This window comes from Desmodus rotundus, chromosome 9, assembly GCF_022682495.2.
Source record: "Desmodus rotundus isolate HL8 chromosome 9, HLdesRot8A.1, whole genome shotgun sequence".
NCBI classification, from domain to species: Eukaryota; Metazoa; Chordata; class Mammalia; order Chiroptera; family Phyllostomidae; genus Desmodus; species Desmodus rotundus.
This window is the reverse complement of record NC_071395.1, coordinates 14,161,898-14,450,255: the sequence shown is the minus strand read 5'-3', so window position 1 is coordinate 14,450,255 and position 288,358 is coordinate 14,161,898. Positions and strand designations below refer to the sequence as shown.

At 42.8% G+C, this 288,358-nt stretch overlaps 3 protein-coding genes and 1 long non-coding RNA gene across 9 annotated transcripts; 2 read left to right on the top strand and 2 right to left on the bottom strand.

The window, feature by feature from the left end:
• Positions 1-62,169: 62,169 nt before the first annotated feature.
• On the top strand, positions 62,170-82,735 carry GYPA (glycophorin A (MNS blood group)). The gene is made up of 7 exons (XM_024569047.4): positions 62,170-62,317; positions 64,800-64,877; positions 73,149-73,241; positions 75,214-75,252; positions 77,158-77,243; positions 78,035-78,107; positions 81,473-82,735. Exons 1-7 carry the CDS (start codon positions 62,281-62,283, stop codon positions 81,496-81,498), a joined length of 432 nt encoding a protein of 143 aa, XP_024424815.1. The 5' UTR covers positions 62,170-62,280; the 3' UTR covers positions 81,499-82,735.
• A 7,755-nt stretch (positions 82,736-90,490) lies between these two features.
• On the bottom strand, positions 90,491-124,686 carry SMARCA5 (SNF2 related chromatin remodeling ATPase 5). Its single transcript, XM_053910649.1, has 24 exons — positions 124,070-124,686; positions 120,883-120,957; positions 117,303-117,469; positions 114,843-114,943; positions 113,291-113,391; positions 112,352-112,531; positions 111,027-111,182; positions 110,808-110,939; positions 109,294-109,362; positions 107,831-107,940; positions 105,370-105,596; positions 103,103-103,224; positions 102,863-103,015; positions 101,147-101,279; positions 98,134-98,282; positions 97,815-97,934; positions 96,888-96,998; positions 95,882-95,995; positions 95,580-95,702; positions 94,709-94,841; positions 93,992-94,110; positions 93,354-93,566; positions 91,558-91,665; positions 90,491-90,808 (listed from the first exon to the last, which is right to left on the bottom strand). The coding sequence occupies exons 1-24, from the start codon at positions 124,244-124,246 to the stop codon at positions 90,743-90,745; spliced, it is 3,159 nt and encodes a 1,052-aa protein (XP_053766624.1). The 5' UTR covers positions 124,247-124,686; the 3' UTR covers positions 90,491-90,742.
• Positions 124,687-137,150: 12,464 nt separating this feature from the next.
• On the bottom strand, positions 137,151-249,508 carry GAB1 (GRB2 associated binding protein 1). Of its 6 annotated transcripts, none has more exons than XM_053911885.2 (12): positions 248,538-249,508; positions 172,769-173,063; positions 162,557-162,779; positions 162,103-162,183; positions 158,134-158,735; positions 156,869-156,954; positions 156,369-156,672; positions 148,062-148,151; positions 146,254-146,347; positions 144,444-144,567; positions 141,945-142,067; positions 137,151-139,603 (listed from the first exon to the last, which is right to left on the bottom strand). In XM_053911885.2, the coding sequence occupies exons 1-12, from the start codon at positions 248,607-248,609 to the stop codon at positions 139,445-139,447; spliced, it is 2,253 nt and encodes a 750-aa protein (XP_053767860.1). In that variant the 5' UTR covers positions 248,610-249,508; the 3' UTR covers positions 137,151-139,444. The 6 variants fall into 6 exon arrangements, with proteins under 6 accessions (XP_053767860.1, XP_053767864.1, XP_045058531.1 ...); XM_053911889.1 differs by lacking the exon at positions 248,538-249,508 and adding an exon at positions 232,981-233,129; XM_045202596.3 differs by lacking the exon at positions 248,538-249,508 and adding an exon at positions 207,439-207,886.
• LOC123480600 (uncharacterized) lies at positions 245,517-284,557 on the top strand. The gene is made up of 9 exons (XR_008425195.2): positions 245,517-248,231; positions 263,396-263,538; positions 263,623-263,726; positions 264,097-264,273; positions 264,609-264,680; positions 279,386-279,446; positions 282,133-282,242; positions 283,127-283,341; positions 284,250-284,557. It is a non-coding gene; the product is annotated as an uncharacterized lncRNA (long non-coding RNA).
• The last annotated feature ends 3,801 nt before the right edge of the window (positions 284,558-288,358 follow it).

Genomic DNA, 288,358 nt, shown 5'->3' with positions numbered 1-288,358 from the left:
TGTGACTTCTAGGCTCTGAAAAGGAGGTTAAAAGCTTCAAGGACTCTTCCTGGTTTCGTATAGTAAGCTCCCGAGTTTCCCTTTAACCCCAAAGATCAACATTTATTTTAACATCTGCCCACTTTGACCAGAGCCTGAGTCGTGGGAGTGCTCAGTGCTGGTGCTTTCTCTGACTGCTCTAGGGCAACGGAGCTCTGCAGCCCTGCAGACGGCGGCCCCTGGGGTGCAGACCTAGGACTGGTCCATCAGAATGACACTGTAAGACGTGAGCCTTTCCCATGCATCCCACCTATCTTCACATGCACTTCAAATGAGCCTCTCTGGGCTCCTGCTCTACTCTTACCAAAGCTCATAAACATGCTCTGCTTGTTTGGAAACTCTAAACAACTTGTTTTCCTTTCTTTCTTTAAGCTATACCTACCTGTTAGATCTCTCATAACCTTCTTTCTCTCGGCCTCTGAGGACAGATGACTGTCCTTATCTGCATCATATCCAATTAGAAAGGTAAATTGTCACCTGATTCCTTTTTCCCATCCCTACTTGTAGACTCTTTCTCATCCAAACCTATTTGCAGAGTGGGGTGGGCCATAATTTAGGAGCAAAAATAGCATTGTTGTTTTTGTTTCTCCTGAGTCTGAGGCAACAATAGTGTGCTTGTTCTAAATTTTCATCTTCCCTTTTTAAAATTCCAGTCCCTTTTATTTCTCCCCAGCAGGCTACTTCGTTATACTTCTGTTTCCTTTTCCTCTGGCCTCGGTGGGACCACATTCATAGGTTAGGTTTATAAACATTAAATTAATGTTGCATGAGACACTAAACAGAGATGCAAAGGAAGAGAAAACATATTATAATTGTTATAATTAGAATTATAACAATTCTAATATGTTAAGATGAGATGAGGCTTCTAACTGGGGTAGGGAAGAAAATACAAAGTAACTAACTCATTTGTCTAATTGGCATTAGACGCAAACAGGAGGTCGATCATTAGCTTTTACTTCTCCTGATGCTGCTCTTACAGAAAGATGCAAAATAAACACAGTCCCACAGGCTGAGGGACCAATGACCAGCAATTGTCTGGAGAGAATAAACTATAGACAAACTACCCTCTGACCTTTCTTATTGGTGTTCTGGTAAGAAATGCCTATCGCCATTCCTCCATCCCCGCAATTTCATCATCCCCACAAACTTACCAGAATGTATCAAAAGAATTCCACCAGAACCACCACCGGGCCCTCGAACACAAGGAAAGAAGGCATTAACAGTCAACATAGTTCTTGGTTGGTGCCCCTGGGCTTCAGAGAAAGAAAGAAAGAACCTGAGAGTCTTCAGTCCAATTATGAGGAATTATGAAGCTAGAATATTCAAATGAAAGGAATATTCTTTCTTCAAAATGCTGTTCATTACTTATGTTTATATTTAAAGGACTTGATTACTAGATAGGTCTCAGTAAGGACCCAGGGTTCCATACCTGTCATTGGGAAGATTGAGGCAGAAGTGGCAGGACCACATTCCTTTTTGCTCAGGTGCTGAAGCCAATCCCTCCTCACGATTCTTCTTCTCCCACATGTAACTTTAAAGTGGAATACAAGGGCACAGGAGTCCTATCCAGCTAACACCTGGGAGGATACCAAGGCGTGAGAGAACCTTTCTGAAAGAGGAAAGAATGGAGGGGTTCGTGGGGGTGTGCATTAAGAGACTGGGAGAATGAAATGTTTGTACACTGGTGTTAAACCAGCCCCACATTCAGGGAGTAAAGAATTAAAGTATACCTCTGAAAGAGAGGAGTTGCAAAAAAAAAAAAAAAAAAAAAAAAGGAGGAATTTTATGTAGGTGTAGAGATTTAATTAGGAGAAAGTTAAGAACTTCCCTTCTGATTGTAAATTTGTTGGACTTCCTGGTACGGTGCAAGGGAAAATTCAAATTAGCAACAAATTTCCTTATGTTTTCACCCCCTGCTGAGATTTCACTTGCCCGGGAGGTCGGATGTTTGTGTTCTGGCGCCCAGGATGTCCCGCTGGTGTAAGCAGCAGGGCGGACAGGCAGGGGCAGTAGTAGATGTCACAGAGTCGCTGGAGGACTCAGCCCCTCTGCCTATTATCGCTGAAAACCCCTATAAACCACTCTGAAAGGTCACACGCTAAAAACATTGCGTCAGCTAGAGAATGTATCTTGAAATGATCCAAACTAGGTACCTTCACTGAATTGCCTCCTATTCTGGTGAATGAGTAACACAGACACTTAAGTAAAATGGATTTAGGAATAAAATTGCTACTTCTGGTTAATTGCAATAGATGCCCCAGGAGCCAGTTCCTTTAAAACATGATATGTAAAGAAAATATGGGAGAAAGACTTCAAAGTATGTGCAGAATGTCCCCGGTTCAATTTCTAAGATAATTTTTCAATGCCAGCCATCATTATTCTCATTAAAAAGTTGAATACTGTGAAAAAATGTGTTTAATAAGAGAGCATTATAGCAGACTGACTATAATTATTAAGTTATTTTTGCTGTTAAATTAGAATAATTTATTTAAAATATCGTAGGCGAAAGATGAAAATCTGAAGTAAGACTCTTATTCTGCTTGTAATTCCTGCTGCTTGGTGCTGTATTTTCTGTTTTTCTTATACAAACAGCCCCATCCCTTAGACGGAGAATCAGTAAACGGTGGCCCACAGGCCAAATCCACTCCAATACCTGTTGTTGTGACCGCTATTCCAAGAGCTAAGAATGTCTTTTCTATGTTTAAAGTGGTTGGAAAAGAATAAAGAAAGAATAATATTTTGTGATATGTGAAAATCACATGAAACTTAAATTTCAAAGTCCGTAAATAAACTTGTATTGGGGCCTGGTCACGGTCATTCATTTACATATTAGCCACAACCGCCCTCCTGCGACCAGAGCTGAGTAGCTGCGAACCAGCCTGTATGACCCACAAACCCTAGAATATTTATTATCTGGCCCTTTGCAGAAAGTTTGCCGACCCCACCTTCGTACAAGCCAACATTTGCGTGCCTGCACGGAGCGCCAGGGGCCACTCTGAGACTGAACGGAAACGCAGAGGAGGCTGCGTTCCGCACACGTGGGGCGACTGGAATCCTGCCGTGCGGTAGATGAGGTAGCACGTGAGTTGTTTTGGCATCCCTGGCCTCACTGCGGGCCTCCGCGCATCTACACAGCTGTGTCTGCCACAACAAGGGGTCATTGTTCGGCTCTGCTGTTGCCGTTTATGAATCAGAAGAACAAAAAGGCAAGAGAATAAACAAAGTGTCACGTTCATACAAATCTCGATTCGCGCAGGACCGTCTGGCTGGCATTGCTGGTGCACAGTATCGTCAACGGGGCTGCTAGCTAGTGACGGGGAGCCTCCCAGGTCTCCTGTCCTGGGTCGTCAAAGCTTGGAACAGCTTATTTCAGGGTTTACATAAAAAGCTAGATCAACCCAAAGTGGTCAAGATTTAGTCTCCGAGACTTGGCTATTATTAACCGTGTTGTCTTTAAGAATCCTTGAAGTCCTAGGAGATTTCGGGCAACTGTAGCATCCCTCGCAGGAAGGTTACAGAAACAAGCGTAATTAATGTCTCAGAGCAGGGTTTCTCAGCCTCAGCTGACCGACACTTCGGGCCTTTTGTGAGCCCCGAGCTCTGTCGGAGGTTTAGCTGCGTGCCTGGCTCTGCCCACTGGACGCCGGCAGCACTTTCCAGCCCAGACGACCTAAGATGCCCGCAGACAGGGCCGCAGCTTCCCCAGGGGGCAAAATCACCCCCAGCTGAGGGCCTCTATCTCCGGGGGGGATTATGAAAATTCGCTTCCTTCCATAGTGTCTTCAAAGCAGCTCTGGGGAGCATTAGACCCTGAGAACAGAACTAGATTTTGAAAATCTAAAAAAGACTCAGAATCTGCATTTGAGGGACTCAAAATAAATAAAAAGAATACAAACCTCATGATGCATCCAGATTTCCAAAACAGTCGTAGGCTTACTTACAAGGAAGATGCACACAGAACATTTGATGGCTCGTGGACCCGTTCTAATGTTTCCCGTGCTCTGTGGAGGCAAAGGCTGAAGCGTCCCCCCAGGGGCCTTATCTCCAGCATCTTCTCCCACTCAGATTCCCCCCACTGTTGACTGAATGCCCCATGAGGACAAAGGCAGCTCTCTGTGGGGCAGCGGGGCCCAGCGCTCACGGAGTTACCTTTCGATCACAGCCCTGGCCTCGGCTTAGAAACCACTCGTGGCTCCTCTCAGCCTAGAAAATAAAATAAATATTAAAATTAAAATGAGGCATTTATAGTCTTCTTTGTCATTTACTCCCCAATATCTATTCCATCTCCAATGATCCATATACATAGCATCTCAATTCTGGCAGTAGAGTTAAATTCCACGGGGAGACGGCTACCAACCCAAAGCCTCAGCCAGACCAATTACCCAAACCCCTGCTGTTGGACATCAGTATTTTGTCGCAGCTCTCCGGGGCATCCTCGCACACCAGCGGGACAGGCCGCAGCCATCGGAGCCACACACGGTGATCACATGTCCTCTCGCCCGTCACTGGGCTAGACACGGGCACCTGACAGGGGCCGCCGAATGGGACAGGAGAAGTCTGTCTCAGCAGGAACAGAATTCCGGAAACATTTCCCTCGCTTCAAAAAAGTGGTCATGGGGGAAATGACCTCATTCCCCTGGGTGCTGTGAGACCTGGACATGGGATCTGGAGTTGCTCCCCCCTCTTGTTTCAGGCCTGAGGGTAAAGTCAGCTCATGGGAGAGAACAGACACAAGGACTTGGTGGGTGCGACCAGAGTCTGTCTCCTCAGAACTTCTTGTTTCATTCGACAATAAACCACCTTTAAAAAAATCTGGTTTCAGGCCTCTGTGACTTGTAACTGAAGCACCCGGGCTCTGCTCAGGTCTCCCCACCCCGCCCTCTAAAGCCAGCCTGCCGCCCCGCCTCCTGTTGCTGCCTGCCAATGACACTCCACGACTTCACTCACATTTTCTCAGTGGAGTAGCACCTTTTCTCACTTCTAGTATTACAGTATAATCCCACCTATCAGTTAGAGCAGACCAAGTTTCTATATTAAATCCATTTAAAATAAACAATTGCTAAAGCTACAGACAAGTTTAATGCTCATTCACTTAAGAGTCTAAAGGTGGTTTTTCATGTCGTGGATCAGAAAACTGGACTTCTTCCTAGAAAGATAAAGAAAGAGCTCAGAGCACAGCTGAAGAACCAGGGCTCGGAAACAGTACCTATAACTTCTCACGTTCCATTGAGAAAAATTACACATAGTCTTTTGGCCACATGTAGCAGTGGCCAAAAGGAAGCTGGGGGTATGGCTTCGCTCTGTGCCGAGGAAGAAAGGAAAGGAGGTTTTTGTGAACAGTGGGTCGTGTCAGCCACAAAAGCCCACGTCACATCTCCCCTTCCCTGGTGGGATCTCTCTGTCTGTAGTCCTGTGGGAGGTAGTGCTTAGCTGTTGTGGAATGACGAACAATTTTTCCACCTGGTTGGCATTTTTCTCTAACTAGATTGTAAGTTCTTTGAGAATAGGAACTACCTAAAGAGTTGCATTTTTAAAAGGTTCCTAGGTGATATTGGAAGCCTTTGACCTAGACCAATAGAGGAGTAGATTAAAACAGCCACATTAACCTTGTCTAATTAGAAGGGTCAATTTATTTTGGATTTTAAAACACCAATGGCTTCCTGAATTGATTTTGCAATGAATAAACAAGAAGGGGCACATTTCTGAAATTTCAGCAGTAGAAGGGAGCCCAAAAGTTAGGCTTACGCTACCTTTTTAATCTTCACCAACTACTTTTCTTTTTTCTTCACATCCCTTTCCTTTGCACGTGTTCTGTGTGTGTGTGTGTGTGTGTGTGCACTTGTTGTTAGTGAAGCGGAGGTAACATTTTGCCTTTGTTCTTTTGTGTTTAAAGCAGAGCTGGATACAAAAGTATAGAGAAGAAGTTGTGAAATCCATTCTGAAAAGTGATTTCAGTTAAATAAAAGGTGTGAGTTTAATTTTTTAAATCCTCACTTTGTCCTGTGGAAAGGAAGATAAGAAGCTAACAAATCTATGCTAAAAATGATTATTTTGGACCAGTGTTACTTGTCAAAATAGCTGTAAAATTTCCAGTAAGGAAACAACATGATCTTGGAATGATAGAGAATTCGGTTATATTTTTTAAATTCACGTTTTCCAAGGATAAACTCTTTACAGCTTTATTCCATACAACAACATACAGTAGAACCTTAGTTCCCTTGCTTAATTCTTTCTGGAGAACTGTGTGAGAAGCAATTTGTTCGAAAACCACGTCTCCTTCACTATCTGAGAGACGTGTGACTGATGACCGTACAGGTATCAGCATGAAAGGGAGGTCGGGTCGAGAACCAAGATCCAAAGTTTTGTTAGACAACTGAGACGTTTTTTTCCACAAACAACTTGGTCAAGAACCGAACTGTTTGAGGACAAGATGTCCAAGAACTGAGGTTTGACTGTCTTCTTTTGAAAACTGTGTCGCTGGGTGCCTACTTTGCTCCTTAAAATCATAAAGACATTTTAGTCTGACAGAATATTTTTCATATTCTCACAAATTAACTGGCTTACTTATATTTTTCTGGAAGACACGGAGTAAAACAACGAAAGACTTATGGGGTCAAATTAGTTCCTATGTGACAGGAAATCGTGATAGGAGCTGACTTATTTGAGTCATTTAAAACTGAACCAAACCCAGGAAGAAGCGGGTGCAGCACAGCACCAGGGGGAGAGACACCAAAGAGACACATGCTGAGCTGACTCCTTCCAGACTGTGTGTGACATTTCACTCCAAACCGGTGGACGTACAAAGTATCGTGCCAATATTTGCTCACGACATTTACAAGATTGCGATAAGCCTACAAAGAAAGGAACTCTACAAAAGGGCAGGAAGTATAGCCCCTTCCCCTAAATGTGAAGATGGGCTCGTGAAGTTTTAGTGTTGGGCACAGAAAACTCATCATTGCTGACAGCTGGAGACAAGTCCAAAGACCTTCCATGTTAAAGTAGATTGAGGCAGCCACATTAACCGTGTCTAATTAGAAGGGTCAATTTATTTTGGATTTAAAAAAAAAATCCATGTATCTAAGAAGCTCCATTGATATTACACCTGTAGCAAGCCTTCTTTCTACTTTGTTCACCTCAGAATCCCCAGGGAGTAATACATCGCTCAGAACGTGTTACATGCTCACTAACTTATGGTTGAAGAGTTAACAAATGAATTGCCCAAGCTGAAAGAAACCTCTTGTTTTATAACTAGGCAGTCTCAGTCCAAGTAACAAAGCCCTGATCGACAAGCAGGGTGCAAACGAGTTAGAAAGATAATCTAGTCATCGAAGGCTGTAACATTCCTGCAGAGGAACATGTGATAATATTCAGTCTAGTAGATACTTAATTTAAAAGTGGACAGATGGTCGGTAGTGCAGAGCTGCAAACCACTGCTCTAATGGGTCTTGTTTATTTGATAGGTTAAATGGGAATAAGATTCCTCTGATGTCTCTCTATTTTCAGGTCAGCTACTCAGTGATATTAGATGCATAGAAGGAACAGGAACTCCGCTTTTCACCTGTAGGACATTGGACTCCGAGGGCTTTCTGGTCTGTGGTACACAGTCCCGCAGGCCGTGCCTTCACGCAGGGCTCCCTGTGCGGTGATTGGGGTGTGTCTGGTCCTGCCGCGGAGGATCTCCCCAGTCTCGCTTCCCCTTTTCACCCTCATCTTGCTTCAACATGGAGAGCTCCAATTAACTTCAAAGACCATTTCATGTGTAGAAAAACGCTGATGAAGTGGAACAACAACCAAAAAAACCTCACTGTATGTTGGAAGTTTGTAGGAATGTTAACGAGAAGAGATCATGATTATCACTATGTAAAAACAAAAAAAAAGTGAATGACTCTCTCTAGTCATACAAGTATTTTATCATTATCTGTCACAGACAAATTCACCCAAGATATGCAAGGCCAAGTAAACACAGCTCAGGAAGGTATCTTCCAGATTTATTTACACTGACAAACACCACATGTTTGATAACCATTCTTTAATTAGGGGAATAGTTTGTAATTTCCCCTTTGTTTCACATTTAAAACACATTTGTTTTCTATTATGAAATAGTTTGTCAAAAGCGCTGAACCAGAAATTTAACTCTAAGTGAAATGTGATTTCACCTTGGTCCAGCACTGTTTGGTAAAGTATGTTTCACAGGCAATTGTACCTATTATTTCCAGAGGTTATGGGAAAACAGCTGCTCCCTCGAATTTCCCCTAAGGAACCTCTGCCTTCTGTGGAGAGGAACATAGAGTGTGATATCAGACCTGCAAGAGTCTGTGATAAACGGAGATCGTTAGTGTCACCAAACACATCCTTTAAGGAGAAAGTAACAGTAAAGAGTACATTTATTTGGACAAACTTGTTGCCCAGTATTTGTTGTACTAGTTGGAGCAGCTAATAGCACCGAACAGAAACTACTCATGTTTTTTTCAACAAAAAGAGGATGGATAATGGCATGGGTAAAGCAGTCTCATTTCACAGTGGGTTTTTATCACTGACCTTGAGATGGTCCAGAGTAGACAAATCAACTTGCTCAGCATGAGCCATGGCGTGAGCCCCCAGCACAGGGATGTGAGGTGCACTGGAAAGAACCCAGAATGGGGTGCAGTAGAAGACCGGCGGTCCCCTGTCACGTGGATCACTTACTACCCCCTGCCCCCCGACAGGCTCGTTAACCTCTCCGGTTATCCCACAGTGTGCTGGTAAGAGAAGGTGGAATGTCAATGAAAGCACATTGGAAACAATATGAACATCATTTTAACCAAGAAACTTTTGCCCTCTTAGAGGGGCCCTTAAACTCTTGCACAGATGTGTCATTTTAGCCTAGAGAGTTAAGTCTCACCCCTCAGAGAATTAGAAAGATCATCTAGAGTCTAACCCAATTGTTAGCAAAAGTGTTTAATGTGAAATTCTGTGAGTCACTTACATTTCTTGAAATGAAATTTATCCAGAAAGAAAACACACAATTGAAAATTATACTAACATGATAACAGACTTTAGGGACTAAAACGGAACTTAGATGGTAAAGAAGTAAAAAATAATGAGAAAAAAAGAAGAAACAAAATAATTATTAAACATCTGTGATATTCAAGGCTCTGGAGTTAAAACAATTCAGGTTCAAATCCTTTTCTGCCACTGCTCTCCCTGTACCGTTACACAAGCATTTAAACCATCTTGGCCTTAGTTTCCTTTTCTGTAACAGACAGAGAACCTTTGTGAGAATTCAGTCAGATGTCACATGTGAAGTGCTTAGTGCACATACTCAGTAAATTTATTCAATAAATAAAATTGCTATCATCATCATCATTATCTCTGCTGGGCTGTGCAGTTCTGGGCAGTAGGTTCTCAGTGAGTACTGGCTGGCCACATGGGTAAATGTAATAGAACAGGATCGTCATAAAGAGAAAGTTGCCTGAAGGTGCCAACACAATGGCAAGTTGAACTATCAGAAAAGAATTAAAAGGTCAAATTATAAAACATTGAATAAAAGCTATAAGAGAAAACTTTAGAAAAATTACACTGCAGATAGATTGGGTATCAGTCAACTTAGATGAAGTAAGAACTTTTAGAAACATCTGTAGTTAAACCTTTCAGATTTCAAAACTTGAATTTTTGTCCTATTTCTCTTTTATGGAAATAGAGGTTACAGCCGAGATGGAGGCATAGGTAGAAACACTTCACTTCTGTGTACAACCAAAAGAAGGACAACAACCAATTTAAAAACAAACAATAAAAATTTAAAAAAAAACAACCAGAACTTCCAGAAAATCAAACTGCATGGAAGTCTGACAACCAAGGCATTAAAGAAGAAATATTCATCTAGACTGGTGCGCTGAGACAAATAAATATGGCCCAAATGAAAGAACAGATCAAAACTCCTGAAAAAGAACTAAACAACAAGGAGATAGACAACCTATCAGATGCAGAATTCAAAACACTGGTAATCAGGATGCTCACAGAAATGACTGAGTTCAGTCCCAAAATGAAGAAAGAATTGAAGGCTAACCAAAGTGAAGTAAAGGAAAATACACAGGGAACCAACAGTGAAGGAAAGAAAACCTGGCTCAAACCAACAGTTTGGAGCAGAAGGAAGACATAAACATTCAACCAGAACAGAATAAAGAAACAAGAATTCAGAAAATATGAGGAGAGGCTTAGGAACCTCTGGGACAACTTTAAATGTTTCAAGATCTGAATCGTACGGGTACCAGAAGGAGAAGAGGAAGAGCAAGAAATTGAAAACTTATTTGAATAAACAATGAAGGAAAACTTCTCCAATCTGGCAAAGGAACTAGACCTGCAAGTCCAGGATGCTCAGAGAGTCCCAAAGAAGTTGGATCCAAGAAGAAACACACCAAGACACATCATAATTCCATTACCCAAGATTAAAGGTAGGGAGAGAATCTTAAAAGCAGCAAGAGAAAAGGAGACAGTTACCTACAAAGGAGTTCCCATAAGACTATCAGCTGATATCTCAAAATAAGCCTTGCAGGCAAGAAGGGGATGGAAAGAAGTACTCAAAGTCATGAAAGGCAAGGACCTCCATCCAAGACTACTGTACCCAGCAAAGCTATCATTTAGAATGGAAGGGCAAATAAAGTGCTTCCCAGATAAGGTCAAGTTAAAGGAGTTCATCATCACCAAGCCCTTATTATATTAAATGTTATAGGGACTTATCTAAGAAAAAGAAGATCAAAACTGAACAGTAAAATGACAACAAACTCACAACTATTAACAACTGAACTTAAAAAACAAAAACAAAACCAAGCAAACAAGTAGAACAGGAACAGTTCCACAGAAATGGAGATCACATGGATGGTTATCAGTGGGGAGACGGTGGGGGGAAAGTGGGGAAAAGGGGACAGGGAATAAGAAGCATAATTGGTAGGCACAAAATAGACAGGGGGAGGTTAAGAATGGCACAGGAAATAGAGAAGCCAAAGAACTTATATGTACAACCCATGGACATGAACTGTGGTGGGGGGGGAATGCTGGATATTGGGGGAGTACAAGGTAGAGAGGGATATAGGGAAGAAGATATTGGGACAACTGTAATAGCATAATCAATAAAATATACTTTAAAAATGCAAAAAAATGAAGTAGAGGTTAAAATTTGTATTATCAATATCAAAAATCTTTAAATTTAGACTTTTTATTTTATGAAATGTCTCTATCTGTGATCTCTTGAAAATAACTATTAATTTATGTTCATTAACATATTAATATTTATACATACATAATTACAAAGCAGTTTTTACATGCCAAACATTTATTGCAATATCCTGATTTTCTCTAAGTTACATTGTACTTTGATCAATTTACACTTGCATCTTAGAAGTGCCCATGGGGCAAGATTGTTGTTTGCTAAAATGTTTGCCCCCAAATACAAAGACCTTTATTGCTTCTCTTTTTAAATGTCCTCTAAGTTTCCAACTTAGGTGACTGTGATTTTCCAAATTTGGAGAGCTCAGGAGCAGTCCTTTGGTTTCAAGTGCAGTTTCCTTTCCTTTACAAAACTCTAGAAATGATTGAAAAGATTTCTCAAGTGACTCCATAGTCACATTTTTTAAAAAGGATAAATCTTAGAGAACAGAAACATCAGGGAAACCACAGGCCAAGGCCACAGAAAGGCACCATGAAGGGACATGCGCCCTGACTGTGGCAGAGGAAGAGAGCGCAAAGAGACTGAGGAGCAGTTAACAGGGATTATTTGGAGAACTACAGGGGTACCAGCCAAGCCAACTGCCCCAAATGCACTAACACCCCTGTAGCCCAGGACACTGCAGCAGGAATATCTGTTGCCAGATGGTAGAAGTGCCGACAGAGAGCGGCTGGGCGGTGGTCTGAGGGCTGGTGATACCAGGAAGGGACAATTGGCCGGTCCACACAGAAAAACACCTGTCAGGGCTCCTGGTTAAGCGGGCTCTCTCCCATCGGCCTATCTCTTGCACCAAAAATTAGCAAAGAACCAAACCTCCAGCAGTTTCTTTTACCTCGTCCCGGACAGGCAGGCTAAGTGGAGGGAGCTGACTGCCTAGCAGGACATTTCAGTGACAAGGTTGAGGAGTCAAGAATAAACCCATGCTTTCCACTCATTTTAGGGACAAAGCCACTTTTCATAAATAGTTTATCAATTTATGACCAACACTATTAAAGTAAAAAGCAAAGAGGAGAACTTATACCTCAGTTAATAGAACATCCAAAATTAGACTTTAGATAAGTGTAATTAATATTTTTAGACAAAGAGAGGATATTGGCTTTATCTAAGAAGGAAGAATCAACAGATACAAAATTTAAACACAAAAGACTGATTGAATAGCATCATGGATAAGTTAAGTAAAAACTTTGCCAGCTAGAATACCAAGTTGATGAAGAAAAAAAATCATAAAGAAGCAAGGGTAATCAACCGACCCATTTAAACTTGGCATTGTCTAAATAAGAATTGATGGCATGAAAAGGGAAAGCCAGTGGGATCTGAAGGCAGGAGTAGAAACTAAAGGGAAATACAAGCTCCCTGAGAATGTTTAAACAGAGATGTGTCGTCTCGCAGTCCTGGAGGCCAGGAGTCCGACATTGCAGTGTCTGCGGGGCCACGCTTCCTTTGAAATCTGCGGGAGAGAACCTTTTCCCGCCTGTTCCTAACCTCTGGTGGTTTGCGGACATTCCGTGCCCTTTCCTGACTCTCGGGGAAAAAAGCTATCGGGTATCTGACAGACAGCATAGCTTCGTTTTCACGTCCTGCCTATTGGTTTCCCTCAGCCAACCCCAGCCCTCCGGTGCAGGGTGAGACCCCTGCCACATGGGCATTGTGCGGCCAGGGAGTGAAGACAAAGAGTGGGCGGTGTGCACGGAGCGTGGGCACTTCCACATTCTCCTCCCAGAAGTAAAGGATGGCCGGGCGGTGCATGTTTGGAGGTGAGCGGTGGTCCCCAGCAGAGCTGGAACCACGGTGTCAATGGCCCCTGCCTCTAGGAGCCCGTGGCAGACACAGCTCTTTCATCTCCTAAAATACGCAGCATTTCCCAACAGTCTACAGACCTGGAGACGTCCATGTTACATGCAGATTCCTAGGCCCAACTTCTAACTTGCTGAATCAGGATATCTGGGGACAGAACCCAGAAATCTGCACTTAAAATAGAGCTTCCAAGCAATTCTCCTGCGGGATAAATGAGATTTTATCCTCAAGGCCACCCTTGAAAGTGAGCCTGTAGGTGGAGCCTTGGCCATCTTTCCTTCCTCTTCTTCTCCCTTCTCTTCTCCTTCCTCATTTCTTTTTCTCCTCCTTCTCATTATTATTAGGATTATTATGACCCTCATTATCTTTACCAGAAGAATGAGAAGGGTGGGGATTTTTCTACAACAGGCTAATTTACTTATGAGTCACTGACTTTAAAAGAACTGTGAAAAGTGGTGTTGCCTGGAACCAACCTTCCCTCCACCCTAATTCAGGACAAAAACACGGTGATTCTACAGGCCCCTGGAAAGGGCATGCCACCCCTGTAATGAGAGGCGCAGCCCCCCGCGAGCTGCCACCACGGAGGAAGCACGCATGCCCGGCGTCAGGAGGAAGGTTCCTCCCCGGTGAAGGAGGTCACGGTCGTCATGTGACCCCACAAAATGGATCTGTCAGCAAGAAGAGCAGTAATAATTCAGTTTATGTGTATTTTTATGTGTAGTCATTTTAAAAATTAAGTTTCATGCCCTAAGTACATTGTTATGATACACGAATATTTCATAATCTGGACCATTTCCCAAATATTTTGGATGGGTAATACCCCTTTTTTAACATTATAAAACTCATCTTCACTTCTCCTCTGAGTGACTCAGGTTATAAATTTTAACAATACTCAGGGTAGTTTTACTACATTTTTTATTTGATGTTTTATACTTCTTTTAATGGTTAAATGTACCCTTGGTCTTGATGGGAAAAAAGTAATAAAAATATGAAACAATTGAACTCACACAGGGAGGAAAAGTATATCTCTTCTAAGTGTGCAGGAGTTTCCTAAGCCAGGTTTGAAATTCTTCTGTATGATGCTGTATTTATAAGGATGTGATTCAGCCATTGTGTTTGGTTCTCTTAGAAAGAGAAATAATTTTTCTTTTTCTTTTTTTTACTGGTTTGTGTCTGGTGTTTTAGATTCTCAAGTTTAGGGGATCTGAAAGAAAAATTGTTCATTTTCACACGGAGGATGAATTCTTGCAATTGAACAAAGAACACCCCCCATTGGGTGACGTGATACAGGAAAGGTGGAGGTGGGGGGTGGGGGGGCTCAGGCCGAGTCCCCACCGCTGTCAGGACGGAGGGTACACAGCCTCAACATGGCGTCAGTAAACCAGGTTGCTCCTGGCTGAGGCAGGTGTAACATATCCTTTTAGCTAGAAAGATCTGGTGGTCCCAAACAATATGTCTCTAGAGATCTACGAATGTCACCCATTTCATAATTAAAAAGGAAAAATGCATTCTGGTGCTCATTTCTCTTGTACTATCTGTGTTTATGTCTCATTAGGGCCATACAGGAAATCCGCTACTTGTTTATATTGCTGAGTCTTGAGAAAAGACAAAGAGACAACATTTTTTCCTAAAACTATTTCACATTTCCCAGTCTCTTATTATAACTCCCAAAAATTAGTTTTGTACAGATTTTTAAGAGGTCTGTCACTTCAAAAGAATTGTCATTTACCAGATTTGAATTTCTTTTTAAAAAATCTAATTGAAGGAACCAAAGCCATATTGGAGAGTTTCACTTAATTTTGTAATAATTCTGGAAAGTAGTTTCATTCTACACTTGATTTAGCAGAAAACAACAGCAGAATTCCAGCATCATTAGAGTAGAAGCAAGGACAAATAGCTTTCTGATTAATTTAAGACTCATTAAAGCATCTTTCATCTAAGACTTTGGTGTTTTCTTCCTGTAATACAAACTTCTCTCTTTGTCTAATGCTCCCTAAGAAACACCACTTCCTATTGTCTCCCTGTTTGCTTCCACTTGGCTTGAGCATTTCAGCCTATCGCCAAACCTAATAAGTAGCCATGTTTAGCATGCTTATGCATGTTTTTGTATGTTTACATATTTACACCTTTTTTTCAGTTTTTCTTTATTTACTTCTGTATTTGTCCCTTTTAATGTATTTGATAGTCTGTGAAGACATGGACTTTGCCTTTTCTTGACCTTAAAAACTTGAGCTTGAGAACTTTGTATGTATGTTATTCTTATCTATGTATGGTATTCTCTTCATCAATTACCGACTGATTAAAAAAGAAAAAAAAACCTCCATATTCCTCAAGTAGCAAAAGTCAAGTAAGGAAAAGGACACCCACCTTATCATGAGTTGTTATTGTCACTTCAGTCACTTGATTGCACCCTTATTTTTATCTTGCTAGGTAAATGTTAGGGCAGTCTTCCAAGCAAGAAGTCATAATAACTACTATAGATACACGTCATCATTTAAAGCAAGTATAAAATTAACAGACAGAATTACATTAGAAATTCATAAAAATTCTAATGTCTCTCTCTCTCTCTCACACACACACACACACACACACACGGGCACGCACATACTGTGTCGTTAGTTATGGAAGCTTATGTAATATAAATCCTGCTAAATCTTAGCTAGATTTATCTTAGTTCTCTTAGTTAAATCTTAGTTCTCTTCAAGATAGATAATGTGTTAGCAATATAATAGAGGAATTTTGTGCCATGTAAACCAAGAATTCAGAATGCAAACCATGGGACCCACAGGATAGGTTTGTTTTATCTGAGCTTGGAAGGAAAGGACCTATGAAAACAAACCAATTTGCTTCCAATCCAAATTATCAACTGGAGAGATTCTTTAACTGAATACCAGAAACAGATGTGAGTGCCTTTTCTCTATGACTGCAAGCCAGTAAATGATTTCTTGCCATTTTACCCCTTTATGATAAAACCTCAAGCTCCCATCCACACCGAGAGAGGAAAACCCCAGAAGAAATATAATACTATTTGGCTCAATTTTTTTCATCCTCCCTGTAGATACTGGATGTGTTACCAGTGTCTCAATTCTGGATTTTACACTGACAGTATTTTTAGGCTATTGCCTCCTCAGGTCATATTCCCTTCAATCTACAAAAGGAGCTTGCTTTCGGGGTTTTAGAGTGTTGACACGTTATGCATCTTTCCACTTTTAAAAGAGAGTAGGCTCATGTAGTAATGATTTGGTGTGCAAAAATAACTGAATTCTCTCCTGAGAATGATTGATTGTTCTGGAGTCTGCATTTTCCAGGAGAAGCTAAATGTGCTAGCTTTTGAACCTTTGGAAGCTTGAGTTCAGATTTGGCCCGTTGTAAGCAACAATGTTTGGCCTGTTCTCAAACTCTTCTCTGGGTTTCCACATGACCATACCCCACGCACAACTCAACACCATTAACACAACTGGAAACATCTGCTGGACAAAGATCCCAGATTTGGGAAGAGATGGTAGCCAAATTCTCTTAATACCTCACTATTAGAAAACCAGAACTTACAGCTGGAGTTCAAAAGCAAAGTCAGGAAACTATTTGAGATTCACATGGATTATGGGAAGCTGGCCAAGGGGTTCTAGAATTCTTTACAGAAATCTGGATTTTTTTTTTTTTTTACTCTACAGTTCACTTACATTTATACTTGGGTGGGCCCCTCTCTGAATCTGTATTTGTGGGCCATATCTCCTCAAAAAGCACATAGGTTGTAAGTTTCAAATTGCTGCAAAAATGTCCTAGGACCTTAAGAACTTAAACACAACCACACATGTTCTGGAATGTTGTGTTTTAAAACACTAGAGGATAGAATGTTCACAGTTTAAAACTACGTGGAATCATTTTCAGTAACCTTCTTGTCTTGTTTTTAACACCCATTTCCCCATGCATTCCCATCATTAAAGAAAAGAGAAAAGGATTAAAACTTTTGGGTAACAGATAGAAGATGTTTAAATGAAATATCAAGCCTAAAATCGTTACATAAAATTTATTAAATCTGATATTTGCCTTAAGTATGGATTTTATCATCTTATAGCACCTTATAAAGACACCTTAACTCTTAGCTAAGCTGCTCATAATTTTACCCATTTTCCAGACAGATAATTCATTGTATACTCTTTTAAGATCCTATAACAGATATCTCTTCCAGTTCATATGATCATGAACATTTAAGAGTAAAAAGCAGTCATCTTTCTTAAGAAATTGATCTTAAAGAAACAAGGCCATACATGAATGCACAAAAGCAAGTGCATGTGGCTGTGTGTTTAGGACCAAGGGTGCGGCAGAAGAGAGTTCAAGGTGGCCAGTTTCACACAGAGGAATAGAGCAAAAAGCCACCTTCATTGTGACATAAAAGTGATCAGCTGTTGTATTCAAGGGAGAAACTAAGAGCAGAGGTGAGGAGAGATCACAGGGGAAGTGGCGAAAAGATGAGCCCATGCCACAGTCACGTGCCAATTTCTCCCAGTCACGCTGACAGCCATACCCACAGGCAAGGGTTTGGAATCCAATAGGGACACAGAGCAAAGTCGCGCTGTATCAACATCTATCTCCTGGCATGGACAAATAGGGAGAAACAGAGACAGGGTGGCCATAGAGCCCATCAAAGGGCTTCCCACCCGGTTCCCACAGCTCCATGGCAAACCCACGGAGGGGACAGAGCCAGGCCCCAAAATGACTGCTGCTGAGGCCTGCGATGCAAAAGGAAGGGACAGAGCAGGCTGGTGATTCCAGACTAAAATCACATGGTGGGCACATGGTTCCTGGCATCCCAGCAAAACTCTAATAATAAACTCCAAGACGTTTTAGAATGAAGGGGATAGAAATTACCTAACCGTGTCTTCGTCTTTTCAGCCAAGGATTCATACTGGAGAAGAGAAGGAGCCAGCCCCGGAGCCTATTCCCCAGAGCCCAGTCCAGTGCCAGTTCTCCTGCCTCTCGTGCTGTGTGAACAAGAGTTAGTGGACACTGAACGACTCACGCCAAGGGCAGCCTTGCCTTCGGGAGACTGGAGAGAAATGTGCATGGCAAAAGGCAAAGAATGCAGATCTAAGAATTAACGGAACCAGGAAGATGAAGGGAGGGGAGAATTCCAAAAAGAGCAGAGACCATAGTGTAACTCGGGTAAAAGTTTTTAAAAAGGTCACTGGGACTTCCACCGCTTTTTCAAGACATGGATTCTACAACCCAGACTCATACACAAACCACACTCACGAACTCTTGATATGCAACTCTTCTGGTGTATTTTTGCAATTTTTAAAAATACCATTTATATACTCAGATGAAAAAATATACAGATAGTGCTAGTACCTTTCTTACTAGGGAGAGAATTTAGAAAATATGTGTAAATGAAAGACTAAATTATTATTTCCTGAGTCTTCATTTCATTTAACCCTCTTTTCTTCTGAGATATAGCAAGTATACCAGCAAAAGCCCAGAACACTCAAGTCCCTGTCCTACTTCTGCCACTAGTAACTGGGAGGGAAAATCATTCAGTCTTTCCGTGTTAGTGTCTTCCTTTTTTAAATTATGAGGTTAAACAAGTTAACCTCTAAGCTTTTCTTTCCAGCTTTAACATTCCTCAATTGTAATTTCTTGGTCCTGGGTTTTTGACTCCCAGGTTCTAGGAGTCAAAAACAATGAATTTTTGACTCCCAGGTTCTAGGCAGTCACAAATAAAAGTACAATAGTTTGGGGGTGGGGGGTGGGAGGGATAAATGAAGCTGTCTCTAAAACTTTGAGAAACAGGGTCTGTTTTTCTCACTTTTGTATTTGGCTATTTTGACAAGTTGGTTTCAACATGATTCAGGAGATAAAACCCACAGAATTGATCATTCTCAATAAAATAACATACTAAATCTCATTGGAATCTATGCAGAAAGAATCTATAAAAGAAAGAATATTTAAAATAAAATAGAGTACAACTTGTAACCTCTAACCCCCATGAGACCTACAGAGCACTTGTTTCCACAAATTCTGTTTAGAGAACATTTTTCCATGTAGGATGTATACGTATACACAGGTGCGTACACATATACACACACGGAGAGATGAGCAGAAAACAGACATATACCCGATGTAGGTGTGCTGTGCACATATTATAGAAAATAAAGTCAAATAAAGTACCTTCACCCTTGGGGATATGAGGCCTACCAACCTACTGAGTGAAAATAGAATTATAGGTTTCATAATTAATAGGTTTCATTTGACTCAGAAAAATAGTTGTTTGCATATTGAAGGTATTCTACTTTGGGGGTCAAATATCTAAATGACTTATCTTACTTTTTAAAGAGAACTTAATATTTCTCAAATTTAGACTCTTTAGAATGTATCTAATGCTTATTGGCCCTTGGGAAATTGTAATAGGGGCATGACTTCATCAAGTTCCAGAGATTAGAGTTGACAACAAGTTGCATGTATTTTTGTTGTTATTTGGTTGGTTGGTGCTTGTGGTGGTTATTTCGAAAAATAAACATGACACTAAAATGTTTAACCTTGAGCCATAGTTTGTAGGAACTCAAAGATAAATATCTAAATAAATTTATCATATTACTTCCTGGACATTGGATCCAGCTCTGGGCTGTGTAACTGTGTAATTTGAATTGGTACAGGTGATTTACACTGGAATCAGAGGACATAACTGTGGGCATCTATGGAAAAAGGTAGAAAAACAGATGGGTTTGCCAGAGCTTCCCATTCTTCAGCCTTGGCGCCCTCTGATGTCAGTTTATGGGCACTCAGGACACTGGTCGCCTCAGTCCTCCTGAGAGCAGGTGGGGCCTAGAGTCTTCGGTAGGTTCCCTCCAGCCCCAGACAACTCCACCCGCCCACCTCGATGTGCTGTACGGACGTTAGCATCCCCACTGTGTTCCATCAGCAGACCGTTGGGAGGTGCTGCTTTCATCTCTGCTTGAGATACACAAAGGACAACTCAGAAGGCCGGCTTCAGAAGATAAACAAAAAATACTATTCAAATAAATATTTTTCTATCTCCTTCCTAACACCTGAACCTTCTGAACACTGATTGACATTAGGTAGGTGTGCATTTGGATTAGCTCCTGGGTACCCATTAACACCCAAAGTCACCTAGCAAATAGTGGGGCCAGTGGCTTCCAATCATTCCACAGGACAGAAACAATAAACCCGCCTCCCAAGTGCTTTTTGCAAATCCACACGAAGACATGAAGTTAAGCGAGGTCCTACAGAATCTACCATAAAGCATGCTGTGAAGCAGACGTGGCTGAGATGTGCACTAGAATCTGTTACTTGCTCCAGGAAAACTATCATCCCGACGCCGACCGTGCTGGCTCTCTGGGTGGGCTCCACGCCCCACCAGCTGACGCCCGGAACTCTGATCGGGACACGTGGGAGCAGTAGTTAGAAGGGTGACGCTCCGAGTTGTTTTCTAGTTCCAAATGAGTATCCTGAGCATGGGGAACACTAATTAATGATGGTTACATTACCAGAGCACATTTTCCACTTCTAAATCAGGGAGATTTATGAAGCTGTGTAGTCACGCCTTGTAGCTGATGTTTGCCATGAAGGCTAATCTAATTTCCCAGTGTAAATCACACTGATGTGAGCTAGAGACATTTCTGTTTGGTCACAACAGCCTTTAATCTGAACTGAAATTAGCCAGAATTACACCATGTTCCTGGCGAACAGTATGATCCAAAATATCACCATAGTAACATGTGTATTCTATCAACAAGTCCCCCTTCATATTTCCTAAGGTCTCATTCTATCAATAATTCTGAAATCCATGCAAAATTTGTTTTGGAACACCAACGTGTTGCTACAAGGTATTTGTAACTCAATTTAAATGGTATATAGGATTTAAAATATATATATATTCCCTTTACTTAAGGAAACATTTACTTGCTCATTAGGCCAGATCAACTTTGCAGATGTAGTGAGAGCTTCCAGAGATGTTTTATATGACCAAGTGCTGAAATTCATTTTCTTTTTACTGTTTCTTTCATCACCTTCTAAGAAATTACATGTTCATTCCAAGGAGTTAGGTCTCAACTGACCACGGAAAGGTAATTTTTAAGTTTGCTTCTTTAAGCTAAGAGAAGTCACAGAGGCAACACTCAAAGTTCATATTCTCAAAGAGGCTTTAGTTCTCACTTCAGGAATTGAAAGAGAAATCTCTCTTGATTATATATGTACATAAGATGGTTATAATTGGCCCTTCATAGATTTAAAGCAGTTCATTTCCCCCCTTCATCAGCTAGGCTTGTTAAATGTTTAGAGAAAAAACAATTTGTACAGGGGATGAATTTGAAAAATGATAATGAAGGGTATTAAGTTCCCCAGGTTGATGTGTGGCTGGTTAAAGGGGAAAAGAGGGGAGAAGACAGGAAGGAGAAGAGAGAGAAAAGGAGGAGAGAAGAAATAGTATTTCAGTGCCTTTGGGGGTTACCCAATGGACAGTGTACAAATAACAATTGAATTTTAAAGAAAAAAAACATTCATTTTCCTGAAAAAGTAGTAAGAATTACATAGTGCTGAACACCAGTGCTTGTGGGTGAAAGACAAATAATGATAGAGGATGGGAAATAATTTAAAAAAGCTGTCACTCGATAAAGATTTGAAATGTTTTCGTCTGAAGGAGTGGTCCATTGTATGAACGTCATGTATGAACACCTCAGTTTTCCTGAGTAATAAACTTCAGCTTGACACCATTAAGAATGAAGAAAGGATTGTTTTGTATGAAAAGATTACATTTGATTAATCATGCTCAGAGTATGGCATATGAACAGTGAACTTTTCAAAGATGTTAGCTGTGTCTTCATGTTTTGTCACCATCGGGAGATTAATCACCTAGAAAGCAAAACATTACATGTAAAGTCATTTACTTTTCAGTTTGACTTGAACTCTACATTGCAAGTCTGTGTTGGCACCTTCACTTACAACAACACACTTCGTGACTCCTATGGCCTCGTTTGAAACAACGTTTTGGTTGTTCCTCTCTGTTTGTGTTTCTTATCTTTCTAGTTGCTTGTATCTTGTTCCATGAAGTTCATAGCAAGGAGGACAGTGACCCATACTTTATATCCTTTAGTAGAATTCTTCTTTGTTCTTTGATAAACCATCACTCATAACTTGTGGGAAATTTTGGCATAGGGAGACAAAACTACATTTTGTTTACTCTTTGACAACGAAAGACTTTCTCTGGTGCAGCAGTCATTTGCCCAACCACTGTTTAATGAATAACTGGGCTACAGTAAGTACTGTGTGTCTCTGTGGATAGACATGTGTGAGCGCAATAGACATGGGTCCTGTCCACAGCTGTCAAACCGACACATCGCAACATTTCCGATGATAAACATCAATAAGTGTCCTAAACAAGGGATGGGGCGAGAGAGTAAGAGGATGTGACATAACTGGGGAGCTAGGAAAGGTCTGCCTAAAATTTAATCTGATCATTGAAGATCAAAGTTAGTCAAACAGAATGGATATGCCGGTAGTTGGTGAAGAGGCACGCAGGGTGGGGAAGACAGGGACCTGTATCATAGAGAATTAGGGGACAGCGGTGACCAGTGAGGACAAAGAGATGGGCAGGGGTCAGAACCAGAATGGCCCTGCAGGCTTTAGTAAGAGTTTTTACTTTATTTTAAGAGTAATGTGGCATGATTGGGGGATCGCAAGAGTGACATAATGTGGCATATTTTCAAACACTCACTCTGGCTACTCTGAAGAATAGGTTAGAAGGGAACATGAGTAGAGACAAAAAAAAGAAAAGCCTGTTGGAAGATTATCATCCTAGGAAAGTACTATGCTGGACTTGATTGGCTATGTGGCAGTGAGGATAGAAGTAAACATAGTTGAGATATATTTAGGAGGTGAATCAACGAGACCTAATGAGACAATGAATCTGGGAAGAAGAAAGGTCCAAGATTACTCTCAAGTTTCTTGCAGTGGTAGACAGCCTCTCTAATGGCCCCCAGTCTCCCTACCTCCTGGAAGTCACACCTCATGTAACCCCCTTCCATAGGGTGGCCATAGGGTGGCCCGTGTGATCAGCAGAAGGAGGCAGTAGTGATGTGACTTCCAAGGCAAGGTCACAAAAGACATTGCAGCTTCTGCCATGCTCCCTCCCTCTCGGATCACCCACTCTCGAGTGAGCAGCCCTACGAAGAGGCCCATGTGTCAGGACATGGAGGCTTCCTGCTCACAGCCATGGAGGAGCTAAGGCTTCTTGCTAATACCCACGTGAGGCTTCTAGGCCAGGCGGAGCCTTCAAATGACTGCAGCCCCAGCTAACATCCTGGCTGCAACTTCACAAGAGACCTTCAGTCAGATCCACCCAACAGAGCTGCCTCTGAACTTCTTACCCACGGAAGCCAGGAGATAACAAAGTGTTCTTTTAACCACTACATGTTGCAGTAATTTTTTACACAGCAAAGATAAGTAATGTGTTAGCTTGAGCAATCGGAGATAGTATCTACTAAGCTGTTGAAGACTATAGAAGGAGAATAGAATAAAAAGAGAATATACCACCATGAATCCCCATAAACAAAAAGACTACAGAAGGAATAGATTTGTGGGGAAAGATCAAGAGTTAGCGTTACACAGAGAGCTGTGTTTCCCTTGAAGCACTCTAGAGTTGATGCCGTGTAGAGAACAGGATAAACAGATAATGGAAATCAGAAATGTGACCTGAGCTAATGCTATGAATTCGGGAATAAGCTTGTGAATGATTATTTCAGCCATAAGAAATGATGGGACCCCCAGGAAACGTATGGTACAGCAAGGGAGAAGGGGGTCTATGGTGTGCAACCTCCAGGTGTCTGTATTTGCACCTCTTTTGCACCCTTTAGGACCAACCTCTCGTTTCAGCCGGTGTTATGGTGACTAGTTCCATGCACTCGTCTACGGTCATTGCACAGGTGCAAATTGACAAGGTCTCTCCTCAGCCCTGGAGCTTCTTACCGACACTGGGGCTTCTCTGCTGGCTGCCGGGACACTCTCAGGCACCACTCTGTGCTCACACACACCAGACCGGGAAGTCTAGGACAGTTATTGCCCATCGGATCACTAACAGGAGGTCAAGAGCCACGGACAGGTGCTTCTGCTTTTAATCCCCAGGAAGACAGTTCTGAGATGCCTCTCATCAGGTTCCTCAAAAAGCTCCTGCAGGATTCAGGACTAATTTCAGAGTGTCGGCCACTTATTTTTGCATTGGCTTTCCTCTTTTCCTGTCGCACGCTCTTCTCTCTCAACCTTGCTTCTTAGGGCCACTGCCTGAATAAAGTTTCTGCCTGCAAGCTTTTATCTCCTTTCTGGGAAACTCAGGCTAGGATGGTCTGGTGGAAAAGGACCAGGTGGGCCAGCTCAGTAGATGTTAAAGGAAAGCCAAAGTGGTAGAAAAAAATGGACAGTGAGAGTCACCAATGCTGAGAGGTACAGGGGTTAGGGGGGGGTCAACTATGCTGAAGGGTCCTTCGAAGACGAGTCAGTTGAAGGAAGCTGCAAACACATAGTGTCACATCAGATTTTCACATCGACTCACCTTCACATCAGTCTTCTGAGGAAGGCAAGGCAGATGGTGTTTTTCCCAAGGTCCAGGTAAGATGAGCACATCCAGAAAAGTTAAGTGACGGGTCTCAGCTTGTGCGTTAAGGGTCAGTATGCTCTGACTCTAGTTCATTTGCTTCACAAACCAGTGCTTATATCACGGTTGTTAGGAATCAGCCTCACTGAGTGCGAGTAAACTCCATTGTTTATAAGAATTTAATTGCAGACACATGTTGGCAATATACAAATAGTTGAAATTCTAGAAATTCTCTGAGCAATTTTATATTGTAGACACTTGGAGATTTTTTTTAAAGGACTTAATTCTGACATAATAATTATATGGTGACATAAACTGCAACTATTTTACAGCTACTAAAAAAGTCACCTAATAAAAGTTGTAGGAATGCAAAGACTGAGGCCACGTCAGCCTGAGATATAGTTTCAACACTTCTTTATTTGAGAAAATCTCTAGGCTAAGTATATCAGTGGGATAAGTGGAAAATTTGGATTATGGTTGTTTACATAATTGTTAGGATTTGAGGGTGCCCAGAATGATACTCCTTTTCCCTGAGTTCTGAACAATTGCCTAAATTCTGAATATTTGAATGAGGAGCCAGTCAGTGATTAAAATGCCAGTTTTATCCAATAGCTAAATCAGAGGTAATCGCTTAGATATGAAGCAAAACACCATTTTTACCGTGTATAATATACACCCACGTTTTTGACCCAAACTTTCAGGAAAAAAATATCTTTCATTTTAATTATTTAATTCAATTTTTAAATTTACATTTAGACACTTGTTTTTTTGTATACTAAAGGAATTTTAGCATTTATTTTTGAACATATGGATATCATTATTGCTCTCTGGATTACACTTTTAATGCATAAGCATAAATAAAAGACTTGAAAACATTTATATAGATACAGAATTAGCACTACCCATGTATAATACGCATCCTTATTTTTCCCTCAAAAATGTGGGCAAAAAAGTGTACATTATACATGGCAAAATATGGTAGGTTAATTTTTTTTAACTACTCATGCCACCACACTCTGAATCCAGGCCTTGTGAAAATACAGATCCATAACCCCTACTGTCGCTGCACCAGGCTGTTCAGATAGGGAAGAAAAGAGAGGAAATCCCCAATGTGCATAGATTTGTAATAGACTTGCCTTCCTGACTAAGATATGTTGACACAGAGATGCTGTGCAGCAATCAAAGGGAGGGAGGCCCGAGGAGAAGTGTGGTGGCAGAGGGAGAAGCTGGCATGGAGAACGTCGAGTTGCATTTAGAGGAAGCATAATTTGGATGCACACAATTGCACCCATGGAAACACACACACAATGATCCGGGAGCCTCCCGGAGAACACATATTCCGTCTCATGCCAGGTGACTACGCAGCAAGCTGAGTGTCCTGAGTTTCGCTTCCCTCGTGTCAATAAATGTTACCCAGACGTACTTACATCCAACACAGCGCTTTGCAAGTCCAAGAAACACATCAGTTCTCAAGAACCGTGTTCGTAAAACTTTCCTTTCAGACAATCAGTCCTGATATTCCAAATCTACACTGTTCATTAGAACAGAAACTTTTTTAGGACAAATTTTTTTGTTTGTTTTTTAAAAGAAGTTGTCTTTTACCTGATTTTAGAAACTGCCCAGTATTCCTCACTGCAACTGTAATATGAAATTATCATTAAAAAGGGCAGGGGAAGAGGAAAATACCTGGGAAATAGCAGGACAAATAATTGAAAAAAAGAAAACCATGGGAAAAAATCCACTCTTCACCTTACAAAATTAACAGTAAAGCCAATGATGACTGAAGATGCTGTGTTGCATTATTCATGCCATGAAACAAACCAAGCAAAACATTTCTTCCTGTGGAATTTACAGTGTTGTCCCTTAAATTTCATGGGCAAAATGCTAATTCTGAAGAATGCATACTAGTGATTATCATCTTTGAGACTAATTACATATTCAAGCTCCCAAACTACTAATAACAAACACAATATGCTGGATAGTTTTACCTTTTTTTCTCTGGGTACATTTCAAGGCAATTTATGTAGATTGTGAAGATGATTTTAGTTAAAAGATGAGAAGAAGTCACATACTTGGATGCCTAACTACTAAATGAGGGGAAAATGTCAGGGTGAATCTCCAAACCAGTAAAAATCGTGATTGTTGTTGAGAATCTGTTCCTGGGACATTTTCCTGCCTTTTGAATTTCAACACTCAGAAATATAATCCGTGGATTTCAAGTTTGCCATAGTTCATTGATGAAAGACAGGATTTCATAAATCTGTGTTTATTAACCACATTGTGTTTAAACAAAAAACTTTCCACACACATAAACGCCCACAGAGTTGGGTTTTGCTGGTGGCGGTTGATGTGTGTTGCTTTTACTCTCCTGAGAGCTGTTTTTAGGGAGTATCTGATGGGGAAAAGCTGTGCCTGCTGGCGTTTCACAACTGCTAGGTCATCTAATTAATAATGAGGAGTCAGGCCCTGACCAGGTAGCTCAGATGGTTAGAACATCATCCTGATACGCCAGGGTTGTGGATTTGCTCCCCAGTCAGGGCACATACAAGAAGCGACCAATGAATGCACCAATAAGTGGAGTAACAATTAATGTTCCTCTCTCTCAAACCAATTTAAAAAATTAATAATTAGGAATGAAAAATGATGAGCACAAGTGTTTTACTGAAACCATTTTGAAGACTACTGAACATATAAACTGAGCAACCCTTCCTGAGAGCCGCTCTGACAGCTCAATTTTAATGCAGGCTTCTGTGCAGAGTGCTCGGCAGCCGAGGCCGGTGAAGTCCTCGTTCTGCACTCTGTGGTCGGCGTGCCCTGAGATCCTGGCATGGTGTAGGGAATAGTGCTCGGAATTTTCTCAGTATGCATGTTCAAAGTTTCAATCTGAGCTCTAGTAATAGGATGTTATTTTATACCTTGCTCTGGTTTCAAGTCAATCAAAAGCTGTATTCACTCCCCAGCAGGTACCTCATCTTTGGCTCAATTCTGAGGGAGATCTAAAAGCCCTTTCAAACATAGCCCCTGACTTAAAAAAAAAAAAATCTACAATCCAGTTTGCGGGGAAAGACTCGTATTCTATATCAGTGGAATGGAGAGCAACAGAATTGTTATGTTTCTGTATATATTTTTGATGCTGATATTCATTGCTTGAACTTATTGAGTAGCTTTTACAGATTCTGCACTAAGTGCTTCGCATACTGTATCTCATCTAGTCCGCACACCAACCCGCAGAGATAGGTTTTATTGCTATTATACCCTGGGAACAATTCTGCCTGAGGTCGTTCCACTAATGAACAGAAAGCAAAGACCTGAACCTAAGCTTCCCCTGCCTCCTCTACCCACACCCTCAGCTACTGGGGGATGGGACCAGCAGGAGCAAGGCAGAAGGTGCTGCGGTCCCGGGGAAGCAAAATCAAGGGAGATTTCATGTCCAAGACTCAAGATCAAAGCCCATCATTCAGCAGGGGAGGCAAGGTCAGGGACAGGCCAATGTGAATCAAGGCACAGTTCTGAGCTCTTTTGGTTAGAAAGACTTAACTCCGGAGGAGGCCGTCCTAAGCCTGTTACAGGGTTGAGTGGGCCCTCGAATGTGTGGAGAGGAAGGAGAGCGAAGCCAGGAGCAGACGGGTGACACACCGAGCCTCTCTCCTCAGGATCCCCAGGCTGTGGAAGCAAGGGGCCAGTCTGTCGCGGTATCACCTCCGCTAGACCCTCATAGCCTGAGTGCGCACCCAGTGAATGAAACAGAGGGTCTTCATAGCCCTGGATGACCACCATCGGAGGTCGTAACTATATCTCAACTGTGCGGGGGTATGAAAGGCATTCTACATGAAGAAATGAAAAGGCAGCTTTTCATACATGGTGTGAGCTCTTAATTGCTACTGCAGATTTTTCAGGCTAGATCGGCTTTACGAGGCCCCAGGAAAGCAAGTCATCTTCCTCAGCTGCTCTGGAGGAAAACGCACTGGGAATCACAGGCCTGGGAACCCATCGCCTTGCTCTGTATCCTCACTGACCTGAGTATATCAGAAACTTGCCCTGCTGTCTCTTAGATGACACAAGACACATTCCAATGGCCAAACGATTCAATGCTTTTTGTGTCGCAATCTCCTCCCTTCTCTATAAACTTTCCTTTGGAAAGCGGGAGCTGGCTCTGCAAAGGATCCCGTCACTCTGGGGCTCTCATTGTTACATAACGCAAAACTAGAAAGATCATTTCGACTGATGCATTTAATCCACTAATCCAAGAGATGCTCCCCTGAGCATGTTCAGGGTTTCAGAAGATATTCGTTCATCGCAAAGGATTATTCCCTGCGTCCTGTGCTTGCTTGTAGACGGTGCTTCAGAGACGCCGAGGCAGGTGGAGCTCCAGGGGTAAGCCTATCTGAATGCTAGAAAGACCCACTGAGAGCTCCAGAGTCGAAGGTGCTTATCCATGGCTGGCACGGACAGCGGCAGCCCTCGCATTGGGCACAGCCAGGTTCACCGCCGCATTCTGGAGTGCAGCGGGGAGGGAGAGTCCCAGCCTGGCACTCCAGGGCACGCAGGCCCTTCCCGGCCTACTGACTCAGTATTTGACTGGGGGCAAGTGGCTTAACTGTTCTCAAATTCCTCAACCCTAAGATCCAATGAAAGTAGCAATTAACATATTTTAGTGCCTTAGGCATTCTGCCTAGTGAATTAGCCTATTTCTGACCTAGAACAGTGAAGTGACTTGTCCAAGGTCAAAAGTTCCTTAGAGGCCCTGCAGGGAAGGTCCTCAGACTCCTATCTGGCAGCCCAGCCGGGGCCTTGTTCCCTGTGCTGTCACATGGTGCCGCTACCAGCCCTGGTTGGAGAAAAGGGTTGGAGGCAGTTGAAGTTTGCCTTTGCTGAGTATCCAACACAGCATTTTATGAAGCCATAAACCAATGTTTCTTTTTAAGGTGAATGTTAAAAATATATAAATAAGCTGCTTCAGGCTTGCTAGTAAGCTTTGTTAACTTGAATTTTAGCCTTGTTTAGAAACTGACTCAGCCTGCATTTTACTCAAACTCCTGTTCTAACTCAAAAGACAACTGGCTCCCAAATGTTAGCCTCTCAACACTGTGCTTCCCACTGGCCAAAAGGTCCTGAGATTTCAGAGATCCACTGAGCTCCGAAGCAGAGAAAAGGGTCCTGAATGTACAAAAACCCACGTCAAGTTCCCAGTGACCATTTGTCCAGTCGTTTGCAAGCCTCTTTTACAAGTCCCGGTTGTCTAAGACAGGTTAAACCTGTAGCCATCGTTGTACTTCTGCCAAAGAGGTTGTGAATCTATCTTTAGTTTCTTTAAAATCAAGGATCCTGTTTCTCCTCTTTGCTGATATAGGATCTAGTGGGCAGTATTTCCCAGGAGGCTAGTATCGTCTAGACTGACAGTCTGTTGAAGCTTACTCCTCTTCTTGGTAATCTCCAGGAACTGGAGGAGGAGAGTAGGGGAGCCACTTTGCTGTCTACACTGGCTCTCTTGCCCCTTTCCTTGCTGTTGTGTCAAACCCAATCAGCTGCACTCTCAACACACTTAGTCTTTCAGTCCTTGAGCCGATGGCTGGCCATCTCTTGAATTAATTAATATCAGGTTCGTAGGCACTTACCATTGATATTGGGCCTTAGGTTACACGCTTCAAGTTTGCCGCTTTTTCTCTGTCATGAATACGATTAATTATGTCTACTCCTGTCTACTCCCCACTTCTTCCTCCATAAAAAAATCCCAAGAGTCCCCAGGTATTCACCATTTTGTCATGCAATCAAGTGTCTTCTAAGAAGCTAACACCTGGCATCACCTCTGCCACCCCAGTTTCAAGAATGGGACTGATTACTATATTCAAACTCTCCAGTTGCTGCAACTGATTCCAAAGTAGCTGTGGACATAAAGCACAAAAGATGTATGAACAAGCAAAGCAACTCCATTATACACCAATTGGTAGCTCAAAAATCAAGAATGAAACACCTGTGTAATGACTTACAACACCTGTGCTGATCAGTATTGACATCACATTTCTCTGGAGAGGCTTTTGATCCTGACTGGAGAGACCCTAAGAGGCCTCTGTGCACTGTTCTTAGCCTGTCAATGGGCTTTGATGGTAGATTCAAAGGACTTTTTTCCCTTGGATAACTCACTTTGCTCAAACGAGCTGGTGTCTCTTATCTGTAGAGTGAAGAGAATAAAAGGCTGAACTATGTGATCACACGTGGTATGAAATACACAGGAGGGCCTGCACTATACACTCAGATACACTTTAAAGGGTAGGAGTTCCTGTACCTTAAAATTGCTGGACTAGTTCCAGCATATTGGGTCCACTAAATTGAAAAAAAAAGTTTCAAAAATATTTTAAAATAAAGAGAGTGAGAACCCAATAGGAAGAGGCTATTTCAAACAGGAATGGTGACATCGCCTGGGAAATAATCGGAGAAGAGCAATGACGGTTGTGTTTGTTTCCTGTTGTAGGTTCAGTGGAATAACACGTGTTAACCGTATAAAACAAGGTGTCGTGTAATAATAGATTAGCTGGCTTTCCCTCCCACAGTATTGCCTATCCCTTTGGTGCCCCCCTACCCCCCCACCCCCGCCTTCGGGTGCTTGGGTTTATCTGTAGAACTTCGATTCCAGGGAAGAAATGTGGTAACAAAAGACAGAGTGTTCTTTCTTCCTCTTTCTGGCTTTTCGAGTTTCAAAACATTCAGGCTTTCAGTCAATGGAAAGGACTCATAGTGTGGATAAAATATTTTGGAGAAGACATTATGAGTCGGAGCAAATATTCCTCACCCCTTGCCACCCACACTGGGACTCAGACTACTGACAAACAAAACCCCCAGCTGGTAAGAGCAAATGAACCCCAGAGATAAAGCCAGGAAAGAAAGTTGGGTGGTTTTAAAACATGGCTCCGAAACTCTTTGGCACTGTTCCCATGGAGAGGTAGGGTCTGTGTCCCATCCCCTCGAATATATATGGGCCTTGGATTTCTTCAACCTATAGAACATAGCAGATGTGACTCACATGACTTCAAAGGCTGGACCCTGAAAGGCAATGCAACTTTCACCGTATTTTCTAGAACACAGGCTCTTAGTGCCAGGAACTGCCATGTAAAAATTCTGATGACCCTGAAGCCACCATGCTGTGCAGAAGCTGAGCCACACAGAGAGGCTTTGGTCGTCACATCTGCACAACATCCCAGCCCAGGCTCCAGACATGGGAGGGGAAAAGCCTCCAAGTGCTTACAGCCCACAGCCATCGAGTCCCCCAGCTGAGGACCAGACATCGTGGAGCAGAGCCGGAGGACCGGCTGTGCTCTGAATTCTGGGCCCACCAATTCCGTAAGATAATAAAACATCGTTGAAGCTGCTAAATGTTATGCTAATTTACTATGTAGCAATAGTGCCTGGAACAGAGGAGATTGCTTCCCAGTCTCTGAGCCATTCCTCATGGTGGATGAACCTCTCAGATCCTCCTGGAGAGTCCAGGAACGAGGAAGAGGTGTGTGTCTCCCAGTACAGCCCCAGGAAGAGAGAAGTCCTCAGTGAAGAAACTGCCCAGACACAAAGGGGCCGGGGCAGGCTCACAGAGCCCCTCTGTTTTCTATGGCACACGTTGCCTAGAGGGACTCCTATGTCCCCAAATAGCATAAAGGTAAGAGAGACAACTGCAGACTGCTTCAGAGGCTGTGGGTGTGCCCGGTGCAGGCCTGGGGACTTCTGCCTCTGTCAGCCCTGCAAAGCCTATCCACAACTCTGAAGCAAAGAGGTAGACCTGAATTGATGGATAAGTTTTTGTCACCCCCACAGACTGGAGGTATAAGACAGAAAATATGTTGAATTATGGCAAAATTAAGCAGAATTATAATAATAATATAATAATTATAGCAAAATAATTATAATAATTATAGCAAAATTGTAAGCAGAATTAAGAAAACAACTTTTCTTGCACACTCAGATGTGTGCACTGAGATTCATTCTCCCTCCTTGTGCCAGCAGACACCACCTTCACCTTACTGTCCCCCCAAAGTCTCAAGCAGGTGAATCTTCCAGTGCTGCCAATGGAGGTGTGATTACCAATGTCCTGAGTCCCCTGATAAAGCCTATTCAATGATCCAACATTGTCAGCATCCGTTCCTAACTCCTTGGCGTAAACTTTGATCACCACCCACCCTGCTTACCCATCTCATTGTACTTCCTTCAAAAACCCCAGTTTCATTCAACTCTTCTCTGCCCCCACAGGCCTTACTCTTCCTGACTGCCATGCTTTTCCTGTGCCACTATTTCCCCTTTCTAGAATGTCCTCCCTCCTTTCTCACAACTGCCGTGTGCCCCTGGTGCCCCTAACAAAACCCTACTCGTTTATAAAGTGAAAATTTGCCATTATGCCCAGGGCCCCTACAGCATTGCTTTCACGTCTCAGTCTAACACTGCTCATAGCGTGTTGTAATTATTTATTTATATGCCTCTCTCTTAGAATTCCGAGCTCCTTAAGAGCAATTCATTCATCAAGCGTGGTGTGGGGATTGTTAAAATACTAGCTCCCAATGAGTCATGCCTCCCCGTATCCTTGACCTCATGTGGTTCTCCCACGCTGACTCTAAGCTATATGGGCTATACCACTTGACGGGGGCAATAGAATGCTGGTAAATGTGAGACATGGAGAGGCTTTAAAAATGCTTATGAAGTGGAGCTTGCCTTTCCTCTGGCAGTCCAGGTTAGCATGCTAGACCTAGGGTCAGCACACAGCCAGCATCAACGGGCAGGCTTGGGAGAGAGGCCATTTGATGCTAGCCAGCTTCTACCTGACTTACAAACTGACCATGACCCCATGAGTGAGCCTGGCCAGTGCCTTGGGCAGAGGAGAAGAGCTGTTCCAGCGGAGCCATGTCCAAATTGCCAACACAGAATGGTTTTTGTTCTAAGCCACTGAGTGTGGGGGGTGTTTATTATATGGCAAAACTGATACAGTGACTAACTGCTTTGACAAGCAGTTAGAGCATCTTAGTGACTTAACATAATGAAACGATGTCTTGTGTAAATCACATGCAGGCTGATGGTGACGGAAGGCCTCTCTGTTCTGCACAGCATTTCAGGAACTCAGGCCTCTGCCTTCTTATGATTCCCTTCTCTCTTCTAGGTTCTTTGAGTCCCCTTCATTTATGTCGCAGATGGGAAAGAGAGGACAGATTCATACAGATTTATGGGGCGGGTCTGAAAGAGGCACGTAACACTTCCGCTTTTATTCTGTTGGCCCGAACACAGAACAGGAGACTGGAAAATGCAGTCTAGTAGCGTGCCCCCCCCACCCAAAGAAAAGAATACAAAGATTGGAAAGGATTCATGGGCACCACCACATGCAAAAATGTTTAACCCCACTTTGTGCGTTTCCCAGTGCCTAGCACCATACGTGACTTAATACGTTTAGATACTTCATAAATACCCATGGAATGGATGAGTGAATGAAGTATTCCGTGATGCTGTAGTGTCTCGTTTAGGATAAGACCTAAGAATTATTCATGAAGGAAAATTTGTCTCATCCAGGTTCATCTTCTAAATCTTTGAAGCACTCATTTTATGAGAGAGCGTTCCATTCACGAATTTAAAAGCCAAGGCAAGAAATGGATGTTGATGTCTTACTGTGCCTGGTTTCCTAATACTGAGATGATGATATAATAGCTTTTTCTTGTCCTGAAATTCGTAAGGATATAAAATTTAAAAGAACAAATTGAAAGTATTTAAAGATAAGTGTCTGAGTCCCCAAATCTTTACGTATGTATATGTACCATTACTATAAGCACTATTTGACCAAGTTACCAGCTACCAAACATAAGCACCTTTACATAAAATATGTTAGGAGTAATATAGTTACACAATGTATACGATATCACTTCCCTGCAATGTATGACCCCGTATAAGCACACTGAATTGAAAAGCCAAAAGGATTTGGATTCTAATCTTCATTCTGTTACTAGTCCTTTACATGTCTCTGGCTTTAGTTCCTTTAGGTCTCCACCAGCTATGAAATTTTTTAATTCTTTCATTCCCTATTGTAACATATATGTTAAAGATACACACTTTATTTTTCTCTAATCAAATCAAGTAAATATAGATCATGCTTCTTTAATCAAATTCCAAAAAAGTAGACCCTTTTTGTTTTATTTTACCTGAGAAATGGAAATGTGAGTAACCAGACCATAAAGTGTAATCTCTGAACACCAAGCATTCAGGTAGAGAAGATTACATGGGGTCTAGGTAGCATTTAACAGATAACTAGGGCAGTTACTCAATGTTTACCCATTACAATTTATTAATGAGTTTTAAGACATGGTCTTTCCAAACATTCTACTTTGAAATACATATAAGAGGGTTTGAGTCCCTCATTAGCACCTTGGCCTGGCAGTATTTTTACATTATCAAGTCCAAGAGCAGCAGCTTTGGAGACACAAAGGGCAAGTAAGAAGGCTTTAATGAAGAGTGACAGGAGGCTGCCTTGCAGGTGAGGGCCCTGAAGGGCCAGTAGAGCAGAGAGCAGTAGGAAGATTCTGGGCACCAAAACAATGGTGCCAGGACCCCCGTGCTCCTGGCTGTGGCATCCTGCAGAGAAGAATAAACACTAAGGACCAGCGCAGCAGGTAGAGAGACCACACAGACCACAAGAGAGCTACTGGGCAAGTGGAGGGCAGAATATGGAGGCAGTGCTCTTGGTGGGAATAAGGCAGCGTGGAATAAACCAAAAAAGAAACAGGTTGGTACAAAGCATGAGTGTGATTAGTTAGACTTGTTCATTGGCACGCTCGTCCATTCGTGCATAGCCTAGGCTTTTGTCTTCAGCATTTCCCCCAACCTGTTTCATGGTGTATACTCTCTCTGCTTAATTTCAGACCATACCTACGACATGAATCTGTCGATTCAGAGGAGAGAAGGCCACCCAGTTAATTCAGGGATGAGAATAGTTTACAGCAAGGATAGGCGATTTGTGTAAAGTCTTACTCTTGATCGGCTACTTTGAGGTAGTTAGAGATGATGACACTCCATTCCCAGAAATACTTGTGATTAGGAACTCTTTTGATGACACTGGTATTTCACTCTAAAATCAGCTTCTATCCCTAATTTTCTCACTACTCAGTTTCTTTCCCAAAGAACTCCACAGAACAGATGAACAGTACATTGTTCTTCTGTAATTCTCTGGTTCCTCTAACAGTCAGGGTAAATTTGAAGAGAAGAAATGCAAACCAGCTTGAGGCAGCACTGCCCAATTTGATCAAAACGAAACGCGACCATCGTGGGTTCGAGTTTGGTGGTCCCAAACCGTGGAATGTTCCGAAGACCTCTAACGCGCAGCGCCAGTGTTGTTTCATTGGTTTGGGCTTTGCTATCCCTTTATGCTAAACAGGAGTTTGGGAAAATGGCACAAAAGACTCCCTGTCTGTTTTCATGAATGCCTACATACTAAGTAGCCAGTGTTACTGATAAACACACACACACACACACATCAAATATACATGAGCAAAGCCTCGCTCATCTACCTCATGAACGTAGAGGAAGCTGAGGACGGACCACATCTGACCTTCATTTAGCATCCTCCCTCACGGCAGCCATTCTCCCTGAGCAGCCAGACTCCTGGCCTCAGAACTGCACATAAAACAAATAAATCTTCACCTCGATCCCCCTTCGTAACCCATGTAACTCCTGTGTCGAGTCCTCTGTGCTCCAAGGTAACTCTCTGTGAGGCTGGACCAAGGTTTGAACCGAATGCCACCCAGACCTGAAGAGAGATCCAGGAACTACGCACTGTCTTTGAACCCTGGAGAAATCTCCCACAGTAAGCCAGGTCTGGAGGAGGGGCAGTTAGGTTCAGAATCCAGAGCTGCAAATTATACCTTCGTGATTCACCAAAACATGTTCTAATATGCCATTTTAAAATGTTTTGTTTGTTTAGCCCAGATAGCAAAATATAGTTCTGTCAGTCAAGGCAGACTTCAAACTGCCTGTGCCCGTTAGAAACGTTTCATTAATAACATGTGTTTACCATTGAGAGCACTAGGCTTCGTGTGCTAAGATTTTGTTTGTCAGTCATTCATTGGAACCCCACTGTTAATAGCATACAATGGTTTGTGGTTATGCCACAATTTAACCCAGGTTTAAAAATACAAACGAGAGCCCTGGTGGTCTAGCAGGAACAGGGAGTGAGGGAAGGTACTGACTCAACCTGCTTTGCGGGCTGGTGGCTTGGAAGACTTTACAAACTAATCAAATTTATTGACTATGATCCTAAAGGGGGGAGAAAATCACATGCTGGGGTGTGCATCCTGGTTTGACTGCAGTTTGGTGAGTCTCTGAATGTCTGCAGGGGAAAGAAGGCAACTATTTGGCATTCCTCTCCCCAAAGACAAATTAGAAACAGATATCACAGAATATGGGATGTTTTTCAACAGTTTAATAACAGAAAGAGATTTTCCTCTACAGTTTTAATTCTACTCCATGGTAAGCATAAGTAAACAGAATGAATGTTGCACCAGGCTAAATAGACAAAGAAAATTCTATTAATTCAGTCATTTGAGCAGCAAATGTTCTAAATGTGGCACATTAAAAAGAGTTGATGGTGAAGGTAAAACCTGATTCTTTCTACCTTCACGGGGCTGTCTGAAGGTCAGGTGGTATTAAAGACTACAAGATAGAGATGCACTTAACGCAAACATACACTCTTAAAACATGGACCTTTGCATCTGTGTGTCGAAGGGTCGTTTAAATTTCAACAAAACATAGCCATCTCCGGTACTGGATGGAGAATTCTTTTGTGTTAAATAATCCGCCTCAGTTATGCAGAAGCGTACTGAACCGTACATGGTTGCTGTATGATGTGTTTATGAAATCTCGTAGTCACGAAAACAACACCGTGACCCTAAACATTTCTGAAACCTTATATCACATGTGCTTCACACCAATTTTCCAGTTGCTTACCATGTATGCTTTTAAAAATATGTGTATTTCCAAATGAAACAAGATCACATTCAGAGAAAATTTTACCCATACAGAAGTTACGGGAGGCCGCCTTATGTCTTTACACATTCCTAGAAGAGAGAGTTGGTACTTTAGAACTTTGTAATGGTTCCAATTTGTTTTCCTTTCCTTTTACTACATTTTTAAAGGAAAAAAAATTGTATTTACAGAGAAAAGTTTACTACGAAAAGATCCATGTTCCGAGTTCCAAGTGGTTTGAAGATGAAGAATAAGGGACAACATTCGTTAAACTCACACGTTACGTTTCCAGAGGTTAAGGCTGGCTTTCAGTTAGTCCACAAGTATCAACTGGCTTTGTGTTCTGTGTGCCGCAATCTGCGGGGGGCAGAGGCTGCCACGGGGGTGAATAAGACGCGTGGATCTCTGAGGAGCCGATGATTTAGCAAAGGGCACAAACACCTAGTGGTTCGGTAACAAATTCTGCAATGTCTGAGTGTAATAATAAGTGTAATGTTTCAATCTCTTATTTCTGCTCATCTATACTTCCCGGGGGTGTTATTTCCTACGACACTTATGCGTGGTTGTTCTTTTTGACTAGGGCTTTGTGTTCAACAAAGTTTTCTGTAATTAACTATGATGAAGACATAAAAACGGCACAAAGAGCATGCAGGGTGACTGGCCCTTTCTCCAGGGAACGGGCTGTCGGCACACACAGGGGATGAGCCCGAGGCCCATTCAAGGGAGAAAACAGCTGAGCGATCCTTGACATCCAGACTGAAGGAACAGCTTCTCGAAACTGTGCCCTCTGCTTCAACCCTGACCAGACCATAATACAGTCAGCATTTTGAGGTTGTAAAATGTTTAATAATATGACAAGAATTTATTTTGTTTTATGAGGAAAACACTCATTTCACCAAATCACTTTAGAGCCAAGATTTTTTTAAAATATGCCTTATTTATGAGATTTCCCATAGTAAATTCCATTTTCCAGGAAACATATCCATTCATTCGTGCCCTCGCGTAGAGAGCTGTAATCTGCTTTGTTTGCTTGTTGTTTTAACATGAGTCGTATGCTGGATAGAAGCCAATCGTAGGCATTAAAATAATACTATCTCATGACTTGATTTTCATTAAAAATGTCACTGATTATAGCACCTAAAAACTGAGGGCCTGAAAAGACTCTAACAGGTAAATTTTGAACTTAAAGTACTACCTCTCACTGCCATCCTCGCCGTGCTATCAAAACGGGAGTTAATTTCCTGATTTATTATCTACAGGAGACTAATGGTTTCCTGAAGGAGTCGTGGTCAGCGCCACCGTGACAGTGACGACTGTGCTGTCCAGTGCCTTGACGGGTCTAGCCACCGTCGCTCATGTTCACACGGTGGTGGGAACCCAACTTCAGAGCTCTACCCTGTACTCCAGTGAGTGCAGGGGCAGCTGTGGCTCTCCCACCCCGGTGGCTGGGCAGAGCAAGCTGCAGAACGGTGTCCAGGGACTTCTGAGAGTTTGATACACAGTCCAACAGTGCTGGGAACCCTACCCTTCTTATAGCAATGAAATCACATGGCCTCTCTTGAAAGCTTAGCACAGTGTTGTTCTTGCTTTATAATTTTTTCTAATTAAAATCTGAACTTCTGTTTCTCAAAAACAATATTAAGGGAGGAAAAGGGAAACTCACAGAGTAGGAAATATATTATATATTTCTCATATATATATCACAAAGTACTATTATCTAGAGCATTTAAAGAACTCCTGCAGACCAATAAGAAGAATGCAGACAACTCAGTAGAGACATGGGTTCAAAGTCTTGAACAGGTACTGACTGCTTAAAAGAGGATATCCAAATGGCCAACAAACAAATGGAAATATTCTCAAGGATTAATCATCAAGAAAATGCAAATTAAACTGCAATATAATACCACTAAATACCCACCAGACTGGCTAAAGCAATAAAGACAAAAAATTGCAAGTATTGACAAAGATATGAATACACTGATGGTAGTAGGGTGAATTGGGTACCACCACTTTGTAAAACTGTTTAGCAATATCACAAATTCTTCTCTAGGTATATATATATATATATCTTTTTTCAACAAATGTACATACTAGAATTTACCAAAAAAAAAAAAAAAGACTCATCTGGAATGTTCATAGCAGCACTATTTGTAGTAGCTGCAAACCAAACTGGATCCTCTCCAGATGTCCATCGGCAGTAGCGTGTATAAATAGATTGTGGCATATTTACTCAATGGAATTTTATACAGCACTGAGAATGAATGGTCTACAAGTATATGCAACAATAGGGTAAATCTTGCAAAAATTGCCCAGTGAAAGAAGCCGGACACAAAAGAGTCCCTACGGTATGATTCCATTTGTATAAACCACATAGAGAGGTAACACTAGGCTGTGCTGTGTGAAGTCAGGGCAGAGGTTCAGCTCATGAGTGGAAAGGAACGTGCAGGCTTTGTAGGGTGATGGCTATGTCTGGCTGCTGTTGATCTGGGTGCTAGTCTCGCAGACCTGTTCAGTTTGTGAAAAACTCACTCAAGCATACACTTAAAGGGCTTCCAGTTAAGATGGCGATGTAGGCAGACATGGCTCACTTCTCTGCACAACCACATCAAAATTACAACTAAAATACAGAAAAAAACATCACTTAGGACGTCAGAAACTGAGTTGAATGGAAGTCTGACAACTATGAAATTGAACTGAATGGAAGTTTGACAACTACGAAATTGAAGAAACCACATGCATCCGGACTAGTAGGAGGGGTGCGAATGCAGAATGGGCTGGTACAACACCCATGTGGATAAAAGTCGGGAGAGATATCTCAGGAGCAAGGAGTTCCACACGCAAACCAGGGCCCCCAGCCCAGATTCCAGTGCCAGGAAAACAAGTCCCCACAACTTCTGGCTGCAAAAACCCACAGGGATTGAGTTGGTGGAGGAGGCTGCTGGAGCCCTAAGCTGTCCCTCTGGGAAACCCATGCACCTATTCAGACTCACTCCTTCTGAGCTCCAGCACCAGGGTGGCAGCTTGAAATCCACCAGTGCTATACAGGGAGAGACTGAAGTGCCTGGCATCGGGGTGAGCAGAGGCCATTGTCCCTTTGCTGAGCCCCGCCCCCAACAGAGCCAGTAGGCTGGTGCCATATCAGAGGCTCCATCAGCCTGGCAAACACTGTGTGACTGGCCTTGGAGATCCACAAGGGCTCCACCCCACCCAATTTATGAGCCCACCCACACTGCTTTTCCATAAGAATGGCTGATCAAACATGCAACAGCTGGCTTTAGTGAGCCCTAGCAGCAGCCAGAATAGAGTCACAGCTTGGCTTCACCTGGGAATCTCCAAGCCCAGCACAAGTAACAGCCATCTCAGATTGCTTTATAGCTCAGGCAGGGTAGCCCTGGGTAAAATATAGGTGGGGGATGACTTTGACCTGCAACACCTGGGAAACCCCAGGGCCATCGCACCCAGTGGATAGCTATGGACCACGTCAGAGCACCACCACCCTGCCCTTTTACAGCTGATCCTCCACAGAGGGCAGAGGTTGGTGGTCACTGGTCACAGCCAGTTCTTGCAGCTGACTGGGATGGGTAAATCTCTCCCATTAACCTGCCAGCAGCAACCACTACACTACAAGAGGAGGGTGTACCCAGTTTACACGAAGTGTGCACCTTGAGTACCCAGCTTGGGTGATATTGGAAGCTGTGCCACTGGACCCTACAGGATACCTACTACATTAGGCCACACAACCAAGACATGGAGTCAAAGCAGCTCTACCTAATACATAGAAACAAACACAAGGAGGCTGCCCAAATGAGGAGACAAAGAAATATGGCCCAAATGAAAGAACAGATCAAAACTGCAGAAAAAGAGCTAAACAAAATAGAGATAAGCAATCTCTCAATGCAGAATTCAAAACACTGTCTATAGGGATGCTCAAGGAACTTAGTCAGGACCTCAGCAGCATAAAAAAGACCCAGTCCAAAATGAAGGATACACTGATTGAAATGAAGAACAATTTACAGGGAAACAACAGTAGAGTGAGTGGAGCCAAAAAACAAATCAATGATTTGAAACATTACGAACCAAAAATCAACCATGCAGAACAAGAAGGAAAAATAATCCAAAAAAAACGAGGATAGTGTAAACAGACTCTGGAACAACTTTAAGAAGTCCAACATTTGTATCATAGGGGTGCCAGAAGGAGAGGAGAAAAAGCAAGAAATTGTAAATCTACCTAAAAAAATAGTGAAAGAAAACTTTCCTAATTTGGTGAAGGAAATAGACATGCAAGTCCAGGAAGCACAGAGAGTCCCAGTTATGATGGATTCAAAGAGGCCCACTCCAAGACATACCACTATTAAAAGCCCAAAGGTTAAAGAGAGAGACTCTTTTTTTAAATATATTTTCTTGTTTATGCTATTACAGTTGTCCCATTTTCTTCCCTTTATTCCCCTCTGCCCTGCACACCCCCTCCGACCCACAAATCCCCCCCACCCCTCCCCAGTTCATGTCCATGGATCGTACATATAAGTTCTTTGGCTTCTACATTTCCTATACTATTCTTACCCTCCCCCTGTCTATTTTCTACCTACCATTTATGCTTCTCATTCCCCGTACCTTTTCCCTCATTCCCTGGCTCCTTCCCCACTGATAACCCTCCATGTGATCTCCATTTCTGTGATTCTGTTTCTCTTCTAGTTGTTTGCTTAGTTTGATTTGTTTTTGTTTTTGATTTGGGGTTTTTTTTTGGTTCAGTTGTTGATAGTTGTGAGTTTGTTGTCATTTTACTGTTCATAGTTGTGATCTTCTATTTCTTATATAAGTCCCTTTATGTTTCATATAATAATGGCTTGGTGATGATAAACTCCTTTAACTTGATCTTAACTGAGAAGCACTTTATCTGGCCTTCCATTCTAAATGATAGCTTTGCTGGATAGAGTAATCTTGGATGGAGGTCCTTGCTTTTCATGACTGTGAATACTTCTTTCCAACCCTTTCTTGCCTGTTAGGTTTCTTTTGAGAAATCAGCTGATAATCTTATGGGAACTCCTTTGTAGGTAACTGTCTTCATTTCTCTTGCTGCTTTTAAGATTCTTAAAGAAAGACTCTTAAAAACAAGAAAAGAGAAGTTAGTTACCGGAAGGTTGCCAGATGGGTGGAGGGAGGGAGAGAATGGGTGAAGAAGTGAGGGGATTAAGAAGTACAAATAGGTAGTTACAGAATAGCCGCGGGGCTGTAAAGTACAGTATAGGAAATGGAGTAGCTAAAGAACTTCTACACATGGTCAGTGGATATGAACAATGGTGAGGGGGATTGCCTGAGGGAGTGGGGGGTGCTGGATGGAGGGAGGTGAAGGGGGAGTAAACAGGACAACTGTAATAGCATAATCAATAAAATATTTTTCAAAAAGAGTACACTTAAGATAAATGCACAATTTAATATGTGTTTTATACCAATAAGAAGGTTTAAAAATAGCTTTGTTTAGTTCATATTGTTTAGGAAAACAGTTGTGATATAGCTTCTGTATCATCAAATAACCATGAAACATGAATTTGATAGCTGACAAAATCAAACATATTGACTTCCAGTTCCCTTCTTGTTTAACCAGCTTTTTTCTTTGCTTCCTGCCTTCCTCCCTTCCTTCCTTCCTTCTTTCCTTCCTTCCTTCCTTCCTTATTTTATTTGTTTACTTAGTGAAAGAGCAACATTAAACAAATTTTGTCTCTTTGTGGGAAACAACATTGGACTGACTCTCCTGTCTAGATTAATATAATTAGTTAGTCATTCATATAGCAGCTGTGTTTCAAACCAGGGGCGAAGTGAAGGCTAATCCTGTGATAAGGGACATGGCAAAGAAGAAGCAGAGCTGGCATAGAAATTTTTTCTGCCCGTCTCTACAACTGGTGAGGAGACAAGGAGAACACCTCTGTTCCACAAAGAGCCCTTGACATCTTAACACAGGGAATCTACCAAATTAATGCTTTCTTTCTTAATGGACCTAATTAATCCACAGAAAGATGAGTAATAATTCCTTTCACTGAAAGCCAAGGCATAAATATCATAAAACTAATATACTTGTTTTCAAGGTTAGTAACAAGTAGCAGCAAAACGAATTGTGCAGAGCACCTACCACACTATCATTATAACCTGACAACCAGGTTCTGGGGTGGGGGCGATGGGTGGGGGTGTAGTATCCCAAATAGCTGAGTCCAGCGATCTCAATCACATTTCAGGGGAAAACATACATCTGTCCTTAGTTTCTGGAAGCACCAGACATAATAACATGAAGACATGAGTCAGTTTGGCCTGATTAGAGATGAAGAGGGAGAGGAGAGAGTGACCGGTTGTTCTAAAAGGGGATGCACATTGTCATCCACCCATCTGTGGACCCTTCCTCATTAATCTCACATGCCTACACATTTAAGGGTTTGGTTGGGAGAAGCTGGAAGTTCATGGCTTCAAACCACAGTTTGAAGGTTGCACTTCTAAGTAGACCTCCTCCCCACCTTACTCCATCTGTGTTCATTATTCATTCATTTCATTTAAGTGCTGGGGCAGGCTGTCGGAGAACTGTTAGAGAAAGTTGATATCAGTGGGTTATTTTTTTCTTCTCAGACAAACCTTTATGGATTCTCCATCTACCTTGTGCCTTGACCGCAGCCAAGAAGTTTCTGCATTCATCGGCACCCTGAGTTGGTTTGGTTTAGTACAAGTGCCTAGCTCGATGGAACAAAAATACAATAAATATTAAACTTAAAACAACAACAAAAACAAAAACAAATGCATAGCTCACAGCCCCACTGTGCTTCCACTGGAATAAATCTTTCTTAGCACACTAACAAGAATCCGAGTAACTGTGTGCACGGCTTTACCTGCCATTTTGAGGGTACAGTCCCTTCTTTTAGAACACATTTACACGTTTAGGAGTGTGCACATGTACTCCTAAATTTGTCTCTTAGACTTGGTTGTTTGATAGTAATGTCCACAAGGCATTTCTCCATCTCTAGGAACTCCTCAGCTCCCTAGAGCAGAATGCAATTCACCTGAGTCACCTACCCCCAGGTGTCTGGCTGCAAACTCCTTATTCACAGCTGCACTTGGAGAAATGTTTATAGAGTTCTTTTGTCTACATTTCATCATCACTCATTCATTTTACTTACTTGGAGTCAAATCAGGTCTTCCCACTTCCTTGGAACTACCTTTCCCATATCCGGGTCTCCTGTGTCTCAGGCACTGAGAAATGCTTTCGTAATTTCATTGTTTTAAAACACTCACCAATGAAAACACATTGAATTGCAGTCTTGGGACTTCAGTGAGACACACAGAACAACCAGGAGTGTCATCGTAATGGACATATTTGTATGTTGAAAATTCAGAAGAATTTTAGGATGTATCTCCTCAGTAACAGCAAGAACCTCTGTTCTTGTAGAAAGGGAGGGAGAGAGACAGACAGACAGACACAGGAAGCTGTTTTCTAGAGAACAGCTTACATTAGCACAGCCTGGAAAGCCCTGTCCAGCTGCCTCCCTCTCTCCAGCCCCGACAGCTCCCTTTGCGTTTTCCCCCTTCTCTCAGCATCGTTCAAGTGAAGCCACGCAAAGATGCTGTCAGGAACATCTGCACTCTCTCATGCGGGAAGACAAGCAGAGCGGATATCCTGCAGAAGGAAATACCAGTCAACATTAAAACCCCAGGAAAGACCTTTGCTGGAGTATCCGCAGACACTCTTCGGGACAGAGGAAGTCCACACATAAGCCCCGCTCCGTGCAGCAAGCTATCAAAACTCAGTAAAACTTCTGTATTGCTTTTCACATCTCCAAACAACAACCTCTGGTGTGTGGGGGCCGGGCCTAGATTTCACGGTGCAAGTAAAAAGTAAACATTTGCAACAACCTTTCCTTCAAAAAAACCCTTCCAATTCCTCATGATTCTTGGACTGTGGTACAGTTGACTAAGAAACACTATGCCTTGTATGTATTCATAAAAATCAACGAATTTTATGCCCCAGCTGGTGTAGCTCAGTGGGTTGAGTGCCGGCCTGCAAACCAAAGGGTCACTGGTTTGATTCTCAGTCAGGGCACATGCCTGGGTTGCGGGCCAGGTCCCCAGTAAGGGGCACGTGAGAGGCAACCACACACTGATATTTCTCTCCCTCTCTTACTCCCTCCTCTCTTGTCCACTCTAAAAATAAAAAAGATAATTAAAATCTTTTTTAAAAAATCAGTGAATTTTAGAAGTTTCCCTAATGATTGTTTAGCCTAAGAACATAATACTTTTAATAAGGCAGACAAACTAAAAAGCAAAAACATATCAATGGTCATCAGCCTAGGAGCCTGGCTATTACAGTTGAACTTGTATAAAATACTGCCTGTAGGAAATATATTGGAACTATTCAATGAGAAACCAAAGTACAGTCTGTTGATCCTAAGCTTAACTAATTGTACTAAATTAGTAAAATACTTCAGCATTTTTTCAGTAAACAACATGAATTGTATTGGAACATCTTCCAGTCAGCGTAAAAATAATTAAAATGAAAAGCTCAATGTATTTTCTAAACTTTTTAAACATTTACGAAGAATATAATAAATGAAATACATGCTGATTGTAAACTTTTTATAAAATATTAAAAACTATAAAGAAGCAACTAAAATATTATAGTCCTGCACCAGAGCTAGTCATATTCTGATATCTTCACATTGTCTCTCTCTGCATTTTCTTGCATAATTAAGGTCTCTTTATATTCTTCCTTTTGCGCAGTTAATATTTTACCCTTGGCATTGCCCCACGGTGGTGGCCAGTCTCCGAGGTGCCCTTCGACGGCCCTGCCTCCTGGCACTCACACGCTGTGTAGTGCCCTCTCGCGCTGGACCAGGACTGGTCTGTGCAGCCCATAGCATGTGACGGAAGTGACACAGTGTCATGTCTGAGATTAGGTTACATGTGATTGTGGCTTTCATATTGATATTTCTCCCTCTCTCTCTCTCTCTCTCTCCCTCCCTCTCTCTCTCTCAGGAGGGGTCCAAGCTGCCACATCATCGGCAGCCAGACAGCGGGACCCATGTGGGGAGGAACTGCAGCCTCCAGCCTCCAGCCTCCACCAGAAGGCCTGCCATCAGCCATGAGCACGGGCTTGGAGATGGCTTCTCCAGCCGCATCAGGCCTTGAGAAGATTACAGACTCCCCGACAGCCTGACTGAAATCTCGCAAGGTACCCTGAGCCCGAACCCCTAGAAATTAATGTGCATTTGCTTGCTGGCCCTGTCTGATGATACAGCCATTCAGTGCAGATACATTCTCTCCTCCTCCACACCGCTGTTCTCCCTCTGGTTTCTCTCGCGGCCTCTCGGAGTAGCTCCACCATCACACAGTGTAGCAATCCAGAAGCCTGGGGCCGTCTTAGGCTACGCTCTGTCTCACCCTCGTTGACACGCTCATGGACCCACCTTCACCTCACCCTCCCCTCTCCAGCCCCACCGCCGCTGCCCGAGAGCAAACCTGTTCTTGCAAGAACCAAGACACTTTGATTTTGTTCAGCTACAATCACTTACTATTATCTTCCACTCATATAACTGTATTATTGAACACTGTAATACCAATATTTTATGTACAACTATTTTCATTTTTACGAAACCACCTAGACAAATGATACCTGTGAGTGTGACGAGGCATAGCCTCATCAATAACGATGTCAGTGAACCGTCCAAGAGGATCCGGGAGTTGGAGAAGAGAATCTGCCTCAAGCGAGAATGAGTCCTCCCCCCTCTCTCAGAGCAATCCTTCTAGTTGGGGTTTCGTTCTGCTTTCCTTCAGGAACCCCCACCCCCACCCCCTAGGGAGATTGACAGTGGATTTGGCCCACACCACAGGTCTGGAGGCCAGTTCCGGGAGCACCAGGAAAAAAAACACAACCACCAAAAAAAACCTAAACCATGTTGAAGGTGATTGTTCCCATGTCTTTCAACAGTTGCCTACATTGGAATATTTTTGTGCTTGGAGGAAGAAAGATGGTAGCTGTCCCAAATAATAAAGTTTATTCTTTGTTCATTATTATAAAATTTTTCTTGGGAGAAAAAAAATGGGTGTTGTCTTAAATTTGGTTTTGGATTATTTTATAGAATTCCCATTTCAACTCTGGGCCATCTATTTTGTTGGCTGAAGTTACCAAAAGGAGCTAAATGTCGATCAAACATAAGTTTGAATATACTTTACAGATAGTTACTGGAATGTAGCACTTTTAATGTATCTCCTCTAGCTGACTAGTGCATCATAAAACAAAATGTATTTTAAAACGATGCCTTCTCCAGGACGAAAACCAAAGAGTATGTTTTAAGTTCGAGGGGCACAAAGACAATGTCCGCAGTTGAAGGGAGGCATCTTCTAAGCTGAGGCTGTTTCTACTTAGTTGGACGTAGCTTTATATGAAGAGACAGGCGAAGAGCATATTAAAATAAGATTCGCATTTTGTTTGGTTCTTTTTATCTAAGCAGCCGGGGTTTCACTCTGGGTTAAAATTAGCACAGAACATTCTCCAGGACAGCCCCTGCATTCCTAACATACTTCCACAAGGGGCCCTCGGCTGGAGGCCCCGATCTGGATGCCAGAGTATTTTATTAATAATGTTATTTCATGCTCATGGCTAATTATTGACTGGGTACAGGGCTAACACATCCATGTGCATTTTCTCATTCAGTCCTCACACCAAGGCTGCAAGGACGCATTATGATGTCCGTTCCCTAGATAAAGACACCGAGGCAGTGGTTGCAGCGAGCGGACCGAGGTCTCAGGGGCAGGGACACGCTGCTTTGGCTCCGAAGCAAGTTCTCCTCGTTTGGACACGGTTTCTTCTCTCGCGGCGGGTGCCATACCAGGCCGCCCTAGGACCTCCATTCTTCTAAGACATCTGTTGAGACTTTGAAAAAGTCACTGTACATTAGGGCCCTGATTTGTGAAGAGACACTCCCCACAGAGTATTAACTCGGATTTAACAAATTCCAATCGCTTCCTGCTCACAGCAGGAACCAGCATGTATTCCGTGCTGCCCTGACTTACCCACTCGGATTCTGGTTTTTGCCCCCTCGGGGACACTCAATAGAATTCCTGCCAGGACGCTACACTTCAGGGGTTATCCCTCAAGAGGCACCAGCTTTTTCAAGGATGGACTTAGGGCTTAATCGGCATGATCTAAATGTTTCCTACAGGTGTGTGCGCGCCCACGCACACGAAAACTTCAGGGAGAGCCCCCTGCCCCTCAAGAGTGTATCATCAGCTCAAACAATCAGCCTCTTCCAGACCTATTTAGTGATATTTGTCTAATCGTAGGTGTCCACAATGTGTCTTTCAAAATAAGCTATGTTTGAAAATGATTTTTCATTCCTGTAAGTAATTAGGGTCACATCCTATGTCCAGCCGCCGCCTGGCAGAGTGTTCACCCTTCACCCACATTGTTTACGCTCTTCCTTTCTTCCTCGTGCCCACCGCCCCGCCCTCGCACCCTATGTACTTTTTAAATATATTTTATTGATTATGCTATTACAGCTGCCCCATTTCCCCCCTTCACTCCACTCCGGCCTGCTCACCCCCTCCCGCCCACATTCCCCACCTTTACTTCATGTCCATGGGTTGTACATATAAGTTCTTTGGCTTCTACATTTCCTATACTATTCTTACTCCCCCCGCCCCGTCTATATTCTACCTACCATTTATGCTACTTATTCTCTGTACCTTTCCCCCCTCTCTCCCCTTCCCACTCCCCTGTTGATAACCCTTCATGTGATCTCCATTTCTGTGGTTCTGTTCCTGTTCTAGTTGTTTGCTTAGTTTGCTTTTGTTTTAGGTGTGGTTGTTAATAACTGAGTTTGCTGTCATTTTACTGTTCATATTTTTTATCTTCTTTTTTTTAGATAAGTCCCTTTAACATTTCATATAATAAGGGCTTGGTAATGATGAACTCCTTTAACTTGACCTTATCTGGGAAGCACTTTATCTGGCCTTCCATTCTAAATGAAAGCTTTGCTGGATATAGCAATCTTGGATGGAGGTCCTTGCCTTTCATGACTTAGAATACTTCTTTCCAGCCCCTTCTGGCCTATAAGGTCTCTTTTGAGAAATCAGCTGACAGTCTTATAGGAACTCCTTTGTAGGTAATTGTCTCCTTTTCTCTTGCTGCTTAAAAGATTCTCTTCTTATCTTTAATCTTGGGTAATGTAATTATGATGTGGCTTGGTGTGTGCTTCCTTGGGTCCAACTTCTTTGGGACTCTCTGGGTTTCCTGGACTTCCTGGAAGTCTATCTCCTTTGCCAGATTGGGGACGTTCTCCTTCATTATTTGTTCAAATAAGATTTTGATTTCTTGCTCTTCCTTTTCTCCTTCTGGCACCCCTATGATTTGGATGTTGGAGCATTTAAAGTTGTCTGAGACGTTCCTAAGCCTCTTCTCGTTTTTTTTGAATTCTTGTTTCTTCATTCTGTTCTGGTTGAATGTTTATTTCTTCCTTCTGCTCCAAACCACTGATATGAGTTCTGGTTTCCTTCCCATCACTGTTGGTTCCCTGTGCATTTTCCTTTATTTCATTTTTCATAGCCTTGACTTTTCCCTCTATTTTGCAACCATACTCAACCATTTCTGTGAGCATACTGATTTCCAGTGTTTTGAACTCTGCACCTGATAGTTTGGCTATCTCTTCATCACTTATTGTATTTTTTTCTGGAGCTTTGATCTGTTCTTCACTTGGGCCTTTTTTTTTTTTTTTGGTCTTGGCCCTCCTGTTACATAGTAAGGGGCAGAGCCTTAGGTGTTCACCAGGGTGGGGCAACCCACCTTGCTGCTTTGTGGCACCATATGTGGGGAAGGGGTCCGAGAGGAAACAGTGTCACTTGCTCCACTCTCTGCTGTCTTTCAGTCACTTCCCCTGCTACCCACAAGCAAAGTGGGCCCTTCTGGTGCTGATTCCCAGGTGGGTGGGCTTGTGTACATACTAGGACCCTGCGGGTCTCTCTAACGAACTCTCCTGTGAGACTGGGAGTTTCTCCTAAATGCCTCAACTCCCACAGGTGTTTTCAATCAGTGGTTTGAGGCTTTATTTCCCCAAGCTAGAGCCCTAGCTTGCGTGGTCTGTTGAGCTCCTCCTTTGTTCTTCCTGGTTTACCTGCAAACAAATGTGGGACCACCGGGTCCGCCATCTGCAGCCTTGCCTGCCCCGCTCTACAATCCACCGCCTTGCTCAGTCCGCCAGCCACCTCCTGGCCACCTTGAGTCCTCTCTGCCTGGTTGCCGTCTCTACCCCTCCTACCGGTCTGGATGAATGTGTCTTCTTTATCTCTTTCGTTGTCGGACTTCCATACAGTTAGATTTTCTGTCTGTTTTGGTTGTTCAGTTCTGGTTGTTTTTGTTTTTAAACTGCAGTTGTTGTTTTGGTTGTGTGAGGAGGCACAGTGTGTCTACCTATGCCTCCCTCTTGGCCAGAAGTCCCCTATGTATTTTCTCACCCATATTTGGAGCAGTTTATAGTGTTCAGAAGAAGAAAGACAGTAATTATTCCAACTAATAAAAATTAGTTCTTTGTTAATCATCGGGCAATTTTCCTTGGGAGGAAATGGAGATTCTTACATTTGGCTTCAGGTTATCTGGCAGAATTCCCTTATCACTGCCAGGCTCTTTTGCTGCCTCAGGTTCCCCCAAAGGACTAAGCACATACCAAACACTGGTTAAAAGTGACTTTAATAAGGACTGCTATTTAGTTAACACTTTGTAGCTTACAAAACACTTTTACAAATATGGTCATTCAATCCAACAACGATGTTCTGCGGAGGGAAACCAACCTGTACGAGACAGTCACTGTGAGCTGCACGTTATGTCTGTGTTTTACATCGGGGCTCTCCCTGAATCTCCACAGCTGTGTTGTGTCCCTTTCACAGGTGCAGAAATTCAGTTCAAGGAGGGGAAGTATCTCGCCCAGCATGACACTGCTTTAGAATCCCAGCTGGGACTGCTGACGCCCCCAACCCAGCACCTGCTCCTGCACGGGCTCCGACCTCCCCGTCTACTGCAGTGATCCCCAGCATCAGCCCGAAGAACAGTCAAAGCCATGGGAGCCTTAGCGTCGGCCACACAACTCCCTCGATGGGAACAATTTTCTTCTAGGAGCGTCAGTAGACAGGCTTACACATTTTTATCCACATCACCGTTATGCCTCTAAATTCTCCTCTTTAAAGTTTCATCCCTAAGCTTCTCAATTATAGACAAGGAAATAAATTCCTTTCTGGCTTCCCTCCAGATGTCCCCGGGAAGGTAACGGGCCAGTGTGGGGATGAGACCTCTTGTCTCTGTATACATGCAGAGATTTCATTCCACGCCCAAATGTTTCTCAAGCCGCTGGGTGACTCAGAGGCTGCAAGCTGTCCTGTGCATCTCTGTTTAGATTCTACATGCGGTAACTCTACTGGATTTGTCCTTTGACCGGTCCGGCTCAGATGATTTGAAAGGCACTCATAATTTTCCTCTACTTTCTAGAATAGGATGGAAATAATGACGATAACTGGTTCCAGGTCATTCTGCTAAGGACCAGGTATAATATAAATTGGATGTTTTCTTTAATAGAAGGAAGTTCCACTTTGCAGATTTAGACAAAGGAGGATGGGTGAGTGAGGTATCACAGAAGAAATAAATGGTACCTGGGTGGAATGAATTTTAAATTCTCTCAAAAACATTTTTCTCTCTTAATACTCTCTGAGACAAATTTTATAAACAATACATAGGTGATTTGCTTTCTGTGCTAAGTAATAATTTCATACACACACGCATATGTGTAATTGATTGAATATATGTACATTGTTATTAAATGAAATTGCCTGACTAATAAAATGAAAAATAGTTTTATGTATCTGAAGCATAATAAGAGTGAAATGAGATTAATGGGTGTTTCAGATACGGGACTGAGTCACTTTATAAATAAATACAAATGCAAACCCAAGTTTCTGGTAGACATCGGAATACACGGTCTGTGAAATTCCATAAGAGCCAGCTTTCGGATAGAAGAGCTCCACACTGGAATCCCTATATAAATATTTCCTCTAAGTTAACAACTATTTGGTGGCGACCATCTTTAGGTCATCATTTGCAACAACCTGCAGTCTGGCGTGTGACTACACGTTCCACACAAACCACACGACAGGTCCCCAACAGTGTGTTTTCCAATGTCTCTCCTAAGACGCAGAAGAGAAGGTGACTTTTATTTACAACTTAATAAATAACTCAGCGATGTGAAGTGTTTTAAGTAGAGCAATGTGCTACTTTAAACAAAGCACTGAAAATATATAACTGACTGTCTAGTTGTTTTCACTTCTTTGAAGGTTTAGATTTCCTTTGCCCGCCTGTCCAATTTAACTTAAAAATGAAAAAATAAAAATAAAAACCCTATGGAAAGTGGGAACCTTGAATACTTCAAAGTTAACGGAGATCAAAGTCAAATAAAGTCCATTGCATAAAGATCAATGCAAAATGTGTCACGTTGACATTGGCTTGAAGTCTCCAAGTGTATGGCTTGTACCAAAGCCTTGACCTTGGACTTGTCAGGTATCTAAGCACTGGGAGTTCTGATGGCTTGCTCAGTCCCTCCTTCCAAAGACAGATTCAAACACAGACTCATCTACGTGACCAGGTAACTCCTTATCTGTTGGTATTTGAACACTAAAGATGTGAGCCTTCTCTCCTGTTGTGTCTTTGTCCATTGTACTTAACTCCCAACAGACACACACCGCCCACACGCTGTGTCTGTTTCATTACAGAAACCTCATCTTTTCATAGAAATGACACCTCCCCACAATGTGAGCATGTGAAGAGTATTGAAATTAGTTATTACACATTTCTTCCTCTGCTGCACGGACCCCTTTGGAATGAGACAGTTGCTTCGAATACTTACAGGACCTCAATCTAGTTTTGGAATCTTCCACCCCTCTCCATAATTTCAGGGTCTGGGGGTTTGGGCAAATTTAAAAAATGCAGAATTATTACCATGCGAAAAGGTAGTGTGGCCTGTTATGCAAAGATGCAATGGGTGTTCTTGAATGTTCTGCTTCACTGACACCCTCTCACGCCACCCATGTCACTGGTAAAGGCACACCGTTTTTTCCTTGAAATGGTCCGTGCTGTTTCGTTTGAAACGGTGTGTGCTGCTGCTGGGTGTCCTGTGGTTGCGTCTCAACAACACTGCTCAGAACTCGCATTCACCAGGTATCGGCCAATAGGCCCTTTGGTATCAGAGGAGGAAATAAATCACATTCCCCCGGAACGCCCATCTGTTTTGAATAGTCCCATAGATAGACGGCTGGCTGCCTGTTTCAGGGAATATTTAATGTTAGAAAAAAACTAGTCCAAACAGTTTATTCCACTTAAGACAAAGCGGCAAGAAGTCTTCCAGTAAATGCTTCAAAGCTGCCCAACAGGAGAGGCCAGAAACATCCCTCTGTGACTCACAATAAAAATCAAAGAAAAAAAATGACTAATAATTTTTATGACTTTGGTGACCTCTAGTGATCAGAACTGAGAACGAACTTACCACGTTTTGTTCTTCTAGAAGAGAGGAATCTTCCAAAGTCAGAATGTATCTATTTATTTGGGTAATTTTTCTACTCCATCCCTAAATAACTGTAACTGATTTTTCTAATTAGTAAACAGCAACGTAGCACCAGGGTGACTATTTACTAAGCAAAAGGAGGAAAAATACTGCTATTTGAGAGGATATTCTTCTTGGTTTGTTTCCATGTATTTACGTAGAAGTTTCCAACAAGACAAAAAAGTAAGTATCTCTCCACAAAAGGATCATACAGAAACATTTATTTTGCAACTTGTATTTTTTAACAGTTTATTGTAAATATCTTCATGTCCTTCTACCATATTATTTTAATTGGCCTATTACCATGTCATTAAAGTTTATTTAAACATTTTTCTATCATTGGCTCTTTAAGGTTGTTTTAAATTTTTTTTCTACTATCCTTGAAAATAAATCTTTAAGCTCTTCCAGCACTATGGCATTAAGATAAAGTCTCAGAAGAAATAAAATTTCTGGCTCAAAAAATGTGCAAAACAGTATGGCTCTCAATACATACGATCAATTTCCCAGACAACTCAGAAAAAGGGAAATGGTCACCTAGACCCTGGATGGTGTCCTGCAAAGGGAGCATGGGGTGAGCCAGGAACTGACGGCTGTCCCGGGAGAAGCAGCCAAGAATAATCAAAATGCTATATACGAGGGCTGCATCATCCATTAACACAAGGTCACGCCCCTTGAAAGAAAATAAATTTGTAGAGAGTTGCTGGGGTCCAAGGAACTCTGTTTTGTAAACAGGTGCATGTTCCCACGTCAGAGAGAAGCGTCCCTGGACAGAGAACGCTCACTCCCCAGCCGCTGGCGAAGGCTGCGTGTAGACAATGTTTGCTGAAGGCGATTTTATGTGTAGGGCTTTTGCCCTCACAGAGAAAATACAAGTTCTCTTTATAAGGCAAATAATTCTCAGGTGCAGTTTGCAATAGATGGGTGAGCAGGGAGAAGAAACCTTCTGGCCACCTGTTTTCACAATTATCGAAGGAAGGGGAGCGCATTCTGAAATGCTCTTGACCAGGGACAAGAAGGGTTCTGGCCCAACTGCTGAGTTCACACAGTCAGAAGGAGGCGCTGTGCTCAGCGACCGCTCCGCAAGCCCCTCCCTCCCAGGAAGATGTTTTAGAAGAACACACTCATACATGCTTTGTTTCTTAATACCAAATAAAGTTTTAAAAAATCAGTCATTTCCTGGGTTTATTAACACTGCCAGGTCTTTGCTGTCTGAGCATCATTTGGTGACGTTGAAGGATGCGTTCCAGGTCCAGCCACTTGTCCTTGCCCTCAGGCCACAGGCTAAAGCCACTGCTGACCTCCCAGTAGCTCCAAAGAGCTACTGTGGCTTTTTCCCCCAAATGAAGTGTAACGAGAGCAGAGGCACGACCTGCAGAAAGAGAGGGGCTGCGCGGCCTGGCTCCTCCGCCTTCTCCCAGCGCAAAGGGACGGAGGCCACAAAGGCGCTGACGCCTGACTACAGGACGCAGGCTGAATCTGTGCACCCCGGTCTCCAGGGGTGGCCTCGACTCGGAAGGACAGCTTCGGGCCGCTTCTCTCTGGCGTGTGCTTTCTATTGGTTCGGATTGTCTGGTTGCGAGCAAAAGAAATCAGTGCTGGTTAATGGGAGCTAAAAAATAAAAATAAATAAATAAAAATAATAAATACATAAATGAACAAATAAAGTAGCTCAGGGGATCCAGGAAAAGGGTACTAAAGAACGGTCTCTCCTGGGCCTGACTGAGAAAAACCAGCTCAAACCAGGTTCTGTGTTTGAGTGTCTCCACCCAGCCCGCGGTGGCGTGCACAGAGGTAGCGCTCCCACCCTGCCCACCCACCGCAAAGACTGTCTCCAGAATTGACGTCCTTTTTATTCACTGAATGAGACGTGTTTATTTTGTGCTTCACTGTTCGCCCCAGATAAATAACCATGTCAAGCAGGTGTCTCATTTGACAGTCTTATGTCTTTTTAGGAAATAACTTTTAGGTTATTTCTAGGTTCTAATGTTTTACTAGCTATGGCTTTTTTGCAGGATCATTAATACTATATAAAATTTAAACACATAAATCCCTAAGTCTCTGTTGAAGTAGTACGTTCCAGAAAACTTGTTTTCTTTCTCAGGACATTGTATTTTCTTGCACATTATTTTAAACTCTGTTTAGCACCAGTCACAATTTTCGTATTGAAGGCGGTGCATGAGAAACACCACCACACGACTCATTCATGAAGTCAACCCAGCTAATAGAATGTGAGTCTAGTAACAGGGAAATTAACTGAGTATTTGAAAATGCCTTGTTCCATCATCTTTGCTTCTGAGAGCTTCTGTCCCATAAAGACAGACATCAAACTCCCCCAGTAGTTCCTTCTCCTCCCCCGCTACATTCAGAATCAGCGTGGAATGCCCAAATAAAAAGGATGCCGGCCTTCTGTGCTGTCACATTCTATGAGGGGGAAAAAAACAACCCTGGTGATTTGGCTGAACCTTGTAAATGAGAAACAGATTTGTGCATTATGAGTTAGTTCCAAGCCACAGAAGGCCAGCACTATCCTTTGGCATAGTTTTAAGGCTAAAGGGTAATTGCATCCCTTCTCCACTAGACAGATAGTTTAAAAAAAAAAAAAAAAACCCAGCAGGGTTTGTCTGGCAGAGACAGCGCAGGCTCACATCTCACTTATGGGAGTGTCGTGGCGGGACCCAGGGGCACCCTGGGCCGTGCTGAACATCCCCACACGATTAGGCACGCACAAAGGGGCCTTTAGCCATTCCATGCCGACCCGTCTGCAGAGACTCCAGGGAGTGTGGGCACCACACTCTTCCCTCCTGTCATGGAGACTTGCAAAGCTGCCCCTCGTGGTCCCTGGCCAGTTCAGCTGAGCCTCAGTCTCTGCTCCGTGCTGTTAATGATCCCCTAATGAGACACAGCAAAGCCTGTCCTCATTAAGACTCTGGTTACAAGTATCCCCAACCCACTTCAAACCAGCTTCACGGAACAAGAGAACTGAATGGAAAGGCACTGGGGTTCCTCACAGACTCTGAGCGTCAGAAAGGGTGGGAACCCAGGCAGTTCCACAGAGCTCGGGGAAGTGTCGTTGATATTCCCGCAGGAACTCCATCGGCATAGAGCTTAACTGCTAACTCCCCGTCACCGGTATTTCTCAATAACACATTCTCCAGACGGGAATCAGATGGACTTAAGTTGAACCAGGTTATCTGTGAATGAGCCACAGTCAGCCACAGTCAAAATTAATTAATTAATACATGTTTACTGTCTGTGGGCCCACCTCTGAAAGGGAGGGAGATACTCCAAGAAAAGGGGTGACTTCTGGAACTTAGCTGAGACAGGATGGCCTGGTCACCTCCATGTCTTCAGTTCCTGAGGCTAGGCGAGAGACCTTGGGGCTTGTCCATCAAGCCTGAAGACACTACAAACTCTCCTTGTCTCCTACCCATCACTACTTCCGTTCTCTCCAGTCCAGGCTCACGGCAGCTACGTCTCTATCTCCAGTCCAGATGTCTCTTCTGAGGGCCCAATTCAATCATCCATGTTCCTACTTGACCTCTCCACTAGAATCTTCCAGAGAAATCTCAAATTCAACATATCCTTAAGAAATCCATGATCTGCAACAGTGTTACAAGTCAGAGTACCTCGATGCAGCATAGGTACTGACTGGGACGGAGCACGAAAGAAATCACTGGGAGTACTAAAAACGTTCTATATATTGATCTGAGTGGTGGTTACACATACACACATGTGTGTATCTATGTCTATGTGTGTGTGTATAACTGACCCATCAAGTTGCACACTTAAAATCTGTGTATATTACACCTCAATAAAAATAAATGTAAGAAACTACTATAGATTTGTCCTTTATCTTTTGTGGGTATCTAGTTCAACTGGATTTGCAAACCCAATGCAGAGAGGAGCTAGAGAGTTTCAATGAGTGTGGCCAATTATAGTGTTGTTCTCAATTGCTCGCTGCCCTTCCCATAAGTGTTTTATATATTCTCACCATGGTCGCATGGCTTGCAAGACTTCCCTTCGGAGCAAGTAGTCTTGCCCCATTGGTGTCAGCTCGGCCTGGGATTTGGTTTGGCCAATAGAATGTGAGCAAAAACAACACACACCGTGTGTGAGCAGACACTTTGAAAGCCTTTGCCCCATGTGACCATTTTTCTTTTCCCTCTGAAGCAAGCAAGCACAGCATGTTCCAGGTGGGGGCTGCTCCTCAGTCTGGATCCCAGGAACTGTAGCCACCACAGAAATGTCGTTTGCGCTGGAAACGAACTCCTGTTGCTGTAAGACACTGAGGTTTTGAGGTTTTATCAGCATTTAATGTAGTCTAAGTTGACTGCTGGGAATACCAGGAGAGAACGCGTTAGCTTATTCAGGAAAGCCTGCCTGTCCCCAGGCACAGCCGGTCTTCAGCTGCAGTGATGGTCGTTTGGTGGGAGCGCAAGCTCACTCTTCCCGGGTCTTCGTGTTGTCTAAGAGGGACCAGATTTTTCATTAAATCCCCTTCCTGATTTTTAGTTAATACTTCCTTTTCAATGTTGATAACTAAGTCAATATGTTTTTAAAAAAAAAACTTAGGGCAAAATTATGGTGATCCAGAACACGTGTGCCAGTAAAACTATAAAGAAGATGGGAAAAAATGCCTGAAAAGCAGGCTGTCAGCTGATGTGTATTTTTTTTTCTGTTTTTTCTGGTCTCACCGTTTTCCTTGCATTATGCAGATACGCCACTAGAGGTCAGTGTAGAGTCCTGCGTCCGCACTCAAATGCTGTGTCCGACTTCCAATTTCAACACTGAGAACCCTACAGGTTTTGAGTAAATTAAATCTGAAACATCGCTGGAGGCAGAAATGACGAATTGAGGCTGTCCTACTTCGGGCACCTCATGGGAAGGCAGGGTTCTTTGGAAGTCTTTTCCAAATAATGCTGGAAGATAATGCTGGAAAAACAGAAGGCAGCGGGAAGAGGGGAAGACCAGCTAGGAGATGGGTTGTCTCCCTATGAAAAGGCAGAGGCATGAGTCTGCGGGAGCCAAGCAGGGCTGCTGAGGACAGGACAGTGTGGACATCCCTCATGCACAGGGTCGCCAGGAGTCAGAGCCGACTCCACAGCATGTGACAGCTCCAACAATCAGGTCACCAGGTCTGCCTGACGGGACCCAGGCCGGTGCCCGCTCCTCACGTTAAGCCCTGACGAGTACTGGGTGACAAAGAACAAAGCACCCATTGACTTTCCTGTGGCCTCATGTTCATACAAGTGACTACCTATGGCATCTAGTTGCCAGCACGGATGACAGTTTATTCACTGCCCCTCAGTCTCTGGAAGGTGTTGTGTCTGCAGCTGAAGATAGAACAAGGGAGACAGGACCCATCACACAGGGAAAAGGGTCACACAAGGACAACAGATGCACTGGTGCATCTAAGACTAATGAAGTGACTCTCTAGGAAAGCAGGAGGTCATGCGACAGTGCTCTCGGAGGCCGGTCACTCCAGGCTGAAGGAGGGACGAAAGCTGGAATTTAGGCTAGTTTCCCTTTTCTCCTTCTTGCCTTAGCAAGAGACCTCCATGCTGGGGTAACCTGACTTTAAGATATGACATAGGATGTAAATATAAAGATCGACCTCTGCTCCCCTCAGCAAGGCTGCCCAAAAGAAGTTGCTTCCCTCTATATTGAAATATCCATTTGTTATTTATTGACTTGGCAAATATTTATTGTCAACCGTGCCCCCAAACACTCATGGGTAAGACAGCCACAGGCGAGGGCACACCCTCTTAGAGTCCAGTGGAGATGCAAAGATGATAAGGGAAGAACAGGGTACAACACGAGTGTAGAGCAGGGGCCCATGATAAAGACTTAGGAAGTCAGGGAAGGCTTCCTGGAGGAAGTGTTATTAAATTGAGACCCTAAGCAGAACAGAAGTAGGCTGTGTAAGAAAAGAACAAGAGCCCTGGCTGGTGTGGCTCAGTGGATTGGGGTTCAGCCTGAAAACCGCAGGGTCACCAGTTCAATTCCCTGTCAGGGCACATGCCTGGGTTGTGGGTCAGGTCCCAAGTAGGGGGCATGCAAGGGGCAACTACACATTGATGTTTCTCTCCCTTTCTCCCTCCCTTCCCTTCTGTCTAAAAATAAAATAAATAAAATCTTTTAAAAAAGAAAAGGATGTTTCAGGCAGAGGTAACACAGCCCAGAAGAAAAACAATTTAAAAGCACCAAAAAGGGTTTTATTTTTGTATATGCAGCTTTGGATCTTGCTGCTTTCCATTTACCTATTTTATCCTGAGTCTCCACACCATGAACTATTCTTGAAAACATGATTGTAATAGCTGCCTAATAGTCCGTTGGGAGGACAGTGACCAATTTCTTTACTTAATTTCAAAGGGAAATAGCATTTTTTAAGGCTCATGCTAATTGCTCTCCTCTCACCAACATAAAATCACGGGAAATCATTCTTTATTAATTATATGAATACCTACCAACTTGCCTTCATTTGGCTGTGTGCTGAGAACAATGTCTGCAACCCACCCTGATAGCCTCCCCCAACGACACGACTGGATTCAGCCAAGGTATGGGCACACGAAATGTTGGTTCCATTTAATTATTTGTAGATGTCACTGCATTGTTCTACATGAATTATCAGGGCTATAGAGGGGCTCAAGGATTCTGAGGCTTTAAGGCCCTTGCACCGTCCCTCAGAGCCCCCTCTGCGTCCCTCCCCTTAATCTCTCCCAAGTCTGCTTCTCGGCTCCCCACCTCCTCCTCAGTCTCAGCCACCTGCCCCCTGCTTAGGTTGTTAGTTGATATTTATCTCCATCTTTTCCCCTGTACATGTTTTTTTTTTTTTCCTCTGTGACTCAATTTCCTGAAGTGGCAAACATCATTTCATAATAATTTTTAAAGATCTTATTTATTTATTTTTAGAGAGAGGGGAAGGGAAGGAGAAAGAACAAGAAAGAAACATCAATGTGTGGTTGCCTCTTGCTCGGCCCCCACTGGGGACCTGGCCTGCAACCCAGGCACGTGCCCTGACTGGGAATCAAACCAGCGACCCTTTGGTTCTCAGGCCAGCACTCAATCCACTGAGCCACACCAGCCAGGGCTCGTAATTTTTTTAAAACCACATTTTGGGGTAAAATTGTAAACATGATACATTTGACAACTTTCACAAACACTCTTACAGGAAGCAAGATAATTTAGCTGGAGTATCCAATTCCTTCATTTGAGCTGTCTCAGATCTGATTCACATTGATTTTCTTCTGGTTGCCTTTAAACTTGATCTTCCTCAGATTGCCCCCCACTTCATTTTAACCCACTTTACAACAAGGGTTTTGCTTTGCCTGTCTGTGTCTGGTTTGAGCATTCGTATTTACTGTCTTGGCACTAACTTTTGCTTGCTCAGTGGGGCACATTTTCGAGGGCAACACTCACTGGCTGGGCAGCTGTTCAGTTCACACTCTATTTTGAATTAGAGATTCTTGTGTCTCGTGTATTCTTACGCTGCTGTATGACTTTGTCATGGGTTTGAAAGTTTTTCCGAACCTCAGAGCACCCATATCTGAAGTCACTGAAGTTCTGACATGCATTTATTTCACATGCCAGAAGCCAGCTTTCATCCTGGCACTCAAGAATCTCCAGATTAAAAATGGAAAGTTCCTGACTCCCTGCCAGCTCCCACAGCCCGGCTCCCCCCCCCAACCCCCCCCCACCCCCGCCTCGGACCCTCACAGTCTAATACGTGTCTGCCCAACCCCGGGCTCCCGACTGCTATTGCGAGGCCCTGCTGTAATGCCCACGGGCTTTATGCAAAGTAAAATGAGCATGTAGTAGCCAGTTCCTTGACGTGAAGCTTTCACTTAGTACTTTAATAATCCCAGTTAAGCAGATACCCATGTATCCTTATGGACAGACGTTTAACAACTTTGCATCATTTAAAATACCCCTGGGCCTATCAAGGGTTGCAGGCCTGGGCAGGTGGGCCTGAGAGATAAGGGCGCGCGGCCTGGGCGGAACACTGACACTTTCATTCTTTCTGCTGCTTCTCTTGCACTGACTTTTGGGAGCCAGCTCATGATCCCGAGATGTACAGAAATATAATAATCGGATTACTATTGTCAGGTAAGTGAAAACATTTTCAGCCTGCTGCTGCTGTGTCGGATATGTGATTAGAAATAATGTATAAGCTGTCACACTTTGGTTCCATCTTACTTTGGTGACTGAAAGAGTGAGTATAATCTCCCATCCCAGGCTGCTGGGTGGGCTTTACTGGGACTCAGCCCACAAGGTGGAGGGACTGGCGTGAGGGTGCCGGTGACTGTGGCTGGATCGGGGTTCTCTGGTATGAGAAGCACGCTTGCATTCTAAGCCTCTCTAGAACTGGAAATTGTTTATCAAATACTATGAGAACTATTTTGGCATGAAGAAATTTGTTGCTTTGTTGGTGTTTTAAGGAGGTTAACTCCTAAACACAAGAGTCATTAATGAGGATGAAGTTGGATACACAGTCCTCAATGTTTAAAAAGTTTTCCAAGAAATTATCATTTCCTCCATCTCCCCTCAGGAGGGTACAGGCCACACTCGTGAACTCTGAGACCCCGGGGGCCACGTTTCTCTCTCTGCAGGTCCATGACCCCGAGGTGTGAGGAGGGGAATGGAAAAAACAGCTCCTTTGCCTTAGGTGTTCCGTGGTTTGGGAATACATCTAAATCAATTCATCAAAAGAAAGAAATCATGTAGGGGTACTCGTAAGCTGTATTAGATTGTCATTCTGTTTGGCGTCTTCCCGAGAATGTCATGGCGGTCATCCTCTCGCAATGCAGTGTTCCCGTGGTAACAATGCTAGTGCCTCACGCAGAGGTAAGGGGGGGGCCGTCGCTGGAAATGTACTTAGGCCCTCAGACGTTGCTCTAACTCAGGCCAGAGCAAGTACCGGGCATCTGCTGGGCACACTGTAGGAGGCAGGGAAGAGAGCCAGCAGCTGCTAAGATCCCTCGGGGAATAGAATAGAGTAATGGTTAAAGCACTGGCATAGGGACAGAGAGAACTGGGTTCAAACCTGGCTGCACATAGGAATGGTTGAGGAACAACGAAATCAAATCCCTTACCTCTTTGCCTGGACATCCTCATCTACGAAATGGAGACAATGTTGGTAGCTGCTGCACAATAACCATATGAGGACGAAACACAGGCATTAATTAACGTAATGTACTTCTTCCAGTGCCTAGCACGTGATGAAGTCCTAAGTCAGTATTTAGCAATGATAACAATTATAGACTAGGGAACAAACCTGGGTATGTAATGGTGATTTCTGACAAGAGGAAAATTACAGGAAAACAGATTTCTCCAAATTTTTTTTTAAGTAGCAAAGTATGAACACACTTAGCTTGAAAAAATCAAAGGGAGTAATATTGAAATATGTTCCAATAATTGTAGGGTTTTACACAGAAGAGAGAGAGGTCTTCTTTGTGTTGTCTCAGAGGGCAGAGTAGGGTTACTCAATCTTAGTAGACGCTACTCTTTGAGTGAGGCACAAAATCTGGAAAAACTTGATGTGTCTTTGGGGATTCCTGGAAAAGAAAGGCATTCTTCATGTCCACAACTGCTCCAGCCGATACTGGGTCAATGCCTTGAATGACACTTCAGGGGGAGGCCAGTGAGGCCACAGGACTCTGAAAGCTCCCTTGGCCTTCAAGGCCAGTGTCGTTACTACCTTTGTACCTTCTGAAGCCCTTCGAAGAAGGCCTGTTGATGTGACTGCTTTACAGAATCGGGGACAGGTGTGGGAAGAGGGCTTCCCCCCCTTTACTTTTTGGTTGAAGAGGGGAACCTGGCCAACATGAAGCAGTTTAAACATAATGGCTAGGGAAAAAGAAATGATGGTTCTACTTTCTCCAATAATCTTCAGGCTAAAGCCAACACTCCTCACCTCACATGTCATCGCCATGTGGAAAGTAAGGGGGGTTCTTTGCAAATAACTTCATTTCCAATCATTCACTCGTTTGTGCATTCAGTAATTCCATATCAGGGGTCCAGCACTGAGGCCAGAGCAGTAAGACCAAGAAGCTCCGGGGCAAGGGGTTGGGGTTTGCGGACAGCGGAGGGCACACAGGCATCAACCAGAACAAGTAGACTATTAAAATAACTGGCAGTGTAAAACAAGATGAAGAACGTCAGACCAGATAAGACCGTAGACATAACGCAGGAGCTGCTTTTGAAATGGGCAGCAGGAACTTCTCCTCCAGTAGGTGGCACTATGCTGAGAGTGCACAGTGAGAAAAAGCCAGCCTTGCAGATTCTGGGGAAAGGGCACTGGAGGCTGGAGACCAGTGCTCAGACCTGTGAACCCCTTCAGCTTGGGGTCAAGTGGGGTTTTGGGAAGACATGGACGCTCCCTCTGAATTCCTTCGAAGAAGGTGTCCTCGGAGAGGGAAAAAGTGGTGGTATCTCAGAATTAACTTCCACTGGTTCTAAATTGCAAAATTGAATCTAACATGCTGGTGCTAAATTCGTTTTTACGTTGGTTTCTAGAGGATTTTTGAAAATACCTATGAACCTATTTGGGAAGCCCATTTTAAGTAATTTCCCCAACTTGTCATTATAGGTTGTATTTCTTCATTTGTCACCTCTGAAGAACAAGGGGTCACCCCTGAGACAAAATATGACTCAACAACGGAAGCAGGTAATAAATTTCCAGCTCTTATTATCAAATCCACATATTTAATAAATACCTATCTGTGTAATTTTCTGTGATAAATGAACTAAACTAAAAGTAAGCAAAAGTGCTAAAAAGGAACATCCTGTGGTTATCTCTGGGTGTGGGGATTGTGGGTAAGTTTTTTTCTCCTTTTTAATGCTTTCTAAATTTTCCCCAAAGAGAATCACAACATGTAATAGGGCAAAGTTTAAAACTTTTTTTTACAAGTGAACGAACAGAAACAATCTCTGCTTTCTAAAAGGCCTCTTTCATTAAAAAATGCCAACAACCAGGAAGGGAAGAAAAGCGGAATACCAGTATTCATTTCATTGTGGTTTATTCCTACTCAAACAAACTGGGTTATGACAAATGCTGAAACTGATTCAGGGATCTGGTAGAGAAAAGAGCAACAATTGACGGTGAGCATGTGATAGCCCATCGTTAATAATTTCCTGTTTTGGACATGGCTTATTCCCATTATGATACCCCTAGTCGCCCACAACCACACTCCAATTGCTAAGAGTATCAGAAAGGAGACTTGTATCACATCGTGGGAGTCAGGCAGTGCTCAGGCCCATCTCTGCCTCAGAAAAGCAAATGACCTCAAGAACATTGTAAGCCCCAGGTCATAAAGCATTGTAGTTCTTCTCGCAGCCCCCTGGCACCGCGCCAATGCCCAGGTACGGGGGGGGGTGGGGGGGGGGGGTGGCAGTGTCAGGTCAGACTCCACCTCGGCAGTTTGTTTGAAGGTCCAAAGTCAAAGGCCTTGCTTTCTCTCCACCGAGATACGCAGAAGCCTACGGAGGTGTTCTTAAATTTAATCAATTAATTAGGTAGACAAGAAAAACAAATGATCTTGACTCAGGGAAGAGAAGTTTAGATCCCTGATAGTAAATGAGGAAGAAGTCAAGTTCAAGGTTTTCTGCTGAGCTGTTTCTTCCAGTCCAGCCTGAAAAGGAGACTTCCTTATGGTTCACATTAGACCTTTGTACTCATAACTTCCTGTCCCTGAAACTTGTAAATATCCCTCAACAGTTTCCATTCCAATTACAGATTTTGCACTTTATCTTTGTACCACCTATGACCTTAGGTAATGAGAATCAAGTGATAGAAACACTTACCCAGTGAGAGACAAAGGAGTTCTGTTCTTCAAAAACACCATATGTAAAGAGAGGGGTTGGCATGTATTTTGTTTTCACATCTTTATTAAGAAAAAAGGAGAATTTGATGGTGTTAATCATTCTTACTAAATACTTTCTATGTGCCAGGCACCGTGCTAAGCCCTTTACATAGATTATTTCATTTTATCCTGACCACATCAACATGGAGTAGGTATTATTTCCATTGCACAGACAAAAAAAAAAAAAAAAAAACCCAGGGGTTCAAAACATTTTAAAACTGGTCCAACGTCACACCGTCAGTGAGCCGGGAAGCAGGATGCAAACCCAGGAGGTCTGGCAGCAGAGCCCTCATCCTTACCCGGCGCTTGCTGCCTCCGTCCCCAGCAGAGGACAACAGTTCCTTCCCCACTCTGTTCTCCACAAGTCAGCACTGCTGACATTCTTGTGCAAATCTTTCCAATGTTTTCCCAGATTTTTAACAAAGACATACTTAAAAATTACTTTGTGAGATACTCTGAAACCTGCCTTTTTCTCGCTCAGAGAGCATATTTGTCCGTATTAGCAAACACACTTGTAAACATTTTCACGGCTTCATAATACTATATGTGAGGCATAAACCATGGTTTACTTAACCTCTGCCTTGCTTTTGAATGTTAGGTTGCTTCCACTCTATATTGTGTTAAACACGCTAGGATAGCCATCCTTGTAGATACCTATTTCCATGTCAGAGTTATGTACATTTTAAAGCTTGTGATGAATATTGCCAAATTTGCTTCCCCCAAAGTTATACCAATGTATATACCCATCAATATATTTGGAGAATATCTGCCTCCAAACCCTCTTGCCAAATTCTGTGCCAGAACCCTTTTCATCCTTGCCAATAGGATAGGTGATTGCTAGTGAAAGTCGGCCATTTTTCTGCTGTTTTTTAGCAGCCTCACTAAGATGTAATTGTCATGCACTGGAATTCACTCACTTCAGGTGGAGGATTCAGGGCTAAGATTAGGGTGAGGCAAGGGAGGAACTTACCTCCGGCCCAAAGTTTAAGGAGCGGCTCAAACCTTAGTCAACAAGATAAATATTTTTAGGCAATATTTTTTAACACTCAAAATTAATTCCAAAAATATCAATGGCAAATAAAATACCAAAACTTTACATACAGTCGGGATCCATGATAATGAGGATTGGGGTGACAAGAAGGACATGAGTAGCCTTTTGGGGGACCCAACTGACTATGTCAGTGTTTGCCAGAGCCCCTTCTCCGCCCTGGCCCTGAACCCAGTTTCCCTAGTTCTGAGAGACTGGCAAAGTCTCTGATAAACTTCACAGCCTCTCAGGTCCCACCTGCAAAAGACAGATGTCTCCAGAGGAAAGCTGGAGGTCAATGTCAAGCTCACCAGTGTGCACTTGCCCTCCCCACCTCACGTGCTGCTGCTCTGGGAGTCTCTGCCCGCCCCCCTCGCTTTGCATTTGCTCAGCTTTTCTACTTGTGCTGAACAGGAGGCTCAGTCTGCAACAAGCCGGCCACCAGTCCTCTATTCAATAATTGTGAATAATTTTCCGTATTTGCTTTATCTCTCTGTAAGTGTGTAAATATATGTTTTTCTTGTATCATTTGAAAGTCAACTACAGACATCATGACACTTTACCCCTAAATATTTTAACATGCATCTCCTGAATAAACATTCTCCTAAATGACCATAATTCTTTTCACTTCTAACATTATTCATAATAATCTCATAATAATAACACCTGACAATATTAGTAAGAGTCTCATTTAATAAAAATCTGCCTCTTGGTGCAGATCTCAGAAACATCTCGTCCGGCAATTCATCAACATCACTTCAAAATACATGCATGGGAAGGTCAGAATACGTGATAAAGTTTATCCTCGTTGATTTATCCCCCGAAAGAGGTTTACATCAATCACTTGTGATGGCGAGGCAGGTGTTTTTCAGATCCTCTCAGGGTTTACTTTTGGCTTCCTCGATCTGTCACAACTGGGGAAGAGTGTTAAACTTGCTCGCTGCTGTTGTAGTTCTGCTGTTTTTACTCTATGCTTCTTGTCGTGTTATTGGGCCAAAGTTGTCGTATGTACTTAAGAACCATTGGGCAATGTGTCCTTTAACAATATAAATTAATCTTCTACATCTTCTCTAATGTTTTCGCCTTCAGTTCTACTTTGTGTAACATTAAAATTGTAACTTGTTTTTATTTATTTTACTTCGTCTAATATATCTGCACTTTTTTGCCCATTTTGCACTCTCTTGTTTTACGTGAGCTCCTTGTGTTCTTGTATATACCGCTGGGTTCCTGTTCTTGTTTGCTTGTCTTCTTTGACTTAATCTAAAGGTCTGTGTCTTTTAATAAAGAGATTTAATCCATAGGCATGTGTGAATTCGCAGCTGACATTTTGTACTTTTTATCTTCATCCCATCCTTTCTTTATTAACTAACGTCTTATTTCTGATCTTTCAATATATATGTTACAGTTTATTTGCCTTTATCCTTTCGTGTTTTGAAGGTATACAGAACACTGGCAATCATGCCACTGTTTATGTTTTAAAAAGTGTTCCCTCTCAGAACTCCACACCATCTCAATGACTCAGCACACATAGAAACTGTAACTGCTTTTACGGGCCCTGAACAGCCCAGAGAAGCTTGTTCTAGGCTGGATACAACTGGCCAACAGCTTGTGGGCATCTTGAATGGATTTCAGTTGTGCCAAGGGCTACAGATTCCCCCAGCCCCTCTGGAGGCCAGGTAATCAGATAAGGCACAACCAGGTGTACCAACCGCAATACATATTCAAGTATGACAAGGACATAGTGAGTGTACACTGCAGCTCATTGCACACAGAGACACACTCGCAAACACACGTGCGTATGAAGCAAAATCCCAGAAAATAGCAACTCTCTTTACCACGCGTGGTACCTGTTGATGTGCTCTCTTTGGTTTCATACAATTTAATTTTTTAATGGCAGTCACGACCCAGTGAACTGACTTCATGACCCTTTAACACAGGAATTCATTATCTTGCCTGCGTCTTGGAGTCATCTCAGGGTCTCTGTGAACTGCGGGTGAGCGAGCCCCGCGCCCAGAGACTCTGGCTGCACTAATGCCGCGGCCGGCCGCCCGCAGCTGTGGGCCTCCGCATCCAGGCCCCCACCTGGGTCTGCACAGCCTGCAAGTTAAGAACGGTTTTCACCTTTTCAAGTACTTTTTAAAAATCAAAAGAAGTCTATTTTGTGGCATGTGAATACTACATGAAGTTAAAATTTTAGCATCTGTAAATCACCACTGAAACGCAGCCAGGTTCACCTGCGCGGTGGCCTACCTCTCGCCCGCACAGGCTTTCACACTGTAACAGCAGAGCGAAAGTTGTCAGAGAGCAGCCGTAAGGCTGGCCCGCGAAGCCAAAAGACATTTACTCTTTATCCCTTTACAGAAAATGTTTAGCAACTCTTGCATCAAGGGAGCCCAGCCTGCAATTTGAAAACTCGTTTTTAGACTGAGGATTTTCACACTAAAATCCTGTGGGGTTTCTTGAAGCTGCTCCCAGGTGGCTTTGGACTCGGGTTCAAGCCCCCGGGCCTGTAATCCCAGTTTCCACCAGAGGGGGCCCACTCCTTCTGTCTCACACTCTAAGGAACCGACCCTTGGAAAGGGCGTGGAGTGAAATCCAATGAGGGGGGGACAGGAGGTTTTCTAAGTCAAACCACAAGAAATACCCACGTTTAATGTGGCAAATGGTGAAGGTTATCATTTCTCAAGCATGTCAGGCTCGTGTCGAATGGTTTTCTAAAGCTGTCCTAGTTCTAGACAAAGGCAACAGGAGAGCCTTGCACTGGACGCCTGACCCACTGACTGTGCCCATCCCCGGGCTGTGCCTTCCTTTAAGAGCTACTGACCGGAGAGTTCAAACAGAATATTCGAAACCCCAGGCTCAAATGCTACCACACCGCACAATCCGTTAGAAAGCTCAGTTGTTCTAAGTTGTCATTGGCCACTTCAGCTTGGTAAAAACATTCCAAAAAAGAAAAATGAGTGACAACAGACAGAGGGACCTATGATTATATTATTACAACTTGATCCAGAATGCATTTTTCAAGCCTTTGGTTCAAAAGTGAAACTGAATGTTTCCCTTAAATGCTGCTCCACAGTAAATAGCCTTCTCCAAATGGGATCTGGAACAGGCAAGATCCCCATTTATGCCTGCGTTCTATATAAAACAGTGCGGTTTAGCAGGAAAAAAAATTGCTTGACAATCAGCAGATGTGAGTTTTGTCCCCGTTATACCACACGTCAGCTGTGAGGGACTCCCACCAATAAATGCACCCATCAGTTTTCATTTTGGTCATCACAAAGCCCAAAACCACAACACCCAGAAAATTTAGGGGTTTGACTTGAAAAGTATTGAAGGCATTTTATTTTCAGGGTGCACCCTTGTAAGAGTTTGCTTTTGCAAGATAAGACTTTCATCAGCTGCAAGTCGGGCGGGAACCAAAACCCAGCCAGCGGCTGCACGAGCTGACTTTATCGCTTAGAGACAGGAGTCCAGCTACTGGAAGCTGTGACGTAGAGCAGGGCTGTCAAACTCATTTTCACCGGGGGCCACATCAGCCTCGCAGTTGTCTTCAAAGGGCCGAAATAATCTTAGGACTGTATAAATGTAACTACTCCTTAACTGTTAAGGAGTTGAAATTACATTCGGCCCTTTGAAGGCAGCCACAAGGCTGATGTGGCCTCCGGTGAAAATGAGTTTGACACCCCTGTAGAGCAATCCTGCAGAGGATTTGCCCAACATTGCACTGTGCTGTTACTCTTTCTTCTAACATTCCATGTTGGAAATGTCCACTGCTGGGGAAACCATGTGGTTTTGATGGATACAGCACAGAGCAAAATGTTAGGAGGCTGGATCTTTCTTCCCAATTGCATCCCTACCAGCTTGCTGGGCCCACAGGTCGACCCACCTTGGTACAAGAGGAACAGCAGCAGGGCCCTCTCACTGCCCACCCCCACCCCCACCCCACACAGACATTTCAGGCTGCTGCAGTCCTCCTGAGCAAGTGTGTGGTCAGGGCAAGGGGGGTAAGAGACAAAAGAGGCTTGGAACAATTCAGATGTTACACAGGTGTAAACTGTGAGATGAGACGACCATGCAAATTTAAAGTAGGGACTTGAGGCCTTGCCAAACCTACCTGTCTATTTTATTTTGCTCTAATTTTCCACTTGAACATTAAGCCTTTGCCAATCTGAGAGGTTTACCTACTTTGCCTGCTAGCTGACCCCTGGTATCCTTTCTCCCCATGCTCTTCCTTTACCTTAATTCTCCCTTCTCTGCATTTCCGCTTAGAACTCCACCTGCCTTTCAAGGTTCAGCCAGTGCTTCATTGCAAGTAGGCATGGGGTGAGTTTTTCAGAGCACAGCGCAGCTAAGGGAATATGCAGTGTTGGTCCAAAGCCCTTCTGTTGCCGGGTAGCCAGGTGCTACACACACCTTCCATAATACCTCAAGATCAATCAATGTACTTCTCTAGCAGAAAGAGGTGGCTTTTCTCAGGTGGACTCTGGATGTGTCCCTGGGAGAAAGGTGACGTGTGTAAGAGAAGGACCTGCGTGTCAACGGTGCTGGAGCAGAACCCAGTTTCTCTGAGCAGCAGGAGGACACTGGGGGCTGAGGGATGGCATATGAGCAGTACCAAAACAGCGGTCTGAAAAAATCATCAAAATAAAAACTGCCTGATTGTCACTAAAATTCTAGCCCTTAGGATGGCTGGGAATCTTCGGAGATTTACTTGCTTTGATGTGGGTACAATGCACCCCAGTGTGCACCAGTTCATAAGCTAAAACATCACAGAAATCTTGCGGACAAGATCTCGGCCAGGCAGAGAAACTCGCTGGGAAGTAGGGGGGAACTGTGGTGGGAGTGGGCAGAACTCGGTCTGATTCTGTCCTCACCAGCTGTGTTAACCTGAGCTAATCATCTAATGCTGATGATGTCAAATTTCTTATCTGCACAGCAGGGAAGCTGGAGTGAATGTTCCAGGTAACCTTGTAATGTGAAAGTATCTTCTAAATTAATGAACAATATGTAAATTGGCCTTTAATCTGAAAACAGTGTAAAAAGACTTGTTGATTTAGCTGCAGAAAACTATGGGCCCAGAGCTCAGGAGAGGAAGGAAGGAAGGAAGGAAGGAAGGAAGGAAGGAAGGAAGGAAGGAAGGAAGGAAAGGAAGAAAGGAAGGGAGGGAGGGAGAGACCTTCTCATAATCCAACCCTTAAGAGACTCAGGCAAACCATGGCCGTTGTCTAATAGTTAACAAGTGTAGCTGGATCTTTTCCATCCAGTAGACTCGACTAAAGGGTCTGTTAGAAAAAGCCTTGTTTAAAATCCATGCATTCACAGAAATTTCCAGCTTTGCAGAACTGAGTACATCCACAGATGTCGATGAGCTGATTGGGGCCTGCGAGACCTGGGCGGCACAGATAGACACGAGGGCCGTGGCTGTCAAACAGAGCATTAGAACGTTCTGGGTGGTTGTCAGGGTACATACTGTGGAACTTGGGCTTCCTTACCTTGAAGTTTCAAAGTAGCTTAGGAGAGAAAAGAAGTATGGGTGAGGAACTTCAGAAATGATTTACCTTCTATGAGGCAAGAAGAAAATTGAAGTTTAGAGAGTCTTTTTTGCAAAAACAAAACAAAACAAAACCACCCTCCCAGCCACAAGTGGCAGTGCGGTGGTGACTGGAGGGAAAGGAGGGTGGGGGAGGTGGAGGAGGGTAAATGGTGATGGAAGGAGACACAACTTGGGATGGTGAACACACCACACAATATACAGGTGATGCATATAGAATTGTACACCTGAAATCTATATAATTTTATTCACCAATGTCACGCCAATAAATTCCATTAAAAAAAAAGAAAGAGTGTCTTTGTGTTAATTTTTACTGAGGAAACAGGACTGTATCCGGGAGGTGGAGTGAGGGAGGCACGGAACAGAGACGGCTTCCCCCAGTCATATGAGATACTGTGCAAATGGGGGCGATGTGGGGTGGGTTTGTTTTAGTGAGGTATCTATGTTCTACTCTGTCACCTCACTGTCGATGACTTCTTCAATTTGTGTTTTGTACAGGTTCAGTTGCCATAGAATCTCATTCTGCTAACGTGAGACCAACAGAGCAAATAGTTACCAGAAGTCAGCCCGTCACAGGAGGAGGACAAACAGGTTTGTCCATAGTTTTAAATAGTTGCCCTGGAGTTACTGTTATGATGCAGTGCTACTTAATGGGATCTGTCGCTGCTAGGAAACTGTGACAAAGTCTAAGAAACAGAAGCTAGTGAGAGACACAGTCCCTAGGCTTCTGAGTGATCCTCACTTCTGAAATATCTCACAGAAACAACACTTTAAGTTAAAGAAATTCAAGCAATTTAGCAAAGTACCGAAGGGATGAATGTGACCATGGAATGGTGGACCGCAGAGAGTGAGTCACCAATGCAGTGGGGTGGAGGGATTGTGGTGAATCTGGGTTGGGGCGGGGGGGGGGGGGGGGGGGGGGGAGGTGCGGGGCCGGGGGCGGGGAGCTCTGCTGGTCCCGAGTGAATCTCCTCAGTGGGCCTCTGTCCCCTTCATTTTTAAATGTGGCCCATAATGCTTAGCTCACGGTATTTCTCTGAAGAGGAAAGAGGGACGTGTGTAAAATTCCTTAGCTCGGAGCCTGACATACCAGAAATACCTACTAACCGAGAAACTTAAACTGAGCTGGGTGCTGAGATAAGGGTGTCGGGCAGCACCTGCTCTCTGGTTATTTCTCTGGGGAGAAGACGACTTCACGAGGGCAGTTTGAGAGCAGAAGGGAAGAAGGTCTCCGTGGGTGGGTTTGCAGCAGGGTATTCCAGACTTAAAATAAAGCCTCACAGAAGAGTGGGAGTGACTACCGGACCCTTTAACTACTAGAAACATTGAGACAATGTATGAGATACATGGAAGCAACAAATGTTAACAGAGGAGAAAATTAGGCTAAGTGCTTGGAATGAATTATGAGGCTCCAATTAAACAATGGAATTTTCAAAATGATTTCAATGTGAAGTCAGCACGGTGGAGTCAAACCAGAAAGCAAGTAAGTGCCAAGTACAGGCGCGCACACACACACAGCGCCCCAGGCCATGCACCCCGTAAATAATGGCCAAGCTTGGGGGCCATGGTGCTGAGAGCTTTCAGGATTACCGCACTGGATCCTCATAGGAACCTCGGAGAGAGAGGTGTTACAGTCTTCGTTTGCTCAAGAGAAGCCCAAAGAAGTTCAATGACTTGTCCAAGGCCGCCCCACCAGTGAGAGGCTGAAACCCCATCCGTTCCATGCCGGGGCTCCACACACCCATGACAGGTGTCAGCTGTGACCAAGGAAGAGAAGACAAGCCCAGGTAACCTTCACAGATAACTGCTGCAGAATGACCAAACTAACTGGGTCCTTGACCGTGGGACGTGATGGAGTGCGCCACGCTATTCCTAACAAGTAAGTTCAAGAACACTGCAGGGCGGCAGCAGTGAAAGGGCTTCGTGGCATCGGATGGCCTTTGGAGACAGCAGAGCGAAGAAACACGTGGACTGATCGGGGAGAGGGTGGTCCTGGTGGAGCATGAAGGCTACTGCCCGGACACTTCTGCAGACAGAGAATTTAGAGGGACTGTCCACGGAGCCGCAGATGAGACCCAATACGGGTTTGGATTCAGCCGGCGGCTGCGGCCCGGATCCGAAAACTGACGGCAGTGCGACCCGGTTCGGGGTTGCGCTGCACGCAGCCGTGTTGGGAGGTGGCTCCGGGTGTCCCCTCTCTGTTCGCCGGTTTTACATTTAAATTTTTTTAATTGTTTATTTTTACAGTTTTTAAAATGCACTTCTGTTTCTTATGGAAGTCAATAGGCATTCTTTCAATATTTTCGCACACCCTGCCCTTTCGTTCATGAGATGGTCTGGTTTCTGGCCCGTGAAAGCCTGTCGGGTGGTGGGAAGTCGGGGTGGGAAGTGCTGAGGGTGAGACAGTGTCTCCTGAGTTTCACCAGCTGTTGAGACCTGAACAATAGCTCCCTGAACACAGTTAAGGACAAGAAACCCACTGAACCATCTAATTCCAAAATGGTATTTTCTTAGGGATGCTAACTTATGCATTCTGACTTATTCTGACATTTTGTCTTTTTAGAAGCAAGAAAACAACTACGCCACGATTTCTCAGAACCAGGTATGTCACTGTTGACACGAGCTGACTGTCTTCCCAGGGACAGCCAGGGGCTTCGAGCTCCCCAGGCCTAAGAAAACCAGAAGCGTCCGGGTTAAAGACAAAAGAGCGTGCTATTAGCTTGAAACACTCAAAATTGTAAAGGCAAACAAAATATGCTCCTTTTAAAGTTAAAATAGGCATTTCTTTTTTCATTTTTTTACATCCTCACCCGAGGATTTTTTTTTTCTTCTTTAAATTGATCTTAGAGAAGAAGGAAGACAGGGAGAGAAACACTGATGTGAGAAGTGCTGGTCGGGTATCTCCCACACGCGCCCAGACCGGGGGTAGAACTGCAGCCTTTTGGTGTATGGACACCACCCCAACCAACCGGGCTCCCCGGCCAGGACTCTCCTTTTCCTCAACACTTTGGAAATAGCAATGCATAACTTCACAATAATTGTTCTTTTAGGTTAGATGGTTTGGCTTTCTAACCACCATGGTTACTAGAGAAAAATCTCTTAAGAGCTTATAAAACAATTGAACTTCTCTCATCCCTCCTGTGAAGAAAGCAAAGAGTTTAACCTCATCTCATTAACTGGCCCCGTATCAAGAATAAACACAGGCTGTTCACGTCTCAGTCCTGATTCACGCTGGGGCCCAGGGTAGCCTGTCCGTCAGACTTTGGGGCTGTCTGCCAAACCCGCTCTAACTGGTGCTGTCACTTTCCACCGTGGGGGTTGCTGTAGGGCTGGCTTCGGCCACGTATGTGCTTATTTACTGTTCTGCATTTCGAAGCCTCCCTCTGCACTTGGCCTGTGTCCAAACTTCACACAAGAAAAAGAAAGTGGATTGTGGAACTGAATCGCTATCTTATAAATTAAAGCTAAGTGGGCGGGAAGGCTGGGCAGTACCAGTGGGGGGGAAAGTTACTTCAACTAATTTTTTAGTCAGTCGTCAGACCTTTAAATATAAATCAGCCAAATGAATAAGCCACGCTACCTGCATATTTTGCCTTCTATATACTTGATTTGGAATCACCACAAATACAAGGTCCAGCAAAAGAATGCCCCTTTCAATTACAAAATCTTTTATTACAAAATCATAAGCATGTAATTCTGTAACATAACAATATCACTCTCAAGCACACCATATGACACTTTACGTTCGAAATAAAACAACCAATTATTACACCTATATTATTACCCTCCCAACCACACTCCAGCAGGGGTTACTTCTGCCGGACCTGTAGACTATGAATGTACAAGAGTATTGCTGACTTAAACTTTGTTTCCAAGTAACCACGTAAAAGATCTGAGCATATGTTTTCAGTGATTATATTATAGACTATGTGTGAGGATAATGTAGAAGGAAGAGAAGCTTAGAACAGGTGACTTGAATTGCTTCTCACTAGTTGTCTCACCTCGGGTGAGTAACTGAAGCTCACTGGACTTCTTTTCCTCCTTTGTAAACTGCTTTTTGCCCTCGACACTTCTGATCCTGATCCTATGCTCTGCACAGTACCCTCTCTACATCTCGAGACATGGTTTTCTCTCGTCACTTTGAAACTATGAAACACTTTATGGTTCTTCCCATATCGGGGCAGCAGGCCCTCAAAGCTGCCAGCCATACGTCCAGGACGCCTGGGAGACCCCGCAAAGAAGGCGGGGCTGGAGCCGGAACCCTTGGGTCGTGCTTCTGTTAGATGTGTGACCATGAACAAAAGACTTTACTATTCAAAGGTTCAGTTTCTCACATGGTTACTATAAAAACCCTACCTTTTGAAAAGATAAAATGTGCACGAGTACGTTCATGTTCTTCTAGAAGAAGGCAAGCGATGCGGCCCTGATTTCACCTGCCCTATTTTTCAGTTGGTGTGTGGCAATTACGTCACACGCTTGTCACTGTCTGCTCTCTCTCCCCCCGCAGTGATCATAATTATTATCTTTGGGGTGATGGCTGGCATCATTGGAACCATAGTGCTTCTTGCTTACGGCATCAAGAAACTGAGTAAGGTGAGCATTCGCTTTTTAATTTTTCTGTAAATACTGGTGTGAACATCACTAGGAGGGTTTATTCCTCTGGGTTCAATTGAAGTCACAGAGAAACAAAACGACATAAAAACTATCTTTTTTGACTGGACACAGAGAAGGTGCTGAGTTACTCTAGTAAAACATTTTGTTGCATTTGCCCTATAAGGAAACCCCCAACAAAAGTCTATCCCCCTTTTCCAATGAAAGAGCCTCCACAGTCTTTGTCTAACTTGATGTAATATATTTTGATGGCTATAGGTAAAATAATGATATCTGTAATTACAGTATTTATATAATTTGAGTATGAAAAATATTTAAAATAACATGATAGATTTACATATGTTTAAAACATTTGCTTTTTTCCTCATATTTCCTGAAACAAATCTTTCAGACATTCACCCACAAATTTTCGGGCATGAGTGAAATTTTTAATCACTTAAGCTAAGTTTAAGTCCACCTAACACAGCATTTTACCGTGTTTTAAACAACTGTTCATTTTAGCTTTTATTATAGCACCAAAATATGACAGAGTCGATATCTGAGGTGCAATCCACCTATGGAAATGACAAATATTACACAGAAGTACAAATTCAAGTTTGTATCAAAGTTGGTAAATATCTTTGAAATAATAACTAAAAACACTCTACAAAGTGAATTTTAACCAAAAGGGGACAACTTTAGCCAAAAATGTTTTTCATCTGAGGGCTTTTTCTTGATAGGGTCTTAGGTTTACAAAATTGTGACGTTAATATTTTTCTGCTTTTTACTTGTAGAGAAGTCCACCACAAGCCGCATCCTCACAAAACACAGGCGAGCCTTTAAGCTCTGTAGAGACAGGAAATCCAGGTCAGTGTAACTGTTCTTCTTGCCTCCACTCTTCTGGGAAGGGAAATAAATTAATGAGTTACCTCTTTCTGATTTGGGAAGGGTGTGTCCAGTTAGGATTCATTTATATTCTATTTCATCGATGCTGCTTCTGTAACATTTTCTTTTAATGTGGATGGACATTTGCCTGCAGCATAATGAAATTCTCTCTTAGGCATAAAGCATCTTTTTATAAAAAGTTAGACAAACACTGTAAGTCAGGGGTGTCAAATTCATTTTTACCAGGAGACCAGGGGCCACATCAGCCTCGCGGTTGCCTTCAAAGGGCTAAATGTAATTTAAACTCCTTAACAGTTAAGGAGTAATTACATTTATGTAGTCCTATAATTATTTCGGTCCTTTGAAGGCAACCGCAAGGCTGATATGGCCCCCAGTGAAAATGAGTTTGACACCCTTGTTGTAACTAAAGCCAAAACGAAGCTCTTTTGTGTGCTTATTTTCCAAACTGTAAAGTTAGAGAAAGGAGACACTGCAATGGGTATGTTTAAGATCCCCAGATCCAAGCCAGACCTGGACTTGAACCCATACTCCAGCACTTGGATGCTCCGGCAAGCTACTCCTGTGGAGATAACGATGTTAATACGGAGGTGATTCAGTAGGGACATAATGAGAAAGCCAACCTAATAGAGTTTCATGAGGATGAGATGAGCTATAAGTAAAGCATCTAGAACAGGTCTTGGCCACAGGAGGTGCTGGCGCCTGCCACCTACTATCTCGTGCGCAGGCTCCGGTCCCAAATAACCTCCTCTGAACAACGGGGCCAGTCATTTGGGCTCTTGTCTTCATTTTCATTCCCAGCTGCTCAGTAAACACACCTCACGTGGAGAACACTGGGTGTATTTTGTTGGTCTAGAACAGTATTGCCCCGCGCAATGTTTTCCAAAACAAAAGTGTTTACTGCCAGCCTTAAAAAGTGGCAGATTTTACATTTAAAAAAACATCCAGATGTTGGTATCCCTTACAGAAAAAGAAAATGTAAACTTGAACTATGCTGAAGCCTCCCTACCAGCAGGAGAGCAATTCACAAGAGCTGAAAAGCAAGTATTTATGTAAATACCTAGTCCATTTCATTTAATTTCATTCATTATGGCCTCTTAGACAACCTCGCCAATTTAATACCTGGTTCCTGTTAACCTTTGCCTGAAACATAAACCCAGGGGACTATCTGGGGAGATGTCTACCAAGAACAAGCCTCTGTGAATGGGCTTCAATGCTCAAGCAAAAGGATCCGATTCTGCCTTCTGCAACATTGGTGAAAGGTTTTCCCGCGATCATCATCAATCGGGACAGAACCGAGGTCCCACAAATGCCCAGATTCCAGTTTTAACCCTGAACCAAGCTCCTATCTTCAGAGGACATGCTAGGCTTTCTACACTTTGGGAATCATACACAAAAGTAGAGATTTAAAGATCTACCAAAGCTACATTACTTCTAGGTAGGAGTTGCCTCATCACGGGAGTTCGTAAAGCTGCAGGATGATTGTTGCAAAACTACTCGGTCCTATAATTATAAGGATGATTATAATCCTATCTACAGACACTTAAGTTTTGAGTCAGGTGTCCGATTCATTTCATCTACTGAGATTACCTTGTTAATAGGACTGGCAGCTGGAACAAATATCTATAAAATATCTATTTACTTTCTGCATTGTTCCACAAAAAAGAAGGTTTTCACACTGTTTTTGAAATGGAGCACTTACCACCCAAAGCCTCATTTTTTTTGTTACTTAAATTTGTATATATCCCTTCTGCTACTTACTTATTCTGGTGACAAAGTTAGTGTGTAGCATATCCTCCGTTTTTTCCCCCATACAATCTAGGGCCCCTCTGTGGACTAGCCCACGATAGTTTGGGACAATTCAATCCACCAAAATACATCAAAATATCCTTCTAAGTTTCAGTGCAACAAACATTTATCAAGTGCTTGCTGTGTGCTGGGCACCGTACTCACACTGGGTGCACCGGTATGAGTCTCTGCCCTTTAGAGTCTAATGGGAACACAGATGGAATGTGGTCTCTGCAGTGAAGGCGTTTGAAGGTAGCAGAGGTGACAGCACCTGAAAGAAACTGGGGCAGGTAGCAAAGGCTTCTGGAGATGAAATCACCTGGGGCCCATCTTAAAAAAGAAATGGATGTTCTCAGGACAAGGCAGTTGGGCAGCATGATCAAAGGTATGGAAGAAACCAAAATATGGTGTACCCAAGGAATCATGGGCATTTCCCCCTTAACAAGGTCACTGCTTCGGTTCTCTACTCCTGTCTCAAAAGTACATAAAGGCAGTGGAAATTCAGATGAACCAAACTTTAGGCTCATTCATTTCCCCGTACTTGTGCAAATGAAGTTAATTAAATGTGTCTTAGTAAGTTAGTGAAATGGGTTCTAAAATCTGATCCCACCTCATAGGAAACATTAGAAAATACATAAGGTTATTTTAGAATGCTTTAGTCTCACTCTTAGAGAATACATCTCTAAAGTAATTTGTAGACTGAAGGCAGGAAGACAGGGGAGTTATCATGCCATCTCGCCAACAACTAGTGGCGGTGGGGCATAAAGTAGGAATGGCTTTAACCTCCTTGAACTTGCGCTTGGTTTACGCTTGGTGGGAAATGAGAATGAGGGAATCTGAGTCAGCTGCCCGTGGCCACAGGTGACCCCACCAATCCATTTCTCATTGGATAATGCGTGGGATGCACAGTCCTTATGATCACCCCAAGAGAAGAAAGCCACAGAAAACACCCTGCTTCCACAAGAGCAAAGGCTCCCCCTCCCCTTTCATGCACCCTCTGGGAGTAACATCCATCCAAGCTTCCAACCAACAAAGATGGAGCATCGGGTTTGATGGAGGAGACCTTCTTCCACATGCTAGAATCAGAGAGGAATTCAGCAGGGAGTTCTGCACAGATTTCTCGTTTATGTCCACGAAATAAAGTCATTCCCAGGAGAGGTTACAGGTGAGGGAGCTCACCTTAACTTTTGGAAGTTGAACTTACGTAACTCAACTCACTTACACTTACTGCCTTCCCACTATATTCTGCCCCTACACAAGCTCGCTGTTAGTCTATCATCTCTGTAGATACTAGGGGCAGAGTGATCATGTTTGGCCCTTACCGAAAGCTTTTAGAATAGACTTCCTAAGAAATTCTGTATCTTTACACATAACTCTAGTAAAGTTAGCCCAAAAGCAAATTCCTTTCATTTCCTAACAATTATATGTAAGAATAACACTGTAAGAATATAAAATTCTGAAATATATTTTACTCATTAATTTCCTGTTGCATTTAAATATAACTATGCCTCATACTATTGTTTTATATTTTTTCTCTATAGTCCTTCCACAGAATAATAATGAATGATACTTTGTTCACCAAGCCAAATTTTGGAAGAAATAGAAGACAAGAAACTTCAGTCAAGTGAAAAATTAACATGTAAATTGAACACGTTAATAAATTGTATACACCCTTAGATTGTCCAATTTCAGGATGAAAATCTCATCCTGATGAGTCCAGTGACTCAGTGATGAAAAAACCCTCTACTTGTTAATATTTCAAAACGAAGAACAAGTTTTTGCTTTCATGCCCGCTTTAGCTTAATGTTTATAGATCACTGACTCAGAATTCTGATCCGAAGGCTTGTAATGTCATAGATGAAGTCTAAATTCCCTTCTCATCCTAAACTTCTAAGTCTGTTTTCCTTTCTTTAAACAAATTAAATCCTATCATTTCCTTCATTACTGAATAAATAAGATATGGTAATATACTGATGATGATATTTTTAGTCACGATAATTAAGTGTGTTATTGGAAATGCTTTGCATACATACAAACATGTAAATACACATTTGTATCTCTGCAGACACAGATACAGACATACATACATAAAATGACACTTGCATGCACCCTTTAATGCATAAATCAATACAAGAATTCTTTCCATTAAAAGGAAGTGAAACATTACATATGTATAAGTGGCTCATTTCAGCGTGTCCGACATTATGGCATCGTGTCCTCCAGGCCCCTGACTGATGCATCCATTGTGTTCCACTAGAAGAGTAATTTATGTCAACGGTCAGAGAACCCTGAGAAACAGAAAGAATATTGTTTCCTCACCAAAGAAACCTAGTAACTCTGTAAATGCAACAAGATGTGCAAACTGGACGTCGGGGGGATATTTTAATAGGTCACCATTCCATTGTTTTCTGATGTTCTCAGTTAAATGCTTTGATCCAGCCAGCCCTAGATTTCCTACTAATAAAGCTTTGGAAACCGGGTTGAATACTCTGAAAGACGTTTCTAGCTGTGAGACTAGGGCTTTGTGCTCTACCGCTGTCACGCACCGATAGTGAAACGTAAAAAGCAGCATAAAAACAAAGAAGTGCCTTCCTGGGATACTCTTGTTTTCTCATTGATAAAAATCCACACGGCTCTCCCTTGCTGGATGATACTTAAATGAATAATATTGTGCACACATCTGGGCCTGGCAACTTAAATTTATTTTTTAATAAATTAAAAAAATCTGTCTCTTCACCTACTTGTCTGTTCAGGGTTTTTTTATACTGTGGGGGCTGTGTAAAATAAAGGCTAAACACAACACATTGCTGTTGGCGTGTGTCTTTAAAGTGGTCTTAACAACATTATCGGGTTAATGTCAGTCCTCACACGGATGACCCGAGCAACAAGACAAGGTGCTTTTCAAAATGTCCTTTTTTTCAATAAAAATAAAATGTTGAGCCCAGAGAAAACGGGAGACTAACCTTGTCACTAAGGTCATTTACAAGCCGGAAACAAGAGAGTAGAGTGACTGTGCCCTCGGGGCCAGAGCCAGAGAAGAATAAGGCAAGAACTGCTGTGGCCCCCGGAACTTTTCACATTAGTTTCCCTGTATTTCCATCTGTGGGCTTTTCACATTTCAATGCAAAGTTTGTGGGAAGAAATGACCTTCCCTCTCTTCACATTTTTAAAATTAAATCAGCATAAGATGATAGTAAAGAAATCCAACCTATGAAGCCAACATAATTCCAAGCCTGGGTCATGCTGAATTTTTTAAAATTTGGAACTGGAATGGGGGACAGGAATGAAGCTGGTTAGAAAAGTTTATTCTTTGGGCCTGGGCATTAGCTTGTGTAGGTGTGAGCAAAACGTCTAAACTAGGGAGATGATCACAGGAGACAGGTGAGAGACACGGGGAAGGGAGGCTATGGGAAGCCAAGGAACGGCAGAGGAAAGGGGTATTTTAGTGGTACTAGTACACGGGAATTGAGTAAGAGCCTTGTTTATTCTAAGCACTTATCTTATCAAATGTAGCAAAGTTCTCATAAACAACTCCTGAGAGCCAAATCATTTAAGCAAAAATCAACACAGAATGCTGCCCGCTACCGCGCACATGCCTGCACCATTTGTACCCACTAACAGTGCCCACAATTGCAGGAGGATCTACCCAGCTTTTGACAGAGGCAGGAACCAGTTCCACAGAACACATTTTAAAGAATCCAGGAGACAGCAAAAGTTATTTTTCCTTGTAGCCTGTGAGTCTTGTTCACTTAACATAAAACCATTATACTGTTAGAACTATCGTATGTAGCAAAATCATCTCTTAATAAAAATCGGTAAGGCGTCCCCACAGTGCAGGGCAGGCTTGAGGGAGGCACAAAAGAACAACCTAAGAAGACTTCGGCCTCCCAGACCTCCCATTTCCTCTGGCCCTGTGTGACTCTGGGTGCTTGTCACAATTGCCAGTCTTGCCAGAGCCCGCAAGCTTGAGGGGGGAAAAGCAAAAACAAAAAATCATGTCGAAGAGTCACATGCCACGACTTTGATTCAAGGAAGTATAGTGAGATAGAAATCAGCTGGAATTCTGGGAAGGGGGGCGGGGGGGAGAGAATGCAGACAACTGTAATTGAACAACAATAAAATAATTAAAAAACTAATAATAATAAAATAAATATATTTAATCACTGTTCTCTATAACATACATAAATTATATTTAGAAGTAAAATTTTATCATCTTAATTTTGTATTAGGAAGCAAAAGTATTTCACTGTTAATAGTAAAATAAAATTTTAAAAATTAAAAAAAAATCAGCTGGAATTCTACTGACTTTTCTGTATTTGGAAGAACCTCCTGCAGTGCAACGCCAAGTGCGTGGAAGCAATGAACACTTCTGCAACCTGGGCGGGAGCCTTCCCAGTTCTAGCCCGACCCATTCTCCCCTCTCCATGAACCAATGGCTGATGAGTGTTTCTGCGGAACTCCTCAAACCTCGAAGTCCCCCAAGCCTATACCCCATGTGGTTACTACGGATCCTCAGAATTGTCATGAGATGAAACCCAGTAGTATTTGACTTACGGTACAGTAGAAGCAGCAGCAATAGGGTGCCGCCACCGGTCTCCCGACCTCCTATTTCCACGTACTGGTAAGGGAAAACTTAAGTCACACCAGAGTACCACTTCTGGTGGTAGACACTGGCAGTCTCTCGTTTCTTTAGGATAAGCCATCTATTTATTAAAAAATAAAACCTTCAGTGAGCAATGCCATGTCTATCTTAATGACTTGTATAGTACTTCATAATCTTATTAGGAAATTGTAGGAAAACCCTATATTCTGCCTCTGATATATTGGCTGCTCTTGACAGAATCTGGAAAATGTCTCCTTTAGGTCTTTGGTTTTTTTCTTTCTTCTGAAACGTTTGCAGTCACAGTTTTGCATGAAAGAAAGAAAAGAAAGAGGGAGGGAGGGAGAGAGACAGAGAGAGGGAGAGAGAGCGGGGGAGGGGGGGAGAGGGAAGGAGGGAAAGAAAGAAAGAAAGGAGGGAAGGAAGGAAGGAAGGAAGAGAGGAAGAAAGGAAGAAAGAGTAAATGCCAAACTCAGAAACACTCTTTAGCAGGACTTTTCCCTTCCAGTCACGACAGCAGACTTACATGTTCTGTTTCGGGTCAATGACCTATGGCTGTGTAATAGTGGTCCCCGTTTGGAATTCTGGTGACTGTTCCACTTGCAACACTGAGAAGGAGTTCCTATCACAGGAGCAGAGGGATACGTTCCCAAGTACAACCCGGAACTAAGAAATGTGGCTGCTTGGCTCATTCACCCTCCCTAACCTATAGGTTCAAAGTCCTGGTGTGCGAGTCTTGGTCTTCTTGTTAACCATGTGCTCTAGGGTGAGTAGCACACACACTGCCTTAGGGAGAGGCAGAGAATGACGCACGGAATATTACTGCTACCAGCGGACTATGTGGCTGGTTCATGACACACATGGAGGTCAGTTTCATGAAGTTTATTGAATGGTAATTCTTGAAATCCAAAGTGTGTGTTTTAGTCCCAGAGAAACTGATTACTACTTTTTAATACTAGGGCTTAAAAGCTGATACTTAATATCATACATCATCTTCTAGGATAGGGCACAGCCAGAGACCAGAGTTAGAGCAATTGACAATGTGGATATTGATGCTCAGTCGGCCACAGACTACAAGGAGGCACTTCCTCTAGTGACCCAGCCAGCGTTTGATAGTGTCAGCTGTCCTCTGCTGCTCTCAAGTCACATTTTAAGAACAACCCCCAACTTCCCCACCTCATACCACTTCTCATACTTTGTGAACTCCCTCAAAGCAGGTTTTCCTTCTAAAGCAGCAACTGGGATAAAGTGTGGAGCCATGCAATTTATTTATCGAGAGAATGCAAACAGTGTCTGGGAAAGGGAGCCTGAATACTTATCAGTCCACACTCTCCTTGCCTGGGGGCCAAACCTTAAAATGCAGAAGAGCCAACCAACCCTGAGTTCCCGACTCTATCTGAAGATATAGGTGCTGATAAAAACAGGGGCACTGATATTCAACCCATCACCCCAAAACGCTCTACAACAGCTGTGTTCACTCCAGACTTGTTCCCAGGTGGCAAGGCTCATGAGCAAACAGGACTACCTAGAAACTGTAGGTCTGGATCTTTGAAGCAGCACCACATTCGTTATGGGGGGAAGGAGGTGCATTTGGTGTGGTATTCCTGAGCTCTATCATATTACCGACTTCCCTTCTACTTAGACTTCCCCACAGCACTGGGGCCAACAGTTACCAGGATAGACAGCTGGAAAAAGAAGTCATTGGACCCTGAAGTGTAAATTTCTGCAAGCCTACCTTTTTCAAAAAGCCAGGTCTTTCCATCTTTTCGTGAAAGCCCACTTTGCCCCCAACTTACAAAAGCAGCCCAGCAGGCCTGCCCCCCAGCCAGATCCGAGGCCCTTCCTTTCCTCTGTGCTGCCCGCCTAGTGCTCCAGCATAAGCTTAATAAACTGTGGAAGTTTCTCTGGGCTTCCCCACGATTTCTGTCTTGGGGAACCCAACAACTCTGTCGGTGGCATTGTGACTTCAATGCTACTACAGCATGTCCTCCAATGATGTTTGTTGTAACGTTGCTGGGATGCTTTGGGGACTTTTTATCAACTAGCATATGGTAAAGTTGGTTTCATTTTAAGTTGTAGAATCTACCTGCAACGTTAAGACTTAAAAATTCACCAGAGTAACCCCTGGTAAACTATCTCCATATCCCAAATTCAAGATAAAAACATTTCCTCTGAAATACCATTGAATGATATTCCTCATGTATACTAAAAACAAACAAAATGTTACCCTGAGATCATGTTAATCTGAAAATATGCTCAATGACTATTAAGTTTTATTTTATTTTGTTCCGAAATGGAACATGTAAGTCTGCTGTCATGACTGGAAGGGAAAACTCAGACCCGCTGAAGAGTGTTTGAGTTTGGCATTTACTCTTTCTTCCTTCCTTTCCTTTTCCTTTCTTTCTCTCTTTCCTTTTTTTCCTTGTTTCTCTCCTTCTTTAAGTTTTAAATTAAACTGCTTTTCACCTTTTTTTTTTTTTTTTTTTTTTTTGGCGCTTACAAATCACAAGGACTTTATTGAAATGCAGATTCTAACTCAGCAGTTCGGCTTGAGGCCTTAGATTCTGCATTTCTAAAGAAGCTCCCAGGTGAAGGTTTTAGAGCTCAGAGCTGCAGGCCGTTTACAGCTTTCCCTCTACATGGCACTCAGGGGAACAAGTTTCTGAGAAACTTGCAGTGCCAGTGATGCCCGAGACAGCAAAGAAAGTGGTTTCAAGAAACAGTGAGAGGCGCGTGTGCACGGTGGGGACATCAGAATGCTTCTGCTGCTGAGCTTCACCAGTGACGGGTGACTGCCTAACCTTGAGCAGGTTCTCAACCTTGGCTGCACGAACGTGGGGCCAGACACTCTAGGATTCAGATCCGTTGAAGTAGGTTACACCATTTTTTTTTTCTTTAAGGAGTTGCTCTTTGCTTTAACAGTGGTAAGAATGTGTTCCACTTGCGGAGCAAGTGCAGTGTTTTGCACTGGATTCACCTTCCTCCTGCTTCTGCACCTTGCGACTGCCCGTGCACCCACTCCCCCACAGAAACACTCAGCAGGGACTGGTGTCAAGCATGAAGAGGCTGAAGGTCTTCTCAGAAATGAGATTTCTAAATGTTCCTTAAAATGTTACTACGCCGGAGCCCTCCAAACTAAGGACAGGCAGAGCTGTTTGCAAAGCATAGTTAACATTTTAAAGACTACATAAACACAGTATTATAAGGATTTTTTTTCCAAAGATTTTATTGGAGAGAGGGAGAGGGTCAGAAACATCGATCAGTTGCGTCCTACTCAGTCCTCAACTTGGGGACGACCCGGCTCACAACCCAGGCACGTGCCCCCCCCCCTCCATGGGAATCAAACAGGCCACCTTTCGGTTCGCAGGCACTCAACCTACGGAGCACACCAGCCAGGGAGTGTAATTCTATTTGAGAAAAATATGTGAAAGCTACCAATAAATTGGTAGGCTAACCGGTAAAAGTGTTAAATACTAAAATACTGACCAGTTTACTTTTTTGCTATGCTGGTCTTGCACATTGAAGATACTTTGTCTCCTTTAAGGAAGATGAACATCTGGAGGCCCACATAAATGCAACTACCCTAAACCAGGACTGTTTCATCCAGATTTATTAAGGAACGGTAACTGTAACACGTTACAGTAAGCCTATGCTGGCACTGCTATTAAATTAGGCGCACGCCCCTCACCAGTGTGGCTCACTTGGTTAGCACTGTCCGGCAAAATGAAAGGTCACCACCGGTTTGACTCCTGGTCAGGGCACAGGCCCGGGTTAAGGGCTCAGTCCTCCGGTCAAAGTATGTACAAGGCAACAGGTCGATGTTTCTCTCTCACACAGATGTTTCTTTCCCTTCCTTCACTTCTAAAATTAAATTAAAAACAAAAAACCTAAACACCAGGCACGCTTTGTCTACTGTATGTCGAGTACCCTAGATTAAAAAGTTTGCTACTGGAAAAATCTCCATTATCTTTCTTTTCTAGATTTTATTAGTATTTATTAAAGTTTAAAATAATGATTATAACAATTTTATCTGGACCTGAATAGAATATAATCTTCCTATTTTCAATTATTAAATGAAGTATTCTGGATAACAGGCTGCGGCAACCCCGCCCACCTATGTAAACACCCAGCCTCTTCTAGCTTGGCTTCAGGCACCATTCTACGTTTAAAGCTTCTTCCTCAATGGAAACTGAGAACAATTAGAAACCCACTTCCTATTTTTAGTCTGTTTTCCTCAACATAATTCCTCTTTAAAACAAATGGTCTGAGCCACCTTCCCTTCAAGTATACCTCCATAGTATGAGCCATGGCTTTATTTTATTCTAGAGAAACATGCAGTAGCAACAGCCTAAGTGACTTGTTAAACACCAGCCTCGTAAACTGACTAAACTGAACTGCTAAACTTGAACAGTTTCCCTTTACTTCCTTTGTATCTGAGTCCCCACGCTCACAGGGGCTCAGCACTACACTAGACTCGCTCTGCACATCCGCTGTCCGCCCCCTCCCACCCCACCCCTCCTCAGTTTTAGATTGCTCCCCTTCCTTTTGAAAACATCACTTGTGTGACCCCTGTAACGTTTTCTTCAGGCTTATTATTTTTCTAATTATTTCTCCCAAATTCGGGCTACCACCCTTGATAGCTCCTTTCATGAAGAAAAGTAAGCTTCCTCAAATTTTGCATGCATTAGATCCATAACAGTTATTTTAAGAATCCAGGGTAGTATAGAAATCATTTTGGGGAAGTAGAAAATAAATTCAAATTACTCTACAACTTGCCATAAACACTGTTTTGTTTGAAATTGATAGCAACGCCACATTTTCAAAGAGTAAGCATTATTAGTGGTGTTACTATATAAATCAGCATTATAAATAAAAATATACGGGCAGACAAAGACAACAATTGATAGAACTTTTAAAGGAAGAAATCTAATTAAGGGAAAAGAATGTCCTAGGGAAAAGAGAATGTCCTAAGGAAATACGTGAATAAAGATCAAATGAGAAAAGAGAAATAAAGAAATGGAAAGAAAAGACCACTGGAGGATTATAAAAGTTATATTTATTCACGATGCTACATTTATTGCATTCCCTTAGAAAAATGGAGAGCTGTCTCTGTACCCCACTCGCACATATAAAACTGTACACAGACGACGTGCGGCGCACGACGGCCCCAGCACGGCCAGCGCCCCGACCCCACCGCGTGGGGGGTCCTGCGCACGGCCCCGGTTGGTCAAGGCTGTCCATAAAAAATTAAAAACCGGAACTACAGTCAGTCTTGCTGCTCACATGTAGAAATTATTTTAAAATATAATAAAATAAATTTTTCAGTTCTTTAAAACTCAAAAAAGGTAAACTGGAAGGGATATACTTTGTTACCGATGTTTCAATTTAATAGCATGACATTCACATCTTATTTTAACTGGAAAAAAAAAATCACCTTAGTTTTGACATTATCTAAGTTGTGGCGCTTTAGAAGGTAATCTGTCAAAATTCTTACCAAACAATTAAAAAAAATAATATTCCTCTTATAAAATGGTACATAACACCTTAAAGAACCAGAGATACTAAATGTCTTTGGCTATACAACTAAAAAGGCCATTTTCCCAACAGAATAAGGGCACATTCACCTCACAACCAACTACAGAAACAGAAAGCGTAACAGAAATATGCATAGAATATAATGATAATTTTTCTTGCCTTTCCCCTCATTCTAGCCATATAAGCGAGGAGATGTAGCTTACATAATCTTCCCAGATGAGACTCAACAGCACTACAGAGATGATACCCAAATTGCAGCAAAGGCAAAGTGAATTAAAACAGTTACACAACCAAGTGAAAACCGAAGGAACAAATGTCATTCGCAGTTTTTTTCTTGTTTGCTTTTTTTAAGCCTTACGAGTGTAGAAATTATAGCTTATAAATGAAAATCACAATCTTCACATATGGAACTATAATAGAAAAATAAATCAAATGAAACATTTATTAATAAATGAAGCCTATTTTATTATTTCAAGTGTTAATGATAAAAAAAATTTCAGTACAGCTGTTGCATTTAAAAAAGTGAAACTACACACTAAGTCTCTAGCTCAGTGAACAGATGGACCTGACGGCTCCGAATGACACAACAATTGCGCGTTGTACAGTACATCTTATGAAGACCCGTAAATTAAAGAACTACTGGTTTGAAGTTAGTGATTATGAAACACGTGTGTATTCATAGTTTCAGCTTCTTTTTCCTTCCCCGACCGTCGGGTGCTCCGTCCATTTTACGTTTCTGCGTCTACAAGCAAACAGAAGGGTTACTTCTCACCACGAGACCAACACTCACAGGAACGGCACGACAGACACAGCACAGCTCCTCACTGCCGACTCCGGCACAGTAACAGGTACCAGACGCTCCTGCCCAGAGTAATCTTATCTCCTCATGTTACAGAACAGTACAAAATTGTAATGCTGATAATGAAATAAATTAGTAACTCGCAATTAGCAGCAGTAAATCAATACATCAAATTTATAAAATGCCCTCTTGCCAAAAGAAAGGAATAAAAAGTATTTTGTAAGGTTACATAAATACCAGACATTATCCAGAAACATTTATCTATTCATGATTTTCTTATAAGCTGAGTACTATTAACTAACAAGATAGCTTTTTTACCTTAAAAGTTCTGCTTTTCCACTGCTAAAGTATCACAAGGACAATAAGTTGGTCGTAAAGATGTAAAGCCATTGCTTTCCTAATGTTTCTCTAAATATTTTAAAATTATATTATTTCTAAAATTATAATTCCCCCAAGGTCAAGTGTACACCCTTGGCATTCATGATACATACATATCTCCCCAGATTTTCACAAATCCCCACATTATGGACTACCATCATAATGTGATCTTCCCCACAATTTCCAGGGGAAGGAGGAAGCCAGGTGCCTAACATCAGTGATAGCCAATTGTAATGTGCAAATTCTTTGAAAGAAAAAAAAAAAAACATTAAGTGCTCACCCAAACAAACATTTACATATCTGTGACTACTTACTGAAGGCTTTGGTCCTCTCTTCTTTTTCTCTGCCTTCTCCTTTTCTTCCAGTTCCATGTTTTCTCTTTCAATCAAGGTAATTAAGGTGTTACACCTCCTCTGCAGCTCCTGAGTTGCAAAATAAATTTACATAGCAAATTTGTATTTTCCATCTGTAAGTTTGCATGACTAGTTTTAAAAACAAAGGATGTTTTAATATGGTAATATAAAATCACACAGCCGCAATAGATAAAATTTTAAAAAGCAAAAGAAACTGATTTTCATATACAATCCGTGTTACAAGGATAAAAAATTTTATCAATATTTTGATTTCACTAAAGCCATACTACTGTGTGGTTTTCATAAACCTTTCCTTCACTTAAGAATTAAGTGAAAATGAACGTCTCATAATAAATGCAACACCACTTAGTGACTATGCTTGAGAACTGTAATTTATATCCAAACTTAAGTAATAGCATGCATATTTGAGGGTCAAATCAATTAAAACTAACTTTAGTACGAGGTGTACATAGTATTTCCCTCAAAAGCATTTATCAGTGGAATTATGGTAAACAATGTACCACGTCACCCTTCCCAATTTTAAAGACAGCCACAGAAGCCTATGAAGAGCTCTGCCTCGTCTCTCTCCAGTAAGCTATACAGCCCCAGAAAAGATTCTGTAGTACAGTGCAGCAAAGTAGCAGGTAACGCTGAAGGAAACACGAGTCTATGTGAATCCTTGCTGACTACCAGCTCCCTTCTTCCTTACCGAGCAACGTTGTCCTGTTTTTCTTTTGTAGTAAGTGATATCACAATCACAGCAAAATCATTGAAAAATGTGTTTTTATAAAATATACCATACAAGGTTTAGAAATATCTGCAATATCATCCCCCTTACCAGGCGCACTAAGGCACATATGCCAGAAGGCGTTAGGAAAGGGCCCCACCTCAACTGTTTATCCTATGGGGCCGTTTGGAGCACATTTCCCAAACTAGGGTTTCAGCAAACAGCAGCCCCCCTGGGAGTTTACTGAAAAAACCCCTCACGTGGTCAAACATGCAAAGACTGCACACTACCCCACATCTTGAGGATCGACAATTTTAAATCCACAGAAGGATATCGTATTACAAACATAAAGACGTTCCGACTGTGTTTATCCCAGAATATCCCAAACTTACGACTACAGAGCTTTTGGGCATTGTCATCGTCTTGCAGAACACGCTAAAAGTTAAAAGTTAAAGGCGGTAAAGATATGCAAGAAAAAGACTGATTCATCAAAGATAAACTTTTCTGAATTCTAATTTAGGTCATTTGAGAAACAGAACTTCCAACCGAAACAGCCAGATACGGAAAATAAAAACAAAACTGAGCATTAGATCAGTACAAATCAAGGGTCTCACCACCTTAAAGTGACCCAGACTCGGCATCCTTATGGGCAGATGCCACTTACAAACCGAAGTCTGCATGGTGCAGATTTTAAACTGCAATAACCACATTCAGAAGTTTAAACTGAAGAGTGACATTCCCTCGTCCGTAGAACGTGAGTAACATAAATATCAAAAGCTAGTCCTATCATATAGAGTGAAGGTAAAAGACATGTGACATTAAAGGATAGTGCCAATAAACTTAAGTTACCTATGACAGTAGCTTTTTAACTGAATGTGAAGTGTTCTAAGAAACTGATTCAACTTATGACACTAAATATTGTAACAAAAACTTACAATTTTCTCTTAAGAAGTTACCTTAGTTGGAGAGTATTAAAGAACACACTTACTCTGAGCTGTGCGCCACGTTACACAAAGGTCCCAGCACTCACCATTGCAGTCCTGGACTTAAGAAACCAGTCAAATCTGAACTGAGGAGAGTTGCGAATACACTGTCGCAACTCATCATAAACGTTTTCTTTGTCGAATCCAAGCTTATGAAGCATACAGATCAGAAAACGGTCCTCTTCTTCAGTATAGTTTTTTCCTTTGTTGGTGCCATATGATATTCTCAGCTGATGAAAAGGAGCTTTGTACCGTCCAATCTATCAAAGTCAGATTTTATATTGTATAAAATATAAATCCTATATAATCTGTATTTCAAACTCAGCTTTAGTAAAATTAGCTCTACATATTTTATCTCAAATGTGAACTTTCTATCTGTAACACCTCAATTGCATTGTATCACCTTCATCCTGAAAGCATTTTAGTCTTTACTGTTCTAAAGAGAAACAGAGACTCAGACTTTCTGATACTATGTAGGAGAGAGCTAATTCTAATGCCTCTGACTGACATGTATCAGCTCAAATACTGAAATAAATCTTTTGAGAGAATATCAAGGACATTTGTTTTTCTTTGAAGAAAATTTTAATTTTAAATCATCTGTCCTTTCCTTTTTAAAAGTTTTTTTAACTCTTAAATCTACAGATAGGATTTCATTAGTTGCCATATTTATTAACATGTAAAGTACCTTTGTATCAAGTGCTTTTTTGATACTAATTCTTCTTTGAATTCTTGCCTCTCCCCTTTCAATCTGAGCCATAATCTTCTCTATGTCCTGGAGCTCATTGCACCTCTCCCAGAACACAGCTGCGGAAGAGTCAAAGTTGGACGGATGAGATGAGCGGAGGAAGGGAGAGAGATGCTTCTATTTTATTTGCTAAGAAATGTTTCCAGTTCTCCCACAAACAATAATAGGAAGTAAATAGGTACTTATAATTTTACAGTTGTTTCCTCAACTGTAAAAAACCGAGTTAAACTGGATGATTTAAACAACTTCCAGCTCTTTAGTCTCTGCTACTCTGAAATTCTAAAGCAGACTCCATAAGCACAACTACACACATTCACTGGACAAGCCAACTGACTTAAGGAAACGGGCACGAAATAGCCAACACTTGAGCAGCTATGGAGACAGCTGAAATGTAAACGAAAGCATGTCACTCAGTAACCTATTCTCATTTTCTTGGCTACAGCTACCAAGCTAGGGTAAAAAAATTAAACAATTATGCCATTTTAAAGAAGGGAGCACTTTCTCAGTTTTTAAGAAACGGAATAAAACAAGACTCTAAGTTGAGGCAAAATTTAGCTTATCAAAATACATGATTCACAGTAGGAAACTATGAACTTTCCAGCAGTTCTCTAAAAGCCTGAGAACATTTTTTATACCTTGTAAAATAATAAAAGTTACCTGAATATTCAATAACTTCTTCTGGAGTTTTTCCTTCTACTTCTCTTGCTATATTTTCAATATCATCACGACCCCACTTCTCATTCGCTTTGATAAACTGGTTAAAATCTCTCTTATTCCAATTGGTAAATCCCTGCATAGCAACAGAAACAATATTGGGTCACAGCACAATGAAGACGGAAAAGATGCTTTACATTTTATCAGTGCTTGTAAATATTAGAGAAAATAATTTTCAGTTGTGCCTCTTTTATCTTTTTAAAATTAAGTTCTTTTAAAGTGGCAATTTTTCCTGTACATACATGTGCATTTTTACATTACATCACATACTGCTCAGATACCCAATTAAAGCTGAGTAGAAGAGAGCAAGAAATGCTGTATGAAAGGTGACATTTTTGTTGAGCTTTGACAGATCAGGAGTTCACCGGGAGGAATGAAAACATCAGTTAAAGAACAGAGAAGAGGAGGTGGGAAAATGAAGCTTTAATGGTAGGTTAAAGTCAGATTCTAAAAGGCCCTTACTGAACCCTAGAGGAGATGGATGAAGCAACAAAAGCACCAAGCAGAGATGCACAGTTGAGAAGTATGAGGCAGCAGCAACATGGAGACTCACAAGGAAGCTGAGAACACCAGAAGAAAGGTAATCAAAATGACACCCACTTCGCCAAGGCCAGTGCAAATGCATAATCTCCGCAACTACCGTAACAACTAGTGACAATAAAATCACAGCCTTCACCCACAGGCCCACACCTTATCCTCTCCAATTTCTCCATTTTGAGAGCAGAAACTTACACTTCTCTGTATACCCCAACACAACCTAACACAGTACCTTACAAAGTAAGTTACTAAATTCTGTGTCGATTGAAGGTTATACCTGTGTTAGAAGCTTCTCTTTTTCTTCTAACTCTTCATCATTAAGGGGTTCAGCTTCGTCAATTTTCAGCTGTTCTTCTTTTTGTGCCTGCGCTGCATTTGGTAGGTCAGGATTTCGAGGTACCTAAAAAACGTATTTTACTATGTCACCGATCAGTAAATTTTAGAAAAAATGTGATAGACTAAATTCTAATTTCACAAATTTTAATCCAACCAGGAAAGAAAACATACCAATATTTTACATTTGTTTGTAAAGTTCAAAACAAACCAGATCAGTTATGAACAAAGTATTATTTGTATTACCTTGTACCCAATAGTTTTTCTGTAATATAGAATTTCTTTTTCCAATAATTCAAATAAACGTGGAGGAAAGAACTGGAAATCCTGAACATTGGGTTGTTTTGGAGGTCGAGGAGCCTAAAGAAAAAGAAAAATAGAATTGTCCATAAAGAAGAAACTATTTTGCTTTAAATCTATCTCTAATCATCTTTATTCCATAAACCAAGACAGTTAATTTTTCAAGTAAGTGAATGCATATTTCAATAAAACTGAAAAAAACAATCAAATTTTAAATGCACAGATTCACAATTAATTTATAGACAACATCTTAACAATTCAGAACTGACTGAGGTACACTATTAAAAACTCCCACCACACTGCTGGGATTATACTCTAAGAACCCTGAAACACCAATTCAAAAGAACCTATGCACCCCAATGTTCACAGCAGCACAATTCACAATAGCCAAGTGCTGGAAATGGCCTAAGTGCCCATGAGTAAACGAGTGCACCGAAAACCCATGGTACTACAGTGGGATACTACACAGCAGAAAGAAGGAGCTCCTACCCTTCATGACAGCATGGATGGAACTGGAGAGCATTATGCTAAGTGAAATAAGCCAGGCAGTGAAAAGACGAATACCATATGATCTCACCTATAAGTGGAACCTAATCAACAAAACAAATGAACAAAAAAGAACCAAAGACAAGGAGATAAAGAACAAACTGACAGTGACCAGAGGGGCGGGAGGAGGTGGGTAAGTGGAGAGGGAGGCAGGGAGGGAGGTCAAGTCAAGGAACAAGTACAAAGGACCCATAGTCAGGACAATGGGGTGCAGACTGTCTTTGGAAGAGGGGGTTGGACGGGGCAGGGGAGAGCAATGGGTGGGGGAGAATGGAGACAACTGTAATTAAACAACAATAAAAAAAATCCCACAAAATGTAATTCTCAATCTGTTTTTATTCTAATGTAAGAAAAAAAAAATAAAATTTCCAGTATCTTTTGAAATTGTTGTGCTCTGTCATCTCACCTTGGGTGCTTTAGGTTCACTGACTCGAAGAGCTTCCCTGAAATAGGCATCAACTGCATAGTTGGCTTTTCTTTCTCGTTTAGGCGGTTCGATCCACTCTGTGAACGCAATCTAGCACATGGGAGGAAACAGTTCAAATCACCACCTTTTATTATACACAGTTGCGTATCTTACATGAATACGACTCATATTGTGTGTATCATTAAGACTACTGTTTGCAAATGAAAAGACAGTCATTAAATCCTGGACTCTAAACTCTGCGAGAGGAGAGACTACGATACCTTGTTCCACTGTGATTAACACATAGGACAGTGTCTTAAGTGAACAGCCTGAGCTATTCAGTAAGTATGTTTTGGCCAAATTAATAATTCTGTTGGATGAAAAAAAATGCCACAGAATGTATGCTACAACCCAAATTAGGAGAAAAATGTAGATATGTGTTTAGCCTAGAAAATATTCAGAGGATATACATATCTAAATGTTTACAAGGAAAACACTAGTATTATTTTTTCATCTACTCTGGAGGTACTTCTAATTTCTCTGTAATTTCAATTATTGCTTATGAAATTTTTCTTTAATTATTATCAGCCAATTATACTATGAAAAAGAAATTCTGATAAGGTGGTGACAATTTTTTGGCAATAATTTTAGTTTCAAATATCTCAAATTACTGTATACACCCCCACACAATATATTTATCATGTATTTTACAATATTATACTAAATAGTATACAGTACTCTTCATAACATAAGCCTTTAAACCATTTCAGGGCTTGTGAACTGAAAATCTGGCATTAAATTTAACATAAAATAAAAATAATTTAGATGTGAATAGCAGAAATGACTGCTGTTCGAGACAAATTTATAACTAACATTTAAAATTCCAAGTTGCGAGTAAAATAAAGCCTTCAAGTAATTCTAAATTACCTTCTGTTTTTCTCTGTAATCTTCCCCTTCGAAGTTATAAACACTCGACTCTGTATCCATTGTAAAGTTTCTAAGTGAGCTCTCACCCATCTTGGACAGTTTTTCATTCATCTCTGCAGTCTAGGGAACAAAGGAAACCCCTTGTTAGATTAAGAATTAAAAAAACATGAGAGCTATAGTACACATGGATTAGGCTTCACAGTACACAAAAGCTTCTTTTTATGGAAATAACTGTCTGTAATTCACATAACAAATATTTCCTCAGTTTTGGTTTAAAATGGTATGTATTAAGAACATTATCATTTAATCTATACCTCACCTTCTTTGCACCCCGTTCCAAGATACCATCAATATCCTCATCAGTGATCTCACTTTCCTTTGAAGCAAATACATGTGTTGCTCCATGTCTAATCATTTGAAGCATTTCATCTTTCCCAATTTTGTTCAGATTCTGATCCACAAGTCTTCCTAAGAACAGATTATGTTGTATTGTGTTAACTTAACAAACTTTATTTTACTGGAAACCTAGAACTCTAAATGTCATGTGTAATACTGTCATTTTGCCTCAAACATCAATCACTTCGGTTTATTCACATATGGTATGTGAAAATCTATTATTTTTTAAAAAGTATCAGCAGACGAGAGCATTATAAACACAAGAAGTTTCGGAAAGCAGAAAGATGTTAATACTAAACTCCCAAATCTATTGAGAATGGTGAAGTACAAAAAACCCCTTCATACCGCCAAATTTTATGTAAGGACCGAAACGTACATCTATTTCTGAAAACTTCTTAAGCTTAAGAACTGAAACTATTGAAAGCTTATTTTGAATACAGAAAAAACTCAGTATCAGAAAAGTTAGGTCTTAAACTGGCAAGAATTTTGCCAACTCTGTAATTTGTGTTTTCAAACAAACAGGCATCAAAACAAAATGAAATACCACACAGAACTGTTTTCACTCTCAGGGGCCATTCATGTACACCTGGCTAAGGCTTCAATATTTGTATTCCAACCCCTTGTAGTAAGTGCATAAAGATCCAAGCCGTTTTCTGCAACTGCATTAACTACTTGTATCATGGTTTTAAGTCCCTAATAGAATGCACAACCAAACATCTGTGACTTTCAAAGTCAGAGTATACAGTCGTCCCCACTTATCCAAGAGGGGGGACATGTTCCAAGCCCCCAGGTGGAAGCTTAAAACCACAGATAGTACCGAACCCCATATATAGTTTTTTTCTTGTAAGTACATACTTATGATAAAGTTCCAATGTTTCTCTCACATTGCTGTCTCTCTGCTCCCCCTTTCCCTCCCTCTCTTTCTCTACAATCAATAAACATACTCTCAGGTGAGGATTAAAAAAAAGTTATGAAATGTTTACTTCTGGAATTTTCCCTTTAACATGCTGGACCGCGGTTGACTACTGGTAGCTGAAACTGCAGAGTGAAACCATGGATAAGGGGGGACTGCAGTATCCACAGCATCTTACTCTGGAGGGGAGCCTATCACACTTGTCAAAATGTTCTCACGCTGACAGAAACTACTTCCCTGCTGGACAGGGAGAGGGCTTTTAAGACAAAGTGTTTCCGGGGTTTCTCCTGTTTTGCAGTACGTCCCGCAGTCCCTAAGACAATAACACAGAGCTACGCACCTGAGGCTTGCTGTTAGACTGGTAGGTCTACAAATGGAATTAACAAAGCCACTAGCACGAAATTTGCCCCAGTAAATTAAAAAACAAAACAAAACAAAAACTAAGTCAAAAAACTCAAATAGATTTTCTAAGTTGACTATATAGGAATTAATGTTACTTACTTTATCTTTTTTTATCCTTACCCGAGGTCATGCTTATTGATTTGAGAGAGGGGAAGAGAAACATCAATCGGTTGCCTCTTGTCCGTGCCCTAATAGGGGACCAAACCTGCAACCTAGGTATGTACCCTGATGGGGAATTGAACCCAAGACCTTTTGGTTTACAGGACGATGCTCCAAGCGAACCACATTGGCCATGGCAGGAATATTTTAATTTAAAAACGAACAAACGAACATGTTTTATAGATGAGAATAATTGAGAACAAGAACTACATCTAAACACACAAATAAATGTGAGGGGAAAAAAACCCCAGCTCAGTCATTACATCGCACACGAGCAACTTCACTCTTTGGCACGCCCTGGAAGTTCCCAGAGACTTTCCTAATTAAACACTGCACCATACAGTTAACACAGTTCTTGACCCCTTGTCTGAGTCACGTCCTAGCTGTGACATTTAAACTATAAATGGTGGACAAGTAACTTGCCTCTGATTCCAAGCTCAAACTGCCATGAAGACCAAAGGAGACAAAGGATGGTAAAGTCTGTACTATGGTTAGTATTATGGAATCCCAAAGAAATGTGACATTCACACGGAAATTAGAGACGGGTTGGCAAAACCAAGACACATATATGAAGTACTCGGTAAACACGCCCACAGCACGCCTCCCAGTCTTACAGACAGGTAAGGAGTACATGCTCAGAAGGCAGTATGAGACAGAAAGAAAGGAATGTGGGCTAAGCGACGGGGTTGGGTTTTTTTGTGTTTTTTTTTTCCATTTTGGCATTTTATGTATCCCATCACCAACTTTACTGTAAGGTTCCTGAAAATATGTCTTCCTTTTTAAAATCTAATTTGCAGTGAGAACTTGAAACTCCCTTCAATTAATTCAGAATAAAATCCTTTTCCTGTAGTCCTATTTACATAACTGTTTATTCCACGTCTCCCTCTTGCTCAATTATAAACTCCTTGAAAGCAAGACCAGTGGTCAGCTTCATGCCCCGTTATATTGTCAGCACTAAGAACAGTGCTTGGCATCTGCTGGGAGCTCAATAAAGAGCTGCAGACTAGAAAAAGAATATAATCAGCTTCTCTGAGGTTTGTTTTTATTTCTTCAGTCCCACTAAGAATAATCAATGGAGTGCTTAGTACACATAAATAATAATCACCACAGCTCTATTTAATACGCATCACACTGACTGCTAGGAATTTTATGTACATTGTCCCCTTTAATCCTTAAAAATACGAAATAGTAGCTACCTTTACCCCCATTTAGTAAGATTAAAAAACAGGCTCAGGTAGTGTAAAGAACTGCTAACTGGCAGAGTCCACATTCAGATGTAAACCTTCCTAAGCCCAAACCCATCCTCCCCATGGCAAAACCGAAGCTTACTCTCTCTGGAATACACATACTGCTGCCTGCTGGCCTGGTTCAGTAGATGCTGAATATGAGAACCCCCTAAATAATCCAGGAAAATACACGCGTCAATCCCACCCGGTAAATTTTGTAAGGTTCTGAGGCTCACCTTGTTGAATGACTATGGAATCCAGTCTGAGTTTCATCTCCGCACGTTCCACTATCCTTTCTTCCACAGTGTTATCAGTTATAAAGCGGAACACTCTGACTGTCTTGGTTTGTCCAATTCTGTGTGCTCGGTCCTACGCAAATTACCACACATTCCGAGTAAGTTAAAAATTCACATAGTACCATTTGTGTATACTGAGAAACAAATTGTATATATTCTCTAGTACAAAGCTTTTAAAAACTATGTAACAAAATAACTATACCTAAAAACAGATTCACAGTATGTGTTTAGTTCTTCAATTCTCCTTTTCTTAGTTTCAATCATATTGTTAAGTTATCTCACAAGGTAAACGTTTAGAAAGTATGGAACACACCATAGTGGCTGACTCTGTCAGAAACTACCAGATTAATTTTACTAGATTATGCCGACATAAAATACACATAACATCTCTAGGCAAGAAGAAATTAGTTTTTAAATGACGGAAGCTTTTTAAAAATCTTTTTTTCTTAGGTGTAAATTCAAAATGTTTTTCTTCCTAAATCAAATATAAGTTTTCACTGCTATAAACTCCACCAATATAAAAACATCGGTCTTTAAGTATTACCCAATTAACTACAGACAAATAGTCAAATTAATGAGAATTCATTTTCTGTTTAACTTCTGGTAAGTTTACAAACCACATCCCTACCCAATACCCCCGTCTGATTGATTAATTTTCCCCAGGTACCCTTACAAAGAATCCAGGAAGGAAGTGACTAAAACCAGAGATGTAACAGTTGGGTTTTTACGGTCACCAATATCATGGTCAAGTCATCAGCAGTATCTGTCTTGGAAATTTTTAAGTTTTTGACTAAATCTACAGATCATAAACTTCCTCAAAAAAAGGTCTTCCTTCCCAGGCCAGAGTGGATCAGTTGGTTGGGCGTTGTCCCACAACCTCCAAGGCTGCAGGTTCAATTCCTGGTCAGGACACATGCTGAAGCTGCAGGTTCGTCCCCTCCGGGTGTGTATGAAAAGCAACCCATCAATGTTTCTCCCCCAATTTTTCTCCCTCCCCTCCCTCTTTTTAAAAAGAAAGTCTTTCTGATCAGGTCAGCACCTAACGTGGCAGTCATTAGCAGCTCACCAAACCCATTTCCCTTTCCTCCTAGGGCACATCTGTAAGCAATTCCCTTGTAGTCAGTTATGTGATCAGTTCTGGCCAATGAACATGGGGAACTTCCAGATATGACCCATAAAAAATTTTCCTCAGCTCTCCCTCTTTCCCCTTCTGCCACCAGAAGACAGAGAATACAGCAGGACTCCAAAGTCCTCAGATGCGGCAAAGCTGTAAGATGAAAATACAGATGGTCCCAGACTTACGATGGTTTGACTTAGTGACTTTTTTTGATTTTATGATGCTGTGAAAGCAGTATTTACTCAGTAGAAACCTGCTAGGCTAAACTATAATTTTTAATAAGTTAAATGCACTTTTGACTCATAATATTTTAAACTTATGATTATGGGATTATGTCCCAAGAACACAACCCCACTGAGTCGAAGAGCATCTGTATACTAACTTAGATAGAAGATCACCTGCAAAATCGCCACTAAACTATCAAGTCAGAGCAAAGTAACATTCTACTGGGTTAAATCACTGGCACTTGTAGACTGTTTATTAGCTTGCTTTATAAAAAAATCTGCAAGCACAGAATAAGTGTATTTGTTACCTCTTACCATAGCCTGGAGATCTACTTGGGGATTCCAATCCGAATCATATAAAATTACTACATCGGCAGTAGCAAGATTGATGCCAAGACCACCAGCACGTGTGCTTAACATGAAAACAAACTTTGTGCTGTTTGGTTCATTAAATGCATTGATGGACTCCTACAGACATAAAGTAAAACAAATGTCAGACAACGGTTTTAGCTAATATTTTCTTTTATAAAACTCCCCTCCCTGGATTTTCCTCACTTGTCTCTCATCATGGGGCGTCTGCCCATCCAGTCTGCAGTACTCGTAATTCCTCCACATGCAATAATCCTCCAAAATGTCCAACACCCTTGTCATCTGACTGAAGATTAGTACTCGTGAACCTGTTGGTGAATACAGCAGTACGTTATCGGAAGCTCAACGGTAAAAAAAACTTCTTTAAAATTTTAGCGCTAACCAGAACACACACTGACCCTTACCCCTTAAGTTATCCACTTAATTACAAGAAAAACTATATTCGTACATTACTTATTATCCAAGTCAACCACTCCTTATGTTTTTCCCATTATGACATACATAAAAAAGAGTAATATTTAACAGCACACTAAGTAAAATAGCAAACAGTATTTGAAATAGAAATAGTATTTGTGTCTGGCCTAGAAGATCTTACCATCCCAAAGCCTGAGATCATTACCTTTTTATCACACATACATTTAAAAATAACCTTCTACCACCACACAGCTCTTCCACGTACATGGCCCTGTGTGTCCCCCCCACCCCCCATTCCCGCACTCTTCAACTAGTGCTGAAGACCCACCCCAGACTGCTGGACCATAAACGTGTGCCTCACATCTCCAGTGAGAGCCCTTCACTCATCTGCCACGATTCAGGCTATTCAACTGCCTTCCACTGCTTCAGCCAGTTGCACAATGCCTTCCCCACGGAATGTATGAAGACAAAAGCATCACTCTGAAAAAACGACTGTGAAATTGCCTGGGCTGGTGTCCCCCCTTCCACAACCCCAAATGCACACAGGATGTTCAACAGTCTCCATTTTCCTCGCAGAATTTATTGTAGCTTTCATTAATATCTGAGTACTGCCGCCCCTCCCCACCAACTCAATTCTTTTAAATTACTTCACTTTCTAAGACATTTTAGAAAGTAATTTCTATAAAAAGCTATAAGAAGGAAAAATAAAACCAATTCACTAGGAACTTTTACTGTAGGAGAATCATCTATTGGTATAACTATTGTTCTTATCAAGATACACAGTGAAACACACATGGAGAAATCCAAAATCTGAGAGGAGACAAGCAGTTACAATACAATAAAAAAAGTTTTGCTATGAGTTTATTATTGTTGGAGCTGGCTTCATACTAGTTTGCTTTACATTCACGTAATTTAAATAAGCCCGTACACACTCCACATATTCACTTTGATATAAAAAGCCAGCATGCTGTAAATAAAATTGCTTTGGATCCATGCACATAATATTTAACTAAATAACTGAAAACCAATATACCACAAGCACAACACCACTGTCTACCAAAAGATCTGAGAACTGTGCATAGGTGGGAAGAGCATTCTTGGCATTTTTATAACAAAAAGTTGCTATTTTTTGGGAAAGCATATATGAGATCTGTCCAGAAAAAGTCCAGCCATTGTTAATGTAACAAGAACAGTTTGTGCAACACTGATGTAACGCTGCAGCTCAGGACAGTGGACTGGAATGCACGTACGTGAATAATGACTTCCCTGTACTAGTCAAGTGGGGGTGGGAGACACCACTGAGTGAGCATGTGTACTGTGTGGCCATTGCATTCAAAATGACTTAAGCAAGGACAGCAACGAATCCACATCAAATTTTGCATTATACTTGAACATTCCTCCGCAGAAATTATTCAGATGATTCAGAAGGCTGCAGCTATGGGCAACTGGTGAATGGCAGCTTCATCACAACAACACGCTCACTCATGTATCACATCTCACACAGAGTTTTTCTGGCAAAACATCAAATCACCTAGGTGACTCAGCTCCCATACAGCCCAGATTTGGTGCCCTATGACTTCTGGCTTTTCTCAAAACTAAAATCACGCTTGAAAGGGACGAGATTTCAGACAGTTGATGAGTTTAAAATATGATAGGGTAGCTGATGGCGACTGGGAAAACTGTGTGAGGTCCCAAGGTGCCTACTTTGAAGGGGACCGAGGTGTCCTTGTCCTATGTACAATGTGTCTTGTATCTTCTTCAATAAATGTCTCTTATTTTTCATATTACATGGCTGGATACCTTCTAGACAGACCTCGTATAATAGAATTCTTCCCCCTCAATCCAGGGAATATGGCTGCCCTAATCACTTTCTAAAAGATTTAAGGCCTATAATCTGGAGAAAGGTGGAACTCAGACAGATATTCTAAAACATTTTACATTTCAACTTTAGGAAATGCCGGAGTTATCTTTTCAAAGTGTTGTTAGAACTTTAAAAAAGTTTTCACTACTTTTTAATTTGATACCAGTAATACATTTACCTTGTTCTTTTAATTTAGGAAGCAGCTTGTCTAACACCACCATTTTGCCACTGTTGGTAACTAGATGCATATCTGTTGTGTAAGGTGGACCAGGCTCAGCTCCATCGAAGAGATATGGATGATTACAGCACTTCCTCAACTGCATCAGGATGTTCAGTAACCTCATTTTGTCCATCTTCCCTGCGGAGTTTAGTATATCTATATCCTTCATTAATATCCGAGTATACCTATTGAGAAGAAAAATTCCTTAAGAGGTCTCAAATGTTCCCTCCCTAGCCCCTGCCACCTTATACACTGAATCCCCTTCCCCATCTCAACCCAAAAATACCAGTATAAACCACCCATCAACTTCTAAGGTATGGTCAGGCATTTACCATACATAACCTCTTTCTTTTGCCTGCTGTTTTTCTTTATTGCCCTCAATGTTCTAATGTTCACACTTATGCTTTGGGCCTTCAGGTCCAATATAGTATAAATTTATCTTGGGATAATTTAAAACAGCATGATTCTACATTTTAAAATAATAAGCATTAATTTGTATGTTTTAAACGTAATTCTGTTTTGTAGTCTGTTCCAGCAGGAGATTCATTGTAGCTGATATAGCCTCTGGGTAAGAGCACTAATCTGAGGAGGGAGTAAGAATCGGGAGAGGTGAAAACATAATGATGAGCATAAGATAAATACAACGTGACTTAACTATAAATAGAAGTATATGGGATGGGGCAATGAAGCTACAACCATAGGCCAGATTGTAGAAAGTCTTGACTGCACACTAAGAATTTAGACAATTCCCTGCAAAAAAGAACAGTCTGCCTAAATACCAAAGTTTCAGAACCTTGAAACCTCTGAACAAAATCTTAAATCCATACAACTCATACTTAACAACTGAAATTATGGGGCATGAAGTATTATTAAAGGTGGTCCTTCCAATCACAATTACAACTCTACTGTAAAGTTTACCAGTATGTTTAACTAAAAAAAAAGTATTTCTTTAGCACTGACTCGACTCGTTTAAGTTCTGTATTTTAGAGCCATACAAGATAAGCCTAGTATCTTTGCTACCCTATAAAAACCTTTCAGAAGTTTTAAGAACATTTAAGATGGTCTGCCTTCTATGATGGTTCTTTCCCAAATAGCACCCATTTCTTTAAATTACAGCCTTTCATGCCCTGGCCAGTGTGGCTCAGTGGGGTGAGCACTGGCCTGCGAAGCGAAAGGGTTGCAGGTTCCGTGCCCAGTCAGGGCACATGCCTGAGTCGCAGGCCATGTCTCTGTCCGGGCATGTATGAGAGGCAACCAACCCATTGATGCTTCTCTCCCACATCAATGTTTCTCGGGGATCTCTCTCTCACCCTACTCCCCCCTCTCCAAAAAATAAACAAATTCTTAAAACAAAAAGCAGACAATAAAGTATTAATATTATAAAAAAGAAATTACAGCCTTTCAGGACGTTTCCCTACAACTCCAACCCCTTGTGTAAATTCCTATCAATATTAAGGACAGAACTGAATATACCTGAAGTACAGTATAACCAGTAAAGAATAAGGTGGCTATTATATTTCCTGCCTTTAAACACTATACTTTATTAATATGTGCCAAGGTTACAGTATCTCTACATCTACTTCACATTGTTGATTCATGTTGAGGCATCACAAAATAAATGAATAAAAACTAGTACTAAGTCAGAGGTTTCTAGCACTTTGAATATCATACACCCATAAATCATAGGCAAGGAAAAGAAAAAATTTACAAGGGTTTTCAAGTATTTTAAATTTTGTCTTATGTAGGTATTTAAAAATAGCTACCATGTATCATCCCCATAATTTTGCAAAAAGAGGGGAAGGGAAGAAGAAAGGGAGGGAGAGAAACATCAATGTGTGGTTACCTCTCACGCGCCCCCAACTGGGGACCTGGCCTGCAACCCAGGCATGTGCCCTGACTGGGAATCGAACCAGCAACCCCTTGGTTCCTAAGTCCGTGCTCAATCTACTGATCTACACCAGCCAGGGCAAGGAATGGAATCTTTTCCATTAATTAAGTAAATATAGCTTGGCAGAATAAAATAAAGCATTAAATTTTTCTGATGTTTGTACAAATAATCTGCAACTTCATCAGACTATCAGCAGTCTACACGATCCAATATTTATGACCTACCAAGTTAACCATACGTAGGTCTCACATCTGTGCAACCAAAGCTTCCTTTTGAAAAAGCTTAAGTAGATGGCTTTCTATTGTATTCCCATTCAATAAATCTCAAGTTGAATTTTCAGATTCCTAAACCTCTCATCCTGATTCTATCATCTAATAGTTCCAAAATTTTGATTGGCAAGCCCTATGTTGTATGACCAGAAAACTCTTCAGGCTAAATTCAATCCAGCAAACAGAAATTCCCAGAAGTTACAAATTAGGAAAACAATATAGAAATAAAAATTAGGGAAGACTCAATAGTGATATTACATACCATTCCCTTTGCATTTTGCTGAGACCCACATAGATTTTTACTTCCTTTTTTGGAGGCAAACTCTTTTCAACATCAGCCTTAATTCGACGAAGGAGGAATGGACGCAAAACCTTAAGAGTAAAACAACAAAAAAAAGGAGATGACCTTATCTGTAACTTTAATTTCAGGATCTCAAAATTGCCTATTAATCACATAAGAAAGAAATTTATGTGCTTGAATATCATGTTAGTTTTAGGACTTCTGCTTCCATTTATATAATAACTTATTAGTGAGTTCCTGAAGGGTAATAAAAGGGTATGTAACTCACATCGTAAGTTATATAAAGGCCTAACCACTATACTGTACATATGAAACTAATATAATACTGAAGGTCAACTGTAATTCAAAAAATGTATTTAATAAAGAAGCGAAACAGAAGTTGGGAAAACGTTAGGAAGGTTAGATCATGGAAGGGGGGACTACGCCCCTATAACGGAACATCTGTAATTACGGGCATTTCTGGCTATCACACATTGGGCTTGTTAGGGGGATCTATCGCACAAGTGTCAGGACGCTGTTAAACAGGGAAACCACCTTCCCCCTACTGAAAGAATTATCCAGACCGAAATGTCAGCAGTTGACACCTCCAGTTAGGTCATGAAAGGCCTTATATGCCTTGCTTACAAGGTCTGGCTTTATCCTGCTGGCCAAGATTTTTTAATCTAGGAGTCTATTAGAAAAACTTCTCCATCTAGCAACTTTCACTAATGAATCTTCACAGGAAGGACAGAGCTATTAATTCACAGCAAAACATATCAACTCTGCTCACAATGCACTGTTAAGAGCTGCTTACACACAGTTACTGGATTTAAAAACAAATAGAGCCCTGACCAGTGTGGTTCAGTTGGTTGGGCATCGTCCCGCAAAGTGAAAGGTCGCCAGTTAGATTCCCAGTCAGGGCACATGCCTGGGTTGCAGGCTGGCTGGGCCTGGTTGGGCACGTGAGGGAGGCAACCGATCAACGTATCTCATCGATGTTTCTCTCCCTCTCTTTCTCCTTCCCTTCCCCTCTCTCTAAAATAGTAACAATAATAAGAAAGAACAGATGGAGCTTTGGAATGGGACAGAATCCCTTTCAGAATAGGACCTGTTAGATTCTTCTAAAGAATGTAAATGGAACTAACCTTTGGAAACTTGTCTATGTTAATCGTTATGCAGCTCTTCTTTCCCCCACTGTACTTTTTCTTAACCTAAAGGGACTACTTTTTCCTGTCATTAATCCAGGACTGCATGCCAGGTTCTAACACTGAAACCCCCATACACCATTCCTTCCACCCCTGTGATAAGATCAGTTAAGTGGCAGGACCAAGCAGACCTGATTCTGAAGCCACTATGCTTTTGCTTAACAGAAGTGTAATCCACTAATTTAAATCTCTACCATTACTCCCACTGGAGACAGGCTTTAATCCCCTGTAAACACTTACCATGTGAAGCCTCTCAACTAGCTTTTGATCCCCAAGGCAATTGTTTGTATCAAACCAGGAATCAAAGTCCTAGATTAACAAATAAAAAATATGATAAGATCAGAGATATTATTAACTACAAATATCCTATCATGCTAGCTATAACAATGATTACTAGAATTGTTTAATACTTGAGTTGTAAACCACAAAAATCATTTAGTTCAATCCCACTTTTCACATGTACATTGTTGTTAGCAATTAACTTTATAACTAATCTGAGAATCATATTACTTCCCAACATTTTTCTAAACATCAAGGTGACAATTTTCAGTGAAAATAGTTGGAAAGCAAGTTTTATAGAAATAAGTAGAAAATTAATATTCTTGAAAAATATCCTTCCTCGGTTTCAGAAAAGCTTCAAAATTAGAATCACTTTACAGTTTGTTCTCTAAGACAACTCAGATGACTCAAATACAAGGTTTCCAGAACAATGTCAACTCAATTAAATTTACTAAAAGTGGAATTAAGATTACTAACATTTCATCAGTATTTGGGTAGGATTTAAACAAGTTAGTTTTCCTTACCTCTTCAGTATATTTACTATATATATATTTTCTAAGTTAGTAAACAGAATCTTAAAATTCACTGTTAACTAAAAAAAAAATCAACAGAAATTATTCAGTGAGTGTCGATATAGTAAGAAAAAGAAATTACCTCACACAAAAATTTAACATGCACAACTAAAGAAACTTTCTGAGACTGAAAATGTCTTTCAAAAACATACATTTCTCTATTCTTTTAAAATGTTCCTTAACATACCAAACCAAAATTAACACCTAAGAACTTATTTGAACAAACATACTAACGTAGAACTCTTCAAAGACTCTCTCTCTCCCCTTCCCTCCAGGCATGGGAACAAAGGTTCAAAATGAACTCTGGTCAGGCAAAAATCTGAAATTACTAACAGCATAAACTCTTGACATAAATATTATGTTCGTAGGAACAACCAACTGTTCAAATAGCTAATTAGCCATTTCTATCACTGCAAGTAATCTATGAAGGCGATGGTCAGGTCCTACGTTTGCTAGAACATAAAAAAATGGCTAGGCAGATTTCACCAAATTTGAAGGCCATCTTGGGGAGTTCCAGATCCCCGCTTTGGGATCTAACACACAGGCAAGGAGAGTACGAAATTCACTTGGGGAAACCCCGGAGCAGCATCTTAAGAACACAAGCAGCCCACCTACTACTGAAACAAAGTCAGGTCAACAAGATCACCAATCAGGAATGCAAATCTATGCCATTGCAAAGAGAGAAAACAATGACGTGAAATTAAAAATAAAAGGCACAAAAGTAAATTTTCAGGGTGCATAAAAAACATACTAGATTACACCAGGCTAACTTTGTAAAAGCACAAAAAATTAATGATTTTTCCAAGCAGTACTGAAAAGCAGGCCAATTCTGTTACAAGAAAATGTATAGCATTTAAACAAAAATATCATGATTCTAATCAGAGAACAATTAGAAATACTTACATCAGCTGAATTAAAAACGTCTGGTAACAAAAAATTAAGAAGTGACCAGAGCTCATGCAAATTGTTTTGAAGGGGTGTCCCAGTCAGTAATAGTCGATTTGTAGTCTTGAATTCCCTCACTATCTCTGACAACTGAAAGAACCAAATTCATCGTTATGATACTCTACATACGGATCACATAACAGCACAAATAATTTTCACACCTAAGTGTCAAATTACCTTAGATTTTTCATTTTTGATCCTGTGAGCTTCATCTATAACTAAGTACCTCCAATTGAATTTTTTGAAAACAGACTTCTCTTTGATAAGCATTTCATAGGATGTTACACATACATCCCATTCTCCCGGTAATAAAACATCTCTGACAAAAGCAGCCTGTGTGCCAAAACAAAACAAAAAATATATATAAATACATCTATATCTATCTCTATATATAGATACAGATATATATATATATCGCATGCAGAAATAAACTATACATTAAATTTGTGGATAACAAGTAATCTAATACGTAAAAAGTATGAGAATATTAAAAGGGCTAGTTATTACGCAAGCATCTAGAACCAGCTTATCACTAAAGTTAACTTCATTAACCATTTACGTGTTGGAGTCATTTAGTAAAAAATAATTGATAAAATTAATCAGTGCAAAATTCAACAGATTCTTAAAGTGGTTTCTTTCTTCGATTCCACTAAGTCCTGAAATTCTTAGGAGGTGGTTTGGGCAAGGGGGTGGGGCAATCCTGCAGTTCTGCCACACAGTGGACTGGACTGAAGCAGTCTGCAGTAAGCATTTAATACCTTTCATGTTTACGCATGTACTAAGACACTGTTATTACTATTCTCATTTCACAAGCGAGGAAAGTGAAGCAAACAGTGGTTAAACAACTGGGCTCCAAAACATAAAAACCAACTTGGTAACCTAAAATACACCAAGTATCTATAAGGGGAGAAAAAAAATGTATAATCATCACTGATAGCCAAATGATGGGAAAAAAAATTAAGTACATAATCTTTAAATACAGCTTAATTTTTAAAATGAGCTTTATATTTTTAATAGTATTATTTCCATTTCTTCGTCTAAAAAGATGTGTCAATGCTTGGACATTTTAACTTATTTTGATAGCTATCATACCAACTCATTAAATTACTGTAATTGACTTAGACTACCTTTAAAAACTACTGTTTTATGACTAGTACCGTTATATGCAGCAATCTAAAAATCTGGCTCCTTAAATTTTCAACCACTTCACTCGTCTTCTTTTAAAAACAAAAAAATGCTACTAGAATGAGAAACTTGGATCTTACACAACTCCCCCAAAAGCAGGAGAAATAAACTATATTCTTACAGCTCTCTGCAGTCTATAGCTCCTTTTCCCCAGTATGATTCTTAACCACCAAGACAGTACCGCACTTGTAAACTACTACTATCTGTGAAGACCACGTTTATTATCGGACCCTGGGTCTTTCATTCCCCCTCTAGCTCCCCCCCTCTGCCAAACCTACATTCAAATTCTTTTAATATCCAAAATGCTAGAAACTTACTCTTTGTTCTTTATCTCCTATCAAACAAACAGACCTAAGTGTTGGCACCCATCGCTTGAATTCACTCATCCAGTTGTGTAATGTAGACTTAGGGACCAAAACCATATGAGGGCCAGGAATGTTTCTATAGTGTTTCATGTACCCAAGAAGAGAAATTGTTTGAAGAGTCTTTCCCAGGCCCTGAAAGATTTCAGAATAACCACAAAGCAATTAAAAACAAAACCAAAACAGACACATATTTATACTTCCTGATGTATACATTTAAAATGTATGTTTTTAATAGGTAACAAATGGCAAAATTTGGTGTCAAGTTTATGAGTATTGTCATTTAATCTTTGTAAGTCTATGAAGGAGGTACTATCTTACCACCCCAATAAGCCAAGAACTTTAAGTAACTTTTCCAAGGTCACCCAGCAGAGCTAGAACAGAAACCCATTTCTTTTGATTCCATCCTATCTCCAAGCAATTAACTGTTTCAGCACTACTGGTATATGAAAATGTTTTTAAACATTCACTACATAACAAGTAAACAACAAGAGAAAATGTTTTGTAAGGCAGACTGTACAAATTGCCACCCTGGAAAAAGTATTTATTGATAATAAATTAAACATTCAATGACCTCACCTGTTTTTTTATAGGAGTGAGGAGAAATGACCAAATCATTATGTTACAAGTCAACCAAAAGCATGTTTCTCAAAACGTATTTTCAAAACTGTTACCTTCATAAATAAAAAAACTCCTCATAATTGAGTTACAGATTCCACTTATACAACTAAAGCAAGCTGCTTATATCAGTTTGAGAGGAAATTAGTTTGCTACCAGTTCTAGATTATAACCAACAAAGCTATGCTATACAGTTTTCACTTTTACAAATTTATTTTACTCTAAAATATTTTACATTACAAAACATGACCTTCTTAAAAACTACTGACCACATACCATTTCATCTGCAAGGATACCATTGATGCCATTCTCGTACAAAGAAATGAGCCAATTTAATCCTCGGACTTGATAATCTCTCAGTTTACCCCACTTCACATCTAAGAACAAAAGAAAAAACACAATGCGCATTTTAAAGACAAGAAATATAAGTAGGCAGTACCTTGCATCTGATACTCAAGAGTATCAGCCTGCTGATTTCGGCCTGCATGGGCTAACTCTGACGTTCTTTACTAGGTTTTAGAATGGGAAATCTGCAAGCTCCAATGTTGCAAGCCCCTAAAGGTAGCTGCTGTGGCTTCAAGCAGAGTAGGAATAGATGGATATGAAAGATGATAATCATGTGCAGGAAACACGACTGTAGACGTAATGCCCACCCCAATTGCCCAGACCTCCTAACGTTACCCAGGTCCTGTTCCTGGAGACTCTGGACTCTATTTCCTTTCTAATGTCATCACAAATGTTTCTGACCCAAACAGAGGTTCTCTGAAACTTGGGTATCTCTTTCAGGGTTTACTACATATTCCCCCCACCCCCACAATTACCAAGTATACACATCACAATCACTTGATTTTATTTTTTTAGTTAGTACTTTGGTATCCCATCTTCTTTTGAAAAACACTACTTTAGGATGAAAAGCTAACCAGTGCTGGGAAAACTAGTTATAATGTAGGAATGTGAGAAAGAAAGAGCCCAAATAATTCAACTTCCTTTTCCCTTGTATGATCAACTTCCTTTTCCCTTGTATGATATAACTGTCTCGGGTCTATAGCTACATGAAAAAAATTAAAAATGGAAACTGAGTACTCCATAGCACCAACACCCCCCCCTACCCCCCGCAAAAAGTGAAGATACACTTTTTTCTAACCAGATCCTGGTCTTGCCTAAGTTTAATTTGCTAAGAATTCAAGTTAACAGCAATTAAAAAATCCAAATAGTATGTCCTGTATTGACCTTTATTTTTATATATGTGTATACATATATGTATTTTCTGCTCACAACTACTATGATCACACAAACCAGTCATCAGGTGAGAGAGGAAGGTGGAAAAAAATGCTAGGCTTCAGTAAAGACAAATGGAAGTTTCTGTGCCACTGGACAAATCAGTATTATATAGGTAAAACTTAAACCTGATTAACCATGTTTTCTTTCGGACAAAACCACTAATAACAAATTTCAGAAAATATTTTTAAAGAAATCAATACAAAATCATAAGATGCATAAGAGAAGTCTTCATCAAGCACCTTTATTTACATGTGACTTTTCTTGCCTCAGACAGATATAAGGCAAAATTATTGAGTTGTACACATTCATGCAGACAACAATAAACACTGGTATTTTATGTCTCCCCTTTGAAATACAGCACCACTACCACTAACATGCTATCATTTCTGTCAAAAAATGTGGTTTATTTCACAATCAATAAATTTCAAAAGATTACTAAAACTTCCCTTAATAAATTATAGCCAAGAAAAACCCAAAACATTAACCAAAGGTTGTCTCAAAAGGGGAATTGGTCTAAAAATCAAGTAATTAAATATGTGCAACATACATGAAGGAGAGTCTTCAAACCGAGTACAAACATTGGTTGCCTTGGAGCTTTCTGTTAACAGTTCTTCATCCTCCTCCTGCTCTGTTCTACGGTGTCGGTAGCTGTCAAATTTAAAATAAAATCAATTGATATGAGTTTTGGCTTTAATTTTAACTAGCTCTTACTATATCAACGTTGACAGGTTGGCTGACCAAGACCCCACAATAGTAATTTTTTAACAGGCATATAAGTTAAGATTAAGAAAGTGAACCTCAGAAATATAGAATTTAAACCTGAAATGTTTTACACATGCTTTTCCTAAATAAAGAATTGTTAAAACAAAGTAGTACCTTAAGTTAACCACAACATGATAAACTTGTATGTGATCATTTACTTTTAAGGAAATAGCAGCCAGTAAAAACCTCACAATTTGTATTTCAAAGTTACCTTTTAAATATTTTTGCCAGAAAAGATACTGTCCCATAAATCACATTTTAAAAACAATTTTAAACCAAAGGCTACAGAATATTCAGAATAGACACTTAGGAGTTTAAGGAATGACTCTTAATCAACAATTCATTAGAATTACTGAGAACTTTTAAAATACACAACCCCAGATTTGATATCCCAAGGTTAGATACATCCCTCCAAAAACGAACTTTCTGAAGTTATATCGCCAGATTTCTCTAACGGGCTTAGGTTAGTAAAACTACGTATTCCCCAATTCTGAAGCATCCAGTTTTATAGCTTTATACTTTCAACATTTTCTTTTAAATGACAGAACATCAGATTATGCTCCTCTTATGGCCTCTAAATCTGATTTATAGCTTAATTTCTACCCAGAGTAGAAATCTGTTAATTGAGACTCCGTTTCCCCAACAACCCTAACCAGTAGATCAAGCTGAACAATTCTGTATATACCACAGGATATCCTGATCTTACAGGATCTTAACAGAAATGTTTTTCATGACATCACATTGCTGCCCCATTATAGTATCCACTGTAGATCACACTTCCAGAGGGTGACACTGATGCCATTTATATAGCTGCAAGATTCTCAAATCTGAAACAATGTAAACGCATCCAAGTACAAAGTGTTCTCATGAAGTTTCCTAGGTGTTAAATAATAGCACTCTGGTTATATACTGGGGCAGAGGGCAAAAATCCCGGAATTTATTTACAAAGTGTGTATTTATTCTTAAATGTTTCAACTTCAGTCACCTTCAAAGTACTCTCCATTTGATGCAATACACCTATTGAGATTTTTTCCCACTGTTCAAAACAGTTTTTGAAATCACTGATTTTGATGCCTTTTAGTGCTTCTGGCGTTTTGTTTTCACCTCTTCCACGCTGGCAAAACATTTCCTTTCAGGACTTTTTTCATCCAGGGAAACAAAGTCGTTCTGGGCAAGATCAGGTGAGTAGAGGGGTGGGGCAAATGCCATTTTTTGGCCAAAAACTTCTGAACACTCAGTGTGGGGTGGGCAGGTGTGCTCCTAAATCACCCATCATGAAATGGGCAAACGCGTTCAAAGGGTCTTCAGAAAGAATTCACCGCCAGCTAGGTTCCTGGAACACTCACCTAGTGAAGGAGGCCTGTACTACAAAGGGCCTGTCCCCGCAAAGATGATACCGTTTTTTTTCGGGTTCCCCCTCAGACAGTGGGTAAGGAGTATAGGGGATGAGTGGAAAACACAAATAAAATTAGGCTTATGTTTATGCCTTTGATGATAATTCCTTCAAGACACAGATCATACTTCTCATGTTTCTGTAAATTGTGCAGTAAATTTAAGATGGTTGGTAACAGTTTTGTAATTTCCTCTTTTACATAATCTTGAGAATTTTCATCGCTTATCACACTTCATCTTTCACACGGTATTCAGGGAGACGAGACTGCCCTAAATCTATGAATTGTGACAAATTAAACATCTTAAGTTAGCTCCAACTAGCTCAAAAATTGTAAAATAATTTATAAGTTTAACATGTAAGAGTTATTTTACACATTTTGAACAACCTCCTAAGGGTGGCATACAACTTCACACATCAATTAATATAAAGACAACTAAGTATATGACACAATTTTAAACAAATTATTGTGGCATAAATCATTACAACATGCAAGAGACCAGCAAAGACTTAAAATAAAAGTAATACCCTTGATACAGGTATGTGGTTTGGGAGAGACCACAGTACACAAGTAAGATCTAAATCCAAACATAGATTATTCTGATTCCTTCCATGTGATGTTAAACAAGCCACTTAACCTCTGCATTTGTTTCTGCCAAGGAATGGCATGACATTTGAATTCCCTACCCAATATAGTTGTTGCAATCCACAAACTGTATTAACACTATAAAAAACAAGGCATTATAGATATTTTATTTATTTATGCATATAAAACTACATTCTGCCCAAACCAACGGGGGCCAAGTAACAGAACTAAAACAATTTTTTAAACAAAATGTATAAACTACTACTCACTCGCCAACTGATAGCAAGTTCTGTTTCTCATCCTTCTTTATTCGTGGGCGCCCTGGTTTCATCTTCAAAGGGGAGGTTGGAGTCTTCTGAGCAGCAGGCTGAATGAAATGTGCAAACAGCTCTGTCTGCTTTAATAAATACTCAAATCTATTTGCTCGGTCAGTTTGCTGCAAAAAATTTGAGGACACATTTTATCAGAAATCAAGGCTTCAACATCCCTCCATACAACGAACACAGCAATAACAAGGAACAAACTACTGACACGTGCAACAACACAGGTGATTTTCAGAAGCTTTATGCTAAGCAAAAGAAGCCAATCACAAAAGACTGTGTACATACTGCATGATTCTACTTGTATGAAATTCTAACCAATGACAGAAGGCAGATCTGAAGTAGCAAGGAGAGGAGGACAGGAGTAAACTTTTTTTGAGATGATGAAACTGTTTCACAGAATTGTGGCGATAGTATAAGGACTGCATGTATTTGCTAAAACTTACTGAATTACAAACTTACATCTTTGCCTATGAAAGTTTAAGGTGTAAGTTTTACAATGAATTCCAAAGACATTTCACCTAGCAAAGCAAATACCAGATGTGTCCAAATACCACTGTGTTGTAAAAACTATCTACTTTTCAAAGGAAAATTAAAAAAAAAAAAAACACCAATATAAAAACTGAAAGGTACTTTGTCTCTTATTGAAGTTTTCATTAGTCCAATATTAAAATAAACATAAAGGTAAATTATGCAAGACTGTCAGAAGGTGATAAATGCTCAGAGGTAAAATAAAGTAAGGTGAGGGGAGAAGGGGAGTGAGAGTAACCCTGAAATTTTAACCAGAGGTGACATCTCAACAGAGACAGGGGGAGGGTTCCCCTCTCTTAGATCTTAGCACACCTCTCGTAATGCTCAAAAACCTTCAATGCCCTGACTGGTGTGGCTCAGTGGGTTGGGCGTCGCCCACAAAGCAGGAGGTCACTGGTTCGATTCTCAGTTAGGACACATGCCTGGGTTGCAGGTTTGGTCCCAGTCTCAGAGCATGTGAGAGGCAACTGATCAATGTTTCTCTCACACATGGATGCTTCTCTCCCTCTCTTCCTCCCTCCTCCTCTCTCTAAAAATAAATAAATAAAATCTTTAAAAAATATTTTAATGGCTCTAGATGTCTAAGGTAGCCTGTTTTCAAAGTGACTGATGACCCACCAGATCAAAAACATCTGCATGGTGGAATTTGGGAACGACTGCCTTAAGGAAGTACGAGTAAATTCCACCAGGGATTCTACACGATGATTTCAAAATTCTCTCCCACTACGCATTCAAGCATTGGTGGGGTTACAAACCAGTTACAAAAAAAATAGGAAGTCAGAATATTTACAGAATAAACAAACTCTCAGTAAAACTGTGGTGAAGAGTAAAGGGAAAAATAAGAAAAGACCTTGTTGCTTGAGAGAATGACATGATTAAAATAAAAATGACCTGAGGTATTAAATCGAAGAGATGAAGGAAGAAAAACTAACAAACATGAAAAATCAGAAACATGAGAATAAGATCAGCAACCTGAATGAAATAAATTATAAATCAAATGGGAGATTAAAATCAACAGCCTTGGAGAAGCTTCTTTCTCTGAGACAAGAGGAAGAGATACAGGACAGCAGAGGCCACACGTGTTTGGAAATAGAGGGGAAGCAAAGTTAGGACAGACCTGCAATTCTTTACAAAGGGAGACAGAAAACGAGGGTGTTGGTAGAAATGGAGTAGAAAGCTTAACCAGAGTAGTAAAGCATTGGAATGGCTAAATGGGATTATTAGTAATAAATACTGAAAGCCCAAGAGAGTAAAAATCACAAATTTGTTCTGGTACAACAGGTACTATTACTTCACGTCCTCAAATAGCACTCAGCATCTTGGGTTGAAGAATGAAGAAAGTAGATGGATGGTTATCAAGAATTATGTATGGTTAGAAACTAGCAGACGATATGGGAACTTGTTTAGAAGAAAATTGTTAAGTGAAGATCATGATGTTGAAAAGGGAAACAAAACTAGAAGATTTGAAAACTTGGAAGAAATGAGAATCTGCAGTGAGGCCACCATGAAGATGAAAGGCACCGTAAAATAAGTAAACAAATAAAACACTGAAAACCTTCAATTACCAGATTTGTCATAAATATCACTTTGAAAAAATATGAAGAGATCCAGAAGAATTAGATCACAAGAAAGGAGGTAGATGAAGAAAACAATGAAACAATGCTATAGAAGAATACTGAAATAGTGTTAAGGAAAAGATGAGAAACTGGGGTGGGGGGGGCAAGAAGTAGATCTTCAGTTGCTTATATGGAAAGTAATACAATAATTAATAAATTGTAATACAAGAGTAAACTCATTTCATGTACTCACAGCTGCAAACCTACTTTTGTCCCACCCTATATTTATGAGATTAAATTTCCAAAACTATTAAATTTATGAGATACTATCATGGACAGCTTGGGTATATAGTAAGAGAAACTTTCATTCATTGAATGACACTAAGATGTGTGGGAGATTATGAATTCAGCCTTGATCTTACTAAGTGAGAGGTACCAAAGGGCCTCCACAAGTAAATGAAAACATGATGGTTGGAGGCATCTGGGCTACAAATAAATATGGTAGATGAAAACTAATGATAAGGACCAAAATGTCTAAGAAGAAATATCCAAAAATGGCGAAGGACAAAGGATATCATCAAATAAAAAAAGGGTTCCTCAAGGCAAGTAAAAGTTTTTGAGGAGTGATCAGTAAGGGCAAAGTCAAGCAAGATCAGGGAGAATAAAACTAAAATGAAGCCACAAAATTGGCAATTACATTCACTAGCACAGCGTTAACAGCAGAATCTAAATTGTGACAGTTAAAGGAATGAATGAAAAAAGTACAACTGGCAAGTATCTCTTTTTCTTTAAGTATGACAGCAAATAAAGGAGCTGGGCCAATTAGAGGTATATACATATATAAAACACACTAGAAATCACATGCAATAAATCATTTATACTTGATTTTGAAGCTACTTAAAAGAGATTCATAAGTATTTAATGATCCTGCAGAAAATGTCAAAGGATAAGGACAAAGTTTCAAAAAGACATTTGTTAAAATCTACGACGGGTCAGGTATTGTTCTGGGTGTCAGAGACTGGAAGATTAAGACACTGTTCCTGCCCTTAAGGAGCACACTGTGTAGTGCTGTGGAGTGGTGTTATTACTTAACACATGTTACTGAATCTGATTTAAATTTAAAGCTCTAAGTACTGGTTAAGTTACATGCAACAAAGTTTCCTAGAAGATATGAAAGGTGAGCTGGGTCTTTCAGGATTCCAGCATAACATCATCATGTTCTCTTTTGTAAAGCTCCCATGCATACTGAATGCTATGGGCAAGGAGTATATATTATTCTCTTAACACAAGCCATATAATTACATAACACTATGTGAATTCACGTAATACTTCTCCATTTGCTTTATATAGGCAAGTAAGACACAAAGGCTATAGTATTCCATGTTACACACATTTCAGTTGGCTGCCTGTGTCTCAATTACAAAAATTAAACATGAACATACCATTTTTTCTTCATAGGTTGGATCTGGTTCTTGGATTTCTTTCTGCTTTCCAGGAGATGCATCATCAAACACTTCCTGGTAGGAGGGAAAAAAATCATGGTTTTGCAAGAATAGTTAAGACCGATTTCTGCCCTAAAACATTCTAAGTGATATATTCCTGTCTCAAACTTTCTAGATACTTAAATGGCTATCATCTAACTAGATTCTAACCTGATAGGAAATGAAATACCAAAATGGCACAACCCATTTACCCCAAATATGCAAACTGCATGGCCACTGCCAATAATAAAAGATTACTGTCAACAACATCCTAGAACAAAATTGCTTTTAGAAAATGTTTCTAATAAAAAAAATCATGAAATCAAATAAAATAGTATAAACAGTTAAGAAAATACGAATCCTTCTAATCCTAAGATTGCAGTATTTACTGTGCTACCACAACAATGTACACTTGGAAAATAGCACTATTAGTCACCCTGATTTCCATCTTCTGGAATAGTACCAAATAAATTTCATGAAGCCTAAGTTGAATACAATCTGATTCCTAAATTGGTAATAAATGTGCCATTCTTGCAAATTTATTCACTCAGACATGAAAAACACCACAAACCATATACACACAGACAAACCCAGCAGTAACTTCTATACTGCAAAGTTCCAATCATCCATTCAAAAAAAACATAGAACAGCTGGCTAAAAAAAAAGTATAATTGTCATTAACGATGTACAAACTGTGCTCGGTAATACATAGTATAATAAAGCTGTCTGTGACTAAAAAGTCTGGGGGAGGGGAGGCTAGCATAGTACTAGAACTAAGGGCAAGTGACTGAATTCAAGTCTAACTTCATCGCTAACCTTCAGGGACCTATGAAAACACATGACGAATCTGGTCTCTACAAGTGAAGATAACAAAGCCACCTACCTAGCCCACCTCACAAAATGGTACTTGGAAAAGCCAAATATACCCTTAAAAAGATGTGTTTCCCAAAAGTAGTCATTATTTCTTTCACAGTCAAAGAAAAACCTGGACCAGGACTTGAGGTGGCTGTGACCACTGACAAACGGTGCGCCTCTATCAGCCCAGCCCATGATGGGGCCCGAGGAGGGAGGGAGGGAGACAGGCTCCATCCACACCGCCAGAAAGATCACAAAGTCAACAACAAACGAGATTGCTTCCTGACCTGTCAGTACCAAGCAAAAAGAAAAAAATTAACTGAGTACATAGGAAAGCTATTATTTCTGGGAAAGTCAGCTTTATTGGGAAAAAATCATGAATGCAAGATTTCATTTATTTTCTGATTTGGGGAAAAACCTACCTCAAACTCCACCTTCAAACAAGAAAAGGGCATTAAATTTTTTTCTTTCAACTGTGCAACAGATTCAGATTGTCGGACATCATTACACATGTACGCTGTACGCTGAAACCTGGTTTCCTTTTACCAGGAAACCTCAGGGATTTCTTTCTAAACTCAATTAAAAAGACTGAAGGTACATGTATTTTAAAAGACCCTCCCCGAAATCACACTGTAATGTGAGGAGGAGAATAAGTCCGAATCTAGAGCCGGTCGGGAAGAGAGACCGACCCGAGACGGCCAGGGCCCAGCCAGGCCCGGTTCCGGGTTCCAGCGCCCGCTCCCCTCCCGGGGCAGAGACGCCGCCGCAGGCTTCGCGAGGCTCGTGTTACCTGATCGATACCCACACTTCAACCTAACAACAGCGACTGCACCAAGTATTTAGTTGAGGCTCTTGAAGTCCTGTGTTCTGATGTGTAAACCGGACCTCTAGGGAGAGGTCTGTTGTTATTCCACAGTTGGAGTGGCGGATCCTTTTGAGAAGCTAAAGAAAACTCCGAATGTCCCTTTGCAAAGAGCTGCTCGTCTAGGACACAATTGCAGCCTCACGGATTTTCGACCTCCCCCACCCCAAGAAACAGGTTGGACAGCCCTGGTAATCAGTCCGAAAGAACCGCCGAACCCGTAAGAAAAAACGGCTACAGGAGATAAGGTTTTGAGGTAAATCTCAAACCACTGCAAACCACAGAACATCAGGTGTCCGATTCCACTAAAACCTACCTCCCCACGGAAAGTGCTTTGAAAAACTAGTAACGCGATGCCCCCTCACCCTAAAGGAGACCTACAGCGACTACAGAACTACTGCGCCAAACGCTCGCACGGCCAACGGCACCGCCGTCCCCTCCCTGCGTTGATTCGGCAGCGAGGCTCCTGGTGGAGCCCATTCGCCCTCACTCCGCCCACCCAGGACGGAAAAATCCCAGCGGTCTTCGGGCTCCCGGCCTGAGCCGGTCGAAGGCCCAGAATAAAAACTGGGAGGAGGAAGCACTTCGTTCCCAGGCGACGCGGAGCCTCCGAGCGCGCCCAGGAGCCGGCTCACCCCGCCCCAGGCAGGGGGCGGCCCCCGGAGAGGAACCGAGCTGGACGGAGAGCCCACCGGCCTGGACGGAGAGCCCCGCGGCCGGCCCGGGCCTACTCATTCATTCCCCCGCCCCCACGCCCCCCTCCCCCGGCCGGGGGTCCCAGGCAGCTGCCGCGGCTCGGGGGCTGCCCTCCCTCCGGCGCAGGGCCGGGGAGGGGCCACCGCTCCCTGCCCCGGAGCAGCTGCGCCCCGCTCGTCCCCGGCGCGCACCCGGCCAGCCAGCTCTCGCCATTGTTTTCCACCCAGAGCTGTTACCGCCCCCGCAAGCCCTGGGATTGCGGAACGGAGGCCCCGGTCCTAGGATGCGCAGCTTTTAAAGGCCTTCCCTCGCCCCACCCATCCACCCCTGACTCCTAAGGGGACGCTCCCTGGCCCTTCCCCCAAGTTCAGTGAACTGAATCCTACATTCGGAGATGGGGGAGGGAATCATGGGAGTCCAGGGTGAAAAAACAGACTAGCCCTCTCCGCCTCCGTAATCAAGAACATCTGTTTAATAAGAGCGCTCGAAGATTTGGCAAGAGTCACTAACAACGTGAAGTGCCAGAAACCCATCGCCAGCCCGGGCAGGTTCGGTACAGGTCGCAAGGACCAAAGTACCGGTTCAGGTCCAAGGGCCTGAGGCCGAGTTGTGGCGCCGGGGCGGCCGGGGGCGGGGGGGGAAGTACAGGTCTGCGTCCGATCGCCAGCATGCGGGCAGGGCACCAGCTCCCTCTTCCCCACGGCGCCCTCTCCCCGAGCCACCGGCCACCCTCACCTCCATCTCCGAGTCCGCGGGGCCAGCGCCGGCCTCGGAGGGAGCCGCCTGGGCCGCGACGCCCTCGGGGCCGCCTTTGTTGCTGCTGTTGCTCCCGCTGCTGGCGGCGGAGGCTGCGGGCTTGGAGGGCGCGCTCTCGGGAGGCGGGGATGGCGGAGGCTCGGCGGCGGACGACATGATGTTCCGTCTGCGTCACCCGCTGCTGCCGGAGGCCGGGCGCGGCAGGGATGAGGAGGCCTAGGCCTGGGTGGCTGCGTCGCCAGAGGCTGATGGAAGAACGAGAGAGCCACCCAAACGCCCCCCGCGCTGGGGCTCCGCGATGAGCCTGAGCCGAGCACAGCGACCTCCCCCTGCGGTCGTCGCCCTCTTCCGCGGGGCTCGGGTTCGGCCGCGGCTTACCTCACGGCGGGAATCACGTCGACGAGAGTGGGCGGGGCCACCCGGGTCACAGAGGTCAGGGGAGGCGGGCTTATTTACAGGAGGGCGGGGAGTGCGGGCTAACGGGAAAGAAAGCCAAAGACCAAGGCGAAGAAACAGACTCGCCTCTTCGTCCTCTTCGGTCGATATCGTCTGTCTCGCCTGCATCCAGGACACCCACCTACGCCACCGACTTCCAACCCTCGCGAGATTGATAGTTAGCTAATTGACTGGGTTTCGACTGCGCCTGCGCATTCTCCACGTTGTACCCTTGGCCACGCCCCCTGAGGGCCCCCAGCGGACTCTAGAGGCAGGAATGGGCGAGGCCACGATGGCGAGCCTGGTGACTTAAGTTTGAGCGTCAGATCCGTGGCCTGACGCGAGCGCAGTGTTACACGTGCTCCTAACGGCCCAGTGTCTTCTTGGCCTCGGCGGGGTGGTGTCGCTCGCCGAGAGCTTGCCCAGGTCTGGCGCCGCCTAATGAAAGTTGGATGACTGTGCTTGGCTTTAAACTTCTGCCTCCACTTAGCGGCGTGACGCCACGGCGTTGACGACACGGTGGTGACCCCACATGACGTTTCAGTGTTTGGTTTACGCAGAAGTGCTCCTTGGTGTGATTTTTTAAAAGTTTTTATATGTTAGCTATATCAAACATATATAAATACTTTCTACTTCCCCTCCGTATAGAGTTAGATGATACTTCTTCTGAATTTATATGCTGAAAGTAAGCGCCCCATGTTGTAGGTGAGAGAGTAGGGAAGGAAGAGAGGCCAATGGATTTCATCTTTTCCTTGACCTCCGAACGGAAGGACAAGAAGCGCCTGTCCTGTCACACCCTCTCCGCCAGCGCTAGCTGTCTCTGTCCTTGAGTCTGTAGGGCACAATTGACTTGTTTCTCTGGACTCCTAATCTCAGGACTGGGAAGATTACTAAAAGCATCTCCCCCACGCAGGCGTTTTCAAACTTATACAAACAGGACATACCAGATCTGTGGACAAGGACCCTGAACTCAAAAGTAAAAGCCAAACAAACTGAAGCCTGCACTAACGGCCTGAAATCTGATTACAACTAATTGCCATGACTACCTAGCTACAACCCCCTTTTTTGATCCAATAAAAACTCAGCTCCTAACACTCAGGGCTGGTGTATTTCTCTGCACCGAGACCGTTCCCTCTCTTGGGAAAGTAAAAATAAAACTTTGCTCTCTGCATTTTTTTCTCTTTGTGAATTCTCTCTCAGCCCGTGTCACCAACCACCCTAACACCAAATATTAAAAAAAAAAAATGTACATTCATCTCTTCTCAAGAAGTGTTAACAGATAATCAACACTAATTATTTGCACAGCCTTAGGCACCTTCAACAGGCCTTGGGCATCTTAGGTTCCAGAGCAGGCTTCAAAACTTAGCTGTGTGAATGCAGACGTTATATAACTTATCTGAAATCAGCTTTCTTTTTGTTATTACAGGCATACCTCGAAGATATTGTTCAGTTCCAGACAACTACAATAAAGTGAATATTGCAATAAAGTGAGTCACAAAGATTTCTGGGTTTCACAGTGCACATAAAAGTTAAGTTTATACTATACTGCAGTCTGTTAAGTCTGCAAGAGTGCTATGTCTACAAAACAATGTAAAATACTTTTTTGTTAAAAAAAAAAAGCTAACCATCTTCTGAGCCTTCAGCAAGTCATAACCTTTTGGCTGGTGGAGGGTTTTGCTTCAGCATTGATGGCTGCTGATTGATCAGGGTGGTGGTCGCTGGAGGCTGGGGTGGCTCTGGCAATTTCTTAAAATAAGCCACCAGTGAGGTGTCCCCATCATTGTCTCTGCCTTTCAGGAATGATTGCATGCGACGCTTTCTGGTAGCATTTTACCCACAGTAGAACTTCTTTCAGAGAACTTTCAGTCCTCTCAAACCCTGCTGCTGTTTTATCAACCAAGTGTATCTAACATTCACCATTAAAATATAGTGATGATAAAGTATGGAACACTGTGAGAATTACCGAAATGTTACCCAGTGAAGTGAAGTGAGCAAATGCTGTTGGAAAAACGATACCAAAAGACTTGCTCAACACAGGCTTGCCAGAAACCCTCAATTTAAAAACAAAAAGAGAAAAACGGCTCCCCCCGCCCCTCATCCAGCAGCATAATCTGTAAAGTGCAATAAAGTGCAGGGAAACACAACCTGTATATGTTCCCAGTACTATATTGGATGATACTCTTACAACGATGTCATAAGAATTGAATAGGATAATACATGTAGGGTGTTTAATGTGGTGCCCAACATATAGTGAGCTCTGGGTTCAAGTGTTAAATATCCTGAAGCCTAAGGATCAGAGTGTAATGGGAGGCAGGAGAACTAATGTTTTTTTAATAAAGGGGAAGGTAAGGGGAATAGGGTCAAGAAAACACTAGAAGGAAATAGTGCCCTAAGCACATTCTCAGAATGTTACAATGTAAAACCATGTCAGCGTTCTATCTCAAGTATGCAAATACATATCTCTACAACTGAAATTCCTTTAGTTAGTGTGCTAGAACAAACAGCATGTACTGTACTGAATAGGGTACAAACAGGGACAAAGAGATATTGCCAGGGGACGAAAGATGCCAAAGAGCCAGGACTATCTCAGCATTTTGGCCTTGAATGGTAACAGAAAGAAGTTAAGCTAATCAAGGACAAAGTAGGAATGCTGGACCTCTGTTCATTGCATACTTATTTTATTTTGTGAAAGCCTAGGATAATAAAGTCTGGCTATTACATTGCAACAATAAAACAGTATTGAGTTTGTATCTAAAAATGGGAATTTCCAACACTGGAGCACATTTACTATGTAGCCTTTTCAGATCTTCTACATAGGTTATTTGCCCTGTAGGGGGATTTCAATGAAAGAAAAACATTATGCTCTTAATAAATAAGTAAGGCTTAAATATAGTCCCTTTATTTGATGGTCACCAATGTGAGCATCACCAACTCACATCAGTGGGTCAGTTTGTATCTGTTGAGTGTAAATACATGTAGTCACTTAAAGTTGCTTTTTTCTTACTCTTTACACCTTAAAAATTGAAGTTCTCTGTGCATTTCCTTCCTGCTTATGAAAAATATTTTCTTCTTTATTAAATTGGTTCTAGACTTCTGGCCAAGGTGGAGTCATAGCTAGACACACTTTGCCTCCTTGCACAACCAAAAGGAGGACAACAACAAATTTAAAAACAAAAAACAACCAGCACAGCCAGAAAATTGAACTACATGGAAGTCAGACAACCAAGGAATTAAAGAAGAAACATTCATCCAGATTGGTAGGAGGGGTGGAGACCAGCAGCCAGGGCAGAGAGGACTCACGGTAAGGTGGCGGCTGGTGGACCGGGCAGTCCCACATTTGTGTGCAGATAAACTGGAAGGAACATCTGGGGAGCAAGACAGACCGCTCAACTCAGGGTTCCATCTCGGGGAAATAAAGCCTCAAAACCTCTGGCTGTAAAAAAATCTGTGGGAGTTGAGGCAGCAGAAAAAACTCCCAGCCTCGCAGGAGAGTTGGTTGGACAGACCCATAGGGTCCTGGAACATACATGAGTCCACCCACCCAGGAATCAGCACCAGAAGGGCCCAATTTGCTTGTGGGTATCGGGAGAACTGACTGAAAGCCAGCCAAGAGCCGAGCAAGTGGCTTTGTTCCCTCTCAGACCCCTCCCCCCCACACAGTGCCACAATGCTGTGACGTGGGTTACCTGCCCTGATGATTACCTAAGGCTCCGCCCCTCATAACATAACAGCTGTGCCAAGACCAAGAAATATGGCCCAAATGAAAGAACAGATCAAAGCTCCAGAAAAAATGGAACTAAGTGATGAAGAGATAGCCAACCTATCAGATGCAGAGTTCAAAACACTGGTAATCAATATGCTCACAGAAATGGTTGAGTATGGTCACAAAATAGAGGGAAAAATGAAGGTTATGCAAAGCGAAATAAAGAAAAATATACAGGGAACCAACAGTGAAGGGAAGGAAACCAGTACTCAAATCAGTGATTTGGAACAGAAGGAAGAAATAAACATTCAACCAGAACAGAATGAAGAAACAATTCAAAAAATGAGGAAAGACTTAGGAGCCTCCAGGACAACTTTAAACATTCCAACATCTGAATCATAGGCATACCAGCAGGAGAAGAAGAGCAAGAAGTGGAAAACTTATTTAAACAAATAATGAAGAACTTCCCCAATCCGGCAAAGGAAATAGACTTCCAGGAAGTCCAAGAAGCTCAGAGAGTCCCAAAGAAGTTGGACCCAAGGAAGCACACACCAAGCCACATCATAATTACATTACCCAAGATTAAAGATAAGGAGAGAATCTTAAAGGCAGCCAGAGAAAAGGATAGTTACCTACAAAGGAGTTCCCATAAGACTATCAGCTGATTTCTCAAAAGAAACCCGACAGGCAAGAAGGGGCTGGAAAGAAGTACTCAAAGTCCTCAAAGGCAAGGACCTCCATCCAAGATTGCTCTACCCAGCAAAGCTATCATTTAGAATGGAAGGGCAGATAAAGTGCTTCCCAGATAAGGTCAAGTTAAAGGAGTTCATTATCACCAAGCCCTTATAATATGAAATGTTAAAGGGATTCATCTAAGAAAAAGAAGATCAAAAATACAAATAGTAAAATGACAACAAACTCACAACTGTCAACAACCGAACCTAAAAATAAAAACTAAGCAAACAACCAGAACAGGAACAGAATCACAGAAATGGAGATCACATGGAGGGTTATCAGTGGGGAGGGGGTGGGGGGAGAATGGGGGAAAACATAGAGGGAATAAGAAGCATAAATGGTAGGCACAAAACAGACAGGGGGAGGTTAAAAATAGTACTGGAAACGGAAAAGCCAAAGAATTTATATGTATGATCCATGGAGATGAACTAAGGGAGGAGGGCATGCAGGGTGGAGGGGTATAATGGGGTGAAGACTGGGACAGCTGTAATAGCATAATCAATAAAATATACTTAAAAAACCAAAAATTAAATGAGTTGGTTCTAGGTTAAATACTCCTAGGAACCCAAATATTATGATCCAAAGTTAAATTTTAACTACCACCACAACTTAAATATTTTCAAAAGAATTAACTGTAGCCAAAGCTATGATTAGGAAGTTTTCTTTAATTACACAGTTTTACAATAAGAGAGTAAGAAAGTAAAATCCAGATTGCAAGAGGGTTGGCCCCTATATCACATTTCAAACAGACTCAAGCCTGTCCAGTAATTTTAAACAAAGATGAATTCAATAGAGAGCATTAAGGACTTCACAATCACTGATCGGTGAGAGGGTCCTTCAGGAATGCTTCTCAGAACAATGCCGCAGGACCACCAGACACGGAACAATCAGAGATCCAGTTCCGGACACGACCACACCGTGATCCTGGATTCAACCACTGAATCCAGGATCACGGGCTCACAGCCTCATGAGGGTGCAGGACACACCACCTCATTTCTTAACACTCAGCTCTGCCTTTGTGATAGCTGGCCTTGAAGATGCTCCTGGTGACCCCTCCTGGTCCTGGTGTCCTTGTCAGTCTGCTTCCACCATGGATCAGGAGTGGCCTGTATGACCCAGAATGCTGCGAGGAATGGAGAAGGGACAACGGACTGTGGGCTATGGGGAAGTGAGAGGGAGTGACTGCTGAATGAGAAGAGGTGTCCAGGAGTCACTAGATCATAGCAACAGGAATGGTAGTGTCTGGAGCTCCCAAAATGCTAGGGTTTGGGGAGGAGGAAGGCGAACTTACTGGAAGCAATGCTGGAGAGAAAGAGGACTCGCTTCTGCTCTCATGGCCTGGGGTACGACGGGAAATAATAGCTCCACTTGGAATAATCGGGGAGGTAGAATCCTCAGGGGAGCCACATCCTATCAAGGCAACTTGGGCATAAAGTGGAGATAAAGCTTTGCAGAGAGCCAGAGGAAAGCGTTGGGAAAGGGAAAGGGTTGGGAGACTGTGGCAGCTGACAGGATGATCGTTTTGAGGTTAGAGAACTGGAGTGATGGATGACAGGACTTCAAGTGACCTTTGGGGTGACTGGGGATGAGAGGAGCCCTCAGGTGCCGTGGCTGCCACTGTGGGTGCAGTGGCATTGGCGATGGGCAAAGTGAAGTCCTGAGGAGGACCATTCCTCCTCTTGTAAGCTTTTGAGTTATCATTTCAGCTCGGAGGCCTCCCACCTTTGCAAGTGTAAAAGGAAAACAACTGGATGTTTGTGGCAGCAGTATTTATAGTAGCCAGAGTGGACGTGATCCGAATGCCCATCGACTGACCACAGTGGGATACTATTCTGCTGTAAAAAAGAGCGAAGTACTGAAACGTGCTACCAACACGAAAGAACCTTGTACACATGAAACTAAGTGAGAAGAAGAAAGTCACGGAAGACCACATCACATGTTACATGATTCCATTTACATTAAATTTCTATAAGGGGAAATTTATAGAGACAAAGTGGACTACAATTCCATGAAAGGATATTCACAAATTTATTCCACGTTTCACGGAGACTTACCTTGCAGATTCAGTTTTATACACAAGATGGCGATGTCCACCAGCTAACAAATTTGTTTATTGCCTCTGGAAATATGCAAATATAATCCCAACAGAAAAAGTAGTCTCAAAAACAATTGACATTTACAGTCTAATATATATAAATCAATACACAGGAATTTTCTTGTAAGGACAAACAACGTGGGCATGGATGAGAGGGAGCCTTCGTGTTGCATAATGTTTTATGCTTCTTGTGTTTTGAGACATGTGATTGTGTTTATGCAAAATGTTATGCAGAAAAAACCTATGGGGGAATATAAGGGGGCTAAGTGGAAATGGAAAAAATACAACAAAAATAAAGAAAATGAAAAGAAAACTTAAAAGGAAAATTATTTAAACTAATATATGAATTTGATAAAAGGAATGTGGAGAGTATATGCAAAATATAAAGAGGTTATTTTTAAATGTTTTAAAAAATGGTTGCCAATACATACTAATAGCTTTTTAAAAACAGTGAGCCAAAGGGTCTCAGGCTCTTTTCCCAGTCAGGGCACATGCTTGGGCTGCAGGCCAGGTCCCCAGTACCGGGCCTACGAGAGGCAACCACACATTGATGTTTCTCTCCCCCTCTTTCTCCCTCCCTTCCCCTCTCTCTAAAATTAAATAAATAAAATATCTTAAAAAATAAAAATAAGTAAATAAAATCTTTAAAAAACCATATTCCTCTAATGAACCATCTGTTTGTTTTCTCTCCTTCCATTCTTCCTTCCTCTCCACCTTCATTCCTTTTTTTCCCCCTTTCTTTCCCGGTATAGGAAAGATCATGCCATTGTTCAATTATTTTTCAGTTTTCTACTATCAAAGTCTCCAATAGAAAGTTAAAACAATATTACAACTCACCACCCTGGCAATGATTATTACAGTTATTAATATTTTGCTTTATTTGTTTAAACCTATTTCTCTCCGTATGTGTTTTATAAGCATTTTTTTCCCCTAGATGTTTTCAGGTGGTTTTTCTTCAGATGTTCTAACCCTAAACATTTCAGCATGCATCTATTTGATGGCAGATACTCAACTACATTGCCATAATAATGTTATTACACCCGAGGGAATTAAGAGTAATTCTTTATATAATTTATTATCTAGTTCACTTAAAATTTTTTATTTGTGCCTAAAATGTCTCATGTGGCTTTTTCCCGCCATCCAGGTTTACACACAGTATTGTGGTTATGTCTCTTTAGTCTGTTTTGCTCTAGAGCATTTCCTCATTTATTTTTTTGACTGATTTTTTTTTTTTTAATAGCAACCAGGCTTGTTGTTTTATATGGAATGTTCTATATTTTGCCTGGTTGTTGCAAATATAACCCAGTGTTTTGACTCTCATAATGGTGTCCATTGATGAACAGATATTCTTAATCTTGATATAATCCAATTTATCCATGTTTTCTTTTTTTGACTCAAAATTTTTTCGGTCTTATTTAAGAAATCTTCCCTTACTCCAAATCATGATAAAATCGTTCTATAGTAACTGTGCTGCTCTCCTTTCACAGTGTCTGCAAGTTAAAGGGACACGATACTTGTTTATGATGTGGGCTTGAAGTCAGTTTTCTTTTATTTGTTTACATGGATCTCCAGTTTGGCCACCACTATTTGTTGAAAATAATGCTACTTTGCCCCTGCTCTGCAGAGCCAGCTACCTTGTCATGAGTCAAGTGTCCAGCAGTGTGTTGTTCTCTGTGCATGTCCTTCCTGCTCGTGACAAGTATTTTCTTCTTTATTGAATTGGTTCTGGGTTCAATACTCCTGGGAACCCAAGTCTTATGATCCAAAGTTAAAATTTAACTACCACCACCCCTGAAATATTTTCAAAAGAATTAGCTGCAGCCAAAACTATGATTCAGAAATTTGGAGGTGCCTTTGCTCAGAAGATTGAAATTAAGATTAAAGATAAACCTCAAACATTATTCAGAAGAAAGCAGCAGTGACCATGACACTCAATCCACTGAGCCACGCCAGCCAGGGCTTATTTATTTTTCCGTTACAGTTTACTTTCAATATTATTTATGTCAGTTTCAGGTGTACGGCATAGTAGTCGGACAATCATATTCTTTACAAAGTGTTTCCCTCAATATTGCCAGTACCCACGTGGCACCGTCCACAGTTGTGGCGAGATCATTGACTACACTGCACTTTACATCCCCGTGGCTACTTTCTGCCAAGTAGTATCAATGAAGTGGTTTCTTGACTCTGATACTTTGACAGTCTTTCTTTGGGCCGGTCCTTGTCAGTATGTCAGAAGTATTTATTGTCCCATATCATTTGTTATGATTTCACACATATTACTGTAAAGAAAAAAATGATGTAGGTTTCTTCAGTGTGTCCCATAGCACCGAGCATGACGCCATCTGCGTAGCAGCTACTCTAGTGCAACGATTACATTTCTAATAGGCCATCATCCACTAGAATGAAAATCCGAGACGACAGGACTTTCTTCTCAGTCTGAATTCTAGAATTATTGCTTTGTCTAAGGATTGAAATAAGCAACCTCCTGACTCACTGCCTTTACAAAGTTGAGTACGTAATACTTTTAGAGGTATACAGGATATGTGTTTTACATATGAAAGGGGAATTTAAAGCAGGGATAATTAAATAACACAACCCAAGTGACAGCAAATGAAATTCTGTTCTTAATAGAATTTTGTACGCACACAGCAAGAACCCAATCACCAGGATGCTCTTTTAACAGTTCCTGAAAGACCAAAAAGTTACAGTCACCAGAAGCAGAAACATGCTTCACTGTTAGTATATGGCTTCAGAAATCCATCAACACCTTAATTTTAGAAGAGAAAAAAATGTGGGCATAGAGACTGCCAATTTATTTCAAATTAAACCTCGAAACCATTGCTTAGTATGTGGGTAAGTGACGTTCAGACTAACGAATACCTGTATCGGTCAGGGTTCTCCAGAGAAACAGACAGTTGGACTAATCCGTTCACCCATCATCCATCCATCCATCCATCCAATTTTAGAGAATTGGCTCACCATTGTGAAGGCCAGCAAGTTTGAACATTGTAGGGAAGGCCAGCAGGCCGGAAATTCAGGAAGGATTCTATGTTACCGTCTTGAGGTGCAATTCTTCCGTAGGCAAACTGTTTTTGCTCTAAGGCCTTCAACTGACTGGATGAGACCTGTCTGTGTTTCAGAGGGTCATCTCCTTTACTTCGAGTCAACTAACTGTACATGTTAATCACATCTACAACTATCAGACCACAGCAACTTCCAGGCCAACGTTTTTGAACAAACAGAGGCACTGCAGCCCAGCAATGGCGACAGACACAGGAACCATCACAATCCCATATTGGAGGAAGTGGGTTAGTCTGAGAGATTTAATTTTTTGTTCTTTTCTGAGTGTCCAAAATATTTTGAGCATGATTTACAAGATCAGAGACACAATTATGCTGAGAGTTAATCACCAACATAACAATTAGTAATAACATTCTGTCTAATGAAGTATATAGAAACTCGCCTTATAAATTTAACTTTCTATAGGTGTTTATTTATTAAGAAAATATTTCTTTTGTAATCTTAAAACAGGGAATCTAAGGGAGAAATGTTACCCATCATAAGGTAATAAAATGCCTGTCATGACTGACTTAGCTTTTAAATTACACAATGACACATTCACAAAATTGCCAAGTTATTCTCTGTAAAACTTAACAAAACTACAATTCAGAAAGTGTTTATCAAAGACGCTTGTCCCGAAATGGTTACATGCAAATATCCAGAAGTTTCCCCATTGACAGGTGACAGAAAGACAGATGAGGAGAGGACTCGCAAAGGAGATGACCTCACCCGCCCCGAACTTCCCACTTTGGTGAGAGCCCGGGCTACGACGGCTGGGCGCAGTAGGCCACAGGACAGGCGGACAGTGACTCGGGGGTCTGTGAAATACTGCAGATGTTTGAGAACGCCCACGGAAACGAGAAAGCACAAGGCATGCTTTACACATATAACCTATTTTCTGACGGTAAAGGTGGCACGCAGACCATTATTTATTGGCCTTTTACTCATCAAAAGACTGGTAGCACTGGCTAGAGAAGGAAAACCCAGGACATATGTGTTGAAAACAGTCTCAGAAGCTTTTCTTATTTATTTGGAGGGTCAACCGCTGTATTTTATCAGGATTCAGTGAGATCTCTGTTACAGAAAATGAGTGACCTTATAGCAGCAGGGCTGGAAAACAGAGATCATGGCAGAACTGAATTTTTGATTTAGATACAGACTCTAAGGAAAGGTCAAAAATATAAATTTGTATGTTCTTCTTGGTTCACAATCTCCGTATCCATATGGACTATTTAAGGCCTTGAAACCAAATTGCTTGAAAAGTTTTATTTGGTAGCAGAAAATACCTACAATGGGATCTTTACAAAAGAAGATGTGCAAGAAGGGAGAAATACATTTACACATAAGATTTTGCTGTTGAAATTTGGGATGATCATCAACAATTGAGTAAGGTTACAAGAACTCACACAAAGCCTTTTGACACAAAGGAAGCAGAAGCTACGTTAAGCCCTTGACTAAATAGTTTGTAAAAATTCATAATAGACATTGTACTGAACGTAAAAAAAGCTTAGTTTGTGGAAGAGAAGATGAACTAAATTGGAAGAGAGGACAAGCCAAATTAGTTCAAGCTGCAGTAATATAGAAGCACATTTAGTCAGACTAAACCCAGTCATGTGCACAACCTGGCAGCCGATTTTTCATCCCATCAACTCTTTGATGCCTGTCACACTCATTTATACCAGGGCTCTCCATCTCACGGTTTTCAGCGTTTTAAATTACATGCGGATTACATGCGGGTATCAGATGTCACTGACTAGTTCCTATCCTGATCCTCGGATCTGTGTCTCTCTGTCTCTGTGTATCCACTTGACTTGGTCCTATGCACTGTCGCAGCCCCGACTGCCGACCCCACAAGGGAGGACGAGTCCTGCCAAAGTGACCCAGGACAGCAGGAATGGGGGCGGGGGGAGCAGCCTGCCATGCTGGCTCCCAAATTCTGAAGACTTTGTGTTCACTCCAAATATTAATACCAGTACTTTTTAATGGGCCAAATAAAGATGCACTGAGTGTTTGGGAGCATTTTAACTTTTTAACAAAATATAAAATAATACAGATTTCACTAAATGGGAAAGCAGGCAACTTCCCACTCACTAGTAGAAAAAGAAAAATAAACACTAGTGTTCAATGTCCAGTTTAAATGCATTTATGAAGATTGTGACCCCCTCCCCCCATTAATTAAATACATAGAGCCCAGAACAAATTCTGACTTATGACCTTAATGTACAATATAGCGGTATTTCTATATCAAAGTGAATTTAGTCAATGATTAAATACAATGCTATTATACACACACACACACACTCATAGTACCTTTATGGAATTCTTTAAAATGCTCACAGTAGCTTATGTGGTACTGACAGAAATAAAGAGGAAAATGTATAAACTAGAATATAGATAAAAACCATGTTTTATAGCTTACTGAGTGATACCTTCCATGGGTTAAATAGCTTATATTATTCAAGTTTGAATTTTGACAACAGAACTGTGCTTTGGTATTCAACCCTTTATGAAATTTCAGTTTTTCAAAATAAGGAATAAAAGGCAGAGAGCATGAAACACGGGGGAGGAAGGGACTTCTGACTTGCAACTGTCACATGATTAAACCAGTGTTTTTCGGCCCAGGCCCAGCCAAAACTCCGATTCCTGGAGGTGATTGGGATATTAAAAGGATTTGACTCGAATTTGTTTTTATAAGCACATATTTAAAAAACTTAAACAATGCACATGCTAATCTGTTACATAACCCCAATTTTACCGTACTGGAGACTGCTTATGTATGTAACTTCCTCTGCCAAGACCTGTTATCATTTGCACTTACTTATGTTCGTGTGAATCAAACTTTTCTGGACAGTAGGCAAATAAAACAAAGTATAGAGATAAGTTGGCTGCTGAGGCTTTTCCCCAGCTGTCGATAACCCCAAGTTCATCACTGCACTACTCAGAAATACTCTTAGTCACAGACTAAAGTAAGTGGACATAAACGTGAACTTAACATACACTTACACGGATAAATACACTTTCCAGGCTTGATGTATTGGGGTCACACAAAATTTTATTTAAAAAGGATTCCAGTGCTAAAAACTGTTTGGAAAATAGTGCTCTACAAGACACTAGCTTTTAGTTTACTTCGTTAATACAATGTTCAATGCCTGAGACAAGCTGCCTAAGACATTTCAATTCTTAATTCCTCTGTAGCATGGGAACACTCCTACAAATTACAGTGATGGAGATCTTCAAATCTGGGAACTTGTAACAAAGAAGAAATTACACTAAAAATTCTGTAACTGTCTTAGCCTCTTCTGACAGGCAGCTTTAAAGGAGATTTTCTATTTTTAAATTAATACATTTGCTGTGGTGTTTTAATCTCAACACACAGCCTCCTCCAGGCGACACGATTCTGTGTCATCACACGCCACTGTGCTGTGTGTTCTGGAGGGTCAGGCACACTTCGATGATCTTAGATTTTATTCTGTGGTTTCATTAGAAAACAGCTTGTGCACATCAAATTCAAACAATCTCTTTTTTTAAAAATCCACCTCAAAATTCACTTCTGAGTTTTAGGTTTTGTTTAAAAAGAAGCAACCATGTGAAAGCATCAAATGTTACCAGGCTACAGTTCATCTGGTCAGGAACATTTTTAGTTTGTGGATCGGGGAGGTAAACCCACTGCGTCAATTAGGCCCACTGCCAGGCCAAGAGCCAGGGATCAGGGCATGCCTGTGTTCCCAGGCAGCGGGATCTGCGTGGGGGGAGTCACGCCTCAGCTGTGGGCACTCCTTTCTCAACGCCCCCTCTAAGAACTGTTAGCAGGTCTCGGAATCAGTACAGAAGAGATTGTAAGTCACTTAGTTAAAAAACAAACAACTCTATCTGCTTTCTAAATTACTTCGCAAACCCGAGACAGATGATAAAATTGTAGCCTCGCTGTAATTGGTGGTCTTGATATCCATGTCACTGGACTATGTTATGAGTGAGACAGAATTATACAATTCCTCTGGTGGTTTCAGAAATCTGGCTGAAAGAGGTCCAAGACTATAGATTTCACATTAGAGCAAGGCTCCCATACTTCCTGAATTGGGACAGTGAATATAAATCACAGTACAAAATACTTATTTTTTTTTTTACTGGAACAGCAACAGGTGCTACATATGAGAATCACTTACATAACATCTATTTTTTTTTAAAAAATGCAGGTATAAAATATTAATTGCATAGGGATTTAAATATAAGGCCAAGAAGAATATTAAGTAAAGTTAAGAAAAATCATAGAAAGGGCACTACGGTGTCAAAAGATAGAATTTCATTCTTAGAGTAATAAATCTGAATTACTGTCTAATTAAAAAATCACAGTATGTTGCTATAACTAACAGTGAATGTCAACTGTTTCATTAATTCCAAACTGGAAACCAAACACAGGACTAACAAGAACAAACTAAAGCTTTCTAAACCTGATCGGCGTAGTAGCACGCCAGTGCCTGGTACGTACCTGATTAGTCACATAAACTACGTCTTGCAAATAATGTACAGTTGAATACATGTTAACAGGTGTGAGGGCGCATCACCACCTCATGCCATCAGTGATTTGTAGGCTTACTGGGTAGTGTCATTACTCAGGCTTCCCGAGGTACGAGATCCCACCCGGCAGAATCTTCACCCAATGAACTAAGAACACTGCCATTGACAAAATATAGTCAAGTTCTACCACTGAGGACGAACATGAACCAGAGAACTAGGTCCAAATACCAGTAGGTATATTATTCTTAGCACTGGCGAAGGCAATGAATGATGAGTCCAACTATACTCTGTAGTTCAATGGTTACCACCTGAAGTTTCAGGCAGAGAGGGAAAGTGTGAATCTACTTCTTGTCCTAATGTTACATACACTGAAATTTAGAGAGCAATTTCCAAATATAAAAGTAGCTTAGTTAACTTAGTACTGTTATACAGAGTAGTGTGAAGAAAAACAACAACTCCCCAAGGAATTACGTTAAGGTACATTTGGGAATTTGGGAATACCCCAACCAATGTTTTAAATGAAAAAGTGCATAGATACAGTAATACTACAAGTGTGTTAACTATGGAACCAATCTTTTTCTGGGAGCTACACAATCCTATTTTCCCACATTATCTACACGCGATGAATTGTTCGGGTACCACGAAGCACCATTGAGTCTCAATTGCTTGATGATGTGTGAAAGGTCCCTGGACTTCAGCGCTACTCAGCTGAGGATCTACCTAGAGTAGAAGTGTCAAGTCATCTTCAGTCGAACAGGATTTAGCTTTACAGTTCAGTTCTCTTTTGTTCAGACACAGCGGAGCAACACTTTCATTTCACGCCCTTGGTTGGCGTTTCAGACTCTGTGGACTGTCTGCCATCCGTCCAGGCTTCCCGGGTGCTCTTGAGAGCGAGGGTCTTCTGTTGGTCGACCACAACGTAATCCACTCTCTCATCCGCTACACTGCTTCCCGAGCCGCTGCTCTTTTGCTAGAATGAATGAATGAATGAATGAATGAATGAATACAAATAAAAACACCCCGTACATTTCCACAAATAAAGGAGAGCTTCTGCTTCTGATCGAATTTCAGCCTTAAAACACAGATCCACATGCACCATGAGTAACTCTTGAAATTCTACTCGATCACAACAAAGATAACACTACCTCAATTTAACAATGTGGTCTCTCTCCCAACGGTACGCTGTCTTCCCTACAATTTAAAATTATTGTGTGTGGTAAGAATTCAAACCAATGCTCCCCCTCGCAGATCAAAGTCTTACAAAGTAGGGATGGTAGTCACCTGGTTCACCTCAAGGTGCACAGCTTGCTTCTCCCTTTAGTCTTTAGCTTAAGCTGCACTTTTTCAAGTCTTGGGAACATGTGTCAGTGCTTACTTCAGAAGTAAGAAATGTTTTCTGAAAAGCACTATTTCAAGAATGGCAGATTACACAGGCTGATGGGCTGGCTCTCTTACTCCTAAAATACAACTAAATACCATCCAACTTAAAACAAAAATAATTACTAGTGCACTGCTGGGCTTGCTAGAAAATCAGGAAAATACCCAGGGGGTGAGGGCAACAGAGGGAGCAGAGAGCTGCCACAGGGGAAAGGCGGTGCTGTCTTTAGGGCGAATGTCAGTCTCAGCAATGTACTCAGGAGGCCCTGGGTGGGAGGGTGTGCTCAACCAGAACTACCCTGTTTAGCTAGGGGCCCTTGAAGGGAACTGACAGGTCCCAGCAAGGTGGCACCACCTACTTCCTGGCAGAAACCAGTGCAGGCTTCCCATAAACAGCCTCAGAGAAATAAATTCACAGTAAAAATGTATTAAACACACAAAGAAAGCAGCCATCAGGAGCGTGAGTTAGCGAAAACAATAAGCACAGATTCAGATGTCCAAGGACTTCAGATATTGAAATTATTGCATAAAGAGTATAAAACATATATGTATAAAATGCTTAAAAGGAATTTAAAAATAAAACAAAATAAACTGAATAAAATAGGACGCTATTCAAGTCACCTAAGCATATTTGAAAAAAAAAACGAACAAGCAGAACTTCATCTTAGAAGTAAAAAATAAAATAACTGAAATTAAAAATGATATACATGTGTTAAACAGAAGAGTTGAGAATCAGCGAACTTAGTGGTAGAGCTGAAGAAATTATCCCAGGAGGCACAGACAGACAATGAGAATATGAAAGTGCAGTAAGAAGGACAGAACCTGAAACAAGAAGTTCGAGCTAATGTCTAATCAGAAACCTCAAAGGAGGGACTAAAAAGAATGGTTGAAGAGCAGTATTTACAGAGATAATGGCTGAAACTCTTTCAGGCTTAATAAAAAACACAGAAATAAGGACAGTACAGCTTCTACCAAGCAGGAAAAATAAAAAGAAATCTGTGCCTGCGTGTCTAGACACACTGTGGTAAGAACACTGAAGACCCAGAAAAGCGCACACCGTCGGCAGAAAGAAGAGACAGAGAGTACCTACGACGAAACCGCTTTTACAGCGGGAGCATACTTTTCACCAGGAGCGATGGAAGCCAGATGAGGGTGACTGGTATTCCTACTTGGTGAAAAAATGTATTGTCCATCCAGAGTGGTGAACTAAAAATAACTCTTTTTCAAGAAAGCAGGCAAAGTAAAGACGTTTCAGCAAAACAAAAACTGCAAGAATTTACCACTCACACGCCTGCACGAAAGCAAAGTGGTCAGAGAAGGGAGGCCGATGATACAAAAAGGAATAATTGCAAACGGAGCTGGCAAACCTGCTGGAAAATGTAAATAAGCATTGTCCATATAAGAAGACTGCTACTACTGCTGCTGCTACTGTCTCATCTGTGGGTTTCACAAAATTAAAGAACCAAAGTTTTGGACAAAAATAGCACAAAAGTCAGAAGGGAAGTAATTTGAGCTAACGATGGAAAGAGAGCAAAGATGATTAACTTTAGAATGTGTCAGGTAAGCATTTCAATGGTAACCACTAAAAGAATAGAAAGTGTGTAACTTCTGACCCATCAGAAAGGAAAAAATGTAACTTATTAGTCTCCATAACTTTGTTACTTGTGATTTATGAAACAGCATTAGGTAACAGATTTTACTAAATTTAAATGAAACCATACTAATAAAATTCCTCCCCAAAAGACATGGTTCTTTAGGTTGAAAACATGATACAACTGTACAGGGTGGGACAAAAGTAGGTTTAGTTATTCACGTGGAAAATGATGCAATAGTTAATAAATAATAATACCAGAGTAAACTCCGTGTTTCATGCACTCACAACTACAAACCTACTTTTGCCCCGCCCTGTATTTGCGGAAGGAGGTTTCACCTACTTTGCGTGGTGGCGTGGATTTCCCAGAATCTAAATCTAAATCGAGGTACTCCACTTGCTTGTCTCCCTTGGGCTTGATCATAGGGCTGCTTCCTCCATCCAGACTGTTACTGCCAAAAAGAGTCTGAAAGAATAATACAGCATAGTCAACTGCCACACATTCATGGACATACTGCTTTTCTTGCTTGTTATCTACTGGAGCCCAAATATTTATTTCAAAAGGACATAGCTTGACAAAGTCTGCTTAGAAAATTAAATAACCTTTTAGGATTGGGGAAAGTAAGTAGTGTTTAAAAAAACTGATTAAAACTTAGCCTAGAGTAAGCTAGAAGTAGTTTCAAAAGTCAATCTTGGGCCCTGGCTGGGTAGCTTAGTTGGTTAGAGCATCGTCCTGATATGCTGGGTTGTGGGTTCAATCCCCAGTCAGGGTAACTACAGGAGTCAACCAGTGAATGCATAAATAAGTGGAACAACAAAAATCAATGTTTGTCTCTCTCTCTCTCTCTCTCTCTCTCTCTCTGCTTCTCCCTTTCTTCCTCTCTCTAAAATCAATTTTTAAAAAAGTCAAACTTGGTTCAAACCAAGATTGGGACATCAAGCTAACCTTAGTTGTGACAACTCAAGCTGAACATTTTTAAAATGACATTTGTAAACAGCAGGATCCTTTATACCCCCTGCTTTTAAATTAATTTTTTTAAAGTTCTACATTTAAAGTCTTTCACACTGAAATTAGTTTGAAATAAGTATGCTAACTAAAGGCTATGAATGATGACTTCATTGGCAAAGTCTATTTTATTTCAACCATTTGGAATTTTTACCACTTAATTTCCTCTGCCTTCTATTGGCTTTGACTAGTCTCTAAAAAAAGATAAAGAAAAATGGAAGATGGTGAACAGCCATTTTGCTCAGGTTGAACAGAGAAAGCTGGGATGCAGGGCAAAGACAACTGCTAGAAAAACACAGTTATTCCTTCATCTTTAAGCAAGGCTGCTGACAGCCCGTGTGCAATGTTCCCGTGAATAAGGAAAAGGTGTTCCTCCTCTGTGGTGACACGGCACTGTGCCAGGGCCACCGCCTGGTGAGCCGGACCAGGGCTGGGCTGCAAGTGCTCGTGAATGCAGTGTGCTGTACACACGACCTACTATGTGCAAGGCGCTCACGAGTACAGTGTGCTGTACACACGACCTACTGTGTGCAGGGTGCTCACGAGTGCAGTGTGCTGTACACACGACCTAATATGTGCAAGGTGCTCACGAGTACAGTGTGCTGTACACATGACCTACTGTGTGCAGGGTGCTCTCGAGTGCAGTGTGCTATGCACACGACCTACTGTGTGCAGGGTGAGTTCACAGTAATCGATCTGCACGACTGCATGGAAGGGCTGTATTTGTAGGAACAGATTTTTAAGACAAATTTATCAACTACTTCTAATAAAACACCGCAAAATATTGACAATAACATGCAGGGAACAAAAAAAACCCCAAGTTTTGGCATTTAATTAGTACAAATAGCCACTTTCCCCCTGCCTTTTTTTTAATTCATAAAGAAACTGATTTCTTTCCCTCTAAATGACTTGATTTTTCATTATCATATAAAAAAACATCAAGTAGGAGTCTGTGTGTGTGAAAAAAATTTTGTGTTCAAATGTGACCCATGAAAGAATCCATACCTACAATTTCCCTGGTTGGAAACAATCAGAATACACAGTTATCACAAGGCTGTAAAAGGAATCCATGAGTTCCTACGATGTACACATTTATCTCAGTACGTTGTTCTTAAAAAGAATTTCTCAGAATTGCGAGTTAAACTGTTTCCTAATTATTACCGAACTGGAAATTTTTTCATCTTATTGTTAAAATTTATGTCCCTACAGGGAAGTCTATTTGCTCTCGATCTAATCTCAGTGTAAAGAGCCTGTCACTGTGTTCTAGCCTTTAGCCTGGTATTTTCCAAAACAGTTTAGAAAAACCCTAAGATTCTAGGAGTTATTATGAGCGCTCTGTGAATTAAAGAAAATAGTAAAATAAAAACAACAGTAGTACGTTGTTTTTCTAAAATTCTTTTAAAAATACATAAAATTATGGAACATATTTTTGTTGCTATTGTTATGTAACAGTATTTGTCTTCAGTAATGATCTACTGTCATTTGAATTCCAGGACTCACTTTGAGGGCTCAATCGCCGAATGCCTGACTTTGCATCTTTGTATGAACGAATAGAAGGCGTCCAGTATAGCGTATTCTCTTGCATAGTTTCACAAACCAAGTCCATCTTAAAAAAACTGTAACTGGAAACCTTTTATAATTTTTAACTAATTTTATACCCACTTTTTAGAGATTGGTATTACACTTTAACTCTGTTGGTTTTAGACTTCATCATACTATTTTTAAAAAGCACTTAAAAAGCTGTGTTTTATGCTTCTTCCTTAAGTATAACAAACGCTGTAAGGATGAGATGAACTGACGGGAAGAACGAAGAGAGAAGATGAGGACTTTACATACTGGGTCTTCAATGGAGAGGTTTGGGTTCATGGGGACGTAATTCTCCTCACTGTCGTGCGAGTCGCTGCTTGAAGTTGTGCTGTGCACCGAGTCGGGTCGGGGAGACATGGGGAACCTGGAGGAGCTAGTTACAGAAACGATCATCACAAACACAAACCATGACAAAGTTTCTAACGTCACCTCCAAAATAAAAATGAGCGACAGTCTGCATCCTTTCAGAAATAGCCACTCAGGTTCGCAATCATCTATGGTACACAGTTATTGTCATACAATTTACTGCATACATTCAAATGCACAACCAGTATTTGTAGCTCTACTGCAAAGGTATATTTTGGGGCACCAAATTACCTGTGTAGAACAAAAAGGATTGCTAGTGATTTGGAGTCTGATAAGTAGAAAGTTACAGATATATGTTGGGAACTGCCCGGCCTGGTTTCAGAAGCTGTAATCCCCTATGGCTAAGGCTGAGTAAGAGACCTTGGAACCAAGAGCCACTAAGGAGACAAAGCTTATCTCCCTGGCAGGGGGGCCACCTCTGCCCCCTTTTACTTCACCCCGCTTGGCCCCGGGCAGATGACTGGTTAGCCAATGACGGGTAAGACTCCTCAAGGGAGGGATGACCTAAGCCAGGCACAGTCACGAAAGGGCCCTCAGGGAAGGACTTGGAGGGCTATAGAAAAAGGGAGTGATGGACCCTCACCCCTCAGCCTTGACCTAGCCTGGCTCCTCATTCTGTCTGTGAGATTCTCCTAATCTTTTGGCTACCTTACTTCCCCTGACTGACGTAAGCCTGAAACAATGCTGGAGGTGGGTGCGGCCCTGTGCTGGAAAGGGCGGGTTCCCTGGGGCAATCAGGACTAAGAAAGAATGCCTAAAATCCTGTGAAACCTGCTTTGCTGAAAATGTCCTCAATTTAAATGATAAGGGTCCAAGCATAGAGTAAGTTTGTTTCCCCAAAGTTTTATGGCCCTTTAGCTAACTGACCCTGACTCAAAATAAGCCTTCAGAGTTCTTTGTATGTTTTCTATTGTTTGATCCTTACTGCCTGACAATGATTGGTGAGCTTTACCTGTATTCCTGTGCAAATTGAACCCAATAAAAGCCCAATGAAGAATAGGCTCCTGGCCCTTCTCCTTTGAGAGATCGGCCACCTTTCCTCCCCAAGCAGATCATGACTTGGTAGACTTATTTTCACCCGTGGCAGATTGGGGGAAGGGGGCTGCAGGCAGAGCACCCCCCCAGATATTAAAAAAAAAAGATTTAAGAACTCTTATTGAAAATAACTATATGGATACATAAAACATGAAAAAATATTCAATACGGGTTTGTAACTTTATATACTCATTTATATACACTTAAGTAAATCTTAATTAAATAATTCCCACAAGAAATGACCAGATTTTCCAGATCAGTAATTCTTAGAAATTTCTGGCCTCGTGAACCCTTCACACTCGTAAAAACTACTAAGAACTGTGAGAAACTTTGCTTTATATGGGTCATATCTATTGAAATTGACCATATTACAAACAGTAGAAAAATCCTTTTAAACATAAGAATACACAATACACACTCTATTAGGTGTCACACAGTATCACCTAGGATCGTGTAGCCCCTGGGAAACTCCAGGGTACATGTATGACAGGGGAAGAGTGGGAAAAGCACGTGACATCTTAGCATCTCAATGAAAACAGTTCTGACTTCACAGAACCCCCAAAAGGGGGGCTTCCCCAGCCACCCCATGGAGACCACTGGTCTAGATATTTTCCATTATAACCAACAACCAAGCTACGTATTTTAAGCAAAGACTTACTCTCGGGCAAAACTCCTAGTGATGGGAGATCTTACTGGGGCTTGTAATTCTTCCCATTCTGGCAGAGGTTTTATTTCTAAAGGTGCTGGCTTGGCTGAAATAAAAAAGAGGAAGAGAGATTTTAGGGTGCAGAAATTGTAAAACAAAACCAGATGCTCTCCCTCCATCTCTATTTGTATGTTATGGCCAGAGTAACCTAGACCAGCTGGTTTCACAGGGGAAACAAGGTTTGTGGATGTTGTGTGATTTGTCCAAGTTTGCACAGCTAAACAGTCAGTGACAAAGTGAATCAGATCATGTTTCAGGAGTGTTGACTCAAAGCCTAAAGTTCTATCACAACATGTTGCTTCTTAATTTAAGTATTTTATGAAGATAAACTAAATGAGAACAAGAGAGAGTACTGTGGTGAGATTCCTTTAGTTACCTGGTTTATACCTTTCACAATTTCCTCATTCATTTTTACCTAATTTTATCTTTAAATATGGAGATTTAATCTTCTATATGAAAACATTCTGATTCTTCAATATTGAAACTTCAATACATATAAAATATGTATAGTTGTACATACATTATACAACTATACATATCAAATAATATATAAAATATATTAAATACAAAACTTTGCTAAAACCAAAACCAAAAAAATTAACAACCAAATCTTAATTCATGCCCAGTCTGGAAACCAATAACACAAAGCAATCATTTTATCTTTAGATTCAAACTCAGTTTTGAGAAAAGGCCATAATTAAACAATTACCTCAAATTTTTAGTTTAATTTAACAAACAATCTCCTTTACCAAACTAAGTAAAAATAAATAAATGCTAATACTCTTATTATTTTTACTTGTAAGTGGTCTTTGCTTATTTAGCTCATTATTGCAGTAAGTAATTACTATGCTAGTACCTGCCACAGAGCTCTCTCCCTTAACAGCGACTGAAACATTTTTCAGAAATTAATGAAATGAGCAAAAAACTAAAACAATATTACTTGTTAATATTAATTATATTTCAGAAGACCATTTAAACATACTAGGTAAGTGTTTTAGTTACCTTTCATCCTGCCATCCTAAAGAAAAAATATTCATTTTTCCAGGTTTCCTTCTACTCCTTGTCCATATATGTATACTTTTAATCAACTATGTTATAACTATAAACTATAAAACTATAAAATAGATGGTCAATTTAAAGGGCTAGGCAGATTCACTGGGGCTTATAAGGAAGTGTTTTTGTCAACTCAAACACAAAAGCTCAATGTGATTTTCTGTGGATTGATGTAAGTTCAAGTTAGTTTTGTTTGTCTATCCACTTACAATGGACAGGCACAGAATACTGTGCTGACTGAAAGTATTTCTTTCACTTCCATGTTCTCCTTTTGAGAAACCCAAAGGTTAACAGCAGTCTACCTGTCAAATTCTAAGTCAGGGCATAAAACAATCGGTCCACGGAAAGGAGCCTGTATTCTATCTCAGAAAACATACATTATACACACATATAGGAGACAGCTGGCATTCACAAAGCAGCTCACAAGTTTAAAATAAACAATGTATTGATGTCAAGGGGTTAAAACAATGCAAAAGGACAAGACTGACTATCACATATTATCAAATATTTAACATGCTGCTGTTAATGGCATTAACAAGGAGACTCATGTATTATGGGAAGCATTCACTTTAGGAATAATGTGCTAGAAAGCTTTATTTACAACAGCAGTTGGATTTAAAGCTCTTCTTTATTCTTAAAGGAAAAAAAAATCACAAAATAAATAAAGTCCCAATGCCCCATCCAGCATGCGGTGCTGAAGTACATACCCTTTCTTCTCGTAGCAAAGTCACGTATGGTTTGTGAATCAGTTCGCTCTAAACCATGGGGTTTGGGTCTTAAAATTTTAGGACTTTGACCTAATTGGTAAAAAGAAGACTCTCTTAATATGTTATTTTTTAATTGGAAAAAATGGATTCTGTCAAAGAAAGCAACAGAGCCCTGAGCAGAAATGTTACATCTCAAAAGCATAAACACAAGTTTGTTTGTGGAGACTATTTCAGTCTTGCTACCTATCATTCATGCTCAGTACACTGGAAAGGGAAGAGCTTCATGCAACAATGTAATAAGCCCAGTGTTATAAACGATGGTAGGGTTTTAGTGGGATAAGTGGCCTGGTTAGTTCTTATCTTTATTTGTGGGAAGGAGGAAAAACACGTACCATGTTAGTTCTTCTTACATGCCTTAGAAAACTGGGTCAAATAAAAAAAATTTTAAATCTCTTAGTCAAATATCAAGTACATCTTTTCTTTACAGTCTGATGTCTCATGAGAAAGTACCCAGGCCTGCTTCCTTTCACAATAGTACTCTCCTAATTTGGTGGAGGTATTTTAAAAACTTTAATCTGGCTTGGCTATTCCTTCCCCTTCTGACCAAACCCCTTTTAGAGAAGAAGCAGGTGATGCTACACTGCTTGCTAATCCAACACCAACATTTGTTTCCCCTGGACACTCAGGGGCTGGGCTGTCTGGTGACGTCATTTTGCAAGGATCCGATGCCTAGATTCTGGAACTGCTGATTGTCTAGCTTCAATGTAAGGATTTGAAGGCATAAATTCATTTGCCATCATTTTCTTTTCATCTGTAGCACATACAAGGACTGATGAAAAACCTTATGAAAAGGGCAGGGCTAACACCCAGTAGCTGGCCCCATCCTTTATCCCTGCAGGAGCCTGGATGTCCGAATAGCGACATCACTTGAAGAAATTATTCAAGCTACTCTGTTCTTAAAGCACCAAGTTTTCTTTTTTCACAGCGTTTACAAAGCCCAGTGGACATCTATTAGGTGGCAAAGTAAGAATTCGCTAATTTCTAGCAGCTTATCTCCCACAACTTGTTTTTTTAAACGTGACTATCTAGATTATAAGACATGAACATTCTCTAATTAACCAATTTTCTAAGTTAGGCGATTAATAACACACTGAGTTAATTCAGAAACGAGGCAGGCCCACTTGATGATGTAAGTGCTAACATTCCGGCCAGGGTCCTCCCCCTAACGCTGACCTACCCAGGGCCCAGGCTGGCCGGCCACTTTTCTAAAACAAAGGGCTATGTCAGCTTTTTATACTCCTCCAAAATAGTGTACTTCCCTTCAAAACAAAAAAGTGAGAGGCAGAAGATAAACTTTTCCATAGAAAAATACTTTTATTTTAGAACAGAAAGGCCCTAACAGACCAAATCCAGCTTCATTTTACGGCTGAGATACCTCTGGAGAAGGAAAAGAAATTAAGTGATTAAGTTAAGGCCTCAGCTACCCTCCTACCTGCCGGGGCCACGCTCCAGAACTGCCCCACCTTGCTGTACCTCTCTGTCCCCGTGGGAAATACAGAATCTTCGAAAATCAGTGTTTGAAGTTCAGTTTTGAACTCCTCACTTGTTTGAGATCTTACCAAGACCTGAATGCCACAGAGGGTGGCCAGGTGCATGAGGTGACGTTTACAAACTACAAATTGCTTTAGAAGTACTTTTGGTTTGTTGACACTTCCCAGTGTGTTTGTTCTGTGCCTTCTTCCTTTTCTAAAAGCCCCAATTCCATTAGCTCTCAGCTTCCTCCCGAGTCCTCACTGGGGTTTTTCTACCAGCAGTCATTCTTTGCATTTCTCATCTTTTGCCCTCAGTATCTTACCTGTATCTGTGGCTACATAATCAAGGTCACATGACTGCTAAAATCTACTTGGTTATGACCTAGTTCCCCTCTTCAGTTGTCTGACAGTTCACCTGCTGTATCCTTCCAACCCTTGACACTGAGCTTATTATCTCCCTCAAAACCAGTGCTATCCCTCAAGTACTCTCCAGGGTAGTCCTTGGCTTTCCTAACAGGACAGCACTGCACTGAGATTTTTAAAGTGCATTTTATACGGTTTACAGGCATTTTCGACTCCATCCAAAGCTTAAGGCTGGTTTTAGGATAAAAGTTGCAACATGGATATGCTGCACTGAATGGTGTGGAGTCACCAGCATTTTGGGAGCTTTGTTTCTCTGTATCCTTCCAAACTCAACGTGACATCTGTGTTCCAGACAGAAACACAAGTTTGGCCCAAGTGATAGCTCAGTATTACCTATGAGGAGAGAAAGAAAAAGAATTCCAAGGTATAAATACGCTTGTCTTAGCCCTGGCTTCTCCTCTACTGCCTGAAGGCAAATCCTTGAAGCCAAGTATGAAAATAAAAAGAAATAAGAATTCTAAAGTAGAGGCAAAAGTGAGCCAATCTGAAGATACGGGGATCCCCAAATTCCGAGTGTAAACAGAAGATCTCATTAGAGTCTCAACTTCTGAATCCAGGGCAGTTACAACTTGGCTTTAGCCAGACTTAGGTCGGAACAAAGAAAGCAACCTTTATTTCTTCACTTAGCAAAAAGCACCCACTACTGGTGAAATTCCTGTTGTGCTTTAACCCTTAGGCATTGAAACTCACCTAGGCTATCAGTCTGTGGGTCACGTGATTGTTCCTTTACTGGGAGTACAGTTTGGTGAACCTTAATCTCTGCTTCAGATCTTCCCTGCAGATCCTAACCCACACACCCACCAAATCTGCCACAGGGGCGTTCTGCAGGCTCGCCCACCTCACTGTTCAGACCCACCGCAGACCTGCTTTGTCTCCTGCCCTCAGGACCTTGTTGTAGCAGATCTCTTCTTTAGAGTCATCTAGATTCTGCTTTCTCTCTAATCCCCCTATACTGATTTGACTTTTAATTTATAATGACATTGTAACAGTCTGTGCTCATTCATCCAAGAATTTTAAAAAATCTGCAAGTCTGAAGTCCTTCCTTCCGTTACTAACGTGCACTTCACTTACCTGTGTCCCTGGGAGTGATGAGCTGGCACTGTATGGCTAAGTGACCTCCACCTATACTCCAAGTGCCCTCAAAGCTTTAAAAATCATTGTAAGTCCCCAAGCGGAGGGGGCAACTGAGAGCCATGAAGGGGACTGCTGTTAAGCCTTTCTCATTTGATCAACTCTAAACCAAGGCAGCAAGAACCCTGGATTGGGGGAACGGGGCAAAGCACACTGTCTGAGAAAGATGCTGGAAAAGGTATGATGTTTATATCATTTCACATGAAACATATAATTTGTTTCTATCATACTGTTAAACCTTAGAATGAGCTTTCTGGAGGCCAACCTGATTGTATTACCTGCCTGCATAAACCTCTTTAGTGGTGTACTCAGAATAAAGCCCAAACTCATTAGCGAGGATCATAATACTCTCAGCTTCAGCCACCTGCGAGGCATTTGGCATTGGATCCCCCATTCATACTTTCCTCCCTTCCTCCCACACACGACTGAGCCAGCCCCACTGCCCCTCTTTTTAACGGGTCTGGGTATGCTGTTTGTTGGGACTGGAAGATCCTCCAACACCCTCCCTTCCTCTACCGTTACTTAATTGCCACTCACCCACTCAGACTTTCCTCCGGGAGCTTAGCTAACCGTGCCAAGAGCTTACCTCAACCGCAGCCCCTCTCAGGCTAATTATGTTAATGTGTTTACTTTTCTAGCTCCTCCACTGGACAGGGAGCTTCTTCAGGGAAGCCATCTTTTCTTCCCTGGGTTTAAAGACCCAAGACCCAGAAGAGGGCCTATCCTAGAGTTGGTAGACAAATCTACCGCATACAAAGCTGGTGGTGTATAATCTGATCGATGTCATCAGTTTTTTTTGGTCCTTTAAGAGGAAAAAAAGTGAGCAAGTGTTGTTTTAAATGCTGGTCATCCCCAAATAAGGTCAAGGCAGTCACACGAGGTTGTTTCAAATATGCAGATGCAATCTTTTTTGGCAAAGTCCAGACACTGTGAAGTATTATTTTAATAGGTACTGCCTACATACGCATACATTCAACTCAACGTGGGGTTATTTATACTCTTCTGATGTTTTACAGGTTATGCTACTAATCCCAGTAGGCATTTCAAAATTCAAGAAAGAAGAAAAATAATTCGCATTATTATCCTCTGCTGGTTCCCAAAACTAATCAAACTTTCACACCTGTTTTAATGGTTTCATTGTAGAGAGAAGAATATAATAATGATAATTCTATTGGAAGGTTAAGAATATTTAGGGGGAAAAACCCACATGTAAAGGCTGTGCTGTAAAAATGCATTCTGCACTCACTTCCTTTAAAGTGTAACACCAGACAAAAACCTGACTGGGAATCAAACTTCAATGCTTGTCTATTAAACTCTAGTTATTTTTACTGGTGTCACGCATTTGTCTTCCCTACTTTTATTACAGTATAAAAGCCACTTCGGGAAAGTGTGTTAATTTTTTTAACTACCTTCAAGAAAATTCTTTAGAAGATGTATTGAAAAAACAATGTTTACCGCAAATATATCATGCTGTGCCCCGAAAAGACCTGCCCCGGGCAGCTCCTCATGACCAGCCTTCCCAATGCTTCCTACTCCACAGGGAAGACCCAGACTGGGCACTACGTTACCCAGACTCACATACAACACACCACAAGTAGCCTCATGCTGCTGTTTAAACATCAACACTGTAACTAGCAGCCAGAACCGCTGCAGAAAGCCGTGTGTGGGCAAAGCCAAACAGGGCAAAACAGAAAGATAGCATTTGAGGCTCAGCAGCTGCTCCATCACATTGGCAGGAAACTGGATGGGGGGCAGGGTCCTAGACAAGTGTAGTGATTAAACGTGGCAGATTTATATAAAGACGGACTGACAGAGAAGCTGCAACAGAGATCTTACAGAAACTTTTCAAGCTTGACAACTTGCTTTTCTATTAAAATAGAAAAGTTGCAACGAAAACAGTCAAAACACGATTTGTACTATATTTCCAGTGACTCGTCTGCTTTTCTAATATTTAATACAACACATAGAAATTAATGGTGTCTCCTCTAGTAACACATACAAAACTTGGTACAAACAAGTACCATCAGGACAGAAACGGTGTGGGTGGAAATGCAGCTAGCACAGGGTGGGGGCGGGCAAAGCAGCCATGACACTACATTAAACTTAAGGGTTTAGAACATCTGTGTATTTCTGTATCTTAAGTTACTCAGAAGCATTTGAGAAACTCATCTGTACCATGAACCACAGCAGCTGACATCTATAATTGGGGGTATAAACAAGACTAGAATGTCACTCACTTATTGTAGACCCTCCCAGAGAAGACTCTCCAGAAACTGGCTATCCTGGATGGCGGACTGGTTACACTGGGCCCTGAAACTAACAAGTCATATTTGATGGGATTAGGTTTGCTTGTTATTTGGTTTAGTTGGTAAGAGATACTGGAATAACAGATTGAGTCACGTAGCTGATGTCACAAAATTGGAAATTTAGAACAGATTTATCTGATGGCATGCATAAGGAGGAGAATTTCACAAGTAAATAAGACATTTCTTTTACAGTTTAAGTCTTGAAGAATAAACTTTGCTTCAAGATCTGAATTTGGGTTTTAAAATGTTTTTCTTGAATAGTTCCAACTTTCTAAAATGGGTTGACAAAGTTTGCCTTGCAATATTAAATGCCTTCTCAGGCATCCTCTCTTGTATCGTATTTATTGAAAAAGTAGGACAGTACTAAAGAAAAGCAAAAACATTGTCATTATTACTATGATTTTAGTAACCTCTTTGCTGTTTTGCTAATCCCATGCTCCTTGATTTTGCCAAAAACTATGTGGGTATTTATTCTGAGAGCTTTCTTGATTCATTTTGTATCTAAGAAAAGATACCAAATAAACTCAGAACCATCTCTCAACAGTTCAGTCACTTTTTAAAAATACACTGAACGGAATCTCCAAAAGTAACCAAGAACCTGCTTTGTTCTGTTCTAGTGTGAAGTCACTTCAGGGCGGTGAGAGGGTGAGGACAATTACTGTCATGTAGTTAAATACACAGTACTGTCACTACACACACAGGGAGGTGTAGTTATACAAAGATGCAAACCGTGCAATATATACCAGATACAGTACACATGCCGTACTACTATGGTGTGCACTGCATACACTACGGGGACACGAGCTCTGTCAGACCTACATAATACCTGAAGCACATCATTATGATTTTAAAACTTTTCTACAGGGAAATAGGGATTTTTTTTTTGATTCTGCATTACGCTTACCACATAGAGTCATTCACTGAAATCTAGCGGGAATCCTCAAACTGAGCTCTGCAGAGCCCCAGGGGAGGAAGGCACAGGCAGGGGAGCGACACAGATGTGCCTAGGAGCCCGTGCCCTCACCCGACCCCTAGCACCTCCACCCTTACAGGGGCCCTCAAGACACAGCCTGTGACATCCGGGGTTAAAGGTGCAGCTCTGCAGCTAGCATGCCCCAGTTAGAGAAAAATAAGAGAAGAACCAGTTTGGCATTAAAGTGAGTATTTCGATATTTCAAAGAGTTCAGGAGACTCGTATCTTAATCCTTCAGCTGCCAGTGAGCTCGGAGATAAACGCCTGTGTGCCCTAATAGGCTTTCACATACTGTACACGAAGCAAAGGACCAAGTACTGTGTTCACAGACTTAAAGACAAGTGAGGACAAAGAGTAAGGGAAGGGAAAGCTATTATACAGAAAGCCAGGGACGCCCACGCCCTTTCTAAGATAACCATCCTGATTATGGCCCTGCTTCTGGGGGCGGCTGGGTGGCCGTGGATGCTACCTGTGACCATCTTTCCAGATGTCAGACCAAAGATGGGCAAATGACCCAATAGCAGCCAAGCTACGGCCTGGCATACAATTCATCACGTGGCTTGGTGTGAAAAGACAAATGAGACCAATGAAATTCTCCCTGAGCAACCTGAAGTGAGTAAGTAATGAAGGAGGCACTTAGCAGCCCGGGCACAAAAAAGCAGCCAGGAGGCAGACTCGGGCCACAGAGGGGTGCTGTAGGCTACAGCTCCAGGAAAGTAGAAAACTAAGCGAAGGAGGCGATGTGGAGTGGAGGGGAAAAAAAGAAGGAAAGGATGTAAGGGAGAACAAAGCAGATGCAAAGCCTCCCCCAGGACAGACATGCAGGGAGCAGGATGAGTGCCAGTCCCCTAGGAGTGCCTCAGTCTGTCCAATCGCTGTCTCACTTCGGCACTGGTGCATCCTACTTACAGCCAAACAAAACAAAACTCATTTTCTTAAGATGCTCTGAGTCTGTCTCTCTTCCCCACAACTGTTACTTAATTAGAATTAACATTAATGATCTAAGCCCAGGATGATGAGAAATTTATATGGACATTACACGCTCTTGAAAAGCTACACACAGCACATGACTTTTCAAGCGTGCTGAGTGCCCCAGAAATTGCACCTCTCATCACAGAGCCGACAGACTCCCTTACTTGGATGTCCAGATTAAGTCACACCACACTGTGCTGTGACACAGCTAGCTGTCTGGGTCTTAACCACTCACACCCAAACTTTAAAAGCTTGGGTACATGTCACCAACTTGGCTGAAAAATTTCCTTTACACTGAGTTCTTAACAAACATGGTACTTGAGAACTTATGTAACTTATGCAGTAACTTATGAAGGCCAGTATGAAAGAATAGACTAGAACTATTTCTTTATACTGCAGTAAAGGAAGAACGATTTTAAAGACGTTGTTATACAAACAGCATGGAGAGCTTATGTAAGCAACCTCACTGTCGGTGCATTGCCAGTCTCTAGCCGGGTTTGACACTATGTACTTGGGTTTGGTCTGCAATGTCTTGTTCTTTTAAAATAATTACATTAGCTGTTAGAACTTAAAGGACAAAAGATAATACACATAAAACCCAACATTTCTGGCTTCTCTTGACACATCAGAAGATTTCCACAAGTCAACACAGGGGTGTAGCCAGGGAGCAGGTAGGTCCTCCGATCAGGGCGCTCGAGTTTCTCTAACTCCTTCCTGTTGCCTGCCAATCCTTGTGAGTGTTTTAGTTTGTAGCCTCTGCCCTAGCGATAGGAGACTTAAAAACCTCCCCTGGGCATCAACCTATGATCTAATAATTATTAATCTATAAACAGCAACACCGCTTAAACAAGCTAATAACTAAGGTCCTATGAAACAATTCAGAATTTCTGGCCCTAATTCTGTTCTGGTTTGAATGACAGTTGAAGCAGACAGGCAACCCTGACCCTTTCCTCAGCTGTGCTCTCCTTACCTTTCCTGTCTGGCTTGAGGTTCCTATCCACGGGGGGCGGTTCACAGTCTGCAACAGGTACGGGCCTTCTGGGAGGGGTCTTCGGGCTGGACCGGAAGCCCATGTGAGCAGGGGGAGGCACTTGCATTCCAAATGAAGAGAAATCAAACGTCCCTGGAGTCATGGGCACGTAATTTGCTTCCTGAATCGGTTCTGTGAAGCTGCTGCAATGTTGCCGTGGCGGAGAGTTGGGGTTCATCGGGACGTAATTTTCATCCAGCTCCTCACTTGAGACACTTCCCACTGTCAACACATTTTTGATTTTCTGAAACACACACACATTTTTCTTTTAATAAACAAAAACCACTGTCACACAAGAAAACATAATTGTAAGACACACCTATTCATGTGGATCAGAAGGGGTTTTTCTTTCATGATCTCATTTAGTCTCAGGGAACTAAGCGTGAAGATTTTTGACAATGAAATACACACTCGATTATGCCAAGGTCAATTATACTTACAAAGTGGTTATGGAAGCCTTCAAGTGAACTGGATCTATCACTTGGAAATGTTCGTGGAATATCATAGCAGTCTTGAGAACTAGCATCTAAAACAAAGAACAAACTATCAACATTTCTTCCCATATCCGCCCGTTCTCAGGGTGATCAGGAACCATCTATTCTCTCTCTCTCTCTGTAAACACACACTCATGCAGGCACACACGCACACAGATTTTAAAAGGATGCTCACAGAACGGCGCCTTGAGCTGGCACGTTAAAGCACTGGAAAATGCAGCCACTCACTCCTGTGCTAGTCAGCACTAATATTTGACTACGACAGTGAGTGGCTTTCTACCTCTGGGATGAGGTGGGTTATCTAAAAATGCAGAAAGATATACTTCTATTTTCTTTTCTTTTGCACCATCTTGGACCTACCATATCTCACTAACTTATACTCAGATTACACAAACACTTCAAGAAGGGAGCTAGAAATTGGTACTGGAGGGGGAAATAAGCACTGACATAAGTACTCTTTGTGATGCATTAAATCTTTATCTTCTTTAACACAGCCGGAAAACTGTGACAAGATATGACTTTGTGAGCACATAGTTTTTAGGGGATGTGCCTTTCGCGCTCTGGCTTTCTATCTTCAGGACTTCAAGAATCTCAGGGTATAACCCAGACTCAATTTCTCTCCTCCTGAGGTCTGTAACTAGGAATAAGGGGAGAGGGGATTCAGAGCTTGAAAGAGCAGTACCGCGTGGCTTGGCAGGAACTGATGTTACCTGTGAGACACAAGTGTAAAAACTGCTATGTAGAAAGAAGGAAGTGGAGCCCAATGGACGTGACGCGCAGAAGTGGCCGCAGTGGCACACAAGCACAGGAAGGGGTCTGAGTCGCAGAAGCTGGGTGGCCAGCCCATTTCCTGCTCCTCTGCCCTAGCAGAGGGTCCCTCCCGGCAGTATTTATAGACAGTGGGAAAGGGGGGCACCCATCCCCAGGCAGGAAGGAATTACTGAGGCCATACTCCTTCAGGGATGGAAAACGCCAAGTCCTTCCCCCTTCCAGCTGACCGCGCACACAGGCACGTGCCGTGTGCACAAACACCCTCCCAGGGATCTGCTGAGACTCCGCTACCTTCACTCCACCAGCGGGCCACTGTGAGGCTGGCTGAAAAAGCAAAGGCCCACCATGTGACATCCTACTATGCTTCGAAGAACAGCTACTCGGAAACACGGCCTCTCCATCATGAACCCTTAACAGAAAGGGCGCCAGGGAGCGCTGACCTTTCCGTAGCTTGTTCAGATCCAAGGTGGAGATGGTGTTACTGCGGGACTGCGGCACCCCCGCGGTCGGAACGCAGTAACTGCTGTCGGGGTCCGAGGCCGCGCGCGGGACGCTGCAGGTCTCCACCGGAGACCGGTCGTGAGCCAGGTGTGGCTTCGGTGGCCGCGGTGGAGGAATATCTGGAATAGTGTCTAGCTTGGACGTCTGTCCCAGGGTTCCTTCGGGGAAAGTTCGTGGAATCTGGTAAGTATTACCAGGTGTGGAAGGAATGTCGTAACTAACAGACACGTGCCTCAGTTGAGTCTCTAGACTCGATGTCCCAGAGGGGGTATTAAAAACATAGAGTTCTCCGTCCGCTTCGGTACTCGACGGAGACACCTTTGGTAAAACGTCATGGGAATAACTCCTGGGCAGGTAATACAGGCTGGAGTCTATGGAAACGGACGTGGCACGCGGTGGCGGGGAGTCATACATGCTTTGCTGCTGGAAGAAGCCATTCACTCCGTGTTTGCTCTGGGAGGAAGCAGGGTTTTTATGAGAAGGGACGTTATCGTTGCAGTCTGTTTCAGAAGAGGTGGACTTTGCAGAATCAGCATGTGTTCTAAATAAAAATGGTTGATGACAGAAAATAAAACACAGTGAAGACACGGGACTACATTTTAATATACATATTTATAGCTTAGCAATCAAAGTCCAGGCTTTTTTCATTAGATGCTTTTTTTTGTTTTTGGTGTGATCCACAAGACTGAAAGCACGAACGCTGCTCATTTTTTACGATTATACACCAGACAACACCACCGCCACCACAAAACCACCACAAGCGTTCTCTCTAATTTCGGTCCTGGACCTGCCCACATTCCCGGCTCCACCTAGTAGATCCACACATTGAGACCACAAGCCCTGAAGAATTGGAATTAGAAAGGTACGAAACTCCGAGAAAGGTAAATGATCAAGGCATAGACACAAGGGAAAGCATTTCCTCTGAAGAGCATGCAGAAACCTGGTGCCAACACTATTCATCAAGGTCATCCATTGCTCTGTAGCCCACCTGTGGCAACTCCACTGTTCTGTGAACCTGGAGTCCAGTGATTCTGCGGTACTGAATAAATTCAGTGTGATCTACCACGAGGTGGCAACTCAAAAAGGTTTTGTGTATCTTCCTTCCTACTAATTTTCTTTAACGAGCATTTAGCCGATACTATAATGAGGATCCAGATACAAGGCACAGAGCGAGCCAATTCCAAACTGTAATTAACCCTGAGGCATCTCGTTAGAGTATTTTCTATGCTGTGGGTACATTTTCAGTCTCTGTATTTAGTAAAATCACAAAACTTGGGTATAAGGCAAAACGAAGCCCTGCAGGAACTTATTCCTAAGTAAACTTGTGATGGTTTTGTAAGGGTTTATCGTCCCTCTTAGGAACACCTGGCCTTGTGTACTCCACGTATTCACTGGAGCTCTTCTCTGCTGGTACTAAGAACCCATGATTGCGATGTCCTGATTTTCCTCGTCCCTCACTGATTACTCCCTTGTTCATTGACTGGCTCTTTCTTCCTATCTCTCCGCCTGGGAATGGCCAACAGAATTTAATCCCCTCATTGTTGACCACACACACCATTCAGAAGTCGTCCTGTCTCAGACCATCACCTTCCACAGAATGCTGGCAACTCCCATCTTCTCACTAAACTCTGGGTGCCATGTTTTCCGACTGTTCACATGTATTTCTGCTTGGTTATCCTGGTATCACCTTGCTCACATGTACCAAACCCAACCCAACTTGCTCCTCTCATTGACTGCCCTTGCCGCTGTGCAACTGAAAAAAAAGTCTTTAATTCCGGTTCTCTGGGCTCAAAACCCAGTTAGCTTTGATTCACTCTCTTTGATCTCCACCATTAGGTAGGCACAAAGTCTTTCTTCCTAACCAAGTGCCTGTCCCCCGTTCTACTTCCACTGTCACTGCCCCAAGTTCAGGTCCGTGTCTCTGCTAAGTGCTAGACCACTGAACCCTCCTAAGTGAACTTCTTTCCTCTATTTTGTCTTTCTTCCCATGTGCATGGAATCATACTGCTACGCTGCGGTAAGATCATTATTTTTAAACCATGGTTTTCTTATCATTCTCCTACTCAGAGAAACTTCTGTTGAGGGTCCCTACAGATCGTGGGAACTCCAAAAACCCAGACTGCTCCCCTAGGCACTGAGGCTACTAATAGCCTGGCTCCACCTTTTCTGTCTTCATCTTCCATCCTACTATTCCCCAAGGGAACCCTTGACTCCAAGCAGGCTCCCTTCTCGCTTCCTTCTACCGTCACTCCCATGCTCACCCCTCCTTTCCCTCAAGCATTTTCACGCGCATTACTAATGACGGCTCCTTTTCTCTCACCAGCCAGGTGTAGTTCAAACCCTGCTCCTCCCAGTGTAGGCATTTCCAACAGGTCTACTCACATTCTAAAATGTGCTCTGTCACTGAATTCCCACATGGGAGTTACAGAATGCCAGAAGTATAATGAGCAATAAACTGACTGTGTCGACTAGCTTCTAGTTTAGTGGAGAATAAATAAAAATATCAATTATTTCCAAATTCTGTGGTAAGACAGCGATATGGAGGTGCAATCAAGAGGCTATGAAAACCCGGAGAGGCATTTAATCCAGCCGGGAGGTGTGGGAGAATGTCTCCTACCCAGGTCTGAGCTGAGGCTTGCAGGCTGAGCAAGGGTTTGCAAGGCAGTTCGCACATCGTGCCTCCATCTAAAACACCTAATGCTCAGGTGTTCTGACCTCTTCACAAGGTTTACTGCGGGACTGTGAAGGTGACTGTCCAAGGGGCTGTGACTTATGTGTCTGTACCTTCACAGCAGCACCTAGCAAAATAGTGGGCACGTCGTAAACACTGGTTAACTGTCACTTCTGCAAGAACGTAGATGCAAAATATGTATGAGCATGTTTTCTACTACAACAGGAAAGCTGTGATAGCAGTGAGACTAATGAAAGACATTACATAAAATGAAAGAGAAAATGTCCTGAAAATTGTCCCTTAGCTCTTTGTTGGCTTTTAAATAGTTGATATTGAAAAGTAATTGGTGACTCTCTGTAAAATGAAATCTTAGTTAGTAGCATAGGTAACAAAGTTGCGAGTGTGTAATTTTAAATACTCACAGCAAACAAGCAAAATCAAGTTAGAGTTTGGTATTATTAACTAGTGTTGATTTATAAAGAATTTTTTTGCTTTTACAGGTAAAATCCCATTAGAACAAAGATGTAGAAATCTATCTTTGGAGTATTTGTTTCCATCATCTTAGGAAACAGGTCATAGAAACTAATTTGGGGATCATAACAAATTCTCTATAAAATTTTTTAAACAAGTGCTTTGTATATTCCTAGCCTAGTAACAATCACTTTCCACATGAAAAAAATTATTTTTGCCATAAAAAATAATGCTTAATATCTAATAAACCTGTTAAAAAATCTTTCAGATCTACTACGCAATTCACCCCCACTTTTATACTACAAATTAAGATAATAAATATACCCAGTATCATTAGTTGTCATAGCCGCTAATGGCAGACAGGCCTCCTGATGATTACTTTTCAGCTCCAACACTCACCATTACCTTCAGCCTTCCGGTTACTCAATATCAAATTAAAATTTATAGCTTAGAAGAAGAGGGGAGCCTTGGAGCAGGGATGGAGACGAAAGGAAAACCAGGATTTGGGAAGTCTTTATGATACATCTGATCAAGCACCAAAATCCACGTATTTCTTTCTCCTGAAAGATGTGAGAAGTCAAGGCTTGGCCAAGATCGGCTTCATTGCTACATACGAAAATTCAAATTTCATCGCTTTTAGAATATGTCTGATTTCATCAAATTTCACGAAAGCTCAGTGTGTATTTTCCACAGATTTTGCTATATTGGGATTTTACCTGTACGATTAATTTCTCACACAGATCCAAAGCAACCACAACACACTCACTGCAATGGAATCGTTTTGCTTTCAAAATCTTCTAGCAGTAGGTATTCCTCTCCTTCTTCAGAAACAAAAGATGACCCTTGGCTGGTTTACAATCACATAAGAAATGGAGCAAGATGACCATTTATAAATCAGTGACATCAGCTTAACAAGTAATACTGTGCATCTGTAACAAAGGCTATGAAACAGAAGACAGGTTCCCAAGAGAGCTTTTGGTAAAAGTATTCCTTGCCAAAGACACTAGAGAAGGTGCTTCTTCCATAAAATCTCGTGACTATCAGAAGTCATTAGTGGAGGACTATGAACCTGAGATGCATGCATGAGAGATGAGCCTATATAAGGTGGTTTCTTCTAACCCTTCCAGTCAGGGTTAAACCAGTGCAAAGGTAAGATTCCTACATGTGCACACACATACAACAGACACACACCCACACAGACACGGGCGTCTGTGGCTTACCTGGTGGGTTCAGGCTTCTTGCTTTGACAGTTGATCAGCAGGAGGTAGTCTTGAGGATCCTCCTGGATGCCAAGAGTTTCCAGATGTGGTGGAAGGTTAATGAGCTGATACGGAGGAGGCTGGACAGCAGAGGACGAGTCCACCTGGGCGGACGCTGGGGTTGTCATCACAGCTGAAGGCAAATCCACCGGTGCTGGTAAGGAGCTGCCAGGGGGCTTCACATCTGCGACAGCAAAGTGTGATCATCATTCCCTACCCCAGTTTAAGAATTTTTTCCTTAAGCAAAGCCGTTTCAACATTTGGAGATAAACTGTTTAAAGACATGGCAACAGGCTAAACCATGATCGTGTCAGTGAAAACACATACGACCTGAGCGGCAACAGTTATACAGAAAATAATTGGTTTGTGTCAGAGAGACCTGAGGAGCAGGGATGTTGCAGAGTCTCCCCAAAGGCCATGGTGAACCTTGCCTTGAACAGTCTTCAGTTTTGAGGGTCCCGAAGGGAAGGCGCTCTACCATCTTAGCACGGAAGGCATATTCCCCCATGATAGTAAAGGGCTTTCTAAGCCAAGCCGACCTCCCAAGGTGATGATCCCTGTCACTATGTGGCACCTACGGTCCCGGGTCAGCTCGTGACCCTGTCTTCATTCGGCTGTTCATCCTCTACATCTCAGCCATCTAGGGAGACAGAGCTCTAATCGTGGCTGCACATAGGGAGGAAGAGCTGTTCTGTCCAGCGCCACCTCTTCCCTGAGCCTGTTGTCTCTCTGGCCATTTACTGCATTTCTGTAGGGTTTTCGTGCAGAAGGGGTCAGCAAATAGAGTTTACTAAGCACTCAACTATGTCCTGAGAAGACATATGAAAATAGCTACACTGTGTAGAATGAAGTATTTTAAAAGGAGTTGAAAATCTAAAAATAAAATTAGTGATCCCACTGTAATCACGAACACAACAAGTAAATTTTTGACCGCCCAGAATCAAGGTTGCTTTAGTCTGGTTGGAAATGACCAGAAAAAGGTAAATGCTCACTTATGAATAAACACATTTGTTTATTGTCCATGTCAGAAAATATTAATTCTACAACACATTCATATTCCATCCATAGTCTACTCATTACATTAATATGCTAAACCAAGTAAAATCAAATGCAGGCCATTTGGCCTGTTCATCCACCAGGGAGTAGTTACAGGTCCGCTCTGTCTTCTCCAGATATTACAGAAGAAGTCCACACGCTTTTCTGATCAGGCCAGTATGCATTCCATGTTAACATTCACATAGGTACCACAGTAAGGGTTACATAGCCCATTTCGAAACTTCTTCCTAGACACGGAAACTCATATCCTAATTGTAAAGTTTGCACAACACATAATATGGCTAAATAGCACAGCTTATCTTTAATTGGGGGTCCCCAAAACAAACGAAAAGGATCTGAACTCCTAAGCCTCACTGTGCCTTACTTGTGACAGATGTTCCACAATGATCCACGCACTCAGCAAAAACTCACTTAGCACTTGCTACGTCAGGCTCAAGGAGGTTAGGGGCACTCCCAAATCTGCAAGACCCATTCATTGCAGGTTTGAAATTTGCCCCTCAAGAAATGTGTGAGCCCTAATAGATGCTAATGAAGTTTAAGAACTTCTTTCTGTTGGAGAGTTTGGCCTGAGTAAACAGAGGCTGAGCTATTTTCTAACATTTTATCTTTGTTATGCTGCCTGCAATGTGTCAAGTCTTCATTATAGCTAATGTAACAAAATCGAACACTTTATGCCAGAACTGTTAATTAATTAATAACTCCTTCTTATTTATGAAAGGTGAGAACAGAAAATGGCGAGAATAGAAAAATGAATTTTCTGCCATTATTTCAGTCGGAACTCATAAATAACTCATCATGTCTAATAGATGTTGATAATAAATAGTGAGTATAAGAAATCCTATGAAATGTTTTACTGTTTTTGATTCAGTTGCAAATATACAGAGATTTATTTAAGGGGATTTAAAATGCAATAAATTAATCAGTGATTCACAGTAAATCCTTGTGACCTGTTAAACTTCACAGAACTATGAAAAATATTTACCTTGAAAAAAGAGCTTAAGAAAGATATACACCACATTGAGGAGAGAAAAAAAAAGGTATAGAGATTGGAAAGCAGTTACTGCGTTCTGTAGATTGTGCTTACAAGCATATTTTATGTCGTTCTCCTTTGCTCTCTACCAAAGGGGCATGGTAAAATGAAATAATCCAGTTCAGGTTTTCATTTTGACCAAACAAAACTAAACACTGGAAATACATCTCTATATAAAATAGAGTGAGTTCTAGTTTTTAATGTTAACTCCTGGAATAACTTTTCCAGGTGGTTGTTTTTATAGATACGCTTTCCTTTAATATTTTTTCTAAACTGGATGGCTATATGCTAAATGAACTGAGTGACTCATCCTAAGGGGCAGAGGGAGGGGACCACCCAGCCAGGCAATGATGTTTGTTGTACGACCTTGTTTTAGGAACTCAACAGGACCACCTCATTTTCAATCTTCCACTTCCCCCACCTATGAATGAAGTGCTTACTCTCTTTAGAGCTGCAAGATTCTCTCAGTTTTCTGAAGGAAAAAAAGCACAGAGACTCAAAAACTCCGTTAAAAAAAAAAATCTTATTCAGAATATGGGAAGACTTACACATACAGCCGATCCTTGAATTACATAAGTTTGAACTGCGAGGGTCCACTTATGAGGGGTTCAACAAATACAGAGTCACCCCTCTGTGTCCCCCCAGATGTCACATCTTCAGGTTCAGCCAACTGTGGGTTGAAAACAGTACTTTTGATCTGTGGTTGGGAATCTGCGGATGTGGAGGGCCGACTGTATGCTCTACACATCCTTACATATAAAATGTATGCATTTTATACAATGAACTTCTATATAAGGAGCCAGTGTCCCACAGACACCAAGGAATGGCTGAGTTTGGGTGGGAATATTCGACCATACAGGGGTGGGCGCCCTTAAGCCCTCGTATCGTTCGAGAGCCAACTGTACTTCTAAGAGGCAAGACCTGGAGAGAAACTTCCTTTGTGTTCACTGGCAAGCTCACGAAAGGGAAGACCTTCAAACAGCTGTAAAAAGCAAGCCCAACCATTCCCAACAACGTGATGTCCAAAGGTCTTTAAAAAGGAAGGGACTCTGCTCTACCACTTTGGCTCAGAAAACACACTCTTTTCAAAGCATTAGTCTCTGGGATTATTTTACTCATGCTAACCTGATTGGACACTCAGCTCTGCATATTTGATTGCAAACACTGCATTGTGTCTTAATAATCCCTAAAATAAAATTTCTAGCCACAGTTAGTTAACGGATCTGAAAAAGAAACTTCTGTTCTACCTTCTTTAAAAACTGTGGTTTGCCCTCACTTGCCTTGACAAGTAGTTGAGTGGACTGTGTTCGTGGCTCTTCCCCTCACTTAGGTTTCTAACTTACTGTCTTTTCTAATAATGCTGGGATCAAGTTTCTGAAAACCCAACATCACTTTAGGGTTTGCTTATGTGTGTAAAATTGTTTCCTGTCTCTTAATTCAGAAGGCATGAAGAGTATAATTAGTATCCACTACAGGGCTAATAAGCTGTTGGAGCCAACTCCTAATAGAATTTTACTTAGAAAACTAATAAACACCACTAAGAAAAGCCTTAGCCAGCTTTCTGTGGAGAGAAGTAGATTATTATGTGAGGAGAATCGCAAATAATAAATTGGTCCACAAATGTCTGTAGCTTAATGCAATTTTATCCTACCTGGAGCCCTAATGCTCTCCCAGGGGTTGGGTTGCCCAGATAATGCCTCTAACATTGAAAATAACGTATGTTTTTTCTAACCAAATGGCACAAGAGCTTAAGCCCAGGAAAGCAGCCCTACTCTTTCTTTTTGCTCAGGAAGAACATTTCAAAGTTGATGTCACAGGGCCTCTGATGTTGTCACTAGTAACTTACTGTACCTGAGCAGGTGGTAATAACACTGTGGGCTTGCTCATGTGCTTGTTGGAGACCAGCAGGGATCCTTTTCTCTGGAGACGGGTGACATTTGCGACAGAATACGTTTTTGGATTCTACTGCAAAAGTGTGACCTTGACACTCACAGTGAAAGGTAAATGGGTCAAGGTTGCTCTGTTTCTATTGAATACTGACTTATCAGGTCTGTTGTAGAGGTTTTTTTTTTTCTCTAAAGAGAAGCACTTTGAATAGATCTATGTCTGATGAACTTAGCAAGTAAGAGTCCACTATCATTAGTGCTAAAATAACTTCATTTCTGGACACATTTTTTCATGAAAGAAGATTTTATGAAGGTAAGTCTCGCAAATGGATACAAAAAAGAAACAGCAGTAGTTGCCATTTTCCGTGAAGCAACCTGCAGACTTTTTAATCAAATAGTGAAGACCTCCAATCATAGCCTCCTCTACAGGGTCCGCTGAAGTCAGGCCTGCTTGAGTGTGGATGGTAGGGTAATAATATGGGTGTAATACTTTATAGTTTAATTTGAATATTTCACCTAAGATGTCCTAGGGTGTGCCCAAGTGCGATAATACTATGCTACAGAATTATATGCTTATGATTTTGTAATACAAAACGAGTGTTATTTGTGCTGGACCCTGTATTTCAAGTGTTTCAAGTAGAAAATTTTTTATCTTATTTGTCATGACTAGCTCCTTCACAGGCTGTGAAAACTTTCTTGGAGACTTGGAAGATTAACCTTTAGGAAGTGGTGACGAATGTCTACTTCTTACCCCAGAGGTGCCATGGCATCAGAGTCATTTGTGGGGTATCTTAGAAATAAATCGAGGTGCCTGGGTCCCACCGCAGGAGACTCAATGAATCAAGATCTCAGGGGCAGCAGCTTGAAAATGTGTAATAAAACACAATTTCCTCTTTGGCTGACTTGGTCCCCAGAAAAATGCAAATGGAAACCACAATGAGATACGACTACACATTCCCTAGAATGGCTAAAATTAACGACTGACAATACCAAATGCTGATGAGAATGTGGAATAACCGAAAGTCTCATATCCTGCTGGCAGAAAAGCAATTGATATAGTAACTTTGGAAAACTAAAGCCACTAAATCTTCTAAAGCAAAGTGTGTGTGTGTGTGTGTGTGTGTGTATCCTATAATGTAGCAGTTCTCCTCACAAGTGTATACTCAAACTAACTGTTCCTGTCCATCAAAGGACACACATAAGGATGTTTATAATCACTTTACTTGTAACCAAAAACTGAAACCACCCAAATGTCCATGACATTCCAACAGGTCGATAATTTGTTATATATTCACACAATGGAATTCCACACAGGATGAAGAACTACATGCAATAGGGATGAATCCCAGACTTAATATTGGGAAAAGCAAGCCAGACTCAAAGGTTTTATTCATATTAAGTTCAAGTATAGGTAAAACTAATCTATGCTTATAAAAGCAAAATAATGGTTATAGCCGGGCTTTTTGAAGGGGGTGGGTTACTGGGAAGAAGCATGAGAAAACCTTTTGGGGAATTGGAAATGTTCCATTTCTTGATCTGGGTGGCGGTTACACAGATTTCTGTTTTAATGTATAGATACCGATGCATATATAAAACTACATGGAACATCTAAGTTCTGTGCCTTTCATCATAGTAAGTGATACCCAAATAAAAAAGTGAATAAAAAGAAATTTAAAAGTGCCCTAATTAGGAAGCACCACTTTACAGGAAAGAGGGCATATGTATATTCTTCAATGTTAGTTTAACCCACTTTTATTACTATTATTATTACTATTTTTACTTTTCTCGGTATTAGTTTCCGGTGTGCAACACAGTTGGTCAGACAATCATACACTTCACTAACCTACTTTCGCAAAGGGAAGCAATCAAACAGGGAATCACACTATTCTTTTTATCCTCACCAGAGGGCATTTTTTCATTGATTTTCAGAGAGGAGGGAAGGAAGTGAGGAAGGGAGAGAAACACCTACCAGTTGCCTCCCACATGCACTCGAACCAGAGATGGAACCTGCAAACCAGGTATGTGCCCTGACTGGGAACTGCACCCGCAACCTTTGGTTCACACTGGTGGATCAGGGCTCCCACAATTTCTTTTCCAGCCACTATTATCTGGACATTTTGAGAAAAGCAACTCAATTGATAAGAAGCAACTTCCTAACAGTACATCCTGAAATCAGACCAGAAGCCTTTGCACCAACTTAGTTACCCGCATACAAGCCTCAGACTGTGTTTCCCAGCACTTGTTCGGCAGATTTACCAGCTTCCAAGTCAGCGTAGGAACAAAAATAAATCTGCACATTTCCAAGAAAAACAAAAGAAATTAGTTTCAACCCTCAAATCTACTAAATAAAAGCATTCATAGGAACCACACACAGTTCAACGAGCTAGAATTTAAAAACAGATTCAGCCTGCCAGCATTCTGAGTATTCAATAATAGCAGTGGTCACCTGGGGCAGCGGAAATAACACGGTAATGATATTTTGAGAGGTTCCTGGAATCAAAACACAGGTCAGATTTTTCCCCTTTCCTTTTGTTTTCAGGAGAAAATTAGTTATTCTCCTAGGGACTGGGGTGAGTTATTTTCTCAGACTGTAATATCCAAGCACAATTTCTTCCCATGTGTAGCCTGAAACTAGTATAATGAAATATCATTTTGTGTTACTAGTTTGAAGTCACGAGTAGGAGCATCTTCAGCTCTCTGAAATGGGAAGAGCAAAAGACTCGGGGGACAGAGCTAGGTAAAAACAGAAACACCTATTTAGTGACTGGTGGAAGGATCTATTTGGAAGCAAGAGAATATAAAGCAGGTAGTAAAGTCAATGGAAGAACAAAGATATTTTGCTATTTACCTGGTCATATTAAACTGTATGAATGTTATCACAAAGGATAATAGCAGTTATCGGAGGTTTAGAATTTGATACAAATCTTTAAATGTGGAGTAGCAAAGTCAGCTACTCCAAATAAAAGGAAATACAGTGGTTGATTTGCAAACCTTTTTGCAGTTGTATTATTATGCATCAAAACCCCAAATTATAGAGTAAAATAAAATATTTTTTTGCGGTTCCTTAATACTACGCGATGAAAGTTGTTCATCTCTTACTGATTTCTTCCAAGAAACTCAAGTCTTCGACATAGCATAGTCAGACACTTCTACGGCTATTTAGGAGGTGGCCAGATACACTTGTAAAAAATCTAAATTGTAAAATTAAAGGTAAATGCAGTTGCATTTAGATAGAGCTCACGAACTAAATTTAGAAAGCACTGGCAAACTGAAGTCCTTCAGGGCTTGTTTGAATGAACAGACGAAAATGATTGGCACAGCTGTTCTTGGTAACCAACCCAGATTATAAACATCAAATTGGATTAATCACACTATTAATTTTCTTATAACCTCCCCTGTTATGGATAAAAAGCTCACAAACTGAGTTTCACGCCAGGCAAATATACTTTTAACCTATTGTTTAAGGATTTGGGAGTTTGGGCTCTGAAGAGGTAGGTCAGTGTAGATTTTAAATTTTGGAACTTCCCCTTCTCCTTATACCGATAAATTAATAAAGTGAAAACACATTTTGCTGGATTCTGACTGCTGACATGAAAGAACATGTTCCACTAAGTACAAAAATAACATTCTTAGTACACGGTCAGTCATAATCACATTGCCATTGAAAACTACCCAGGCTTTTCCTGACCCTCTTAAAACTAAGTCAGCTGCATTCTGGGCTTATTTATTTTTTCTCGAGCAGAGCACTCATCCACTGGTATAAAATTCCTAGAGTATTTGCCCGTCTCTCCTACTGGACCGACTGTACGATCTCCGAAGGCAGTAACTGTATTTATCGAGTACCACAGTGATGTACTTCAACATTATATATTAATGCTTTATTAAATATATTGTATAAGTTAAATGGATATTAAAGTGTAATTTTACATTTGTATGTGAAAAATACATGTATATCTTGCACTTATAAACAACTGTAATAAATTATTTTGGTACAAAACCTCTTCCACTAGTCGCTCAGTTCCACATGCTACGTTGGCCTTCGGTCTTCCTAACTAGTCACCGAGTACACAGGGGTTGAGTAAACGCCCGAAGCCCAGCAGAGTGCAGGCAAAGTCAAATAAGTTGGCCAATTATTGAATCAATTTTCTAAAGCAGACAAAACTTTTCTTCTTCCCAGAGCTGGCTGAGTGTTTATCAAGCTCCCAGATGGGAAGAACCATTCTAAGGTGGAGAGATGGACCAGACTCCATGCCTTAGAACTTGCAAAGTTCACCTGGGACACCTGAGTGTTAGACATTCTTATTTTGGGGGTTCTCAACTCTACTCACCCCCGAACAGGTTTCCAAAACTTAGCTGCTCACATTCCTTAACTGAAAAATGTAGCTCTCTAAGAGAGCATCTCATTTCTTTTGTTAAATATATTTAGGAGAATTACAAAGAAAACAAAGAGAGATGGAAGACACATCCTTAGTCTTTCAGATCCGTCATATCTGTCCAGGTAACCGACGGCGACAGAAGTCTGCCTTCACGGCCCCAAAACAAGTTCCAAATGCAAAAGGCAGCAGGCAAAAGAACATCAATAAGAAGATTATACAACTACTTAAATTATTTTAACTGAAAATCCGTCGCCTAACTTATGTGATGTCTAAATCCAATAATTATCATTACTGAGTGGTTGCTAAGTAACCATTAAATAAAAAGCTATCTCATTTGTGACTTTAATTTTAAAACCCTCCATTGCACTCAAATATAGACTATATCCGCAAACAAAATAGGGAAGGAGTTTAAGTGGAGTTAGAAAGAATGCCCCTTACCTAACTTAAAATGTGAACACATTTAGTAACTTCACAAAAACAACCAAAAGCTTAATTCCCCACATGAAACAAGGTCTTGAGGCTTTTCATCACTGGAGCTCTGCTGAAGAGCTCTGGTTCATTAGCCGCCTCCTGTCTAAACGGGGTGCCTCCTTCCCCTCTCTGTGCTGCTCCCCTGGGCATTCTGCAGTCTCACCAAGGGGTTTCCCCGACCCACTGGGCCAATCCCAGCCCTGGAAGGCCCTGCTCCGGGGTTGCTGACCCTGGCCAGAGAGGAAACAGCATGCCGACCTGAGCTAATTAGAGATGATTACCGTTTCGCTTCAGTAATTCAACACTTGATGCTGGCTGTTGGTACAATTTTTCCACTCCTCTGCCTGAATCTCCAGCCCTCCTCAACACAGACAATTAGAAACGCACCCTTGTAACGTGAGTGTCACCCTGAAGACGGTAAGGTCAAAGACCTTCCTCCTGATTCTGGGCTCTGAAAACCTCTGTTTTTATTGGTGTCCCTGTCATAGGTTTTTAGTGATTGTTTAAAAAAGGAAGAGAAGTGGACAGGGAATATAGGGTCAGGACAGCTATAGAAATGCACCTGGAGAGGAATTCTACTTGCAAAATTCTTCTGAGACCTCTTCGCAGGACAGGCACCCCAAATCTCAGATCCTCAAGCACCCCACTCCTGGCCCTCTGGGGTTGGGCAGAAGTCCATCCCTCCTCTTGGTCCTTCCCTTCTCTCAGCCCTCAGCCTGCAGGGTTCTGCAGCGCTCCTTGCACTTGGTAGAAATACTACTTCCTTCAAAAGCCTCCAAGTGCAATTGGTCTTCCTCTGAGCTTTCTTCTCTGCCTCTCCTCCAGGCCTTGAGCCCCTCTTACCTCTGTGTTAAGTAAACTCATTGGTTTGTTACTTTTCCCTCATATTTTGTGACTAATTCTCACTTGCTTTTCACAGATACGGATAATCACCCTGGCAACATAGCTTTAAAAATAACACCTAAAGAATTCAGGTGAGCCACGTGAAAATGCTGCTTTTAATAGGTCAAAAGTAGTCAAATATCAGTGGTGTTATAAGGCTCAAATTAATATTTATATAGGAACTCAAGAAAGGCTCTTAAATAGTATGTCTTTTTGTTGCCTTCTTCTTTGGGACATTTATTGCAATAATTAGACAATGCCCCAGAATGGTTACATTTCTCTTTCTAAAACCTATGCAACGTTTCTGCCCAAACCGATTAAAGTTGCTTTTTCTAAATCTTACTACCATTATAAAAATTCCCCAATGTTATATTGTATAACTGAAATATATATAAGTATAAAAAGAATTTTATAGCAGTTCTAAAAATGTAGTAATAACAGAGAAAGGCTGAATAACAAATCTTGGACTCACCTTCTTCTGTCGGATTAAACCCACAGATGTCACAAATACAGCGAACCCACTTATTCATCTCTTCCTCACTGTCTGCTACCAAGTAGAAAATTCGGTCGATGGTGTTGATGTCAAAGATGTAGCTGTTTTCAAACTCCTTTTTGTTAAAGGTCAAACCAGCATCCACTTGCTGACACAAATTTAAATCAATGATACGGATAGGCTTCTTGGCGTGATCATTTTTGTAATATTCCAAGACATCTGGATCTCCGGTTAAACGGCCACTGCGTAACACAAACCATCTCCTCTTCCATGCCTAGAAACGAAGCAAAACAGACCCATCTCGTGTTAACTTGGGAAATTTTTTGAAGATGAGGGACATTTAGCAAATCGATTTTACAAATGCATTGTCTAGAGAGAACATTTCCTCTGTTTTCACGGAATTACCTACCACTCCAATTGAGTTTACGGATGCCCCAGTTAATATGTGTGTGTATACACATTTATTATGTTCTAGTAGGTCTTCTAATGGAATATTAGAAGAAATTGATATTGGAAGATATTATACCAATATGTAACATCAAGTCAACAAAACAAAGAAGATTTCGGGGTTTTTTAAAGATTTATTTTATTTATTTACTTTTAGAGAGAGGGGAAGGGAGGGAGAAAGAGAGGAGAGAAACATCAATGCACAAGAGACACATCGATCAGTTGCCTCTCACACACCCCCAACCAGGGACCTGGCCAGCAACCAGGCATGGGCCCTGACTTGGAATCCAACCAGTGACCCTTTGCTTCTCAGGCTGGCGCTCAATCCCCTGAGCCACATCAGCCAGGGCAGAAGATTTATAGTTTTTGCTAACTAAAAAAGCAACATTTTCAACAAACAATTCTAGAAAAACTGGATATCCACATGCAAAACAATTAAGTTAAGATTCTAACTTTACATGATATAAATATTACTGCAAAATGGGTCAAAGACTTACGGTAAACATAAGAGCTAAACTATAAAACTCTTAGATGAAACATAGGGAAAACCTTCATGAGATTAGATTTGGCAATGATTTCTTGGGAATGACACTGAGCTACAGGAAACAAAACAAAAAATAAGTAAACTGAACTGTGTAAAAATGCGTAACTTTTATATATTGAAGCATATGATCAAAAGAGTAATAAGACACTCTCGCAAATCATGTATGTGATAAGAGATTAATGTCCAGAACACACGACAAACTCCTGTAATGCAATGACAACAAAGGAGGAGTCAGCGTTCGATGGGTAGAGTGGCACTTGGGGAAGATGAAAATGTTCTGCAGACGGAGGGTGGTGACAGCTGTGCCCCAGTGTGAAAGTACGTAACGCCACTGAACTGCACGCTCAAATGTGGTTCAAATGGTACATTTGTTATGTGTCTCAAGACAAACTTCTTTAAAACAGCAGCATTTTTGCGTGCCATAAAGAATACACATAAAGGTGCTTCTTCAAATCAGTCCTTCATTTTTCAGGCTATAGCACTCTCTCTCTCCCGCCCCATCTCCTAAACCCAGGCTCGCTCTCTGTGAGGGGAGATAAGGAGTAGGGAGGGTAGAAATGGGTGTAGAGGCATTCCCGGTGTCTCCCCTGGAATGCAAGCAAAGAGGTGGTCCGTCTTCCTTTCGGCCAGACTGCTGTCAGACTACATGGATAAGAGCTGAATTCTGGAGTTTGGGATACAACTTTTTTTTAGTTTTTTTCTCTCTTGTCCCAGCAAACACATGTTGGCAATCTGGCCCTGTGTTCACCATGTACTCCCTCCACAGGTTTTGGAACATCTTGAGGTCCACACTATGCCTAAAGAAGCCCAACATTCTTTCACTATTACACTCCCTAACATCTACATTGACCAAATAATAAAACCAGCAGCAAACGACTGGAAGAGTCGGCTTCAGCAGTCTTTAAACCTAACATCTCTGCCCAGAATCAACACTAAGCCTTACTCCCCTTTGAAGGCCTTCCTCTGCTAACAGTCGGACTGCAGAGGCCAACTCGAGCGAGTCCTGGCTGCCTGCAAAGATAATCTCTACTTCAGACTGAACATGCGGGGCAAGATCGTCCAACTGGGCGCTCCAGGGGGTGGAAGGACTGGGAAACGTGACAATTTATGAACCCCAATGAAATAAACTTTCCTTGGTTGTTTTTGTTTTCAAATAAAATTTTTTAACAGCCACTGTACATTTCTGTTCATTTGGAGACCATCAGGGGCCCTAGACACAGCACCCCAGTCCTTTGTTTCTGGAAAAGAATAACCTGACACAGGATGTCCCTTCTGGGAACAACTTGGGGTAATGACAGCCTTATGCTTACGGCATTTGCAGACATTTTATTCATAGCAGTAAGTAAGTTTGGTGCTCTCCATACAGTCTGAGTAGACACAGAAAGCGCCGGATGTCGGTGCCGTAATACAGGCTAATTTCCCCAAACACTCTTTCTATTTCTCCCTTAACGTATCAGTCTATTTTTTTTAAATCTGCTACCAAAAACAATAGTATGACACAATAGGGCCTCTATATTTTTTATGTTTTACCAAATTTGGCATATATAACACAAAAGGCATCAACTAAAATCTCTTCATTTTATCCTGAAAAGATACAGGTGAGTAGAGAGAAAAGAGAATTAACTGAAATTCACGTACGCTTCTCCAACAGATATGTGGCCTTCACCTCCACCTTCGTCAAGTTTTACAAGTTCTGACGTGAATCAGTTGTGACCGGGGGTTCACCACCGGGGGTGCCCGGAAGCCATGGCGGTGGGAGGCGGACAGGAAAAGGGAAACTGAAGGCCGGCGAGGTCTGTAACCCGGCTCATTTGGCCTTTCGTATCTGGGACAACTGCACCAATAACTGAGTTAACTTGGGTGGTAACTTCAGGGTTCGTATTCGAATAGATTATTTAAACCGTATCTATTCAAGAAAAGTCAGATACATGAAGAAGTAAATTAGTGAATTTACTATTTAATAAGTTGTTGATTATATTGTAAATACTGTGCCAGGTACACACGGAAAGAAATACAAGTAGGTAGTTCAAGACTCCTACTCTCGAGGAGTTTACTAATTATGAAGAAAACAGTTTACCACGCATGCAAATATTTGAGAATATGGCAACCCTGACAAGGTATCTATAGAACTACTGCTAAGTGGACAGGCATCCCTTCATGGAAAGACGTATGCAACCTTTTAACAAGAAGATTAGTAGAGAAATCATGAAGTCCTAAAAATATTCTGTAGTTCTTTAACGTCATCAAGATTTTAAATTTGCTTCTTAGTCTGACTGCAGCTCCAAGGTCAAAGCAAATGACCGGCGTTCAGAAGAAAGCAGCGTGTGGAGTTCTACAGATGCTTTAGAGAACGCTGGCAAGTCACAATGTGTTAAATTCACATGAATTCAGCACTGGTTTCTGGATCATAAAAATCCATTCAGTTAATATATGACATCTATTTACTTCAAAATAAATAATATCACCTCTTAGTAAAATTATGCCTTTATGTTACACCTCCCTATGAAGCAGTAAGCTCGCAAGAGTAATAGAGAAGTAAACAGAAAAGATAATAGTGTAGCATTATGTCACTGATCCAGGGCCATCAAGGAAACGTATCTTCCAGTAAGTGATTTCTCCAGCTAGTGAAGGTTCCATCTTTAAACACAGAAATGACTCTTTAAAACGTTAACATCTCACTTGAAATCTTTCTAAAATGCCTTAGCACATATTCATTGGGCATGATCCAGTGCCTCAGACTAGGAATTAGGGGCGTCAGGCCCTGCAACTGCATGTTAGAGATGCTCTCAGAGTGCTGGGCCGCGTGGAGGGGCTCTGCCCCGGTACTGAACGGGACCACACCGCTGTGCTGGCAGAGCTCACCTACAGCTGTTTTCACCACTGCCCCTTCTCCCTTCCCACACTCTGGTGTACAGGATGCCCGACAGTCTCCCACCTCCGGGACCTTCCATGTGCTCTTTCCTCACTCCAGTGCGTTCCTTCCCCTGGTCTGTACCAGGGCGGCTCTGACCTGCAGCCTTCCCTTCCCCCCACCTCAACCCACCCCTCCCAACGGAACGCAGCATAGAGTGTTGGGCTATTACTTACTTATTTTGTGATTTTTTGTAGTTCTGCATTTCAATTTTTCTTTGTATTTGTTATTGAGCATCTAACTGCCAGAGCCGACTGTAAAGTACTCGAAGGCAGTGACCACACCTGCTTTGTTGGCCATTACAAACTCAGCGTGGAGCACAGTGCCCGCTGCCCAGAAATGTCTGTGTGACGAACAGACCTCCCCTGGGACTGCACCGCCGTGAAATTTTCGAGAACATCAGATTAGCTAGACGGGACACACGGAACAGAAAGGTACACTTTCACAACCCCTCCCGCTTGAGAAAAAGCGCCCCAAACTGAATGTATGCATAGTACAGTGAACATAACTAAGACAACTTTCCCAAAATACATGCAAAATACAGCTTGGGAAAATGACAGAAAGGGAAAAGAATGAAATGCGTCCTTTCATCGTGGCTCACGCGTCGCTCTTTTGTCTTCTGGTTGTCGGGGGCTCCCCCACCCATTTCACTGCTTGCCTGTTGAAATGATACTGTTAACATTTAAAGGCCTTTGGAAACTAAAACAAACAGCCAAGAAATGAGCAGCAATGAATCGGGGTGCACCAGCTAGACTGGGCTCGTGATTCCAGAGGTCTGAGTGCACATTATACGAGATGAACCCTTCACAGCTGGAAATGACAGCATGAAAACACTGCATTTTAGCCAGGCGGCACCTGCCACTTATTTATTTATTTTTAACGGGGCCCAAATGCGAATGTTTGTCTCAGTCACCACATGAGTCACCCTCATTGAATCTGGCGCAGATGAAACTGGAAAACAACAGCAATTACATAAACTACACACTTTAATAAGGCAGATACAAAGGTTCTGTGGATTACGGCACAAAGCACAATGTAGCCACAGAATAAAACGCGATGCCCGACAAGGGGACTGACATCAGCACCCCGGCTAATCACAGCACAAAGGCCTCTCTGTGTTTTGTCAGGGCGCAGAATGGGTCCACATAAGTCGGCCTTTGTTATCTGAAAATATCTGGGATTCTTAAAGCCAGCCCTATTTTTATCCCTGCTGCCTTGGTCCCAGAGAAAGCTGAACACGGCCTCCCCGATGCTGCAGAGCAGCGCTGGACAAAGAGGACAAGTTTTCTAGAAACCTTCAAAACCAAGCAGTCAAGATTAAAGATAAGGAGAGAATCTTAAAAGCAGCAAGAGAACAGGAGACGGTTATGTACAAAGGGGTGCCCATCAAGCTATCAGCTGATTTCTCAAAAGAAACCTTGCAGCCAAGAAGGGGCTGGAAAGAAGTATTCACAGTCAGGAAAGGCAAGGACCTCCATCCAAGATGACTCTATCCAGGAAAGCTATCATTTAGAATGGAAGGGCAGATAAAGTGCTTTGCAGATAAGGTCAAGTTAAAGGAGTTCATCATCACCAAGCCCTTATTATATGGAATGTTAAAGGGATTTATCTAAGAAAAAAGATCAAAAATACAAACAGTAAAATCACAACAAACTCATAACTATCAATAACCAAACCTAAAAAAACAAAAACAAACTCGGCAAACAAGTAGAACAGGAACAGATTCATATAAATGGAGATCACATGAAGGGTTATCAGTGGAGAGCGGGAGGGGGAAAAATGGGGGAAAAGGTACAGGGAACAACAAGAAGCATAAATGGTAGGTACAAATAGACAGGGGGAGGCTAAGAAGAGTATAAGAAATGGAGAAGCCAAAGAACTTATATGTACGACCCATGGACACAAACTAAGGGGCTGGGGAGTGGGGGGTGCGGTAATGAAGGTAGGAGGTAGTACACAGGGCAGAGGGAAATAAAGGGGAGAAAAAAATGGGACAACTGTAACAGCATAATCAATAAAATATATTTTAAAAAAAAAACCCAAGCACTCAAAGCCATTTTCAACCAAAGTGACATGAAAAATCATTTTAACTACTGGACTTCCGTGACGCGCAGATTTGCTGGAGGGGAACGAGGCAAAGCTTTTTGCCGTCGTTTCCTTTATGTAACAGCCCCTGCAACCTGGCGCTGCATTCGTGATGCAGTAACGAGGCTTCGCCAGCGGGTCTGCGCTGTGAAGGCCATGCTCGATACCAGGGTGTCACTTCAGGGTTTCAGGGTTAGCTTGGGCCACTACTTTAACACCAAAAGAGGACAGCGTGTACAGTCCACAAGTCCCAGTGGCAATATACACAGGTCAGGCCGCCAAAGTAAATAAATATCCGTTAACGTCTGGGGTCTTTGCCTGGCCATTCACGCATGCCCTCAGCTCAGGGAGCACCAGCGCCCGTAGGGTCATGCCCAAACTCTCCCGCAGGACACAGGGCCCCAAGTCTTTCCCTATCTCTCCCAACCTCACTTCTTGCCTCTCTGCCTTCCAACCACACCAGAAATGCCTGCAGTTCCCCTACCACTCAGCCTCTGTCCTCCAGGCACATAATCCACACCCCGGCTTCAGCTCAGCCTCTTCAGGGCACCGTGCCTGGGCAGGCCCCTCCAAGCTCTCCCTTTCTGCCTCGTTCCTAGATCCGGTGTTTGACACCCCCAGAGTGGCTCTCTCGAGGGCTGGAGTCATGTCTCCACTTTTCTTCTTTCTTTCCCCCCTTGGTGCCACAGTGGTGCCAATCAAAGAGGCAAGATAAAATACAGATGTTCCCACGCCACCCATGCCCGAAGGGGATGTTGACAGGACTGCCACCTGCCCAGCCCATTTGCAATTTGGCTCACGAGAACTGTCAGGCGAGGGAGAGGTGTATAAACCATAAATTAATACTAAAAAATAATAATAAACCTCTACAGATATAAGGGGTATTTTTAACTTGATTTTAAAGGAACTGTTCTTTTAAATACGTTCCATATTTAGTCAAGTTGCGTATATTAAACTGAAGGTAGACTGGTCGCACTGAAGCAAGGTCTTAAGGCAGGTTTATCACACTCCCTACAGAGAATGGGTAGGTACGTGCGTACTGGCAAGAAAGTACAAGTGGAGTCCGTCCTCCCCACAGAGATGTTCCCTAGAGGTGAGAGGAAAATCCATCCTGCATTCGTCTCAGGCCGTTATCTGCAGTAATACTAGCACATTCACATAATAAGCCTAATTTGCCTAAATGGCAAATGGGTTCAGTTATAAAGAAAAGTTGGCAACATCTGCAAACTTGTTTTCTGAGTTATCTACAGTATAACTGACGGAGCACATGCCTGGTGCAATGCTTGCCAAGACCCCCTAATCTCTCCCTTGTACCTTTACCAGAAGAGCTAATTTTGAAGAAAATAGCGAATATATGAGTGGGCAAAAGGGATCAAGACGGTACAGCAATTCTCAACCCTAATGGGACATAACAATCATCTGGAGAACTTTAAAAAAAAATCCATGCCCAGGCCTCACCTAAGATCCACTATATCCTAGTGTGTGTGTGGGGGGGGGCGGGGGTTCAGCCCTGGGCCAGGCACAGGTGGTTTTAAGTGCTCAACGGGTAATTCTAATGGGCCACCAATGCTGAGAACCACCATCCAATCAATAGACAGAATCAGATTGCTCCTTAAAATAGAATGTAAAAAAAAATCAGATCCTTTTAAGCATGTATCTAACTCCTTACCCTTGCATGCCTTCTGCTCTTCCCAGTGTGATCTATAACTCCCCCCCATTTTTGTTCACAACGTTTACCCCACCGGAGAACCTTTGAACTCCTTTCTGCTACTGGAGACCTCATCCATCCCTCAGGATTCTGTCCAGTCCTCGCCACAATTCCCTCTGGGCTCTTGGCAACCATCAGTTACTGCCCGAAATGTCTCTTGCATTGCTACGGAACAGTTTGGAACCATCTGCCATTTGCACCGCATACGATTTCCAAAGGTTCCAAATGCTTGTGAATTATTTTCCCAACTAGACTTCAAATCCCTCGAAAGTTGAGACCATTCTTTAATTTTTTTTTTTTTTTTTTTTTGGTATCCATGAGGGTGCTTTGCACATCGTGAAGCCCTAACAGCGTGGACGGAATGCTTTTACAGACTTCTGTTCATCTGAATGATCACGGAAAACCAGCGATCTCAAATGAAAAGATCTCAGGGAAGGAAAAGCAAAGGCTGAAGTTGTAATCAGGGCCAAGTTGAAACCCTTTCCACAGCATGGCATTCAAGGTTCTCAGAACCACACCCACCCGCCTTGCCTCTCTGATCTCTTACCTCCACAGATGCCTACAGCGAACACCCATGGGGTCTGCTCCCTCCTCCATGGCTTTGTATTTTGTTGCTTTGTTTTTAGTCTAACTCACCCTCTTTCATCCAAAGAGCTCCTACTCATTTGTCAAGACCTAGACCAAGAACCCTTCTCTGAAGTTTCCTTAACTTCCTGGCAAGCCAAGCCACCTACCTACTGCCCTGCCCTGAGCTCTCAGCACACAGGTCCCCAGAAGCTTGCTAACAGCTTATGCCTCCCAGCACTTGAGGAAGAACTCGGATGACTACTGCACGTAGGTCTCCAGTTGCCAAACCCGATGTAGTTAGGTTTGACCTGACAAGCTGAGGAAGAACAGCGTGTTCTACATTTTTGAGCCCACGGCACGTCCATTGTGGAAGGTCACCGCTGCAATCTTCCCAACCCCCCGCTACCCTAGAGAAATGGGGGGAGAGCCCGTGGAACTTTCTTATTTTGAAATCTCTTAAAAGGTACTTTGCAACTGGTATTTCAGGAAAGAAGATCGTTACTGTGGATTCTTTGGCAGCATTGAAACTTTAGGTATAATCCCAGAAATGTGAAAAAATGTTAGGACTGAAGAGGTGTGTGTCTTCACCCTTGTCTTCTGAGTTCTCTACAGTATACCGGACGGAGCCCGTGCCTGCTGTAACACTTGCCAAGGCCCTCTAGTCCACCCTCCACCCTGGTACCTATACTGGAAGAGCCAATTACTGAAGAAATAGCCAAGATCTGTGTGAGCAAACAGAGGTCAGAGTGGCCCAGTGAGGCTCAATTGTAACCGCACATCTAGAGAACTTAAAAAAAAAAGTGATGCCCGGGGCCTCACCTGAGATCCATTGTATCCTAGTCTGGGGGTTCGGCCCTGGCCCAGGCACAGGAGGTTTTAAGTGCTAATGTGCCACCAAGACCGAGAACCACCATCCGATCAATAGGCAGAGTCAGATTGCTAGGAGAAAATGCTACTTTTAGTAAGATAGGTGTTAATCTAAACTCCACCAGCAGGATACGGTTCAATTTAAATAAACTATGAGGCATCTATACAATAAGAAGTTGATACAAAACCTTTAAAAAGCAAGACTGATATATAAATATATACACATATGAGAAATGCCCACAAGATAATTGTTGAATTAAAAAAAAAAGCATGTTGCAGAATTGTACAAATATTCCATTTGTGTGAAAGACAACAAATGCAAACTGTGTTTAGAGGACAGGCCTGGAAGGAGACACACCGGAAGTGTTGACTGTGGTCATTTTAGAAATAGGAATGGGAGGGTGTTGGACAAGTTTCATATTTTTATTCTCTATACTTTTTTATAGTCTGAGTTTTCATTTACTACTCTTATAATTTAAAATATATACTGTGTCTAAAAACTAAGTGCCTAGAAATGTTCTAAACAAGTTTTTTAATTTTTTAAAATCTAGAAATGATGTCCACAAGACAAAAAGCTCATTACGTATGGAAATGCACACTCTTCTTCTTACTGTGCGACTAATGAATGAATTTAACCTTCTTTTAAATATAGCATTCCAGGATACATCTGGAGAGAGTCTTAGTCAGGAAGCAGTTTAGACAAATAAAGTGGAACTACTTTCTTTTAAAGACTGAAATTTGGGGGGTTAAGAAAAGGAAAGTTGGGAGTGCTTAAAAGAGAGGAACAAATGTCTCTTCTTCTCCCCATAAAATCTGGTGGTTCTAATATTTGTACGATTATAATTTTCTTTACAAACCATGTCACAGTCAATGATAATATACGTAGATATTGAAACAGCCAAAACAGGCACTTTGGGAATCACCCATTAAAAATATTAAAATTTCCATAATAATACTTATCAGGGTAACTAACATAAAGAAAAACAAATTAACCATGAAGCAGGGACAAAAGAAAAGCGTTTGCTTTAAAACACTTGAGCTGTTTTCCAGGAAGCACCATCTTTTCTCATCGAGCAAAATAAGGAAAAAACAGGCTCAATGGAAGTTTCCACTCCAGTGGCTCTATCATTACGGTCACCTGTTCCAAACACACACAAGCCTAAAATTTCCTGTTTTCAAACTATTGTCACCATTTTCTAGCCTAGTGTTATCTGTGCTAACTTTAGCTTAGGAATATAAACAAAAGGCTACACCAAAAATAATGCAGAACAATGCCTAGATGTAGGCTAACGACTGGCCCACAAACCTTTTAAATAGGAGTTTACATGTGTGCCCAGACAAAAACAAATTAGCTGCACCAGAAACCATTTCATAACAGCAAGAGTAACCAAAATATCCAATTCAACAGAAATACTACAGTAGCTGTGCGGGGGGGGGGGGGGGGGGGGGTGGAATTTGGAATTTTACAGGATTACTTAATAGTGCATATAATTTACTTGTTGAAATCATTGTTAAACTGACGCTCCACGTAAGTCCTGCAGAAAACAAATAAACAACAAAGTAATGACCAACACCCCTTAGCATTTAGTATATACAAAGTTCACAGTTCTGACACCTTTTCTGGGCCATGGACTGCTTTGGAAGTCTGATAAAAGCATTGAAACTTTTTCTTAGAAACAAGCTTATTAATGTTGTTCACAATTTCAGGGGTTCACAGTTAAGAACGTTAAGAACATCTGAAAGAGGACTATACTTTAATACTTCTTTCTGGCCCCGGCTGGTGTGGCTCACTGGATTGAGTGCTGGTCTGCAAACCAAAGGGTCAGCAGTCCAATACCCAGTCAGGGCAAATGCCTAGGTTGTGGGCCAGGTCCCCAGTAGGGGGCGTGTGAGAGGCAAGCACACATTAATGTTTCTCTCTTTCTCTTTCTCCCTCACTTCCCCTCTCTCTAAAAAATAAATAAATAAAATCTTAAAAAAACCCCCAAACTTTCTGCACAGAACAGTTTGGTTCAAGACTGTGGACCACCAAATTTAGTTACTGAAGTTCCACGGGGAAGTAGGTCACCTCATGGAAGTACCTCTCAACATAGCATTATGGGGCAGGCCAAGTATATTTTTACTTGCAAATGCTAGTTCGTGTCTCATCAAAATTGCTGGTAGCCGACTGCCAGGCTACGGGGACACACTCCAACTCCACAGCTTCAAACCTCCTTACCCTGCCCACGAGGAGGCTGGAGGGAGGCAGGAGCCTGGCTGCAATGTCCTGTGTGACTGGACACGGAGACCTAGCCAGATGCAGAGCTGAACCTGCATTGGGAAGAAAGACCATCTGCCTTGTGTCTCGTCTAACATCATCCTTTTCCTTCCTACCACGTGCAGTAAGAGTCGGTGAGCTCACACCAGGGTCTGGCCAGAGGAAAAACGGTGTCAGGAAGTCCACTCCATCTTCGGGAACTGGATTCAGCTTGCCTCTGGCCTAAGCAAAAGGTAGTTTGAGTCATATGCAGTCTGGCCAGTTAGGAGATTGGGAACCACAGCTAGTGATAAACAAGTATGTTCCTGGCCCTGTCTTCTGCGTCTCTCCCTGAGAACCTGGGGAGGCCGAGGGAGCATGAATGTCCAGACAGACTCCTACCCCTGTGGATGTAAACAGTAGGAGCACAGTAAAGTACAATAAAGGGCTGTGAGCATTTTCATGCAGTCCCAGAGTCACGGAGCCATTAATTCCATTTCCAGGAATCTCACCCAAGGAAACAAAGTAAGAGGCAGCTCGGTATGTCGCATCAAAATACTGTTCAGTGTTGTTTATATGGGTAAATATTTGACACAATCCAGACGTTCAACAGCAGGTGGGAGGTTCGACCATCCAGTGTCCCCAGGACTGTCCTGATTTTAGCACCAAAAGCTCCCCATCCTGGGTAACCCCCCATCATCCTGAGCAAACCAGCATGGCTGGTCACAGTAGCAGACTGAGTAAATAAATTATGATCCATTTCTACCAAGGGGACTTACACAGTCATTAAAGCGACCCTTTTGAGTAGTATTTTAAAGATTTTGCCCCCCGTGATTTGCAAAATTTTCAAAATACGGAGATCTCAGCGAAGAACTGACCCTTTCCATCTGGAGTAAGTAGAATCTAGTGTGAAGGAACATTGCCCACACCTTCCTTTCTAGCTTTTCTGGCTCCCCTGTCACCTGTGCCAGGTAGAGCCGACGGCTCCGAAATCCACAGCACCCTGGGCATACCTCCATCGGAGTATTCACCCCCTGCATGGCAGTCAGTCCTTCACACAGCTGCCTTCCTCCCCACGACCCTGCCTGACTCCATTTTAAGTGCTCAGCATAGCCTAGAGCCTGCAAGGACTTGGCTGCCGAAAAGGCATGTGCGTTACCTGAATGACAAACAAATGAATGACTCCTGATGATGCTCTCTCTGTTTTTCACCAACTCAGTCTTTACATAAATGGATGACACACCAAACCAATAGTGGGCCTTCTCACTGCTGTGAGGATTCAGCCACGAACACCCCACCAAATCTCCAAGTCCACAAGGCTCGCCAACAAAAAGTGAAGCTCGAGGAAAAAGTCAATGTGACAGCATGCCAACACGCTAGCATTGGGAACCCACAACTTCACACGGTGCCCAGGTATTATGAGGAGGTCTGTGTGTTTTACCTGTAAGACGTTATTTACATCAGCATACAGACATAACTGTATGTTCTGTCTATGCATACACAGATTCTGAGACAGACAGACATTCAGATGTTTGTTATACTGTTCAACACTGTTCCGTGTGTGTGCACGTGTAAGGACACCCCGGTCTCTGAGCGTAGAATGCAGTGTCATTGGCGAGAATAAGGACAAATGCTGCGTGCTATAAACTGTGGTACCCGTGTAGATGTTTAACTGAGGGACAGGGTGAGAGAAGTTTACTTACATATTGTTTTAAGTGCTAGGAAACCGATGTGCTATCTCAAATGAAGGTCACACAATTTTGCAGCACAGACGTGAACTCCAGTCGCAGTCTGAGGGCAGAACTGTCCAAGAGGACATTCCGCAATGATGGAAACGGATGTGCTGACCATCACGGCAGCCACGAGTCACATGCGGCTACAGAGAACTGGAGCGGTGGCCGATATCGACTGCCTAATCAATTTAATTCAGTCACAGGTGGCTAGAGCTAACATAGAGATGGTACAGTTTTAAAGGCTGTTTCTTTGACTTGAAAGAAGCAATACCAACTGCTTGCCAAAGAACTGTAGCTCTAAATGATAATGCAACATAAAATAAAATTAATGTTTGAATTGTGCGGTGCCTCTGTAAGCTGCTGCGGCTGAGATGCTAACAATTACGTGAACCTATTTCCTAATTTTACTGTGTTCCACAGACATATTGCCCCACAAATGCATGTCATTTAGGTTGTTTCTATTATTTTTTTTGGAAAAGAACGTGCTTGCTTAAATGAAGATTTTAATCTTTAAAGTAACACCAATAACAATCTGGAATGTTTTAAATAAAAATTTATCTTCCATAAAACCAACACATTTCTACACTGTATTTGTTGTTCAATTTCCCAATCCAAAATAATTCTGGGGTACAGACAGTGTTTTGAGTTCCTAGCAAAATATACAAAACCGTCCTCATTTCCTCCTCTAAGTTTCTTCTTGAACATTCATAATTTATAAGAAAGTAAAACAACGATACACTGAAATTTGGATCACATTTCAAAAACAAGACTTATACATTAAGAACTAAAGGAAAAGCACTGAAGTGCTACAAAATGAAATTTCAAATTTCCATAATTACATTTATATGCAAAAAGCCAAAATAATGCCTCGTATAATTTTCTTCTAAACATAAAACTCAGTCTGAAGCTTCTAGGCCAAAAGATATGTGGCAATAAAAGGTTTCCTTAAAAAGACATACTTCAAAAGAGACCAACTATGCCTTCTGGAGCCACTGACTACAAACCACATTAAGTTCAAGAGGCACGGAAGCATAACCTCGTCCAGAGGAACGGGGCGGACGGCTGAACATGATACAGAAATCACTCTGCCGATGACAACATCAAGAAGATCTCTGATGCGAATGCAGGAGACTCGGCCCGAGGGCACTACTGGGGACCTCTCAGTCCCCTCCACAACAGGGGAGTGTCACCCTTTTGCAAAACATGATTCTTCGGGGGTGGGGGTGAGGGGTGCTTTTCCATCCGTGTCCCATACAGATAATAATCTCATCATCCAAGAAAAGCTGTTGTCCAAACCTCGGTTTGCCTGCAGCACACTGAACGCTCTTGCCCATTCGGCGCTGTGTCGGCCCTACAATGAGGCCAGCTTTCCATCTCCCTCTACAGCACCCAAGCTTCCAAACCTTTGACCCACAGGAAGCAGAAACAATGGACTGAAAATAACAGCGACTGTAAGGATTTGCGTGTGCGGGATTTAATGCCTGAGGACTAGGAGAGAAGGGCTGGGGGAAGAGAAAATGACTTGTTCTGCCACAGGAGAAACAGCGCCACTTGGCCAGACCCAACTCATCCTGAACTCCAAGCAGAACTGTTATCCAAGGTGTACAGGCTAAAAAAACTAGGTACAGTATGTATAAAAACACATATATGGATACAGCACACACAGTGGACACACAATTTGCACCTTTATCTGCTCTACACGTGTTAGAGACCCCGGGAGACAATCAGTCTTTCACGCGGGGGGTGGGGGGCTGGCATCCAAGGTAACAGACATCTGACTGTGTCTGACTTGCCAACTTGGACATTCACTGAAGTCTGTAAAAGCTAAAAATAACTGCACAAACATGTTTACAGCATTTTAAAAATACAGGATCCACACTGTCTTCTAAATATAAGCCTGGAGTTCGGAGACCAGGGATTGGCTTTGGCTTTGCCAGAGGCGTCACCAGGACAGCCCACACTGGCCCACAGAAGTTCACAGTTCACTGTTTTACTTTGAATGCGCCATTGGTGGTGTTTAACATGAGTCAAGGAGGGGTGGGTTTGGAATGGGGAAGGCCAGCAAAAAAGGAAACAATGGTACTTCTTGCCCCCTTAATAACAGGGCCCTCAGAAGACCACGAGCCCCCAACTCTTTGTGATGGGACTGGACCTTCTTGAAAGTCAGAAAGAGGGTGTCCTGCCCATGCTGTCCACTCTACACGTCCACTTCCCAGTGTGGCCGTCCCTTTCCCCTTCCCCATGCCTACACCTGCAGACGACAGGAAGCAAGTGGGACGTACACACACGGTAATCCCCGCCTCCCAGCCGTTACCTGAGTGCACACTATGGAGACAACATTGCTAATGCTTATCCTGCCCCTGAGGAGTGAATGATGCTAAATCAAACACAGTGTCCCTGTGCTTCAGAGTTGCCCACCGTCCAACAGGAAACCGTATGCTCGCATCAGCTGGAACTGCTGGGGGTGGTCGTACAAGGACCGTTAAGCATTCAAAGGAGTCTTTTATTAGCATTGAAAAAAATGTCTATGGTGTCTCTTGTAAGTATGTAGAATTATTCTCATATTAATTTTTAGGTAGGATTGGTTTAAATTTTACCTTCTGCCTTTAATTCTAAGAAATCTTTTTAGCAGCTACTGAAAATACAAGAGAAAGAAAAACCTGCAGCAGCAAACTTAGCCCTATAGTTCTGCGTCATAAGCATTGAATGTCTGTGCCTCTTAATTTAAAATACTATGATGAAACCCACATTTCTGGAGGCTATTCAACATCCAAGGGAAGTATCCTCCAGAATAAAATCATGTAAGTCATACAGGCACTTTCTTGACAAATTTATTTTTAGTTAACTACTAAGAACAACAAGTTCAATTGAGAAATTATAGAAAGAGTATCTATAATCCCACCATCCTTAAAAAAATAGCTATGGGCCAGTCCTCAAAGCCAGAGAGCCTGAGGGTCAGTCCCATCCGCTGACACACCAACAGCAGCTGAAGCTCAACTCCAACTGGAGGACACTCACAACCCACACACGGGACGCACCTGGGGTGTCCAGCTCAGGTGACAGGGCGACTGCATCGCTCGGCCTCACGGGACGCCTACGATAATAAGGCCACCCTGGCAAGTCTGAGAGAGGTAGTAGTAGCAGGTGGGTCCATCTAATACATAGAAACGAACACAAGGAGGCAGCCAAAATCAGGAGACAAGGCAACATGGCCCAAATGAAAGAACAGAATCAAACTCCAGAAAAAAAATGAAACAAAAGGGAGACAATCAGTCTATCAGGTACGGAGTTCAAAAGACCAGTTATAAGGATGCTCAGCGAATGTAAGGGGCAGATAGAGGAATTTAGTGAGAATTTCAACAAAGAAAAAATGCAGAAATGGAAATAGGAAACATAAAAAAAGAACGAGTCGGAAATGAAAAATACACTAACTGAAATGAAGAATACATTAAAGGGAACAAATAGTGGATTCGATGAAGCGAAGAGACACAAAATATTCAAAATGATGAAAGTCAAAGACCTACAACCGAGATTACTCTATGCAGAAAGGCTATCGTTTAGAATAAAAGAGAGAGAGAGAGAGAGAGAGAAAGAGCTTCCCAGACAAGAAGAAGCTGAAGGAGTTCATCACTACCAAACCAGTATCACAAGAAATGTTAAAGGGATAACTAAGGAGGAAGAGGAGAAAAACAACAAAAATATAAATAATAAAATGGCAATAACTACATACCTATCAATAATTACTTAAAATGTAAATGGATTACATGCTTCACACAAGACATAGGGTGACTGAATGGATAAGAAAACAAGCCCTAAGTATCCATCCATGGACACTGGATATAGAAAATGTGGTATATATATATAAAAAAAATATATATATATATGTATATATATATATATACAATAAAATATTACACGGCCTTAAAAAAGAATGAACTTTTACCATTTAGTATGAATGGACCTAGTGGGTATATGCCAAGTAAAATAAGTCAGGCAGAGACAGACAAATACCATACAGTTTCATTTATATGTGGAATATAAATAATACAACAAACACACACAACAGAAACAGACTCACAGACACAGAGAACAGACTGATGGTTGCCAGGTGGGAGGGTGGTTGAGGGGCTGGATGAAAAAGGTGAAGGGATTGAGAACTACAAATGGGCAGCTACAAAGCCGCCGCGGAGATGTAAGGTACGGCCTAGGGAATACAGCACGAGTGAATGAATGAATGAGTGCGTGAGTCTTCACGCACGGTGCAAGCTGGACCCTACAGGGGTCAGCATTACAATTGCAAACAATTATTAAGTGTTCATTATTAAGTAGTTTGGTGGATACATGCCAGAAAAGCAAGAGAAATATTATGATCCATTAACTGAAAAATTACGATTAAATCAGTAAAATGTTTACGCTTTAGATGAAGAAATAAGCATGCCAAAAATCACTTGGAATGCTATTGTGCGAAGTATAACCAAACAGAAAAACATCTCTCCACGGTGCGCAGAAGTTGCAGCAAACACAGGGCACAACATTAAAGTGTGTGCCACGCTTTGATAAGGGTTTCCTTTCTTCTCTGTCCTCTTGTCTGCCCCCTAGTGGAGTCCTTGTGAGTAGCGAAAACATGAAAAAGGCAGACACTATAAAAACCAGGAAAAACAAATAAAAAGAACAGAACGGAGTGTAACAAAACACTAAGCACACACAGCTTACTTGGGACTTCTACAAATCAGTCCCTCAGGAACAGAAAAGTTCACTTAGGAATTCCTAGTAAACACTTTTGTCCCAAACACAAAACTTTTGTAGCCACTTAGGCTCACCATTTCCTTGTGCACCTTTGGACTTTCAATCATTGCCTTTTAAGGAAAACTCTGCCCCTCCAGATTCCATCTAGGTGGTACCTGGCTTTCTTAGTATTTAAGAAGACAAACGACGCCCTGACTGCTAATAAGCTGACATGGTCTGGGCCCTTTACTTTTGGTTTCCAGGGGTCTTGGGGATGAACAGCAAAAACAAAATCCGGAAACCTACGGACTCATTTGCACACTACTCCAAGTCAAGGCACAGGTAAAGCGAAATGGAGCCGGTGGTTTAGGGATGCAGGCGTGGCCGGGTGACTCCTCCAAGAGAGCACGCTTATCTCCAAGGGGATCTCTCTGTCCAGAAGGGGGTGTGGGCTTTGTCTGTGAACTGTCACCAGCCACCGCCGACTCTCCTCCTCTGTTTTATACTCGAGTTTTGCACCAACACGTACAGTTCTTTACATACGAAGATGACAGTCACGGCTACTGTGACTTACACAAACAACCAGTCCCCTGACACTCCCTGCCCTTGTGACCGGGGTCACACATTTGCAAGCCAGTCGGCCAGGGTTGTATGAACTATGTTCACCGAACAAAACATCTGAAAATCCTCCCTGAAGGGGCAATACAAGTATTAGACGCAGTTTCTGGGCTTCCGTGACCTGGTGGTTTCATTTCTTAACTTCCAGTGCAATCAGAATGCATCATAAGTCATGATTATTAGAAACGAAATGATTTCTAGACAGGCGATTCTAGATTTTCTCCTGAAGTACTCCAGCATACGAAACTCCTCCTGCATTGGCAGGAATTCTGTTTCCCAGAACTGTGTAACAATCAGATGACAGAATCCAAACCAAAAAATGCTGAGGTGAAGAAAGGGACTAAGATAAACAAAGTTTACTTAATTACTACTTTTAACTCCCTTTGCAGAGGTGCGCTGGTCTAATTCTGGCAGGTTCTAAAAGCAGGGAGCTTCCAGCGATCTACGACGACACCTTACATGCGTGCAGTATCGGCTTAAAACACCCTCAGCAGCTTTTTCATGGGGGAAACAGAATAACCTCCATGGAACACTTCGCCTCCCTCCATAAGGGAGGTGAAGCATTCCCAGGGTTATTTTAATAAGAAAACGCTCAGGATGTAGGAACACAGGATTGAAACTCTTCTGTTCTCAGACTGTTGTGAAGGCCATGAGCAGTGGGAGGAATTAGGGGACAGCTGACAGCCATCTTCCTCTGTTCATTTATCTTTTCCTGTTGGACAAAACCATCAGCCACAGGAAGTATCAAGGAAGACACAGTAAAACTTCTGTGCTTGTAATGTTTCTCCCAATGTCTCTGTCGTTGCTCCTATCACTACTAGAAAAGCAAAAAAAAAAAAAAAAAAAAAGAGGCAAATTTCTACCAAGGGCCTCAAAAGATTGATTGCAGTCATCAAAGGTCATATGTCAGGAAGAGGGAAGGTAGGGGAATTTCCCTGACTCTATACTTAGACAGATATGCATCCTTGGGCTCATTTTTATCTGTTGTCTGTTGTTCTGCCAAATTATTTATAGAGGGTAAAGCAGCTCAAATAGTGGCCTTTCTTAAAATTTACTATATTTAGACAATGATATCACTAAGTTTTAAAAATACACTAATGTCATGATATAATTCCTAAAGCATGTTTATACATCTAACTTAATGTTTTGGAGTCTGTTCAAATTATTCATTAAAATGAGTAACAAAGGAACAAAACAATGAAGAGGCAGCTGTTCCATCTGTGTTTTGGATTTGAAGCATGTGATGTATTTACAGTTAAAAAGAGCAAAATAGGCTACTAAGAAAGAATTGTTTCTACTGCAAAATAATGATATTTAAAAAATTAGTGTTGTACCATTACTAAAGACTTTGGTTTGTGCCGGCAACATTAACGTTTCTGGGGGCTATGAAATTGAACTCGGAGCACTAATCACAATTTGTAATCACACTTACGTGTCTGCCAGTTCGTTCAGCAAGCATCCTGTCTCTTCAAGGAGACTCTGAGCATGTTCTGGACAGAGCTCCTAGCGCAGCAGATGAAATAGCAGGTGCTGAGTGAAAGTAGGTATATTAAAATGCTCTACTCAAGTCACACCTGCAGGAGGTTCATCAAATCGTACAGAAGAGCTTATAGGCAACAGAATAAACCCACGCCTAGTTCTACCCAAAGAGAAGCAAGTCCTGGTTTTGGCTCTGCTTGGTGCCCTGCTGGGTATTCGTGACTTACCCACATCCCCATCCTTTCAGCCCATCCCCGCCCGCTCTCTGTGTTTGGGAAGAGGTGACTGTATTCCCTCTCTCCTGGCTTAACCTCCCGGTTTCCAGCCGTGGCTGCAGATTTCCTAACCACGGCACCCCTGGTGGTCCCTCCTCCACTGTCCCAGGGATCACTGGTCTTGTGTACACAGTTTTTTAAATTAGCATTTATAATTTCCTCCTGTTACGCCAGCCCTGAAGGTGTAAGGACCCTAATCTAAACCCAGCCCAAAGCACCATCAGTAGTGCCTTCACGAAAGTCAGCTTTTCTTACCAGGACACAAACAAAAAGACACCTCCTATTTCCAAATCCTATGTTGACATGTGACATCACTTTTAGACACTAACTATTGAAGTCCAGCCTTAATAGCCAACTCAGTTTCCCCAACGCCCCTCCCTCCTTCCTCCCAAGGTGGTGGTACCAGCAGTCCCTCAACCAGAGGGCCTTCAGCTACATACCTGAGCCGCGGTTCGGTTCATCAGTCACAGCGTATAACTTTCTTGGAACACAGCTCTCACCTTCTCCCCTCATTTTCCCTCAGGCCCTTCCATTGCCTATTTTTCATTCCTAATTTCATCTGCTCTACATATGCTTTTGCACTGTCAAGGTTAATAACATTTATACTGTGTTCTGTAACCACCTTAATTTTCTGTGTTTGTTTGTTTTTACTCTAAAGGTTGAGTGTAAGAGTTTAAAATCAACAAAAGGCATTCACACCAGCATGACCATGTTGTCCCGTACAGTCCCAAGTAGCGGCTAGGACTGCATTTACGTCTCTGCTTGTCCAGTGTCAGGGCCCTCATCCACTCCCAGGTCACACAAGGGGGAATGCCTAGGGTCCACATCTAATAATGGATTCGGTTTCTACCTCACCAGTCACCTTGATCCCATCCTCAGCTTCCCCCAAGCCCCTATTCTAATTCCTATCTCATCATTCCCCTCCCCTTTCCTAGGTGCACACTGGAGAGGCCTCCCCTGCCCTGCCCCTTCCCCAGGAATGGGCGCTGGTGGGCCTGGCTCAGGCTCTCATCCACCATCTCCGAAGCTGCTACTTTCCCACCGTGGTCCACCACCCCCTGTCTGCCCTGCCTTCCTCATCCTTGGTTAACTCCTCACTGAGTCACCTCCACATCCTGAGAAGAGGGTGCATGGAAGGCATGCGTTAAAGGAGGCAGTACAGTGGTTAATAATGTTTTAGAACTCACTACTATTTGAAGAATACTCTTCTCAAAAATTAGTATTTACTATGCTATTCTCTTAGAATAATGGGAACAATACTTTAAAAGTCCTCTCAACATTTTGGGGGGATTGAGAGTTCCCACTAAAGGCCTTACCTGCCTAAGCCATGTGCCCCTAATAATATTCCCGTTTACCATTTGATTTATGATAATATTAATCCATAAAGACATGGATTTCATATTCAATTTCCCTTTTATGGACTTAACTGTATATTTATTAAACAGAATTCATTTAAAATTTAAAATATTCTTCTTAGCACGAAGACGTCTACAATGATATCGACTGACAAGCTTTATGCATCTGGGGAGGATATTTCAGTGGAAACAATGAGTAGCAATAATTCATTCATTCCTGCAAAAACTCCCACTAAGCGCCTGCCTGCACATGCAACCTCAGTGAACCTAGGTGCTAGTGGAAGAAAACAAAAACTAGTCAACAAGTAGGACTGACTGTAAAATTCTATCACTACCGTGAAGGAAAGCTCAAGTGGACCTGGAAGTCCTGCCTTTACCCAAAGGATCCAAGAACGTGGGGAAGTGTTGTAACTCTCGCACGAGACGCCTTCCAGTGGGGAGCCCCCGCAGCTCCCCACACAGCACCACTGGGCAGCGCCAGTTACCAAGCACCTAGGGTCAGATCCTGGGAGCGGAAGGCCTGAAAGGTCTGCAATCTTGTCCCCTCCACATGTCTCCATCAACTAATAAGACACGGTAACCCGTGTGTGGCTTCACTGAGCGATGGCCACGGGAGGCCATTACTTCCGTCCCTGGACATCATCGAAGGCCAGTCCTGGAACACACATCTCTTTAGTCCAAGAGACTAAACAGAATAAACAACTCAAGTGGACAGTAAGGAAAAAGAGGGGATAAATTACACTTTCATTAATACATATATTTTTAAAACATTTTCTACATTTTGTAAACAGCTAAGTTTACTCTTTTCCTACTGAGAACAGCACGTGAGGCAAATAAAAAGAAAGGTGTTTGGGAATCAGCAGATGGTTTAGATGATGAAGGCAAGTGGCTAAGGGTAAGAAAACTACTTGGGAAACACCCCTTGTATAGAATGTGAGCTCTATAACCCTTACTTGATGCTGGAAAACTCTGTCTGCAACGGAAAATAAACAGAAGGAGCCACGCTTCCTTTCAAATGGGAGGAATTCAACTGCACGCAGCAACTGAGGCGGCCCCCAGGGGGAGGAGGGACGCTATCACTGGACATCCGGGAGAGCCGTCCTGCCTCCTTTTGATCTAAATCTCTCTCCTGTTCCACTGACCACCTTTCCTCTTGTTTCCTCTTTCCCCCCTGTCTAACCAATATCCCCTCTTTGTATCTTTCACTTCCACGTTATTTCTTCTTGCACATTGTCCTGAGTCCACCAAAGAATTTTCTTTTTAGTGTCCCATTTACAGTCTTTTCCTTAACTTGAAAAGCAGGTATCATCATCATTTTCTTTTAGGCTTTCAAGCATTTATTTTTTTACCTTTGAGCATAGCTCTGTCTTGACCTTTCTTTTTTCAGTACAGCAGGCACTATTAAAAAGAAAATGGGCCTTCATCCTTGATGAAGGAAACACGAAATAGTCTTTGGTAAGTTGGGCATTCACTCTCTGCAAGTGAGGACTACTTCCCGTCGTCTCTAAAGTTCAGCTACTGTGAGGACGGTCACTAATACTCACTGAGTTCTCACTGAGTACCAGGCATTGTTCTAAGCACTTTATACATTAACAAAGTTCTCACCACAACTCTATGAGGTACTTAGGCACTGTAATTATTCCCATTTGTAGATGAGAAAATGGGTCACAGAGAGATTAAGTAATTGGCCCAAGGTCGTGCTGGAAGTGGTAAAGACAGGATTTGAAACCAGGCAGTCTGGCCCTAGGACCCAGTGCCCTAATCCCTTAATTTCATGCTGTCCTTCTGTGACAGGGGGTGGAACACATTTTTATAAAGGGCCCGGCTAGAAATATTTTAGGTCTTGTGGGCTACAGTGGTCTCTGTCTCATATTCTTCTTCTACTTTTTTTTTTTTTTAACAATCTTTAAAAAATGTAAAGGCTGGTGTAGCTCAGTGGATTGAGCATGGACCTGCAAACCAAAGGGTTGCCAGTTCGATTCCCAGTACAGGCACATGCCTGGGTCGCAGACCAGGTCTCCAGTAGGGGGCGCACGAGAGGCAATCACACATTGATGTTTCTTTCTCTCTCTTTCTCTGTCCCTATCTCTAAAAATAAATAAATAAACTCTTCTTTAAAAAAATGTAAAGAATCCCCTTAGACACAATCAGGCCAACAGACTGCAGTTCGCTGCCTGCTAGGCTGTGATTTTATTATTTCATATGAACCAGTCTAGTGTGTTTCACTTAGACAAACTGAGACAGAAGCAAAAGCTAAAGATTCCAGAGAGGGGAATTTATAATCTGTAGATAACGAATATTCAAGAGCTCTCCGGGGTGGGCTGCCATTAAAACAGTGAAGGTAAAGAAAACGCAAACATCAGACCACAGAATTGTAGGTGCTTTGCAGACACACGAAGACACAGAGCTTATAAACTGGAACCAGGTGCAATGGTCATGAGTGGGAACTGGTAAACAACAAAAATGTAAGTGAGCCTTAACACTCTAGCCCTTCACAAGTAGAAAACTCTGGGTAGTCATCTTTCTCACATGATCTGTTGAACAGAATTACTACTGTAATCTGCTCAATGATGCCCCAAAACAGCATCTGCATATTGAAGAAATGCTTCGCTTTTCAACGTCCTTCATGAATATGAATTCATTGGTGCATTACCAAAATGTTCATTACCTTCAATGTCAGAAACTAAAGAAGAGTAGGTCATTAACCACTAGCTCGGGACCCCTGTGGAATTCAGAAATCCTAAGAATATGAATTTTCAATCTGCGTTCTTCCTGGTCCTCTGGCAAAGCCCCTACTCACACAAAATATGAACATGTCATCGCCATTTAGCACCCAAATTTCTTGAAATAAGTCTTGTTAAGGCTCCAAATAGTTCACCACAACCTCATTTTCTTTTAAAAATCAAAAGCTCTATTTCAACAATGCCTCGATCATTTCAATAAACCCAATCAGAAAGGAGGAAGTGAAGCATTTTACTTTAGCTTTGGACTCCACAAATCAAATCGCTCATTCTACTATTGTCACCTCTTAGACAACCGACTCCCTAGAGGCGACCATTTGGACAACGCTTGGTGCTGAGTAGGCACTGCTAATTAGTTTTGCCATTTGCAGTGTGGGAAAAATCAAAATTGAGAAACAGGATTCACACCCTGGCTGATGTGGCTCAGTGGATTGAGTGCCAGCCTGTGAACCAAAAGGTCACCAGTTCGATTCTCAGTCAGGGCACATGCCTGGGTTGTGGGCCAGGTCCTCGGTTGGGTTTGCAAGAGGCAACTGACGGATGTTTCCCTTCTTCTCTCTCTCCCTCATTTCCCTCCTCTCTAAAAATAAACAAATAAAAATCTTAAAAAAAAAAGATTCACCTATACATTCTTTCCTATCAACTTTGGACCATCAGTTTAAAATAAATGCAGCTATTTTCAGCAGCTAGGCAATGGGTTACTTAAAAAACAAAAACATTGCCCCGTTATCAAACATACGAACATGGCTCGCAAGCACACGAGCCCAGTGTATGTACCTCCCCAAGCCTGAAATTGCGTATTTTTTTCCAAATACTAGGGCGTAACTCAGGACATCATTTCATCCCTTCTTATTATTTCCTAACAATTGGTAAATACACAAGAATAAAATAATTGTGAGGAGGTAAATTTTATAAGCAGTTAAAAACATTTCCTGTAACACTAGATCTTTACCCCCGACTTGGATGCCCTTAAGAATTTGTGCATTTCTTCTGTTGAGAAAAGTTGCTTACTTAATAGTTAATTTTTACCTGAAGTACTTCCAGATGCAGAGACGCATGTATTTAACCTTTGTTTTTTCCTTTGGCAACAGTGTCAAGTCAAGAGATAAATCTCAATGACCATTTATATAAATTTCTCCTTTCCACGGTACAAAGCATGCCTTTTAAAGAGAAAAATCAAGGCGAATGCTTCCCTGCGCAATTCTCCTCTTCTCTGCCTTCTTTTCTGTGCTTGCAAACAATAGCCTAGCCCCTAGAAAAAGTTTCTTTAGCAGCCAGTGTACTTTGTCCTTGCCAGGTCAGATAAGGGGTTAAGTTTAACTTACAGAGCGGGTCTTTCTGGTTAGCGGCAGCCTGAGAGGAAGAACATTCACTCCTCTGGTCACATTCCTACCCCTTCTACTGCTTCTTACCACCCTTTCTGTTCTCCCTCAAGGCTTACCTGGATTTGTGATTCACTACTTAAAGTACCCCTTCCCTCTAAAACAATGAACATCTTAAGGGAGACACAAATTCTGGGCTGCAGCTGCTCTCTAATTCCTATTCCCCTAGAAGAACAAGGATATTTAAAACATCACCTGAGTCCTGGCTGGTGTGGCTCACTGGATTGAGTGCAGGTCTGCAGACAAAAGGGTTACTGGTTCAATTCCCAGTCAGGGCATATGCTTGGGTTGTGGGCTGGGTCCCCAGTAGGGGGTGCTCAAGAGGCAACCACACATTGATGCGTCTCTCCTTCTCTTTCTCCTTCCCTTCCCCTCTCACTAAAAATAAATAAATAATGTCTTTAAAAGGAAAAAAACCTCACTCGAACTACTATTTTCTAATAAAGAAATAATGGTTGCATGACCTAAGCATTGTGCTACAGACCCTTGGTTGCTCACTGAAATCTGCCCTTCCATTCTTCCGCAGTGAAGGCATCGTACCTGGGGACATGGCATCCAGCTGGATATCACACACTTCCCAGCCTCTCTGGTAGATGGATGTGGCTTTATTCTCCCCAACGGAAAGTGAGTGGCAGGGATGTGGGCCCGAAGACCTTGGGCATGAAGCCTCCATACTTTTTTCCTTCTCTCAGGCTGGGACCAAGAAGTGCCCATGACCTTGCTTTGACTACGTAGATGGACTCTTCGATGCAGCACGGGTGGACTAACAAGATAGGAGGAGCCTGGGCCCCCGAATTTCTGCAAGGAGCATGACGGCCTAGAATGCTCGCTTTGTTACACGCGCAATAAAGAAAGTGTATCTCCTCTAATCCACCGTACTTGGGGTCACTGTTCCAGCAGCATGGGCTTGGTATTGGTTCAAGCGCTACATGTAGTGATGTTCTGAGTGCCTTATGTTGAATTATCTCATTAGTGGGCCTCTGAGGAAAGTACTGTTAGTATTCCCATTTTCCAGAAGAAGAAACACGGATTTGGAGGACTGAGCTTTTCCCCAAGGACAAAGAGCGGTGAAGCCACGCTTCACTGCAGGTTTGGATGACGCAGTTCCAATGCCTATCACACGACAGCGTTTCTGAAAAGGAAACCTAATCTCTTTGCAATTGTACAATCTCACCCTAATTGAGACTTTCCTTCTGTGGTATCTCTTATCTGCCCAGAGCAGAAATTATGAGCTCAAAATTCAGGGATATAAATTACATTTGGCTTGTTCATAAATAACCTTCATCTGTTTACTTAAGATCTAATTTGTATAACCCCCTCCCCGGACTTCGAAGGAATAAGACAGCAGGAAGGCCAAGTTGAAACCGCCTGTGGATGAAATTTTTTAGTCCCTTTCCAAAATTCTATCGTGCTACAAAGAAAGCCTGTCTGCGCCTCTGCGGAGCGCTGTAAGACACGGGACTAGTTCAAAACGACCTCACTCTGGCCGTGCTTCCCATTACATTCATTATGAAAGGGCCCGTGCAACACCTACACAACCTTGGGGCTTTCCTTTCGGTACCGTGAGACCACACACCTTCCCTCCTCCCAAACTTTCAAAACACAAACCAGGAGCGTCGCCAGGACCTACATAGTCCTGGAGGGGGTTCGCGGGGGGGGGGGGGGGGGGGGGGGGATGGGGAAGAGGGATTGAAAAGAGTCCTGGAGGGGGTTCGCGGGGGGGGGGGGGGGGGGGGGCGGGGGGAAGAGGGATTGAAAAGATGAGCTTCTTTTGTCTTTATATTTTACCCCTTTAAAAAAATCATTTTGCTTAAGAATCCATTTACTCTCCCAGAAAGCTCTTCAAAAGAAGTGCCAGAGTCCGTTTATTTACTCATTCCATAAACGCAAACTGAGCACTCACTGTTTGCTGAGTACCGTCCAGACCCTGGACACAGCACAGGGCGTACACGTAGAGGTAAGTGTCAGGGTAAAGTGGTAACTGTCACATAATGGTGATGGTTTTTATCCTGTCTCAAGCTTGAATAAAGATTCCAGAATAAATTGTCTTATTCTTTAATAACTGCAAAACCCATAGACTGCAAGAAAAGACAACCCTCTCTTGTTGGGCTTACCTGTCAGACAGCCAGCCCTCTCTGCTGGGCAGGGGCGGGGAGAGGGGGTGGACGGGAACTATAAGCACTCTATGTTTCCAGCATCAGCCAGTGAACTCACAGGTGAAGCCTCACAACTCACTGTGTCTACATCGCGTCCCCCCTTCCAGCCCTTTCAGAAGGTCTAAATATACAGGTAGAACCCATGTGCATCCATCTGCTTCCCAACATCATGGCCAACTTCACAAGGTATTAATTAACAGGAGATGAGTGAACACCGTGAATTCTTTGCCAGTGTAAGCAAGTATTTCATTACTTAAGATTGGTCTCCTCATTGTGTGGTTGGTTAAAAAGACAGAGGAAGAAAAAGAACCTGGCACTCCAGAGGGTAAATCATTTCTATAAAAACAAAAGCTCGTCTTGCACTTGGTTAACGTTTGTGGACAGATGAAGCTGTGAAAATACCACCTTTATGAGTGTAATGCGAGTGACGTTGGATGGGCCTCCTGGGCCCGCGATTTTCAACCATCTCATCTCACGACACACACGAACTGCTAAAATTCTGCAGCACACCAAAAGACCTATTTTTTGCCTACCTGACAAAACAATGGGCATACTTCGGATTCATTCACACCAGACAACTGTTGTGTTGGCTGTTGTTGTTTTTGTATTTGACAATCTAAGGGAAAAGAGGCCAGTGACCAAATAGTCAGACACTACATGTTTTAAACATTCTTGTGTGCACTGGTCAGAAGCCGCTGTTCTAGGTGGTCAGGAATGGCTCTGGCCGTAGGAGATGCTCCAATCCTGGCTCTTCTACAGGTGGCCCATCTCTGCACCCCCAGGTCCCGCCCACATGCCCCTCCTCAGGCCTCTCAGAAGTGCTGCCCGACTTCTAGACTCAGTCTGACTGTTAAGGAACTGTTTAAAACTTCCAAATAGGACTGCATTCAAATAGTGTTTCAGGTCTTAAGAAAATACTTCTAAAATGTAGTGTTCTTTCACTAAAACCTAGCTAAAAACGCTGCTCTGGGCGAAGATCTTAAGTGGCACTCCTTCCATCACAATTACTAGGGCTCTACTTCCATTTGCCCTTAATATATCCCTCCGGGTCCTAAGCTCCATTTCTGGTGGGAGGCGTGGTTTGTACAGTCGCAGCATCGCTGCGACACTGGCCATCCCTTGTCAGATCCGAGTGAGGGCTGAGCAGCTCAAGCGAGGACCTGGCCTCAGACACCTTACCCTCACTGCAAGACCCAGAACAGACAGAGGGAATAACTCAAACACCGCAGAAACTTGTGAACACTGCAAATGATACAAACAACAACCTGCAAGCATTCAAACAGGGAGAGCTTATTCCTTGTTTGGGAGAAAGGGTCCAGCAGGAAAAGGAAATATAAATGTGGGGGGTGCCATGTGCCCAGCTGTGAAGGTGCCTGCCCTGCACCAGCCACAGTCCTGGGTCCCAAATCCCGTGGGCCGAGTTAAGGCTCAGCAGGCAACAGGAGCAAACACACAGAGACGGCAAGGTGCCGAGTGGGCAGGAGCCCTGTGTGTGCCAGGCTATGAAGGAAAACAGAGATTCTGAGTGAGAAGATCCAAAGCAGCAAACCAAGGAGCTGGCCCTTTACTGAGTAGGTTACAGGAACCCACTGGAAGTCCTTTAGAGGGGGAGACATAGGAACCACACTTATAGGAGGTCGCCCTGGAGGGTCTGGAGGAGGCTAAGGCAGGGAGACCGGTGGGAAGGCAACAGGCGGAGAGCCTCTGCCCACGGGGGGACTGCAGCAGGTGACAAAGCAAGAGAGAGTGGGCACAGCACAGGGTTGGGGGAAGTACTTCTGCTACGGTGCTTCCACTTTAGTACTGTTATTATTATTTTATCTTCGCCCGAGGGCTTTTTTCATTGCTTTTTAGGGAGAGCATCGATCGATTGCCTCCTGTATAAGCCTGGACTGGGGATTGAACCCACAACTTAGATATGTGCCCTGACCGGGAATGGAACCTGCAACCTTTCCATTATGGGACGGTGCTCCAACCAACTGAGCCACACCAGCAAGAGCGGATGCTCCACTTTAAAGATGGAAGCTCACTTGAGTAAGCAGTCTTCTATACCCACTCCCTTCACCTCCACCGGCCACTTCATGCCTGGCTCCATAAATCTTCCCTTCAACGTGACTTCTCCCACAATCCCTTGCATCCCAACCCACTCTCCCACTGGTCACCAGCCTCTATAAGAACAAACTCCTGGCTCTGCATTTCCTAACGCACTGAGTGACTCACCTGCTTCCCTGATCCCTCACTGCAGCAGAGACTACCGACCAGATGCTCCCCTAACACTCACTTCCCCGTTTTATCTGACAGGTCAGCAGACGTCTGTAAAAGGCCAGAGAGTAACAATGTAAGGCTTTTCAGGCAATGTGGTCTCTGTCACAGCTACTCAGCAACTTCCCCTGCAGTGTGAGAGCGGCCACAGACAACTCATAAACCAAGGGGTGTGGCCGTGTTCCAGTACAATTTTATTTACAATGACTGGCTGACGCCACTCAGGTCCTGGTTTGCTGACTCCTGTTCTGCCGTCACAGGAGCTTTCGCAGGGCACCTGGCGTGCTAAAGATGACGTGTTCCAGCCTCCCTGACAGCTAGCTGTGGTCATGTGACTGTCCTGATGACGAGAAAGTGAGTGAAAATGACTGTACAACCCCACCTCTGGAGTGAAGAGAGTCATGGTGAGTCACCTTGGACTGCGAAGATGGGGACAACGCCCTGGGGATGGCACAGAGACACGATGAAAGGGATTTGCCTACCGAGGGCCCGTGCTGGTGCTGGGCCAGTATGGACCATCTGCATTGTTCTGGGACAGGAAGAGAGAAGAGAGAGAGAAAAGAAAGCCCCCAACACTTACACTTAGGCCAATATAATTGGGGACATCTCTTTATAAAGCTTTGCATTTTCAAGCTTATCTCAGTGCACACAGCTGTGGTCAGAAGGGAAAGGACTCGGCTGCAAGGCTACCAGACGATCGACGATCAATCGCAAACCCACACTGCGGTCAGACGACCTGGCACGGTCTATCCTCGTCACAGGAACGAATACCGAGCGAGAGCGTGTTCTGTGCCATGCACTTGTTATAAAGCACATGCTCTCACTTATCTTGAAAGCAATTATGACGATCGTTCTTTTTACAGATGAGGTCCAGAAAGATTAATGTGCCCGAAGTCACATTGCTCCTGAGTGGCTGTCCAGATATATTAACTCAGGGACACATGACTCTCAAGCACATTCTTTCCCCCAAATCAGCTCCCTCGTGTTGAGGACAAGCCCCAGCAGTGAATTCTAGGGTGAAATTTGGAGATAGCCCCGTGACTCCAGGTTTCTCAAACTGAAAAGTGCCACCGAGATCTCCTGACTGAAGGCTCCATTTGGTTTAATCACCATTCCCTCCTGAGAGCCAAGTACACCAGAGTGACACAAGGTCAAACGACTTACCCAGATTCCCCTGAAAGGCTCTGAGAATGCCAGAGTGTGCACTTCACGGGACAGCCACAGGGGCTGCCGCGCGGCCCCAGCTTGGCCTCCGCCTCCTCCTCCTCCACCGCCCATCGGAAGTTAACTGCCCAGACACCTGTTTCTCAGGACTGAACAGAGCCCGCAGAGCAGTTTCCAAGCAGGCCAGCAGAGGGGAAGAGCTGAGCTGCTTTTCTCTCCAGGAAAGGGCAAGCAGCGCCACGGACACTCGCTGTTCACCCTCCAGGTGCAGCATCCACCTCTGCAGGGGGTGTGGCACCCACCGGGGCACCAGCTGGCTCTGCTGCCCTGGCCGCCCCGGCCCTTCCTGTCCTGTACGCCTGGAGGCTCAAGGAAAGTCGAGGTCACCCCCAAACCCCAGCACAGCCAGTGGCACCAACTGATCGTGGTAGAATCCCAAATTCAGTTGTGAAAATTTTTACCTACCTCAAAATTAGTTTGACTTTTTAAATAGTATAAGCTGATTTTTGAAAACTTCACTTGTTGAATCATCTAGGAATGGCAAATTAAAAATTAACTGTAATTAGTTATTGCTATACCAAAGACTGTAGTATGTTTAAAGAAAATGCTTTGTTAGAAAGACATAGAGAAGAATAAATAAGTCTACTCTGAGTAAAGCACAAAATTAACATGTCCTCAACAATAAATTTCTTAAACCAATTATTTTTAAAATTAGAAAGGAAGACTTCACTCCCCAAAAAGGACCTTTGAAATTTGAAGCATCTCTTAAGTATTTCCAGAGTCAAACTACAATGGATGCCAAACTAGGCAGCCACTTAAAATCGTATTTTCAAAGAACACACTGGGATGTGGAAAATGTTCTCACATATATTTTAATGTTAAAAGAAAGCAGATTCCAAAAAAGGTTTCTAGATGTTCTTTTGAAGAATGACTACGTACTTACATAAATATGCACAGAAAATTAGTCTGGCAATAAATACCTCCACATTTCAACAGCAGTTTTCCTCTGAGCAGCAAAGTCACAAGTGACTTTTCTTTTCTTCCCAGCAATTTTAAACTGTTCTGTAACATCTCACAGAAGTTTGCGTTTGGAAAGAACTAGGCTGCATGAAGACCATCATGGCACTGAAGGCACCACGCTCTCCTCGCACCGTGCTCTGTGAGAGGGCATAGCAGGTGGCATGGGAACTACTGCAAGCTCCATCCCGTCCAAATCATATGCACAAGCTCAGAAATTCGCATGTCAAACAGCACACGTCTCGGCATCCCGACAGGGCGCATTTCAGAACGATGAGCGACGCACCGCGGCGTGTGGAGAAACGCAGCCGCTGGGGAGGGGGCAGCCTCATCACTATACGCAGCTATTACCCACATTTCATCCCCGCGAAACTGACATTACAAATGAGCGGGGAGTGTGCGGAGCACTCGAGCATCTGTGACATATCATTACGGAAGAATAGTTCCAGGAATCCTAAGTCACAATTACTGCTTTCAAATGGGGAAAAAAGGGCAAGGAAGAAGAAAAAAATAACAACTGTTCAATTAAAAAGAAATATGTGCATGCCACAATTTAGCAGTGGCTACAATCAACTAGAAATCAGTTTTTATTTCACAACAAGAGTTAATAAAATCTTTTTTTTTTTTTTAAACCACAAGAAGGAACAGAAGTCAGAATAAAGTCTAAACCAGAATGAACTATCTCCAACCCCCGGTCACAAGGCTCAACGGGGTCCAAGGCCAAGTATTTATTTGCAGATATTGAAAAAAACCCCGTACTGGCTCAAGCTAACATATCACAGCCCCAAGTTTCACACTACTGGTCACGTGATCCTCCAAGGGCCGTTCCTCAGACAAGCAGTCTCTTCTTTTATGAAGTTAACAGTTCATCCAAAAGGTCTATACTAATCAAGCTCCTTTACTTTTTAAATGATGGAACCTCTTAACAGAGGAAAACAGGACTTTGAAAGAAATATTTCAGGAAAAGGTGAAGCTAGGGAGTTTCAGGAAAATGTGTGATAAAATTCCATTGCTTTTCCAAAACAATAAAAACTAGTTTCCCAAGCCCCAAACACAAAGGCAGAGCAGAAAATAAAAGTGTGTTCTCGAATTACACTATTCCTAAGGGAAACACACTTTCACTTATTAGTTCGATGACTAATTTTCTCTATAGGGTTACTTTATTTACAGAGGAAAGAGACAATATAGACTGAGTAACTCCCAAATGTGTGTGTGTGTCTGTCTGTGTATCCTACAGAAACATACAGCTTTATGGAGAAAATTTACCTGTCTTAAATAAACATTTAGTTACATGAAGAGAAGATTTTCAACAATGAAACAACAATAGACAAAGACACATAATAAAACAGCACTTGTCTGTCTAACCAGAGAGCAAATAAAATGACAGCCCAAAGCGAGAAAGGTTATAGGCTAAGAGAAGAAAGAAAAGTTGCTCAGATACTAAATAAGACTGATCTACGAGCATCAATGTGGAGACAACAAACACACCTTTCACGCAGGCCACCTAGAAGGGCAGCGTCCCCGTACCTCTGACTGCCATCCTCCTGCTCAGGAGCAGAATCTAGGAAAGTAATAAATATATGCCCACAGAAGCGCTGGCCTGGCCTTCGCCCAAGTCAGTGACTTCAACTGCTCCACATTAATAACAAAAGCTGTACAGAGTGGACAGGCAGGGAGAGAGGAAGAGATGAAAGATCGGTGGAGACTTCTAAGAGCAAATCTATCTCCTATTAAAGAAACTGGCCAAGCACTGTTCAGAACCAGCCTCCTCAATGGAAAAGATCAGTTCTCTTTTTGAAGCCTGCAGCTCTCCCATGCCATGGTTTTAAAGTCTGCATTAAACTCTAACCAAAAAAAAAAAAAAGATTTGCATTGGAATAGACTGTAGTAATCACAGAGATGTGCATGCCAGGGACTGTTCCGTGCGTTTCACACAAACTGATGCAGGGGAATCTCCCACCACCCGAAGAGGTAGGTGCTTTCAGCCTTAGTTTACAGATCAGGAAACTGAGGCACTGAGCATATAAGTGGCTTTTCCAAGATCACGGAGTTAGTACAGCTGAACCCAGGCTCTCTGGTTCTGGAGGCCAAGGGCTTAACCATGACACCAGGCTACCCCGCACCAAATGCTGCCAGCGCATGCCGCCCCGTCTGCCTAAACCTTAGGGAGGCCTCAGTCACTGCGCCTCCCAGCGCTGCGTCTTGTGGCTGCTCCCACGAGTGGAGCAGAAGGGCGACAGCTACCTCGCTCTGAGTGCGTTTTTGTATCAGCCCCTCCGTAAAAGATAAAGGCTCTCACTGATCATGTGCCGTCAGCCTTACGATGATTATTCACATTTTACAGATGAGAAACGGGGATTCCAAGGGGTTAACTAACCTGCTGAACGTGAACCTGTTTCTGTTTGCAAGAGTCCATGTTCCTGTCCTTACAGAAAGCATCCTTCCTCCCCAGGCAAGGTGCATCCCCGAAGTGGGCGACCCATCCAAATGCCAAGAGACCATCTCCCGATCTCCGGATCGTATTGGAACTAATTGTTTCACAGACAAATGCTGCCTGAACGATGGGAAAGAACAGGGAGAGTGAGGAAAGAAAGGTCAGTGAAATTCCAACACAACAGAAAAAAAAACCCTCCCAAACCACAGGAACTTCCCAATTAGGTCACAGAAACAACAGAAAGCAGGCTCGGGGTGTGCAGCAGAGACCCGAGCTGTAAGTACAACCGTGTGTTTCTGACGCACAGAAACCCAGCTTCTGCGAATAGTACTACCTTCTAAATGCACTAGAGGAACGCACTACTAAAAAGGAACTCTGTGGTCCAACTCCTTTTAAAGTCAAAAGCTCTTTTATCATAAACATCCTCTCATTTGCTTTCTAAGCCTCTGAATATCCAAAATCATGTATAATCTATTTTACAAACACAATGAGGGACATAATAATCCAAAGGATCTCACATGGGTTTGGAATGTCATTCTGCCCTAAAACCGAAGAAACAGACCATTACTCATTGCTAAGTTGCCTATCACATCAACAAATAAATTAATTAGTGTCTCCATCTAGGCTACGAATTTCTTGAAATAAACCGAGTAATAGGGATCAAAAGCCTGGCGGTGAAAATAAGAGTGTCGTGAGACCGTGACTCACAAAACATACAGACATGGGGCTTCAGGGTTCCATCTCCTCACTTTGTGGGCAAGAAAACTAAGCCCCAAGAAGCAAATAATCTTTTTTAGGTCTTCACTAGAACCAGTGGAGAGTTTTTTGTTCTTTTTGTTTTTTATCCTCATCAGAGGACATGCCCATTGATATTAGAGAGAGGGGAAGGAAGGGAGAGAGAGAAACATTGATGTCAGAGAGAAACATTGATTGTTGCCTCTTGCACACACCCCAACAGGGACTCAAATCCACAAGTGAGGTGTGTGCCTTCAGCAGAATCGAGCCTACAGCCTCTCGGTGCCTGGGACAACATTCCAGCCAACCGAAGCACACACCGGCCAGGGCTATTACTAAAACCAGTGGGAGAAACAAAACTAGAACCCAGGGCACTAACATCCCGGCCAGGGCACTAAATTCGGTGGGTGCTTCGTGGTCCAGAATCAGCTCCCTCTAATGATGGAAGATAACCAGTACTATAAGCTCTGAAAGAGCAGGAACTGTGTCGTATTTCCTGTTTCTAAGGTCCTACAAATTGTCTTCCTTAATAAATATTACTACTCCTCCCTGTGTTGGGGGGAGGGAGTCAGAGGGGGTAGAGTAGGCTACCCCTTACTTCATTTCTGCTCTGTGTAGCTTGTCAGGTAGATCCTAGGATCTCAGCACACAGCTGTGCAAAACCAGTGCCACCCACACAAGACCCAGATGTAGTGTCTTAAGGACCAGCTGCTATGAAAGGACCCAGGAGCGGAAAGCACAACACACTTGCAAATCATTCACCTGTCCAGGTTAAGAGTCCTCTGCTCCAAAATGAATACGTTGCACTTCCTGACCTCTAAGGCTTCTTCCAATATTAAATGATATTATTCTGTCTGGTCCTTACATTTACAACTTCACACAAAAATATTTTAGTAAGCCCCTTCTGATCTGCCTCTTTGTTTGGTAGGCTACTGTGAACCTTACATGTAGACGAGTAGTCCCCACCCCCACCTGCCCCAGTGAGCAAGGCAGGGAATGGGAAAGCTTTTCTCTGTGGGCGCCGAATCCTCACCTCCATTCCTAATCCTACTTCTTCCAGAAAAGCTCCTTGGGTCTGGGGGAATCAGGCCCATAGCATTTCTGTTTTGACTCCCAGATCAGGCCCAAGGCTGGACCCGTCACGTCAACAAATCTGGTGCCAGGCTGCAGACAGGCTGCCTCTGTTTGGTATCAGGTGAGACCTGAGCAGGAGAGGCCCCTTGTCAGAGCTGGTCTGCAGAGGGGTCAGCCAGGAGTGGGGAGCCGGGCCGAGGCCAGAGGCACAGGTCAGAGAGAGGCCAGGGCCACCGGGAGGCCAGCCCACAGTGAGCCCTGGGGTGTAATCTAAAACCTGAAGAGGCAGTTAAGAAAGAAATACTCAGACAAGGAAAGAACAGGAGAGATCTGGAGACTAGAAAAATGAGAGTGTTGGTAGGAGGGGAGAGAGAGTACCTTGGAAATTCCAACTGTCTCCAAAAAGCCAATGTTACTGTCTTCTAAGTGAGTCAAATAACATGCATTTACCGTGTCTGTGGGCTAAATGGGACATTTTTAATTGTTGTTTGGCATAGTTTTGCAACTAATACATGTGTGTCAAGACAAAGAAAGGCCAGGACATAGAATTTTCATTATTAAGGAAAGAACCAGAACTGATACTATATACTTGTCTAGAACTTTATAAATTGCCTTCATGCGTACTTCCTGCCTGATTCTCAAGACGACCTCATAACATTTGAAGAGACTGAGCCTTGAGAGGTTGGTGCAGTTGTCCAAGATGCTCAAACCGTCCATAGCTTCTCTTCCAGTCCGCCTGGGGCTCTCTGCCCCACCACCAAGTCTCTAGAACGGCTTCCCCCCCACACCCACCTTTTACGAGAAATAAAACTTATTCCTTATTCATTTTTAATTTTTTTTCAGTTTTATTTAATTTCTAGCACTGAAACAGGTTGCAGGTTGAATATCGATGAACAGCGTTTGGAGATGTGGCACATCATTGTCCCTGGTGCTACGAAGCCTGTGGGCATGTGATGGGTTAAGCAAATTTGGCGGGCTGGTGTGGAAACTTTACCACCACATGTGCTACATATGCTACACTATTGTTTCTATGGGCAGCTCTGTTCCAAGTTCCAGTCAACGGACTTAAAAGAGATCTTTTGGAACGCAGGAACATGGCCTAAAAATAATCACCACTGCAAACTTAAGGAATGTCTTGGATTTCACTTTTCTTTTTCATTTCATTTAAATGTGTGCAGACGCACACAGAGCCTGTTTTCACTGAGCTGCGGGGCCAGCATGAAAAGCTAAGCATTGCAGTGTAAGAGACGAAATTTCATAGAACTCCCACGTGTTGCGATTGTGGGTAACAAAAAGAAGTGGGAAAGTCCCCTTCTGCCCCCAAACTCTGCCAAGACATCTGACATGCTCCCGTCTGCCAGGACGCCACAGTTCAAGTCAGAAACCACTTTTTAGATAAAGCAGCATAATGTTGTAATGATTCAAAAAGTTCAGAAAGGACGTCCTGCCAGAACAGCTAACTTTTTGAAGCCCTCCAAAAGATCTCTTCTCAAAAAATGTCTCCCAGCCAAGGGATTTCAAATATGCAAAGCAGAATAGCAGCTTTTCAGTTATGAATTTTCAACAAATCATCAACATACATGGTTGAAAGTTTTTCCATGGAGAATTGAGGTGCTAGTTTCAAGAAGATAAAAAACAGTCCAGATGACATATACAGAGACAAATCAGAGAACGGTTGTGATCACTGGCTATTAAAGGCCACAGGTGACCAGACATCTGGGTGAATTCAATTAATAAGTTCTGATGCTTTCTGACTTGTGAAAAGTGGATTGACCCGTAACTTTTCAGAAACATTCCTGTTCCGTAGATTCAGAGGTGACTGAATTATGCTTAATCCTCACCAAACAAAAACAAAGAGCAAGAACAATCAGATGAAATTGCAACATGACAGTCGTGATAAAAGAGAGTTCTGACAGAACTCTGCCAGCTGGATTTCACCCTACCTCAGACAGCAGGGACCGCGCGGACCCTTTGGGACAGTCCTTCCAGCAGAACGCTCAGACAGACAGACAGACAGACAAAGAGCGACAGGGATCAAAACAAAAGGCAGCTGACACGCTTGAGAAGCTCGGAGTTGCCCAATTTCAGTCCCCAAGCGTCTCAGTCTGCCGATCCTATAATTTTTCATGAAGGACAACGTAAACCTGTTTAAAGCTGTTTGTAATCAAAAGGTACAAAGTGTGAGAACCAAATTCGCTTAGTTATTGAGATAGGTCTTAAAATAACCACAAGCAGCTAATGTTTAATTTGGTGTTCTTACCTCTCTGGGAGAATGCTCGGTAAGATACAAAATGCCCTTATAAAACATAACCTGCAGTAGAAAGACTTCATCAGGTAGGCCATTATCTCGATTACCTGGATATAAAAAGCAAGCATTTTTTGAAAAAAGCAGAGTAGTTTTACTTCACCCTCTGCCACTTCCTTGTAGGCACATGCACTTAAAATAGTCTCCTACGAAGCCCACAGAGCTCCACGGGGCTGCTCCAGACACCCAGCCGTATCCTGGTGAGTCTGCCCTGTCCTTCTTCATCTGGGAAACGGTCAATACCCACATTAAATTCTGTTCTTTTTTACTGGTGCTAGCTTTTAGTTTTCCTGGGTTATAATCCTTTGCTCCCCCTTATCTGTTTTCATAAGGCTATGTTTCCTTTTTTGAGTGGCTTCAAAGTAGACACACTTGCCTGACCTGTAAGTAAACTTAAAACAGAGAAGCCTACAGGCCACAATCAATAGTACCTCAAACACTTGCCTTGCTTCTTTTTCATACCCACTGATTCCCCTGGGTCATAGTTTCTTCAGGTACAAAAGAGTGGTGGTGTGTGATGGAACGGAGGTGGGCGAGGAGCAGCAGGAGACACCACACGCTGAGGATCCCTAACTTCCCTTCCAAGCCCCAATTTCTTCTATTTGCTGGTTTCTTTGGTCTGTCTCTATCCCAGACATGAACTCCTGTAGAGCAGTGGTTCTCAGGCAGGGGCAGGGGGCATCTGTCTGGAGACAGTCTAGGTTGTCAGAGCTGGGGGTGGGGTGTGCTCCCGGCACCTAGTGGGTAGAAACCAAGGATGCTGCTAACTAAACACCGTGCGGCACACCCAGGCAGCCCTATAACAAGGACCACCCGGGTCAGCCAACAGTGCCCAGGCCGAGAAGTCCTTCCATAGAGTCACAAACCTGGGAAACGGAATGATTAAATAGTGCATGCCATTTCCCAAAATATTTATTACAACCTTTCCTTTGCCTAGACAGGCAGCTCAGGTGTTTCAATTCCTGAAAGGGAAGCAGAAAGCAACAGGACTTATTCACAGCTCCTTCTCTTCCCCTACCCCCTTGGTCTCTTATCCGTCCCTCCTGAATGACCATGCTGGGAGGCACAATGAGGACACCAGGGTCCCTGCCCTCCAGGGGACACCATCCAGTGAAGGAGACAGCAATCGACAGAGCGAGGAGAACTTGGATAAAGCAAGCTGCAGTGTGGTTTGCAAAAGCCCGTAGGTTCTTTAAGGACCCATTAGGTATCAAAACCGCATTTACTCAGCAGCTATCACTAAGAAGCCTTCATGAGCAAGTTTTAGGTCAAACTTGCCTAAGTAATTGACACAGGTCAATCCAGCTAGAAAAGCTCAGTTACATCAGGAGTGTGTTTTCTCTCTACCAAAACGATGAGATTGTGTTCCCGAGCCAGGAACATCATTTCTGTCCTTCTAAGGAATCAGGCGGTCGAATGTCCCTCCACGAAGACTAACAGTATTCCGGGTATCATTCGGTCTTCTGGTCCTACAAGTCACTGGAGTTTTTACAGGGAGAGGAAAGGGAAGAAGGCCCAGCGGGCAGAGCAATGAGCACATAGTGGGAACCACCTGCTTTCTAGGATGTTCTGGGATGTATCTAAGGGAATCGTATGACTTTTCTTCCAGACCAAGACACTTCTGAGAGTGAGTTACGCCGGGATGACAGTGTAAACTGGGACAAGTGTTCACCAAAGCCGTGACAGCTACGGCAGCACTGCTGAAGCACCCTCAGGGGACAAGGATGCCCACGTGAACCTGGAAGAGCCACAGGTACCAAACCTAAGTAAGACTTCTACTTTTTCAGTCAACAAAAAATCAGTTATGGTCCAAAGGAAAGACATTTGGTACTCAGTATAAAATCAACACAAAACACACCCAAGCAAACACCAAATCTGGAAAGCCTGAGCGTACTCTCTCCATGAAGCTCAAGTGTAAGGGTCCCACAGCTGTGTGCATTAGGTGGGAGTCAGCCTCTTCTTCCCTGCACATAAAAAGCAAGGGGAACTACTAACAGCCTCTGGTCTTTAAGCTTTAACACACGGATCTTTCCAAGATACTGGTCCTCTAGCCTACACAAGCACATCACTGGAACCTGCAGTCAGTCCAAACTCTCAGTTACAAGTCATTTGACTTTACAGGTTTGCCACGTTTAACCACATTCTGATCCATAGACACTTCTCTGTATCAGGCAAGAGACGGCCTCAGCCACTTTCCCCTTCCAAGCTGTACTACCTACCAGCAAGGTGCACGGGTTCGTGGGCATTTGACCAGAGCTGAGATGTTAAACATTTAATCTAGAGAATCCTAGAAAACAGAATACCAAATTCTTTGGAAAATAAAGTATATCCAGGAAGAAGGGGGTCAATACTATCTTTTTCCTAACCCACAAATAAGGAGGTCTCAAAAGAAAACACTGTAGTCAGACAGGAAGCTCACGAATGAAAAGCCAAACCAATGACATGTACTAATGCTCTGGGTTCCTACTGACGGCTGCATGCACGAGTTCACTGCTTGCAGCTGTGTTAGGATGCTGGGGTGGTGGGGGTCCCCAGGAAGACCTCAGGTACAGCAGCAGCAGCAACTGTGACAACACAGCCACTCTCGCACTTTCTTTTGAGCTTCTGAAAAGCGAGATAAAAACCCTGGGGAGGATGATACACCCTTCACAAGAGTCAGAAAGTCAGGTCACTCAACGTCCAGTTTAGCTGAGTGTTCTAGATCTGATCGAGAAAAAGACTTCAAACTGGAAATGGTAGCACATCCTAAAAAGAAGGAAGAAAGGCCACTTTTAAACTTTCGCCTCATCTCCTCCTCCGGAGCCCAGGCCGTGACTACTGGTCAGCTCCTGTCTACACTCGAAGGTGGAGGCTCCAGGGAAGGAGAAAGGGTGAATTACAGACAGGTAAGGTTGTATTGATTAAGAAAAAATTCAACCTTGCAGTTTTTAGGTCCATGAATTATTAAGACTTGGGAGTAGGAGGAAGCAGCAATGGCTTAGTGCATTTCCAATGTCACAGTGCATTTCCAATGTCACGGCCACTATCCTAATGTTTTTTGATAAGCCTGGGATCAGAAAAATGCCAAGTATCTCTTCAGTCCTCAAAACTGTCTGGATAAAATGAAAAATGTGAGTTGGATGGCATAGTGAAGGTGTGCGCAGTTTTTTGGAAGGCCATCCTAAAAGAGCATTAATTATTAAGAGGCTGGAACCTGAAGGAAAGGTCTGGTGTCATTAGTCTTCTTTAGTTGAGTAATTATATTAATCACATAGATGAAGCTTGAGAATATGCTTATTAATTTTGTAGATGACAAAGTTAGATGACAGACGATGTTCAAAAGAATCTTGCTGTAGAATTTATAATTCTGCATGCACAGCGGTGAGGTGACATTCTAACAGAGATAGATGTTGCCCTGGCCAGTGTGGCTCGGTTGGCTGGAGCATCATCCTGTACACCAAAAGGCTGCAGGTTCGATCCCCGGTCAGGGTACATACCTAAATTACAGGTTCAATCCCTGGCTGGGGTGCATATGGGAGGCAACAAATCAATGTTTCTCTCTCATCAATGTCTGTCTCTCTGTCTCTGTCTCTCTCTCTTTCTCTCCCCTTCCTGACCAGACCAAGGGAACAAACAGTCTACTAGGCATGAACCAAACCACATCTAGAGAACCAAGTTAAATTCTGGAAGCAGCATTTTAAGAGAAAATTAATTATCTGAGGAAGACCAGGTCGATTAGGAGTACAGAAGTCATACCACAGGAGAAAGTGCTGAAGGTTGGGTTCTATCTAAAAGGCTACAGAGGGACCGTCCCATGAACAAATTCTGTCTGTCAGTGTCCCCCTCGAAGGTAAATGCAATACTCCGGGTCTAGCTGGACAACGAGAAAGCGGAGGAAACACGGCATTCTACTTACACAGCCTAAAATGGAAGTAGGCCTTCGGGCAACTGCACTGCACAAGATGACTCACAGTGCATTTAGACCAAGCCTGACCCATCGCTGTCTCTTGTGAAGACGGTTAACAGCTGATGGCCTCAGCAGTTATTGCCCTTGGACGGCACGTTACAGGTTTGTTTGCTCAACTTCTGCCTCTACCCACTAATCTAGAAGCCCCGTGAATACAGGACTTTTGTCTTGTCCACAGATGAATATCCAGCACCGAGAACAAGCCCTGACCCAGAGCAGACATTCAATAAACACCCGCTGAATAAATGAATGACCATTAAACACCACAAAAAGGCTGTAATGTAAAGACAAGATAAAGGGCAAGACAAACCTTCCCAACAATCAGAGCTATTCTACCACAGAACCAGCTGCTTCTTGACGCAGGACTTTGGTCTCTGTCACTGAAACTATTCAATTAGATGTTGGATGACTAGGAAGTCTGCATTTTCTAGATGCTTGACCTAGGTAACCTCAAGTATTTTTGAGACTCTACGATTCCCCATAGAAACGAGTCCCGTGTATCAATGGGGATGACTAGGATGTCCCATTCTATACGGAAATCTCTTTTTATAGCATCCATTCTGTACAGTTTCCATGCCTTCCCCCACCAACCCCACCAGATCCACTCTCCACGAGTTCCATCCTACTCTGAGCTTGGGGAGGCTGAACTGCAAAGGACCACACGAAACTCTTGCTCTTCAGATTTCGACTGGCTTTGGCCATAGGAAACCTAGGGCAAGGAGCCTAGGGTCAGGGACCGACTGCCTGGCTACGCCCCTGTGTGTTCTTGATGGACGGCCATGCCCCTTGACCAGAGACCTCAGCTTCTGCCAGGCAGCCATTTCTACACAGCCCCCTCTCGTGGCATTTGGCAATGCTCCCTCTTTTTTCCTTTTGTTCTGGGTGCTGGCCCCTGCCCACCCCTCTTACTTGCCCTTATATTATGCTCACTGGGCTCTATATTTTGGTAAGCTGTCTTTTGATGAAACATTCCTCCAATTATCCAATTTGAATGTTGCCCCCTGCTCCCCACCAGGCCCCTGACCAATGTCCCACCTAAGTGGGTACTCGTCCAGTTTCTGTTCGAACACGTCCCGGGATGGGGACGGAGCTCCCTGAGGTTCAGAGAGCTTGCTGCCAGGCTCTCACTGTCAGATATGTCTCCTTTACGTTCAGCTGACCCTGTAATTCTTGTTTGTTAGTGTTGGTGCAACTAGGACAGTAACGCCAGGGCTTTCACTTATTTGAAGCCAGTTTCCAAAACCAGCCACCTGGGTGCAGCCAGACAGCCCATACAGGTTACAGTTAGCCTTGTGTCTCCGCGAAATGGCCTAAGCAGCTGGGTTTCCTGTGCATTCTCCAAGAGCTAGTTCCCAGTTTAGTAAGCAACTTGGCTTCCTATCCAATCATTCCCTCAGAAACAGGAAGCAATGTCAGGGTATCACGCAACAGTATCAGATCGTGGACACCAATGGCAGTTATCAGGAAACTGCCCATGTTATGTTCTTACTCCAGATGTGAGTTTGTGAAAGAACAAACACCACCGGACTTCTCTTTTTCATCTTTTATGATTGAGGCTTATCTTTTGTGGTAAGCACTAGAGCAATAGGAAATATTCACCCTGCATTGAATTTATCTTATAAAGAATGTATCCAGTGGGAAAAGAAAGTCTTTTCTCATTGCCAACAGAGTGGTATAAAATGAGTGAAATTGTTTTGTAAGGTTCAGTCGCTCCTTGCTTGGCCTAGGGACATGGCAAACATGAAGCAAACAAAAGATCAGGTGTGAGAAGTACACATAAAACCAGATGAATTTAGACAAAGGAAAATAAAGACATCTCTATATTATGTTATTCCATAAAAAGGAACCACATCTTGACAACTGCACAAAATATGAAGAAAAACTTCCTTAGGAATCTACTGCCAAGAATAACTACTTATGCACTGCAATTAAAATATTTTAATTGTACATATTTATAGAAATTTGGCACATCTTTGGCAACTTAGAGAGGTGAGAATGGAAAGGATAAAAGTGAAAGTCAGAAAGCTTTTTCAAGTCCTACTGCAACAAGTTTTCAAACTGTTTAAACATCTAAGTTTTAGACAATCACAAGGTGATGGAGTAGTATCATCTACTCCAAAAACAGCACAGTCCTATTTGGGGGACAACTGGTAGGGACAAAAACAGAAACTAAGAGAACCCCAAGAATCTGGTGCTTACCTCTTCCAACACTGGGCTGCTGACCGGCCCTTTCTCTGATCTTTGCCCACATATTAGCACTAGAACCTACGAAATTTCTCTGTCATGCTAGTAAAACCCCCGCTCACTCTTTCTTCTCCAAAAACAGGACTTACCAGTACATCCTTCTCCCTTCTCAAAGCCCTGTGGATGTGCCTAAAAACACTAGCCCAGAATCAAAGGCCACGCTGCACCCAAGAGGAGCACTTTGTGAATGGCCCATCATGGGAACTTACAGACCCTCATCCGGATTTGCAATCCTACCTCCTGACTGAAGGCGGAGCCAAACATAGCTTCAAAAAGAAGGAAGTTGTACCCTCAAGCCCTTGCACTTACGGTAGAACATTTAACAGTCTGTTTTATTAAGGCTTCAGTGTAACTGGCACTTACTCCTCGGGAAGGGAAAAGAAAAAAGCAAACATTTGCTGACATATCCAAACATGACACATCCAATATAAAAGTGAAAAGCAACTGCTCTGGGCTCTCCTGCAAAGGGGCCCCTCCCAGTGCTCTCCTCACGTGATCAACATGTGTTCTCACTCTCTCCCTTTTCAACTTGGGGCTTTTGAGTATATTTATAAATAAATACTATAGAAATTCCTTTCTAAAAACACTGAAAATTCCCCCGGCCCTGCTCCTGGATATGGAGTCCAGTTCAACAAACATTTATTGAGTTCCAACGGCGGGCCAGACATGAGATCACTGCACCCATTAACAATGAGAAGGCAGGTTTTTCCAAAATGAGTTATCCGCCTTAACTCCTGAGACAGTTTTTTGGCATCCAACTAGATATCAATTACAGCCTTAGCCTTAGGACACCCAGGTGATCTCCAATGATCTCATTCATTACTTTAAAAACTATGTGTTGATTTTTGACTATTCCCAAGACTACTTCGGATGGCAACAGAAATGCCCTTGTCTCATGTATTCAAATCTGAAATGAGAGACAGGTATACAAATAGCCAAAAGCACAGGTTCAAACTGTGGAAAGGAAAAGAACTGTGAGAATCTGAGGGAAGAGACGTCGCTTATTACTCGTGGGATCAAGGGAAAAATTTAGAAAGCTGAATTTGAAATAATCCTCAAAAAAAAATAGTGAAGACCCAGCGGTGAAAGGTGAGGGGCTAGAACACAGAGAGGTAAGAGAAAGGAGCCGGGAAAATCAGAGAAGGCCTTGAAGACTGTACAATTTTTAATTCAACAATAAATTTAATGCATTTTGGATAATCAAACTGATGGATCCATGCCATGGAATGGCCATAACAAGGCACGAGGTTCTGGTGGATGCCGTGACATGGAGGGGCTTGAAAACCGTTCTGCCAAGTGAAAGACACCAGACCCAGAAGGCCACATATATCACATGCTCCGTCACATGAAATGTCCGGAATAGGCAAATCCATACAGATAGAATGCAGACTGCTGACTGCCGGGGGCTAATGGGGGTCTGTTGGGGGCACCTGAGGAGTGACTGCTAATGCATATGGGGCTTCTTTTGGGGGTGATAACAATGCTCTGGAATTAGAAAGTGGAGATGGATGCATTGTAAAAGAGTAAACTTTATAGGGATTATAGCTCAATAAAACTATTATAAAAAACAAATTAATCCATTTTAATATTTATGTTTATAAAGAATTTGTATAGCTAGGCTGTTTTGTCCCATACATTTTTCCCACTTAGACATATGTATTAACTATGTATAGAGAATACCACATACATGCTGAACAGAGGACATGACAGCAAGTTGAAATTTTTTTTTAAGAGTTTAGGATTCATTGCTTTAGAACTTTCCTGAAAGAAATGAATCTGCTATATTCTTAATCCCTAAATCATGTTCACTTTAGGTATTAAAAATAAATGATAAAAAAGTGTAAGACATATGAAACTCAATATTTGAACACAAAATAGTCGTTAGTATAAGTGATTAGTGTCCTTTATATGACATCAAGTTTAATTTTCAAATGGCATTTTTTTAAACCTGAGGCTGTATCCCATTGTTTATGTGTTCTATGACCACATAAAAAAGAATAATCACACATTATCGGATGTTAGGTTTCCTTTTGTGTTGGTGGTTCATTTATTTGTTCTTAATTAGACAAAGTGGGCCAGCTGTTAGTATTGAATTTATTGTGTCTTCCTCTAAGAAAGGGTCAAAGCCTTTAGAAAGCTAATAGTGTCTTCTTCTGGGTAATATCGACCGTAAATTTCTGATTTTGTATTTTGCTATAAAACAACGAACTTAGAAAAACCTCAAGTATAAGCAAAACTTGGCTCATCACAAGCAAAAACATAGCTTAATTAAAATTAAATGTTCACTTTAAGAGTAAAAGAAAATGAAACCAGAAAAGGTAATAAACCCATGAAGAGCCTACCAATTCCACACCATGTGCATATATACGTCACGTAAAACGGAAGGAAAAGGCTTCACAGTGTGCAGACCTCTGGATTGTGAGGTGGCCCCAGCTTCTAAATCTAAATATTTGCCTCTATGATAGATGAAATGATCAGTATTTATCAAGGATCTGTTATGTACCCGTTATCAAGAAAAGCCTTTCCCTTATTTTACATTTGATTCATTCCTTTGCAATAATGTGATTTTCTTCTAAAAATGGAAACTTTAGTTAAAAACAATCTTCCAATAAACTTGCCGAAGTGTCTCTACTTTTAATTTCTAGAATGGTGAAACAGTAGGTATTGACTGAACCGAGTTAGTATAAGTCCAGTTGGTTCCGATCACTGAGGATTCTTGTCAATGCCAGGCCACGAGCTCTTTGTTAGCAGAGGCGCTGTGACGGGTACCTACACGGGTCATCCATCATTCTGGGTGGAACAGAACAGCAAAGCATACTTACAGGATCGCCGAAGCAAATTCCTGAATAATTTATGAACTGTTCTTTCACTACAGCCGAACTACTCTTCCAACGTGGGTTTTCCATTTCCCATAATTATGGGTAGCTGAATCCAGCTAAAGATTGGTTTTTACATGAAAAGAAACTGCTAAAACGATAAATAAGAAAGCAGCAAGGCAGTAAAAAATGTAGTGCTTTGGGAGTTATTTAAAGAAGAAAACTAATACTCTAAAATGTATGAATTGTACAAAATGTACAAATTCTAGTTTAAGCACCAGTTCAGAGGTTACCCCGTTATCCTGATCACCAAGTGGGATTTTAGAAGCTAGATCTGTTTCTCTCCAGGTCCTGGGAGGAAATAGCCATTAATTCACTGACAGAAACAGTTAATATGTTACTTGCATTACAGACTTTAATTTACTCAAAATAAAAGAGATTCACCAATAAAGAAGTTTCTGGTTAAAAACAGATTTGAAATTAACTACCAGGAAACTTTTCCAAGTTTCGGCACAGAATAAAACTATTTCCAGAAAGTGCAAAAAAGGCTTATTTTGTTTTATTCCAGGGAGTTGTAAGTGTATTTCATAAATGTCTGTAAAATCTTTTATATAAACAACCAGATTTCCCGTATTCCAGCTCCCAGAAACCAGGATTTGTTCCCTGAGCATTTATGAAGACACAGAGGTGAGTAACTAGGGGGAAAGCACACCTCACTGCAATGTTTTTACTGGTCTGAAGACACACCGTGCATGTGCACGCGTGTGCGTGGGGCGGTGGCAGTGAGGCAGTGACACACATGTGCTGTGAAACGGTGGAAAATTACAGGAAAGCATGTGGAAAACACAAGCAATTACTTGTCAATCCAACACCCATATTCAGGGGTGGGCAAGAGCAGGTTTACAGTTGTAATACAAATAAATAATAAAATACCTAATAAATAATAGTACAAGAATTAGCTGTGTTTTGTGTACTCATAACTGTAAACCTGCTTTTGCCCACTCCTGTATATTATGCTTGTGGACTGCCCTTCCCCCTCCCTCCTTTCTTCTTTCTCTCCCTCCCTTCCTCCGTCTATTTCTTTCTTTCTTATCCTCACCCAAGGATATGCTCACAGATTTTAGAGAGAGAGGAAGGGGAGAGAGAGAAAGGGAGAGAAACATCGATCGGTGGCCTCCCATACATGCCCTAATAGGGGATCAAATCTGCAACCCAGGTATGGGTCCTGACCAGGACTTGAACCCACACTTTTGTTGTACGGGAGGAAGCTCCAACCAGCTGAGCCACCTGGCCAGGGTGGAATACTTCTCCTTTCAGAGTAATAGCCCCTATCATTCTATGTTTCTGTCTGGTTCATGATGTGCCTGGCTACATTCTTTTTATGATAAAAAGCCAGAATAAAAGTATAAATGGTTGCTCCTGGATTTTGCATTCTTAATAATAAAGACAGAGATCAAATTTAGAATTACTTAAAAGCTGGAAAGGCAGGGTTATTGCTCTCAATTGTTACTCATGAATGTGAATATGCTTGCTGCATTACTGCCTAGAAAGGCACTTTATAACAGAACCATATATGACAAGGAAAATGAGCAAATGAATAGAGCAATTGAGAACCACGGAATTACTGAATTTCAGAGCGGAAAGTGACCTCGTATGCTACATGAGTCCAGTTCCTATGTCACTAGAACCCTGACTGTGACCTTGCCCAGACAGAGCCCCTGTTTTATTCATGTGTGAATCCTTCATATGAGGCCCGGCATGTGCCAGGCACTCTGCACATACGTTTGAAATAAACTACCGTGTTTGTTGGATAAATGAAGTTCACTTTAATGTAATTGTTTATAATCTCAGAATGAGAGACTTCTGGCTCTGCTCCTCTACAAAGAAATGGCTCATTGTTCATTTATATATTGGTAATGAATTGGTAATGAATAAAAGCCTGAACGGGAGATCGTGCAATGGCAGTCCCCAACAAACAGAAAGGTCGTAATCCAAAAGTTTGTAGGAAAGCAGATTTATTTGAACTCAGAATGCATCTTCCCATACAAATAATGTTGTACACAATGGTTCACTTCTCTGGCCAGCCTACGAAAGCTTCCTTAATTGCAGAGTTCCAACAGACCAACCACCGTGCAGAAACTGCACCCTGGACGATGCGTCTAGCACCCTGTCATGGGAACCATCTTTTTGCTGCTGCTGGGAGGCAGGCTCCTTCGAGGTTAGAGACCGGGGGTGAGGGGGGTGAAGAAGAAATCCGACCAGGGTAAAGTCGTCAACGAAGATATAGGGAGAAATAAAAGCTTACTCCCCTTACTCGCCTCCCATTCCTCACTCATTCACCAAACGGGCGTATTTCGAGGTCCATGCGTGAGGCCCTGTGCTAAGCACTGGGGGTCACACCACAGACAGAAATCAACATAGTTTTTCTCCTTCTGGAGCTTATAGTCCATCAGGGAAGACAGACATTGAAGGGTTAGAAAGAAGAATGGGGTGAGGGTGAGTGGGTGGAGGTGGGGGCAGGTTTGATGAGCACAAAAATAAAAGAATATTAGGCATGTCAGGCATCATTTCCCCTCCTTCGTCTTCCACGTGCATTCATTCCATCACTGGGAGTGACGAAAACAAGTAACTAAAAAAGCACATGCAAGGAGAGTTTTCATCTTCGCAGGCCCTAGATCCACCCTTTTCACAAATCCCAGTGCCAGCTAATGCTGGGCAGAGGTGGCCAGCATCGCTGCTGGCCTGTGGGAGTACACTAGCAAACACGGGGAGGCAGGGCAGGCGACCAAGAGGAGGGAAGTCATCAACCCCAGAGAGAGGAGGGATCTTGCGGGAGCGGGAGTGGGCGTGGCGGCACAGGGCAGTACGGAACTCACGGGGGGCGGGGGGAGGGGGGGGGCCGTCTGCAAGGGCCCACCCAACAGAGGCGGAAGGCTCTGGACACCCAGCCTCGCAGTCAGGGAACTCCATTCCGACCCCTCCCCGGTTCCCCCATACTTTTCTACAGTCCACCCAGGAACACTTCTTTTCCTTTCAGTCCCATGCCTGTGTACTCTAAAGAGGGAGGGATTACACTGGAAAGAGCCACATTCGAATCACTCATCCTTTCTGAAGTTTGATTACTGGGATGCCTAGAAATGACACTAGGCTCTTTGATTTGAAAAAGACAAATAGGTTGGGAGATTTCACAAGGCCGCCTGAGTAGGAAGGAAAGTGGCAGATTAGCTTCCACGTGGGCAGACATAAAACAACACTGAGTGGGACTCAGTCTAAGACCTTTTTGAGGGACGATGGTCTGAAGTCAACAGCTGTGACTCCAGAATGGGAGGCAGGAAACACTGCAGTCCATCTCGGCTGTTCGCAGTGTGGGTGCGGCACCCCCAAACCACCAAAACCGAAGCATCATTAAAGAAAGCATTAAAAATTTAAACGCAAAACCGTATGTCCACCAAGTATGTAAGCCTACAATACAGGGCAGTGCTTCTATCACCGCACTTCACGGTGGATTTACAGAGAAGGGTAAGAGTCAGAGAACGTCAGTCCAACTTCCAAACGGGCACCATAACCTCCGGCTTGGCCAGTCCACTCCAGTGCCCACTCTCCACCCCATCCTGTTTAGATCCCCGCAGCTCCTGGCTCCCAACCACACCTTCCTTCTCACACTCTGATCTCTGGCTGCTGTAACGGGGGCCTCCTCTGGATCTCTTCCTACCACGTAAAAGTCAGTCTTTTTGGCTGAGTCCTCTCCTTCTGCTCCACCCCAGAACGAGTGTTCTGTACGGTCCCGCCATCTCCTCTTTCTCTGCAAACTCCCAATGATTGCACGGAGACCCAAAGCCCTCAGGGTCACTTCTTCTAGTCCCTCAACCTGGAGCTCTAGCCTCAGCCACTCCTCGGAGCCTGGGGGGTCTCCCAACTCATGACAAATGATAAACAATGGATGAGTAAGGGAAACAACGCAGAAGCACCCACAAAACCACAAAATTTTCTGGTTTACATCAGGGAGGTCATCTTTGCTCTTTTCCACAGAATTTCTGTGAGGAGGAAACCTGCTTCAACAGAAAGAACAGAGGTTTGGGAACACACTCAGCAAAGCCACGGTCCAGCTGTGTAAATTTGGGAAGTGACCCGGAGCATCAGTTTCTCTCTGTGTAAAAATGTGGGCAATGAGGTCTACTTTTCAAGATTGTTGTGTGGACTAAAGATTAAAAATAAAAAACCACCAAAAACCTGAAAACCCATTACCCAGCACAAAACAGCCGTTCAATAAACAGAGTGCTTGCTCTCTGTGTGTGGAGGCTGCCGTTATGGGAACACTGAGAAATTACACATTTTGCTCTGACATTTTCCCCTCACACCTATTAGCAGCAAACATTTACTTTAAGTACAGTGGGAGTGTAGCTATCGTCCGTATTTTTAATCCTCCGATATGCCAGGGGTAGCAGACTCCTATGGTTCTCTTAGGTTGGCCAGCGTCTGAACTCCCCTTCGTATGTCTGGAAAATCATTAACCCTGCTACTCAGAGCAGCGAATTAGAGATCATTGTTTCCGTAGCTGTCCTTGCAACAGAGTACGAGGGCATGATTGGGCCCACTGGCTCCAAGAAACCAACCCACCCCAGACTTTGAATCTCAAGCAGTTACAACCTTTTTGGCACCAGGGACTGGTTTCGTGGAAGATGACTTTTCCGTGGATGGGGGTGGTGGTGGCAGGGAGCATGTTCTGAGGATGATTCAAGCGCATCACATCCAAGCTCACCTCCTGCCATGCGGTTCCTACCAGGCCCTGACTGGAGATTGGGGACCGGAGTTTGGGGACAGCTGAGTTACAAGGCACAGGAATAAGTAAACAGAAACCTGGGTGAGGAGGTGGCAGTGAGTGCAGCCTCCAGAGGCAGCAAGGGTGGTGGTCAGTGTCCGGTGTCACTGGTGACAGCAGTGTGACTATGGCCACGGCCCACAGGCAGCAGTATATTCCTGGCACCAGTTGGGTGGCATGGCTCCTGGTTCCAAACTAGGTTCTCAGCAGTGAGCTACCTAGTTCATCCTTAATGAGGAGGTGTCTGCTGCTTACAACGGAGAATCCTGCCTGACAGACCAAGTCAGGTAACATTTTATGACTTTCGGTCAAAGGCCACGGTAAGATTCACAGGGCAAACAAATACAGTGAGATCCTCCTGGTAAGTCAGAGAGTCAGAGCGAGCTGCCAAGCGAGGTGTGGTGGAGCCTTTCTGAAATCATTTCTTAACAAGAACAATAGGATGACTATATCACCACGCTGTTGTAACAGTAGTATCGAATACGATTATTTTTCCCATCGGACCGAGAGATACAGAACACCCACTGTCCCCTACAAAGCATTCAGTTGCTTTCCTGCGTGTCCTAAGGTATTCTATTGCTCAAGAAGTCCAACTGCCCCCTCCAAAAAACTTGCATTTTTATCTTCCTGCTTAATTATCCCCAAAGGAACTACAGCATCACCTTGTGTTAGCCTGATAGAGAAATCTTAAATATACACACCCTTGGGGAAAAGACGAGGTAGGAAGTAAAAAATGTAATCTTTGGGACTGGAAGTAAGTAAATAAGTATTCATACTTTAGTTAGAATTAATATTTCTCTTACAATACTCTAACTTCATTCACCTTGGGTAATGCATTTAATTTCTCCAAGTCACTGTAACTAAATTGTGCAGAAGTTTGTATTAAGTTTTCCTTTTGGCTTATTGTCATTACCTTTTACCAATGTACTTGAAAAAATATTTTCAGTAAGACCCAAATGGCTGCAGAAGTCACATGAAAAATAAAACGTTGGCACATGAAAAAATTCTTACTAATAGCAAGCAGCGGGATTCTGAGAAAAATCAACTCACAAGAAAACTTTTTTAGTATGATGGCAAGGATTTGGGGAAAAAAGGAACTTACAGGAAGACGTGTCTGTGTTGCCAGTTATTCATTCTTTAAAAAAATTTTTTTTTGCTATTTTTGCAATATTCAAGTAGAGTTCCTTGTCCTAAACCTAACTTCACGTTCCATTTGTCCTCTAATGGTTTCACAATCTTCTGACCGTAAACTCCAATAGTTAACCACTGAAAAGACAGCCATTCCATGGACGCAGGTTTTTTAACCTTAAGTTCAAAACTAAGAAGTCAGAATAGAAAAACGTATTTTTGATCTCAAACAGTGAAAGCAAATTTAAAATAGCAACAATCATCTTTTTAAAAAAGTCAGAAGAACGTGAACTGTTTGAAACTTTGCGCAACTCTAAACTGTGATTTTAAAAAGCATGTGAGATATAAGGGGTTATTCTTCCCTCATTGTTTCAGACTAGGCTACGGAGTGGCAAATCTGCTTCCGCAAATGAAGCTTCTGTCGATAAGCTGGGACTCATTCATGTGAGGTTGGATCATTTGCACAAACATTCATGAAAGAGCCATTTCCTCGTGTACTCTCTAAAATCATTTAACCCGAGATATTTAAAGAAAAAAAAAAATCAAGCAGGCTGCAACCTGCCTGACCTACAGAAATGACAACCTCTTTTAGGATATTTTGAATTAAGAGTGACTCATGGGAAAAAAAGTAGGTTGCTGCTGAACTGAGATCTTCTAAGTTAGGGTTCCCCAGTCTTTTTGCTCAAAGAGAAGCCCCGACATTGAACAGGCGAGAGAGTGAGAGACTGCAGAGCATCACATGGCAGCAGGTCATGGCCATCACTCTAGGGGGAACAAACAACCTCTGACATGGGGAACCCTGCAAACCTCAGAGGCCCCATGTGGTTTGGGGAAGCTTTCCAGGACAGCCTTCTCCATCCACCATTAGATCCCCATTTCGCCCTGGGGGCCTGATGAAAAGTGAACCTGGGGAGGACATACTCAGCACTGAGGGGACACACAGCCCCACAGAGGGCTGAGCACACCCTTCACAAAGCTGAACGCATAGGGATGAGGACGCTTTAGAAAAGCCCATCACCCTCTAACTGGGGATGAGCGAGGCCCTGGATGTCCGCTGAACCCAGCACTGCACAGTGAACAGGAAGTGCTCATCACGAAGCACGTGGGGACATCCTCTCGGCACACAGCGAGGTAGGAGGGGAGCAGGGCTCATCTAGCTACCTCTGCCCTTCACTGTTTTCCCACTGGGCACAGACAGATGAAGGCACAGTTTGGTGTGCTGGTGTCAGCCTGTGTGCAGCACTCATTAGCGGACGGTTAACATCCACTTTTAGCATCAGACACTCTCAGGATCAGACAGGGCATGCTGACGTCATTTGGATAAAGGAGTGGTCCTCCAGCCAGGGAGTACCACAGTTTCATATTTATTTCCTGTTACTCAGAGAAAACGGAAATGGCCCCCCAAGAACACCCTGGGGACTCTGGGACACCTGACAGCTGGGGTCCTCTGCTACATCACTTCTCAAGTGCTGTTTAACTTCTAATGCCATTTAAAACGTTATCACACATTTCCTCAGCTCCTCAGTGTGTAACAAACCCACTGAACAGGACAAGCCAGTCTGGACTATACAGAACAATATGTAAATAGGCCGGGAGCTAGGGAGCCCGCCGAGGAAAGACGAGCCAGAACAATGAATGGCTAAAGGGGTTAGACCTCACTACACCTGAAGGCAGCCCCTTCGTTCACTTTTCTCTCCTTCTACTTTATGAGCCAAGTACGAAGAATACAAAAACTAATAAAAAAGTTCTTATTCTATGTATTTCCACAAATACGAACTTCCTAAGTCATTAAAATTAAAAGGGACACAAAAGTCAATATTTACATTTCATTTAATTAAAAAAAAATCTGGATACCTATTGAATAAGTCATATTTGGACCTAAAAATATTAACTCATTATAAAGAAACTATCAATGATTAGTATCTTCTTCCCACACACACATTCTATCTGCTTACATGTGGGCCCAGTGCCAGAATTCAAGTTTCACTAGTGTGGTTGTATGACTTGAATAAATTGTTTTAGTTTCGTGCGTGTACTTGTTTGAGAAAGAGCTTCTGTATCTACCACCCTCAGAGATGGCGAAGATGTACTAAAGAGTGAAACTGGTAAACATGTCATAAGTATTCCTATGATACAATAACCAACGCAATAGAGAAGCTCCACAAATACAGTATTTAACATTTGATAATAAAAATGGAAAATACTAAAATGGTAATTGAAGGTATTCGTTAACCCTACAGCGCTTCATGAATTACAGGACGAGAATCACCTGTACGTTTTTTCCTGGACACAGGCTATTACGGATCAACTGGGGGGGGGGAAGTTATGAAGCATCACTGTAATTAGTTAAGAGTAGATAATGATTGTGTAAGTATAATGATCACCAAAACATTAACAAAGTTACAAGTTAATCAGTAAAGTGCCACAAAAGCTAGTTGAAATTTAAGGACTCAGTCTAGAAGTTTAAAAGCATATGTATATGCTTTAAAAAAATATATATATATATTTATACATGCATGTGATTGGCATATGAAATATAAATATATATGCTCATTACAATACCCGTTAGAAAATTTAGGGCTTGGTTTAATGCACCAGAGTTCTTCCCTAGGTTCTCATTTTTTAAAAAGTGTTTTTTTAACAGGTATGAACAAATTTGTTCTTTCTTGGTTTTGATACTCCATTTTTGTGATTTTAAAAAGTCAATCTTAAGAAGTACCTATACAGACACAAAGGAACAAAGCAAAGCCCCAACTGGGGTTGGGGGGCATGGGGAACCCTCTTCCGGCAATCCTGTTACATGCACATTTAACATATTATCTCAAAACCTTTGACAGGAGGAGTGAGAGCTGCCATCAGCAGGCTGTATCTTTCCATTCCAAAGAGTAAGCGTGACGCATGGTTGCCACCTAACCTAAACTATGGAAACCACTGCGCCGTGGCAAGCTCCCATGACTTCCTCAGACTCCAGAGTCAAATGCCACCTCATCACATTGTCATCCCTACCCACCTCTCACCGCAGTAGGGAAACAGGAGGGAAAAAATCAAGGTGGATGGTTTTTGAAAAAGCTCCCTGGTGATTTGAATATTCCCCTGTCCTGCCCACAGAAGAGACCTAGGGAACCACCCACAGGCCAGCCGCACCTTCTCACCCTTAAAACCAGATTCAACAGTCTCTGAGAACCCCTGGTTTCAACTGGCTACTCCTTATGGCTAATTTTAGAACCTAAAGTTGTGGTTTCAGCCAGGCAGGTGTCAATGCAAAGTCAAAAGAGTATTTCTGACAGATACAGATACAGGCCACAAAACTGACACCTTGCAAAGACCATCTCTGTACTCCCCACGGAGCTGAGCCAGGCTGGCATCTGCAGGATTTGAGCGTCTGCTGGGAAGGAGCTGGCTCTGCGGGCACCCTAGTCCTTCCTGTCTGTCCTGTTCCCACCGCGTGTGTTCAAATGGAGAGCTTGTGGAAGAGGCTCCCCAGCGAGGCTCCCAGAAAGAGCTTCAGGACTAACTCTGCAAAGACAAAAAACAGGCTGAGTAGGAGCTCACACTCCCCCAGGAGAGATTACCGAAAGCTGTTTGTGAGACAAGTCCTATAGTCTGTATTGCAAAAAAACCCCAAATGTGGTGAAAGAGACAATCTGAAATTTCTGCAGATTTCCAAAAAAGAAAATGTTGGGAGAGTAAGGAAAATACCCTACATAGGGTCTTCTAAAACGTTTCCCTTCCAAGAAGAAAAAGGAAGCATTTTACAGGCTGAAATCTTCACCCTCCTCTCAGAAATTCCCATCGCTCCCTGGCAGGCCTCCACGTAGCCTAGCTAAGTTGGCAACTATGCAAATACAGTTCTTCAAAATATGTTAATGAGGCTCACACGGTGCTCCCATCTCGTAACCCCACCCTCCCTTTCTCTGCGTGAACTGAACCTGTGCAGGTTAAAACAGGCGTGCCAAGCACTGGCTCAGGGAGCTGACTGCTGGCTCGGAGACTGCCAGTTCCAAGGAAGCGTTTGGGGAGAACGGCTTTGCTCAGATGTGTGCCGTCTTCAGAAACAAGTATTTTGATGTTCAAGTCACTCCCGTCCCCATATTACTCTGTTGGTACAAAACTCTTAAGTGTGGCGATTCACATTTTTTAAGTACTATCTTCAAAGCACCTTAAAGATTCCCAGCCACTTTGCAAGTATTCTTTTTAAAATATTTCCTCAGTGAAGCGCTTTCCAGCCTGCGGATGAAGGTCGGGTAGTAGCAGTTACCCGCCGGAGGGAGAACGGTGACTGGAATCCAAAGCAGAACTCGGCAGAGCTGTCCAAGTCAACACAGCTACTGAACAATGAACTACCTTTTTAGCCTAATATCAAGCCTTTCTTTTGTGTACACAAAGACATCAAAAAATGTCCTCCTTTTCGGTGTGTACGTATTCCAAAAAAATCTCAAGATTTCCCCCACGAAATAGAGACTGTTTAAAAACTTTCCTTCCTCTTTCTCCCTGCCACCCCACAAAAGCATTTACTTGTGTCTTCGTCCACACAGACATTCCACACATAGTCTGCATTTTAAAACCCAGGCACTGCAGCGTCGTTTGCAGTGGAACAGAAAGTGCTGGTTCCAAAAAAAAACACAACTACACATCTCTTAGTTCCTAAATTAGGCCCCAGCTCCCCAGACCTTAGGAAGGAAATCAGGACCCAGTATCTTAAGTTTAAAAATTAAAGGGAGGTTGAAAGGAAAGTATAAATGGGATTACACACTCACCCAGGGTGACTCACTCTCAGATGCTCAAGATTAAGCTGAGCCCTGAACCTAAGACCAGGTAGGAATTTCTCCTCAGGGGCACAATGGGGTGTGGGGTTTCCAGTGGGTACTGAAGTAGGTTCTCCTGTGTAGAGCAGGTGAGCAAATCCCACATAATTAACTTCCTAGGACAGTGCCGGAGCACATACAGGTGAGGTGCATGCCTTCCCAAAAGGTGTTGGTAAATTTTATGTTATGTGTTTTTATCCCCAATAAAACTAAAAAAGAGAGAGATGAGGGTGAATTTACCATATAGTCACTGCTCTGAGAGGCAGCTAAAATGTTCTTACAATGTCGCGTGTTTGAATTTTAGAAAGTACACCAATCCAGGCCCTGACCAGGTAGCTCCACTGGTTAGAGCGTCATCCCAGTATGCCAAGTTTGCAGGTTCAATCCCCAGTCAGGGCACATACAAGAATCAACCAATGAATGCATAAATAAGTGCAATAACAAATCCATGTTTCTCTCTCCCTCTCAAATCAATAAAAAAATAAAATATAAAATGAAATAAATTAAAAAGAAAGAAATTACACCGACTCACTGACGAAGGAGGTGGATACGACAAGATAGGGAATGGCCAGCGCTGGGTGCCAGGCAACCTGTGTTCCGTCTACCTCTGTCTGCTGAAGACAACTTGCTCTGGACTCGGGGTGTTCCCAAGGCCTCAGTTCCCTAGAGCCTCATTTTCCTCATTAAGAGCAGAAACAGGAATGGAAGTTTTTCTCCTTTCATTACTTTAAGAAAAACTGGCCTTTGTCTTCCTTGAATCATTTTCTTCTCCTTAACCATTTTAATTAAAATCTGTATTCTGCTTTGCAAGCACATGGTTTAGAAACACAACACATTCTATTTGAAAACAGACAGGATGCTTTTAAGGCTAGAATCTTATTTGAAAGATTAAAAATATTTCCATATCCATGTTCCAATTTCCCTTAGTAAAAAAATGGGTTTCTCAACATACAATTATTTCTCCAGCTTGGGAATAAAAACCACATTTGCTAAAAACTTTAATGTGTATAAAAACTACCATAAAAGAGAATCTTTTAGTTGTTTGAGAATCACTAAAATAAGCAGGGAGATGTCAAACATTTATATGTTCAGAGTATTAAAAATTATACATTAAAACACAGAAATAATCAGTGTACCAACATACTATGAGTTTTAAGTGAATCTATCTATATTTTCTATTCAAATTTAAGTAAAAATACAATTATTATTAGGCTAAGTATGTATATTAATTTTAATAAGTCTTATATAATTATTAAACATTTTCCTTCATTAATTTATGCAAAGAACCATAAATCTACTTACCTAATATTTAAAACATTTTTCTATATGTTAAACACAAACCAGTATAAGTTAAAATATTGCCACTGAAAATTTAAGCTATATTTTTGGATGCTCCACTTGGATGACTATTTAACGTATGGTTCTCCCTCATTTCTACTTGTTCTCAGCCAATATAAATACTCACTGGAAACATATATCACCATGTGAAACAACAGATGAGTCAGAATAAACTCTAGAAAAAATCTGAAAAAATAATCAGAACTATTGAGAAGAAAAGAGGTTTACCAAGTATATGGTTTCAAACACACAAGCAAGCAAGAAAGCAAGGTTACCAGCAATGAGGAGTGCGAGTCAGGAGCCCAGCCTTCACTCTCTGGGCCAGGCAGGGGTCCAGGAGGCGAGCCCTTCCCGGTCACCGGAGCAAATGGCAAGCTGGTTCTGAGCCTCCACCACCATCAGCAGCAGCCCGTCTATTATTCACTTCAGCAGCCAAGTGATCTACTAACCAAACATACTGGGACTGCAGGTGCAGTGGGAGGGCGTGGCAGGGACTTCATATAATAACAATAATGACGGACTTCAGGTCAAGATGGCGGAGTAGGGAAGGACAGATAAAGAACTTCCCAGACAAGAAAAAGCTAAAGGAGTTTCTTATCACCAAACCAGTGTTACAAGAAATGTTAAAGGGACTTCTCTAAGTAGAAAGGGGAAAAATAAATATGAGTAATAAAATGGCAATAACTACATACCTATCAAAATAATTACTTTAAAGGAAAATGGGTTAAATGCTATAATCAAAAGACACAGGGTGGCTAAATGGGTAAGAAAACAAGACCCTTCCACATGCACAAGAGACCCACTTCAGACTGAAAGACACAGACTGAAGGTGAAGGGAAGGAAAAAGATATTTTATGCAAATGGAAACAACAACAACAAAAAACTGGGGTAGCAATACTTACATCAGACAAAACAGACTTTAAAACAAAGGCTACAAGAGACAAAGAAGGACCTGGCAATTCCACTTTTCTGCAGCACTACGTACAATAGCCAAGATATGGAAGCAGCCTAAGTGTCCACTGAGAGAGGAAGGGGTGAAGAAGAGGTACGTATACACAATGGAGTATTACTCAGCTATAAAAAAGCACAAAATCTTGCCATTTGTGACAACATAGATTAACCTAGAGGAAATTATGCTAAATGAAATAAGCAAGACAGAAAAAGACCAATGCCATATGATTTCACTTACATGTGGAATCAAAGAAATAAAATAAACAAACAAACTCATATACAGAGAACATTTCGATGGCTGCCAGATGAGGGGGTGGAGCTGTGGGGATGGGTGGAAATGGGGAAGGGACTGAGATGTGCAAACGGCCGGCTATAAAAACAGTTACAGGGCTGTAAAGCACAGCACATGGAGTATAATCAACACTGTAGTAACCTTGTATGGTGTCAGATGGGTACTAGACTTATCAGGGTGATTACTTTGTAAGTTATATACATACTAATCACTATATTGTCCACCTGAAACGAATGTAATATTGTATGTCAGCTGTAATTGAAAAATAAAAAGCTATTGAAAAAATAGTAACAATAATGAGACTCAACACTTACAAAGGAGACAGGAAGATCCTATAAGACCTTGCAGGCGGATGGGCATAGTATAGTACCTAAGGCTGAAGTAAAGGAATGGGGAAGGGAGAGAGCGTGGAAGGTCCCAAAGAGGAAGGGAGAGGGGAAAGATGAGCACGCTAGTGATGAAAAGTTCTACAGTGTAATCCAGGTTCCTAGCATGGAAACAAACACTTTGACACACAGATAGAACAGGGTAAAGAATGATTTAATGAAAGCTAATGAATGATAAGTCTTTTTTATAAGTAATCCTCAAATTCCTCTTTTGGCAAGGTGTGCATCAAGATCTTTCTGCAAGGTAACTGGAAGAAATCTTAAAGGTTCCTTAAGGAAATAATATGTCAAAAAATAATAGAGCTTTCTAGAAATGGAGTCAGTTCAGTAGGTCATTGGAAATAAAACTCTTTACTTTAGTTCCCTGCTAGGATTAATAAACAACCACTCCTACTTGGTTCCACTTCTTGATCAGTTTTCTAAAATAGTCTGTCTTGCTTATCTCTCTCTTTCGCTTTCTTTCTCTAAAATAGATTTTAAAATCAAAGTTAGGTAAAAAGAGATTAGAACACATATATTAAACAGAGAGGGAGAGAGAGAGAGAGAGTGAGACAGAGAGGGAATCAAGAGAACTTCTTTAGTCAAATACAACTACTTTGGTGTTCTTACAAATCAAAAACATCTCAACTAACCAAAAACTGGGGCCAACCAGACATGTATAATAAAGACAAGGGGAAAGAATGTTTGAAACCAGAACTAGCCCAGGAAATCTGGACTGTATTTCAATAATATGCTTTCAGATCCAATAACCAGAATAACCAGAACTCAGGTGAACAGCTAATCCTCTTCCATATCTCTTCTTCACTTCATGTCATTTATAAACTCTTGATTCAGGGACATACACTGTTTTTTAAATTGATACCTACATAATACCTTCTTTGAGTTAATAACGCCCTTAGAGCTTCTTAGCAATAGTTAGGTACTTTCTCATAGCCTACCCTTCCTAAAAAGTCCCTTTCACTTTTTCACCCTCTAACTAAGTCGTTAGGAGACAGTTTGGTCTCCATCACTGCTGGAAAACACTAAGCGCATACCTTTTTAAGCATTATAGCATATTTCTCTTATCTCACAGAAGACAGGCTAAATTACCTCCTGAGTTTTGGTTCTTGTCTCCCTAGGCCACTCGTAGGTATTCACTTCCATTAGATTTTCTTCCGTCTCTCTTTTTTTCCTCCATGCCAACTCAGGATTTCTCCGAGTATAATTTAAGGACCACCCACATCAGCATCAGCTGGGGTCTGGATTAGAAAATGTAGTTTTCTGCACCTCCACCTAGATTTACTAGACTTACCACAGTGATCACTTCAAAGGGTTATAAATGTTGAATAACTAAGTTCTCATATAGTGTTGAATACAAATATTGAATAACCAGAAACTCACATAACATTGTGCAGCAAGTATACTTTAATTTTTTTAAGTGAATGAAAAGAAGTGTGTGAAAAAAAATTTTCATTTTAGAAGTCACCCCCCCAAAAAAAGAAGTTACCCAGGTGATTGCTAAACACACTGATGTCTGAGGACCACTGACCAAAACCCTTCACTCTCCCAAAACCAAAGGACACAGGGATGCTTCCAAACTCTAAATAAGGACCATCAGGCATCTGAGAAGAGAGAGCATGGGGGTGGTTCTCTGTTCACCTTCCTTTTCAAACACAGAAGGAAGAGGCAAGGAAGCGGCAGAGAGCGCAACAGGAACTGAATGTGAGGCATCAGCATAAATGCAGACCCGTCAGCCCTGCTCTGTGGCTACTGCCAATTACAGTAGCCAGACCTGCAAGGGGAGTGATTACATGTAATTTATAAAAGTAAACAAGCTGGGCGGCTTGTGAACAATGAATGGTGATACTCAAGCCAAGAGGTAATAAAAAGCATGAATAAATGACTCAGCATCCCCCTCCCCACCCAGACAACAAATGGTTGTACTCCAGCTAGAATTAGCAAGAGCAAAATGAGTATTTCAGTAATGACTTAAATGACAGCAGGAGGTTTGAGAGAGGTGCTGCCAATCCCATAACCTCCTGTGAAAGGGTCACACACGGCACCAACCTCTGGTGTTCAGTCACCTCGGTGACTGCTTTTCTCAACTTTGCTGAAGTCAGAAAAATAAATGTTTGGTTCCAGTGCAACGACACAGTCCTGCAGCTGGATGCGGGCTTTTAATGGAATCCCAGGGAAATAAACTGTTTACACAATATGATGTAGCAGCCAAGCTGGGCGAAGGACCGCTAACTTCAGCACTATTGACACTTTCCCTGGTGAATCTTTGTTGTGGGGGCTGCCCGGTGCCTTATAGCACGGTTGGCAGCATCCCTGACCTCTACCCACTAACAGCCAGGGGCACCCCTAGGTGTGACACCTAAAAATGTCTCCAGACACTGCCACATGTCCCCAGTGGGGGCAAAACCACCCCCCACTGCCATTAAAAACCACAGAAACATAATGAACAAATGTTCACGTTAGTGAAACAGCTCACAGAATTTATTTCTGACATCATTAAAAATCTCATGTGTTTTGCTCTTAAATATATAAACGTGTGTGTGTGCACGCATGTGTGTGTATATAAAATACTTTTTATCACCCTGTTTTCCATACATTTTTCCATTGCCAGAGACTAAAATGCACAATCTTAATATTGTTTTAGCAAGCTACCCAAGCCACGACAGAAGTGCCACATAACAAAATAAATAACTAAGTGGGCTCCTCATCCTTCCTGGTCACAATCCATCAGTTGAACCTCCAAAGTATTTATATCCATTTAACAGACCAAGGTATCCATTGGGTACAGGCAGCACCATGCTAAGGACCATGAGGCTTGCAGGCATCCACGGAAAGTGTTTTAATAGTAATTTCTCTTAAAATCAGAGTAAAAAATGAATACACTCAGTCCCCAATTTACGATGGTTTGACTTAGAATTTTTCAACTTTATGATGGTGCAAAAGCAGAAACCGCAGTAGAAACCGCACTTCGAATTTTGAATTTTGCTCTTTTTCCGAGCTAGCAATAATCGGTACAATACTCCCTCATGATGCTGGACAGCAGCAGAGAGAGTGGCAGCCAGCTGGTCAGGTGACCCACAGACTTAACAGCCCCCGCTCTGCAGGGGCCTGGGCCACCAGTGATTTTGGATACTGTGTTCTGAGCATGTTTCAGGTAGGCCAGGCCAACCTCTGATGTTCGCTAGGTTAGATGGATGAAGTGCATCTTCAACAGATGAATATTTTCAACCTGTGGGTTTGTTGGCACATGACACCTCCTAAGTCGACGAACATCTGTATAATAATAATGAATATATAACAACAAAGTCAGCCTGGAATATATTCATCGTCATACTGATGCGGTTGCAAAATATAATTTTTATTATTTTTTCATGGCGGGGTGGCTCACGAAGGCAAAAGTCCCTGAGGTTCACAAGAGTCCCAGTGTGGCCCCGGAGAATGAGCATAAGTCAGCAGGGAAGGGAGAGAGCCAAGAATTCCTGGAGGAGGGGCGAGCACAGGCAGAGGCCAGAGTGAGAGGTCACAGGGCCCTCTGGGGACATCAAAGTCCAGGAGGGCTGATGTGGAAAGCATGAGAGAGAAGGCGGCCACCAAGGCTCTAGGTCACAGAGCGCCCCTCGGCGAGAGGAGGCCTGGGCGTTCCTGGAAGCGAAGGAGCATGGCCCAGCAGCTTCCGCCCGAGGCCTGGTGTTATCAGATCCCTGTCCAGAAAGGTCCCACGACTGCCATGATAAGGGCAGTTTGGAGGGGGGACAAGAATGGAAATAGGAAGACAACCAGCTACTGTGACAACCCAGAAGGAAAGCAAAAATAGCTTAGGCGACAGAGAGGTCAATGAGTCGAGTGACATTTGGGAGGTAAAACTGACAGGATCTGGTCACTGAGTGTGGGGAATGAGGGAGGGACAGTAAAGAAAATCTGCTGGCTTAAGCCACCAGACCAGAGATGGCTGAGTGCGAGGGAACAGTGAGAGCACAGGGGTTAGGGACAGGCCTGCCTGCCGCTGCGGGCGGGTGTGCTGACTCAGAGTTGCTGCAGGCCACCTAAGCAGACCCACAGACCTGGAGTGAGGAATGAGTGCAGACAGAATCTTCAAATCCTCAGCCTGTACATAACTCAGGGGCATTTAAGATCCATAGGTGGGCTTTCATGGTTAGAAAACAGGCAAGGTCGTAGTAACATCTGCATCCGAGTTTGTAAGGATTCTGCGGAAACTGAGTGCCCAGAGCTTTTATCAAACTTTCAAAGGAATTCATGAACTCACTACAGATGAAGAACCACCAGCAGGGCGGGAGGGGAGAGGAGACCGGCCAGGGCTTCTAGCAGCACCCCCAGGAACTCCGATACTTGCAGAAACCAGAGCCTGATTAGCAGGAAGGCACAGGAAAGAACATATTTTGAGAAAAGGGGTTGGTCATTTCTTTCCATCAGGAGTTCCATGAAAACAAGAACCAAACACTTCAAATCTAGTTCTGCTGGATTTGGCAACCAGGAGGTCCCCAGGGACGGCGTGGGAGCTGTTTAGAGAACAGTGGTGGGGAAGGACTCGGTCTACACTCCATTATGAAGTGAGTGGCCAGTGAGGAGGAAGGGACAGCCAAGTGCACAAAACCCACTTAAGAGTCTGGCTAAATCCCTTACCACCTTCATTATCCTTCCGAGAGTCCCTGAACTCACCTTCCTTTGCTAAGCTCTCCCAGCGCTGCGCCTGCCCCTCACTGGTCATTACATACCCCACGGTGCTGAGCGCACCCTGAGTCCCTCCCAGGTATGAGCTCCTGAGGGTGGAGAGAGTGCTCTCTCGGTCCCCTTCTTCTGAATCCTTCACCGCGGACACTCCCTCAGTGACCGAAGGACCTGAGCTGGGAAGGGAGACCCGAGGACCCGCCAGAGCAGCTGGGTAACTTGTGTGACCTTGAACAAACCGATTACTCTCCCAGAGGCTATTTTCACTCCCTATGAAACAAGGAGTTTGGACTTTTGACTAGGGGAAGAGGAGAGATGTATGACTGGAAAAGGTATTCGATATAGCCATTGTTTTGGTGATATAAATCATAGAAAGTAAGGCTGGAATAAGGGTCAGAGGTCATCCAAACAATACCTTAGAGAGAAATGGGTTCGAAAAAATTGAGAGACACTGGACTCGATGATTTATACTTTTAGGTTTAAAGTTCTACAATTATTTGGTCGTGTTGTTCAAGAGACTGTGCAAGGTGCCTCGCTGTACCTTTCAGACACAGAGAATAAAGGCTACCCTTGTCCTCTGGAAATTAATGTCCTATAAACAAACCCAAGGATGATACATGAAGCCCTAATTTTTTTTTTTGGTAAACAAATCATGTGTATACACCTTTACTTTGTAAGCTGTGGGTCATTATAAAAACCACTTAGACAAATATACTTAAAAATGTATTAGGCATGCTTTTCCTGTTTTGACTATTTGCTTAAATGAAGAGAGGAAATAAAAGAATACTGTTCAACAGCAGCCATTGAATTTTGTGCCTCTTTCTTTGGAGATAAATGACCTATATATCCAGTGAAAGTTACTCAGAAAGTGTTGATTGTATGTAATAGCATCACTAGGAAAAAATTACCTTCCCAAATATTTTGCATTTTTATTGTACTAGTTCAGGAATTCCTTTTACATTTCTCAGCACTCCAAGCATTTCAACCTGGAACTGTCTGGGAGAACTTGTAAAATCCAATACTCCTACACCACTTTGGGGTCAATTATAACTTTGCCAGAGGGAAGGGGCTTCACATCCCACCTCCCTAAGTGAAATGAAGTGTCGTTCCTCATCAAGCTCTGTGTAACACCGTTGGAATTCAAAACATAAGAGGTGGCCTTCTACCGAGCGTTTCTCTTCCCAGAGTCAAAGATTAAAGCACTTCTTTCCTGCCAATCGAGTGGGTCATCCCTCCAACCAGAAGCACTTTCATCTCAGCTACTGTGAGACTCTGGCCAAGACGCTGATGGGAACGTGCGATGGGCTGGAGCTGGGAAAGCACACCGGGCACTTCATTTTTCAATCAGGTAGTCATCTGGGGAGGAGTTCTGCTAGTCAGAAAGTGGCCCAACCACATTTCCCAACACAGTGGTAACTTAAAACTGCACTTCAGGAGAGAAAAACAATCCCCATGCCGGCGGACCATTATTATCCCTGCTCTCGATTACCACATTGCCGAAAAGGTGAAAGACTGTGTGTCCAGATTCTGACACACGTACTTTGGCATGTTTGTGGCCAGGCTTCTGTTACAGGGGAAGAAGGGGGAAATAAAGAGGAAAAGAGGAAGAGGGTAGGGATCCATAGGGGCAAAGAATGCTCTTACCTTTCTGCCACTTAAACCAGGTAGCAAATTGAATGTTACTGCAATCGGCGCACTGCTACATTAAATAATAAAAAAGACAACAGAAATAGATTGCGTTGCCCACCTTCTCCTGATGCTGTTGTGCTGCATTTTCACTTCCCTAAAGTGAATCTCTTAACTGAAATTATATTCACCTGCTTATTTCGTGTAATAGCGGAGCAATAAGGACAAATATGCAATGCAACTTTCCACGCACCGTGAAAGTTTAAAAGGCTTGATGTTAATTGACACGCCCCCCCCCCCCACCAGATGATCTTCCTGTCACTCTTCCAATGTGAAATGGAATTCTAAAGTTTTCTCTGCCCATGTGTGATGTTCTTAAAGAAGAGCGTATAATACTGTTTCCAAAAAATTTAGACGACGTGAGTCAAAACAGGAAAATAAGTTAAAAAGGGAAAAGAAAAACAATGAATAGGATAGTTAAAGCAAAGTTTAGTATTTTTCTTCCTTCAAAAAAAATGACCTAAGATTTTTACATTTAAAAGAAATGTTTGGACTCTCAGTATATTGTTTTTAATTCATGGAACAATGTAGCCATGTTTTGTTTTTTTTCCTTTTGGGACATTGGTTTTTTTTTGTTTTTTTTAAAAATACATAGGGAATTACCTAGGCCAAGTATGAATTCAAAGTAAAAAGCAGGGAGCCAAAAAAAAAAACCCCAGCACCATAAGAAAAACTCGTGACAAATTTGGCATTCTTTCCAGTATGTAAAAATAAAGGAAAACTCAGTTTAGAAATATGATAAAAATGTCTGAAACACACACTAAGGAAAGAACAATTAAATGGCAGAAAAAAAACTGAGATAACTCACATTTCCTCTGCTAGAAGCTCTTTTCTTTGCAACTTACATCTTCATGTGCAGTTTGCATATAGTAGCTCTGCTAAAAACAACCACATGGAAAATTTCTGCCCCAGATAACACTGCAGGATGGGGCTTGGCAGCTACAAGTTGTAATCAGAATTTTTCAAGAGCTAATGTAACAGCGATAACGACCTAACAGGCCTTTCAGTGCACAGGCCTGACTGCTTCTTATAAAGCAGGCTGTGATCTACGTCGCATAGATTCAGCAATGAGAATCTGTCTCTTCAGTTAGGGAGAATTTTGATCCTATGAATAGAAGAATCACTTAAAATATAAAAGAGTTCTTTTTTTTTTTTTTTCCAGTTAAGGCATTCTTGCATTATTTAAGGTCCTCACACACAAAAGCGTGGAATGGTCAAAAACTTCCAGTTCCCAAAATGACTTTTCCCAGTAATTCCACAGGCCTGAATGTATCTACAATTCATTAAGTCTCCCCCAGCTATGGAATTGGCAACTGAAGAGGCTTCTTATTTACTGGATGTAGAAATCCACAGTACAATGAGCCACTTTTCCCCAGGAGCAACCTAAAGGAGAAAAGAATGCTAATTTTATTTGTGCTTCTAGCCCAAGAGGGAAGAAACAAAGGGACCTGGGACTTGATAAGTTTCCTCTAGTTAATGGACAGACCGAGATAAAAGGAGTCACAGAAATGGGACTTCAATCCGAGTTCAAATGGCAAATTCGGACGGCGCTCCAACTTTGTAGAAATTAGCCACCGTGTTAATGCGAGGAATGTGAAACGAGAGCAACCCCTCCATCAACGCTCAGACGGGGTTGAATGTGATCCAATGGGGTGATTCTCTTGCCTCCAACACTAGCTGGCACTCCCACAGCTGGGCTAAAATGGCTTCCAAAGTCCAAAATAAGAGGCTAGTCCAAGGCGGCGCTGGCCCTCCTGCTGGAACTCAGAAGCAAATGAATCAAAGGCTCTTTTATTCTTCCTCCCACCAGAACATGCTCCCGCTCTGTTGTAAACTAAACGCTTGCCAGAATGGATTATTTAGCTCAAAACAGACATAAAGAAATCTTAAAGAACACATGTCCCCTGGAATTTTAATAAATTCAGGTGACCCAACACGTTGCTTTGTTTGTTGCTGGTCTGATACATAAAATTCACTTGCAGTCAGGTTCCTACCAGGTTCCTATCAGGTTCCTATCAGGAGCGTGAGAGCCCGGCAGAAACAGACCAGTCTGGAACCAGAAGTACGGCCACGCACTAACCTCAGGTGTTCTGAGGTCATTCTTTTCTCGAGGGTGTCTAATCTCAAATTCTTTGTTCTTCCTTGAAAATCAGACTTCCCTTATGATTTTGCTATTTCTGCCAGCAGTATCTCAGTTCTTCCAAGAACTGAACCTGAAATTCAATTCTGACGTCTCCCTGGCAGCCTCCTCCCCCTCCCCTCTCAATCTGAACTCTTAAGCAATTATTTGTATCATTTCATTTGGCGACTAATCATATGCAGCTTTATTAACTTGTCTTATAAAACGATTTAAATGTACATGCATTAATTACAGTTTGCCTTCACAAATAGATCAGAGACTCCTTAAAGGCAGGGCGTGGGCTTTCCCCTCCATTGTATTCCATGCAGGGCACAAGCCCCAGAAATACCTGTTCATTTATTTATTCAGTCAACAGAGATTTGGTGAGCTTTCCCTCAGAGCCGGGCCCTGCCGTGGGTGCTGAAGACACAGCACCCAGCACAGAAACTCGGCTGCCCTGTGCTTACCTATGAAGCAAAACACCCAGGGTCCCCAAAGAACTCAGCTTGAGCAGTAGCCACCAAACTATTTTAAATGAACCGTAAGTTAAGATTTATTTCCCAGAAAGGAGGACCATTAAGAAGCTCCGCATCTGCCTCTACCTCCAGGGAAGGGTCTGACCAGAGGAATGGAAAACCTGCAAGAGTTTAGGCGCCACATCTACTGCCCACCCCCTCCCTGTTTTACAGGTAAGAAAAGAGGACGAGATCAGTCAAAAGGTCACATGGAGAATGGCCAAGTCAAGTCAAATCCTGGCTTCCTTACACGGCAGCACAGTCTAGCCCAAACCTTTCAAAAATAAAGTCCCACATAGTCTACCTACTACCTCCCTTCTCCAGTGTTAGTCCCTGTAAGAAAATCAGAGAACTGGCACTTAACGGTTTTAATCTACAAATTATCAAGAACTTACCTACATTTAAAAAAAGACTTTATTCATTTTATTTTTAGAGAAAGGGGAAGGGAAGGAGAAAGAGAAGGAGAGAAACATTGATCAGCTGCCTCTGGTATATGCCGCCTGACCAGGGACCTGGCCTGCAACCCAGGCATGTGCTCTGACGGGGAATCGAACCAACAATGCCCAACCAACTCAGCCACACTGGCCAAGGCCTTATCTGCACTTTTTATGTTGACTCCAAAACATGGAATTTTACTTAGTCTTAAAAAGTGCTTTGTTGTTATACTCCCTCCATAGTTCTAAAGCAGACTTATGATGACAAAACACACTGAAGTAACCAATGCAGCTGTCAAGCAGATTATCCAACTGTGATTCTGACTGTAGTATATTTTGTTCAAAGATGATCTTTGTAAACATTTACAAACGAAGTTTTTGATCAGCAGAACTCAAAACCACCCTGCAAACAGATACACTTTCCTCATGGTAGGTACTCTCGACTCCCAGAAGACAACCAGCAGATGTAGGAACTCAGCAGGTTTTGCTCGGAGAGGTCTGTGCTCATCATTAAGCCCAGGCACAATGAAAGCATTAGCTATCGTAACCATCATGAAGGCTTAATGCAATTGGTAGTTGATGGTCTTTGTTAACAGAAACAATGTTCCTGCCACACTGGAAAAGGTAAAAAGAAAACATTTGGAACTTGAATGAAATATGTACTAGCATGAGGATTGCAAGAAAAAAAAAATGTCTTCAACGAAATAATTTTGCTTCTTTAGTCACTGTAAGCGAAAGCTTCAGAACTCATTGATTGCTTCCGGTAATTGCCAAAAGGGGCAGGAAGAGCTTCCAGACATCACAGTCCTCTTGTTGTGGTGACATGATTGAGCAGGGACTTGATGCTGAGCACAACAGATCCCAGGCTGTCCTTGAACCAAGGAGATGCTGCTGCTCTGGCTGCCTGTGACCCTCTGTCCATGTAAGATGTCAGGTGCCCACCCAGAGAGGCTATTTCTGTTTCTAGGCCCATTTCCAGCACCGGGGGTGTGTTCTGGGAGTCCAGACAAGAGCCATTCTCTTAACTGACAGCTGAAGAGCAGGCCCCACGCTGGGTGCGGATTATACACCAGCGAACTCGTTGAGTTCTTGCTCCCAGGTTGGCTGGCAGCTCACAAGCCACCCTGCTGCGGCCTCCGAAGCAGGTTCTCCTGCTGAGATTGCACACCTGCCCGAGGCTGACAGCAAGGCCATGGAGGAACCCAAACTTGGTGGCTGGGCTTGAGGCAGGCCACAGGGAAGCTCCTCCTGCAGGGTTAGGGTGATCGCCAGCTGGCCCGAATCACTCCTTTGTTACCAGACTTAACATTTTATCTCAGCTAAAAATTCAAGTCCTGATGAAAACTCCACCATTATTTCAAATGGCTGATATGTCTTTAAATAACTCTTGAAAAATCTGAGCAAGTCTGCAGAGTGCGTAATACTCAGGTTTACTTGTTTTCTGTATCCCTTAGAGGTGGTGACCTGTGTATGATTCCATCAGGTCCTTAAAAATGTGGCTGTTTAATACGTAACGCAGGACATAAACAATGCGGGAGCAGCACGACAGAAAGAAAGCACGTACGTTTTCACCTCCACTTTGAGTAGGCTTTAAAAAATTCATAGAGAAGAAACACCTACAAGACCCTTTTGCAAATAAAGACAGAAAAAGTTACAAAGAGACAAAAAGACTAGAGCGTCCGCTAACAACTCCAGGCTTCTTTCTCTTACTTTCTCTTATTCCACTTTCACTCAGCTTAGAAAATTCCAGAAAAGCTGCCCTATCAGACGAACACCCCAGTATGCAAAAACAGTGCTGCTTCATGGAGCTGTGAGTGGAATGCACTGGGGCCATAACTTGAGACGACTTTTAAAGATAACACTGAAACAACTTGTTGTCACTTAAAAGCCCATATGGATCATCTCAATCAATCTTGGGACAACTATACAAATACTGTGAACAGTGAGACAGCTGTCAAAGTCCCATGGGCCAAGTGTTTCCCAACAGAATCAATGCTCAAACTTCCTGAAGTCTCATTTAACAATTACAGTGCCACGCAGCCAGGTACCTTTTCACAGCAAATCCATTTGTTAGGAACCATTACCACGCAATATTTGGCTGGTTTGGTGGCCAACAAAGTTTCCTTCTATCCAGAAAATGAAGATTTTGCACAAATAGAAAACAAGCACAAAAATGCGTAAATACATGCCTATATCACCAAGGGTCAAAGACACTTTCACAAAAGCAATCTGAACTGGGTACCAAAGCCAAAAGATCAATAATCTGGGAATTTCAAATCTCCTGGGCAGCCAATCTGACAGCTAAAATACACACAAGCTTCATTTTAACTTGTAACACCCCAGCCACCTTCTTGGACCCCTCAATTCTGACAGCGGCCCTGCCCACTGTCTCCCTGGGCCACTTCCATGTACTTCACTAGTGTGTGAAGAAAACACTAGTATTCCCGTCAGGCAAGAAAAACACTCAGCCTCCCTCCAGCTGCTGGCAGAGTCTTCCCCCGATGGAAATACAATTTAAGGAGCCCACTATCTCTCTAAAACTATCCCCATGGTTTCAGGCTACGCTGAGCTTGTTCCTCAAAACATCTATTTAAAAAAAAAATATATATATAGCACTCAGATTGGGCACACAGTCAAAAACATCTTTGCATTGTGGGCTCACTGTTTCATATACTTACCTCATCTTCTCTCAGACTCAGAAAGCCACTTGAAGGGTCTTATGTTTCTTTAGCAATGCCCGACTAACCTGCACCCCACCTCTTCCTTGCATTCCAAACTAAATACACGCTTAGAAAATTATGATCTGAACAGAAATTTAGAGATGATCCAGTCTGAATTAACCTTCTATAGCCCAGGGCAGATCCTCGTTCAAATTCTGCCTCTGCCACATTCTAGTTACGTAGACTGTTTTCTCATCTATAAAAAAGAGATAAAGTGGCCTCATAAAACGGTTGGAATGATCAAATAAAATAATAACTTTTTAAAAACTTGAACTTTCCTTTTTTTGGTCCTGTGAAGACAATGTGCTTGGCTGATTTTCTTCCTGGTTTATGTTATATTCAATTGCAAGTCCAAGAGGCAGGGCTTTTTTTCCTACTGTATTTCCTAATCTCATGATGCCTACCTAGTCCAGTGCACAGCATCTTTTGAGAGAGCCATAGACCAACCTTGGGAAAGAATGCATTAAACCTCTATCATCACCACCAATTCCAACAAATGTGTTGTTCTTAATTCCCCCAAGAACCAAATCACTTAGGTCTAGGTCTTTCCCAAATGTTCCTTCTCAAAACAAATACATCTCGCTTTATCTCTCTACTCCCTCTTCTTACACACAGGCATCCTTCTTTTTAAGACCTGTGGGGGAGGGGAGAGCAAAGCAGAGGGGAACCTCTGCGTGTCCCAAATTTTTGGAATAAAGTTAGCATCTCTCCCAGGATATTAAGGTAAATTGTGATACGTGGAAAGAAAGAATTTAGGAGGATTCAAAGTCCCTGGAGAATTTTCTTAGGTTTTGTGGCATCAAGTCTTTAAATGAGAATTACCTGTCTAAAACAAAATCTGGCAGAAAGTAAACAAGAAACTAACTCACTGGTCAGTTGCCTGTGAAGCTAAGTGTTGCACTTCACTTCTTCGTTTTGTGCAAGCAGTGACGAATGAGATTAACTTGGTTCTACTGTAACACTGCGTGTAGATATGCTTCAACAAGAAATAGGTTCCATTACAAGAGTTGGCCCCTCGGTAGTCAATTTATATTTAAGGGGGAATAAATTCTGCTTTTGAAATATATTTTACTAGAAAAATATTTGCTCCATATGCCAGGGCAAAAGTGTCATTTCTTTCCTTTGCAATGGGGCAATGACCAAAGAACCAATGGGGTTGAAGCGGGTAAGATCCCGTATCCCTGGAGAGGGCACAGACTGACACCAAAGTCAGGTTGATTCTTTCAAAGAATATTTTTCCTAACAGCTTTTACACATAATCGGCATCTTGTACCAATTACACCAATACCATTTAAGCAACTCTGGTGGCCTGGGAAAAGACCACAGAAATCCTTAGGGGCCTCAGCTGTCCCCTCCTGCAGGGCCTGCGGGCAAGTCCAAGGCGCCCAAACACCAGCCACCAGGCTCCCCACAGCGCCCTCCTCTCGCAGCAAACTGCCACGGCTCTCGGCCCAAACTCTAACGTCGCTGGATTCAAAACCGCGAATTATGTGAACCCCTGCTAAGCAAACGGTAGGGCGCGTAATAACTTCTCATTCTTTCTCTTTTTGCGGACTTGAGATGCTTGTGTATAACTCCAACTTCCCTTATCCACAGCCTGCTTCCCATAACCCACCTCGGAAGAAAGCAAGGGGTGTGCGGACCCAAGAGAGGGCTGGTGACTTCTACAACCTCAGCGGTTTTCCTAGTGCAAGAAATTTAGTACACAGCAGCCCCGCAGTGATTAGATGCAAATACAAGGTAAGGAGAATGCTCTTCTCCCCACCCCTGCTCAAAGAAATCATAAAACACATGCAGCAGAGGTTTATCTGGAAATATCGGGCGTTCTTCAGGGCCGACGAGGCCCGCAAAGCAGGCGTCTGGAATCTGGAGAAAGAAAGTTACCTGGCGAAGTGGAGGCCAGGGCGGGAGGATACAGTGTCGGTCCCAAAAGGGCCGAGAGGAGAGAGACACGAACTAACCAGCCCTGCGCGCGGCTAGCTGCAGCTGCTGGCGGGCGGGCCGGGCAGAGGTGCGGGAGCCGAGGCCCGCGGAGCCTCTACTTACATAACGCTTCAACTTTTTCTCCGGGGGGGACTTGCGAAGCCATCCCGAGCAGACCACTTCGCCGCCGCTCATGTCGCGCGCTTCTCTGGCTCCTCCGGGGCAGCGGAGGGGCAGGCGGGCGCGCTCCCGACTCAGCCGACGCCTGCCGCCGGCTGTACAGCGGTGGGGATCTCGCTCTCCGGCCACGCACCCCAGTCCGACTGGGTGGGCGGGGAGGGCCGGCCGTGCGGCGCGCCCTGCCTCAGCTGCCGAGCCTGTGTCCTGCAGATCCACGGACGTGAACAGAAGTGAGCTGCTCCTCGGAGCACCTCGACACCTCAGGGCAGGGGCCTCCTTTCGGTGCGCCCGCCTTGTCGCCAGGCGCCTCGTCCCGCCGGCCCCCAGCTGCGATCAGGCTCCACGGGACTCTGCCCCGGCACCCAGCCGGGGCCTCTGTCCCCTGCGCTCCGCCCCCTAAGGACAGGACCTCCCCAGAGCGTTTTCCGAAACAGACGCTAGGCTGTGTGCACACACACTCACTCACTCACACACACAATACCCAGCGCGGCGCCCACTCTGGCTCTCCCGCTCTCAGTTTCGGTGCGCCCAGAGCGATCCTATCCCTCCTCCTCCCCGGGGGAGGGTGGGTCACTTCTCCGCAAGCCCGGGAAGCTGCGAAGAAAGGGGAAGCCGCGAGGGTCCCGTGGGCAGGGGGCGCAGGGCACGTCCCGGGTTGGCGGCGAAGCGCGGGGCGTCACTGGGCGGCGGGCGCCAGCAAGGGAGCAGGTCCCGCCGAAGGGTGGGTGCGCACTCTTGGCCGCGGAAGAGGGCGGGGAGCGGTGGAGGGACAGCCGCTGGGCTCCGGGGAAGGATACCACTGTCCCGCGCCCTCGCGAGCCTCTGGGGCTGCCTCCCCCACCCCGGGCTAGCTGCAGGTACGGAGCCGCCCCGTGCCCGGCCTAGATCCTTCCCTCTCCTGGCCTCTCGGCTCCCTCTTCCTCCCTTTCCTCCTCCCCTTCCCACTTTCGGGCAGGCTCCGATTTCAGCCTAGACTTTCTCTGAAACTCCGCCCGGGCGCTTCTAGCCAAAACAACAAGGCTGGGGAGGAGGCGACGGGCGGGGTAGAGAGCGAAAGAGAGAGGGAGGGAGCAGGAGTCCTTGAGGCACCCTGGGATCTGTAGTTCGGGAAGCTGGAGCGGGGTCCTCGGCCGCCCGGGGGCAGTGGCGGCCTGAGCCCCCAGCCGGGTCTTCGTAGGGGAAGGAGGCTGAGGTGAGGGCATCGCGGCCCGGGCTTGGGCGCGGGGAGGAGTGAGGAACGTTCCAATGTTCTGTTGGGTTTGCCATCTTGGCGCACGGGGTGTTACTTCGGAGTTTGTACTATGCACGAGATCTGAAATTTGGGGAGTTTTATCTACTGGACAGCCTGCAAAGCACTATGGCCCGGAGGGAGATTGCTCTGGAGACCGAGGGGCAGGGGCCTGGAGGTCATGGTGCGGGAGTGAGCACCACAGACTCCAGCCTTGAGGGGCAGGCAGAAGGGGACCCAGTGGGCTGGTCCCCGGCGCAGCCCTGCCAGACTGGTAGGAACGCTTAGTGTTTGGTGGGGCCAAAGGATTTGATTGAATCTATCTCTGGGACATTTTAAAGACTCACACTGCCTCTTTTTGTTCCCAATTTCTTCCACTTGACTGTTTCAAATCTACTCCTGGGATGTTGGACTAGAAAAAGGAAATTTACTGGGTGTTCTGTGTGGCTACTTGTGTGTGTTTTACAATTATGGTACCTGGTCCTGAGCTTGATATGACCCTGTAATAGAAATATCTTTTCAAACTTATTTATGAAAAGCAAATTTTAGAAAGTAATATGAATAATCAGATAAACATGCTAAAAATATTAGGAGATAAATTAATATTTCTGAAAACAATAACCTCAGTCGTTTTCTTAATACACATTCCCATTAAGGAGTTCCTCCGAGTTTGAAAATGTACAACTGTAGCAGGAAATGAGGTGCTGGGGGTCGACATACAAAGGTCCCTGCACGCATAGACGTGTCATTCCAGTGGTGGCAGCAAAGAATGATAGTAAACAAATACAAGGTCTACATAGCACAGATTGTGGAAAGGGTGTCCCCAGGGAAATAACCCGGTGAAAAAATAAGGAAGTGGGACTGGATCAAGTAGGAAAGAGGGAAGTGTTCCTGGAGGAGGCATTTAGCCGGATATTTGAAACCTGTCAGGAGAGGAGAATGAGACTTGTTTTGAGGAAAAATAAAAGGCCGAACCACCTCTCTTCTCAATCTGTACTTTCTCGTGGATGGTGGTATCCTGTCTTTATAGAGACATGTCACAGATTTCCACACCCAGCCGATTTCTCTTTCCTGAGCAACCAATCAGGAAATCCAACAACCATCTGTATATGCTATTTGGCTTTGCAAAATCAACAAAATCAGAATCATGATCTCCTCTCCAGCTCTCAGATCAGAGCTCTGGAGATCGCCCCATTCAAGTGGTCCCTCGGAGTCTCCCGCTAAATATCCATCAGCAGATGCCGGTGAAGAAACTACCTGACGATGAGGAAAGAACCAGTGGAAAGGATTACAAGGAAAAGTCACCAGAGACTTACATAGGGTGGAAATAGCTCCTGTTCTCCCAGCCAGAGTGAAAAGCATCACAATTCACAAGGCACTGTGAACTATCCTGAAGGATTTAATCTCAGTAGTGGTGCAAAATGAGCCCTGGTGGAAATGCCGCTGTGGTCCTCCCTAAGAACACTGAACAGTGAGACCCCAAAGGATCAAGTGGTTTTCAAGTAACTTAACTATTTCCCAAATAAGAGCTTGATATATTTATAGGTAAACAAAGCTACCCAAAGCCCAACAAAATAAAATTTCCAATGTTTGACATTTAACCAGAAATTTAAAAAGAAGCAGGTAAGTATGACCCAAAATGAGGGGGAAAATCAAGTGAAGCCAACCCAGAAGTGACAGAGATGATAAAGTTAGTTAGCAAAGATAGAACAGTTGTTATAACTATATCCCACGTTTAGGAAGCTGGAGGAATGACTTAACACATTCAGCAGAAACATAGAAGATATTACAAAGACCTAAATAAAACTTCTGGAGATGAAAAATACAATGAGTAACATGAAAAATACACTGTGTGCAATTAACAAGAAATTAGCGCAGAAGAAAAGATTAGTGAATTTGAACACAGCAATATGAACAGAGAGGGAACAAAAGATTGAAATTAATGAATAAAGCATCAATCAAAATGTGATCACTTCTAGTGCCCTATTATTCATGTAACTGGAGTCTCCAAAGGAGGGGGTCACAGAGAAATATTTGAAGAGATCATGGCCAAAAATTATTGAAGTTTGTTGTAACTGTAAATCCATAGATTCAAGACATGCTGGGAGAAATTAAAGAAAACCAAAGGAAAATATGTTGAGCTCATAAATCACAAGATTTATGAGCTTAACAAGATGTTGCTAAGTTGTCAGTTTCCCCCCAGACTGATGTATACATTCAACACAATTTTAATCGATTCCCAAGGAAGCTTTTTTTTGTTGTTTTGGTGAAATTGGTAAACTAATTCTAAAATGCATGCAAATGACTTAGAATAGCCAAAACTACTGAAAAGACAACAAAGTTAAAGAACTTACATAACCTGACTTCAAGAGTTATATAAAGGTGTTGGGAACCGCCCAGCCTGGTTAAGGAAGCTGTAACCCCCATGGCTAAGGCTGAGTAAAGAGACCTTGGGACCATAAGCCACTAAGGAGACAAAGCTTATTTCCCTGGCAGGGACACCCCTCTGCCCCCTTTTACTTCACCCTGCTTGGCCCCAGACAGATGACTCATTAGCCAATAATGGGTAAGATTCCTCAAGGGAGGGACGACCTAAGACCTAAGCCAGACACAGTCACAAAGGGGCCCTCAGGGAAGGACTTGGAAGGCTATAGAAAAAGGGAGTGATGGACCCTCACCCTTGGCTTTGACATAGCCTGAGTCCTCATTCTGTCTCCGAGAAGTCTCCTAATCTCTTGGCTGCCTTACTTCCCCTGCCTGATTTAAGCCTGAAACAATGTCAGAGGGCGGTGCAGCCCTAGGCAGGAATGGGAGGGTTCCCTGGGGCAATGGGGCCTAAGAAAGAAGCATAAAATCTTGTGAAAGCTACTTTGCTGAGAATGTCCTCAATTTTCTGATAAGGGTCCAAGCATAAAATGAGTTTGTTTCCCAAAGTTTTATGACCCTTTAGCTAACTAACCCTGACTCAGAATAAGCCCTCATAGTTCTTTCAATGTTACCTATTGTTTGATCATTACTCCTTGACAATGATGAATGAAGACCTTCCTTGAGGTAATGCTCCCAGAAAAGCAATAAAAGCCTGTCCAGGCAAGGGTCAGGGCGCTCTCTCACTCAGAGACTGGCCATGCCGTCCCTTTTTCTCCACAGGACTTCTGCAGTCCGTGTGAATTTGTTTGTCGCATCCACAACACACGGACCCCACTGGTCAGAGTCTGCTTCATAAAGGCACAATAAAGACAGTGTAGTATTGGCATCAAGATAGACAAATGGCTTAATGGAGCAGAAAAGAGTCTAGAAATAGACTCATACATATATGGTCAATTGATTTTTGACAAAGGTGCACAAGCAATTCAAAGAAGAAAGGACAGTCCTTTCAATAATTGATGCCAAAGCAATTGGATATCAAAATGCAAAAAACAAAAAAAAATAAGAACTTCGATGTACACTTCACAGCACGTGCATAGCTGTACTCACAATAGATCATAGACCTAAATGTAAAACCTGATAGAAATGAAACTTCTGGAAGAAAACAGAAAATCTGTGTGACTTTGACTTAAGTAAAGATCTCTGACATAGGACACCCAAAGTATGACTCATGAAAGAAAAAAATCATAAATTGGTCTGTATCAAAATGAAGAATTTCTGCTCTTGGAAGGACACTGTTGAGGGAATGAGAAGACAAGCCACAGATTGGGAGTCATCTTTGCAAATAAAACATATGATAAAGTACTTGCAGCCAGATAATATAAAGAACTATCAGAACACAAAACCGGGAAAATAACCTAATTCAAATGGGCAAAGACAAACAACCAAAAAAGATACCAAGCACATCAAAAGATGTGTGTAAAATCATTAATGGTGAGGGAAATGCAAATTAAAATCACAACCAGATACAACTATACACATAGAAAGTCTAAAATGAAAAAGATTGTTTACACCAAGTGTTATTGAGAGACTGAGCAACTGAGAGTCTCAAACGCTGCTTAGGACAGTGTACAATGGAAGACATTTTGGCAGTTTCTCTTGTTAAACGTACATGTAACATATCACCCAGACATCCCACTCCTAAATATCTACCCAACATAAATGAAAGCCTATGTCCACTCAAAGCCTTGTGCACAAATGTTCTTACCAGCTTTATTTTAAGTAGCCCCAGGCTGGAAAGAACGCAAATTAGGTTAATGGATAAACAAAGTGTGGTATATCCATTTAATGGGATACTGAGAGATAAAAAGGAATGAATGAGGAATGATACATGTACTGATGTGGATGAATCTTAAAATAGTTATGCTGAACTGAAAGGAGGCAGGCAGAAATAAGGACATGCTTTATAATTCCACTTATACAAAATCCTGGAAATTACAGACCAATCCAAAATGGCAGAAGGTGGATCAGTGGTTGGCTGGAATCGGGAGGGGTGGATTCACTCTCTTGATTGGAGTGATGTTTTCATGGTATGCACATTTGCCAAAATTTATCCAATTGTACACTTTAAATATGTGCACTTTATTTCATGTTGATTATATCTCAATAAAATTGCTTTTTAAGATAAACCAAGATAGTCCACTGAGTAGGAGAAAAAGCAGGCAAAGACTTAAATTTAGGCAAAGCCGATCTATGGGAGTCCGGAGGATGATTACTTTGGGGCTGTGTGTGGCGGGGAGGGGGAGGATTGCTTCTACTAGGGTGATAATGTTGATTTCTTGATGTGGTGACATGGGCATTTACCTTTGGAAATTCATCCAGCTGAACACTTACGATTTGTGCATATTTCTGTATTTGTTATATTTCAATTGTTTTAAGTTTATTTATTATAAAAACAATTATATAGACATTTGTCATCATGGTGTAGAATTTTTAAACCTGTTGGTTCTATTTCAGAATAAAGTCTCTCCCACTTGTACTCTGGGAGATAAACCCTCTTACTGTGCTTTTCCAGGTGGTAAAAAAAATTTTCTCAGAAGTTTCTCAGAAAGTTATTTATTATTTTGTAAGGGAGGGATGTGCCTATTTTAGTTTCAGAGAAATCAGCAACCTCTTCCAGACAGGAAATTGCTAGGGAAATGAAATTAGATTGTTCAGAGTGTTAATGAAGTCAGATTCCAGGGGGGTGGTGCTTGGTGTGCTAGCCAATTCCCCTGTTCAGCGCATGTGCTTCTTCCCTTCCCAACCCCACCAGTGTGGATTCTTTTGTCACAGTTGCATTCTTTAGTGCCATTGTCTCCAGTGGCAGCTGATGGTACCATTTGACATATTTGAAAACAATTGATTAGCTGTGCCAACCCAATCAGATTCACCCTTAAAGAATCTGGATTTGAGACACTCTAATTGGTTAGTGATGGGCACTGGAGCTGGGAGGTCTTGCAGTTCTCCAGTAAGGAGACATGAGTGTCTGCTGAGAGAAAGTGAGCCGAATACTCACAAAGTACCAGGAAGGCAGAGAGAGCATCCTGGTTTCAGCTTCTGAAAGGGCCACCCTGGAATTCTTGACCTTGGGATCCATGAGCTCCCATGCATTAAATTAAAACTTCCCACCTTATTTAAACTTCCCCCTTTATTTAAGGTGCGCTGGGTGGTTCTACTCCCTGCATCCAATTGATTCCTGTCTAAAAAAACTTGGCGAGTAAAAAAAAATCTGAGTAAGTGAAAATCTGGGTTACGGTGGAAGAAGGGAAGAATCCTGTCATGTAGAATCTTAGATTTGTGATGAAACTTTGAAGTTTCCAATCCAAACTTTTCTCCCATTTCAGAAATTCCTTCTATGAGCTTGCCACTCCGTCTTTGGTTGGCCATTTCCAGTCTTTTTTCTCTCCTTCCCTCCTTTTCTACTTCTCTTCTTCCAACAAGTATCTACTGACTGTCCACTGTTAGCCAGGCCCTGTTCTAGGTGCTGAGGATTAAGCCAACAGGACAAAAATATTAAAGACAAAATCCTCCGCTTTCATGGAGCTTATATTCAAGTAGGAGAAACAGATGATAAACAAGAGTATCAGTCATTTATGGAGTATGTTAGAAGGCGGTAAGTGCTTTGAGAAAAAGGAAGTGAGTAGCGTACGGAGTGTGGAGACTGACGGCGGTGATGGGCTGGGAAAATGCAGTGTAAAATCGGGTGGGCCTCAGAACATGCTATAGGCAGAGACTGAAGGAGGGGTGGAATTTAAGGAGCAGAGGAATCAGACTGAGCGGGAGAGACAGTGGTAGGAGATGGTGGTGCGGGAAGCCTAATGGGGGCCAGGCTCTGTGGAACCTTGTAGGCCAAGGCAAGGACTGTGACAATACTTTCAGTGAGCTGGGGAGCCATTGCGAGGTTCTGAGCAGAGAGACATACTATGATTACATTTTAACACACCTGACTTCTGTTGTGAGAACAGATCACAGAAGGGAAAGAAAGGATAGATCCAGGGACATTGTGATTATCCATAAGGCAACCACTGCCACCGAGTCGCAATCTGTGTTCTTGTCAGTTTCACCCACTATTCTAAACTCAGTCTGAAGCATTTGAAAACTTAATTATTTCTGTTTTTAAAAAATGTTTTATCTGATTATAAAACTAGCTGTATATGTTCCTGGTAGGATAATTGAGAAACACACAAAAAAAGTAAAAACCATCCATTATACTACCTTGAAAGCCAACCACATTTTCAATTTTATATAGCATTCTAGTCTTTTCATTGTACATACATTTACACATTCTAATCCCCCTCTCCAACAGTTCTTCAGCTATTTGAAGGCAGACATTTATATTTTCTCCACTAAGTATTTAATTTTTTAGGCCAGGCTTCTCATTTTGGGATCCATGGATATATTTCAAGGTTTTAGGAACTTCTTGAAAGCATAAACAAAATTGTGCTTTTGTGTAAAGGGAAACAGGTTTCTTCAACTTTTCAAAGGAGCCTGTGATATCAAAGAAAGTTAAGAGACGGATATAAAATTTTTGGGTATTTATCTGCTGTGGAATAATTCATTAATCATTCCCATCACAATTAATAAGGTTGTGTTTCTAGTAGCCATATTTGTCTAAAGTATTCCATACAAGGGGCAGAGATGAAGAACAGACTGGTCCCACACCCATGTGTGGTGGATATAAATTCAGGAAAGATATCTCGGAAGTGAGGGACCCTAGCCCCACAGCAGGCCCCCCATGCCCAGGGTTCCATTGCCAGGAAGATAACTCTCCATAACTTTTGGCTGCAAAAACCAGTGGGGATTGTGTTGGTAGAAGAATCTTCTGGAGCCCCAAGGAGTTCCTCTTAAAGGATCCACACAGAGACTTATTCAGGCTCACTCTCTCTGAGCTCCAGAACTGGGGTAGGAGCTTGAAAGGAACCAGTGGCATACAGGGAGAAACTGAAGTGTCTGGCATCAAGGCGAGAGCTAGGGGACAGCTTTCTCCCAGACAGAAAGGTAGGCAAAGGCCAGTGTCCTTTTTCTGAACCCTTACCTTACAGAGCCACAGAGCCGGCTGGCTGGTGCCACATCTGAGACTCCATCAGCCTGGCTACCCTGTCTGCCCCGCCCTGGGGATCCCCAGAGACTCCGCCCACCCAACTTACACGCCCACACAGGCTGCTTTTCCGTATGAATCGCTGGTCTTGGCTCATGCTTCATAACTTCCTAAGTCCTCTCAAACAAGCAACAGCCAGCCTCAGTAAGCCCCCAGCCCTCCTACCTCTTTGCTAAGTGGCCCCAGGCCCGGCACTAGCAGCAGCCAAACTAAATTTACCACTTGGCTTTGCCTGGGAATCTCCAAACCCAGCACAAGTAGCAGCCATTTCAGATTGCTTTATAGCCCGGGCACAGTGTCCCTGGGAAAATGACAGCTTGGGGCTGACTTTGGCCTGAATCATCCGGGGCAACCCCAGAGTGTGCCCATCCAGAGGACAATTACAGACCACATCCGAGCACCTCCACCCTGCCCTGGCACAGCTGATCTTCCATGAAGGGTAGAGGTTGGTGGTCAGTGGTCACAGTCAGTCCCTGTAGCTAACTGGCCTGAGTAAATCCCTCCCATTGACTTACCAACAGCAACCCAGGCTCAACTAAAAGTGGAAGAATCATCATGATGGCCCACATAAAGGGTGAACCTTGAGTGCCCAGGTTCGGTGATAGGGGAAACTGTGCCACTGGACCCTACAGGACACTTGCTACATTAGGCCACGCTACCAAGACAGGGAGTCATAGCAGCTTTACCTATTACACAGAAACACAGGGAGGCTGCCCAAACAAGGAGACAAAGAAACATGGCCCAAATGAAAGAACAGGTCAAAACCTCAGAAAAAGAATTAAACAAAAGGGAGATATGCAATCTAGCTGATGCAGAGTTCAAAACACTGTTTATAAGGATGCTCAAGGAACTTAGTGAGGACCTCAGCAGCATAAAAAAGATCGAGCCGGAAAAAAAGGATTCACTGATTGAAATAAAGAACAATTTACAAGGAAACAACAGTAGAGTGGATTAAATTGATAATCAAAGCAATGATTTGGAACATAAGAAAACAAAAAACAACCAATCAGAACAACAAGAAGAAAAAGGAATCCCCCCCCCAAATAAGAATAGTATAAGCAGCCTTTGGGACATCTTTAAGAGGTCCAACATTTGTATCATAGGGATGCCAGAAGGACAAGAGAAAGGGCAAGAAATTGGAAATCTCTTTGAAAAAGTAATGAAAGAAAACTTCCCTAATTTCGTGAAGGAAATAAACATGCAAGTCCAGAAGCACAAAGAATCCCAAACAGGATGGATGCAAAGAGGCCCACTCCAAGACACATTATAATTAAAATGCCAAAGGTTAAAGATAAATAGAGAATCTTAAAAGCAGCAAGAGAAAAGAAATTAGTTACCTACGCGGGAGTTCCCATAAGATTGGCAGCTGATTTCTCAAAAGAAACTTCACAGGCTAGAAGGGATTAGCAAGAAATATTCAAAGTCATAAAAAGCAGGGACCTAGAGCCAGAATTGTTCTACCAGCAAAGCTAACATTTAGAATTGAAAGGCAAATAAAGAACTTCCCAGGAGAGAAAAAACTAAAGGAGTTCACCATCACCAAACCATTATTATATGAAATGTTAAAGGGACTTACTTAAGAAAAATAAGATCAAAACTATGAACAATAAAATGGCAATAAATACATCTTTACCAACAGTTGAATCTAAAAAACAAACTCAGCAAACAAGAAGAATTGAGACAGAGTCATGGATACAGAGAGCATTTTAATGGTTGCCAGATGGAGGGTGGGCATGAGGGAATGGGTGAAGAGGTGAGGGGATTAAGAAGCACAACAGGTAGTTACAGAATAGCCATGGGGATGTAAAGTACAGTGTAGGAAATGGAGTAGCCAAAGAGCTTATACGCATGACCCATGGACATGAACAATGGTGGGGAGATTGCCTGAGGGGGGTACTGGGTGGAGGGGGCCAAAGGAGGAAAACTTGGGACAACTGTAATAGCATAATTAATCAAATATAATTTTTAAAAACAAAGTATTCCATGCACTTGGTCACAGTTCATAAGGACAGGACTAAGCACTTGACCCATGCTACACTAAGCAGAATTCCTTCTGTGGGGGACTTGGAGCTGGGATCAAGCGAAAGCCAGTTTCTGCCAAGTAGACCAGAGGTTGGAGAAAGCTGTCTCACACGGACCAAGGCTAATGAAGTAGAAAGGGAGAAGCAGAGAGCCAGCATTGCCAGCCTTCCCGGTGACGGTCCATTTCCTGGCTCCAGCCCTTCCTACAGCTAGGCTGTATTTCTAACCTTGGATTCACAGCCACTCCTCTTTCCAGGGGTGATATTCAAAATATTTAAAACTGGTACTCTACATATGATTCCACTCACATGTGGAAGCTAATGAACAAAATAAACTAAAAAACAAAATAGAAACAAACATCTATCATAGAGAGAGAACAGACAGCTGTCAGAGGGGAGGGGGGTTGCAGGGCTGGGTGAAAAAGTGAAGGGGTTAAGCAAAAAACAACAACAATAAAACACTCTTAGACACAGACAACAGCATGGCAGTTACCAGAGGGAAAGGGGGTTGGGGGAGGGGGAAGAGGGTAAAGGGGGGATAAATGGTGACCGAAGGAGACTTAACTAGGGGTGGTGAGTACACAGTACAGTACCCAGATGAGGGGTTATAGGATTGTACACCTGAAACCTATGGAATTTTATTAACCAACGTCACCCCAATAAAGTCAATAAAAATAAATAAATAAATTGGTATTTTAAGAAGTATTCTGAAAATAAATAAATAAATAGAACCTGTACTCTATGGAAATCAATGAATCTGAGCAGACACCAGAGAGAGACTAGTTCAGCCATATGTGTGTGTCTCATTTCAATGGCTGCCCTATCTATATCATTGGGATTCACAACCCCCTCTTTGCCTAAACCAACTGAGTTTTCTGTTGAACCAAAAGAGTTTTAATTGCTGTAGAGCCACTGCTCTGGCTAAACAGTGGTCCTGACAACTCCCTTTGCCGTGGCGAGCCCAGACCTCTCTGTGCTGGTCTCCTGCCCCTGCATTGTCTGTGGCTGTTAATGACCCTCTTCTAGAATGGAGGTCACAATGGAGCAGTCAGCTGTTGCCTGACCCGTTGTAGGTGAGTCTACTGAGATTATTGCCTGGCGTGATTTGGACACGATCCTGCTAATGCAGCCCACAAGGGGATTAGCTTTCAGAGCCTTGCTAAACCACATCACACTGGACTTAGGGTCAACAAAACACTCCAGTCTTTTCACATAAAATAGTCAAGCCACTTTTCCCAGCACCTGTGCTTATGAGATGGTATTTGGAACCCAAATGTAGGACTATTAAATCTAATTCTGCTGCTTTTGAATCAGCTTTCCAACCTCTCAGGAACTTTGAAAAGTCTTCACCATGTTAGCCAAGCGTCCTAGCTTTGTGTCATCCGCACACGAGAAAATGTCGCTCTGTGGCACCCTAGCATGATGAGGCTTGCCCGAAACCCGGTCCGGGGGCATAGTCAGTGACTGGATTCTCGCTTGGGTGTCAGATGTTGCCCAATCTCTAGAAGGCTGTCCTGTGGTCGGACAGCTGAGCTGGCAACAGGTATTCTTGTGACAGGCACTGAGATGGGTTGTGGGAGGTGTTAGCAATTGGCAGCCAAGGACAAGCTGAATTGCAAACCAAATGGAGTAAACCAAATGCATGTGTTGGAGACACTTGCAGATATAATTTCAATAATGCAGCAGGGCCGGATGGGGAATCCAGTGATACTGATAGAGGGCTCAGCCCAGACTGCTTTTGTCTCTGTAAGTGAATGACCTTCTTTGCCTCCTTGGTCTCACTGACCTGGCCACGAGGAGCAGCCTTTTCCCTCACTGCAGCAGTCTTCCAAGTCGTCTGATAAAAACACTGATCAGGATGGCATCAAAGACAGAGCCGCTAGCACCTGGGGATTTCTGGATGTTCCTAGAACTACACATCTACAAAGAGCCGAGGCCGGGAAGCTTGAGAGAGAAGGAGACGCTGAGTCTGAACAGGAATAAATCGAAGGTCGAAGTCTGAGAAGTGGGCACAGGAGCTCTGAGAGCGTGCGTTTTGCTGCAATGGGGACATGGGGCACCCACTCTTTCGGCTCAGACTTTCAGCACCCCCACCCCCAACTCCTGATTTAAAAAGTATGGTGTTCTAAATCCAATGTCTGGGCTCATTGTAAAAGTTATTTTGCACAATTAAAGCTAATGGTTTAGTCACATGTTTCTCTGTAGGTTCTCTTTTCCTTCTTTTGTTATGAAATGTTAAATCCAGAGATTTTCTCATTGAAAAACATTGATGTGTTTATCTGGAAATAGTTACATCTTTGAATTCCTGCATAAGTCATTAATGATTTTCAGACTGTTAGTTGCTTGACAAAAAGTTGAAGCTGGCAATAGGTAAAGAATAAAAACACAACCATAGTTGTTATCTTATGATAATTGTGAGCTATTTGGGGTCAATAAAAAGGAAGTTAACATGTTTAAAATATATATACTATTGTGATTTCCAAAAATTGTATTGCTTTCTAGTCCAGGTTTTATTATCCTTTTATTTCAAAAGATTTTTATGCAATTATTACACAAATATATGCTATTTCATAGTGGAATAGAAAACTGTTATAACTCATTCATACAGTCTCAGAATATCTTTTTAAAATTTTTTCTAAGGTCATTGAAACGTAAGCACTGATGTATTCTAAAAATGACCCTTCTCCCCCTCCCCCACTTTTTTATCTTGGCACTTAGATACCTGGATAAAAATTGTCAGTAAATGGATGGAAATTCCTACATTACCAACAGTACAGATAGATAGAGAACATTCAACAAAGATGCCTCCTCCGATGCCTGAGGGAAGTGGGATCTCTGAGGCCTGTCTGAGATGCCGTGAGGTCGTCCCTGCGAAGCACTCTAGGGCCTCCATCCATTGTTAGAATTTATGACACAGACCTTGACCTGGACAGGAATTGGAAGGGCCTGTGGGAGCCTCTCTCACACTCCGTGTCATCACCAGAGCCCCCTGGGAAGAACGCTCTGCTTACCACCTGGCTGTATGGCTGTAATGGCCCCTTCCCCCGACTGTCTCTCCCCCCTCTCTAAGGTACTTCCTCCATCTTTGTCTGGTTCAGTCTGTGCACATGTCTTGCCATGCCTGGACATACCAGCTTGCAATCCTTTCTTTTTCCTGAATAAAAGTCCCTTTTTGGTGATGGAGTCCCTAGTTGACTTTTGTTTCAGGGTTGACGCCTTAATGAAGGCACAACCATGATGAAGTTGGATGTGGCTGTTTCACCAGCCCCTGCTCATAGGGCCAGCAGTGGGCCTTCTCGGTGCTAACGTATCCTTTTTTCTCCACAGTGCGATAAAGTGTGCTTCCCACCCCCCCCGATTTCCCATATTTTATGCATGTAACATAGAGTTTAGGACATTGCCAGTTGGCTTAGAGGAATATATTTCTTTTGGAGACTCCAGCCTGAGAACTGGAATTTCCTTCTAGGAAACACAACTTACTCAGTTACTGATTTACCTTTCTTGCAATAGACACCACTGTGTGAGGAGATACTAAAAGGAAATTTTGTGAAACCTCTGCCCTCAGAAGCTCATAGTCTGGTAGGGTTGATCTTCAGGAAGTCTAGGTTCCAGAGGGCGTAAACAGTGCCAAGATGTTGGGAAAGGGTCCATCTGCTCTTGAGTCATTTGCTCATGTGGCATCCACTGTCTAGCTGTTTTTATATAGATTTCCACTATGTCCTTCATTCCTAAAAGGTCTGCTTGGGCCCTTTAGCTCCCGCGATGTGAAGGATGTAGATACGACCAGAAATGTTGGCGGGGGGGAGGGGGGGTGCGGGGGGGGGGGGTAGTAAATGATGTGTGACAGTTTCTTACGGAGTGATTGGATGGAAGATAAGATAGTGCCATTGACTGAAACAAGGAACATTTTAGACAGTGCTAGGTTAAACAAAATTAAACTAAATTACTTACTACAGGATTTTATGCACTGAGAGTTTCACGGAAGTGGATACAATGTGCGATGCGTTCTAAAGGCAGATGACCATCAGCCCCGTTTTTGTTTACCCAGGAGAATGAGCAGCCAGTGCAAGGCATCATCATTCTGTCATCGCCATGGTCAACAACGTCACCTAAAACGGTGCCTGAGACAACAGACCCACCAGAAAGTAGAAGAGAGGATGCCGAGCAAAACTGCCAGAGAAAGAATCCGAGGTCTTTGCCAAGTTAGTTGATCTTTCTGGTCCTTTGCAATCCATTCACCCTCCAGTGGGTCAGGCTCATTTTTGCCTCATCCAGGAACCAGCTGAAGAGGATGGAAGCTGGGAAGAGCTGAGGCTGCCAGGTGAGGCAGACCTTGGGCGCCGGCTTGGCCCTGCTGCTCCCTCCCTGAGTGACCCTGGGTAAGTTACACAACCTCTCTGATCCTCAGTTTATTCATCTGTGCCCAGAGTTAAAAATATCTACCTCACCATTGTTAGGATAGAATGATGCAAAGTGCAGAAATCTTTAAAATAGGCACTCGCTAAATGTCTCTTCCTTTTTCTGCCAACTTTAAGGAGGAAACTGACTTATTCAAAACCCCACACTGAGGGAGCCACGGTTTCCTTGTCTACGGTTTATTTTATATCTGCCTTACAGGCATTAAAAAAGCACCAACCCATAATGGGCCATAACACTGAACTTGTTCAAGTTTTATTCTCTAAAGTGATGAGAACCCCTGTCAAATAGGGTCTTAATTTCATCCTCATGCTTTTCCTATTCTTTCTCTAGAAATAACCTGCACTTTTTGGCCTTTCTGGGTGACCCTTCTTTCTCTCCGGAACTCAGGACCTCACATCCTTTTCAGCTCCAAGCCCACGTGAAGATTAAGCTAGAAAAGAACAAAGGCCCTTCCTTGTTCCAGACACCAAAGCTGACTGTGGAAATCCATTTTCCTCTTCTTCCTCAGTAAGTGAACTCTACAGTAGTCTCCCCCTCCCCTTTCCTGCAGTTTGCTTTCCAGGGTTCAGTTATCTGTAGTCAACCATGGTCCAAGAACACTAGGTGGAAAAGCCCAGAAATAAACAATTCCTAAGTTTTAAATTTCATACCGTTTTGAGTAAGGTGATGAAATCTCGCGAGTCCCACTCCATCCGCCCAGGTCGTGACTCTCCCTCTGCCCAGCATCTCCACGCTGCAGAGGATCCCCAACCATCAATCACTTAGTAGCCCTCTTGGACTGTTGCGATGTCCCAGTGCCTGGGTTCAAGTCGCCCTTGTTTTACTTCCTAATGGCCCCAAAGCACGAGAGCTGTGATGCTGGCGATCCGGACATGCCAAGGAGAAGCCGTAAAGTTCTTCATTTAAGTGAAGAGGTGAGTGCAGTACCATAAGATATTTTGAGAGAGAGACCACGTTCACGTAATTTTTATTAGAGTATATTATTATAATTGTTCTATTTTATTATTAGCTTTCATTAATCTTCTACTGTGCCTAATTTATAAATTAAACAAGTAGGCATGCATGGGAAAAAAAGCACAGCACATACAGGGTTCGTACTATTCACGGTTTCAGCCATCCATGGGGGTCTTGAAACGTGTCCCCCTCAGATAAAAGGGGACCCATGTAATTTTATCTGGGAAAGCAGCATGCCCAGCTGAAATTGGGCACTCTGCTAGTCTACTTTGCAGCGAGGTGAGACCATATGATTATGTTCTGGCTAATGAATGTAAACAGGAATTTTCAGTTGAGAATCTGGGAAGGTTCCAGAAGGGGATGGTCAGCTGTCTCTGATTCAAATGTAATGGCTGGAGCTCTATCTTATCTCATGACCTAACCTTGAGGAAGGAAGCAACTTCGTGATAGAGAGGCCTGAACAAAGAGGAATAAAGATCCCGGGTCCCTCCTGATCTCTGACCTTGAATCACAATACCTGCCCTGGCTTTTGTGTGTGTGTGACAGCGAGCAGGGAAACTATGAATGGGAAAGAGAGAGGGAGAAAGAATATTCTGTTTTGTTTAAACCCTGTTATTTTAAATGCTTGTTATCAGCAACAAACATAGTTTCTGGCAACAGCTGGCAGACGCTACCCTCCCCCGACCCCCTCAACCACTTGGCCTAGAGAACTGATCTTTTTATACAAGTAACAGATAATTTAGGGAAGGATTAGGCAGGCCTCTGCTAAGCACTTAATGTACATCAACTCATGTAATTCTCAGAATAATCCCATGAGTTAAGCATCATTATTTTCATTTTACAGATGAAGAAAATGAGGCTGTGGAGCTTGTCCAAGGTTACATAGCCAATAAGCGGTAGAGTTGTGGTTCCCAGCCATTTGCATCTGCCCCTAGAGCTCCTGCCTTTAGATCTCTATTCCAGGGTATGCAAACTGCACTTACCCTGATCTGACACTTATCAGTAATCCAAATCACAGTATGGTTCTCCCTGTCTCAATGTACTTTTATTTAGAGAAGGAAAAAAAACCCCATTTTTTTGAAGAGAGGACCTGAGTATTTCAGTACGTTTGGCAATTATAGTTCATATTGCAAATTAAGTAGGCCCCTTGGATTCAAGACTCATTTGGTTTCAAGATTACACCCACCTGACCATGCTGAGTGTTTAGAGTGTGGAAAGCTGAGGACCAGCCCCTGGGTTTGCTGTGCTCAAGCCAACGTGCTGTGTCTCAGAGGTGCTGCGTTCAAGAAAAGGCCCGGCCTTTCCCCTCTTTCCACCTTGTAACTGAAACGCCTACATCCTCTGGCTGCTCTTTGGTGGTGAAAGTGGACAAAGGGCTGTAGGTGCAAATGTAAGCAGCAACCTGAACCCCAGGATTAAACATTGGGGTAGTAAAATGAAATGGAGAAATTTTCTTTTCTAGAACTTCCATAGTTGTTGAGACAGCAGGTGGGCCCGGTCGGGGAGCTTCCTGCAGTGGGAGTAGTCCGGGCGGAGGGAAGGCCGATGCTGTAGTGTGGAGGTTGCACAGCCACTGCTCTGGGGAGCCCCAAATGGTAGACACAGGAGAAGCCTGACCAGAGCAGAGTTGTAGCTGGGGCGGAGCTTCGAGCCTGTGCTGAAAGGTCTGTGTAAGAGTTTCCTAGGGCTGCCATAATGAAACACTACAAGCTCAGTTGCTTAGAACAACAGAAATGCTTTGTCTCACAGTTAAGGAACCCAGAAGTCCAAAATTAGGGTGTCAGCAGAGCTATTCCTTCTCTGAAGACACTAGGCAAGGATCTCATGTAGCTTCTGGTGGCCTTAAGTGTTCCTTGTCTCAATGGCTGTCTTTTCCTTATGTCTCAGTTCATCTTTCCTCTGTGTGCCTTTCTCTGTGTCCAAATCTTCCCTTTATTAGAAGGACGCCAGTCATATTGGGTTAGAGCTCATCTCTCTGACTTCATCTTAACTTGACTACATCCGCAAAGACCCTACATCCAAGTCAGATCACATTCTGAGGATCTTGGGTTGAGAACTTCAACGGCTGTTTCTTGGGAGAGGTAATTCAACCCATAACAGGGTGCCACCCAGATTATAGAAACAGATACAGGGGCAAAGATTGGAGGAACTAGGAGGTTTAAAGGCCAGGAATTCCCAGGAAAATGTTAGAAGGCCCTGGGCTCATCCAAGCTGTAACTCTGGGAATTCAAACCAAGTTTACCTAAATCTCCGAGGGTTATCCCATGAGATACGGGCTGTGGAAGAACCCAAAGAGGCAAGGACATTGCCTCCTGGAAGGGAGCACCCTCTTTAATGGCGCTTTAAGAATCCTCACACTGTGGGGTGAATTCACTGTCTATGGGAAGCGCATCTCACAGTTCAATTTTCAAGTATCTTTAATATTGATGTTAAGGTTCCCTTCCAGCTGCCACCAGGAAACACTAACCAAAAACGTCATCTTGCCTCATGTTGCATAACATCATTAAAGTACAGATTGGGGAAGGGGGAGACAGCTGAATATTTGTACTTAAGCAAATAGAATGGAATTTTGAAAAAAGAGAGTTGGAAAATAATGTGGGGTTTTTTTTTGTTTTTTTTTTTTGAGCTACCTAAGGTAGAGGGTGGTGATTCTAGATCAACAGTCTCCAGGAATGACCCCAATGGAAACAGGTTTTTTTAGTCACTCAGTGTCCCTGCTTCTATTGCCCGCAGGGACTCTCACATAAGCTGCTGACCTCTCCCCAAGTGACTCAGTTCAGGTCCCAGAACAATTCTGACTTGAGGCAGGAGTCATTTCAATAGCCCAGAGTTCCCTCCAGCCAGCCCTGGTCCGCTGCTCACATCACACCCAAGCTCTGGCTCTGTGCTCCAAATCTGTGCCGACCACCGCGTTTCACGCTCAGGTGTGGGGCTCTCACCCCAATGATGGGATTGTTGCCTCCAAATTTTTGAGTTTACACACGCACACACAAACACACACATGCGTGCGCACACACGACATCCTTTACCACTCCCTGGTTCCTAAGCCCATTTGGAAGAAGCATGCATTTACTTGGGGTTTCCCTTTGAATTCCCATCTGACTCATTTGTCCACTCCTGTAGTCCTGCAGTGCGTCCCGGGATCTGGCCTTGCTTTAGCTATTCCCTTCTTTCTAGTGGCCATGGCAATGAAGTTCCCATCTGCCTGTGGTCTTCTGTCTCTGGTCTTAGGGCACTTAACCTAGACTCCCTGCTGCTACACGAGCCCATCTTTGGGGATCTCTGTAAATTCCTCTGTGATCCTTCCTTGATCTGAGGACAGAGTGTCATCTTATATTTGTTCTCTTATCACCTCACTTTGTCCCGTTGGTCCAGCTCGGGGGTGAGCAAACTTTTCTATAAAGAGCTACATAGCCAATGTTTGCACATTGCAGGTCCTATGGTCTATGTTGCAATTATTCAACTCTGCTATTATAGCGCACAAGCAAACACAGACGAGGTGTAAACTGATGGGCATGGCTGTACCAATACATCTTTGTTTGTAAAACAGGCAACAGGCTGGATTTGGCCCAAGGGCCACGGTTTGTTAACCCCTGGTCTAGTCTCCAACTTGTGTCTTTATTGCTTAATCTTCCACTCTTGTACTCCCACGTCCTCCTCCTTCGTCCCCTTCCCTTACATTGCTGACAGGAAAGCACCAAGCCTAGATATCACACCCTAAGATAGGGCACTAAGTACCACCGATCATGCCACTAGAGTTTAGTCTTTGTACCTGAGGAACAAGTCTCAGTTTCAGTGTCTACAGGGGCTTCTTAGAGGAGGCAGGTAGACCAGGGGTCCAGGTGGTGAACACTTTAGTCAGATGTCACTTAGGCTATTTTGGCTGTTCCTCCCCTGGGACCATGGCCATGACTCTCTGATACAATCCAGGTGGTGGGGTCGTTGCCACTGGTTGCCTTAACTAGCACTTCTCCTTCCTTGTTCCTTGAGGAAGAACCCAGACTCTTTGCTCCAGCCGTGGCAGCTGTGTGGTCAGGGAGGGTATATCCTTCCCAAGAGCAGGGAAAGAATTTTTACCTGGAGTTCCTACTAGATTAGGTGTGGGCAACGGTACCTGGGGGAAGTTGCCTTGGGGCTTCTAGAACAGAATTTTTCTCCGTGATAACAAGGAAAACCACGAGGAGAAAGCCACGTTCCTCTCTCCCTGTTCCGGATCGGCACTGCCCATCCTGGGACCGTGAGGGGAGACGCGGCCAGCACTCGAGTGTGGGAAGAAGATTAAAATAGAGTCTGCTTCCTTACGGGGTGCTGCCTCATCCTCTCTGGGGTTTGGAGCACATGCTCCATGTTAACCTTTTACAGATCCGAAAGATTCCAAATTCTGAAGCCCACCTGGCCTGAGGGGTCTTGAATAATGGATCGGGGACCCGCACTGCCATTTGTGTCCTGCCCGGGGTAATAAAATCCCATTCCTGGGGTGAAAGGTGCCCCCACACCCCAGGAAAGCCTGGGTTCTGTACTCTAAGAAAGAAGCAGCCGTTCTGTATTCAGCACCTCCCTGGAGTCTTTACCTCATGAAATTCAAGTTCACAAATGAGAAGGAATTACTGGCTACTGCCTGTGAGAATTCAGTGGCGGCTTCTCCCTCGGCACCATTTGTTTCTATGCGAAAACCCTGTACCAGGTCACAACCAGCTGGGAGTCTGCTTCCTTCTTCCAGAGACGGCAGTGGAATGCAGCAGCGAGGACTCAGATACCCATTCTCTCTCCCCTGACCCTGTGTACTGGCCAGCCTGAACCTCCGCCATGATAATCTGTGACTTATCATTCTCACTGAAGCTTCTCATTTCAACAGATTTCCCTGTTTTATCATTTTAAAAAAACCCTACTGTATGTGCTTGGCTGATAAAAATCTGTTTTAAAAAGGCCAATGTACTTTGGGTGGCCTACAGCAGACTTGGAGGGCAGCAAATTGCATCTTGGAAATGCAGGCTTTTTGGAAATGTGTCTGCATCAGGACTCTGGGGGATTTAAATGCAGAGGGATTTGCAAGGTTTGCATTTTTCATTCATTAAGGCCGCCTTGCTGCCAAACTTCGCTTCCTGTTAGTCACACGGGGAGGAGGGCCCAGCACAGCAGGCTGGTCGTAAATTACCCTGCGGCTCAGGGCAGCCCAGTGCGATACCGAGGGGGCCGTGGATCTTGGCACCGGCTTTGTGAACGATTTCTGAGAAATCCAAATGTATTGAAAAATCACATGTTTACAGAGGAATGAAAGTTTCAAGGCTATCTTTAAATTCAGGAGGCCAAGAATTAAGCTTGTCTTTTATCTAAACCAGCGTGAGAAACACAGAATTAGATGACTGTGAATAGTCTATTTTTGTGGCATTCCATAGAAAAATTACTACAATTAAGTGACTCTTTAGTTTTGATCTGTGCTTCTTAACTCCCCCTGCCCCCGTTTTTTGGATCCCTTTGGGGACTTGAAGAAAGATCTGGATCTTGACCAGAAATTTTGCACAAACATACACACAGCTATATACAATTTCAGGAGGTTCATGGATTCTCCCAGGCTCATTCAGGACTGAAAATCCCTGCTGTTTATACTAGAAGCTCCTTGAGAGATCCGTTATCCTTCCTTCTCTCCCAGGGAAAAATTCCCAGGAGATGTATCTGAGAATGTCCAAGGCGTTGGCACTCCGTGCATAGAAGCCAGCGTCCCCACTGACGTGACGGAATGTGCCTGGGTGACGCGGACTCCAGCCGGTGGGGTCCCTGTGCTGTGGCTGCAACAAACAAATTCACATGGGCTACAGAAGCCCTGTGGAGGAAAAGGGATGGCATGGCCACTCTCTACATGAGAGAGAGGGCCCTGACCCCTGCCTGGACAGGCTTTTATTGCTTTTCTGGGCACATTACATCGAGGATGGTCCTCATTTACTATGCACAGGTTCTCTGTAGGTGTTTGCCTTTTACAGATAACAAAGGAAAGAATGTTGCTAATTACTCCAAAGAAAAGGATGTTGCAGATGCAAGGGGAAAAGTGTTTGAACTGGCTACACTCCATACTTGGGAGGTTTAGCACAGACTTTAGGAAGTTACTTTAAAGATATGCAGTAAACACTTGCTGCCTCAATTCAGGGTGAGGGAGTTTTAGCAAAAAGCAAGCCTCATAGCAGCCTCGGTACAATGCAGGCCGATTCCCCACGGGAGAACCGATCCATGGGCTTGGATCCTGTGTACCAACTCGTTCCACCCCGGTTTTCCAAATCAGGGGCTGGGCTACATTCTCCATGCCATGTGGAATGGTTCCCTATAGAAGGGTAAAGAAGAGAAATAATCCTAGAATATTCCCTTCTTTCTCTCTTGGGAAAAGCAAAGAAGGGTACTTCGTAAGCTCTTTCCACCTTCTATGAGTCCTGTGCTGCCTTGCTTTGAATATGAAATTCAGGTTTTTGCTCCTGTACTCTTCCCTCAGGTCGCTGGGGTCCAGCCCAGAGATGAGAAGGCTTGTCTGGAAGGACAAGAGTGGGCACAGGCTAGTGCTCACCAGTCAGAAAAGGAAGCAATAGGAGCCTGGATTTCAGATCACTGGAACTGTTTGTTCATCTCCCACACTGACCTTGCGTGGTGGCCTTGCAGGTCAATGTCTATATTAAGACTTTTGTGTTAGTCAAAAAAATGATAGTTTACTTGGGACTTCTTTCACGTCTGGGGATCTCCAACAACAGACTAGTAAGTGGCCTGTGGCTTTGTGGTCCTCTCCAAGCAATAGTATAGAGCTGCTTTATGTTTCCACCCCCATCGAAAGGTTGGCTTAGACAGCAATCAGGAAAGACTGTCCACATTCAATTCTTCAGTGCTGCCCGATTCCCTGCGGGACACGGCAGTCCTTCTAACTTAGCAGTCCAGGATACACACAGCAAGGCTGGATTTCCGCCATCATGCTGGCAGGGCTTTTTTCCCACACCACCACTGCCCCACCAGAGGCGGGGGCCCGCCTCCTGTACCGAGGGACAGTGCCCCCAAATGGCCTGAACTGCTGACGAGGAGGAGAAGTCCATCTGGGGCAGTGTGCACAGTTTCCAGGAGACTTTGGCCCCGCTCCAGGGGTGGGACAAGGTCAAGGGGAGGCTTGCCCTTGGTTCCCATGCTTCGATCCTGAACATTTCTGCGTGTTATGTTCCCACACAGCCTCCCCAGCCCACCCCCCTACTCTGCGCACTCTGCCAGTGTTGGCTCCAGCCAGGTAACTCTCTTCCAGTTCACCTTCATTAAGGTATAAACTCTATAGTAATCTCTTTCCATTATCTAAAGTCTAGCTTGGAAGTATAAGACTGAGTAGTACCTGTTTCTTCTTCTTTAGCTTCTTCACTAACTAGTCAGATTCTGGTTTTGTGCTCAACCTCTTGGTTTTCCCAGGGAAGGGGCCAATTAGAGGCTCAGGGAGTAGAGCTAAGAGGCTTGGATGATATGATTGGTGCTCTCAAGCTGGAGGATGAATTCTTCCCCAATCAGGTGTCCCCAGGAGGTGCCACCCTACCCTCCCACCCTGAGCACACACACCTGTGTCAGGCTCTGAACTTCCCAGCCTCAATATCTGTCTCTGTGAGACCTTCGTCCTGTGTGTCCCCCACCTCTGTCACCTAGCAATAAAAGCCAGTATAGTAAACTGCTGCCACTTTTCTGCAGGTCAGCGAGAAATCACCCAAACCCACACCAGTGCACTTTCACCTATAAAAAGAGGGTGTTACCCAAGCAATGATAGGAGGATGAAAGAGAATGACAATGTCCACCCGCTTTACAGTTTCTTCTGAGATCACCCTACATGATCCTCGACAACTCATCTTCCACCCTTCTCCAACACTAACGGGACCCCAGGTATAGGGAACCATTCCGCATGGCATGGAGAATGTAGCCCAGCCCCTGATTTGGAAAACCGGGGTGGAACGAGTTGGTACACAGGATCCAAGCCCATGGATCGGTTCTCCTGTGGGGAATCAGGCCTGCATTGTACCGAGGCTGCTATGAGGCTTGCTTTTTGCTAAAACTCCCTCACCCTGGATTGAGGCAGCAAGTGTTTACTGCATATCTTTAAAGTAACTTCCTAAAGTCTGTGCTAAACCTCCCAAGTATGGAGTGTAACCAGTTCAAACACTTTTCCCCTTGCATCTGCAACATCCTTTTCTTTGGAGTAATTAGCAACATTCTTTCCTTTGTTATCTGTAAAAGGCAAACACCTACAGAGAATCTGTGCATAGTAAATGAGGACCATCCTTGATGTAATGTGCCCAGAAAAGCAATAAAAGCCTGTCCAGGCAGGGGTCAGGGCCCTCTTTCTCACTTAGAGAGTGGCCATGCCATCCCTTTCCCTCCACAGGGCTTCTGTAGCCTGTGTGAATTTGTTCGTTGCAGCCACAACACATGGACTCCGAGGTCCGGAGTCCACATCACCCTTCTACAATTTTAAACACACATTAAAAACATACACACACACACGCACACACATTCACCGACCCTCTCCTCTTCTCAACACATGTTGCCCAGCCTCACTAAGTGGACAGTGATGAACACCCCCTGGTTTCCTTTCTGACGGGAGTCCTAGGAGGAGGGACCTGACAAGTACGAAGCACAAACAACTGTAATAGAAAGCCCTTTTGGTAAATACAAAGATAGTGCTCGAGAGGCTTCAACAGGGAGAAATGTGCCCCGGTTGGGAAGGATTGGGAAAGACATCTTGAAGAACATAACATTTGAAATGGGCCTTGAGAAATGAGTAACATTTAGTGGGAAGAAGACAGAGGGTTGAGTGAGTGTGTGCCCCAGGGGAGGGAACAGCTTGAGCAAAGGACCAAGGACAGAGGACCTGGGGCATGACTGAGAAATAGCTCTGAGGCCCGGGGAACTGAAGGACGTGAAGGACGTGTTTAGGCAAGGCCCCCTGGGGTAATGATTTACCGTGCTGTGCTCTTCTGATATCACTAGCATAGCCCACCCCCACAGAAGGTGCCTTAAAGCCAGTGATGGGGCAGAATATCAGCTAATACAGAGTGACAGAGAGCGGGTGGCAGGCTTTTCCACACCCTCACCTAGGGGTCCTCACTGTAGTTATATTCCCCCCCCTTGTATTTCTAACTGTTACAGGAAGCAAGCTTTCCCTTCCACACCGGGAAAGGAGCCTCTGTCCATTCTGCTTTGGAAAATAGAGCACTGGATTTTTAAACACGCAGGGCATTCATTGTTTGCTTAATAATAAGTAAAAGACAACTTACGCTTTGAAAGTACATATCGAGTTTAACACCTCAGTGTCTCGGAATTGGTGCGTCTATAGCTGTATGTGCTCTGGTGCCGAGCAGGCCAGGACTTCATGGCTCTTGAACCACCCTAAGCCAGTAGCATGTCTGAACAAAGAATATTTGGGCCACATTACATTAAAAATGTAAAGTTTTGTGACATATACTATTTAATGAAATTTTCTGGGGGGATCTACACCACTCAGGTCTTCGGGAATTTGAGGCAGTCCTGTGGCTTCCTTGAACACAATGGGTTTTCTTGGCATTGTGTCATTTGTAGGTAGAAGATTGTTTGTGGAAAGATGAAATCTCTCCCCCTCTTTTTTTATTTTGGAAGAAACCACAGCAGCAGAAAGGCTTACCAAGTCCAAACCTGGTCATGTTGGATCAGACTTTGACAAACTGTCTGACGGGGTGGCCTGTCCGAGCGGTCCTCTTAGTGCTTGGGGAGTGAGAAGTGAAAAGCGGTAGGGCTAGGAAGGAATGCACCTAGAAGCCCCTGTAGTTCATAAAAGTGTGCACCTAGCGTTAGCAATTCACTGAAAGCCCTAAAATGCACACATCGCTGAAGAGTCGAACCCGTTTGTCATTCAGGTGGTATACACCACTGCACTCCGACACATTTCACAACGAGCCCAGGTCTGTGGAAACATTGGAAGTATTAGCAGGAAGAGGTTGATGGTGGGAAGGGAAGGGAAGGTTCATTCTGAAGCAAGGGGTGCTTGCCTCCCTGCTGGGATTAGATGGGTTCTTCTGGGACAGGAGAGGAGACACTAGCACAATGCGTGGTCTTTGGGGCGTGGAGTGGGAGACCTCGTCAGGGTTCTGGAAAACTTCAGGAGCTGGAGGCGAGCTGTGATGGAGAGGATGATGCAGGTCCAGAGTGGTGGACAAGGGGTCCCAGGAGACGGGAAGGCTGTAAACCCAACATCACTTACTGTGAAATGTCACCCAAGGACCTGCTGGTGGGTCACTCGCTGACATTGATAAAAAGCTGCAAACTGCTCGTTCCCCACTCTGTGTCTGAAAGGCTTAAAAGAAATATTGTTGAGCTGCTTTGAATTGTCTCCCCGTCTTTAGTGAGTTAGAGGGGTTTGGTAGACACGGTTACTTAGGATGAAACAGGCTCTGGTCTTTATCTGAGTTCTGTCACTAAGGGACTGTGTGCCGCTGGGCAGGTCACTTAGTATCCCTGAGCACCCGCTGTTCCCCACGTATCATAGAAGAGGCAATGATTCCTGTCCTTGGGGTAAATGTGAGCACACAATAGAATAACGTATAAGCTCAGCAGGATAATTTCAGTAAATACTCCATTTCTTCCCCATAATGCTGCTTAAAAAGAAAAAACAAAAACCAAAACCCAAACAAGTCTGGTCAGCCTCCCAGCGAAGGGCTGGCAGCGCACTGGGGTTATTTCTGATGGGGTCCTCCAGGCCTCCTCAGCTGCAGCCCGCACCTTCAGGGCCCCGAAGCTGACTCATTTTGTCCGGGGACCTGGGAACAGAAGGAGAAACGAACTTTGGCTCACTGCCAACTAGAGCAGAGCCTTTCCAGAGCTGTCCCAAGCCCAAGGCGTTTCCCTGGAACTGGACCAGCCCTGCATGGAAGAGGCCTGGCCTCGCTGTGCTTGGCTGGTGCTGGAGTTTCCAGGGAGCCCTGCCAGGGCCCTGCCAGACAGGAGATGCTGTTCCCTTTTCCCTCAGAGCTGTTTATGTTCATGAATCCCAGCATTTTGGAGCAGGAATTCTTCATGTAGAGGATATTTCCCACAAACATTCCAGCCTGTAACACATCTTCCAATCTAAAAATATTTCGTAGGTCCTAACCCCTAAGCTTCTTATAAATGACCATTCAAGCTGGAAGAAGTGGTCATTTATGTGTGCACATTCCTTAATTGAAAATCATCTGAGGTGAAAAAAATCAATAGTTATCCCAGCAACCATTTAATACAGTATAGAATTAACACCAGCCCCTCTCATTTGCATGGTGAAAGCACTCTCAGAAACCATGGGTCTAAAGAGAAGAAATAATTGGAGGGTTACCATGTGTTCATTCATTTTAGAGCATGCTTCTCTGGGTGGGCAAATAACATTTCTGGATGGATAGTTTCAGATGTGTCCATTCTTTTATGGTAAATGTCTTTGCAAAATGTACTTTCTCTGATACAACCAGGGACTGTAAACCTTGCTGGTGGCACCTCTAGGCTTCATCAGGCTTCCCAACTAAAAAAAAAAAATCAATAATTGGATCACAGTGATAAGGAGTAGAGTTTCTTGGGGAGGAGCAAGGTTCACATTTTCTTCCCACTCCTTTGGGAGAGGAGGGAGACTTGTTTTGCTCTTCAGATTGTTTTCTTAATTTGGTTTCCTTTTCATTTCCTGATGTGGCTGGTTCAAAGAAAGGTGGGACTGAGAGAGTTCTGGAAAGAACTGAGGAGGGCTCTGGGAAAGGGAGGCGTTAGCCAGCTGTTCTTGCCCTGGTGTGCTTTCCTTGAGTTTATCTTGTCTCCTCCTGCTTTTGGGGAGGCAGGACCCTGGGGACAAAGTCTAAGCGTGCATCTGTAATAGCAGTTCTCAAAACGCCGTTCCCAGACCAGCTGTGTCAGCATCACCAGAGAACTTGGCATGCAAATTCTCAGGCCCCACCCCAGAAATGCAAGATTCTCAGGCCCCACCCCTAGAAATGCAAATTTTCAGTCCCCACCCCAGATCCACTGAATCAGAACCTCCGTGGGTAGAGCCCAGAAATCAATCCATGTTTTAACAAGCACTCAAGGTTTTGCTGCTTGGCCTCAGAAAATTCAGCCTCCTTCTAGGCTAAGCCTTAATTAAGCTAGAGGGCCTGTGTCTACCCAGCTCAACAGAAGAAGAGAGATTTGGGGCCAGAAACTCGTAGGATATCTCTGTGTGCCCTTCTGGTACAGCAACAGTTACTGGCTGAAGAATCAGGATTTTGACTCAATTCACTTCTTGAAGACACAATATAGACACAGAACCTGTCTTCCAAATACAGTATTTTGTGTACTGGCTGCTGGGAACTCTGAGGCATGTGATTGATGTAAGCCCTGCTTTGTGGAAAGATCTTTTATAAACCGTTTTCCATGCATCGGGTGGGGAGTGCTTCTAGCCTGGGCGAGCGTAGGTCCAGCCGTTGGACTGGTCTTTGCGGTGAAGCCATTTTCTCATGGGTGTCCAATGCCCTTACGTTGCCACTACTATTCTGAGAACAGTGTCCTTCGAGACTTTTCCCCCAAGTTAATTGGTTATTATGCCATCCGATCCAGCTTGCTCTTGAAATTAACTAGTTCTTCTGGTGGGCTGATGGCCGTGTGAAAATGGCGAGCCCTAAGTCAGTCCAATGGTGGAGGTTTCTGAGCCCGTTTAGATGTCTCAGGCTGGTGACTTCCCACCACCTAGTATTTGTGAGGAGTTGAGAAGTCATTCTGTGAAGGGTTGTGTGTATAAACAGCTCTTTGTTACACGTGTTAGTGCAGTGGGAAGAGTATAGGGTTATAAGCAGGAAAGTCCGAGTTTGAATTCAGGTTCTAGCACTTACTAGGCCAATGACCTTAAGCAGGTTGCTTAGTTTTAGTTTTACCTTGATACAGGCATAACAATTTTTACTTTCTAAATTAGAGCGAATGTAATTAATGCCTCATGGTAATTTTTATTGCTGGTGTTCATAAAGTGATCTAAGGTTTGGTGTTTGTGGTTTTTTTTTTTAATTGAAAAATCTTTCTGTTTGACTTGGAATGAATCATATATCTTGATGTTGTTTTGTTCACTTTGGTTTTGTTTTTGCAATGCCATGTTTCAGGGCTACTATTAACATTATTCTTTAGCTCATGAGCACTTACATTGACAGGGGCCTGAGAGTAACTAGACAAATGAAAGGCCAGAATAAAATGTAACATTCACGGTAGGTGGCTGACAAGGTGTAAGCCTGGATAATTGAGCCAGAAGGTTTAACTTTTCAATCATGCATTAAAGAGAAGGAGTGTTTCCCCTCATTTCACTGGGCTGTTTGTTTTATTGGGAGGGGAGTGCCTTACCGAAGATGAGGTTGAAAAGCTGGCACCTCCCAGCCGTGTAACCTGGGGCAAGTTGCTTAACCTCTAAGACTTTATTTTCATCATCTATAAAAATAGACTAATACCTGCTTTCAGCAGTGGTGTAAGGTTAGAGAGGTTCCAGGTAACCCCAATGATCTGCCCTAATGGAGGGGAGTCACAGATTCCCCAGAGAAAATGAATTTCTCTTTAGCTTTGGAGGCCTCGGAGGATTCCTTTTTACCTACAGACTTCTCTTTCTAATTCTTTGCTTAGGCAGAGATAAAAACTCCCTTACATTGTGAGAATTAGTGCCCTATTGTGTGGGAATACACCTCGGTGGCAGGAGTTTTCCAAGGAGATGTGCAAGCTTTTTGCAGATAATCGAGCCTTGGCTGTCCATCGATGGTCAGTTTGAGGGCCACCAGCCATTGGAAGCTGTCGGGGCTGCTTTATGTTACCAGCTGGTGTTCCCTGTGTGTGCCTGGTGGAGGGTGAGCAGAGAGCACTGCAGAGCAGCTGAGTGGGAGGAGCTTCTGTGCTCAGGGAACAAGGCCGGCCTAGGTGGGGCCACAGAGGCCCCCCTTCCACATTGAAGGTGGCCAGTTCTCAGAAAGCAACACGCGACGACTTCCAGAGGCAGCGTGGGCAAAGTACCGGCCCGTTGCTCCCCAGTTTTCTTGTCTGCGTTCATATGCATAAATGAGGTAGCTACCTGCAGCCAGCCCATAACAGATTGCTGTGTAAAGGAGACTCTGTAAATCCTTATTGGCCTTGAATATTTTTCATGATTCTGTCTCCTTGTTATGTCCCAGGAAAGCAACATTCTCAATCTATAATGCGTAAAAATAGATTATTTCCACCTGATATGTCATCCTATACCATCCGCCAATAAGAACATGTCTTCATTTCCGGAGAAGAGCCACCTAATTCTTTCTCTTCTTCATACCCCAGAACACAGCTGTAGCCTCGTCCTTTCTTCCTTTCTGGGGAAGGGAGGCATGCTGCGTCCTGGGCTCACATACAAACTCGGAAAAACTCCCAAGGTTCTCAGGCCCTCATTCTGCCCAAGTGTTGAAACAAAGAAAGTATAAGACCAGGACTTCTGCAAGAATCCTCACACCTTTTTTCTTTTTTCTTTTTGTCTCAATTTCTAAGATGCCTTGTCTCATTTAAGAATCCTCTTGAGAGTAACTTTTTTTTTTTTTCTTTAAATGTGGTAATCAATATTTTTCTTGGTGCTTATTTTATCAATCCTCATATTTCCACGGGTGCCGTATTGACCTGTTTATTCATAATTTTTTTGTTCTTTTATGCAAAATAGAGACTATGGTGAAATGGCAGTGTGGCGGTACAGAAATTACTCACGCCCTTGGGTTCCACAGGTGAGGTTCAGTGGACTCGGCAGTCTGTTCAATGCCAGCTGTGTGACTTCAGACGAATCACTTAATCTCTCTGGCCTTCAAATTCCTTATCTTTAAAAAGACAATGATTCCGATGTCATAGGATTATTGTGTAGGTTAAAGGTAATATACCGAGGGACTTTGCATAAGGTAAGCCGTAAACAAAGTATAGCTATGCTTAAATCCCTACTTTGGATATTGTAACATTTGCCTGAAAGTGTAACAAAACTGTGCTGTTCACAGTTACCCTTGTTCTCTTTTTGTAGACAAAGGAATGGAGGCTCAGAGGTTCAGTAACGTGCTCAGGGGTATGCACCCAGGGAATGAAAGAACTACAGCTCAGCCCAGGTTTTTATTCTACATTTAGGGCAACTTTACTCATCTGACCTGCCCCCTCATGATGAAAACTGAAATCTTTGTGGTGTCATGGGACCAAAACTTGTGAATGCCAAAAACACACCCTTAGCCTATTCCTCTTTAAAGCACTGATTGCCTTCTGCATCACAGTAATTGCTTATACATATGTAATAGTTTTTCTGTTAGCCTATGCAAAAAAAAAAAAAAAAAGAAAAGAAAGAAAGAAAGAAAGAAAGAAAGAAAGAAAGAAAGAAAGAAAGAAAGAAAAGAAAATCAAAGCAGAGCTGACTCTGGGCACTCTCGTATTCCCCTTAGTATCGGCACAGGGCCTTGGAGCCAGGGGGCATTCAGTGCCTGCCCACTGAATAGCTACAGAGCGGAGTGTGACAGGTTTACATCCAGTTTTGTGTAATAGTTACTTACCCCAGCCTGCCATCTCACTCCTCTTCTGTGCCTCTCAGAGTTCAGGTTATACAAATATGTTTTTACACCTGTCTCTATTCCCAAAATGCTTAACGTGGTTCATTGCTCAAATTAATCTGTACCTGACTTCGCTGACTCACGTGGAGAGATCAACAAGTTCACAAGCTGATGTCAACAAAGCAGAGGGAGGGCATAGGCATTGTATAATTTGTCAAGAGACAAGCACAGACATAGTGAAAAATTTCTATGCAAATTGATTAAATAAATCAATGAACAAAAGTATATGTTGCAATCATTTCCAAGCAATGCTGTGAAAAAAAATGTAGTTCAGGGACTTAACAAATGAAAAAGCATTCATCTGCTTGGCGGAACCATTCTGCCCCTGTCCTGCCCATAAGAAGCTCTGCTCTTGGTAAAGGCTTTAAGCTATAAAGGATTCTGCATGTACAGTTACAGAGTTGCTTTGGGCCCAGTTCATGTTCTATGGGCTGGATCCCTTGAGAGAGGAGTTAGTCTCAGGATTCATTTAGTGACTCCCAGGAGAATAACCCCAATCAGACATAGTCGACATAGTCAAGTGTTGTAGTGTGGGGGCAAATTTGAACTGACAACTTTTAGTGGATGTATTTTCTGAAGCGACCCACCCAAAGAATAAATCAGGGACTCACACAGGTGAGTCCCCACTGCGTTGGGCAGCAGGGGTGGCAGTAAGGGTCGTATGCGTGGGACTCAGGAGCCATCATTTTCTTCTTCCAGGTCAGTGACTGCCTTTTGGCTGGGCACTATTATATAAGCTTTTTAAAACTTTTAAAATATATTTATTAATTTTAGAGAGAAGAAGGAAGAGAGAGAGAAGGAGAGAGAGAGAAACATCAATGTGAGCGAGAAACATCAATTGGTTGCCTCCCATATGCACCATGACTGGGGGTTGAACCCACAACCTTTTGGTGCACAGGGTGATGCTCCAGATAACTGAGCCTCCTGGCCAGGGCTGTGGAAGTGTGACCGCTCTGTGCCCTGGTTTGCTCATGTAGAATGGTGGTTCTCAACCAGGGCCATGTGGCTCTGCGAAGGACCCAATGGTAATATCAGGAGACAGTTTGGGTTGTCAAAACTGGGGGAAGTGCAGGTGGAGCTTCTGGCATCTAGAGGGTGGGAATCAGAAATGCTGGTAAACATCTTAACCATGGACAGGATGGCCCCCACGTCAAAGAATTGTCTGGCTCGGAATGTCAAGAGTGCCCTGGTTTAGAGAGACAATGGTGATACCCTGCACCTATCCGCTCCGATGGAATGATAGGTGATTTCACTTTTGTAGACGATTTGGGGATCCTTGGATAAAAGTTGCTATGAACTTTTTTGATTTTTAAAAAATCATGTTGTTACAAGCCCTCAGGCCCCAGTGAAGCTTGCTGACAGGGTCTGACTCAGCTGCTTCCCTCATTTTAAAGGGCTATCTGTGCTCTTGTTGGGATTTTTCTGTTTTCTTTAAGCTTCCCTTCCTTCAGCACTTTACATTTTAAAGGTTTGGTTCTACACCACCTAGTTCTAAGTCATTTCCGGCATAGTTATCAAGATTCTTAAAGAGAACTTTTCAAACTGGTCCTGGTTAGACTAAAAGTTACTTATTTTACTGTAGTCAAGGAACCGGGTGAGCTTTTAACAATGGCCCCCATTGCTGGCTGGCCGGACAGCTCACCCACGTTTGAAAAACAGTTGAGATAGTGACCAAACTGAGTTTTTCACTGGCTTTTCTCTTTGTTTTCCTCCTGGAAATTCTCTTCAACGACCCCTTGGGAGTCACACAGAGAATGACAAAGAAGGGAAAAAACAACTTTCAAAGTGGACACTCACAAGAATCATATTTATTTTTTCTGGAACCATCTAGGAAAAAAGAAAACAACCACTCACAGACAAGACAATTTTAAACCAAGCCTGCTTCTGATTTAAGTCATTTCCTTCCTGCTTGCCTGTCAAAATTCAACGGCATCATATCAGGTTGGTCTGAAAACCAGATCGGCGCATTGAGGCATTTTTGGAAGTACATTGACTTTGGCAGACTCTCGAGAATAGCAAACGTGTCAGAAAACAGGAGGCCAGGGAGATGGAGAAAAGGAGTTTACTTTCATGGAGAGTTGGTCATGCGCTTAGGTTGCTGGGAATATTTTCCCTATGGAAAGATGATTTAAACTGAGGCCAAAGATTAGGGGGGGGGAAATTAAAAGACTGAAGATGAGGCAAAGAAAATAATTTCTACCCAGGTGCATTGATTTTGGCATCGAAACCTCTACCTCATCATCCAAGGAAGAGCACTCTATCAGCCCTTTTAATAGTATTTCATATCTGTGCAATGAATGCCTCTAGTGGGATGCAGGAGTCATAAAAAATATCGGGAGCTGGGGGCACCACTGGAAAAGCACTGAAGGGAAGTCCAGGGAGGCTGCTCTGAGGCTCATGAAGCAAGAGCCAGAGAAACAGGTTGTGTCTGGCTGTTGTGAATGGAAGTATTGCTCTCTCAGCCTTGCGTTTGAGGTCCCTGGGACAGACGTTTCTGCAGTGTTCTTCCTTCCACTCTGGAGGGGATTATGGGAATACAGCTGGCTCCTAGTGATGACATTAGCATTATGAATAATGCTTGGGGGCGAGACCCAGGGTGCTGAGAACTGCCTGTTGGCTTCCCAGAACATTTCACACAATGACGTCAGGGATGCTGGGTCAGCAGAGCGCCTGTCAGGGGAAATGCCGGCAGCAGAAATCCAATGGAAGTAGACATTAAACACGAGATTTTTAAACAGAGAATTTTGCAATAGCATCTTCATTTTGTTTGCATTGTGGTGTGGTGGTGTTTACCTTACCATACTTTTGTTTTCCTTTTTTCATAGAATTATATAGCTGGAAAAAAATATTCTCTTGCTGCGACTTAAGGGTGCTCTCTCTTGGCTTTGTATGATTCCTATCATCAGTCATGGGTTTGGCAGAAATTCATGACTGATCGAGAAACCAGCAGTCACATGTATGTGCTTGTTTACATTTTTCGCTTCCGTGAAGACTATCATTTAAGAAGAAAGGAGTTTGGCCTGATTGACGGAACGTTAAGGTTGGTGGAGAGCAGGGGTGGGCACACATTATCTCACAGGGCCGGTAGTAAATGTTTTGGACCGCAGACTGCACGGTCTCTGTGTCACCTACTCAGCCCTGCGGATGCAGCACAGGCAACACGACTGTGAGTTGGCGTGGCTGGGTCCCAAGAAAACTTTATTGATGGATGCTGAAATTTGAATTTCAGGTGTCAGAATAGCACTCTTCTTTTGATTTGCCCTCAACCATTGAAAGACATAAAACCTGTTCCTAATTTCCAGCCCATGAGGGAGCAGAGCAGACTTGGTCCGTGGTCTGTGGTCTGGAGTGGAGGAAAGGCGCCCCGACTGTGGTGTGAGCTGGACTCAGGAATATCTAGCCTCATCCACGACTAACAAACTGCTTGATTTGGCTGCGGGCTAATCACTTTTCTGAGTTTCCTCAGATGGGGAATGGGGATGGGGAAGTCTCCCATTGGTGGTTAGTAGGAACATTAAAAAAGATAACATAAGTAAAATGCTTAATACCCTGTGTGTTCTCTCTTAACGAATGGTAACAAGAGAATAAAAGCTACTGTTGTTAACAACATGCACCAACTTTTGGAATCCCCTACATTTGCAGTTTCATTGAATCGTACATTTCTTTGAAAGGTAACACAGATCAAATTTTCTCAAGTTGGTGACTTTAGTTTTATTCCCTAAGGATTTTCTGTATCTGAATGTTTTTCTGTAGTCTCCTAGAGGAGCCTCCAGACCCAGGCATGCTACATACAAGCAGGGATCTGTAGCCTTTCCCACACCAATGAGCAAATAGATTGATAGAGCATCTTCTTCCTGAACCTTGTCTCATTGCTCTGGGGAGAAGCTTGTCAGGTTCAAACTGCAGCTTAAATCTGGAAGTTGCCATGTTCCTGGTTTATCTTCTCAGACTCAGCAGGACAAGAGTCTCGGTTTCACTTCGGGGCCTCAGGTCTGTGACAGAGCCGGAGAGGACCATGAAAACCCTGCTGGCCTGGCCACAGCAAGTGAACACATGGAAGAAACATCACTCAGGACAAGTGTTCCCACCTTCATTCCTCAAGGAACAAGCCTTTCTCCAGCCCCATGCTTTGTGCAAACAGCTTCCCAAGAGAGCTTCCAGCCTCAAAATCTATGTTCGGCTGACTCTAGACAATTAATTATTAGACTTTCCGTTAGAAAGAAATACCTTTGTTGTCTCCGTCTCTTATTCTGATGGCACCAAGTCCAATTTGCACGAACAGTATGCTCTGTGGGGCCGGGACTGGGGGAGGCAAGGGAGACACTCATCCTGGGTGAAAAATTGAAGGGGTGCTCAAAAAGTCATAATCAAGATAAATAGTATTTTATCCCAATATTTAAACAATATGAAAATCCATAATGAACAACATTCCACAAGTGTAACTAAAGACAGGGTCAGTATTGGAGCCTAAGGCTGAAGGAAAAATCAGTAATGCTGACCCAGCAGATCTTAGCTACACTCCTTCATAACTGTGCTTCCCTTGGAAAGACCAGGCCTAAAATCATCACTGTAGTTAGAAAGTTAGTCGGTTCTGTTGCACCGTTTTCCCTTCTTCACTACTTATTCTTTCTTTCCACGTTTTCTTTGTTCTTATCTCCCTTCTTTAATTTGTTATCACTCGTGGTTTCTTTTCTTTTTTTCTTTTTGCTACTTTCTTTTGGCGCATCAGTTTTGACCCATTTGCTCTTCGAGTTTGCAAGGAAAATGGTTCCAGAGCTCTTTCATTTGTAACAGCTGAGTGGTTTCCTATAAGTCAACGCTAACTCCAAGGCTAAATGGCCTTTCACCGACAGTGGCTTATGTCCTGTTGGCTCAAAGCCAACACAGTGACCTCTTTAACAGTTCCCGTGGTTCCCTGGAGCGTGGAAGTCTTCGATCGGGGTGATGTCATGCTACGTGACAGCTGATAAGCCACGGTGCAGGCTGGGGATTTCCCTTTATTCTCTCGGTGGCGGTGTGGAGTAAGTGCTCACAAATGTAGTGGCTCTCTCCTCTTGACAATTACCAGCCCATGCTTCAGAAAGGAGGGCTTGAAAAGCCCGTGTTTGAAGTAAGCGCCGCTGGGACATGTAGGACTATTAATGTGACAGCATCTGGCATTTATAATCTGGACAAAAGCTCCCTCCCACTTTCTTAATCTTTGTCCCAGATGGAAGCATGGCTCGGTACCAAGAACGTTTCCAGTGTTTCTTCGCAGGGAAAGCCAAGCCAGAAGCACAGGCTGCCACAGAGGAGTGACCATGGGAATAGGGGTCGGACCTGTTGGATGTTCCACGCAGTAGCTAGAGCACTGTGGGGACATGGCCTCTGATGAACACGTTTAAATGCAAACAGTTACATCAACATGAATGCAACTGGGCCCTGTGGCTCTATAGCACGTGATAGGGCAGGATCATCATTTGGGTGCATTGTTACTATTATCTAATATTTCAAAATATATTTGGCAACAAAGTGTATGTTGCCCAAGAGTGTGTATATGTTATAGTCCTTTATAGTCCTTATATAGTCCTTTAGTCCAGACGTTTAAGCTCTACAACAGTAAAATAAACATGCCACATGTTTATGCACATACTGTCCAAACATACACCAAGGGCTTTTTATGGTTGGTTTGAAGTTTTGATTCTGGTTTTCTGTATTTATTTATTTTTCTTTTAAGAAACAATGTGAATATCCTGTGCTGAGAGAGGGTGGGAGTTGGGGGAGGTGGCTCTTTCCACATGATGAGAGAAACCAAATTTAGTTCCTCCAGGCTTGGAAAGCTTCCTGCATTAAGTAGAATTAAAGACGAGCTTGAATAAGACTGAAAAAAAAAGGAAGCTCTCCGAGGATGAGGGGAAGCCTTTCCCCACCAGATGAGAACTAGTGGCTTTCTCAGGTACATCCAAGAGAGGTGTGCGGTGGGGTTCCCAAACGTCCATGAGCGTCGGGATTACCTGGGGGACTCGTCACAACGCGCATCACAGGACCCTTCCCCATCCCCCCCCACTCCAGACTCAGCAGGTCTAGGTGAGGTTTAAGTATTGCACTTGCAGTTTTCATAAGACCCCAGGTGCTACTGCGGCTGCTGCAGCCAGTCCAGAGGCTGTACTTTGAGAACTACTAGTATGGAACGAAAGTTTCTTATTTCCCTTACCGGGTTACAGACTCCTTTGGAAACCCAGGAAAACTGCACCCACAGAAACGTGAGGTTTTGCACCTGGTTTCAGGATCCTGGTGATGCAGATGAAGGACACCCCCTTGGTTTTATTGCTCAATTTGAGACGGCCCACCCTGTCCCCAACGCCACGATTCTTCATTTAGGGACTCGACTCATTCAATCCACCAACCGTTGTACGAGGTTATGTGATGCTGCCTTCAGGGGGCCTCCGTGAAGCTCCTGGATTTTACTAATATTCTTGAAGATGGAAAAGGTTTTGTAGGGGAAAAAATCATTTAAAAACCTCCCAATATTTAAAATTCTGTGTAAGCGTTTTTACAAACTGTGTTCTGGTGTACCATAGGTACTCAGTTTATTTTTAAGTGAATCACATAAAGCTACAACCCTCCTCTACAGGAAGTCGACCTTGAATCAAAGGGTGAAGGAAAGCTGCAGCCCTCATACGTGGAGTGCGTCCAATTTAAGTGTCGTGTGCGAAATTCAAGCAATTGCTTGTTAAGGAAGGGAGGAGAGCTCTAGCCAGTAAGTAAAGAAAAGCTAATTCTCTCCGGATTTTGTCCATCCCCGCTATGGTGTAAGGAGAGAGAGCACAGCAAACTGCAAGACACGTCATTTTGGTCAGAAGGCTTAATCTCGAATCCAGGCGTTGACATTTACTAGCTGTGGAACCCTGCAAGTTACTCCCTTCTGGAGCCCAGCTTCTTTTTCCGTAAAGTGAGGATGTTGCTCATCTGTCTTATCCTAAAGGTCACTGTGAAGATAAGATATACATGTCAGCTTGCCTGGCATATAGGAGTCACTCAGTAAATAGCCCGTGGTGTGTCCTTTCCCCGAGGCTCTCAGCACTGCCGCCCTGGGCCCTTTCGGAGGGCTCTTTCCCCAGGTGTGGTGTCTTCGTCACTTGCATGTGTTCGTCAGAGCTCTGCTGAGTTATCAACGGGGCCTCTGCAGATCTCTGGTTCTCTCTCTCTCCACGAGGCTTTGCTGTCTCTGGTGCTTGGCCCTGCGAACTCCAGCCACGCTGGTCTCGGGGCTTCCGCACCTCTCAGCCCGGGGCATCTCCGGGGCTCTGCTGGAACAGCCCCTCTGCTCCTGCTGCTAGCAACTCTCTCAAAGCAGTGAGCAGGGCCTATCAGAGGCCCCCCTCATTTGTCCCCTGTCTCCCGCGATAACTTTCCCTCAATGACTGATGTCCGGCCTCTGAAACTGTTGTCTCGTATATTTTGTGATTTTTGTTGTTCTTGTTGGCTTTTGTTTCAGGCAATGGGATAAATTTGGTCTCTGTTACTCCATTTGGAATAGAAGTGAAGATTTATTATTTTTTAAATTTGTTTTGAAATCTATAATATACACATAAGAGCATTTAAACTTTACTTAAAATGTATATGTATATTTTAGTAATCAAACACCCTTTTACGTGTCAACCAAGTTACACACTGAAGCACTGAGAGTGTGTTAGAATTCCCTCTATGCCACTCCCAATTCTACTCCCTTCCTTTCTCCCCAGAGGAAACAATTTTCCTCTATTTTGTGTCCTTTAATCACTTTTTTCTTTGTATTTTTGCTACCAATACGTGCATGCTAAACTAAGGTACATTTTAGTCTGGCCTGTTTTTGTGTTTTCTGTAAATGAACCCATAGTGTTTTTATAAGAGACTTGTTTTTTTTATTCTACATCATATTCGCAATGTTCATCCATGTAGGTGTAGTTCCTCCATTTTCACTGTTGGTTGTATCCACGTTTTATTTATCCTTTCGGCTGTTTGTAGACTGTGGGGTGGTTTTAAACTTGGAGGATTGTGAGCGACACTGCTTCAATGCTCCTCTCCCTGTCTCTAGG

Coding starts and splice junctions, on each gene's coding strand:
- GYPA (XM_024569047.4), top strand. CDS start 62,281: ATGTACAGAAATATAATAATCGGATTACTATTGTCAG. Junction 64,878..73,148: donor TGACTCAACAACGGAAGCAG/GTAATAAATTTC, acceptor TGTTTTGTACAG/GTTCAGTTGCCATAGAATCT. Junction 73,242..75,213: donor CACAGGAGGAGGACAAACAG/GTTTGTCCATAG, acceptor TTGTCTTTTTAG/AAGCAAGAAAACAACTACGC.
- SMARCA5 (XM_053910649.1), bottom strand. CDS start 124,246: ATGTCGTCCGCCGCCGAGCCTCCGCCATCCCCGCCTCCCGAGAGCGCG. Junction 96,999..97,814: donor ATTACAGAGAAAAACAGAAG/GTAATTTAGAAT, acceptor CCCATGTGCTAG/ATTGCGTTCACAGAGTGGAT. Junction 93,567..93,991: donor AAAAAGCACTTGATACAAAG/GTACTTTACATG, acceptor TGACTTTGATAG/ATTGGACGGTACAAAGCTCC.
- GAB1 (XM_053911885.2), bottom strand. CDS start 248,609: ATGAGCGGCGGCGAAGTGGTCTGCTCGGGATGGCTTCGCAAGTCCCCC. Junction 146,348..148,061: donor CTTTGCTACGAGAAGAAAGG/GTATGTACTTCA, acceptor TTTTTATTTCAG/CCAAGCCAGCACCTTTAGAA. Junction 139,604..141,944: donor AATCCACGCCACCACGCAAA/GTAGGTGAAACC, acceptor CATTCATTCTAG/CAAAAGAGCAGCGGCTCGGG.